Genomic DNA, 288,358 nt, shown 5'->3' with positions numbered 1-288,358 from the left:
TTACTCCAATGTTTCTTTCATGCATGTTCCTAGAGCTGCTGCTTCAGTAAGAGGAGATCCAGTCCTTCTAAGAAAAATACAACAGAGCAGTCGCAGACTGGAGTCTCATTTTTAAAGCTTCTTTCCCTCCCCCATTGCATTTTTTTTTTTTGTAAGTAAGGGAAAGAGTTAAAAGATGAAGAAATTCACTTATCCCAACATCTATTTCACATATAAGACTGATGGCTTTCCTGTAGCTTGTATTTCTATTCAATGACAGCAGAGCACTGAAAATGCCAGAATTCTGCTCCGATCACCCAAGATGCCCAACCAAGTCTTTACACTCAACCCATTACCACTCATCACTCCTAAAACACAAAGCATCACTGACCAAGGGAATACCATGCAATTTATTTTGCTGGCACCTGCATATTATTTCACCTCTAAGACGTGACAGAAAGTGCTTTTCTTGGCAGCTGCAGTAAGGCTGGTGCTTCAAAGATTTGAAGCCAATGGCCAACAATTTTAGCCACCAAAGAAGTCAAAAAATAGCTCCAATACAATGTCTGTGTCCCTCTATTATCATAAACTTGAATGCAGACAACAATATTATTAAACACTGTGAGTGTGCAGTTATTAAACACAGTGAAATTCATGGGGGCAGTGAGGTTTAAAGATGCTCTCGATTTGTCTATCATTGCTGAAAGGCACTGTCACAGAGTCACACCCAGCCACAAACTCGTACCTGACACTGCAGCTCGTGCTGTCCAGTGACAATTCCTCCCATCTCCAGACAACTGATAAAGCTAATCCTTCCAACAAATATTTTTAATTCAAAATATACTGCTTATCCATATCCGCTGCTGTCACAGCCAGCACCTCTGTCTTCGCTGACAGCTGAATGTCAGCTCTGAGCTTGACATGATGTATAAGAAAGTCAAATTATCTCATTACACAAGTTTTTAATGGAAACACAGATGAATACAAATCAGAGCACCTCTGCAGGGAACTCCTATGACAAATTGAGTCTTTGTCACTGAATGAATGACACTTGACGAAAGAATTCTCCCCAAGCAATAATAATTTCACCTGCACACCAGTCACAGTTTTTCAAACGCAAGCAATTCTCTTTAATCCTTAAAAGCCCATGTGCAGTGCACGGTTATCACACAGAGCTACAACCACTTCCAAACAGGGCTGGATTATGAATTATCATATTGAAAATCATCTTTCTCCACTAGCTGTCCTCTGGATTTCTGTGGAATTAGACACTTGATCCAATTATTTTCCATAGAAGAGAGTCTGAAAAACAACCAGCCCACAAAAATCCCGAGAAGAATATTGCCGAGTGCATGTGCCATAGGGTTGGTGCAAGGAAGGCAAGCGATCCAGAAGAGCTCCTGCAGAATGTAAAACTTGGCAAGAAGCAAGCGCTAAATTCGTACGGGAAGCAGCGGGAGCGATGAGGAGGGAGGAGACATCCTCAGCTCCCGGCACAGCGTCCTTCTGCACCTGCTGCCCTGTGGGAAACGACATTTTCCCGGGAGCAGCCGGGTGGCTCCCAGCCCCAGTTCGCGAGCATCACGCCCCGCCAGCACCGCTCGCCACGGGCTCCGGGACAGACAAAAGACCGGGAAGGCCGAGCTATAAATCACACCCAGGATCGCACTGCTTAGCGGGGCGATGCGCAGAGGCAGCGGGAGCGGCTCGGGGCCGGGGCCGTGCCCGTGAGCTGTCCCTTGCCGGGGACGGCAGCGGCGGTGCCGCGCTCGCCGGCTGCTGCTGCGCTACTGCGGCTGCGATGGAGCCGCGTTCTGCCTCTGCTGCAGCTCCCAGGCTGCACACATGTACCTACATATGCATCACTATGTGCATGTATAGCGAGACAGCTGCGTGCATATAGGTATGTGTGTACAGATGGACACCCCGGCTGCTCCGGGCTCGGCAGCCCCACGCCGGCCCTGGGGGCGGCTCGGTGCCCCGCGGCCCTGCAGCACGGCCGGGCTGATGGCATCGGGGGCTCCAGGCTGCCATGGGGCCGCTGGCCACGGCTCCTCCCGGACACCCCGACCCCAGCCGCGCCGGAATAGCCCGGCAGACCGCCCCGCCGCCTCCCCGCCCGGGGTCAGCCCCGCTCGGACACCGCGCACAGGCACCCGCGGCTCCGCACCCGCCCCGGTCCCGCAGGGACAGACAGCCCCCGCAAGGGCGCTCACCGCCCGCCGCTGCCGCCTCCGTCCGTGGCCGGCGGTGCCGCCGCAGCCCCCGCAGCACAATATGGCGAGCGGCGGCTCCGCAATGGAGCTCGGGAAATAGAGGGGAGTTACATATTCATGGCCGGGGCTGGGCAGGGGGAGCGCGGACGGGGCTGCCGCGCCCGGGCCGCCCCGCGCCCTCCTCCGCCTCCTTCACGGCCGGGGCGCGGCGGCCGCCGGGGCTGCTCGCTGCTTCCCCCGCCCTGCCCACACCTCCGGCCCCGCCGCCAGTGCTCCATATCCTTTTCCCTTCCCTTTCCGTTCCCGGGATGCGGCACCGCGTCCTGCGGGGCTCCCTCCGCACCACTGCCCCTCTCCACTGACCGCCCTCCCCGGCCGGGGGCGGCTGAGCTGCGCCAGGAGAGGCTCAGGTCGCACATCTGGAGCAATTCCTTCCCGGAAATGGGGATTAGACTTTGGAGAAGGCTAATGCCCAGGGGGGCGGTGGAGTTACTGTCCCTGGAGGTGTTTAAGGGAAGGCTGGCTGTGGCACTTGTGCCATGGTCCGGTTGACAGGTTGCCCTCGACGATGCCAGAGGTGTTTTCCTCTGTGACTCTGTGGTTCCCGCAGCCAGCCCCGGAGCTCGGGGCCGGAGGGCGGGCGGGTGGCGGTGCCCGGAGCGGCGCCGGCCCGAGCAGCCCCCGCTGTCCCCGGGGAGCCGGGTGAGCCTGCGGGCCGCAAGAATTGGGTGAGTGCCGCTTCATTCCCCGCTCTGCGGGCAGGACCGGCTCCGCACCGCACTGCCCTGAGGCGGAATGCACGGCCTCGGGCCGGCCCGAGCAGCCCCCGCTGTCCCCGGGGAGCCGGGTGAGCCTGCGGGCCGCAAGAATTGGGTGAGTGCCGCTTCATTCCCCGCTCTGCGGGCAGGATCGGCTCCGCACCGCACCGCACTGCCCCGGGCAGGAATGCACGGCCTCGGCTGAGCTCTGCTCCCTGAGCCCCGGGGCGCTCGGACACCGCTGCCACAGGGACGTGCCCGAAGGCTGCGGGAAGCAGCTGAGCCCCGGCAGGCAGGGCAGCGAGGCACCGGGCCCAGCGCCGTGCCCACACCCTCAGGCGAGGCACCGAAGCTGAAGTAAGGCTTGAGGTGTTTCTGTTTGCGAGGCACCTTCAGGTGTTCTCCAGCCCGCTCTGCGGTCCTAACGTGAAATAAGCGTTTGTCCTCCCGGGTCTGCGTTTTAACGCTTGGTAAATTAAAATTGTTTTTATGAGCTTTGGGTCTTCAGAGGTGCCTTTACTGGTCTTGGTATTAACTGTTTTATAGCGATAGCAAGGCAGTGCACTTAGTGTAATTAAATCTGTTGTGAGTAAAAAGTGAACAGAGATCAGACGTGAGTTTGAATTAATACTTCAGTCTTTAATCATGCAGCAACATAATTAAGATTATTCAATATGGAGTATTAAAGGCAATTCAATACAGAGCATTTAAGGCAATTCAGTATGAAGTAAGTTTTCCTAGAGTGTTATAGTTAGTGTTCTCATAATTAGAATATTTTAAAAGTCTTGATTTGGACCTTCACCTCCCTTTGCAAAACTTCACATATTTTTGAGAAATTCTAGCCTAAGTCAGGTTATTCCTAGGTAACTGTTTTTATGGAGTAGCTTTCACTCCCTCACACCCCTTATGACCAATACTGCAGCCTATATAATTGATCCTTACAAGACATTGATGAATTAGTCAGGGATGACATCTCTGTTTTCTAAGAGCGATGAAATGTCTCAGATAAATCTCAGAGGGAGTCAGCTGTGGACAGGATTTAACAGTCCTTGCTCTTGATTTGGTTTCTTAAAGAATTATTTTTCTGAAGTGGGTTGTGTTGAGCTCTTTCAGTGTTAAAATTCAAAGCTGGTACAGAATGGAATAAGAGATTCTGATACACTCCTCTCTTTAGAATGACACTAGTCAGAACTAGTGACTGAAATTTTCCTGAAGTTTCAGCTATTCATCAGTGCCAAGGAAAGGAAAACGTTGTCTGGCAAGTTATTGTGGTACCAGAAGTGCCCTTTGGTAAAAATTGCTTCTCTTGTTAATTGCCTGCAGCACTGGGGTGAGTGAAGAGGTTCTGATACTAATGTACCACTGTTAGTAAAATTTGTTCTATATGCGAAAATCTTAATGCTGTGGAAATAAGATTTGCAAAATGAGAGCATGCAATTGTCAGGGAGGCAGATCTCCAAAGGCAGATGGAGTGCAAGGTGAGTAGGAATCACAGAATCCCAGAACGGTTTAGGTTGGAAGGGACCTGAAATTCATCTCATTCCAACCCCCTGCCATGGGCAGGGACACCTCCCACTATCCCAGGTTGCTCCAAGCTCCATCCAGCGTGGGCTGGGACACTTCCAGGGATCCAGGGGCAGCCACAGCTTCTCTGGGCACCCTGTGCCAGGGCCTCTCCAGCCTCACAGGAGGAAATCTGGTATAATGCAAAACTATACACTGGCATGTAAATTAACAAACTGTAAACATTTCTAGGAACTTTTTGCTGAAAGAGATGAAAAAAGAAATTCAACACATTTAAGCTGCACTAATGGTGTCCAGCTCACTGTATTTCTAGGAATATTTTCTTGATTCTGTTTTATATTTCCTGCATGATTTAATAGTGGCACCATGGATCTCCTCTGCAATGTGGTGTTCTTGCTGCTTTTAAGGATGTGAGAAAAGGCTGCCAAGTACTTTCCAAGTGCAGGCTGTCCTCCTGCCAAGACATCAGCATGAGGGTTTTGTGCTCAGGGCAGCTGTGGTGCAGATGCAGAGCTGCTGGCACAGGGACACTGCTGTCATGGCCAGGGGATTGGGGACCATGTCCCTCGTGCTCAGCACTCCCTAGATCATATCCAGCTACTCTGTCCAGTTTGGGGCTCTCCCTGCAGGAAAGGCCCTGGCAGACAGGAGGAAGGGAAGGCAAGGGAGGCTCCCAGGATGGCTGGTCTGGAGAGCTTCCCCTGGGAGGAAAGGCCACGGGAGCAGGGCTTGGTCAGCCTGGGGCAGGCAAGGCTTTGGGGACCCTGCACAGCCAGCCCCTTCCTGGGAGGTTATGGAGCCAAGGGGAGAGGTGACAGGAAGCCAAAACAAGTTCTAGATGAATACAGGGAAAACCTGTTCTCCATGAGGACACTCAACAGCAGCACAGTTGTCCAGCAAAGTTGTGCCATCTCCAACCTTGGAAGTTTTCCAAACACAGGCAGTTCAAGGCCTGAGTGGCCTGGTCTGACCCCAGAGCTGACCTGCTCTGAGCTGGAGCTTGGACAGGGACCTCTGAGGGCCCCTCCAGCCCAAGTTATCCCATCATCCTGTGATTCTGCACTTGTGTGCAGACCTGAAAGCCTGGGAGATGGATAATATCATATTTCAATGCAATACTATGCTCTGTGTTGGGAGCATTTTTGTTCTCTGCAGCAGGTAGCAAAACCATGCAGCATGAGAGCTGAGAGAGCTTTCACCAGCTCCTGCTTTCCACTGTTCCTGCTGTAATGGAAACATTTCTTCTGCTCCTTGCAGCAGCAAAATAATAGTAAAGAAAATTACTCCAGTCAACTGAGACATGTTGTTTCCATGTCATCCTTTCAGGTGAAATATTTATTACCTGTTAAAGTGATTGAAGGTCACCTGTTCATTTCCTTTCAGAAACCAGCACAGAGAGGGAAGGAAGAGAAAATACTCATGTTTTAAAAATCTGGAGGCAGAGAGCTGTAAATAGGAGGCAAAAGATGGGGAAAATCAGGCGAAAATGTCCATGTTGGTGCATTACTCCACTGTGGTACATTACAGTAAAGCAAGATAAGGGCATAAATAAATGATAGCAAAGGAAAACTAAATGGGCATTGGTAGGATGAGGTAAGGTCTGCCCTAGCAGTAGTAAAATAATCCTATTCCCATGCCAAATGTCCCTGTCAGAGCAGAAGGGATTTCTGAGGCATTTTGTGCAGGGTACAAAAGCTTTGCTCAGGATCAACTCAGGTGCAATGGGGCAGGAGGAAAAGGCACTGAGGTTCTTCTGAGCCAACTCTGGCTGAGGACAAATGGCTTTGCTACAGTCTAAGATTTAGATTCTTTTAAAATAAAGCAGAGCAAGCAAGCTGTGTGATCTTTAATGAAAAATGTTTGATGTTATGAATGGGAAAGAAGGGAAATTAATCAAGATTGCTCAGCACAGATTGGTATTGTGGTGGTAGCTGTGATGTGCCTTTTCCTCCTGCCAGAGCTGTAGCAGTCTGGTAAGAATGTCCAGTGGCAGTCAAGGGGAAAAGCCCTTTTCTGGATCGTAAGAGACCTGCAAGAGAATACCCCAGTGATATATCTGCAGAACTTTGCAGATTGTGGCTTTATTTTGAGGCTTGTTGACAAAATAATAATTTTAAAAATAAGTGAGAGGGAGAGAGTTGGGGCAGATTAACTACTCACAGAGGCAACATGAATAAAGGCAAATTGTAACAGAATCCATGTTGCTCAAGGATCAAAATGTACAAATTAGGGATTCTATCAGCTGTATTCCTCTGGAAGAGAAGCTTGGCATGAGACATTACAGGCTCTTCAGTATTCAGGCCCTGCCATTATTAAGTATTTGCTTTCAAAAAAGTAACTTAAAATCAGTGTGTTGTAGCCAGCATTTGGACAGTCAGTGGTGACCCTAGAGGGAAAGATACTGCTAAAAAAAAACAGTTGGTAAATCCAGAAAGAGCTGGGAGTGGAAGAGACAGGAGCAGGTAGTAAAAGAGTGGATCTCATTAGGAAGGGTGAAAGACTTATTTTTACCCCTCCAGTGTATCCCAAAAATTTCAGTGTACTTGATCCCAATAGAGCTTTAGTGGAGAAATGCTCTGCTCAGGCAGTGAGCAAGCAGGGACATCAAATCTTCCACCTTTGATGGGAACAGTGCCAGGCAAAATTCTTTGACGCAAATTGCTTATAAGAAGGCAGGGAGAAAAAAATATCTCAAATATCTCAACTCTAAACTTGCAATACAACAATATACTAATAATATAATAATATTTTAATAATAAGCTTTGACAGCTTCAGGGGCAGGAAGCATTCCAGTGTAGGCACAAGCAGAACAATCCCACAGCCACAGCAGGGGAACAACAGCAGGACACTGCTATCAGTGACTGGTAGTAATTCAGAAGTGTTTTCATAGCAGCATTCAACTGCAGGGTTCAGAAAGTGATTGTATCAGCAAAGTGAAAACAGAGGTCAAAACTGGCCAAGAATTGGAGGAGTCGCTTTAAGATACTATTATCTGCTTCGTAAAGTGAAGTTTCAGGCAGTGATCAAAGGGTTTTGTCAGTTTAATAAACGAAGAATAGTTCCAAGTAGCACTCTCTCAAATCACAGAAATGGCTCTGCAATTGAAAAAGTATCTGAAATTCACATTCTTCAACATTTTGTGAGGCAAAACCCCCAAACTCACTTAGACTGAAAAAAACCGTGTTTATAACATCTATAGCCTTAGGGCTTACCTCAGAAATTCACAATATTTTCCGAGTATTGGTTCTTTGAAAAGACATTTTATGTCTCCTTAGCTTTGGAAATGTCTCCAAGGCACATTAAGACCTTTGACTGAAATAGAAGAGGTGGATAATTAGTGGCATCATTTGTAAACACATGCTTAATTGGACTTTTGGAGAGGAGTAGCATGCACTTAATGGCTGGTATTAATTCTGCATTTGATATTTACAGTAGTTTATTAACAGGTGTAGGATGACAGAGCATGTAATCATTTAATCAGATAATTAGCTTATTACAAATATTTTTATTTGTTGGGATTTTTATTTTAGGCTTTACCTATATCCCTTTAATGCAGCAAGAGAATTAATTCCACTAATCTATAAAACATGTTGTTCAATTACTACAAAACCAAAGGTGCTAATTGTTTCTGCTTGCACAGGCTGCCAGAGAAAACCAGAGCCGAGGAGAGAGAGGCTGTTTGTCTGCCCAAAGTGACACCTTTGTGCCAGTGTTCAGAGGCACCCAGGTCCCCTGGCACAGGTGGGACTTCCCAGCCATGGAATATGGCCAGCTTGTTCCACAGGATGGGAGTAGCACACGGAACACATGGCTGCCTTCTCCCTGTGGGCTGCTGTCTGTATGGTCTGTCCCCTGTAGCCAGTGAATGTTCCAAATTTAGGCTGCAAAAGATAAGCTAATTTCTTCCAATCCCTGAAATCCAGGCCCCAGAGATAAAGGCCAAAGAGTGGGATCTCATTATAAATAACTTGGGGAAAACAAGAAAATGTTGCTTGTGTGCCCTGCAAAGGGGCAGTGAGTAAGACAGAACCCAGCTTTGGTATCAAACTGCAGCTGGTTTCCTTGTAACTCCTTGTTTACTACTTTTATTGTAGTAAATGGATTAAAGGAAAAAGAAATCTTGTGTTTTACCTTGCTTCCTCAGAAGATTTTGTACATCCTTTCAGAAGGGTCTAAGTAGTGTCAGGGCAAAGAAAGCAGCATGCTCCAGCTCTGGTGCCTAGCAGAGGCAGTTTGAACTGAAACAGGGACATGATTAAACCCTGTTACAACTTTTTAATCTGTCATTCAGCAAGCAACGTCCTGCTCTCTGCAGTAAGGAAAAAAGGGTATTTAAAGCCTGCCAAATGAAGGGAAGTTCTGTATACAATGTTTGGAAATAGTTTTAAAAGAAATAACTCCATAGAAAGTGTTGCAAAGATGAAGTCAAAGATTTATGAGGTGTATGAGGTGTGTAAGGTGTTTGTGGGATGAACTACAGGCTGAGACTAACCCACAGTAAAGCCGTCTCTTGCATTGATGAACTTTTCATTTGTGGCGAAAAGAATGTGGTGTACCCTGGAAAACAAATTTAGCACTGGCTGTTCTCATCCTAGGGCCGTGGGCAATATTTTAAATATGTGCAATATTTGAGGTGTGTGACACAAGAGAGCACAGCAGCAGGGTTAGAAACAGGAGAACATTGGGAGGGAGAAGCAATACCTGCACACAACTTCTTGGGACCCAAATAAGATCTGGAGGCTGATGGTAGATGGAAACAGTGCCACTGAGTGCTTCTGCATTGAGGCCTGACTTGTAGTTGATTAATACATCTACTGATCTCTAATTAGGTACAATTAACAGCCCGTACACAACAGCGGCCTGGGTGATATTTAAGATAATTATCTGGTGCCCTCTGGTGGAGCATGAGACAGATACAATCAGACTTTTTTATTTTTTTCTCTTGCACAGACAGATTCCTTTTTTTTCCTGTGAATGGCCCAGCCAAGAACCTTTGCTGAAATCATTGAAGGCTTATGCTTGCACTGAAAATCATGCAAAAGGTAAATAAATATGAGGATGACTTGGTATGTTGTGCTGATCTTTACAAGTAGTGACCAAAATTTAAAAAGTATATTTTTAAAGAGACACGGATAAGGAGAAGGCAAAAAGACAAGAGGGCAGAAGGAGGAAAAAAAAAAAGGAAAAATACTGAAAAAAAAAATCAGGATATATTTAAATAATTCTTGGCTTAAACATCAGTTACAGGAAATAAATGACTATTCCTTCTCTATTTGATATCTTATTTTAGAAGATTTCCTGTAGCATAGACTTACCTTGTTTTGGAGCTGGTCAAAGCCTGCAATCCTCAACCCAACTGTTTCCCTGAGTGGAGAAGCTCAGTGGATGATTGTGCCACACTTTCCAGAGGCTGCTTAAATTGTGCAAGGCTATCCCTGAGCTGTGTGTTTCAAATATAGCTTAGGGAGGTTTGGTTTTAATTCATCCATTTTTTCCATTACTTGAACTTCAGCAGTGACCTCAAGAAAGAATGGAAAATAGGTGTTTGCCAGCTGGGTCCTTGCTCCAAACCCACACATGACTCACCAAAGCAGCTGTGCCCATTTCTTCATAACACAGCTCTGCTCTCTAAATGCTGGGAGTTCCCTGACTTTGCTGCTCCAGCCTGGACAGCCCTTGGGTTCTGTAGATCTGAGCTCTGATTTATTTGGGGGTGCTGGAGCATACTGAACACACATTTCAGCCCTGCATATTGGGTAGGACTTTGCATTTGGGGTTTCTTTCCAAGATCACAGTTGCCAGCCTTAGGGATCTGCAGTGGACTTTGGTAGGTGCTATGGACAGGTGTTATATTAGGGTAGAGGTCTAAAAAAATTTTAAAATTCTCTTTTTGGGTTCTATTTTCACTCTTTGATTATTTTCAGGCCAAGGGATGGAAAAGCGAGATTGTGGCTGTATGTTGTTACTCGCTTCTAAAGTCTCTGGTTCTGTTATTTGGCAAATTGCTGCCTTCTAAACAGCAGCAAGAACACAGTTTGGAGAAATACAGCTTACGCCTATTTTCTGCAGCCTCACACATCTGCTTCAGATTTGCAGCAGGAGGGGAAATGGGATGTGCAATGCTGGTTTATGGACGCAGCAGATGTCCATACATCAGCACACACACACACACTGAATAATAAAGGTTTAATCTTTTGGGATTCACTGCAATGAGGCACAGGGCTAGTGAGAAGAACAGAACCATCTGTAATAATGGTTTCCACAGCACTTGTAAAGTACCTGGATTTGTGAAGTCCTAATTCTCCACAGGGTCTATAACGAAGAGAGTTTTGTTGCTGAGTGTCTCTGTACAGTAAGACAAGAAAAGCAGTTCAGGTCTCATTCCTACAATGTTTTTTGTTTCTCAGAAGAAATCTGACAGAATATGGATTTAGGAGTTAATGGCCTGGAAGCAAAATCCCACAGAACTGTGTTAAAAGCTGTCAGAATTTACTGTTATCTTTAAAACCATTAGTGGAAAAGCTAGAACCTATTTCAGGCAAAGAGGGAAAGATGGAATAAGCCAATTTTTTTCCAGACAAAGAAAATGATGAGTATTAATGTGTGGTCATTTTAGATTTCTGGCAGGACCCCTCTCCCCACAATATTTGTCTTGTATAGTTAAAAATGGCAGCATGAATATATTCTGCTTCCATGAGCCCCTTCATGGTAGCTGATTGGAAAGATCAATAATATGCCTCAGGTTGTGAGTCATTAGAAGCTTATTTTTCAGTGTTGATTATTACAATGTATGTGAGCAAGTGTGATCAAAGCAGATTATTTACAATACACAGCAGTGTGGTCTGTTGGAGCAGCACATCGCCAAAGCTGTGGAAAGTGGTTTCAGAGAGAGCAGACAGATTACTACAATGTTTATCATTGTTACAGCCTCAGTGGGAGTCTGGTTTAATCTAATTAACATAACAGTGGGAGCACAATGACAATAAAAATTAGAAGCATTGAAGAACTCTATTATGTGGCTGGTGTGACTGGGAATGACAGACATTACAATGAATGCACAACAGGAGGATGTTAAAGGGTGACTACTGCACAAAGAATACTTTTTTTGTACTCATGACATTAAGCTGAGATTTTTTTTTTTCCTACTGTCTGCTCTGAGCACCCACTTCAGGTGTTCTGCATTGCCTTCTCTGTTCTCACACACCTCTGAACTGGCTCAGCTGGCAGGATAGCTCTGGTCAGAGAATCCCAGACTGGTTTGGGGTGGAAGAGACCTTAAAGCTATCACAGTCCCACCCCCTGCCATGGGCAGGGACACCTTCCACTATCCTGGGTTGCTCCAAGCCCCATCCACCCTGGCCTTGGACCCTTCCAGGGGTCCAGAGGCAGCCACAGCTTCTCTGGGCACCCTGTGCCAGGGCCTGCCCACCCCCATTGAAAAAAACCTTCTTCTTAAATTCAATCTAAATGTCTTAGTTTTTCCAGGAGCTGCAAAACAATCAGGTTTTTTGGTGATAATTTAGCAACAATAGAAAACACTACCTTGAAAAAACAAATTAAGCCAACTTCAAACCTTGGAAGCAATTTAAGTACTATTGTTTGAAAGGATTTCCAGGCATCTCTAGTGATAAGGTAAAGGACAGTGGGACGAAATTGTCAATAGATACCAAAGCTTTGACTGCCATAAAAATGTAGGCATTTTTGGGAGCTTTGTTCCATACTTCTGTGTCTTTAGAGAACTACCTGTTGTGTTCCAGGAACAGGTATGCTGAAGTAAATCTCAGAGGAGGCAGTTTCAATTCATGAAACCTGGTGGGTTCCTCTTCCCACTGCTTTCAGTGGTTGATTTTGCAGAAGTCTGGTGGGTTGGTGTGCATGGAGAGGGGGGACCTAAATCCACACGGTCCACAAGTGGAGGAACAACTTTCACAAACTTCCAGGCCTGGCACGTATCCTGGTCATGAACACCAGCAGGAACAGAGGGGAAAAAAAATCATCTGAACAAGTCAGGGATACAGACCTGTTGGACAATGAAACTGTAGAGTACACACCTGATTTCACAAAGCAACCAAACCCAAATTTTTAATGTCCTTTCTTGTGAAATAAATGACAGCAGTACTGTGTAGCCATTGATCAGAGAAGACTCAAACAGGCCACCCTGCAGAAGGATTTGTCAAAGGCATCTACAGACCATGAACGACGAGTATCTATGAGATTTTACAGAAAACAGGCATCTACTCATCCCCAACCTACAATAAAAAGTTTTCTAAAACATATGCATCAAATAGCATAAACGTTGCAGCAGAGCATTGGCCAAAAGTCAAAGCACTCTCTGCTGTTCTCTAGGACATAATTTCTCTTCGTTTCTGGCAGTTTTTTGGTGATAAACTAGGAAAATATGATAAAGAGAAGTCTTGGAACAGAGTAGGGATGAGGAAGCCGTGTGAACAACTTGACAGAGTGCAAAAAAGACAAGAAGAAGGCAGGAAGCAGGAGGGAAAGTGGTTTGGTAATCAGCCCGCGAGAGGAGGATGTAGAAGTGTGGTGATTCAGTGTTAGCCCCACATTGTTTCCTCTTGTAGAAATTCTTAAATTTCTCAGGGTTTGTTCCCTGTTCTTTGCCTTTTGTAGGAGTTACAACCTAGATTTTCTTCTCCAGATGAAAAGGTGGGTTGTTTTCTGTCACAGCAGGGCAAGAGGACTCATTCTTAGAGCAGATTTCCAGAGCTGCTGGTGGTGATTGTGATGGTCTCGGCTGGATGAGCTGAGCTGCTGCTGGCAGGAGACAAAGGCCACATCCCATCTCTCTGAACTCCCTTCTGGCCAGAACACTGAGATGTGGAACCGACACACCAAATCTCCTGCTCCTCCTTGCCTCTCCATGGTGCAGGGACAATCAGGTGTCAGTACACCTAGTTACTGCTGCCTCACTATGGGGAGCAGCAAGGAGGCTGGAAGGGGCATGATGGGGTGTCGTGGGATGACACTGGCCAAAAGCCTGTGCCCCCCTACCAAAATCCAGGCTGTGCAAAGCCAACACACAGGCCCACGGAGCTGAGTAGAGTGGAACACCTCTCCTCTGAGGAAAGGCTGGGAGAGCTGGGGGTGTTCACCTGGAGAAGAAGAGATTCCAGGGAGACCTCAGAGCCCCTTCCAGTGCCTAAAAGAGCTCCAGGAGAACTGGAGAGGGACTGTGGGTAAGGACCTGGAGGGACAGGACAAGGGGGATGGCTTTAAGGTGGAGGAGGGCAGAGTTAGATGGGATATTGGGAAGGAATTGTTCCCTGTGAGGGTGGGGAGAAGCTGTGGCTGCCCTATCCTTGGAAGTGTTCAAGGATTGGAGCAACCTGACTCTAGCAGAAGGTGTCCCAGCCCGTGGTAGAGGGTGGAATAAGATGATCCTTAAGGTCCCTCCCAACCCAAACCAGTCTGTGATTCTGTAATTTTAAGTTGAGGACACTTGGAATTAATTTGCTTTGTAAAGGAAACGAATTGCCTGGTAACTATTAGCAAAGCTAAGATTGCCTGGGAGCTTTCTGGAGTGTAGTGAGCGGCCACAAGTTGGGTATCTGAAAAACAGAGAGGTGTGCGGGGTCAGGAGGGACTTTTGTTGGAAGGATTTTACCTTCCAACAAGAGGAAAGAAGAGGGATTCTCTGTCACCAGAACAGCTACAGAGGTGAACGTGCAGGAGAGGGCGCCCGACAGCAAGGAGTAACTTCTGGTGTGAAAACACCTCATTAGAACAGCTGGTTTAAAGTTTTGGTTGAGGTTATATTTTGCATAACCTACGAGAGTTTGAGCGGCCAACTGAGCATCCGTGGTTTTGGTAGCTAGTGCATTCAAGAGGAGTGAAAATCTGATTGCTGTCACTCATGTCATCAACCCCAGCCTTCTGTCAGTGAGGAGTATAATCTTTACCAGTGCTCTCTAATTAGATGTGTGAGAGCACACTGGGTAGGAAGTGTACAGCTTCCTTTATTTCTCGTGTCACACCACTACCTCAATCCCAGCCGTGGATACCAGCCTCCACAGTGAGCTAGTTCCTTGTTAAACCAGAAAATCCCCTTACAAAGCCTCCACATTGCCCACTTAGTGTTGGTTGCCTGTGCTCCCAGAATGCTGAATGAGGTTACAGCTTGGGCTGTGTTTATTTTCAGGGCTGTAGCCATGCAAGGCTTTTGCAGACAGCACAAGCATTCAGAAGCCTGGACACTGGAGCACTGTCAGGATCTGCTAAGTCATTTTTCCACGGCAAATCCAGCATTTAGGGGAGCTGCAGTGAGTGGCAGCTGCTTCTACCCATGCAGCCTCAAACAGAGTGCTCATCCTAAGCACTTCCCACGTGGTGGTGCAGGTGCTGCTTGGGGCCAAGCTGCCACTGGGCTCTCTTATAACTGAAAATTCACACTCCTACCCTGTTTCACTGCTGTGAGAGCTGGCTGGCAAGTAGAGCCCTGTGCACCACCAGTGAGAAGGCCCATGACCCCTCTTGGTGCCTTTCCTGCACTGCTGCCTCACCCACAGCTGCAGTTTCAGCCCTGCCAGGTGGCTTCTCCCCACCCTCCTTGGCAGATACACCTCATACAGACACAGCTGTGCTTTGACACCTCATTCTAGTGACACTTGTCATCTGTCATGATCACACTTGGGGCTGGTGCTTCGTGGGCTCCACCTGGAGAGCTGCACCCAGCTCTGGGACCACAGCTCAGGGAAGATGTGGGGCTCTTGGAGCCTGAGGAGGCCACAGAGATGCTCCCAGGGCTGGAGCCCTCAGCCTGGGAAAGCTGGGGGTGTGCACCTGAAGGAAAGAAGGCTCTAGGGACACCTTAGAGCCCCTTCCAGTGCCTAAAGGGGCTCCAGGAGAGCTGGAGAGGGACTTGGAACAAGGGATGGAGGGGCAGGACACATGGAATGGCTTCCACTGCAGAAGGGGATTGGGCAGAAGTTCTCTCCATCCCTGGCAGTGCCCAAGGCCAGGCTGAACAGGGCTTGGAGCAACCTGGGCAGTGGAAGGTGTCCCTGCCCATGGCAGGAGGTGGAACAGTATGGGCTTTAAAGTCCCTCCCTGCCCAAACCATCCCATGATTCTATGATTCCACATGAATTTAATTTTATTTCTCCTTCTTTTCAGAGGATTTTCACAAAACTCTGGAAAGGCTCAAGTTAATCAGCAAGCTCCCCCAATCTTTGTTGTGGTGCATTCTTCTTGTCTTGGACTAACAATACAGGCAGTGCCTTCAGCTGGGAGCCAGGAGCCAAGTGGAGACCAGCGATAAAGAGAAGGAAGGAGGAGCAAGGGAGAGTTTGACCTCACAGCTTTTGTTTAAATTGCTGGTTCTTTTTAGTATTTCCTCTTGTTATTCTTTAGGTATTGGGGAAAGAGAAGGGAACCACAGCCAGACCATTATGTATGCTTAGTCCATAATCTGCACATTTTTATAATCTCTTTTTTTATTTTTTCCCTTTATTTTATTGGTTGTTTAAATAACGACAGAAATATACCAGCGAAATGGAGACTAAAATTTTGCAAGGTTTTAATTCTGGGCAGTGTGCCAAGTAAAAGGTAATTGTTGGCAAGACTCCGAGGTTTGGTTTGCATGCTGCTTTCAGTCCACAGCAGGGATCCTTACAGCTCAATTATTCTATACAGACAACATGCTCAAAAAGCTTAATTTTAAAATGGGCTAAGCAGCTGTTAGAGAAGGTTAGCACCCCCAATTCCAGCCTCCTGCACACTTCTGTGTTCCTGGTCCTTGACAGAGTAATGAAAGACCCCCCAATTCTATCCAGCAGTTACTGCAAGATGTGGCAAAAGGCAGCCTTAAGGTGGCTCAGCTGCTGAACATCCAGTGTGCCGTGAGAAATGGGGCAAGGCCACTGCTGCTTCTTCTGCTGGTTATTTAGACAGGCAAGAGCTAATTTGTGCATCTGAACACATCAAGGGAAAACACATTAAGGCTAGTACAAACAACTTGCCCCAAGGAGAAATTCTGTCTGGGTTTAAGTGGAAGAAAATCACTGTGAGAACAATTAAACATTGCACTAGGTTGCCAGGGAAGTGGTAACATTTCCCTCACTGGAAATATTCAAGGTTTGGCTTGACAGAGCCCTGGACAGCCTAACACAAGGTCCTGCTTCCAGCAGAAGTTTGGAGCAGATGGGCTCCAGAAGTCCCTTCCAAACTGGATTTTTCTGTGATCTATGATAATACTTTTAATCATCATGTTTCAAAGTTGGGATAACAGAAGAATGTTGTTATTTGCTCTCATGTAAGGAAAATGAGGATTCCAGTGTCTGCGGAAATACTGACTTTATTATGAAATAGAAAAGGAAGGAAAAGCAATAGTTGCATTTCACTTACAAACATTAGTGCAACTGACTGTGGTCTAAACCAGTCTGGTAAAGTTGAACAGAGTAGGTAACCAGGAGAACAGAGGTTTCTGCTAAACATCATCAAAAAAAGCAATAAAATCATCTCTTTTGATCTGCAGAAAGCAGTTTTAATGCAGTAAATATGACAGTGTGTTCAGTACTGCGCAGCAAAACAGCTGGGACTGTGATGGTGGATGTGTCTGAAAGTTTTAAAATCAGTATTATGCTTTCCTATAACAGCCAAATAAGCACTGGCATTTAAAATGCTTAAAAAAAAAAAAACAAAACACACACAGAATTACTAGAGTAATTTGATAGAGTTTAACAATTCTATCAGTTCTCAATAGTACTAGTGATTTGAGAGAGTTTATCAAGTCTAAGTAGATCATTACTACATAATCAAGCCACTGCTGTTTCTTCTGTTGGTTTTTTAGGGAGGCAAGAGTGAACCCAAGGCAGGTATGGTGCTAGAAAAGCAGATTAATTGTTACCCACATTAACAACTGGAGAAGCAACAGAGTGTAAAAAGATTATTAGTACACTAGTTAACTACATCTGTACTCCTAAAGGACGCTGAAAGACCTTGTGCCCAGCTTTTATCACACAAATAAGTCACGGTAATAATTAATTGGAAAGATTTTTGCTGGCTGCTCCACCATGAGGATGTGCTGATGCTGCTGAGGAGGTGATGTCCTCCTGTCCAGGCACACTTTGGGTGAGCTGGAGAGGAGCAGGAGGCTGACAGGATCCCAGGGATGGGGGGTGTCTCACCCACTGATGGGATGAGTGTGGGATTGCTGTCAGGCTGCTCCCTGGGTGGCTTTTCCAGCCCAGCAGCCAGGCTTGGTTGGATGGACTTGTGCTCTCAGCATCTGCACTAAGCGAACCGAAAAACTTGTAAACACTTTGTGATCCATCTACTGCAAGTTCAAAACCTTGGAGGGATAAGTTTTTTATAAAATTATCTGGAACAAAAATGAAGCAGACAAGACAATCACTTTGGAGAGGGGAAAATACATCAAAAATCCAAACTATTCAATTTTCCTTTGTGTGTCTCCTTTTGAACTTTTGCAGCCCCTTCAGTGTGCAGGATGGTTTAGCAAATCCCACTTTATTTGTTACACATGCCTCCCTGGATGGGGTCCTGAGGAGAAGCTCCTCCATGGAAAATGGAGACTTGGAACAGGAAAGCTGTGTTTAAACCCCATGCTTGGTCCTAACGAATACAGTTGGAATAAAAAGCAACCAAAACCATCTGTGGCCAGAAGAAGCAAATCCAGATGTCGTGGGGATTTAGCTCTCTCCTTCATTAATCATGTCTGCAGGATCATTCAGCTTCTGCAGCCTTCGCCTGCTGGACTTTTGAGGGGTTGTTAATAATACAGGAACAGCAGCTCACTTGGGAAGAAAGTTTCAGTCACATCTTTGATAATCAAATGGAAGTAGAATTTCTTACTCCTCTAAGCAGAGTCACTATGATTCCCTTAGTTAAGATGAGAAAATGAAAGGTTTAATTTCTGGATTTGGCATCTTGCCTTACTAAACTCTGTTCAGAGGCAGTGGGACGCCTCAGCCTTCCCTTCTTACCAGGCTGCCTCCTACAAAATCCTCCCTATAAACTTACTTGGTCTTCCCAGGCAGGTGTGGCTGCCCATTTGAAGCAGTGAAGAACCCACTGGATCTCCACCAGATGGCTTTTTATTCTGGATTTCCTGCTGAGATCAGCAGATTGGGCAGTGCCCTCTCCTTTGCAGTGCTGTAGCCGTGGGAGCAGCAGGCAGGGCACTCAGCTGGGGTTTATTCTCTGCTTTCTGAGCACCACCTCTGTTTTCACGTGAGGGAACAAACCCACGAGTCCTGTTTGACAATGAGGGAACTTCAACAATGGATCTGTGAGGGCCTGTGCATTAGTTGTTTTGACATGAATGTCCCAACTAATTAAATTACAGCCTCTAATGGCAGCTGAGCAGGAATGATCACCTCATTTGTCATTTAACAGATTTCATAACTAGTGACTAAGCAGAGAAGGAAATGGTGTTTGAATTTACCAAATACATTTTGTATATTTAAAAAACAGGAAAGTTCAACGTGTGTATTTTATTTTAATTTACATATACACAAACCATGTCATTTCTTGGCCAGTGGGGCAGGCAAATGGAGTGTGCCACAGCTGGAGGTGATTCTTAACCCTTACTTAATTCCTTACTTTATAGGAAATAAAATCCAGAACCATATCTTCAAGCTTCTGAGTTCTGCATCCTTATTCAGGGGTTTTATTCCTGTCCCAGATGCCCTCAGTCTCATGGTATGTCCTCACAATCCATTTCACTCCCTCACCATTCCCAGGGGTGCTGGGTTTGCTGCACCTCTTTCCTTTCCTGTTCTTCTAGATCCAGCATTGCCACCCAGCCTTCCAGAGGGAGACTCCAACTTCAAAGAGCCACAGTGCTGACATCAAAAGAGCAAGCAAACAAGCTTGAAACAGTTCTCCCATCAGGTTCCTGACATGGCAATGACAGGGCCAGCAGCACTCCCCCAGGAAAACTGGGGAGGAGACAAGTCCAAGGGAACTTTTCACCACAGGGCTGAAAGAAAAATTACTTCACATTAAGGTAAGGCAGAGTCTCTTGTTCTTGTGGGGTTACTGATTTGAGAGGATTTTTTCACTCCAGGTGTGCAGTGCTTTCCCTTCTCCACAGCTGCTGCCTGGAGCTGTACTTGGGACAATCTGTTTATTTGTAATAAATCAATTTTAGACTCTGTTTTAAAAAGCAGTCTTGACATGCCAGTTGGTAATGTGCCTGAAGTACTAACAGATTGTGCATTTGGTTGTAAGGAGTATCACTTAGAACAGATTTGCAAGGGTTTGGTTGCACTCCATAAATGCTGGGAACCTGAGAGCCACTGAAGGGCCCTTTGGATAGAAACCAAAAGAGCAGAGCTCTCTGGAGTGAGCACCATGAGCACTGTGCTGCTCCCCTCAGCTTTGAGGAGGAATTCTAGAGGAGCAGCATTCTTCTCTTGTGCTCACCTGGTGCCTTAAAGGCCCAGCTGCTCGAATCCTCCCACTCCAGAATCTCAGGGCTCAGAAGAGAGAGAAGCTTCTTGTTGTCATTACTGGGAAGTTTTCATCATCCAACCTCACTCTTGGACAACAAAGAAAAAAGAGGTTTTTTAACCTCAAGTTTTCTACCTTTCCACTCAAAAGTATTTAGTGTTTGAGGAACAAGATGTGTGTTGTTTGGATATTGAGGATGGAAATGCTCAATTTGTAGCAATGCTGATGTCTAGCTGAGCCCTGCTATGAGCTAGGGGTATGTGTCTATATATTTATTAAATCCAAGTACAGAATTACAGAATTCTGCCATGTCACCATAAATGCATTATTAGAACATTCTATTGCAGGAGTTTCAAAAACCTCTCAGATTATGTATCCCATTCAGTTCTGTGGGCAAAATTGACATATCTGAACAATTTGCAACCAAGCAGGGTAGAATAATGAGTGTCATTTATAATTTGGTTTTCTATAAGCACTGTTTTTCAATGAGTATTCCAATGAATATTGTTCACATGTTGAATGTGAGCAACACAATAAAGCATAATTAGGAAGAAAATAAGGAGTGAGAAAGGCAACCAGCAAAGCCTCCTCCTGCTTTGAACTGTGCACTCAGCAGTTTGATTATATTTTGATCTACATAACCTTTGAAAGGTAGAACTACAGATAAAATTACATAATTTTACCACCATTTACTACTGAAATATTCCTTTGCCTTGCCTTCCCTCCTTCATGAGTGGTTCAGCTGTCATCCACACTTTTCAGTTACAAAAGTAAGGGGTTTTACCTGATTTCTTCATTTGAATAATGACCATAAACACCATTTTTACCTCTTTCCTGGAACATCCAGTTCATAAATGAAGCAGCATACTGTCTCCAGACCATGCTTTTTCATTTTATCTTGGTGTAAGATACTTTCTCTAGCAAGATCAGCAATTCACTGGCACAGCCTCCTCAGGGGCGTAGCAGGTTCTCTGTTGCTGAAGTTCTCAATGTGCAATGGCACAGGGTGTTAGATAATCTCCTTAGACTCCCTTTCTCAGGAGAGGTTCGAGGACCTTTCGAGGTCTCTCCCAGACCTGGGCTGCTCCATGATTCTGGGATTAGGAACTTGTCAAAATCCACTCTCCTCTGTGTGTGTTTTCAGTGCTCCATGCTGGTTGGTCTCTCAGAATAAGGGCAGTAGCTAAAGCACAACCAACTCTTAACCTTTTTTTTAAGGCTATTTTATCAAAATGTTATTTTTGCTTTTCCAGACAGAACAGCTGTGATTCTCTTAGAGTATCCTCTGTAGCTAGATTTTAAGACCTCCTTCTAACCTTTTGAAAAGAACTCATAGGAATAGCATTTTTGTTTTTCTTACAGGGAAAGGATTCAGAATATACTTCAACCAACAGTCTGTCCTGAGAAAAGGGCTGTTTTTATTTTGTCACATGTCCCTCACACTGTCTGCAACCTGATTTTGACTTTCAGACAATAATGATTAGGAGTTTCCTCTAGCAATAGATGATTATTATTTATTCATTACAGTTTCATTACATTTGCAGCTGGCTATGTCAACAGCACATTGTTGTCCTGCCTACAAAGCCAGCAGCCTTAAAATGGCTCCTTTCCCTTGGAGAAATCCTAGAAGGTACTTTTTGGATAATGAATCATATCTCCCAATGGATTTCACACACCTTTCACTTTAATGCTTCTGTTTGATAACAAACCATGTCTCTGAGGCAACCAAGAGGGCTATGGGGGAGCACACACAGGGTGAACCTGTTCTCCCTCTGGAGAAAGGGCAGAGCCAAGTGCTCTTGTGCAGCTTGGCAAACAAGCTGGTTCCTTGGCACGTCCCCTTTCCAATCGCACAAGGAGGAGCAGCCAGCAAGGGGGCCCAGATGTTATCAGTCCCTCTGGTGACACCTCTGCAGGCTGTCAGCCCTGTGGTTGTGTTAAGGACTGTGTGTTTGACTGAGAGCCCCTGGAAGCTTATTCCATGGTGAGCCCGCGGTGCTGGGAATGGACCTGGTCATGTCTGGGGCACATCAGGGTTCCATTGCAGCGGGAGATCAAATAGATGAGATTGTGGAGACAACCTCCTTCTCCCTCCCTCTCTCCCTTCCTTCTTTCCCTTCCTCTCCTCCCTCCCTCCCACCCTCCCAAAGCAGAATTTGGCAGTGACAGTGCACTGCACTTTTTGGATACCAGAGCTCCCAGTACTTCCACTGGCTGCCTCATGGGTCCAGAGCATGAGGAAGACTCTGGTGATGTAAGGAACCACCTCCCTCCATGTCACTGTGCCACAAGTGAGCTCAGAGAGGCAGCAGAGGTAGCTCTTCATCCTTTGTTTGGAAAGAAAGGTTTCTCCTGATCCTCTTCATTCAGGAATTCTCTTTCATTTTGCCCTTTAGGATATAATGCAACCTTTAGGATATAATACAACCTTTAGGCTATAGTACAAAACAGTGTTTAGAGAAGGACTTTTGGGGTGTGTAAAGATAAACGCAACCCTTAAAGATCAATATTTCATAGGAGAAAAAGTGGGAAAATACTTGTTTTGGTTGTATTACTTTATCATCGATAGCTGCAGTGCAGGTGTGTCACATCAACTTAAAATTTAATGTGGCAAATTCCTTATCTTAAGGATGGTTTTTGTTTTAAGAAGTACATAAATAAGATCATTTATCTTTGTTCCTGATTTGGCTCACATTTCTCATGGTGTCTTTTTAAGATGATAAAGACACAAGCTTTGCCATTAAAACACAGCATTTCCCTATCTTAAAAAGGAAATCACAGTCTTTAATTAGCAAGCATTTATGAAATGCCTGGGGATCTTGTGGATCAGGTAGTAACAAAGTATAGAATGTTATAACCAAATAAACTCCTCAGCTCTCATTTTGTTTTTACCCTAGCTGTAATTAGACAGGGAGGTTTCCCACTCAGTGCACATTCTGACATCTGTTGTGGGGTATGGATTTGGCATATTTTCATCTGCTAAAAGATGGGACGGAACTGCAATCCACTTCATGGCTCATGAATTCTCCAAGGCTTATCTCTCTAGACTCCTGGAGCTGACTTGTCCATTTCATGTGATGAAAAGCTCCTCAGCTACATTTGATAAAAGATACACTACACTGAGCAGAGCCTGAATTCCCCTCTGAGTTAATGCCTTCAAAACACACACCAGTATTTCCTTACTGCTGTCTGCTCACACAGCTGAGATGCAGTGAGAAAATCACAGCAGGCACCTTGCTGAGAGCTTTCAAATATATTTAAAACAGAGCCTGGTTCACATTTGACCTCTGGAAGTGCTGTTGATTTAATGTTTTAGCTCAGCTGAGGTCTCAATAGACTTGTGAGATGCTGGCTCAGTGATGCTCTGGATGAGCCTGCTCTCCTCAAGGTAGTGAAGCAATTGCTCCATCACACTTAGATACCACCAGTGTGTGCCCAGAGAACATGAATTTTGGAAGGAAAGAGATTGTTTAGCACAATACTGAACTTGATGTCGCATATCATCTGCAATATTTCAAATCTGATCAAGTTCAGTGTTGGTTTAAAAACCCCAAGATGGTTGGTTTATTCAGCCCCAACATGTTTCACCATTCTGTGATCAGCTGAGTGGCACAGGATAAACCTACCGACCCTGTCAGCAAAGCTGAAATATGTGCAAGCAATTTCACAGTGAGTGGCAGATGTGTACAAGCTGAATGAGAAGTGTTTAATGGCAAAATGAGTAACTTCCAGTAACTGTGAACCTCCAGCACGTCAGCAAAATCCACATTCATTGCAACTCATCAGCTCCATACAAAACATATGAGGCCCAATAAGGGATGGCACCTTGCCCATGGCCAGTCAGGTGGATTAATGTTATAAAACCAGCAAAGAATAAGGAAGTACTTTAGAAAGTCACATCTGGGTATCATGTGAAATAATTATTCAGGATAAGAGAATTCAAATATCTGTTCCATACTGTCTTACATGGCTGTGCTGAGGATCTGCACACTGGTGTGCTTGCCTGTTTTAGGAAGTTGTTTCAATCACTGGGCAATATTTACTGAAGTGATGTGTATTTTAGTGCCTGCTTGTGTAGGTTTACTGTTCATCCTGGAATCAAACACACAATGGCAATTTGCAGTATTCCTGGGAAGAGTGAGACAACATGGCCCTGAAGACTGAGCCATAAATCACAGAATCACAGAAAGATGGAATGGGTTGGGTCAGAAGGGACCTTAAATTCATCTCATTCCACCCCCTGCCATGGGCAGGGACACCTTCCACTATCCCAGGCTTCTCCAAGCCCCATGCAGCCTGGCCTTGGACACTTCCAGGGATCCAGGGGCAGCCACAGCTTCTCTGGGCACCCTGTGCCAGGGCGTTTATCACAGAATCATAGAATTATCAAGGTTGGAACAGACCTCTAAAATCTTGGGAGTTCAAACTCCCAAGTGCTGCCCCCTCAGCACTTGCACTGTCACCCCTAAACCACTGCACGCATCACCCAGCGCCAGACCCCGCTGCCTCCTGGACACCTCCGGGAGAGGCATTTCGGTCCTGTTTAACCGTGCCTTTACTGCGGCGCGGTCCTTAACGTGACCTTTGGAGAAACTCCGGAGACAAACTCCAACCGTGTCTCCGTGGGGATGACGAGTGACAGCGGGGCAGAGCGGAGCGGGGCACAACGAGCAGCCGGGGGCGAGCGTGCCTGGAGCCCGGAGCCGCCGCGGGCCGTGGGGCGGCGGGGGCACCGCGATCCCTCTTGGGTCCCTCTTGGTCCCTCTTGGGTCCCTCTTGGTCCCTGTCTGGTCCCTCTTGGGTCCCTGCCGGGCCCGGCGGGGCGGGGCAGGGCCGGGGCAGGGGCGGTGCCTGCGGAGGAAGCGGCGGGAGCGGTACGGGCTCGGCGGGAGTGCGGGGCTGTCGCAGCTCCCACCGAGCCATGGGCGCCTCTGCCTCCGCGCCGCTGGACGACAGCAAGTGCGCCTACATCCGAGGTACGGGCTGGGGCAGCGCTCCGGGAGCCCCGGGCTCGGGAAAGCCGCCGGGAGCGCTCCGGGACCCCCGGGGCTGGGGGACCGCCGGCACCGCTCCGGGAGCCCCGGGCTCGGGAAAGCCTCGGGAGCGCTCCGGGAGCCCCGGGCTCGGGAAGCGCCCCGGGAGCCCCGCGCATCCCGGGCAGCGCTCGGCAGCCGGCGGACAGCGCGGGTTGAGCCGATTCTCACCGTCCCCAGGAGTTTGGAGCAGTTTCTTAAGGGCGATGTTTTATAAGTTTTCACTGCGGGAGTTAGTTATAAGTAGAGGGGGAAACTTGAGTGTGGCGCGCTGAGGCTGAGTTTGCCCGTGTGACAGATCCCGGCCCTCCAGAGCCGGCAGATTCCGGGACACCGGGCTTTGCCGGTGTGAACCCAACCAGCACCATATGGGCTGATGCTTTGCCAAGCCCTTTGGAGGCAGTGGCAACGCTGCTGGTGGGTTCCGAGGTAAAAAAGGCGGGTACCTTACACAGTCTGACTGTGTAAGGGCAATTCTTTATCCCATTAAAATGTTAGGAGAGAGAAAGCAAACAAAGCAATAGGCTTTAAGTTATGTATATTGCTGTCAAACTACGAAAGAAAAGTGTAATTCTGGGGTTTGGGGTGATTTTTTCTTAGTTGTGTAGTTTGGTGTGAAACACAGCTGACTCTTACCTGTGCTGCTTATCGCTCAGCCAGCAGGTAGAGTATTTGCAAAGCAAATTTTAAGGCTGAAGATTTACAAGTGGGATAAAAGTGTGCATGAGAAAAGGAAGCCCAGTTTTAGCACTTGATGTATGATGCATGCAGAGCCTGCGAGAGCCCTCTCTTGGAGATCAAACTCGGTGCTGAGGATTTGGGCTGGAGGGGGACTCCTGGGTGATGCCCACAACCCAGCTTGTCCTTGGATTTCTTTGCTTTGGGATGTTTGTGTGGTGCAGAGGGAGTGCAAACACTGAGCTGCTGCTCTGTTAGGACTCCTTTGAAATCACAGTCTTTCAAGAGATTCCCATATTGGGAAGGATGTCCAGTTAGTAAATGGCTTTCACCCAAAAAGCAGTCAGCGGAGCTACTGGCCTCACACACCGAGATTTTTCATCAGTCCTCCTCTCAGTACTGTCAGTTTTTCCTGCCCTGTTGAGGGTGGTTTCAAGTCCCATCAGAGCCATGAGGGTGCAGTCTCTGTGGATTTCTGTTTTTCTTTACATTCATCCCCACGTTGCAGCCAAAATTGCATTTTCACAGTTCAGCATTTAATTTGCCTGCAGCTCACAGGGAGGGTACCTTGTCCATGCTGAGAGCTCTGCAGCACTCCAGACACAGTTCTTGTTTGCCCATCAACATCTTTGCATGGGCAAGAGCCAGAGGGAAGTCACTGTGGAAGAAGGAATTATAATCCTGTGCTCATCCCCTGGCTCACATCTGCTGTTGGTGCTGTGAGGATCCCCCACTCAAAGCTCCTGGTTGGAAAAATAATTAATGAGGCACTTTGTATAAAGGCTGCCTGTGAATCAGTACTTCTGAGGAGAAAAAGAATTGTGAAGAGCATCTGAAATGGGAACAGAGTGGGATCGAGCCAGCTCACAAACCTACTGCTGATGTTAGGCTGGAGCGTGTGGGAGTCAGGCCTTGCTGTCTGTCCTACACACCTGGGTGTGATTTATTTGCAGAGGAGCCCTGTGGTGAAGAAGAACCATGTGCAGAACCATGTGGAAGCACTGAGTCGGTAGCTTGATTAAGCTGTATGTTTTTCAGCTGGCTTTGTGAAGCTTGGGTGGGTTTTTCTAGTGGGATGGCAGCTATTGGGGCTCTTTTTCTCTAGAGGTGATGAAGGGGTGTCCTCAGTAAAAAGGACAGGGAAAGACTTGCTTTTTGTCAGCAGAATTGTCAGTCCATAGGTGCTGGAATGGGACAGCACTGGTGAGGGAGGGAGGTGGGGAGACAGCAAGCCAAAGGAGCCAGCAACACTCTCCAAACTTTATGCATTTTGGGATGCTCCCTCATATGCCCAAATACCAGTAGCCTCAAGACAGGAAATCCTGAGTGAGAAATTTACTTCAAGTGAGAGCTTGGTGTAGTTCATGGTTGTTTTCATGATGGTGTAATTTAATTTCTTGTTGCCGTAATGATAATTTAATTTGTCTGGAATTAAATGGATTGTAAAGCCTTGTAGTTTACTCAGACAACATTTAAGCTAAAGCACAGTGTAATGAATGGAAATGAGGGGCTGAGCATAAAGGCAGTGGATGTCCTGTGCAGGGCAGGAGTTGGACTTGATGAATCTTGTGGGTCTGTTCCAGCTCTGTGTGTTCCACAATTCCATGTTACAGCTTCTGCATCAACACAGGTACAGTTCTACAGGTTTTCTGACTTCTGGAAGTCTACTCACATTGTTTGTGGGATGAGAGGAGAACCAAATGAGGACAGGAATTACGTGAGATGTAAAATTATGTTGGAAATATGCAAACCTGGTCAGACAGGTGCTTCAGTAACCCCTCAAGAACCTGCCCTCAGCGCTGGCACCCCCAGGTAGAGCCTGGGAGCCGCTCTGCTGTCTGTGCTTTCCTGTGGTGAATGGGGGTGAGCCTTGTCAGACCAGCTGCAGAAAGGAATCCCAGAGAAAACCAGGAAGGCATCCCACGCAGAGTCTCAGTTACTGAATGCAAAGCCTGGGATTTCCACCTAAAACTGCTTCCAGCTTCCATCCTCTTAGGGAAAATGGGGAAGGACTGAACCAGCCAACACACACAGCTGTGTGTGATTGTACACGGGGCAATACTTAGGCAATATCATGACCTGAAGGGCATGAATTACAGAAAATGTAATTATTGACCTGGTAATGTGCATCCCCTGCTGCAAACAATGCCTAAGAAGAGAACAGACAATGCCAATGGGTGATTTTCCAGGCAGTCTTCACAGGGAAATTGAGGCTGTGTTTGAAACTGCAGGGACAGGGATCTTCCTTGTGAAGTTTGAATCAACTGCCTAAACACTTAGTTGGAACTGAAAATGCTTTGCAAAACAATTTTTACACTCAAGACATCTCTGTATATGTTTATATCTTGTGAAGTTACATTTTGCAAGCCATTGCAACATCTTTTGTCTTTGTTGAGTAGAAATTAACAAAAATTGATCACTGTTGGGGGATGAAATCACAAATAAAATATCAGGACTTGATATTCCTTATTCCTACCTGAAGGAAATGAATATCATAGTGAAATAATGGAAAAATGAGTTAGTAGGGATTCCTGTCAGCAGTGGGGACAGGTTGTGTCCTCTGGGAGAAGGTGTGTGGAGGATATTTAGGGGGAAGGGGGAGACAGCCAGACCACATGCACTGCAGCCTTACTAGTCTGGAAACCTTAGGAGTTTTAAAGGTGTTTTTCTGTGCTGTGCCGCATAGGCCTGTTTTTCTAACCAGACCTATGGAAAAATACATTTTTCCACCTATTTAAATCCATAAGATATTTTAAATACGCACACATTGTAAGCAGTAAAATTACTTAAAGCCCTCCAAAATGAAAAGAAAATTTTATAGTAATTCCTCTAGGTTTTGGACTGGGGCCTTGAAAAAGATGACTTGTGGCAGAGATAATCCTGCTTTGTGGGATTTTGGTGGGACTACATGGAGATTATTCAGGATGTGAGTAAAATTGAGTTTAAAACGTGGCAGTAATAATTAGGGGACTGGGAGTTGGTCATGTGAAAAGAGTTTATTAAAAAAATTTGTGCTCTCAGTTTACTGAGGCATGGGCTAACCTTATGATGGGAGTTTTTTTGTTGGGTGAATTGTCTAATGATCCTTGAGGAGTGCTACACCCAAGAGGGAGCGGTCCAGGGCGGTGGTGGGGAGTTTTGGGCTCGGGGTGCAGTCACGAAATTCAGGAATCAGCTGAAAGTGCCTGCTAAAGCAGCTCAGTGGTATGTCCTGAGAGATACCACTGAGATTGTGCCAGAGGTATCACCCCTGCTGATGGAAATGTGTTGCTTTAGTGTCCCTACTAGCAGACAGGAAGCAATCAAGGATGAGGCTCTTACAGCTGGCAAAGATGGCACTGCCCTTAAAGTGTTGATGATTTTCCATTTCTGCAATCTCAGCAGCAGAAGTAGTAGGTGACCAAGCTCTGCTCTGTCACAAGTTGTGTGTTGGGACTAATTTTTTTTTTAAATTTTCAGAAGTGGAAAGATTTCAAGCACCTAACACCAGTAATTTCAACAGGTGCATCTCCAAAACACTTCAGCATATGAAAAATTGAACTTCTCTGAAGGTTGTTTTTTCGTAAAGACACTTGGTATGCTTGACTGTATCCTGGGCTACCCATTTCTATAAACAGACATCTGTCCAGAGGATGAGGCTTTGTAGTCATTTGCTTTGGATTTGTTTGTTTAAATGCAGTTTCTTCCTTCCCTTCTCTTCCATCTCTCTCCTCCCCCAGGCAGGTGGGACCCCCAGCACAGGGAGCAGTGGCTGTGACCAGGATGGACCCTGTGGATTTCCTCATTGTTTAGGAAGCTTTTCCAGGCAGAAAAACTTTGTTGTTCTTTTGAGGTGACAGTGAAAGCTATTACTTAATGTTTGTAAGAAACTTCTTTCTAGCCATTTGTTTTACTTAGGAATTTCAGCGTGGTGGTAATTAAGTCGGGATTTTGCACAATGATCACACGCTGTAGGTGTGTTCCTACAAGATGTAGCATACTTGGAAAAGCAGACAGACCCCCATTCTGTCCTGTTTTAGAGGCTGCAGGGGAGCCTGCTTTACCCTTCACTTGAAAGACAAGATAGGAAACGGGTTGTCAGCTTTCCAGGAAACCAGGTGAATAAATTCCAGCAGTGCTACAGAGATGAGTCCCACCAACTCAGAGGGACAGAAGCCAAGAGCCTGATACAGCTCTGGAGTGAAAGTCTCAGCCAGCGTGCACTGAGCTGGCAGGAGGAGTGCTGCAGGATGGAGGAATGACTTGGAATTAATTGTGGAAAAGCTGGCCTTTCTTTGGACAGGCACTCAGACTGGATGTTGGATTTTCTGCTTTAAACTGTCACTTACCCTTCTGGTTTTAATTTGGTGTGTGACTGCAAGTACAGCAGGGTCTGTACAAGTCTTGCTGCACTCCCTGCCTTTACTTCCAGTCTGTTCCAAGCTGGTTGTTCCGTGTTCCAGAAATTCTCTCTTCCATTTTCTGTAGGTGAGCACGGTTGTGACATCATGCAGAGCAGGAGTGCCCCATCCCTGGAAGTGTCCAAGGCCAGGTTGGACAGGGCCTGGAGCACCTTCCTGGTCTAGTGGAAGGTGTCCCTGCTCCTGGCAGGGGTGGAATGAGATGGGCTTTAAAGTCATTCCAACAAATTCTACAAGTGTGGGGTCTCTCTGGGCCTAACAGCATCTTAGAGGCAGCTTTTCCTTTTTACCTGGTGAGGTTTATGGTAAAAGCTGACTTGATTTGCCTGCAACTCCAAAAATCTAAGGAAGAGGCAGAACAATGTTTTCATTCAGAAGCATGTATTAAATCCAGAATTCATGATAGTACCATCTAGTCCAATCCAAATAGGGATAAATACCCACGGAAGGAAGAAGTGAGGTAAAGCACACAGGAAATTCAGATTTCAATAAGCATGTAAGATTTTATTATATGCACCTTGCAAAGTTTCCAAGTTCTTGAAGACTGTAAGAAATTAAATTTTTAAAGGAAAATCCTTTTGGCTTTACTTGTTTTCTGAGAAGTTTTAGTGCTCAGAGAGATTGTTGCTTTTGGAGCCAGTAGCAGATTTTCATCCCATAGTTTTGATAGATGGTGCCTGCCTGTGCTGGAAAGGAGGGGAAGCTTCTCTTTGGGTTTTATGGCCTTTAATTCAAGGGGCCAAGTGCTTTTTCTTACCTTTTGACTGAATGCAAGCAAAAGGCATCCAGGGATGTGATTGATGGAAAAGGTACTTGCCACCCACATGGACAGAATTTACTGTCCTTGGTAACTTTCAGATTCAGCTTTGGGAGACTAAGGAAGGATATACCTTCTCTGTTCCATTTCCATTGTTCAAATAGTCCATTGTTAACTTCTCTCAAAAGCTCCACGAGCAATTTTGGAAGTTTCCAGCCTTGTTATCTTGCAACAGAAATTTTCCCTAATCAAAGCAGGAGGTGAAATGTTTCAGTTCTCTTTGTTAGTGAGTAAAATATTGTCTGTGATCGCACCCTGTTTGCCTTCTGTATGTGGCTTGAGGTTTTCCTAAACCCAGAAATGCCAGTTACCCAGTTTGTGTCCCAGAGCTGCATTAGGCTCTGTGCCTGTTCAGCAGGATCATCTCAAGCCCCTACACCACAGCAGCCCACGTACAGGAACTACCCTTAAAGATGCTGTGCTGCATCACTGGGTCTGAAAAACGAAAGGTGGCTTTTCTCTGGTCTTTTTTTGGGTAGTGTGAGGGAAGGGAAACCACAGCGTTGTAGGGGAAGAAATGCATGTGGCATTTTTCATGCTTTTCTTGTCACTGTAAAAGAAACTAGGTACAGTGTTGAATTAGGCACAGGGGTCAGTGGAAAGAATATCTCAGTAGAAAAAGTGAGAAAAAGGATCATCCTTGCCCCATATCTGTAATTAAGAGACACACTGTAAGTGTGCTGTGCCTTTGTACTTGATGTTTTCCAAAATCTTGAATACTGGAAGTTCTTAAATTAGTGCAGCTTGGCCACAAATTGTAAGACAGTCTTTGCATCGGATAGACATTTTATTGGTATGAAAGGGAGAAAAAGCAAGCTCTGGGATGATGAAAGCAGCTTTGTTGGTGGTGCCTTTGGGCAGTGGCAGCTGCAGAGCCAGTGTCTAGGTGGAGAAGGGTGATATTCATAAGGAATGTGCTTTTAAAGTAAATCTTTTTCCTTTGCATGGAACAACCACACTGTTCTCTTCACACGTGGAGAACAATTAAAAGTTGTTCCAAGTTTTTGATCCTACTTGCAAGCATTTTACTTGCTTTTGCAGTTAAAGGACAGTAATGAAACAAGGCAAACTCTTCCATCAAAGCAAGATTAAAGCTTGTGCAAATGGCTCATACTTCTGTGAAGAAAGGGTTCTTCTGCCTGGGTCTCCTAAAATCTTTGTCCTGTGTCTTTCTAGTAGTCTTATATATATTAAAAAAAGTTTGCTGCTGATTCTGCACTGAAGCTCATTTTGGTATGGATAGCCTAAGATTTTAGTGACTTTGTTTCTCTAAGTATTTAATTAAGTGTTATATCTTGAATTCCTAAGCCTTTAATTTTCATGCTTCTGTAATATTTGTGAATAGGTCTGACCAAGTAGTAGCTGTTACACTTTGGCTACTACTGAAGCTTTAAGGCTAAAATTTAGGTCATTGTAGTACTACCAAAGTTGTTATGTAGTTATTGCATCTTTTTTGTTTCATGGTTTTTAAAGCTAGGGAGTTGTCTTAGCTGCAGTGCAGGAAGCAGAAAACAAAAGCGAGGCTGACTCTTGGGCTTTTCTGAATACATGAGTAAGAGGTTAAAAGCAGTATACTTTTCAAGAGTATGTAGATAGTTTTTGTATGGTTGAAATTCTTTTAGGAAACGAGTGAGATCAGAAGTAGTGTAGTTCCTTTCTAAGTCAATATTTTAAGCCAAAACTAGTGATTGAAGTGGCCTTTTGGGTGCTGTTTGTGATGAGGTTGGTTTTAAGCCTGTAGCTGTGCCATGCCCTGCACCCCGTGTCCCTGAGGACTGGGCAGTTCCAGGGATGTCACCCACATTGTTGTGTGACACCATCGGTGCTGCTGTGCACTCCTTGTTGGGAGCCCACCAGCCCAGGGTCTCCCAGGGGTTTTTGAGCTGTGAACAGGGCAGGCACCCCATCAGCCTCTTCTTCTCCAGGGTGAACAATCCCAGCTCTCTCAGCCTGTCACTAAATGCTTTCACATCCAGCCTTACAAAGAAATACCTACAGCTTCTGTATGTTATAAAGCCACCCGGGGTTTCCCCTGGAGGTTTATGTTCCATGTGAGGGGAGCTGCAGGTTTTGCAGGGCTCAGAGGCCACCTCTGGCCATGCTTACCAGATCCCTGCTCCCTTCCTGTGATAGCCCATTTACTACTGATTTTTGGTTCACTGTGCTTGGGACCTCAGCTAAAAAAATGTACCCTCATGTGCTGTATCTGGAAATTTTCTGCCTGCCAAGGAGCTTTTCCTTGCTCTTTTCAGAGGTACGCGGGTGTTGCTGCTTCAGATTTACAGAAGGTGCCAGCTCCATCCCACTCAGAATCCATCTCACTGAGCCCCTCTCATCTCCTGTCTCAGGAAGGCATTTCTAGAGCTTTACGTGGTATTTCTCTTCCTCTGCATGAAACCACAGTTGCTGTTTGTGCTGTGATTCTCTGCGGGACATTGTTGTCATGTTGGAGACACCAGGCTTGGAGCAGGATTTGGGATGTTAAATACCTTGGGTGAACATTGTCTAAAGACCAGCTTGCTTTTACTGAGCATGATACAGAGGATCTTTATGTATTTCACTTGATATTCCAACATTGCAGTGGTCACACGAGAGGAAAGGCAAGTTCTCATCCTCCCCAGGCAAAGATTTAATGGCTGGGCCTGTGCAAAAGAAAGGACAAAAAGGCTTTTTTGCTTTTTAAGGTTATTCTGTAAAGTAATGTCAGTGTAATTTAGTCTGCCAGACAATTTCCAGTGTATGCAGTTGCAGATGAGGCTTTGCCAGCCTTCAGCTGTCCAGACTGAAGTTTCCATGCTGAGCATTTGCCCCAAATTGCCATTTTGAGAAAACTGCAGCTAAAATGGATGAGGGTGCTTTTTTTTTTCATTTGGGTTTTTTGGTTGGTTGTTTGGTTTTGCTTTGTTGGGTTTTTGGGGAGAGGAGGTTTTGGGGTTTTTTTGTGAATTAAGCTAAAGAAAACATCCTTTCCTCTTCTTTTGAGCAGGTCAGGCATGGCCTGCAGGCAAGGGAAGGGCTTGGGGGCCATAGAGGTAGAATAGGGGAAACTGGAGGTGAGTGGGAAAGGAGCTTTCCAGCCATTGCCCGTGTTCTCCTGCTGGACTAAACCCTGTTGTTTCCATGTTTGCCCTCGGTGCAGGCTAGAAAAAGCTGCCACAGCTCCCAGCAGCTGTTCACTGCTGTGAGCAAAGCAAACACAGCTTTGTACCTTACAGGCTTAAGTGAGAGGGGGAAACTCCATGGATCTGAAGCCCTGAGCTCATTGCTGATGCTTGAAGGAGACCAGGGTGCAAAGGCTTATCTTTGGTGTGGTTTTCTACTGCTTCATTCAGAAGGAAGCCCCAGATTCATTGCTTGGGTTTTTTCTTTCCTTCTGGGATTTCCTGTGCACCTGCCAAGCTGCAGAGTGCTGTGCAGCCATTGCTTAGCTGATCTTGCTGCTGTTTGATTTCATGTGTCACAAGGAGTTACGGCTTTTATTTGGGGCTTGACAAACCTGGTGCCTAATTTTTTTGGGAACTGACAATTTTGATGCTCTCCCCAAGTTTCCAGCCAGGTTCTTGCTTTGCTCGGGCACTCAGCACTTCTCTAAATCAGGAAAAGAAGGTGGCAGGAGCCATGTGTGAGCTTCTCCTGTAAGTGCCACATGTTTTATCCACCTTTACATTCTGCAGTAGAGATAGATCCGCTTCTCTGGGGTGATGTTTACCTGCTTTTAAACGTAAATCAAGTTCCTGCTATTTCCAGCTCACTGTGCCACAAACTTTCAGAGCTCTAGAATGAATGGGACAGGTACATATGAGGTAGAAGATGGTATTTTTAGGTGTGATTGTAAAGGAAAGTAACTTTAATTACTGCTGCTTGTCCTCCATCTGTCTGGATGGGACACTCAGTGCTCTGGGCCGGTGACACAGTGGGAATTGGGCACTGGTTGGACTCAGTGGTCTGGGAGGGTTTTCCAGCCTGAATGATTCTGGTATTCTGTGTTTCCATCATGTCCTACCAAACCCAAGGGAAGCAGTGGGGAGGAAGAGTGCCCAGAACACAACTGAGGCTGTATTTGGTATGTGACACACACCCGAGATCTGTGGCAAAAGAATCTTCTGGGGAAGACTTTGGAGCTTGGGCTTGGTGTGTTCAGCCCTTAGGAGCTGTGGCCACATAGTGGTGACATCAAAAACTGAGGCAGCACTGGGTGTTTTTAAGGAGGAAGCTGAGTTCTGAGTGAATGAAGGAGGAAGGCCCCATCTGAAATCAGCACCAACTTCCCTTACAACTGGAAAGAACACGAAGCAGCCCAGCACATCCCATTCCAGAACGGGGGTGACTAAAGCTGATACCACACTGGCAGACAGAGGAGTTACCAGCGTAAACAAACGTCCCACGCCGCTGTGTTGCTCAGAGTGTAAAATACTACATGGTAATTCTGAGCAAGAGCTTGTGGTTTGTTAGTTACTCATCTCTTCTACACGGCTTTTTCTTGGCGTGCCTTAAATATGCAGGCAGCAGGAAGTGTGGTCAGCTGAAAAGTTGCTCTTCTGTAGCGCTTGGCATTGGCAGGTGTTACTTTTGTGACCATAAACCGAATTCAGGCTTGCCTTGGGGGTGCTCCTAAACCTGGATCTCACAGGGTGCTGGGGCTGGAGGGAAGCACTGGCTGGGTTTGATTGTTACCATCTGCAAGAGAGCTGCTTTTAAATAAAATCCAGCCTCCCTGGCAGCTGAGTGTCTGGAGTTGTGCTGTTGAGGGGCTACCCCAAAACTCAGCTGACTCTGAGGATGCTGCACAGCGCTGAGTTTCTGTGGCTGTTGTGTTTGGTCGCCTTGGCTGAATGGGTGCCAGGGCTGTGAGTGTGCACAGCCTTGGGAGGATGGGAGAGCTGCGTTTCAGATGGGGCCCATCTCTCTATTCACAGATTTAACTCTGTTTGGATGATGAGAATGGAGACATCTGTAAAAAGTAACAGTCCCCCTTCCTTCCAGAATAAGGCTATGAGCTTTCCAGCTGTTGGCTAAGACAGGTTTTCCTGTTGAAATAGCTTTTGTCTGAAGTAAGTCTAAAACAATATGGTTATAGTAACTGAAAATATTTCTTTGTCCATTCTAGTTGTAAATCCAAGTGGTTTGATTCATTGCTACTTCTTGTAGCAGCTCTTTGGTCCAGAAAACCTTATGGAATCTTCCAGTGAAGTGCCCACTGCTTGGTAAAATGCAGTTTTGCTTATTTTGTGTATTTTCTTTACCATATTGTGTGTGACTAATTTTCATTTATCTTCACAGTCTCACAATTCCAGAACACACTCTTGCTTTCCTTCAGAAGTCCCATCATCCTGAATAATGCAAAGACAAGCCCATAACATTCATTCATGTGGCTCTTGTTTGCAACCACAATAAAATGGATTGTGCCATGTATTTGTCAGCTGATGCCATCCTATATTCATAAAATTTGCTTGGGATCTTTTCTTAGTTCTGCAGAGTTTAAAGATGAGCTCATTAGGCATCTCTCTGATGTGTAATTATTCTGGGCTGAATAATGTTAATCAGAATATATGCAATTTATATACAGTAGGTAGGCAAAGAAGTGTGTATGTTTAAAAAATTAGTTTGCCAGAGCAGATTTGCAATAAAAGTGGATCTAATGCACTTAAGAGATTTGTATTTTCTTTTGAATACCTTTTTTAAAAAAAACAAATCATGTTTGCTGTCTCAGGAAAGTTTTACTTCTGTATGGTGGGTGTCTTGACTACATTTATGTATTTTGTTTAAATTTCAAGACATGCTATTTTACAAATCAGAGGAGCCCTCAGAGATTAGGAGTTTAGAAAGCATGTCAGGGTATCTGCTCAATCTGGAAGCCAGGGCTGCATGATCTCCTCTGACTTGGTTGGTGTTGCTCTGTACTAGGCATTCTTGGATGAGGTAAGACCTGATGCTTTCGTGTTTCTCTCAGCAGGTTCTGAAACACACTAAGCAGATATTTTTAATACACCCAACCAAAAATTGTGATTTTTAGAATGCCAGCTGGCATTTAGAGCTCCAGCTTGGCTTCAGAGGCGCTGAGCACCCACCTGGCAGCTGGTGGTTGGTATCAGCTGTTCTGGAAACAGGAGGAGCTGCCTCACACCAGTGCAGCAAAAGTAACTGTGAAAAAATGCCTTTGCATTTTCAGTGTGTGTGTCCTCTTAGTGCCAGGGGTGCTTCTAAAGTGGAAGTAATTACAACAGAAGGACCTGACCTCATTTCTTGTTCAAAAGGGGTTGTAAGAAGACTGTCATCTCCTGAACAATGGATTTGTGGCTGTTGGCTAAGGCACATGTCCCTCAGAGGGAGCAGAATTGGAAACCAGCATGTTAAATCTGTGTTGTGTTGTCCTGACCTCGGAATTTCTGAGACTGGTGAAGAAAAAGTCCTGACTCCATTTAAACCCAAACTTTTGGAGCCAGAAGGCTCAGCCTGACTGACTTGTTTATGAAGGTTTGGTGCACTTTTGCTAGTAAAGCTCAGAGTAGAGCAGGGACCATAAGATCCATTTATTCAACACTGTCTATGTGTTTTTTTCACTGGAAATTACAAAAACCCCATGAATCTTATTGGGTTTTGTGAATACACTTTTCCAGAATCCCTGGCTTGTTCTTGTTCTATTACACTTTTCACTGCTCTGCTTTTTCCTTAATCAAGAGCCTGCCTGTTTGCGTGAAGCTGCTGGGTTTATGCAAAAGCTGTGGTGAAGCAGTTGGTGAAACGGTTGGCTCAGAGATGCTTGAAAGGGCAAATAGCAGAGAAACAGTGTCTCAGGGCAGCAAAAAGTTCTGCTGCTGCCTGAGCAGCATCTCGTTGGAAGGGACGATTGATTGTATAGTAAAGATCTTTGGGAGTTGTAATAAGGGGTAGAAAACTCTCTGAAAGGTTCTTGTGGATTCAGGAGCTCTTCAGGGTGTTAAGTGAGAAAATATTTCATAGAATTCAGGGCTCATCTTTCACCTCATCAGGCTGGTGAAGTCCCATCAACCCAAATGAAGACAGAAAATGGGTTTATGTGGTTTTCCTTCTGTTTGTTTCTCAGAAAGCCACAGGCTGCCTTTAAGGCACCCTTGAAGAATGCAAACATGGCTTGAAATGTAGCTCTAGTGAGGAAATGCAGGAGGAATTCAGGTTTGGATGAGACTCAGAATCAGCATTTTAGACAGGGGCTAAATATATTTAAAGTCACATTACTAGTGATTACTTCTGCATTCACAAAGTGAAAATGTGATCTGATACACATAAATTTGCCAAATAAAGCCCTTACCACGCAGCTCTTGCTTATTGCATTCTTAGGGCTGCCTTTTCTCTTGGTGCCATAAATAAAGCATTTTACAAAACGCAGAAAGATGAAGAATTTAAGTTTTGATACAGGCAAGTGAAACATACCCTCCCCAGAAAGAGGGAATATGTCAGGATCCACAGTGACAGGAGCTCAGATTGGATTGATGGGGAGAACTTCATAGAGGCGTTTGATGGAAGAGCTGGGATTTACAAAACTGGAGCTGCATACAAAGGCAAGAGAGATGAAAGCAAACTGTTAAATGCACTGGCTGAAGCATTGCCACCATGGGTATAAACCCAAGCCTTGCACATCTTCTGGTTGGTTTTGTGTGGCCACAGGTCCTGGTGTGCAGGCAGGTGAGTTTGGTGTGTCTGTACATGGAGAGCCATGAAGGCATCCAGAGGCACAGGGTCACTGTGAGCCAGCAGGAGAGCTCTCACCAGCCCATTTCCCAATAAACCCTCAGGAACAAATTTCCTTTTCTTAATAATAACCTGCCCAGCTGCCTTTCTGAGCCCAGACCTCACGTGGTCCCACTGTACAAACACAGCACAGGGAGAAGGTGGTTTGGATTTGGTTTTCCCTTTCAAGTCATGTTGTCACAAGCCCTTTTGAACGTGAAAGATAAATGGAGAGGAAATGAGGCAACTTATCTCCCTTTTTTATTTCAAGAAGGAAGGAGCATTGAAACATTGGGGCGGAAGAGCCAAGGAGCCTCAAGCACAGGCTTAGTGAGAGGGACTATGGTGAGTGGAGCTTCTCCCTGGGAAGTCCTCTTAGAAATGGAGAAAACAAACACCAGTGGTAACTATTGTCCTCCCAGTGATGCTTTCATGAGTGTTTGAGGATCTGAAAGTGGTCTAGGAGGAAGAAGAATAATGCACAGCACTTGATGTGCCAGGTGGCTGGATGGAACCCCTCTGAGCTGATTTCACTGAATAAAAGTGGGCTTTGGTGAAAGCAGCCCCATGGAGGAAACACGGCACCTGGGACCTGCAGAGCTGTGTCACCACCTTCCTGTCACAGCAAGTGGCACTGTGGCTGTGCCTGTCTGGGAGCTGCAGTCAGACACTCTGTCGGGCTCTGGCCTTTCTCTGGGTTATGGTTAAAAATAGCAGCCTGAAAAAGAAAATAAATACTTTTGAACAGTGTGCCGGAACAGAGAGGCCTTAAACCCCCACATTTGCACAGGAGAGACTGTAAGAGGAGCATTCTTTTGTGTGTGTCCTCTGTGGTATTTATATCAAATTCTTTCTGAACACAGTTCTTTGGTTTCCCTTTTTCCTTACATTCCCCTGACCTGTGCCTTTGTCACCTGAGAGTATTTCTGCCTCTGGTGATGTGGGTTGTAGGAACAGCAAATCTGGGGAATGTAAAGGTAATCCTTCATCTTTGACACTGTTGCAGTGGCAGAAAGTTAGGGGTTGTTTGGATTTTTACTTGACCTCTTTTCAGGATAAAATTTTGGAAATTATTCTCAATTTGGTAGCAGAAGGTGTGTTTTTATTAATAAGGTCCCAGCTTTAATTTAGAAGGAATCAAAGGCATGAACTTTGCCAAGTAAGGAATGATTATTCAAGTTTAATGGGTCCTTTGAGCTTTGCCAGAGAAAAAACCCAAAATGTTTAGATCACTTTCTTTTACTCTTTTACAGTGCTTTGGAAATACTGGGATCTTGATTATGGCCTTGTTCAACTTTGAATGGGAGAAAAGAGGGAAAAGGAGGCCACTGCCATGTCTTCCATGTTGAGAACCCCAGGCAGCCAGAGAGCCATCTCCCATCTTCTATTTGTCCTTTCCCATTAATTTTGTTTTCATTTGCCTCATTTTCTCTGCTTCTTCCCTTGAATTGTCCCTGGACCAGATTTAGTAGGGGCTTTTGGCATGGTTTCATTGGTTTCACAAGGGAAGAGGCCAGTTCTGTTCCTTTTGCACCCGTTTCACAGCTGGAAGCAAAGGGCTGTGACCTGTCCTGAAGTGTGACTTTGGGGCAGCCACAGCTGCTGTGGGGAGTCAGAGTAAAGTGTGAGCGAGAGAACCAGACCAAGACTGAGGAGTGAGAGGAGATGTGGCCAAGGTCTCCCTTTCCAGCAGCCTCAGTGCATCTTGCTCCCTTTGTGCCACCCTTTTTTGAAGGAGCCTGGATCAGGGGCTGATGCTCTGGTGCCCCTTCCCAGTGTTTCTGCACTGATTTGAATTGTAAAGCTGGTCTGGTGCGTCACAGAGCTGTAGTTCCCCTTCCCCATCTGTCATAAGCACAGAAAAAGCTGTCTTACACAGGGTTGGGTGAGCAGCTTCATGTAATAATTACACACTTGTCTTCTAAATTCCACCTTAACTGATGCTTTTTAGCAAACTTTTCCCACAGGATGAGGTGCCAGCGCTTCCTCCTGTCTCTCTGCAGGGTGAGAAGTGAACAGTGTGGATTTCCTGAATTACCATCCATGGAAGGGTAGAGAAGGACTTATTTGGGAAAAGGGAGACCTTCAGTTGCATGAGTATAGACCCTTTTAATGCCTGGCAGTATTCCTTGCAAAGGAATGAATGCAATCTTTTTTTAAAATCAATTTATTTCTAAAGCTTTAGCAAACATTTTGAGAGCTATTATGTTACTTTTCTGAACATGAGAATAGAATACCAGGAGAGTTTGTCTAGTTTGTCTTAGCTAAGGCTTTGAAGGATTGACCACAGTGTAGTGCTGTGGAACATTTTTGTCTTGTAGGTTGTGTCAGCCTTGAACAATTCCTTGAACAATTCCTGCTGTAGCATCTCCATGGCCAACAAAGTCCATGTGACGTCAGAAAGGGATCCCACTGTTACCCTGCTGTGTAACAACAAAATATATAACAGATCAAAAAGACTTTATAAGCTTTGTAACAACAAAATATATGACACATTAAAGAGATTTTATAGGCTTCACTCGAACTTCTAAGTTTTGTAAAGTAAAGTTCTCCCACCCTGCCCAGTGTTTTGCTCGGACAAGTTACACTTTCCTTAGTCATATTCCAGTAGTATAACCTGAAACTAGTGAGAGCCTGAACAATGACTAAATATACACTGCAAAGGACAAATGTTCCCATTTTTCTTGCTCAAGCTGAATGTAAAGTGGGAGGTCAGGTAAAAAAAAAAAATTTCTTTGGAATGTGAATTGCATTTTACATACTCCTCTTCCTTATTATAAAGTTTTATTAGAAGCTTAATATTATATACATATATATATATGTATAAATTTTTGTCCTTTTTAAAAGAGGGGGAAGAGGAATAAAATCAATTATTGATTTTCCAACAAAGAGTTGGCTCTTTGTCCCCCTCAAAATGCCCTTTCACAGTTGCTGCCCTACAGAGGACCAAGGTGAGGAGGTGTCGACACAAGCAAAGCCAAACCATGTGAAATTGGGAAATGGTCCCAAATGGCAAAACTGTGACATGGGTATGGCCTTGGGCTTCAAAAATCTGAATGCTGCTTGTTTGGGTTAAAATCTGTGTACTCACCCAGGTGTTGTTGTGAAGTTCAGAGTGGCAAGAAGGGGCTTTGAGGCTAAAATTATTTCCTGTGATCAAATCAAGTGGTGTGGTTGTTTTGGAAGGTCATTAAAGTAAATGTCCTTGCTTGGAGACCTCTGTTTAGTTCAGAGATTAGTCTTGGTTTCACCCTTCTTGCACAGAGGCTTAGCTGAAAATCCTTTGCAAATCATGGTATTTACTAATTTTCAGTGTATACAGGAGCCAAAAGTGAAGCAAATGCCTTATAACTGATGAGGAATATTGTAAGAAAAGAGGCTCCAGTGTTACCACTATTCTCATTTTGTTACTCTGGTTTGTGCAGTTTGTGTGTTTGTTGAAGGGAAATGGAATAAAATCCTGCCATGGAATAATGGCCTTCTGCTACAGTGCTTAAAAAGTGATTGTTTTGTGGGAAATACTCTGAGGAGTCCATCTGGGCTGATGGTGACAGGAGTTGGAATGGTGAGGGAAAAAAGGGAATTTATGACTAAGGTAAGGAAACCTCAGAATAAATGAAGCCCCTCATGGAAAGATATGTGTGTATTCATAGTTTTGGCCAATGTCCTACACTCCCTGGAGTAATTTTGTGATAGAGCCATGTAGTGTGGTATAATTTGGCAAAGTAAGAAAAAAGGAATTAGTAACAATATCTCCCAGATTTGTATGAGCATGTGCCAAGCATTGCATGGAAATAATCTTCTGAAGGTGTGTGTGTCAATATAAATATATATATATATATATATTCAGAAAAAAAGCTTCAGCTAATGTCATGAAGATGGTTATTTCTGTTATCTATGTCTCTGTGTCTTTTTGTCATTTTGTCTTGTGGATGCTTGGGCAGTGAGGTAGCTGTCACCCGAAAGGGAGGGAAGGGGCAATACATCATCCTGATTTAAAGGGTGACGCAGCATTGGCTTACGTTTTTGGAATGCTGTTTAAATGTTCCCAAGAAACATTTTTGTGTGACCTCCAGTGACGTGTAACGTGGTGCTGAGATCCGGATTGGAGAAAGCTGCTCAAGGCATGCCTGGTGTCTGTGTCCCCAGGAGTGGCTCAACTTGTGCCTCAGGGAGTTGAAAAAAAACCAAAACTTGAAAACCATTGACCTTCACCAAATTTATTTATCACAGATCATAGTTTAGTTTCATGTGACCCCCTCCAGGAATTAGATTGGGTTCATTTGGTTATTAAATCCCAAGTCCTTCTGGTGCTGTGAAAGCAGCTTATAAATAAAGTCTTGTCAGACCTTATTCTAGTTGAATCTGACCATGAGTAATTGTTTCTAGACAGAGCATTGCTGCTTCTCACCCCATACCAAGAAAGGGTGGGTTTTCACAGCCTTTGAGATAAGCTTATCTGACACAGTGTTAATCAAACCCTTGGCTTGTTTCAGCCTGATCAGCCACAAGCACTGGCCTTTATGTATTTCATGATTATTAGGATTTTTTAGCCTGACAGAAGTGCAAAGGCAATTTGTGAAATCTTCCTTCTCCCATAAATAAGGATTGGGCAGTGGGAGCAGGGAAGGGAAAGCCAGCTGCAGGAATGAGTCTCTGAGTTGGACTCTATGTTTGTGCAGGGTCTGTGCTCTGCTGTTTGTTCTTCATTTTCAATAATCGTTCATCATTCAGAATTAACTTAAACCAGCAAGCTCCACAGTTAGATCACAAGCTACTCATCACAAAATAAGCATTTTTTGTAGAGTCTGCTCCCTTGGAATGTGAGATGCTCCCAAAGCTGCCTGGGAACAACACAAGTATGGAAACCTTTGGAAATCTATGGGATAATTGTCCATCTCAGTGCAAAATTCAGCCTCGTGTAGCAGAGTACTTGAGGAAGAGCAAAGTATAGGGCAGAATTGTAGAAAGGGAGATCTGCAAGGATGGAATGGAGCCTGTTACTTTTGGCACCTCTTTTGCCGGGGATCACATCTAGATGAACTTACAAATGTGTTTGTTTAGCTTGCTGAGAAAAAAAAAGCTTTGCTTCTGGTGGAGCACAAGTATCACACCCACAGTCTCAGCTGCCAAACTTGCGAAAAAATCTGATTTTTTTACAAGACAGCATCAGTTTTTTCCTGTAGAGAAGATGGATTTAGCACCTGAGGAGTGTTATATGCTGAGATGTGAGGAGAGGCTGATCCAGGGTGTGATGGGTATTACCACTCCTCTGCACTGAGTTTTGGGTGACCAACAGGGATTTTGCCAGCGTGGCAAACAGGTGATTTGAGGGTGTGTGCACACCACTGGAGTCTCAGAATTGTAAGGTTTTATTGAGAGCAGTCTCTATTAATATAAACCAAGGCTGGGATAAATAATTGGTTTTAGTATTTAACCAGGTGCAAACCACATGTTCCTGCATGGGAAAGAGAGGTGGCTGCACCAACCAGAGCTGCTGGGGTTGGCTGAGTGCAAACAAACCTGTGAGAGGTGATCCAGCCAAATCAGAACATGGGATTTGTGTCTGCCATCCCTTTTTGTCATAACAGGTATTAAATCGTGATTCAGATTAATTGAAATACTATTTCTACAAATAAAGATCAAAATGAGTTCTGCTTTCTACAATGAGAGTAGTTTACATTGCCTTCCTAGATAAAGTCTGGGAGCACTTGAACTTAAACACTTCCTGGGTGGTATTGTAAGTACTGCACAAGGAAGATGACTGTAGGAAAGAGGGAATCACTTGTAAATCCCACTACCCTGGGATTCTATACCCCAGAGCACTGGAAGGTGGTGGGCACTGTCAGGATGTGCCAAACAGAATCACTTTCACAGGTTCTCTGGTTACCAGATGCATTTAACAACTGATAATGATGTTTGCAGTGAAGGGGTGATCTGAGGAAAAGCAGTTTTTATGGTGAGTGGCTGCTTCCTTCTCTTCCTGTTGAGCATCCAGCCCATTTCAGAGCTGCCAGTACTGACATCCAGCTTTCAGAGCATCTGCAGTTTCAGATATTTACCTCAATCAGAGTTGTGCTTTTCTTGGACTTGGGATGAAGTTGGCCCAAGAGCTGAACAATGGAATTATTTTTTTAACTCATTTTGCTGCTACCATGATGGGCTGTGAGCATAAGACTGGATGGATGGATGGATGGATGGATGGATGGATGGATGGATGGATGGATGGATGGATGGATGGAGTAGTAATGGATGGACAGTAGTAATTTTAAAGCTCAGTTTGCATTAAGGCATACAGTACATCTTCATTAACTGGTTTCTAGTTTATAATTTAAAAGTTTTCCTCCAGTTGTGGGTTACATCCTGGCTCGTGGAGCACTGTGTGGATATGATCAGCTGAGCATTTTAGATTGTTTTCTGACAGCTTTGCTCATGGTCTGGTGGAGGAAATAAGACAAAGTCATTTGTTCCTGTTCTGTCTCACTGCTTTACTTGTTTGAAGTGCTGGATGTACTGACATTCAGCACACACAGTACCTCTTTCTTTTAGGTTTTATTTTGTCCAGGATTTGTTTTAATGCAGCAAATAATCTACTTCCTTTACATTTATGTCCCCTAGGGCTTGTATGGTGTAAGGAGATACATCAGCCCCCAGACCTCCAAAGAGATTCATATCACTGCTTGTGGTATATTTGGAAAACTCTTTCCAAAAGGTGCTGAGTGCAGGCAGTTGTGCTGTGAAGGGGGATTGTGAACATTTTCCTGCTCTTGGAAGGGTCATCTTACTGCCAAACACCAATATTTAAGTGAAATAGCTTTTATGGCAAGTCCTTCCCTCTTTCCATTCTTAACTTCCAAATGGCTGAAGTTCTGGGAGCGTGAGCAATCACTCTCTTGTATGGCAGCCAAGAAGTTATTGTTTTCTGACCTTTTTTTCCTGAGTTTTCCTGACCTGCACCTGGACTGGCCACGTGGCAACGTTGTTGAGAGCAGGGAGATGTGGCAGGGTGAGCTGGATAGGCTGTGCTGGGAGCCAGACCAGCAGGAATTCATTCCTGAGAGAACTTGCTGAAGAGTGCCCTTGTTTGAAAAAGCTGAATGTCAGTTATTTCAATAAAAGCAGTGAAACCCCCACTATAAAATTGGATATTTGAGGCCATTCTGTGGGCTTGATGATTTGGAGTTACACACAATGTTCAACATGGGTGACACAATTAAGAAGGTCAAAGGCAGGCGAAAAGCAAGGAAAAAGAATCTGGGGGTGATTACTGATTTCCAGGGGAGCAACAGGAAGATGTTTCTTGTTTCTCAGTGCAGCAACATTTGTTTTAATTCTTAAAAGAGGTATCATAACTCATGCTAAAGTTTTGTGGTCATGTGCAGGGGCAGTTTTGCAGAGCAGGAGGTGCATCATGAAGTATTAGCAAAGTTTATTCTGGAGGAGGTTCTAAACCCTCAGCAAAGGAGAAACAGACCCTTACCATGTTAATTTGTTGGAAATCCTTCCACCTCCATCACAGTTGTCTTTTCCTGTTGGTAATTTTGGTTCATGGAATCACAGCATATCCCAAGTTGGAAGGAACCCACAGGTATCAATCATTGAGTCCAACTCCTGGCCCAGCACAGGAGCAGGAGGAGGTTGCATGCAGGCTCCTCCTGGAGCTGATCACACTCCTCATTCTCCCAGGATAAACATCCCAGCTGCTGGGCTTCAAATCCCATTTATATGGGCTGGAGCTGTGCCATTGCCAGACCAGCCAAGTGGGAGCGTTGGCCGTGCTCCATATAAACAGCTCTGACGAAGCCAGCCACACTAAATTTGGAAAAGAATTAGGGGAACTCATTTTTCAGCTGCCCTGGAGTATTTTATCTCCAGTTGCCCCACGTTATCATTTCATGGGAAGAGTTTCTGTTACTCAGGACTGTTTCCATCATGTTTATTTTCAGATAGCATATTTTTATCTTCTGTAAACCAAGAGAGTTTAAATATCCATTGAGGAACAATGGATCAAGGGTCTGTCTGCTTCTCTTCCCACCTTCAGGTAGCACTGAAATTCCTGTTCAGCCAAGCCCTGCAAGGCCAGGTCCTCAAATGGTGCCACTCACAATCTCCTTAAATAAACTTTTCTTCTAATTTTAAGAGAGAGGAGTATTTTTAATGCAAAACTCCTTTGCAACAAGTAGTGTGAAGATTGGAAGAAAGAGCCAGAAACATTTGCCTCTTGATTCTTGTTTTGATTTGTCATAAATACAGTCTGCACATAAAAATTACATCATCAGTGTCCTATTTCTGACGTGTATGTTGTGAACTGCAGTTTCTTTCTCTTCAGTCATTGTGCTTTAAGCTGATCTAAGCAGTACTGACAGTGAAGAATGACACTTCTGAGACCATTTAGCCTTAATTGAGAGACTTTGCCAAAATTACAGGTATTTCCTGTGATTGTTGCAACTTTTTTCCCAACACCAGAATTTTATTCTTTGTCCCACTTCCTCCACAAACTTTTACTGCAGGATGCAGGCAGTAGCCAAGTGAGGTGCAGTGTCCCAGAGCCCTCTCTAACAAATTGAGAGGATGATGTGAGCTGGAAAAGAAAAAGCCACGGTGCAAAACAGGGGCAAACCCTGAGCAGGAAACTCTGCCGGGGCTGGGGCCAACAACATCCTACTGCTGGCTGGGACCAGGAGGAAAAAAAATGCTGTAAAGAAGGTTTTGGGAAACTTTGTCCTTATTTGGAGAATAAGTCTATGCCTCTGCCCAAAGCAGGCTAGTTTTTATAGGGCTGGGATATTCTGCTTTAGCAGCACCATATCCTGCTATTATACCCAAGCACATCCTATAATCAGTGTGTCTCTAAAAATCCATCTTAAAGCTGAAGATTTGGAGCCAAGGTTGTCACCAGGTGCTGTCCCACAAGTAACTCAGTGAAAGCCTTGCATGAGTGGTGGATTGACTCTGCTTCTGACATCCCTCCAGCTGAGTGGGATGGCTGTGCCCATGCTGAGCCAGCTCCTCTGTGTGCCTGGAGAGGGCTCCAGGGCATCAGGTCTGTCTCCCAGTGTGGGGTGGGATTGGAATGGGGCAGCAGTGGGGAACTTCCAGTTCAGTAGAAGGCAGCAATCACATTGGTGCTTATGAAGGAGAAGGCTGCAGGTCACCCCTCATACAGAAAATATGATGTTTTTTTGCCCTGAGCAGACCAAAATGAAATTGTGAAAGCATCAAAGTTGCTTGAGATGTGAAATTGTATTTCTCTGTTGTATGCTCAGAAAAAGCTCTTTGGCAATGGAGCTCCCTAATACCAAGAAGAAAGGGATCTCTCCACTATCCAGGTTGTTTGGGATGCTGTCTAGGTCAGAGGGCAGGTTCTGGTTCTTGCATTGCTACAGACTCTTTCAGTCACATATATGCACATGTCTTTAATTTTAGCTTCACTTCCCTGTCTGCAAAGCACCATTATTTCTGTGGTGAGGTTAATGAGTTAATTGCTTGTAAATTGTTTTAAGATTCTCAGAAGTGAGACCTCAGTGTGTTTATTGCTGTTGCTGTTACCCAAGAGATCTTGATCACAGCGAGACAATACCAGATTAGTGTTTATTGCAGCATGACTGAGGATATTTACATTAAAACAAAGATGAGACTGTAGTGCCCAAGCCTAGAAAAATCTTTTGTAGAGATTTGAGTCATCTTTAGAATCTCAGTAAGTGACAAAATTGGCTCCTATGGCTGAACATTAGTCAGTGGCACTGCTTGTCTTTGAAAACCCTTTCACCCCTTGACCACCCTTGGCTCTGGGGCAGCGTGTCCCAGGGAGAAGCAGAGAACATCTTTCCTTAGAGAAATGGATTTGGGGAATTCTTTGTTTGCTCTTAGAAGAAAAAGTCCCAAACGCAATATTTTCCTGGACAAATTCCCTCTGAATGCATCTCCAAGAGTTTCCTGATCTGTGCAGTGAGTGGCCCTTGGTACACTCAGGAGGTTTTCTCATGGAATCATGGAATAGTTTGGGTTAGATGGACCTTACAGCCCATCCAGTTCCACTCCCTGCTCTGGGCAGGGACACCTTCCACTGTCCCAGGTTGCTCCAAACCCCGGCCAGCCTGGCCTTGGACACTTCCAGGGATCCAGGGGCAGCCACGGCTTCTCTGGGCACCCTGTGCCAGGGCCTGCCCATCCTCCCAGGGAAGAATTCCTTCCCAATATCCCATCTAAACCTACTCTCTGTCAGTGGGAAGACATTCCCCCTTTTTCTGTCCCTCCATCCCTTGTCCAGAGTCTCTCTCCATCTTTCTTGTAGGCTCCCTTCAGGTACTGGAAGGTCACTACTAGGTGACCCTGGAGCTGCCTTTTCTCCAAAAAGAAGAATTTGGGTCACTGGTGAGAAGTGATGTGTTACAGGCTGTGAAGCCATGTCCATGAAATACCTCTAAATCTCTGTTCCACCTCAGGGAAAACAGAGGCCACCATCAAGAACTTCAGCCCCCACTACCGCCGCCAGTACGCCGTGGCTTTCTGCAGGCACGTGCAGGAGGAGCTGGAGCAGCACCGCCACTCCCAGTCCCGCTTCCTGAAAACCAGGGTAGGAGCACACTCGTTTTGCTGTCTGTGACCCAAGTGCGTGAGCGGATGTTGGATTTGGGTCATTTTGCTTTGGGATGGAAAAGTTGCATCTGGGTGCGGGTTTGAAGTTTAATTTTTGAAAATTCGTCTTTATTTTGGTCTTGTTTAGTTGTTTATCATGGCGTGAGGACAACCGTAACATGAGTTTCTGGTACAAGGAGTTTGACATTTGGACAAAAATGGTTCCTTCTTGCTGGTTGCAAGGTTCTGCAAAATCTAGGGACAGACATCATGCTTCCAGGAAAGAGATTATGTAGGAAATGTAATTAGTCCTGTCATCCGTGGCTCAGAGTTCCTTAAAGAAGATGGCAATAATTCCCTTTGTGGAGTGAACTATGGAAAGCTGGTTTTTATTAGAGGGGGGACAAAAAGACAGACAAAAATCTCTTCATAAAAAGGAAAATGCAGAGAACCAGCCTTCAATACGAACTATGGAAAGCTGGTTTTTATTAGAGGGGGGACAAAAAGAGAGACAAAAATCTCTTTATTAAAGGAAAATGCAGAGAATCAGCCTTCAATATTAAGAAGATAAAAATTTAAATGTTCTGAACATACTGGAAATTATGGATTTCCAATGCTCTTGAAATGAGCAAGTAAAGCAGTGAGGTGGGATAATAGAAGATCTGTGTCTTTTAGAAATGTGAGTATCAGTTACTACAGAGCAGATGCAAAAGCGTTACAAAGAAATGGGAAACAATTTACTATATTATAATAAAACCCTGCTTTTCATATCAGTGAAATATTTATATTATGCAGCGGAAAATGGGAGGTGGTGAACTCCAAGTCATCCCGCAGGAGTTGAAACTAGATGATCTTTAAGGTCCCTTCCAACCCAAACCACTGTGGGATTCTCTGATCTTGCATTCAGCCTGTCAGCTGAAGGGTAAATAAATCCCTGTCTCAGAAATCTGGCAGTGTTTTGGAAGGCAGAGCTCTTCTGCTGCCTCCTCACCTCGACCACAAGACTTTGCTTGTGTCTGTAGAACCTTCTGAAATCAGAGATGTTTATGACTCTAAATTGCATTTGAAGGCTCAAAAGCCCTCAGAGCAGCATTATGGAAATGTGGAAATAAAAGCTTCAGGATGGCCAGTGGTGCAGAGGGGTCTCACATGTCACCAATTGTCCCTGTAGCCTGCGGGGGAATCCGGGACAGTTCTGTACGAAGCAGAGCTGCTGCACTTCGCTGAGGACCTGAAGAAGTGGAAGGACAGATACGTCGTGATCAAAAATGACTACACTGTGGATTGCTTTGAGACCAAAGAGGTGAGTGCTGCTTCCATGGTTCTGCTTGTACACTCAGGATGAACCAACAGCAAGTGGATTTGCTGCTGCTGCCTTGCCTTCAGCAACAGGAGGTGAAACCTTGTCCTCATCAGGGCGGCTCCAGTGATGGCTGAGGGTACGGTCAAGTGCCCTGCCTTGGCCAGATACGTGTCCAGAACTAACAAATGGGACATTCCTTGGCCAGATACGTCAGCAAGAGCAAACAAATCCTTTTAACAGCACTTGAACCTTCCTGTGCCTGTCCCAGAGCACTTCTCATCTCTAGTCCCTGTAATACATCCCTGTGCTCCTGCACTTGGATCTGAAGTAGCAGGGTTTGGGTGGCTCCAGGCTGGCTACAGTGGAGGCCTTTGCCTGGAAGCTGCCATAGTCAAACTAGTCCAGGCTGACAAATCCAACAAATTTGGCTCAGAAGAAAATCCCATCCTTTTTCCCTTCTGTCCGTCCCTGACTCCTCACCACAGCAAATAAGCACTGAGAGATTAGATTTGTTTTAGATTTGACATGCCTAGGGAACATTTCCAAAATTCAGCCTGACAAAAAGATTCTCCCTTTGGGCAATATCCCCATGCATTAGAATAATAGAATATCCTGAGTTGGAAGGGATCCACAAGGATCATGAAGTCAGCTCCTGGCTTTGTCAGTGAGTTGTGTATTTTATGTTTTCTCTCTCCTTAAATCTCTATTTGACAATACTTCCTCTCTGTTGATTTTCCAGGCCTACCAGAAGGGAGCTAGCCCTAAATATCACGTTCTTCCTGCAGGAGGCAAAGTCCTGACTTCAGAAGAAGATTACAATTTGCTTTCTGATAAACATTTTCCAGACCCTGTTGGTAAGTCATGTTCAAAGCTGAACTGCCAAAGCCCAGGCTCTGTTCCTGACTCTGCTCTGGGAAGACTTTCAGACTCCAGTTTAAAATGGGGTAGCAGAAGATGCCCACAGCCCTTTTCCCAAGTTCAAGCACAGCTCCAGAATGGATGAACAAAGCAGATGCTGTAAGCCAACATTCAGAGGAATGCTGGCTCCCTTTCTTCCCAGCATACCGGCACAAAGCTTCTGGAAGCTGTGCAGAAGCAGGGCAGGAACCACAGCACCATTGTTCCCGGGCTTTGTTAATATTCCTGGTTTATTTGTTTCCATTTTTAGATGCCAGCTGTCTGTGTTGACTCATAGCTGATAATGAGTCTCACATAGAGGGCAGGAAGGTGGTTGCTTCTGAGTTTGTTGTTTCTGGGTCAGGAACTGCTGTGGTCCTGCCTGCCCCCACTCCACCAAGATGGAGAAAATTCAGGCTTTATGGAAGAAGGTCTCACATTGCAGAGTCAGATTTGGAGAATGGGATGCCACATAACAAAAGGGATAAGGGAAACTTGAAGACAAGGATTTATTTTTTGAGTCCTTTAAATTTCTAGTGTTTAAAAATTAGGTGCCCTCTCACACCCTTTCCCACGGCACAGGGTGGTCAGAGGGGCTTGGAGGTGTCCTGTGTGTGTCACCACAGCTCTGCAGCAGTTGGGGTTGAGTGATGGGGAACACCCCAAGGGTGCTGGTGGGCTTCCCATGGCTCTCCCTTCAGAAACATCATCACTTCATCTTTATGGCACTCACTCCAAGGTGAACCTCGTGTCTGGGCTCTCAGTGCGTGTCAGTGACTCCAGACTGGGAGTCCTAAATGTGCTGTCCAGCATCCCCTGTGTGCAGGGACCTGAGGCAGGTGGAGCTGGAGGTACTTGGTGCTTTCTTTACATCACCTGCAAGGGCTTGAAGCGACAGGTTTTAAGGGCAGTTGTGTGTGGAAGTCCTGGAACCAAGGAATGCACTGCTGTTCCAACACAGTTTATTTAATGCAGCTTGTTTCTATAGGAAAGTCCATATGCTCCTAAATGGTCTTTATGTGGAGCTCACTAAGGCTCCCCACTAATTTCCTTATCTGCCATGAAAACCGTTTCCCTAGCAGCTGCTATCCAGTGAAATGGTTTCTTTGAAATTTTACCAAAACTAGATTTTTGCCACCTTGAAGACAAAGCAAGGGGCCATCAAGTTGCTGTGGTGTAACACAGAGAGGTGGTTGATGCCAGCTCAGTGTGCCCATCCCAGCTGGGTCCCCCTGCCCTCTGTGCCCAATCTCCTGGACTGGGATGGAGATTAACCTGCTGGCAAAGGTCTGGCACAGAGCCAGCCCCCAGGAAATCTGCAGCTCTCAAACAGAGGTGTTTTTGTGCAGGCTCAACTGAGGAGGCGGCTGCGGCCTTCGTGCCGCTCCCGAAGGAGTTCCCGGTGTACCTGTGGCAGCCCTTCTCCCGACACAGCTACTACTGCTTCCCGGAGCCGGGGGCACAGCGACGCTTCAGCGCCGTGCTGGGGGACTGCGTGAGGCATTCCAACCACGGTGAGTGTGGGAAGGGACCTGAGGGACGTTCCATCCATGGTGAGTGTGGGAAGGGACCTGACGGACATTCCAACCACGGTGAGTGCGGGAAGGGACCTGAGGGACGTTCCAACCACGGTGAGGGTGGGATGGGACCTGAGGGACATTCCAGCCATGGTGAGTGCGGGAAGGGACCTGAGGGACATTCCAGCCATGGTGAGTGCGGGAAGGGACCTGAGGGACATTCCAGCCATGGTGAGTGCGGGAAGGGACCTGAGGGACATTCCAGCCATGGTGAGTGCGGGAAGGGACCTGAGGGACATTCCAACCACGGTGAGTGCGGGATGGGACCTGAGGGACATTCCGGCCACGGTGAGTGCGGGAAGGGACCTGAGGGACATTCCAACCACGGTGAGTGCGGGATTAGACTGCGTGAGGCATTCCAACCATGGTGAGTGAGGTATGGAACCGTGTGGGACATTCCAACCACAATGAGTGCAGGAAGGGCTCAGCCTGGGACAGTGTCACCCACCCACCCAGCTGTGGGAAAATGCAAGTCACTCATGAAAGGTGCTTGGCTTCAGCACCCTGAGGAATGAATCAACACAGCCCTTCCTGCTGCCTGCTGTGCTGGGAGCAAAATTTGGTAGGGTTTGGGGTACAGTGGGTGTGAGCTTGGGGAGAAAACATGGGAATTGCTTTGGAAGTTGTGCAGTGAGTGACCCAAAATCCTAAAGAGGAGTTTATTACTAAGGCACAGCAAATCCTCACCTGCATTTGCAAGCTGGTTAATGCATCACAGCTGCAGAGTCAGGAATAATGGAATATCCTGAACTGGAAGGGACCCACAAGGATCATGGAGTCCAGGTCATGGCCCTGCAGAGACAATCCCAAGAATCCCACCCTGTGCCATGCAGGAGACCAGTGTGTACAACACAGAGGGAGTGCAGTCCCCCAGTAGATTCCCATGTTGTTACACACACATCTTCCTGATCAAACATTTGGCCTTTCTGCAGATGTTTCAATGGCAGCTCAAGCCTCAGCCATGGTTAAGCCTTGTAGCTGGTCCATGAATGGTGTGTAGGACACAGTATTGAGTGTCTGCACAAACATAAATTATAAATGTCACTGTCTGAGTAGGTTAGCCTAGAAAACTAAAAAAAAAACAACCCTAATTTGTGACTTGCTAGCATTGTAAAAACAGCTTTGCTCCCATGAAATTGAAAGATCATTTATGAATTGGATCCTACTGAAAAAGAAATGCTTTCCTGATTTTCAGATGACGTTTTTTCCACCAAGATGCCTTCAGTTCCCCACTGGTCTCCAGGGTCTTCCATGTCTTTAGTGTCACTTTGGAGTCCCATCTGCTCCTGCTGCCCTTGGTGGGAGATGGGAACACTCAGCAACTTCCCCACTAAACTCAGCTGCTTGGGTCTGAAGCCCAGGCTTGTGGGTAAATGAACTGTGAGTGCAGGGTGTGAACAGTCCCTTTTATTTACAGAAGTGGTTCCTGGTGAATGTTTTTTTAGTTGTCACTTTAGTCTCCTGGCCATCAGCTTCATTGCTCTCAGACAGCTTTCTCCTTCTGTCCTTCCTGGATCATTCTTGACTACCATCTCTCTTCCCTTGTCTCCACTGCCAAAGACATTCCTAGTTTCCTTTAGGACTCCATTCCCATGAGGAAAACACACACGACTGCATTTCTAGGCAGTTTCCTGAGATGTGCAGTTACTTGTGTGGTGCTCAGGGCTGGCTGGTTTTAGGGGCCTTCTTCACAGGAAACGTGGGATTCCTGATCTCAGTGCTATCCAGGAGGTGTACACTCCCCATTCCTGGTCCCAGTGCTGTCCAGGTGCTGTACAATCCCTAATTGCATTCCCAGTGCTATCCAGGTGGTGTACAGTCCCCCTTCCCAGCTATCCAGGTGGTGTACAGTGCCCTGATACTCTGGACTTGGCTCCTCACTGAGATTTGGTAGGGAGATGAGGACACAATCAAGTTTTCCTGGCACTCCATGACTTGAAACCTGTTCATGATGTTTGGGGATTTTAATTTCTCTTCTGGAACAAGTGTAATGGGTTTGACAAAGCTTTTGGCAGCCTGTTATTTTCTTAAAGTTCAGCACATCACTCTAGGGGCCAATCCTGAACTGGCAGAAGCTGGGTTGGGATGACCTAAGAGGTGTTTTCCGTCTCCAAAGCCTGTGAGTCTGCACTTCATTATATTTCATATGGCTTAGCTGTTGCTCATTTATGCATCTGTTCCAGGATTTATCCCTCTCAGCTTTTCCTGTGGTCCAGTTTTTATCTTGACAGACAATGCCTTAAGGCTCATCCTTACTTCTGCCCAACAGGGTGAGAAGCAGATAAAGATAGTCTGGATTAGGACCTTGTGTTGAATCAGGAAATGAGTTTCAACAGCTATCAAGGAGGCAGGAGCCCCTTTTATGTGGATTTCTTGGAGTTATGTTATCCCCTGGAGATCTAAGGTGCTTCAAGTGGAAAAATGATCACTGACAAGCACCTCAGTAACCTGAGCTCTGCCCTTGGAGGTTTTTTTCCCAAGGGCTTCATATTGATTCCTATTCATTCACACATCACTGAAAAATATTAGTTTATTAATACTTTTTAAAGTCTTTTTTGCAAACATTTCTGCTGACAAAAACAGGTGTTTGAGCAATCTTATGAAGTTACAGCTATGTGCAGCAAAACAATGGGTAATAAGGATTGCAGTAGAAAATTTGACTGTGCTCTTTTATTAAAAAATAGTTGAAAAGAGAAAAGAAATGTGAAAAATCCTTCATGTTTGTGAAATATAATTTAGTGTGAAAAGGAGCATGGACCAGGGCAATACTCACTCCACCTCTTCCCAAAGTGCCGAGTTCCCGTTTACCAGGGCAGATTTGGCAAGGGCAGGACAAAGACAGATATCATGTCTGATCAGAGGCAGCCTTTCTGTCCCTGCTGTGATCTGCCACTCCTGAAAAGGAATGGATTGCACTGGGCTTTAGCTAAGGAGTTGGAGGAGTTCGTGGCTTCAATGTGTTTTCTTTCTCCCAGGAAGCAGAGTTAAACACGGAAAGCTGGAGTGAATCAGCGCTGGGAGCCGCCCTGGCATTCAGCTGCTTCCTGTCCCCCTGTGGTATAAATACTCAGCCCAGCCTGTGTTTCTGGGATTTCTGGGCAGAGCAAAAGCATTGGGATTTAGTGAGCACCACTGGGAAATGGCATTCACATGTTTGGAGTCTGGGTTGTTGTGTCCTTCCCATCTTGACTTTCCTCTTGTCTTTGCCCTTTATACTCATTGATGAGGGAGGGCTTGGTGGTTTGAGGAGGCAATGATCTCCTTCAGCAGCAATGGAACATGACAATCAAATGCTTTTTGGATTCTAATTTGTGAGGTGGTGTGATTAGGGCTAATCAGTGAGAAGACAAATACCCAGGGAGCAGCAGAGGAAGCCCAACATCCTGGGGGTCCCTGGAGGGGAATGCTTCTGGGGAGTCTGTGCTTCCCAAGTGTCTCTGCAGGTCAGACCTCCAGCAGTGTGGGATTTTTAACACTCCTCAGCTTTTTAAAGAAGCTGTGCTTGAGTTTAGGTGGAGTTAGAAATGGTTTAGCATTTTCCTCCAATTTTCTAAGCTGCTCCTGCCCGGTCAGAGTGGGGGTGGCAGCATGGGATTCTTTGGTTTGCCTTAGCTCCACGATCCACATTGATCCACAGCCTGGACTTACCTCGTTCCATCTTACTCCCTGTTTCCTTAGTGAAATGCTGAGATGTGCACACCTCAAATTTGGGGGGAATCTGCTGCTGAAATGGCCACCTAGTCCCCAGTGGGGATGTTCTATCAGTCCCACAATGGCAACAGTGAGGGAAAGGCTCAAAATATTCACAGGGCTCTAATATTAGCTATTCCCCAGGTTTTAATCCTTTATGTTTGCATGCCTTGAAAATCAGACTGAAGTTTCTTCTGAGTACTTCTTAAATTACTTGGTTTTTCAGGTCTTCTTGCTTCCTTTATGAGTTTCATTCAGTATTTGCTGTTGGAAGTGGGGAACCCTGACCACTTGGTGCTGGGATAGAGGGAAGTCTGCAGGATAGGAAGGAAGTGACAACTAGCTCATTCTGGGAGACACAGAGTTTCACTTCATGATTTTTTTTTTTTTGGTCTGGTTTGATTTCACATCCACTTCTTGACAATCACCCTCCTGACACAGGAAGCTGAGGGACTTTCAAAACCATATCCTGTCATCTCCAATTTCAACAGAAACAACAACAGAAATTATTTTGAGCAATACATATAATAAAGAAGTATAATAAATACATTAGGCATAGTTATTTCTAAATTTCCTATGTTACATGTCTATAGTACCTGTATAGGACTTACCAACTCTTGGACCAGAATTATTCTGAATTCTGATAATTCAGATATTCTGGAGCACTGATAAAGGTTGAGAAGCTGACATGAAATCCTTGAGCTGAGGGATGAATGTGACTATATATCTCTATATACAGAGCAGAGCAGCTGTCAGGAGTCCAGATATCACTTTGGAAGGGTTTCTGAGACTACATGCCACAAACAGGGTGGCCTTTCTTCCCCAGAGAGGGAGATGAAGGGAAGGGTTTTCTTATTGCCTGTTTCCAATGGATGTGAAGGGAGCAATTAAAGGAGAACTGAGGAGGAAATTGCTTTTTATGACATTAAAGAAAAATGTCTTTTGCGCACTGGGATGAAAGTGAGGCCTTTTGGAAAGTTTGTGTGGTAATTTGGTGTGGGAAAAAGTACAAATGGAGATAATATTTACCCCTTCATCTACCAAGACTTGTGTTTGGGTTCCTCTCAAGCAGCTGCTGTGCTTGGGTTAATTAAACCCCTTTTTGGTTAATAAGATAAGACCACCTGTGATCCACATGAGTGGCTGAGGCTGTGTCTGTTCTTTCACCAGTCCATTTCACTAGAAATACCTTTGATGAGGTTTGTGGGGTGTTAAAAAAATCACTAAAACTTTTAGGACATGATAGTTTTTTTTTTTTATAATTTTGCTTGAAATAAGACTATTTCTCCTCTTTCTAGGATGTTTTTGCTCTACAGCATGAGTTCATTCAATCAGCATAGCTTTTGCCTTTCCTGCCAGCCTGGTTTCCTACACTGGTGAGGATTTTCAGTCTGTAGGAGTGACATTCATTCTGAAACAGAAAGATGATGAATGTGCTAAAATCATAATTGCCATTACGTTCTTCCCATCCCTGTCACCTCAGGCTGATTATCTTCTTCTTACATGCTACCAAGTGTGGGGTGGTGCAGGGGAGGCACTGCCCTGAGCCCACACCCCAGCCTGTTTTAGGAGCTGTGAAGACTCATTTGTGCAGAGTGAGGTGGTGGTCAGGCTCCAGCTTCGAAGTTCTGAAGGAGAGAAATCACAGAATCATGGAATGGTTTGGGTGGGAAGGAACCTCCTACCATGGGCAGGGACACCTTCCACTGTCCCAGGCTGCTCCAAGCCCCATCCAGCCTGGCCTTGGACACTTCCAGGGATCCAGGGACAGCCACAGCTTCTCTGGGCACCCTGTGCCAGGGCCTGCCCACCCTCACAGGGAACAATTCCTTTCTAATATCCCATCTAACCCTGCTCTCCAGCAGTGGGAAGCCATTGCCTGTGTCCTGTCCCTCGATCCCTTGTCCAGAGTCCCTCTCCAGCTCTCTTGGAGCCCCTGTAGGTACTGAAAGGCCACAATAAAGTCACCCTAGAGCCTTTTCTTCTCCAGATTCCCACTTGCTCCAAGAATACTGTAGCTGGTTTGGAAAGCACTTGGAAAATGTCAGAAATAAGTGATACTGTGATCCTTTGTGTGTGTTTATGCAGTGTTCATTAATTTTTTAGACTATGAAACCCACACCTGCTGGGCTTCCCACTGGAGGTTCATTGTGCCCTGTCTGGTGCTGCTTTGAGCAGCTTCAGTCTGGGTGCTGAGTGCTGATTAGCAAACAGTTAACGCTGCTCAGTGTTGGTTTGGTGGCCACGGAAGGAACTTGTGCTGCACAGCTCTATTTGCTATAAGTACAGAGTATTCTTTCAGGGCTGTATCATGTTTGGAAGTGACCTCATCTAGCTTCTGTTGGTGGTTAGCAGCTTCACACCACATGCTCTGTGGATAATGTGACAGCACGCTGCTCACAGGAAATCCCCAGAGCTGGGAGGTTGGTGCCTCTCAGCCCCAGAGCACCATATATATCTCACTTTGTTCTCAGTTTGGATGCTAACAACACAGGACAGCGTTTTGTAAGGGAAAAATGTGTGTCCTTTTACTTTTTCATTTTCAGTCATTTTCAGCTGTGCTTGAGCCAAGCCCCAGGTAACCTCCCTTTTCCTGAGGTGCAGTTCCTGAGCTTTCCTCATCTCCCCAGGTTCAAAGCATATTCCCTTTCTTACCTGCCATCCCGGTGGGTTGGGACCATTGCTTATTTTTTGGAGACAGAATTTCCACAGTTTAATTTTGTTGGGGTTGATGGCCATGGCTTTTTCACTAGCTGTCTGTGCTATCTAAATGCAGCAGCTCTTAAAACATGCTGGAGATCACATGAGCTCTTAGAAAGGGAAATAATTTTTTATCGTGCTCATTTATTTTTACTTGAAGGGCATTCCCTAATTGTGGTGCTGGAAGGCTGGCAGAGTGATTCCTTCCCTGCAGGAATGACTCTTGTTCCCTGATGGTCTCCAGCTGCCTCCACCCCAAATCCTTGGGGGCTGGCACAGTGGGAGCACTGTCTTTGAAGTGTCAGTACCACTATCCTGTCTCTCCAGTTGTGTATTTTCCGGTTTTTTACCAGATTTTGTTTTAAAAGAAATAAATTTTAAAAAATACTTAGAAATTTATTATTTTTTAAATTACAGAGTATGTATAGTGGAAAGCAGGGGAACAGCAATTCTAAATATATACAAAAGAAACAGCTGCCAAGGTGAGTGAGGAATGACTTGGAAGGCTGAGAAAATTGGGAAAATGTAATTTGCATTTCTTAGCATGAAATCTATTCTCTTGAGGGCAGCAGTGTCTAGTGGAAATAAGAAGGGGTGGAAGCACCAGCTTTTGAGACTGCACTTCAAATTCCAAATACTTCTTTATCTGCCTCTTACTATCTATTTGTAACATCACGAGAAGGAAGGCCCTGTACCAGTACCTGTACTGAGATTTTTTTGTGTCCCAGGAAAAGGCTCTGTAAGGTGACCAACAAGAAGGAGTTACCTGAGATGCTTTGGCAGTGCCTTCACCAGAGCCAGCTCTCCATCAAATACATGAGGAAGCAAGGAATTTTGTGTCCCAGGAAAAGGCTCTGTAAGGTGACCAACAAGAAGGAGTTATGTGAAGTGCTTTGGCAGTGCTTCACCAGAGCCAGCTCTCCATTAAATACATGAGGAAGCAAGGAGATAATATTGTGAGATCACCTAAAATCAAATGCAGTTTTTTACTCATTTATCATATTACAAATATGTGACATTCTCCTCCTCAGTGAAAGGCCACCAGACTGGACTCCTTGGTCATCTTCTTCTCCTTCCAGTGATTGCTCTGCTGCCTTCTCCAGTCTTTGTCCAAAGCCTGTCATTTTGAATGATTTGAGAGGATATTTGTGGGCCTTGCTGTCTTGTAGGAGGGAACTAAAAAGTCCTGAGTTGTTTGTATCAGTTGTGAATGTCTTGTGTTAGGAAGAGAGAGCTGCAGTTCCTGAGGCTGGAGGCCTGAGCCTGGCAAGGCCTGTGGGCTCTGACATGATCATCTCCTACAAAACCAGCCATCACTGGGTGCCACATTGCTCATATCAATTAGTTACCTGCAGGAAGAATTCCAGGATCATATAAATTTTATTCCCTGCGTGCAGAATCTGGCTGGGATGCTGCAGGGAGCAGATGAAGCCAGGGTGGATTGCTCCCGAGTCTTGGTGGTCAGATGAAGGGCGTTATGTCAGAGTCAGCATTTCTTTAATTAAAACCTGTGCTCTCTGAGCTCAGACTTCTGGATTCTGGCTTAACACTTGTTCAGCTGTGTCTTTGGGCCTCAGCCTTGTGTGAAATGTCAGCCAAAAGGCTGAGGTTATTCTTCGTGGTGGAGCTCACTTTGGTGAAGCACTTTATCCCCTGTCAATAGACCCCTTCAGTGTTACTGGCTTGCAGCTGAGTTCCACCATTAACCCAGCCATGTTCAGCACTAACCGTGTCCCCTAGTGCCATTAGTGACAGTTGTTGTTCAGAGGGACAGTTTAAATGGGATGTGGAAATAATCACTTTTTAACAGCTATGCCAATGTTATGAAGGTGTCCTCCTTTGCTTGTAGTTAAGAAAGTTCATCATCTGAGTGATTAAACCTCCTCAACATCAGCCCCAATGCAGCCATGTGCAGTACAGACAGATGCACAGTTTGACCTGGAATGTTCAAATGCAGATTTCATATTATCTGGATTTGCTGGAGCCAGAGGCAGCTGGAACACTCAGCCTCTCTGGTAACGAGGCCCATCTGCAGAAGTTCTTGCAGAGAGCTCTCCAGCGTAAGACCACTTGGTCTGTGGCTGTGGCTGAGACCAGATCCATGAGGGCAGTTAATTCCTGCTGCTGTCGTGAGCCATGTGGGAAGTGTTGGTGAGTCACAAATGGACAGCCTGTCCTGAGGAGCTGCAGCCATATCCATCTCCAGGGGTGCAGCTGTCCTGCCATGGACAGGGCTGGGAGGGCCCACAGGACCTGGGAATGAAGATTTGCTCATCACTCCCCAAACATTCACCTGCTAAGGGACAGAAGGAGCAGCTCATAGCCCCAGGCACCCTGTCAGCAGGCTGTCATTCCCAGGGAAGCCCAAGCATGGGAGACAGCTGAGGCTGGGACCAGGACCCTCTAAGTTAACCCTTCTGCACCAGGTGCAGGTGCTCTCAGAGGGTGTCCAGTAGCCTGGTCCTCTGGGTGTCATTTTGATGAGTTGAGGTTTCACATAATTATGTTTTTTAAAAGAGAAATTATTCACTGCATGGAAGCTCTTTCCATCCCCAAAAGCTTTCTGCAGTCCTGAACAAACTGAGCCATACCATTGAGACATGTGCAAGTTTGGGGAGATTTGTAAAGCTGTGGTGCTTCCAGTTGTCTTTCCATCTCCCAAAGTCAAAGGGAGCTTTATAGCAGTTACTCCTGCATTCATAAAAGAAATATGTAGTTAGCAATATCTGTTATTGAAATGGGGCTCTATGCTTGGATATGTAGAGTCCCTAGGTAGGTTTTCTTTTTTTAGAAAACTAAACAGAACAAAATTTTGTTTTAATCTCCACACATAAGGGATGTTATGTTCATTAGCAGCTGGAGAAGATGCTTGGGTGATTTTCCAAGTGCAAGACATCCTGGATTAAGCACGCAGTATCAGGCTAGGTACCTGTAAAGCCTCACTGGCCTTTTGCTGGAGAACACTCAGTAACCTTCCTGGCTTTGTGTGAGATTTGGGTAAGGGATACTGCAGCCAGCACTGCACCAAGCTGCCCTAAGCTGCTCTCCTCTGTACAACCAGCAGGACACGTGGATGACTCAGGACAGGGGCCAGCATGGCTGAGGGGAAGCTCCTGTGAGGGCTTCAGGAGAAGGGAGCGCCCATCGTGCTTTCCCCTGGTGAACACTCGTCCCTGGCACCACTGGGCTTTGCCACCTGCCCCGTTTGCAGCTGCAGCTCTGCTGCCGTGCCCAGCACCCAGCTGCTCCCTCGCACGCCAGCGGGGCTCCCCTGACAGCCCAGCCCTTGTTTCCCTGGCCTTGCTGTGGCTGCCAAGCCACCCCCTCCTGCAGCCTTTCCATGGACTGCTGCATGGCATGGGCAGAACGCTGGCTCTGCCTGCTGAGCTCGTGCAGAATGTGCACGGCAGCTCCTTTCAGCTGGGTACAATCCCCTTTTCTTGAGGCCTGTCCGTGAATGTGCTTCTGTCTCGTGTGCCTCGCCAGCAGCTTCTGCACAGCCCGGCACTGGATGGATCTACTTGTTCAAAGCCTTATCACTGAGGCAATCTTTTCCTCCTATGGAAAGTGAGAATGAAATTGCCTAAATTAAGCAATTGTAGCAGCCTCGAAGGATAAAGCTTTCTTTCTGCTTGGGGTTGTTTTTGTAGCAAGACTGCCATGATTGTGTTTGTGTCCTGTGTTTACTGGCATAGGAAAGAATGTGGGATTGGGATTTTATGGCATTTACAGTTTAATGTTTTTCCCATGAGCTATTCAGATGAATCATTCTTGGATTTTTAGCACCTTCTTCCTACTGCAGTACGGGCTTGGGGACAGTCAGAACAGAGAGAGAATACTCCCTCGAGCATGGATTTGAAACTTGGTGATCTTAGAGGGCAGACTCCTGTCAGCACTGGTGCATCACCACCTCAGCAGCTCCAAGATCCAGCCTCTTGGATGGTCTGTTGTCCCTTTGGGTTAGGAGGGAGCACAGCTGTGAAGGAGGAAAACATGTGAGTCATGATTGGAGGGCTGTGGGAGCTGCAGTTTTCCCTCCCTGCTGCCAAACAGGCCCTCTTCTCATCAAGTTCTTTTCAGTTTTATTTTGGGAGGACAAGAGCTTTTGAATGCAATGCTCCACCTCAGTTGCTCAGGTGGAACACTCCCTTCTTTCATTAAAACTGTGGTCAGAGGATGTTCTCTCAGCACTGAACAGCCTGACTTACAACTAATACTGGTTTGTGACTTGTCACGACAAATGCTATAAATCCTGGAGGCAACAGTGAAGGTGGGGTTGGGATTTTACCTGGCTGGGGTTTTTTTTGTTTTTGTTTGATCATTGTATGAGCTTGGAGAGTTTGTGTGATGTTTTTGGATCACCAAATATCTGCAGATGAAGAACAGTATCAAGAGAGTGTTTATTGCCCCTCAGTGTGTTTAACAAACCTTCCTGCAGTCATTGCAGCCAGGTGAAACTCTGAAAGGGCAAATTTTGACATCTGGGCTCTGAGCAGATCTGAAACCATGCAGTTTTCAAGCTTCAAGGACAAAGCCCTGATGAAGTTAATTGTAGGTTTCTGTAGCTTTTGTTTTTGTTAAAGTGCATGGAGGAGATATTTCAGGTATTACTGTGGTGTTAATCCTCCATGTTTCCCATAATTTCTCTAATCCCTGCATTGCCCTTGGCATTTATGCAAGGCTCCTGTAAAGCTTCTCTCTGGAGCAGTTTCATGAACAAGCCCAAAGAAGTGTTGCTTGACAAGCAAGGCTTGAGGACTTAGTCCTGACTCTTCTCATCACAATTGTTTGTATGTATCAGTACTTCTACAGCAGCATAATTCCCTTTGAGAGAATCAACATTCTTGTTCTTCCCTCCTTTGTTCTCAGAGTGCACAACGGGACTTCAGCTGCTCAAGGCTGCAGCAGATAATCTTGGAGAGGGGACAATAAACCTTTGTGGCTTTGTTTTCCCACATGATAGTAATCCTGATGCTGTGATAGTGAAGACACAGCACTTCAATCACTGAAGTGTTTGGGGATGGTTTTCTCACTCAGGTTTGCCAAGCAGCCACTCTGCTTCATGTTTTGAGGCCAAGGTGTCCCCAGGCCACCACACTGCTCTTGGGAAGAGCTCCCATCTGGCAGAAGTGGCCTTGCACAATAACCAGATACTCCAGAGCCCTGGTTGGACATTCCTGAAATATTTAGGGAAATCAGCATGATCTTGTCAGGAGTTTTTGTTCTTCACTGGTACAAGCAGGGTGCTTTGTTTGTTGTATATCCATGAAAAACCATCTTGATCCTCAGTTTTTTAACAAAGCAAAGGAACTAAAACGCTATTGGGGAGTGTTAACTCAGGATTTAGCAATTTATCCAATGAGCTGTCTGTTGTTTTTGTAAACTCAAGAGTAAGAATTCCCAACTGTTGGTTTTCCTGTGTTAATGCACTTCTAAATCTTAGTGAACACCCAAGGTCTCCAGACATCCAGGCTTAGTAAATTATTTAAAAATATTACTGCTAGGTGCATGTGGAGTGGGAAATGGCTCAGAAAAGGATGGTTATTTTTAAATATTACTTCTGGCTAAATCCTTTATGTTACTTTTTGTTTTCTCCAGACTTTCTCAAACAGACCACGTATGAAGTGGAGGCGTTCTTAGAGGCCATTCAGTTCTTCCGGCAGGAGAAAGGCCACTATGGCACATGGGAGATGATAACTGGCAATGAAAAAGAGGTAAAGGAATATATTCCTGATGGGGTTTTGGCTTTGGGTATTGCAGCTCTGAGGACAGTGAAGATTATAAATTCCCTTGGCAAAAAGGGCATCTTAAAAAAGAAAATTTCATAGATAGAAATACCTGAGGTTTTAAGACATCTCTTACTTGTATATAAGTGACAATTCTTTTTTAATAAAAACTTCTGAAACAGAGTCTTGCACAGTAACAATTACACTAAAACACCAAAAATCTGTGTACTTCAGTTCTGCAGAAATGAAATTATAAGCCCAGGGTCTGGTTCCATACTTGGGCACCTGGCTTTGGAGCATCATCGTAGCTGAGATTACCCCACAACCCCACTGGCATCACTCCACATAAGTTTTAGGCCATTATTTATGCCCTGATTTATAATTTTTTTTCCAAAGTCTGAGCATTCAGCAGCAAATGTTTACTTGTTTACTTTAGTGCCAATTCCTGGTTGTCTTCCTTGATGAAATCTGGCTTCCCTTTGGAAAAATGGAAAAAACCTTAAGGACAGTGGTTTCTTTTAAGGAACCATGTTATTGTTTTAGAAGAAGCCTACCTTTGAAATGCTGAGAAATGTAGAATCTGGAGAAAAACCTATAAACAGTGTCTTTCCTACTGCCATTCTGTCAGTGATTGAAGTTTGCTGCTAACATCTGATAATAAATTCTTTACTTTAGGGAGTTACATGAGGGTTTTTCTCTTCTCCCCTCCTCCTTCGTGTTATGGAGCTATATTATGGTGCTAGTTTCATTTTATGTTTTATTTTTCCTATTGCTTGCCAACATCTTACTCATAACCCATATGTATCAAGAGAGCTGTAATCAGAAGACATCCAGCCTAGTTCCACTATTATCTTCTTAGCAATAATTCATTCTGTAAGTATAGTGTGTTCTCATGGCCTGCTTGGACCAAACATAATAATTATTTTAGGCAAATATCCAAGCTAAGTGAGTGGCTTGGAGCAAGCAGGCTGAAATTTGTTGCTGTAAAAGTGCCTGCAGAATGCCAAGAAATGTATTTGCTGACACTCATTTGTTGTGGCTGAGTCCCTGCAGTGGCAGCTCACACTGGGGCTGCAGCATGGCTGGAGTGGGAGCACGAGCCAGGGCACCTGAGGGAAGATCCACCAATGCCTTAAAAACGTTCCCAGAGAACTCAAGATTTTTCACGATATAAAATTGTGGAATCACAGTCTAGACTATCCTGAGCTGGAAGGGACTCACAGAGACCATTCAGTCCAGCCCCTGTCCCTGCCCAGACACCCCAACAATCCCACTCTGCATCCCTGGGAGCGTTGTCCAAACTCTCCTGGAGCTCTGGCAGCCTTGGGGCTGTGCCCATTCCCTGGGGAGCCTGGGCAGTGCCCAGCACCCTCTGGGGAAGAACCTTTCCCTGACAGCCAACCTAACCCTGCCCTGACACAGCTTCATGCCTTTCCCTTGCCTCTTAAATCTGTCTGATCTGTTGTCACATTTATTATTTGTAATAGTTTGGATTACTCATGGGATCTTTTTTAAGTGAGCCATTAGTTTAGGACCTGAATTAGTGAATTGCTTTTTACAGACATTTGAGTCAGCAGCAGTGAATACAAAGTGCTGCTGTGGCATTATCTATAAGTACTTAAATGAAACTCCAATAAAAGTGTATTGCATATTTGAGGTATATTAGAGGTATATTACAGCAGGTATTGTGCGTTGTATTTCCATAGGGGCTGTTTATGCCCTGTTTTACACTGGACTGCAGTCAGTCCTTTACTTGTGCTGCTTTAGTTCCTGCCACTTCCCTCTGCTGGTGTTGATACATGTCTCAGATCCCTCTGGCTGCTTAAATACATGAGATGCAGTGTCTGCAAAGTCCATCCAAACCTTCTGGACCAGCCAACCTGCTCTTTTACAATACCCCTCCTAACTGGATCCAGCTGTGGCCTATTAAGGGCAGGCCTGTTCCTAATTGTTGATAATTAGCACAGCTGTAAGTCCTTAGGGGTGAGATTACCACTATCTCTATTCTCCTACATTCTAGCTATCCACATCTGGGAGCATGGACATGAATGAAAAAGGCAAGTTAAGGGGTGTTTTTGCACTTTGTATTGGCTCAGCCAGCAACTGGGTACAGCAGGGATATGATCCTGAATGTAGACTGTGCTGGGCAGTTGGTGCAGCTTTCTCAGGCCAGAGACAGTGCCTATAAATTAAAATGTGGAGAGGGAGGTTTAGACTCCCAAAATCAGATGTATTTTAATTCTTGCACGTTTATTTAGTGCATTTGAGTGGGACAGGTAAGGAAGGAGTTGCAGTTCCAATCTAAGCAGAGAGAGTGCAAAGCCTCTGTGGGTAACTCCTGGCAGCTGGGAGGGAGGGACAGCTGAGCCACTGCCTGCACACATCGCTCTGTGCTTCAGGTAAAGACAGGGTGTGAACTTGTCATTTTCATCTCCTGACCATACAGATCCTGAGCAACCTGGTGATGGAGGAACTGCTGCCTAACCTCCAGACAATGATCCTGCCTAAAATGAAGGGAAAGAGGAATGACAGGAAACGGGCCTGGTTTGGGGTAAGGACTGACACTTGCAGGGTAGCTGTTGATCACAGCAGCTCTCTGTGGGTGCTGATTCTGATCTCTGCTTCTCAATTTGATTTGGGTCCAGATCGTAGAGGAAACCTATGGCTTAGTCCAGCAGCAGGTGGCAGAAGGATTAAGTACCTTGAAAGAAGAATGTAGAGAATTTGCAAAAACTCTTGAAGGGACCATTCGTTCAGACATGGATCAGATTCTGAACTCCAAGAACTTCTTAGCTGGAAAAATCAAAGGTTAGTGGAGTAACAGCTGTGCTTTGGAGCAGTTCTCTAATGTTTCCCATTGTGTTGCTCAGATTACCAGATGTGCTTGTTTTGAAATCCTTGTGTGTTTTGAGAAATCCAACTGGAGACAGCAGTTTTCAGAACACAAATGAGCCTCTGCTGCCTTTGGTGGGAACTGATACCTGTGGCCACTGTGTCTGTGAAAATACCAGGTCTTCTCAAATTGGAGATGACAGGTTTTGTGTATCCTGATCAGAGTTGTTCCTTCTGCTTTCACTTTTACTTGCACAGTCTTAGGTAGTGAAGATACAGGTCATGTGAGCATAATTAAAAGACCTGATCTCTAGGAATCAGAGATCACCACAAAACCAGGTTCTGGTTATGTGACAAGCCCATGGGCTTTCAAAGAATATTTAAGCCAAAGGGCTTCTTAGGTGTTTTTTTATTTAATGTGAAGTTACCATAATTTTGTTATGAATACAAAAAGGAATGTAAAGAGCAGGCAAAATGTTGTTGGTGTTGCTTAAGCTGTCAAATAAATAAATAAATAAATACCTGGTAGTCATAGTCAGAGCTGCCCATTTCTCTGCCCTCACAGTGCCCCCAGTTGCCAGTGTTTGCTTAGGTGAGGCTTGGGACAAGAGTTTTCAGTGTCACTCATAAAGCTGTGAACTCCTTTCACACCCTCATCACCTCTGTGGAGGTGTGACTCCAGGAAAAAATACAAAAACCATTGAATTAACTGTAAAGAGTTAAGTTCCAATTACTTCTTTCACTGTCTCTAAACACAACTGTTGTCCTGTGTGACCCTCCAGCCAGTGTTTCTGAGCCTGCCCAGAAGTGCTGCACAGAGAATATCCAGCCATTCCTCACCTCCATCCTGGAGGAGCTCATGGGCCCCGTCAGTTCAGGATTCACGGAAGTGCGCGCTCTTTTTGACAAGGAAGTGAATGAAATTATCCAGGACTTCCAGAAGACCAATGACATGACTAGGCTAAAGGAGGTAAGACAAAACAGAGCTGGAGCCTCTATATCAGCACAAGGATGTTCTTGGCTAGACCTTGGCTGGCAGCAGGATTTGCTTTCCCAGGTGGAAGCATGTGAGCACCTGGTTTTGTCATTTAGAAAGTCTTAATGGTATTTGTGCAATTGAAGTGCAGATACCAGAATTTGGGTTAAAGCCAAATTGTTACATTCTCTATTAAAAATTCACTTCTGGTTGCTTTCTCTCGAAACCTGCATGGGAGTGCAGAATGTGGATCAGCTCATGACCCTGCCCTTCAACTCGGTGAAAATGGAACCCTGCTATCTGAAAGTGAACCTGCTCCAGGAGCTCCTGCAGGACCTCAAGAGTCGCTTCAAGGTCTATCACATCGATTTTGTGATTCAGAGGACACAGAACTTCATGCAAGAGGTACTGTAAGATCAAGTTTTTCCTCTTGGGAGAACAGGTTAGGTTTGTCCTGCTAATCTGCTTCAAAGTAATCTTGATAAAAGTTGTGAAAGAGCCTCAGAGTGTCTCACAGGCAAGGTACAGGTAAGAAAACCTGAGAAAACCAGGTAGAAGCTGCTTGACACATTTGTGAGACTCTGTGTGTGAGTTGTTCAGCAAGGCATGAAAATTTTGGATGGATCATCTGTTCCCCTGAACTTTCAGGTTCTGAATTCCCAGTGTCTCAACACCCAAGAAAGTTGTTTGTGTAACTAGTGGGGTGGCTAAAAATCACCTGATTCCCTTTCTTGATGCTCGATTTTTCTTGAAAGGTATTAAATGTGTTTTACCAAAATGGAATGTCTCCTCCTTGGTAGTTGATTTTCTCACTAATATAAAGTAAAGCAATTAATGTTAGAAACTCAGAGACAGATGTTTCAGGGTGTAGGTGCTTTATCCAGCCTCACTTTTCAGGGGACTGGTAGAGGTGACAATATCATTCCAGATGAAAACTGAACTCCATCTCTTTGTCTCCTCATGTGTGTGTTGGTACAGGCTATAACTCTGCTTTGCCTAGATTCTTCCTGGATGCCTGGCCAGGAGTCTCTGAGGAGCTGGCCAGTAGACTGATTTCAGTTGCCAGATCACAAGGCAGATTTGGCCTTGGAGCTTTAAATTGAACCCTGTGACTTTAGTCTGTTTTTGGGAAATTTACTAATCTGCTCAGTAATCTTGTAAAATGGAGCTGGTCCAGATCTATGGAGTGGAAGTTATGAATATGGAAAGCAAGTGTCTAGAACAGTGCTGGGGTAGGGTTTTCCTAAAAGCAGCTCTTCTGAGTACAGCCAGGACCAGCAGCCAAGGAATTACTCACAAATAAAATTCTGATTTCATGTCTGGGTCTTTCAGGGGGGACCATTCCAAAATGCTGCCAAATAAAGTGTCTTTTACTGAGTGAAGACCATGAGTCAAGACAAAGAAGTAGACAGAAAATAAATCCCATATAAACCAAGAGGTCATTTTTTTCTGAACAGAACATGAGTCAAAATTAACAAGGAATAAGTGCAGGAGTTGTTCTAAACATGCTGTTATTGCATCTTCCTCTTTAAGAGACTGGTATTTGCCTCATAAAAATATTGTGTAGTTTCCCTTTCTGTCCATGGACATTTATTTCATAAATAAGTGAAATCAGAATGTCTCTGTTGCTGTAGTATTTGGCTAAAATGTACTTCGGGTGGAGGGTGGAGCAGGATTCCTTGCCTTGGGAGCTTGGCATCCTCTAGTGGCCGAATTCAGGAAATCTGGGAGCACAGTGCTCAACTGGCTGAAGGAATGGCCCCCCTGCATATCTCCCGGTACTTCTCCAATAAGAAAATATTAAAATTTAAATGGGAGCAGCTAAAGAAAAGGCAAAGCCTCGTTAAATAGACTCAATTACCGCTTGCAGAACTGTTTGTCTGAAATATCTTCAGAGTAGGGACATCATATTCTTAATGATAAGCTGAAAACATGATAAATGCCAGCTTAGCATAATTCTGTGAGAAATGATTGCACTCTGTGTGATTTTTGCTGATTAATTATTTGTATTATAATGAAAGCTACTGAAAATGATGTGCAGTATGATTAAATACTCTTCATTAATGATTAATGATAGAAGTCAATGGGAGTCTTCTTATTAGGGATAATGAGTTTTGACTGTGGTCTGTATACACAGATAATCAATTCTACATTTTGGCTCTGCCACCATCAGTTTGGGTGGTGACATGAGATCAAATCTGTACAAGAAAGCTGGGGCAGCATGATAATGAGATCACAGCTTTAGTTTTATTTATTTATTTCAGCATTTCAGTGCTCTTTAGAGCACCTTCTCAGAAACACAATTTAAATTAACAGTTGCACGTATCATGTTTGCAGGAATTTGATGTTGCTGGTCTTTAACAGTTTTTTTTTTTTAATTACTATTTTTAGCTGATGGAAAATGCAGTTTATACGTTCGAGCAGTTGTTCTCTCCAAGCCACCAGGCAGACTCGGCCAAAGTTGCAACAACCATTGAAAAAGTCAAGCTGAGAGTGCTGAAGGTAAATGTAATGTAGCACATTTTCAGGCTGCCTTTCTGGAAATAGAATATATTCTATATGAATGTACCTCAGTATTTGAAAGCGGATAAGCTTTTACCATCCAGCTGAAAACACTGATTTGGTGGCACTTAGCAAAGCTGCCCATTTGAGGTATAAAACCTAGTTCTGGGCAGACACTTATAAAAGTATTTGCTTGTGCAGTCCCTTTAATTGTAGGTAAATCAGATTATTAATATGCTGTGGATCTGCTTAAATAATTTTTAATTAACTTTATAATTAGCCTGCCACTGGGATTCGTTACTGTCAGGAAGGGCAGTGCTGAAACACCCAGGGAGGGCAACCAGGAACTGTTTCTAGCCTCAGAGTTAAAAGAAGCAAAAGATTTGAGAGTGATTTTGTAGAAGCTGGACAAACCTGCATGGCCATTCCAGCCCTGTGCCCCTGTGATGCAGCAGCTACAGGCTGACAGTATGCAGTTCCCTGTGGGAGTGGTGAATAACCCCAGGCACGTGTGGGCTTGTTTCTTTCTGGTGTGTTTTGGCAGCAATATGACTACGACAGCAGCACCATCCGCAAGAAGATATTCCAAGAGGCACTGGTGCAGATTACCTTGCCCACAATGCAGAAGACACTGGCTTCAACATGCAAACCAGTAGGTGTCTGGGACTAAAAACCTCAAAAACCAATAATGGAAGGCAGGGGAGGAACAGCACCTTGGCAGTAATTCCTTAACACTGTCAGGCTGTTTGCTCTCAGAGAACTGTGCAGATTTCCTGCCTGCTCAGTGCTTGGATTTGCCACTTCATGGGTTGGGTAGGTGTGGAGCACAGGGACAAGCATTTTATCACCTGGAATATGTGTGCAGACACTTCATGTCATGACATGGAGTGACATGGAATATGTCATGACACTTCATGACACTTCATGACTTCCTCACAGAGGAAGCAGTGGTGGAGCAAACTTCCACAAGCCCTTCCTGTTTAGTTTCCCACCAGCCTTTTGTATTTGTGCCTCTGCAGAAATGAGGAGCCAGCTCTAGAAGCCAAAGTGTGCACAGCTGACAGGCCCCACCAAGTCCTGACCTTTTACTTGAAAACCTCCAGGTGATTTATGTAGGTGCCTCTTCTAGAAATGGGCAGATGTCACTTAATTTACTTTTTTATAGACCACCAAGCAGCTGCTTGATGACAGTGATTCAGTTAGACAGATGGGTATAAATCAGTGACCTCAAAGTGTTACACACCTATTAGAAAAACAAAACTAAACCCCGCATCTCCCATGGATTTGCCTCCTTGGACAAACAAGTTGTGAGGCACTTCCTCATCAGCTGTTTGTTTCAGCAGGCAGTGATCTGCAGTGCTTTTAACTGTGGTTGTACTGCAGGAACACTGTTTGGTAAGTACATAATTGATTGTGGACACAAGTAGCTCTTGGAGTCATAGTTCAAACAGTGCACCCCAAGAGCTGTCACGGGGTGTGGCAAGACCTGCTCCATGGCATCTCCGAGCTGTTTGGTTGCAGTAGGACTCAGAATGCCTCAGTGTTCTCCATCTGTTCCTTTCTTCCCTACCTGCACAGGAGCTGCAGAAATACGAGCAGTTCATTTTTGCTGATTACACGAGTGTGATCCAAGTAGAGAATGTGTATGAAGAGATTTTACATCAGACACTGCTTGAAGAGGCCCTGAAAGGTGAGAACATTTCTGAGGTGACAGGAATAACATTGCAGGCCGTGGCCCATGAGCTGTTCCTTCAGAGCTTCCCAGAGCCCTCACCTGACTGTTCCTATCCTGCTTTCTCCATCACTGGTGGTTATATCCCTAGAGTGTTTTTTCATTTGGCTCACTGAAGATGTGTTGCAAGCCCTAAAATCTGAGTTACGGGGCAGCTTACTAAACCCATGGAACTCAAGAGTGATGGCTTGGCACAAGCCTTTTTCTAACAAAATGTAATCATGGCAACTTCACTTGATCTTGATTCCCTGGGCCAAGGAGGGAAAGTCTGTCCTTACTTGTAAAGATTTGGTGATGACTAAATGGCAAGACTATGCCAATTGCAAGACTAAGAGAATTGCAAAGACTAATGGTAACAGAGATTAATTTCCTCAAATGAAATGAACTGCTGGATGCAGTTTCCAGTACTCACTGATGCCAGTGCAGTAGTCCTTGCTGATCTCTCTGTTTCTGTGTCAGAAAATGAGACTATTCTTAACAAATACTGTATATACATATATAAATACTTCTAAAATACTTGTATCTCTCTATATGTGCCTGTCTGTCTATACCCTGGATAAAAGACAAACAGATGTACTACACTGGCTGTTGTCACAGCCCACAGGCACTCCCATTCCAAAACAGCAATATAATAATTGTAACCAGCATACTTTTATTGGCATATTCAGTGTAAATCCTTCTGCACTGAAGCATTACCCTTGTGCATTGTGGGTCCTCTGCTTTAGAAATGCTTAGATCAATACTAAAGTGCCATTATTTAAAAAATAAAATCCCCATCCCCAGAAAAGAAATGTGAACTAAAAGAAATCAGAATATGAACATTAGTGTTGTCTTTAATATCAAAATCAAAACACAAACTTGGGAAAGCACTGTATGTTCTTCCCTGTGCCTCTTTCTTCCCACAGCAGTTTGGTGTTTGTGTTTTATTCAGTGATCAACGAAGCTGCCGTTCTGAGGAAGCACAACCTGTTTGAGGATAACCTGAGCGTGCCCTGCGAGAGCGTGTCCAGCCTGACGGAGCTGAGGACCCCCGTGGGATCAGCACAGGGCACCCCCGCCAAGGCACCCGCAGCTCCCCGAGCCGAGGGCTCGGACACCGAGAGCCACGGGGACGAAACGCTCGTTGTGACAGGGAAAATCGTGTGGGAGAAGGATGCTGATGAGGGGAAGTCACCAGACAAAGAGGCAGGCGCCTCTGTTGGTGCAGCTGGTGATCAGGCCAGCAGGAGGGAAGCAGTGGCTGTTACAGACATTGGTGACAAACAGGAGTCGCCTTCGGCTGGCCACACTAAACAAGGAGCTGCAGAGGGAAAAAGTGCATTGGAGAATGTATCAGAGTGTGTAGTGAGCACTGAGGGAGAGCTCAAGGCACAACAAAAAGCTGTGGAGGAAAAAGTAGCTTCTGGGACTGACACTGCAGTAAAAAATTTTGAAGCTAGCCCTAAAAAAGAACTGAAGGTACCTGAAGGAGCCGTGGAGGAAGAGGTGCCTTCAGAGAGTCAAACAGTAATGGCTGCTGTGTCTGTCAGTGGCACTGAGAAAGCAAGCACAGCACAGGAGAAAGTTTCTGAGATAAAGCTCACTTTCCCACCTGAGAGTGTAACAGATACAGAGATTTTAGAGAGTGCAGAAAAGAAAAGCAAGGTAGAAAATGAAACTATGGGAAAATTATGTCAGAGTGAAAATATACTAGGAACAGGGTTTGAAGGGGATAGTAAAAAAGAAGGTGGTGAGAGTACTGAGACAAAGATCGTTTCCCAGGATGAAAAGACAGGGAAAGCAGAGTTTGGGGATAGTCCTAAAAAAGAAAGCCATTCTGAAGAAAAGAGTTGTAAATCCCCCGATGATGTGAATGAGATAAGGAGTTTGCTGATGCTGACAGTTGAGATCCCAGCAGATACTCCAGCTGAGAACATAAAGGAGGTCTGTGAGGGCGAGCTGCTGAAGTTGCAGGAGCACGGTAATGGGAACTACGAGTTGAGCCAAGTGGCCGTGGCAGAAATTCAGGTGAGCCAGAAGGCGAAGAGTGGAGATGCAGCAGAATGTGTGGAGTTCAGGGAGGAGCGATCGTCCTCAGCCAGCCTGGGGACAGATGGTACGAGGGTAGAGAGCGTGCCCAGGGGGGCACAAGCACCGTGGCTGGTGGAGAGCTGGGCTCCGCCTCAGGAGGCAAAGGCAGAGGTGGAGAGCAATCCAAGTGCGTGGTACGCAGGTGCGGGAGGGGAGAGGCTGCAGCCAGAGGAGCACACGGGAAACGCGGTGGATGGGCAGGAAGGAGCAGGGAACAGCCACGCTGTCCCGGGGGAGGCTGGGACACAGAGCTCCTTTCCGAGCCCTGCTGCAGATGCAGCCACGAGAGACGTGCCCATCCTGGACAGAGCAAACCCGGGCCCCGGACTGCTGGAGCCGGTGTCCCTGGAGCCGCAGCCCAGCGCAGAGCGCACGGCAGACACGGAGCCTGGGCGGCGAGAGGGGGAGCCGGGAGATCAGTCCTCTTCCCTCGCAGGAATTCAAAGCACCGGAGGAAAAGCGATTGTCCCAGAAGAACACCGAGAAGATGGTCCTGCACAGCAAAAGTGTGAGGAGTAAAGAGCAGCTTTCAGCCCAGCCCTGCAGGACCTATTCACTCCAGTAATCCCTGTGCAGTTTTGAACACTCCAGTTTTGAACACTCGTTCGAAATGCGCTTTGCTGTGGTGTCCCCAGCTCCTGCAGGTTTCCCGCGAATCCCTTCCTGAGGGATGGGTGATGGGTTTCCTTTTGGTTAAAACTAGATTACTGCTGAGGAATCGCGTCTGTCACTTCAAATCTGCTCCCTTTTAAAGCTAGAGAAAAAGTCTGGAAATGTGACCACTGAATGCTTCAAACGCCCAACTATCATCAATTTATTTTAACAACTTAGCTGTTCTTAGGGATCCTCTTGGTTTTTAAATGCATGGTTTTGACAAGTACCACTCTGATTCTGGTGGTTGGTACATACATACTCGAGGATGCTTTTAGTATTTGCATGCAGTATACAGGAAATAAAAACATTTTTTGGTAGTAAACAGAACCAAATAGTTGATTTAGTAGATTGCTGAAAAGCCACACTGTGCAAAATCTGCAAACTGATTACTTCATTATTTTCAAGTTTTGGCAGATATCAAAGACAAGCAAATATTCTGATTTTTATTTTTTTTTCTCTCTTATTGCTGTATTTAAAAAGGGGAAAGTATGGGAGCAGGTTTCTCAGTCCCACTCTGCACTTCGGGGTTATTTAGCCTTCCAGAGCACTTTATGGCTATTTTGTTTTGTTTTGTTTTATGGAAGGGAGAGAAGAGGATGTTTACAATAACTATCACCATTAGGCAGCATTTCTCTGGTTTAAATCCCACCATAAAATAGATTCACTCACAGCTATTTCATACATAATATTGAGTCCTGCCATTCCCATTCCCATGGAGTTACTCAGGTCTGTAGACCTTCTTAGGTGTAGAAATCATGTAATAAGTGGCAACAATTGTGAAATACTGGAATCATTGCATCTAATTTCTAATGCAGATGTTAACTGAAGTGGCAGGCAGCCAGAAATTGTTTTTCATGTGCTTAGATTTGGAGGGCAGAATCACATCACAAAAGCAGTTATTAAAATGAGACAGTTGCTTTCATACACGTGATCTGTATCAAGCCGTGATCTTGGCACAGCGTCGCTTAAACGTGTTCTTTGCATCTCAGTTTGCACAGAAAAACTTGGAGGTGAAACCCAGTATTTTTGTAAATTGGCCTTTCAAATGCAAGACCTCACTTTAGAGGTCAGTTTAAGGCACCTTGAAATTCTGGCCCGGTGTTTTGAGCCTGTTTCTGAATGCCATGCAGTGCAGGACAGCAAATATTAATTATAATTGCAGCAAGGAGTGCAGGATTTATGCCCATAAAGACACGGGGAGAAATAACCAAGTCCCAGGAGCATAGTATGTGTTAGCATTTAACTTCAACAAACTGTGCAAAGTCTTTTAATGCTATCAAAATATTCTTTAATACTAACAGAAAATTGACACTAGAAGAACAGGCAAATATTACTGTGCGAGGAAGGAACCTTGTTGAGTAACTGGATTAACTACTCTGTCACTACAGTAAAATAAATGCAGTTCCTATTTATTGTAGAAGCTGTACTGTGGTATGGAAACATGAAGGTCACAGATGTCTTCCTTGCAGAAGTACTTTGACTCGTTTCCTCCTTATATTTCATGCAAAAATACTAATTTGGAAATATACAAACCACTGCCAGCCAATTTTTTTTTTTTTTTTTACAAATCACTGGTTATTTCGCTGTCAGCTGCTTCACTTTTACAAATCATTAACTATTTTTAATTGGTACTGTGTTAAGTGATTTCAAATTTATAAAGTGCCCTAGAGTTAAGCAGCAGCAAGCAGCCTTTTAAAGCTAAAATTAGGGGACATTATGGGGTTTTAGTACTTTTTTTGTATGAAAGACAGCATGGCAGCAAAAAAGACTGCAGCCTCCTGCAAAAGGAAACTAATTCATTCTATTATGAATTAGATACATCTGTACAGAGAGCATTTTGCATAAGTATTTCCATAATGGTAATTTTGGAGTTATTTCTGTGGCAGGCCTAGATCTGGGTAATATTTTCCTGTGATACGTGTTGCATTGCTGAATGCAGATGCTCAGATGTTTTTCACCAGAAAGATGGGTAAGGATGGGGAAGATTCAGCCCGTATAATTTAAATTGCAGTTCCTCATGGCCAGGGAACTTTTTTCCCGGTTTTGGGCATTTTCTGCCCGTTTGCAAATGGATACAGTAGTGCTTTTCTAGTCTTTACCACAATTAGAAGCGACAGCTTGGTTAGAAGAGCTCAGCAATCTGCAAGGTTACGTGGGACCACTGATCAGGAATTATAATAATGCAGCCATTCCGTTGTTTTTGATGCTTTCTTGCCGTTTCCTTCTCAGACCGTGAGCGGTAATAAATCGCCTCCCACGGCCGAGGGTCGGTGCCCTGAGGGGAGCGGGCTGGGGCGCGGAGCTCCGTGGGGTTCCCACCGCTAAGGGCCAGGACGTGAAACACGTTGTATTTGCTTGGAACTTTGTACGAACGCTTGCCGCGGAAATAAAGACGCTCTTCCCTTCCATTGCTGGGAGGCTGCTTTTGTGAGGGTGTGATAATTTGGGGGATTTTATTAAAGAAACGTTCCTCAGGTAGCTGGGAGTGACGGCGGTGATCCCAGCAGGGAGAGGGGAGTTTTTAGCGGAGCAGGGAGTGACAGCGTGGATAATTTGGGGGATTTTATTAAAGAAACGTTCCTCAGGTAGCTGGGAGTGACGGCGGTGATCCCAGCAGGGAGAGGGGAGTTTTAGCAGAGCAGGGAGTGACAGCGTAAGGGGGAATGGCTTCAAACTGAGTGTTGGATTGGGTACTTAGGAGGAAGTTCTTCGCCGTGCGGATGGTGAGGCCCCATCACAGGGGGCCCACAGAAGCTGTGGCAGCCGATCCCTGAGCGTGCAAGGCCAGGCTGGACGGGGCTCTGAGCACGTCGCTGCCCACCCCGAGCTGCTCTGCACAGCCCCTTCCCTCCCGAGCCGCTCCGGGCAGCGCCTGAGGGAGCGCACGGGCGGGGCGGGGCGCGGGGCATGCCGGGAGCCGTGTGCGGGCGGGGCGCGGGGCACGCCGGGAGCTGTGGTTCCCCACCCTTTGTCCACGTCGACCCTCTCGTTACGCGTCCCCTGCCGGCTCACGTGACCCGCGCGCCGCGCTCCTCCATTGGCCCGGCGGCGCGCGCTGGGGGGGGCGGTGCCGGAAGCGGCGGCGGCGCGAGGCCGTTTCCTTGGCTACGCCCCCGCGGGCGCGCGCGGAGGGGCCGGGCCGGGCCCTTCCTGCCCCGGGAGCGGCGATGGGCCCGCAGCGGGACTAGCGGGCACCCGGCCGGCCGCCATGGCCCTCAGCGGAGCTCCGGGCTGCCGCGCCGGGGAGCGGGGGCCCCGCTGGAGGAGGCCCTGGAAGCTCCTGGCCCTTGGCCTGCTCTCCGCCTCCTCCGTGCTGGCGGCCGCCCCGGGCGCCGGGGCCATGAGCAGGGAGGAGAAGCGCCGGCTGGGGTGAGCGCAGGGACGGACGGCGGGCGGGAGGGAAAGAGGGAAGGACGGCGGGCCGGGCCGCGCGGGGCAGGGGTGTGCGCTGCCCCCGGGGCTGGGATGGGCTGGGCGGCAGCGGGTGCAGCGCTTCGGGACGGCGTCCCCTGTCCGTCCGTCCGTCTGCCCCGAACGCTGCAGGGGACGCGTGGCGTCGGTGCCCAGCCGTGCTGGGGCTGCGTGTGCCGGAGCCTGGCGGGTGTTTCGGGCCAGCGCACCCCGCTGCTGGGGACGCGCGGCCCCTTCCCCGCTGTGGGGTCAAGCCATGGACTCGCAGCTCGCCTTGGAGGTTCCGGGCAGGGCTTGCGTGGGGCTCGGGGTGAAAGCCAAGGCAAGTGCAGATCCCCACTGGGCTGGTTGAATTACGGCCCCGCCGCTGTGAGTGCGGGAGTCATAAAAAAGGCAAATGTTTACGTGTGTTCTGCCTGGTTCCTGTATGTAACCCAGACTGCTCCGGTCCCCCTGCACGTACGTGTAAGAGGCTGAGTTTTTTACCGTAGTTTTTAGTTGAAGGATAAATATTACAAAGTGTGTGGCAATACATTTTCCTGCGTGGAGTGGGATTTTTTTAAAACAAATTTGCAATCAAAGAATTTTGTCTTAGTATGTTTCTGAGGCAGTTTCATCGTCCTCTTCCCATCCAGTGGTCAGTTGTACAGCACAATAACACAAAAAGTCTGCTGGAGAAGCAGTGTGGATACTCTCACAGTTGTTAATCGTGGAGTTGTTAAGGTTGGAAAAGGCCTCCAAGATCATCAAGTCCAGCTGTCGTGTATAAGTTGATATTTAACTCCAGTGTTTACAGTTACTGGGCTTTTCCATTATGGGCTCTCAGGATAATTTGTGTGTGCAGTGTTTTATATATGTTTTCTTCACGAGGCTACACAAGGAATTGAAACTTCATTCCCCAATTTGTTTTAAAAGTTTTGCATTGCACTTGAAGTATCATCTGATGCTCCCAGCCTGTGCAGGCCATGTCCTGCTGTGGTTTGTGTTTGCCTGTAAATGTAAGTTTTAAGCAGTTGTCTGTGTGCTGCATCACCCAGCAGCTCTATGTGTTTGTCTGGGGTTTTTTGGCTGCTGCTACCTGAAAGGCACTTGGGAAAAGCACCATCCTCTACTCTTTTGATGCCTTAATGCACTTAATGAGTTAAAACTACTTCTTGAATTTCCAAGTCATTGAACTAAATTGGATATTTACAATATAATTGTGGTGTTCCTAGCTCTTTTATGTTCTGTCTTATCAGCAGAGATTGTGAATTATGTTGATGGTAGAAATTAGCATCCTTTATTCCTTGCAGGGCTCCTTAGTGAAACAGTTAGGAATGATCAGAAGTAGTGCTGTGTCCTAAAAAAAACAATGTGGTTTTTTGGGAGTTTTTATGTGTAGAAGCATTTCTGTCCTTTCAAACATATGAAACAAATGTAAGGGTTTTCTTTAGTATTTGCTTGCCAAGAGATCCCCAAATAATTTCGTGTTTGGTGAAGAAAGAGTCTTTCCTTTCTGGAGTGGACAAGAGTAGCTGAATCAAGAAAAATCATTGTTCTATATTTCATTTACTTGAGTAGAGTATGTTAGTAGAAGATCTGTGCCTGCCATTCAGACATTAAAGTGATACATGTAAGATGGTGTGTTAAAGGCCATTGGGAGACAGACCACTAATGCTTTTTCTTTTTTCTTTTTTAGAAATCAAGTGCTTGAAATGTTTGATCATGCATATAGCAATTATATGGTAAGTCAAATACTTGTTTGGTGTTTTTCGGAGGAGTTGTTGCTGACCTAGGGGAGAAAGCAACCTACAGTACATGACTTTCTATAGAAATATCTGGGAAGGAGTGGTGAAAATGGAGCTAAAATAAACAGCACCTATAGAGCCTTTAGAAAGACCACAAGTATTACCTTCTGGAGGGTTGTGATGGCTTTTAGAGTGGTAACTAAGAATTCCTTGTGGTAACTTTCCTAATCCATGCCTGACCTTTCCCAAACCAGTTCATCTCATGTCAGGCTACCAGCAATAAAGTATTTGGTTTGAAATTCTGGGAAAAGGAAGTTTGGAAGAGCTGTCTGTAGGCATTAGATTCTGGAGAACACAAATTGATCTTACTTATTTTGTAGGTAAAAATGACATTTAATATTTCTTCAGTGGTAAGCCATGTCAGATGCAGTTTGGGTGCTCTTCTACAAACTGTTTGTGGAAGAGAAAGGGAATCTGGTGCCATATCCCAGGCATTCCAGGCTGTGCCCAGGGTGTGACTGTCATATGACCATGGGCCTTGCTGGCTGTGGTTTCTTCTGCTCTGACTTGTGATTCCTGTGCAGGTGTCCCCCTGTTCTGGATCTCTGAGCCATTCCACACACCCTGGGCTGGCTCTGTTTACAAAAGCTTAACAAAAAATAGTTACTTGGAGTGGACTTCCTCAAGTAAAAATTACTTTCAAACATTCTGTAAGTAATACACTTCTGAGGAGAAAGTGTGGATGTGACTAAGATAAATATAAAATATTAATTCTTACTGGCTTCATGTGGACATTCTTGCACATTCTTTGTGGCTGTTACAGAAACCCCTCTGAAGTTGCATCAGTTCCTGCAGCACAAACTGCTGTTTCCCTGCAGCATCTTGCCACATGTCCCAGGTTGTGTGTTATGGTTTAAACTGTAATGTGTAATTCAAACTTAAAATCTCAGGAGTTAAAACTTCATACAGCGTGGGAGAGATACAGGGCTGTAGAGTGGACAGAAAGCCAAGCCAAGAGGATTTTCAAAGGGGTGCAGTTTCTCCTTTTAACTTAAGCTCTGTACTTTTGAAACCTTTAGCAGTTAAACATCAAGGCTTTTTGGTCATAATTTTTGTAATCTGGTTCCATGAAAAACACTTGGCTTGGATTTCTTCAATGGAAAACTTATGTGTTTGGCAAAATTGGATAAAATATTACAAGGAGCTGTGCTTCTACTGTTCATTGTGTGATAAATTGGCAACTGGAGGGGTCTTGCCACATCCGAAGCAAGAAAATTCTGTTTGAAGGAGAGAGAAAACTTCAGCTGTCCTGGAAACTTTGAAGCCAAAAGGATATTTATTTGCCACGTATGCTGGAGCACTAAACAAACAGAGAAATGTGACTTGCTTGTTTAAAGTCAAAGAAAAGATTAGAGTACCAGACTTGATTCTGACAACAGGAGAATGAAGTATTTTTGCAGGTGGTTTTGAAACAGCCAGCTGAAAAGTTTTGATTTTCTGTTTCTATTAATGTGTATTTTAGACATGCATATTTAGAAGACTGAAAATTCATGTTTGATTGCAAGGGAAATTCCCTTGCCTTTTTTTTTTTTTTAAGTTGTTAACAGAATCTTTGAGAAAAAGCTGCTGGGTTTTTTTTTCAGTCCATCAACAGCATTTGTAATAATGGGGATGTTTTTCTTCTTGGCTGTCAGAACATGTGAAAATGTCAGTCGCTTGAGGCCAGTGACAAGTTGGGAAATAACTCAATCCAATAGCTGCTTATTCTCTGCTGTAGGCTTTTATTTTTCAAAATGCATCAAGTTCTTTATTTGTAAAGTTAAAAGTTTATTTTTCCAGATTTTTTATCATTTATCCAAAATTTAAGTCAGAGATTTCAGTTTTGACATTGCTTTTGTTGTGGACTTCTTTAATCTGTTTTTCTGAATACTTTGCAGAGATATTCAGAAACATCTAAGCTGTATTAAAATGATCTAGATTCTGCCTTTTGTAGTTAAACTTGAGGAGAACAAAGACTTGAGCAAAGACCAAAACACTCAGGAGGGTGGTATACAGGGAAACAAACCATCAGTTTCAAAAGAAGTTGCTGTAAGAGCTGTTTATTTATAGAGGAATGTTCTTTTTTTATTTTTATTTCATGCTTGAACACAGATTATTTTTGTTCCATATATTTGGAAAGATTTTGAATGTGTTTACTTGCAGTTTCAGTGCAGCAATTGAAGTTTTTTATCCTGCCACATAGTTAGTTCACTAGAAGTCAAACTGGAGACCTCAGTACAGCAGCCAGTTTCCTGCTGAAATTAAGAGAAAAGCTCTGTCCCAAACCACTTGTGTTCAGTTTCTAAAGGAGGCAATTTCATGTTAACTGGAATTAGATATATTTAAGATTCATTGTCATTGATGTCAGTCTTATATTTGTTACATTTGTAAAAGGCTCAGTCTTGTTAGGGGTTTGGTGTTTTTTTTTTTTTTGATGAATGTTATCTTTTATGTCTTATGTGGTTATTCGTCAATGTTTTGTTTGAACTTCTGAGTTCTCTTACCTGTCACTGACTGTCACCCTCAGCCAGGTGAGTTCATTGTGCAGAGTCCAGTGAAAGGCCATCAAGGTGATGGAGAAGCTGGAGCTTCTTCCCTGTAAAGAAAGGCTAAGGGAGCTGGGGCTGTTCAACCTGGAGAAGGGGAAGCTCCAGGGAATTTAACAAGGGAGAGAGCTGGGGCTGTTCAGCCTGGAGAAGGGGAGGCTCCAGCGAGTTTAACAAGGGACAGGAAGACAGCCAGGCTCTTCTCAGCAGTGCTCAGAGGAAATGGGCATAAACTGGGCTGCAGGAGGTTCCCTCTGAGCAGGAGGAAACACTTTTACACTGTGGAGTTGACCAGTACTGGCACAGGGTGCCCAGAGAGGCCATGGAGTCTCCCTCCTTGCAGATGCTCAGGAGCTGTCTGGATGTGGTTCTGGGCAGCTGGGTCTGGTGGCCCTGCTCCAGCAGAGGGCTTGGACAAGATGAACTCTGGAGGTCCCTTCCCACCTGCCGGGCTCTGTGATGGCCATGCAGGTTTTCTGAAGAGCAGCATGATGAGGATTCCTTTTGCAGGCTCCCAAGGGTGGCTGTGAGCACTGTAACTGATTCCCCTGTTTTGTTCCCAACAGGAGCATGCGTATCCAGCTGATGAACTCATGCCTTTAACTTGTCGTGGACGAGTGCGGGGTCAGGAGCCAAGTCGAGGGGATGTGGATGATGCCTTGGGAAAGTTAGTGTCTGAAATGGTCACCGTAAACATCTAGGAATAGAAGTACAATTGGCAGCCCATAAAACTTGTTTGTTCAGTTGATATGGCCAGAAACTTACACTTGAAAGAAGTGTTTTTATTATTGTGAAGTTAACTCGTGTGAAATTGGACCTTAATTAGAAGAAGAGAATTGACCAGTGAATGAGATCCAAAGATTTTTTTTAACCATTCTCCCAAGTATTTTCCATAGGAAAACCTTCCAAATGTGGGCTTACATTTATGGTATTAGTAGTACAGGTTATAAGGGTTAATGTTGTGCTGAACAGGACAAAAAATTCTTTATCCATAATGCTGGCCTAATAAGTGATATTTAAAGTGCTTTTTTTAAGTAGAAAGTTTTCTGAAAACAAGCAGTCAAATGATTATCATGTGTGTGATAGCTTGAGGCCTTTGTCAAAGTATAAAACATTATTTCAGACATGGAAAAGTTTTCTATTCTTTCTTTCAAGGGAACTGGTAGTACAAAATACTGATCCTTTGGCTAGCAAAATGTAGATTTAAGGACTGTTTTTTTCCATGTCAAAGGCAAAATTGACCTACTCTAAATGCATTTGTAATTGATACCTTTGAATATGTGCAGTTCATAGATCAAATTCTTTCATAACAAACAGCTGATTTTTTTTAATATCACTGTTTAATGTCTGTAAGCACAATAGTGTTAATCAAAGCTGAAATCCTTCTCTTAAATACTGCTTCTAATTGTCTTTAGGATATTGAGCATGTTATTTTGGCTATGTTTTCTTATGTACAAATGCTTTTTAGTCTAGAGATTTCCATATAATCCTGCTGCCTTGGAGGTATCCAAAAATACACCAGATGAAAAGTGTCAAGAAAATATATTTTTAGTCCATTCTTTTTAATGACCTTTTCTAAAAGTAACATACTAGCATTTGAGTAAAAATACCTTCTAGCCCCTTGGATGCATTAAATTATTATATGTATTTATTGTTTTTCTGTATACAGGCTTTATTCTGTACCTTATAATCAGTTACATTATTTGTAGCAGATTGCTTATCTAATCCTTTTTCTTGCCAGCTGCCTCATCAGTTGTGTTCTCTGCCAGTCTTTGCAATCACAAAATGACAGGGTGAGGCAGCTGGGTCAGTTCTGTTTCCCTGGAGAACTTAGGAGCCTTCCATGTAGATGTGAAATGCATCATTTCCCTCCTTTTGTACTGAAAAAGTAGTGAATTTGTTAGGCAGTTGTGCATAGTCGTTAGTTAATCTCTGTCTCCTGTAAAACATCACTCACAGAATGCCCTTATATCTTTACAAATTAAAGACAATTGTAATATAGGAATGCTTAATTAGAATTGTGGTTGTCACATGTTGCCTACATGGTTTCAGTCATTGGGCACTTACTGAAATCCTTGGTGTGTGCTCCTCAGTGGGCAATTTTAACTGTTCCAAAGTGTTCAGTTTTAACACCATCATGTTCTGTAAATTCTATTATGTGTTGTGGGTGTGTCTTAGCATAGGAGCAGTTGTTGGAATTAAACATGTTTAAGATACAATTACAGATATAATTCCTGGGATGGGGAAAGATCCTCTCAGCCTGGGATACACTGGAACAGCCCTGGAGAAAACCTCTGATCCTTGTTAGGATCGTGTGTTTCAGACACTGTGGAGCTGACTTGATGTTCTCTTTTCATGGAATAATCACAGAATCCCACCCTGGTTTGGGTTGGAAGAGCCCTTAAAGCCCATCCAGTGCCACCCCCTGCCATAGGCAGGGACACTTTTCACCAGACCAGGTTGCTTTGAGCCCTGTCCAGCCTGGCCTTGGACACTGCTAAAATAGTTCTTTATTTTAGAATAAATAAAGTAGTTCTTTATTTTAAGCCTGCCACTTGCTAGTGTTGGAACAGTTTCTGCTATGAGAAATTTAGCTTGGAATGGCTTTTGATCTCAACATTTTTCCTTTTTTTTGAAAAAACAAGTGAAACAGAGGCTGGAAAACAACTTAAACTTTTATGCTGGGTTTCCTGATAGATTTGACTGGAGACAAGAAATAAAAATTTAATTTGCTTACCAGAAGTTAGAAAGCTTTGCAGTAAATAAATGTATCTGTAATTATAGCTTCTTTGTCAGCTCCTATTCTGGTCACTAGCAAAGGGGTGAAACTCAGAAAGAGGTTTTGATTCTAAAGATGTTGAGTACAACTGATTGTTTTGCAGCTGGTGGTCTGTGAGAATTTAGTTTCTTCCCTGCTATCAGTTACTATTAAAAATCACTTAATTGCTACACATACAGATCTATAGTAAATCTGGTTTTAATTTTCTTTCATAGGTTTTCACTGACCTTAATTGATACTTTGGACACTCTTGTGGTAAGCTTAATCTGTTGATAAACTTTGATAAAACAAAGGGATTGTCTTCTGATGCTCAGACTTATTTTTAGATTTCTTTTTCATGACTGTTGATCTGTGGCTCTGTTTGAAGTGACTGTTGCTTGTGGGAACTTTGAAGTGCTGTGAGGATGGAGTTTGGAGTTGGTTGTAATAACTACAGCAGTTCCTTCACATTTCATTGATACTTTTTTATATTGCATTTTTTTGGCTCTAACTTAACACAAAAGGGTTTGCTTACCCTTATAGTCTAAAGCAAGAGGCTCCAGTAGGGGTGGGCACCTCTTAATAACTACTGATGTATTTCTGGTTTAAATTGTATGTTTATATTTCTTGGGTAACTTTGCGTGCACTGAAATATCCTGTATGCAAATACACTGTGACTGCATTAGCTATACTGGAACTGAACACCTGCTCACTGTTGTATTCCAGGTGTTAAATAAAACCAAAGAGTTTGAAGAGGCTGTAAAAAAAGTAATAAAGGATGTTAATTTAGATAATGACATAGTTGTTTCTGTCTTTGAAACCAACATAAGAGTCCTTGGGTGAGTAACTTTTGTTTTCAAAACTCCTAAAAATGTGGATCTTAGGCAGTGTCTTTAAGGCAGTGTCTTTCTGTGCTATTCCACCTGTTTGAAATAGTTGTGCCTTTGTCAGTTTGCCTGAGAGTGGTTTTAAAATGCAAGGCAGGACTTGCTGCAGTGGTGTTGGATCAAGCTGCCCCCATCTCACTGCTGCAGGCACAGCTTTGCTGATTAAGAACCCCATGTGCATGCTGAGGGAGCAGGGGGTTTGCTTTAGAGATACAGGCTTGCAAATGCCTCTGTTCCATACCTGATTTACCACATTTTAATATCTGGGGTCATGGATTATTTCAGTTTGGAAAGGACTCTGGGGCTCAATGCAGAATCAGAGCATGTAATTTCAAGTTATTATGTGCCATTTTGCAGGTCTTGGTTGCCATTCCTGTCTAATATTGATGAATCTATGAATCCAATGATAAACAAGAAGAAATGCTTCCAAATTACTGGTAGCTAACCTTGATTATAATGGGAATTGAATCAGCAGTCTAAAAACTGGAGTCACAGTTATGTACATGTCATCTAAATTGTAGAGAGCTGTCCTTGCTGTTCAGATGAACATACCTTTTGAGATGTGGATAATTTCTCTTGTGTTTAGAGGTCTCCTAGGCGGGCACTCAGTGGCAATTATGCTGAAGGAAAAAGGTGAATATATGCAGTGGTACAATGGTGAACTCCTGCACATGGCAAAGGAACTGGGCTACAAGCTTTTACCTGCTTTTAACACCACTAGTGGTCTCCCTTATCCAAGAGTAAGTTCTGTTTCTCTAATGCAGGATTACAGCTGTAATCACAACTTCTGTTGTTTTGATTTCGTATCTGTTTCCAAAATCATTTCTATATTTATTAAGTGGCTGGAAAATTGAAAGCTGATAAATTGCAGGTTAGGAGCCAGGAGTAGTGAGATATTTAAAAAACTAAATTTCCAGGAGCACTTGTGATGTTCCTGATTTGTTGCTAAAAAAATTATCAGATTAGATTTTTAGAGTGTATTCTCTTATTTAAATGTCTAGTGAACCAGGCAACAGGCTCTTGTTGGGGAGGGTTGATACTTTGAGTATTTGTGGATAGTTCTCTGTACATGTCTAAGTAGGCAGAGGAAAAACCAAAGGGATCTGTTTTTTCTCTGTCTTTAGAAAGAGCATAGATTATATACTTGCTATACAATCATAGGAGTGTAAATTCTTTCAGCTAGTAAAAATAAATATGTTAATCTCTATTTTTCTCTAGGTTAACTTAAAATTTGGTGTAAGACATCCAGAAGCACGAACAGGAACAGAAACTGATACGTGTACAGCTTGTGCTGGTACCTTGATCCTTGAGTTTGCAGCTTTAAGCAGATTCACAGGAACATCTGTATTTGAGGTTTGCTTTCCACAACATCTTAATTTTTGCTGTAGGTCTTTAGTGTTGTGTTTACATTTTGTAATTTTTGAAAAACAATTCTAAGTTCATTAAATGGATGTCTCAGCTGTGCTGCACAAAAACATTTGTATATGTTGAGATTTGTAGTGTTTGTGGGCTTTCTTCTAAGATTTTATTTCTTTTGAATCATTTTTTCAATCACAGGAAATAAATTTGGTTGAAAATAGAGTAATACAGAAGTAAACAAGATAAATATTCTGAAGATTAGAAAGAGATCTGAAATTGCTAGACATGAAACATCCTCTTCCTTTCCTGGCATCTTAACTGAAATAGCCAGAAGAATCAGGGAGTTCAGTGTGTGTGTTTCCCTAATTCCCTGTTGCTGTTGTTGCAGGAATATGCCCGGAAGGCTCTGGATTTTATCTGGGAGAAGAGGCAGCGCAGCAGCAACTTAGTGGGGGTCACCATTAACATCCACACTGGAGACTGGGTCCGCAAAGGTGGGGCTGACCCACGGCCAGGGGGCCTCAGCCACCCCCAGCTGAAAGATACACTGCTGAAAGATGTTACTGCCATAGGCAGTGGAGAAACCTGCTGCCCCAAAGCCTGGCTCTGCTCTCACAGAGCAAGGCCCTCTCTGGTAGAGAAGGGGGTTTTATTCATGGCAAAGTGTTCCCTGATCTCTTTAATGCCAAGAGGGAAATGCCTTGGGATGAATTTTCAGAGACTTTGCTATAAATACATGGGGAAAATATAAATAGGCTGGGAAAAGTGATGTCCTGTGAAATAAGTGTCTTCAGTGCATGTCTGTCCATGTTATTATGTGCACTGGTAGTACAAAGCCTTTGGCATAGACACACAGTATTGTGTCTCTGCTTCCATCTGTGCCTTAATCCCAGTGAAAGGAGATTTTTCCTTTCACTGGAAGAGCCTTTAAAATCAAAGTGGGAAAATGTGGAAAATACCCATATTGCTACATAAAGTAAACCCATCTTTTTATTTTCACCTGTTCCTAGACAGTGGAGTTGGAGCAGGAATAGATTCATACTATGAATATTTATTAAAAGCCTATGTCTTGCTGGGAGATGACAGTTTCCTGGAAAGATTTAACACGGTAAGTTAACACCTTGCTCAGGTTTGTGCCTTCTGCAATACAAATTTCAGAGTAATTGTGTTGTCAGCTGTTAGGCTGAGAAGAGATCTTTAGTAACATTTCTGTGACTTCTGCTGTGTTTAGTGCCAGCTCTTTTTACTGAGGGTTTTTGCTAATCTTGGGTGACTAGCTGTCACCTGAGCAGTTATTTTAAACCCATCCAGTAAAAATCAGGACCTTCTGGGCCTTTATCCATGTTCCCAGTATGGGAGAAGCTGTATTTCCAGACCAATACTGCAAATGTTTCTGTAAAAGAACGTAAGGCACTCTTCTTCCAAGCCATTGCACAATTTCATTCTGTCCTGGAGCAACAGAAAAATCAAAGTGTGGATCTTGCTTTGCACTGCAGATCTTCAGGCCCAGGATGCATTTAAGTATACAAGCTGAAAACCATGCTTAGGTTTTTTTTAATTCATAAATTACTGAGCAACTTGGTCAGCATCATAATTCTTTCACGAAAGCATTATTTATTTTGAAAATAGCAATATCCATTAAAAACGTCTTAGATCATAAAATTATTTATTATCATATAGCATGTTTTTTTTATTAGAAGTATTATATGGAATAATTCCATAGTTAAAGTTGTAATACTTTAGGTGTAATGATGATTTCATAGTCCTAAGGGGCAGCCCCCAGTGTTACATTTTCCTTGAGCTACATCTGTTAAGTGTTTCCTGGCAGTTTGGCTCATGTGCTCAGGATTGCACCTTCTGAAAACAAAGTTTAGGATTGGAAGTCAGCAACGTGGCAAGTGACCTAGTGGGTTTAGAAGTTCTTCTGAGCCATCCACTCTAGCTGCTTTGTGTGGGTTTTTTAACCTCCTTTTCCTCCTGAGATCCATATGCTTTGGAATTCTGTTGTACAGAGAAAGCAATTTCAGCTTTCTTTATAGGATGTGCTTTAAAATTCAGCCAAAACAAATGTGATATTCCTGTTTTATCACATGGCTGCTGGATATACTTTTGTGTATGTGTATTCCTTGGAAATGTGGTAAGCTTTGCAAGTGTAATACTGTGGAGCTTTTCAGTATTTACTACACTTGGTTTTAGTTTGCAAAACAAGAGATTAGAGACACTGCCAAATGTAGTAATGATTGGGAATGTAGTACTGGCTTTTCCATTCAAATACAGTGCTAGTCTGGTTATCTGTCTCTCTTTTGGAGAATGAATTGATACACAAACTCCTGCTTTTCTGATGTTTGGCAGCACTATGATGCCATAATGAGATACATCAGCCAGCCACCTCTTCTCCTTGATGTTCACATTCATAAACCAATGCTAAATGCTCGGACCTGGATGGATTCTCTGCTTGCTTTCTTCCCTGGATTGCAGGTGAGGTGTAAAACCCGTGTAGAGATGGTTTTAATAAGAAAGAAGTTAGTAGCTGGGTTTGGATATATGATTTTCAAGTCAAGCATAGTAATTTGATTTTCAAAAATGCTGAGGGAACATCCCTGGAGGTGTCCAAGGCCAGGCTGGTCAGGGCTTGGAGCAGCCTAGGCTAGTGGAAGGTGTCCCTGCCCATGGCAGCAGGTGGGCACTGGATGGGCTTTAAGGTTTTTTCCAACCTAAACCATTCTGATTCCATGATTTCTGTACTTAGTCTTCCAGTCACTTCAATGCTATGATGCAAGTTCATGTGCTTTTCTGGCTGTGTTGAGTATCAGGACAAGTGTGTTCCTGTAATTTGCTTCCTTCACTTCTAGTCATGAAAATACTGCAATTAAGCTGCCATTTTACTAGTAACTGGTTTTCTACTTTGTGTGCCATTGACATCTTTGAGATGAACTAAATGACATTTTCACTCCAGTTCTCTATAAAATGTCAGAGGTCCTTGTTCTACATGGGCAATAATTTTAATCAGTTCACTGATTTTGCTTAAAAACTCTTAAGGAGCAGCTGTAACTTAGGTTACAGCTAGGGATTAATAATTGCAATATGTAGTGACTGCTCTGTAGCTTTACATGAACACACCATGAGTGTTTTTAACCTTGAGTATTATTCCTGTGCTTGGTGAATTGTGTTACTTCTATTGTTTAATTTTAGGTGTTGAAGGGTGATATTAGACCCGCTATTGAAACACATGAGATGCTGTATCAGGTTATAAAAAAGCATAACTTTCTTCCAGAGGTAAGGTAGTAGTTTTTGATTTTTTTAATCAAAAATTTGTATATTTGATTGTATAAACTGATTCTTACATCAGTTTGAGCAGTTGCAGATGCCTGTTTTAAAAACCAGCAGGTATATATGTTATTAAAATCAGAGCCTCATTTCCACAGCTTACATGAATTGCAATTCTGCCTGTCTGACAGCTGAGAGGATGTTCTGAAATTTTGTATAATGTCTTTGAAAGTCAGCACACAAACTAACTGCAAATGCTGCAAGTCTTTGAGCAAGTCCACTGTGCACAGAAAAGCTTGTTTACCTGCTGAAGTGTATGTCTTTAATCTGTGATGACTCAGATTATATTTGAAAGCTTCTGACTCTGGGTTTAATTTTGACTTTCCTCTAGTGTAAGCTTATTTCTGTTAGAGAACATTTTAATTAACATCACATTCACCTAGTGTGGTTATTGAGAGCAAAGAATGCTAAGCACTGGAATGACTATTTTTTGAGGGCTTTTAAAATGGTATAATTTGGCTCTTTTGGGGTTTTTTGGTTGGTTTTTTTTGTGTTTCATGACTGTTTTTTTGAGGGCTTTTAAAATGGTATAATTTGGCTCTTTTGGGGTTTTTTGGTTGGTTTTTTTGTGTTTTGTACTTATGAAGGAAACTTTAAAAGGTCAGGTAGTTATATTTAAGTCAACAGACCATCCCCTAAGCAAAGACTTGTTTTAAACCTTATGTGAAATAGTGAATATATGACAGAAGTGGCTTTTCCCAGTGCACATTAAGAGTGAATAGATAGACTAGGAAATTTTTACATATCTGACTTCTAGCCTGTGGTATTAATTTAGAAACAGCTGCTTCACCATCTGTCAGTGTGCTGTGACACTTGACTGCCCTGGAGGTGTCAGGTGGTAGGTATGTTTGCAGAAATGGTGTTTATCAAAACTAGGCTGGTTATACAGTTAACATTGAATTCAATAGAATAGAATTCATAGAATTTGGTTTGCATTCCTGCATTTATTTTATTTTTGTCTGTTCCTTTTCATCCTCAGGCATTCACAACAGATTTCAGAGTTCACTGGGCTCAGCATCCTCTGAGGCCTGAATTTGCTGAAAGCACCTACTTCTTGTATAAGGTACAGTCACATTCACTCCTCTGACCTTTGAGCACTTTTTCTTGCACCTAGAGTTTTGTTGCTGTTTTATTTCAATACAGAATTGAGTAACATATCTCCAGCTTAACTTATTCACTGGACCCAGTTTAGGATATAAACAAGATGTAATGGTTATAATTTTTTTTTTGTTTTATTTCATAGGCTACAGGAGACCCTTACTACCTAGAAGTAGGAAAAACTCTCATTGAAAACTTGAACAAGTATGCCAGAGTTCCCTGTGGGTTTGCTGCAATGAAGGATGTTCGTACAGGAAGTCACGAAGACAGGTAAAGCTTGCACAATTATTTTTCTAAATATATAAACACAGAAAAAAATCAAATTTCCCTGTGTAATTGAATTAATTAAGATTTGAGGAGCTGTCTGTCTTCAGTCTGATAATAAAGCCTTAAATTACCTGTTTGTAATTGTGTTGAACTGTAAATGCTTTGAAACAATCTGTGCACTGTTTCAGTAGGGTTACAGGGTGCTCTAGAAGAATATTTTCAGTTTAATACCCTTTCATTTGTCTGAGAGCAGTAGATGAATTAACATTTGAGCTAAATATACTTCAAATCTGTAAGTTTGTCAGGAGGTTTATTTGTTTTTTTCTGTAATGCTGTTTTGTACAGAATGTGCTGAATCATTTCCCTCCAAACACAGCTTCTTCCAAGCAGAAGGAATGCTAATGGAATTATGTCCAGCAGTAATAGTCATGAAGTCTTCAGAGATGGAGAACTAGGAATATTTATTTTACTGATGTTCTAGAAGTGAGATCTCCCTAAAGGACATCCCCTTTTTCTCCACAGGATGGACTCATTCTTCCTGGCTGAGATGTTTAAATATCTGTACCTCCTGTTTGCTGATAAGGAGGACATGATTTTTGACATTGAAGATTATATCTTCACTACAGAAGCTCATCTGTTGCCACTCTGGCTCTCCACTACAAACCAAACCATCTCTAAAAAAAATACAGTATGTAACAGCTCCAGTCCAAATCAATTTCTGTGGTACACTTCCCTTTTTTGAGGGGAAATGGAAATAAAATCAGGAAAGATCCTAGTTTGAGGAAGTGCACCAGTTTGAACACGTTGTTTAATAGGCACTGTTTCATATTAACAGAGCAGTCACAAGAGTAGGAATAATGACTGGATTCTGCACTGCTGAACCTTGAGATAAAAGATAGGAATTATTAGCAAGATTCTAAAAGAAAATCATTCCCCACTTCTGTATAAATTGGAAGATAATACAGTAGGATATTTTGTCCCCATCTTTATTTTCTATTATTTTTTCTAAAACCTAAGGTTTTCTTGTTTGTTCTTGTGAACAAATTGAGAGGTTTTTTGAGACAGCTGTGGAGTTAATTTGACAAGATACAGCTGTAGACAGATTAGGGATGTTTAATCACTTTAGCCCATGCAGTAGGCACCTATTGCATAAATATGAGAACAGTTGTGGGTTTATAAATTACTTAACCTTCCAAAATAACCTGGAGTGATACAGCTGTGCCATGAAGCATCATAAATCCTCCCTTTTTTTTTTATGTAGTGGTCAACAAGATGACATAATTTGTCTGTAAGGCAATAAGAAAAAGGAAGAAGAGAAAGAGGAAATGATGTCTGAGACATCAAGGATAGAAATTCCCTTATTTGTGCCTCTATTTTTAACATTTTCTAAGAGTTTTAGAATAATGCCTGGATCAGAGGAAAAGGCTTATATTGTGTGTCAACCCATATATCCTGGAAAAATCACTGTTTGATGGACTTTAGCATTAAGCAGTGACAAATTTTTAGTTACTTCATCTTAATGTCAAACACTGGTTATGTTTTAATGGGTCCTGGGTTTGGTGTTAAATGTTCCTTCAGGGTAGAAATCCCACATCCTCTCTGAAATGTTCCTTCCCTGAGAATTTATCTTATTTGAATTTTGGAAATAGGCTGTTTTCTGAACTGAGCAAGAAATTTTCTGAAGGGTCTGAAGGAGCATTTTATGTAACTTTTTTTCCCAATGTAAGAATTTAATACCTTTGAGAGAGGCAGGGTTCCCACAGCCGGTGCTGTTTTAAGTGCTGGCCTTACTTGGTTTGTATTGAGAACTGCAAATGGTAATGAAGAGCCAGTAGAGAGAATAGAATAAGTTACTCAAATGGAGTTTTTTAAGCTCTTTGAGTCAAAGCTGCAAATGGGCATAATCCAAGTAAGAAAAACCCACTGAAAATGGTGTCAGGTGGCTGAAAGGCTGTGACGTCGGGTGTTCCTCTTTTATGGAATTTTATCTGAACAGATGGAATGTGTAAATGATTTTTAACATAAATACAGTGCTATTAAAACAAACTGTGAGAGAGATGCTTGGTACTATCAACCCAACATCCTGTTTGTATTTGCTGTCATAAACAAGAAAGGTCATGTCTTAGTAACAGCCCTTTAGGTCTTGGGTTTTAGGGAGTCTTTAAATACTTGATTTTTCATTGGCCAGTATGTTGCAAACAGGAGGGGTGAGTCTTTTCAGGGGATGGATAAATACTACATTAATTTTTATGGGTTATGAAATGAGCTTGCCTGTTACCTATAACCAGTTATTTGCTAAGCTAAGGACATGCTAAATGTGGCTCCAACCACCAGACATGTTCCACATGGTTTCACATGTTACAAACCAGCAATTTGTGCAGATGTTCACTCTGCCATCTCTCCTGAAAATAGAAATTGTTTGAATTATATAGAGATTCATCCTTGCTCATCCAGACTTGCAAGTCTTTGTGGCTCCTGAGGAGGAGAATCTTCTGTTCACATGAAAAGCTGTGACATTTTTAGTAAGAATGACCTAAAGCCTGCAGCTTTAAAGCCAATATCAGGTGAAACCAGAACTACTCCCTTTACTTGTCCAGCAGATAAAATACAGGGCACTGGCTTTGTCATGAGCAGGCTTGAGAAGTAGTGTCTACCAGCAGAGGATTAGCTGTTTCTGAAAAAAAAAATACAAATCTAGAGACTATATATAAATTTAGTAAATTACAGATTAGAATGAGTGTTGTATTCATCTGTCCAAGGGGTTGCAGTGCATTGGCTCCCTCCTATTGCACTCAGCCAGATGATTTAAGTTAGGATTATCTGTTGATGTTCTTCATGTAAAAACATAACCTGCATTTTTTTACTCTGTATCTTTGATTTTAGAGCACAGAGTACACAGAGCTGGACGACAGCAACTTTGACTGGACCTGTCCAAACACCCAGATCCTCTTCCCAAACGACCCCATGTTTGCCCAGAGCATCCGCGAGCCTCTGAAGAACGTGGTGGATAAGAGCTGTCCCCGGGGCATTTCCAGAGCGTAAGATGGGTGTTTCCTCTCTTTGTTAGCACAGCACTGAGTGGAACAGGCTCTGCTCTGCAGGGAGGGAGAGGCATGAGGTGTGCTGGAGCTGGCAGTTCTTTTGGGATGGGCCAAAGGGATGATTCCTGGTCACAGGAAAAATCGCTTTGGATTTCTCTCACATCCTCTGCAAAACTTAGTTTGTTTCCAGGTGGAATTAGCAAGTCTTTCAAAGCAAAAGGAGCTGAATGAACTTCATATCTTGGCTGCAGCTCCCACTTGGAGTATTGCAGGAAGTGTGTCTCTCTGATTTGTAATATAATTTCTGCAGTCTCCTAAAAAATTCTGAAAGTCTTCTTTGTAGCAAGGAAATTATGCTGCCACACATAACTGCACCCATTTTGAGGAATTTAGGGCAGTGTTAAGGCTGAGGAAGTTTGTCCTGCTGACCACCTCTTCTGTATTTGTGTTTAATGAATAAAACTCAGTATGGGGCAAACTGGGTTTGATCAGTGTTGCAATAATGTAGATTATATACAAGTGAGAGAGAGTATATAGCAGTTTTGTTATCAATACTTGGGAGGGAGGTTTTGTACTATAAAGTCATTACTTACATAGACAACTTTATAAAAAAGATAACTCGACTGAGAAGTTGCATTCCATTGAAGCTTGCACTCAGTGTACCAAGAATTCCAATCTTGTGATGGTAGGGATAACACTAGAGTCCTGTTTCAAGGATAATCTGATTTTTAAAGCTTTGATCTCTGATGTCTTTTGGCAGAGAAGAGAGTTTGGGAAGTGGACCAAAACCACCACTGAGAGCCAGAGACTTCATGGCCAGTAATCCTGAGCACCTGGAGATCCTGAAGAAGATGGGAGTCAGTTTGATCCATCTGAAAGATGGACGAGTACAACTAGTGCAGCACGCGGTGCAAGTAAGACGACCTGGCAGGATTTTATTATTTAGAGCTCTCAGCAAAGTCCTCCTAGCAATGATACTTGATACCTGGAGCTTCAGGAGGGACAGCCACCCTCTGGAAGGAGGCACATGGATAGCTGGATATTGTAGCTGTATTTAGCAGGCTGATGCTTGTTAATATTTTGCCTCTGCAACACTTTCAACTAATCTTCCACTAAATTAGGTAGAGGCTGCTCAGGTTGAAGTGATGGAGCCAACGGCATCTTGGCTGAAAACACTGCTTTCATTGTGAGATACTTCCATCTCTTTATGAGGTCTATATATTTTCAATTTCCTGGGTGGTGCAGGTGCTAAATCTTTTGTGAAATGATGCTTGAGTGCTTGAGCATCCACCCTCTGTGTTAAAGTCTTTGTAGCAGTGGTCCAGGCAAACACAACTTGAGTTTCTTTTCCCCGAAATTCCTCAAACATTTAAGATAAAATTGTTTATTGATTCCTTTCTGTGCAGGCAGCAAGTTCCCTGGATGCAGAGGATGGCTTACGGTTCATGCAGGAAATGATTGAACTCTCCAGCCAGCAGCAGAAGGAGCAGCAGCTCCCTCCTCGTGCTGTCCAGATTGTTTCCCATCCCTTCTTTGGCAGGGTAGTCTTGACTGCTGGGCCAGCACAGTTTGGGATGGACTTGTCCAAACACAAAGCAGGGGTATGTGTCTGTTCCTTTCCCTGTTGCACAAGCCTCAGCTTTACAGTACTGCTGTTGTTTGAGGGCATCCAGCTGATCCTCCAGGTGATCAGTTAATTACAGTGCTTAAAATGACAGGGCCCAGTGGTGACAATGACAGCGGTTACAGTATGGGGTGAGTGGCTTATCTGTCTCTGCTCTGCTCCTGAGTCATCAGCCATGGTTTAGGATTTAAAACACATGCACAGCATGAGTTGCAAAGCAAGCTTATCCAGTCTGCAGTGCACAGCTGAGGAGATGGTGATTTAGGGGAAGTTTCCCTCCCCTGTCAGCCAGGAGCTGGCAGAAGCTTTTTAGAGTCAGAGCAAGTTGTTCTAATGAAAGCTTTTCTAGATTGTAGATGGAAGAGGGCAATCCACAGAGGCAGGGGTCCCTGTGGGAAGCAGTAGGAAAACCCATGTTGCAGCCCCAAAGAGGAGTTCCAGACTGGCGGTTCACAGGAGAAAAATTTCCAGAGATAACACTTCCCAGGTGTAGACAAACCACATTGATTATGAGAATTAATTTTTCATTCAGTCATTCTTTGCTTCTAGAGCTCCAGTTTCAGGGCACAGATTGTCTGCACTGACACAAGACAACACTAAACGCAGTAGAATGACTGAAGGAACAAAAATACTTGGGAATCTTTCACAAGCATGACCATAATGTTCTAATTCTCTCTTTATTTTTGTTTTTTCCGTACAGACAAGAGGATTCGTTGCAACCATTAAGCCATATAATGGATGCTCAGAGATCACTAATCCTGAGGCAGTGAAAGAGAAAATTGCTTTGATGCAAAGAGGCCAGTGCATGTTTGCTGAAAAGGCACGAAACATTCAGAAAGCTGGAGCAATAGGAGGCATTGTCATTGGTAAATACAATTCCAAGTTCTTAATTTGTGGAAATGTAACCTAATTTTAAAGATTTGAAGATCCAGGGAAGCTGACAAGCTTTAAGCTGAGAAGCACAGCAATTGTGCTTTCAGAAGATGAAGAGATGTTTGGGGTTTGTCTTGTTCCGTGCAGACACAAATTGGAATGAGGGGTTGTTGGTGTTTTTGCAGACTAAAAGTTGTTACTTTAAGGATTGCAGGCTGCTGTGAGTACTAACTGCTGAGGAAGAATGGGGATAGAAATGAAAAGTGGAGGAAAACACACCAGGCTGGGATTTGCTGTGAAGTGACTGGGCAGGGGAAGCTGTTCCACGTTCAACTGATCTAACAGGAAGTTTGCCCTTCCCCTGGTGTTCTCTGCCTAGATGACAACGAGGGCAGCAGCAGTGACACAGCCCCCCTCTTCCAAATGGCTGGGGATGGCAAGAACACAGATGACATCACCATTCCCATGCTCTTCCTCTTCAACAAGGAAGGGAACATCATCCTGGATGCCATCCGGGAGTATGAGGCTGTGGAGGTGCTCCTTTCTGATAAAGCAAAAGACAGAGGTAAGGTTAGAGGTGATTTATGTAAATGTAGCTCCCCTCTGTGCTGTGGCACAGTGGAAAATGGACAGGAATGATTTGTATTGCAGCCCAGAGGTGCTGTGGTTTTCTCTTTGACACTGGAATTAGTTTTTTATTGAGCAAGCCATTTTCTGAGAGATATCATTGATATCCACTCCCCCCATGAGATAACACCCAGAAATGCTGTTCCTAAATGTCACTTTGGCTTATGAGAAAATCCAGCCTTTTGGATTCCTTTTGAACCTTTTTTTGTCATCAGCTGCTTTGAAGTAGCATCAGGAACAGCGTGTTTCCAGTGCCCTACATTGCGAGCATCTCTCCCTCAGCAAGATCCCCAGTGACATTCCTGGGACCCAAAAGGAGAGAGACAAGTGATAGAACTATTTTGCCTATCTGAGGAGAAGTGGTTAACATGAGAAATAAGGCTGCTGACCTCAGATGTTTCGTGGGTGTTCTTGTATAATGCGAGAAAATTGCAAGCTAATACATTCCCAGTTGAAATGCTTGAATGCAGCAGAAAATTCCAGATCTTCCTCTTGTAAGCCTTCCTTGTAGCACTGCTGTGTCCAAGCAGAGTAGGTAAGAACAAGTATCTAGAAAATCAGCCTATTTGCAAAGAGGATAGGCCAAAATCTTGTCTTGTTTCTTCCTAACTTGCAAATCCCTCCTGTTTATAACTGTGCTAAGTGCTCTGACAAAATGCTAAATACAGGATAGCTCTTTCTGAGAGTTTGTAATCCATATCTGCTTCTTCCCCCTCCTTGTGCTTCCGTTTGGAATCCCAGCAACAATCTTTAAAGGTAAAATGATTCCAAACTACATTATTGATAGCAGTAAGTATCCCATGTCAACAGTGGCATGTGCAGTTAAATTCCCTAAAAATCCTGAAGTATCAGTGTCCTGCTTATAGCCATAAACATCAAGCCCAGAGAAATCTGCATGACTAAATTGGGCAGTTGTTGGGAGCTAAGCTGGGACGTGGGAGACGTGTGTTACTTGCTTTGAGTGGGGAGGCTCTGGCTTTGGCTCTCTCAAATGCACAGTTCAGTAAACTTAGGAAACTCTGTCCAACTCCCAAGTGCTCAGATGTGGGATCCTGGTGGATCTGGGAGTGCTTTAAAATCCAGCATTAAAGTTCAGTGCACGCAGTGGATATTTGCTTAAGGCTGAAGGAGGGTAACTGGCACTGACCCACAAGTCACTCCTAAAGCTTGAGGAACCAAAATGAGCCTGAGTGTATTGTTTGCCCTCATTTAAAATGTGTTTAAAAGGCTTCCCTCCTATCCCTCTGTAAAATACATTCTTCAGTACTATTAAATTTTCATATCACTGGAAAGTCTGCTCTTCCTTGAAGAAATAAGGCCAAGGGAAGTGACCTTGATTTTGAAATACATAATAAAATGTTGCATTCCTATGGTTGTTTTAAGTTCTCTTCTTTTTTCCTTCCCTTTCAAAGACTTGGAAATGGAGAATATGGACCAGAAATCATCTGAAAGTGATTCACACAAACCAAATTCCGAGGAAGCTCCTTCAGAATCTCAGGATGCTGGAGCAGTCAGTGAGGAGCCCGAAGGAGGAGAGAGCTCTGCAGTTGGTGACCCTGACCCTTTGTCTCCTGCCAGCACAGCCAGTGCCAGTGTTTCCATGGCAGATGAGGATCCCCACGCCTCTGGACCTGCAGAGGCCAGTGCTCCAGAGCCAGCATGCACACCAGGGGACAGCCAGCCTCAGGAACAAAACACCCAGACAGAGGCCAGTTCCAAAGCTCACTGGGATAGTAAAGTCCAGCCTATGGAATCCATATTAGCAGACTGGAATGAAGATATAGAAGCATTTGAAATGATGGAAAAGGATGAGCTATGACTTGTAATAATAACTTATTTGTTAATAAACAAATGGAGACCTCTTTGGGTAGAAGTGAGGCCCTGATATCCAAGAAAACATATTCAGTATTGGGATGAGCAACCAGGTGTCACCTGGAAAACAACACAGAATTCCAGCACAGGCTCTTTGTATGTTTTAATTTTTCCTGTTTAAAAATGGGAACGTGCAATCAAAGCATTTGGGTGGCCCCGTGGCTGGTGCTGTGCCCCAGGTAGGGAGGAGCCTGGCTCATGCCTTCCAGGCTCTGAGGGGACTCCTGGGGCTCTGGGAAGCAGGTGAGCAGGGTGGGGTGACAGGCCATGGAATGGTTCTTGATGGGGCACCCATACCCCTCCCCAGCTGAAAGCCTTCCTTACAGCAGCAGGGGAGTTGTTTCCAGGTGTTTGCACAGCTGGAAGCAGTCTGGTTTCGTCTGACATATCACAGTGCTGCTCGTCGCTCCTTGCACCCCTTACCACCAGGAACCACAAGGGGACCTGGGAGTTCCCCTCCTGCTCTGCTTCCAGCTGGAGGAATTGTACAGACCAAAGGCAGAGTGTGAGCAGGTCCTGGCAGGGAGGCTGGCCCAGCCGTGGGGCCACTGGGAAAAGGTGTGGGAAGGTCCTGCTGGAGGCTGAGGGGAAGCTGACAAGGCAGGTGTTGAGCCCCAGGTGTTTCCCTTGGCCTCCCTGATGGAAAACCTCCAGTCTGCCCCAAAATCTGAAACAGTCTCTGAAAGGACACAGCTCCATCAGCTGTAACAAAACCTTTTTCTACAAGTTTGACTTCCAACAGCTTGACTCCATGTTCTTTTTATATACAACTTGTGTATGTGGTGTTTCAGGCAGGGAGGCCAGGGACAGTGAGGAAAAGCAACAGTTCTGTTGAGTCAATAGTTCAGAGTCCAGGGGTGTTATCCCAGGCTCTGGAGTTTGTTACAGGTAAGTGGGAGTCCAAATTTGTTATCCACATTATATTTCAGTAAAAATGGGGAAGTTTAAACAACATAGAGGCATTTTGACTGTGGCCAAAGAAACTGCCAAAACCTAATTAACTTGATTTATATAAACTGCTTTTAGTGTCTTGTGGTTCAAAAAATGGTTTTATATTAAAGATGAAATGAACACTGCCTATATGCTGCAGCAGGCTAAAAATGCAGGTTTATGTTCATCATTGCAATGGAGTAAATAAACAGGAAGCCCCACTCTGGACTGCACCTTTGATTTAGCTGGTGAAATTACACGTGCTGAATATGCAATTGTTAATTAGCACAGCCATACTCTGTATTTATACTCTGTACAGTGAGCAGGGCAATCCCAGGCATGTTGGATCCATGTACTCAGCCACACTTGCTTTCAAAAGTCTCAGAATGCACAGGCACCTTTTGAGAGCATGGCAGTCCATCTAAATATCATCCAGAACTTTAAATCACCAGGGTAGGAGGGAATTCGAGGAGGAACAGTGAATAAGTGTCCTTTGAAAGAAATTAGCTCTTAAATGGAGTTGTCATTCCTTTGCACAAGTAACTGTCTGGAGGCTTGGACTTGAAGCAGCTGAGGGTTTTCAGTTGGGAATGTTTTTATTTATGGGTCTTGTTACATGAGTTCATAGAAGGCATTTGACCAGGGGAGCCTTGTAAGTGTCCTTGGTTCCTTGGAGTGCCAGGACACAGCCAAGTGCAGGATCAAACCATGAGGTGCAGATCAAACGTTTTCACTCAGAATTCCATTGATCTGTCAGTGCTCAGTGCCACAAAAGGAGCATCTTAGTTCCCATGCTTTTTGACATGGACATCATCTTCCTTCTTGGTAGCTCTTTTGGTGGAAATAGAGTTATTTTTATATCCTAGAGGCCTCTGGTCATTATTATCTCAAAATAGCAGCTAAAGGTTTTCTTTTTTTTTACTTGCAGATTTAGGTGTAGATGTCAAATTTTATTAAAAGGTTAACTTTCCTTGCCATCACCAGCTCATTTTTAGTAACTGCTTTCTCCGCCTGTTATTACAGCAGCAGGCATTACCTTTCAGGGATCCCAGAACTCCATATGGATTTAGGGGGCAGCATTTTGGTGGTGGCCTACCTCAGATTACTGTTGCCTCCTTCCTTTTGAAGTGGTTTTTGTTTCATTTAGTTCTGCTTCACCTTTGAAACCATCACAAGAGCCATAGCTTCGTTTACAGAACTGAATCGAGCAAGGTTGACCTTTTGGGAAAGAGGATTAAATTGGGGGGGACAGTTTTATTCAGGTTATTTTCACTTTGTATTTCCTTACGAGGACATAGGCTTTAGTTTAACCTGTTCATATCGTTCTGGAAAGAATTCAGTTTTCTGTTACTATCGTCTTAAAAAGCAAAAAGAATGTATTCATCAAAAAGAAAAGCCCTTTTGGAAAGGGGAGAGAGTGTTCTTCCCAAGTGTTTGGAAGTCTGCTCCCTGCATATGGAATATTGCTCACCATTAATCAGGAATCACCCTTAGTGTATAGCATTGTACATTTCTTTGTATGGTATTGAACACTGAAGAATTCAGGAATCACAGCTGCAACTAGCACTTATTCCATGCCATGTAAGTCAGATCAGCCAATTAATTTCTCATTTGATCTTAGAGGAATCTTTTAATTGTTTACATTTATTGTTTCTTAATGAAGTTTGAGAATGAGCCCAGCTCTGGTTCTCCTCCTCCTGCCAGTGTCCCCGAGTAGGCACCAATGAGTGTGTGTTGAGAGGTGAAAAACAGGACATCTTATGCAACAGGCATCAGTCAGAACATAGAAAACAAACCATTCTGTGAATGAAATTGTATGTTCAGATTTTATAATGATTTTGGTTTGTTTTTTTTTTTTTTTTTTTTTTTTTTAGCCAGACCATTTTACAGCCGTATATTTTCTTATGGAAGATGTCTAATAACAGGTGCTGTAACACTATTGTTGGGTTTTACTCTCTGGTGATAAGTGTACCCAATATTTCTAAGGGCAACTATGTACTGTGATGTAAAAGTCTGGGCTAAAATGTACATAATCCGTGTACATAATTGTGTACTTGATTATAACTGCTGATTGTAAAGATTTAATAAAATGTAAATATTCTGGTCAGGCTGTGCTGAACTGCTGCTCATTTCTGCATTGCTGTGGGCTGTCACTTTCAGCAAGGCAGTCACACCAGTCCTTCACGGGCAGCCTCGGTGCTGGAGCCACCCTGGAAAACCTGGAATTTTTCCCTGGGAAGTTGGCTGAACCCAGAGGTATTGTTATAATCAAAACACCACTTTTCAGTCTAGAAATGAAACTGGACAGGCTCTCAGCAAACAGATCTAATGGGACTATTTCAACCTCTCTTCTCTGACTTGAGCATTATTTTATGCTTAAAATCCAGAATCCAGACCCTCAAAAAGTTCATTTTGACTGCTGCATCTGTTATATTTAGAATGAAAAAAACAGGTCTGATGAGGTGAGTTATTGAGGGGTGTATCCCTCATCCTTCCTCTGTAATGAGCATTCCTCCACCACCTCTTCCTGTAAATTTTTCCTCTCTGGAAGTTAGGATTAAGAAAATTAGGATTAAGATGCAGGAGCCCTAAAAATTCAAGCCCTTGTTCAAGTGCTGAGCAGTGTTTATGATGTGAAGTAGAAATCATTGCCAGCCTTGCTGGGGAAGTGCTAAATTCCTTCAGCCTACTGTTTCTGTGTCCTGGGAACATCAGGGCTTAGGGACTGGAGTATTTTGGAGCAAAGGCCCTTTCTGCCCCCTTTGAGAAACAAGGGACACCAAGTCCTGACCCCTCCTGTTAAAACTGTATTAATTAATTTATGCCAGTGGTTGTATTGAGGGCCTGCAGCTCAGCTGCCACATTCCATCTTCCATGCAGGTCACCCAAAGGTGTGACACCTTCACCCAAAGCACGTGAGCTGCTCTGACCAAAACTGAGCCACAGCTGCTGCTCATCCCATCAGTCACACTGGCTCAAAGCTGCCAAATGGAAAAAGTTCCATTTTCTCGCCAAGTGCTGCATGCAAAGGTAATGTTAATTACCATTTCCAGCTGGAAGGGAGCCTATAGAACACTGCTGACCTGCAAAAGTTCACCCAGGCTACTAATGCCCAGCACTGGCAAATTCATCTTTCTTAATGCGTTGGTGGAGAGCACAGAGTGATGGGCTGGGGCTCCTGCAGAGGAATTTTAGCCAGAATTGTGCCAAAAAGCCTGTGTGGTACCCAGGTGTTTTTGGCAGCAGTGGGGCCACCCCGGGATGTCTCGGATGCCCCACTGGCTGCCGCTCCAGGACAGACCTGATGGCAGCAGTGCAGGGCAGAGAATGAGAAGCAATCCAGAAAACCAGATTGCTCCTTACAAAACCCAGCCCAAACCCTGCCCCAGCGTTCCTCTGCCCTTTGCCTGGGGCTGCCATCAGTCAGGAGCTCGGGGCTGGGAAGGAGCCGGCAGATTTTGGGCACAGGGGACACGCGGAGGTTCAGGGAGGGACACGGAGCAGCAACGTGGGTGAGAAAAAGGATGAGCTGGTGATGCTGAATTTGATGCATTTCAAGATTTCCCCATGGACCCCCTAGCAGGCAGGTTGATGGTTTGAGACGTGCTTGAGGCTCCTCTCTGCAGCAAAAGCCATTTCCTCATCATCCTCTGGCCCAGTGCTCCTCATGATCGAAGAAAATGAGCAAAAAAAGCTTAGAAAGGCCTAAAAAGGGAAATCTGGGGAAAGGATGCTCAGGTGAGGACAGAAAAGGCATCTCCACCCCGTGCTGGCTCTCTGGTGCTTTTATGTAATGGAGCACGTGGCTCTCCACGTTCCTTGTGGGGCTGGACACGGGTTCTCCGGCTGCCAGGCTGGAGCATCTCCCTCAAATGATGTCAATCTTCACTGCACTGGCATTACAGCATCATAAAAAATTACAGAGCTGCTATTTTGGGTAGCAGCTCTCTCCGAGTCAGTGAATAAATGCAGCTCCATATGACTCACTCCGGGGGATTATTAATAGACACAAAAGCAGAATGCCAAAACCCCAGGAATATGCTCTGTTCCCACATGGAGCTTTCTAGCTTCTCGCAGCAACTGCTCTTGAGAACTTTTTGTCTCAAAATTTAATTCAATAGACAGAAAAATTAAAAGAATTAAATGTATAAATGTTCCACTGAGCTCGCACCTCGAAGGCTTTAGCAGGGGCTGCTCTGCAGGGATGAAGGATGGTTGCTCCAGGGTGCCAGGCTCCATCTGGGATGGCAGAGCAGCAGGGTGGAGAAAGGGAGTCATTTCAAGAGGGAAGAATCACAGGCTTCTCCTTTTGCTGCCATGGGTATCCACGAGGCTGGCACTGGAGCTGGCTTCCATGAAGGAGGTGCCACAGTCCCACACGTATTGATGATGAAGATGATGACCCTGAGGATGATGATGGTGACTCTCCCATCTTCAAACTCAAAGTGAGCATTTCCCTGGATGTCATGGGTAGATGTGTGCAGCTAAATTGAAAGAAAATAGTATGATTTTTTTATAAAGCAAAGACATGAACAATTTTGAGTTCCATCAACTTTTCCATCTTGAAGTACTCTGAGCTTGGGGCCTCTCTGCCACAACAGCACAGTAACAATAACAGGAATTTCACTCAGGGCTTACCCAACTTTTTGGATGTCTGATCTCCCCAACAACAAAGCAAATAAGGTGCCCTTCCAAAGCCATCCCTGCATTTCTTGTCTCCTCTTCCCCGAACTCCTACAGAATGAAACTGAACAGAGAGAGATTTCAGCCTGAGATGGGAGAATTGCCCAACAGTACCAGCACCCAAAGCAGGGTCTTGTAGTGTTCAGTTCTCCCAAAAACATCTTCCATAAAGCCACATTGGCAGAAGTGCCATAAATCTGTGCTTTCTCAGTGAACACCCTAAATATTGCCTGTACCACGCAGTGATCCTGGCTGAGATCAAAGCTTTTGATTTTCCTAAGTGCCATTACTTCCCTCCTGGGCTGGGGCTGCCCCAGACAGGTAAAAGCTTCTTTAGCACAGGGATGTTGCTCAGACTCCCCAACACCCCACAAAGGACCTGAGTCAAGGCATTGGTTCCAGAGTGGTTTGGACTGGAAGGGACCTTTAAAATCATCTTTTCCCATGGGCAACCTGGAACAAAGTTCCCTCCTGCCATGGGCACCTCCCACTGCCCCAGGTTGCTCCAAGCCCTGTCCAGCCTGGCCTTGGACACTTCCAGGGATCCAGGGGCAGGCACAGCTTCTCTGGTCACCCTGTGCCAGGGCCCCACCACCACGGTGGAACTGGAATCCACCCTTTTTGTGCAGAGCCCATCTGACATCTGCTCTTTGACAGACACACACCTCGCCCGGCTTTCCTCTCCTGAAGGTCTGGTGTGTCCGCCAGGCTGATCTGGAGTTGAGTCATTGCTGACTCCAAATGAAAGTGACAGGAAATTACTGTTTTACAGACCTGCTAAAACCAAAATAGCTGGGAACAGAATATTTATCTCCAGGCCCATTCTCATGAGATGACAGTGATGTCTTTGGAGTTCAAACACATCTCCCTGGTGCTTCATGGACTCCTTTGCTCCAGTTTCATCATCCAGAGTTTAAATCCTGCTGTACTCTGGGGCCAGGCACCAGCCTGGTGTTCTTACACCAAGAAACAGGCACACTGCAAAAAACCCTGGGATTGTGAAAGCCCTGCTGCTCCTGCTCTTTGCAGGGCATGGAGGGGTGCACTGAGCCAGCCTGGAGCTGCTGGCTCATCCGTGGCCTCAGAGGGCTGGTGGCAGGGGAGGACACAGAGGTGCCTCTGCTGGATCCTGCCAGGGAGACATAACTCAGAAGAACCAAACTTCTGACTGAATGCAAGGGAAGAAATCAATGTGAATTGGGGGCTGGAAGGGGCTGGGAGGGGGCACGGGTGAACTGGAACTCCCAGTAATTAAACAAGAAACACAACAGGGCCCAAGGCTGGGCAGCAGCTCCCCAGTTCCCCTCCCAGTGCTTGGGGCAGACTCCAAGGAGGAAAAAAGACACCCCTCAAAGGGCTCTGGACAAAGGAGAAAGCACTTCAAGGGAAGAAGGTTGATTGCAAAACCTCTTGACCACAATTTTCTCTAAGATCCCAGAATATAATGAATGTGGAGCTCAGGAAATACTGCATCAGCCTCCTGAAGAGAAGCTTGGGCCTCAAATCACTTCCCTGGCACTTTGAGAGGAACCTTGAAATCCCATTTACAGCCAAGCACAGCATACCAGATAGGAGCAAGTTCTCCTTCTCTTCCCAGCCCCCTCTTCTCCACACTGCTGAATGTATTTGAGCAGGGCAAAGCAGTGGGGAGGTGGAGCTCCAAGGAGACATGCATTTTCAGCCAGAGTAATCTGCTTGTATTATAAGCTGCCACATATATTTAGACTTCTAACAAAATCTGCCAGGGTTTTGCAAAGGTGGAAGGATCCCAGCAGGTTCCCAACCTCCTGGCCACCCGAGTGCCTCCCAGCCTACCCAGGCCTTCCCAAAATTGCCATCTACAGGTCCAGCAAGGAGGCTTTAACTCATCCAGAAGGCTAAAGCTGGTTGGAATACGAGCACAGGTAAGATGGGAATTGCTTCTCCTCTCCCACAAAACGTCCCCCGAAGCGCAGGTCTCCAGTGCCACCAGCAGCAGCAAGGAAAATGTTGAATAAAAGAACTATTAAAACAGAGGTGAAAGAAAGACCATGACGTGTTTAACACCGTGTTTGTGTGGGACCTTTACACACAAGATGTTCAGCACCTGGACAAGGAAATGTTCCAAAGCAACAGACCCAACCCATCACTGCTGCACTACTGGGAAAGCTTTCCAAAGGGCTTTGCAGAGAAGGGTTTGTGGGACCAAGCCCCAGGACTCTTTATTAATTAAGGTGTTTTAAATAATTGAAATGCGCAGCCTCTTGGCTCTCCCAAGCACAGTCACCTGCTCAAGAGCTGGCATAAATTATGGAAAAAAATCATATCCAGGAGGAGAGAGACATCACCTTGAAGAATTCATCACAAAACCCAACAGCTCCGTAGCACTGAGAGATGCCACAGCCCCAGGACAGCCTGTGATGGGAGGGAGGCAGACAAACTTTGTCTCCAGGGGAGTCAGGATATTTGGAAGGGGCTGCCTGGCCTGTGCAGCTGCTCAAATGAGCAAGGATTTAGGGAAATCAGAGCTGACTGGTGGCTTTTAAACATTAATAGGGTACAGCTGAACATGCCATAGAGGACCCTGCCACCGAGCTTTTATAATGGAAGCTCTTGGGTTGTCTGAACCCTGGAGCACAGCAGGCCCTGGGCTGGGGAGCCTGCAGAGCTCAGAAACAGCTTCTGCCTTCAGGAAACAGCTGATGTGCAGCCTCACAGCTGCTGCTGAAAGCTGCTCCTGCGGGATGGGCTCACAGGCAGCCCTTCAGGAGCAATGCCAGGTCTGTGCCCACTGCTCATCCCAAAAGCCAAAGGTAAATCCTGTGCAGAGATGGCAGCAGAGGGAGCTGGGGGTTTCTGGAGATATTACATGTACAGCACAGTACTGATGGGGAGTGAAATCTTCTGATGTGAACTGTCCAGCCCCACTCAGAGCCAACATTCAGGGAAACTTCTTTAGTCAAGAAATCCAGCCGTAATTTAGAGATTTGTACAGGTCACAGGTGATCTTTGAGGGACCCAGATCCTTTAGAGGGATCTGATTTTCAGAAAGCCCAGTGAAAAATGGCCAATATTTGGGCTGAGTGCCCCACTCAAGTGTCAGCCACATCCTAGGAGATGCTGTTAATGCACCCTCAGTCTGGTCCACACCCATCCCACAAATGAAATCAACACAGTGACAGCAAACTACACTGACAAAGCTCCTCCTCTGGCTGCAGTGCAAACCTTGCCCCCTTATGGCATCAAAGCTGGAAAAAATATCAGCACAGGTAACAATCTTCTTTGAAATAATAAATACAAAAGCTGTATTTTTTTTCCTTCTTTTTTTTTTTTAACTCATGACAGCATTTGTTAAAAATATTACATCTGCTTTTGAGAAGGTAATAGCCTCTCCATTTAATATGGAAAAATAAACTCTACAGGACACAGAACACATTCCCCCAGTTGGCACAGAGCTGCTTTAAGAGATCAGATCCACGGGACACATCAAGGCAGAGGAGAGGTTTGGTCTTCCTTGTCCCCACACTCTTAAAACATCGTGTTGTAGGAATGGTAAAAGACAAGAATACATAAAAACAGTAAAATGTTTATTTTCTTAGAAAAAAAGAGATTCAAAATGATTGTGATCACACTCCCATTCGTGCTCAGCAAAGCCAATACTGCAAGCTTAGTCCTTGATTAAGATACCTGTTAAATGAAACCTTTTTTCCTCTTAAAATACAAGTTCCTGCTCCTGTATCACTTCCAGTATTTCAGTGATAACATGCTTTTAATGGATAATAGTTTCTCAGCTTCTTCTCAGCTGAGAAACAAGGCCTGCCACGGCAAAAACATCCCATCTCCAAAGCTTGGAATCACCAGCACTAACAAGCACTCTGGCCCCACCACGGACGGACACACAGCTCAGGGGTGTTTCTTAGATGCTTGGATGTTCACTTATGGAAGCTTGGTATAACACTACCTCATCTGATAGAAAACAGGCCAGAAGCCTCAATAAAATCAACAACGTCTTTTGGATTAACTTTTAAGGATTTGCTGCGTATCTGGACACAGAAAAAAGTGAGAAGTTGCAACAAGTTTTAACTAGCAGCAACAAAAACAGTTCCTTACGAGTTCTTAGCAATATTCCTCATGTGTTCATTAGGAAACACTGTAACTGAATGGAGCATATAATGTGGAAATGGTCTTCTGTTATGGAGTGCTGTTCACTCGAGCAGACGTCCCAAAGGTTGTATCCAGAAGGCTGGGTTGGATCTATTTACACTGGAGGTGCTCCTGGGGCGAGGGCAGAGCTGGCACTATGTGACATCCTCCTCCTCTGAACAGTAGTCACGACCCTGCAGGGACAAAGGCCAGGCAGTTGGTACTTGGAGAAGCACACAGGAATAAATCCAGGCAACACTTACTGAGAGCAGTTCTCTGGAACTGGGGGGGTTAAATTCAGAGCTGGGTAGAAACCTCGTACACAGGGAATTTGCAGGAAACCAGGATAGGAGACCCTTTCTGTCACTATTAATCTCATAAACATATAGTGAATCCACAGGGAATTTGCACCAGGATAGGAGATACTTCCCTTTCTGTCACTATTAATCTCATAAACATCATCCCCCATATAGTGAATTCCAGGGGGGGGCTCCAACAAACTGATTTACAAACCAGCTTTATGTAAAGATCCACCTTGATGGACACAGCCCTGAGATTTGTTGTGAAAGGATAATCTCCGAGGCAAAAGCAACAAAGCATGTAATCCCATGAGCAACACAAGGCAGCTGCTGTGAACAAGAATCCCTCATCTGATAACCCCAGCAGAAGTTTAACCCCAGAGCAAAAGATGCCATTTGTATTGAAATTATGCTTGTACTACAGGGGATTCAGCCTAAGCTCCACAAAACATGGATTTCTTATCAGACCAGTCACGCTGTGCCTTCTATCCCATCCCAAACACAGGTGTGGAGCAGCATCTCTCTGGGTATTCCCCTTGGGATGGCCTGGAGAAGGCACATCCCGTCCCTCCCTACCCAGCTCTTGCAGAGCAGCAAGGAAGGACCTGCTGGAGCCACTGTCCTTGCTGTCCTGCTCAAAACCAGCTGCAGCTGAGCTCTTCAGCACAAGCCATCCAGGGGATCCCGCATCAAACAAGAGCCTCAAATGCAGGACCCAAAATCTGCACCTCTAGACTATTTCCCATTGTTCTGAGCGCTGGCTGTATCACCTGAGCACCTGGAAAAGGAGAGCCAGAAAGACACAAAAAAATGGGGAGATGTTTTGTAGGAGTGATCAGTTGTTTTGGGACACACAGCTGGGCTGCACACCTGGAACAAAGGCTCCAAAATGTCTGTGCAGTCCTAGTGCAGATGGTGGGACTGCAGAGCTGGCTTTGCTGGAGCCCAGACCCAGGAATGTGCAGTGCCCTGACAACTCCCTGTGGCCCAGCACTGAGAGCAGAAGGGTTTCCTAAGTATGTTAAAAATAACCCCCAAGAGACTCATCAGCCCAAATTCCAACTCAGACGCTGAAACACTGACCCAGAAAGAAAGGGAAAAAAATTACACTTTTTGAACTAAAAGCTGTAACTCAAAAAGAAGGAACACTGAAACTCTTTGCAGTGAAGCATAAATCTCTCTGTTTTCTCCAGGCCAGGGACCACATTTGGACAAATCCAGGAGACTGATCTGGTGGTGATGAAGGCTTTGTCCAAAAAGCTTCAGAGCTGTGAAAGGCAGCAGCAGTGACTGAGGGCTGAGCTCAGGGCATTTCCAGCACATCCTTTTCAAGAGGGAGCCACATGGCCCAGCACTATTAAAGCCCCAAGCAGACCCAAATGAAGCATAAATCTCTCTGTTTTCTCCAGGCCAGGGACCACATTTGGACAAATCCAGGAGACTGATCTGGTGGTGATGAAGGCTTTGTCCAAAAAGCTTCAGAGCTGTGAAAGGCAGCAGCAGTGACTGAGGGCTGAGCTCAGGGCATTTCCAGCACATCCTTTTCAAGAGGGAGCCCCATGGCCCAGCACTGGTGGCCATCACTGCTATTAAAGCCCCAAGCAGACCCAAAACTGACAGAGGAAAAGCCATCCTGCACTTTTCCCCTCCTACTCCTCCTGCTGTTCTCTTGCTTCTGGGTTTGCTCCCTGCCTGCCAAGTGCATCAGTTCTCAAATGGACACCAAGAACTGCTCCAAACCAACATGCTGAGCCAGCCCTAGCCACACCATCTCCCAGCAAGGAGAGCTAGCACAGCCACACCATCTCCCAGCAAGGCCTGAAGGCCACCAGGAGCTGGGCTGATCCTTCCAGACACGTCACTTCCATCTGCACTCTGCTGGGGATGGGGACACATCCGTGTCCTTCTGGCGACCCGGCCAGCTCAGGTGACCCCAGACTGCAGTGAGTCCCAGTGGTGCCCAAGAGAGCTTTGGCATAAATGTTACACCCCAAATTTTGGTCAGTAACAACAAGGTCAGCATTGCTCAGGAAGATCAGAGAAAGAATAAAGTGCCCTGCTGTCACAGCCTTCCCTGCTGCACCAGAAATCCAAGAGAACGGTTGTGCCCTTGGTGCTCCTTGGGAGGGGCTGCCACTCCCTGGCTGTAGAGGAAAGGCAGCTACAGCCACAATCCAGTGAAAATACTTTAAAATGTCCATTTTTGGCCTGTGGGTTGTTTCAGAGGATGTCTGCCAGATGCTGGATCCCTTGGTCACTGAGAGGCTGCTGTGCCTGACACGGGCAGTTATCCTGGTGGGCCTGGGAACACCTCACGGGAAATGGTCAGCGCAGAGCTGGCAGAAACCACACTGCTCTAGTGGACGTGTCCCTGCTCGCTGCAGGGGTTGGACCAGGTGGCCTTTAAAGGTCCCTTCCAACCCAAACCACTCTCTGATTCTACAATTCCATGACTGGCAGTCAAATTCTGTCCAGGGGAGCAGGCTCCTGCATCCAGAGGGGCCAGAGGCACAGAGCAGGTGGCTACTAACAGGAATGTATGGGCCACCCATGGACTAAGAAAGTTGTGGGTTCAATCTGCATGGACCATTCACTTCGAAGTTGGACTCAATGATTCTTGTGGGTCCCTTCCAATTCTGTGATTTCTGAGACGTTTTAATGATTGGAAGTGTAAATGAACTACGCTGAGGAAGATGAGAACTGTACTATGTGCCTCCAAGTCCAGCTAATCCCTGAGGCATCCCATCTCCCACCTCTGCAGTTTCAAAATACAACTGTCAGCTTTTGTAGATGCCCACAGAACACCATGAGTGTTTCTAAACGAATGAATTTAAGGTAAACTAAAGAGCAGCCTGATGTTTTTTTCCTGCTGCCTGCACCCAGACCAGAAGGGCTCATCCCCCATCTCTCCCCTTGCAGCACCTCCAAAGTGCTCCCCTCCTGATGCCCCTCCAGGGGATGCTCATGGTATCCTTTTAGGGAACAAAAAGAGAAAGCAAAAACTGTCAGGAAAAAGGCCGTTTCCCTATTGTGTGGGTGACAGGCCAATAAACAAGCTGGCTCAATGGCCCCTTGTGCCGGAGAACCGTGCCAGGCAGGGGAGGGACCAGGACGAGGATGGAGGGGAAGCAGGGGAGGGAGGGAGAGGTGGGAGGGGAGGAGAAGGAGGCAGGAGAGGCAGAGGATGGAGAGGGCAGCAAGCAGCCCTTCCTGCTGGGGGCTGGCGGGGCTGGGGACACAGTGGTCCCTTGGAGGGGCCCGGCTGGGCAGCCCCAGCCCCAGCCCCAGCCGGGAGCCCTTCCCATCCCTTCCCAGCCCTTCCCATCAGGCTGGCTTTGTTTACAGCGCTCTCGGAAAGGACGGGAGGCGGCACTAAATCATTGCACACTGTGCGAATTTTTGTCCGTCCCTCATTTTGTTAGGGAAAAATCAATGGAGTCATTAAGAGCAATCCACTTGGCTAATGAGTTTCAGCCTAATCACGGTGCCCTGGCGGTCCCAAGGGCACTCCCTGCATCCCATAAAGGAGCTGCTTTGTGCTCACTCCCTGCTGCCATGCCCAGCATTCCTAACGGGATGCAGGGAGCTGCTGCCAGCCATCCTTCCCACGGGCTGGCTATTCTCCCACCAGCTCCAGGTGAGGGGACTGGTGGAGGAACCCCTGCACACCCACCCCAACGCCTGCACTGGTGCTCCAGAGCAAGCTGACCCACAGGGACACCCCCACGGGGATGGCAGCACCATGTCCCAGGCTCCAGGTACCCATCAGGGCTCACAGCAACACATCTTCACATTTTTAACCTCACTGTTGCCCATCAGCATGTTTGCATTGTGATTATTTTTCACAAACCACTGCAGCCATGGAGGAGACAGTTTATGGTGATGGGACCAGTGATGGTACAGCTGCCCAGGATTGTTTTGCCGTGGTCCCATTTGAACCACAAAGCCAGAGGTGCTTCTCCTGTGGGGTTACATTCCCCAAATATAATCCCAGGAATTGCTTGTCAGTTGTTCCATTACCCCTCAGCCTATTTCCTGCAGGGAGGCAGTTGCCTATACACTCTGCCACAGCCTCCAGTAACAGCACACACTTCAAGGAGATAATTCCTCCACATCACTGTACTGCTCCATGCAGGATTCAGAGACAGCAGTTGCTTTTCCAGCCATTTTCCAGGACAGCCATCATCAAGATGTTTTTGCTGGCAAGCACCAAATGGGTAAACTTTCACAGTCAGCACTTGGTATGTTATAGCTTTTAATTTTTATTTCTATTTATTTCATGCAAGCCCTGGTGGGACAGGGCCCCTTCAAGGCAATGGACTTCAGCTTGCAGGGCTGAGCCCAGGAACAACTGTGCTCTGAGCCACCCTGTGCAATTCATGGAATCCCAGAAGGGTTTGGGTGGGAAGGGACCTTAAAGTCCATCCCATTCCACCTCCTGCCATGGCCAGGGACACTTTCCACTATCCCAGCTTGCTCCAAGCCCTGTCCAGCCTGGCCTTGGACACTGCCAGGTATCCAGGAGCAGCCACAGCTTCTCTGGGCACCCTGTGCCAGGGCCTGCCCACCCTCACAGGGAAGAACTTCTTCCCAATATCTCATCCAACCCCACCCTCTGGCAGGGGGAAGCCATTCCCCCTTTCTAAATGGTATCCAGGCCCTTGCCCCAAGTCCCTCTCCAGCAATAGGTCTATGTCCTTCCTGTGCTGCCATTCTTTTCAGGGAATAATGTGGAATTTGCACGGAGCCCTGTGGAATCAGGGTCTAAACAAATCTGAGATGTAGAAAGAAGAAAAAAACAATCGAAGTCTGGAGAAGCTTCAGGAGAGACAGGTTAATTCCTCATGGTGTGTTTCACAGCAAATCTCTGTGTGTCCAAATGCAACATCTGACTAAATCAGTCCTTGATCTATCAGATTGGAGAGAATCCAGGTCATTAATTTACTTGCCTGAATACCAACACAAATGGCCTGATATCAGGACATGTTTCTATCTTCTTAATCAGAGCTGATAGCTCAAAATCAGATTTATCCCACCACAGGAGTGTCGTGATTGTCCCAGACCCAGCTGCAGCCAGTGGAGCCCATTGCTCCTCTGCTGGGCACAGCAGATCTCAGATTTATCCAGCAGCAGCAGAGATCCCTTTAGGAGGACTTTTCAGTCACTCTCTGCCTCCTCCTCTGGTCTCCAAAGCCATATTTCTGTGTATTTCTGCCTTAATCTCTCAGGTCAAGCAAATCACTTGTACTCCTGACCCACATCTTTCTAATTTACTCAGGGGAACGCTCTCCTCGAGTTTAATTGCTGCTATTACCTGTTGCTCATCCTCACTGGAATATATTTCTGTGATTTCAGGCTAATTTTCAATGAATGATGATAATGCTGACAGCAGACGAGCTGCCTCCTCCCCAGTGCCTGTCTCTGTTCCATTTCCCCCTGAACTCTGGATCACAGGTGCTTTTTGTCTCCCAAAGCAAAGCCTGTGACTCTATTCCCAATAACCTCAGTGAGTGGGAAGCCCAAGGAGGACTCACTGCAGCTGCTGCCAGATGTTGGGAACATTTCTGAGCCTGCTCTGCCACCGCTCAGGGCCTTGTGCTGCACACAGCTCCTTGTCTTCCCCTCTGCTCTCCTCTCCATGCTCTGCCACAGGTCACAAAGTGTTTGGACAAGGCTTTTGGGCACGAGGTGGGTGCTTGGGGTTGTGCTGTGAGCTGGACTCCAGGGTCCCTGTGGGTCTCTGCCAGCTCAGGACATTCCAACCACAGCTACAGCAGTACAGTAGCTACAGCCTCCTGTGCTGTCACTGCTCAGCTCTCTCCAGCTGCTCCCAGGCTCCCATCTAACCTCTGACTCTGGCTTCTCATCAGGTCTTGGGAGTATTTTTACCTCAAATTTTCATGTTTCTGAAAGGACTGGGCTGACTCCAGCAGAACCAGTATCTAAGCCTGAGGCTGACTTCCACATTCTCAGCCAGTCCTACCCCAGCCCTCATCCCAGCATTTCCTCCTCGCAGCAAACCCTGTGAATGGCATTATCACCACCACAGGCAGTTCTGTACGTGCCAGTTCAGCTCCAGCTCCTGAAGCAGGGACAGACTCACTCAGAGACAGAGCAGATGTCCCCCTCTGAGCGACTCACAGTGTTTTGACACTGAGTTTTGGTAGACAGAAGCTCCGTGCTTCATGACATTCTGTTTTTTACCTTCGGGTGACATTTGCGGGAGGCAGTGGAGCTTTGCAGGGACAGCCAGGAATGCACTACTGGGGGCAGGACTTCCAGAGAAACTCTCCAGACTGTTTCAATAAGGCTTTTTTTGATCTCCAGGACTCACAAACACTTCCTGCTTGCAGCTGACAAAACACCAGCCCGTGTTCTTTCCATTTCACACTCTGGCTGCAGGAGTTTTATTCCACAGAATGGCTGTGCCAGCTCCAAGCCCTCATGCAATGCTCCTGCCCCATGCTCACATGTCAGAGCTGCTGCTGGGCACTTGTGTCACAGTCATATTTTCTGGAAAAATCCCTTTGCCCAGGATTTCTCTCCTGGGAAGCTGAGAAGCCTCAAAGAAAAAGGAAAACAATATTATCTCATTTGCTTCTCCTGTGTTTTGCTGCTTTGGAATGTGGTTGGAGATTGTTTATCCACCAGGTGATTGTTTCATTGGTTTCATGTGAATTGTTTTGACTTAAGGGTCAATTACAGCCAAGCTGTGTTGGGGCTCTGGAGAGAGTCATGAGCTTTTCTTTATTATCTTTTAGCCTTCTGTCTGTATCCTTTCTGTATTCTTTAGTATAATTTCATATTCTTTAATATAATAGAGTGTCATAAAATAATAAATTAGCCTTCTGAGAACATGGAGTCAGATTTGTCATTCCTTCCTTCACCTGGGAACCCTGCAAGTACAATACACTTGGATTTGCTGACCCAGCAGCCCTGGGGATCTCAGTGGAGCTCAAGGTGTTTTGCTCCTGACTGGAGTTTCTGCAGCACAGCCCACGGAGTGTCCATCACCAATCCAACAGCCACGGTAACCATGGGAACACCACAAGGTTTGGGACCTCACCAGCCACAGGCAACACCCCCCACACATCCATAGACTTTTTCAGCTGCCACTGATACAATCCTTCTAGATGTTTGACTGCTGTCCTCCATCTCCCTGGAGAAGGGACTGAAAATGCTATTTAAGAATCAGACAAAACCCCTTATATTTTCCAATCTTTTCTGGCATTTGTGTCAACACCTAGGAAAAAAATGCGTTCTCAGCAAAGATGAATTAAAAACCCCAAAACTTCTCTAATGAAGACTGCTTCCTCAGGCATAGGAGGTCCCCAGGGAACACAAATCCCACATTCAGCTGCACATTAACTCCTGCCAATCCCATCAGCTGTCAGCAACTCAGTCTCTTTGACAGATAAACTGCAGATTTCCTCCAAACAGACAATCTCCTGATCCCCAAGATAAATTATCCCCAAGATAAATTAGCCCTGGAGATCACCTGGGAACATCTCAAAGGGGATTCAAACAGTTCCAAACACAGGAGGCAGGGTCAGCTGCACCTCAGCGTGGCAGCTGGGGAATGAGGGTGTTAGTGCCCCGCCACAGACCTCGGGAACAAAAATTAACCAAAATCCGTAATTGGATACGGCCTGATGGCATTGTCTGCTCTGCAGATAAGATACATCTTTGGAAAAATCCATTTCACTGGAGACTCTGTGCTCGACATTCTGGAAGGTGATGATGTCCAGGAAAAGCAATCTGAATATTCATGGGGTGAATGCATTTATTCAAAGGAGATACAGCTGTATTATGGAGATGTAGAAATTCTACCTTTAAAGGCATTAGGTTACATAAAATCTTACCCCTGTGAAACACTGGGTACATAAATATTCTTCTCAGGAATCTATGACTCCTCACTTTTACTCTTCCCCTTTATGCCTTCTTTTGTTTTCATAATTTTTATTTTTTAAGAGGAAAGTAACAAATGTTTTGCTTGGGACAAACAGAAGAGGCACCCACTGCAGCACTCTGACTCCTAGGAGCAGGAGTGCTGGCAAAAAAGGCAGAAGTTCAGAGCCATGCAAGTAAAAATCTCCCTTCTACTCCACAACCCAACATGACAACTTAATAGAATAGAACAGAAAAGAACAGAAGAATAGACTAGACTAGAAGTATTTCAGTTGGAGGGGACCTACAATCATCAACTGCCTGAGCACTTCAGGACTGACCAGAAATTACAGCATGTTGTTAAGGGCATTGTCCAAATGTCTCCAACACTGACAGGCCAGGGGCATCCAGCAGCTCTCTGGGAAGCCTGTTCCAGTGTCTGGCTTCCCTTTCCACAAAGGAATGCTTCCTCATGTCCAGTCTGAAACTGGGAGTACAAATTAGCACTCAGCGTACTGCTGATTAGCAATCAGTACTCAGCACAAATGAGTTCCTCGGTGTACTGCTACTGAGGAAGCAAATATTTAATATAAAGTATTCAAAAAAGATGCATGACTCCCAAACAGGCAGTGTAAAGAATAAACTGGTGTGTGAACATCAGCTCCCCCATCTCCCTCAGCCACTCCCAGTATGAGCTGTGCTCCAGCTCCTTCACTGCTGTCTCACAAAGAAGCCAAGCGTGCCATTTAAAAGCTTTCTGAAACACACCAGAGCTGCTCTCAGGACAGCTGAGATATGCAAAGAATTATTAATCCTCTTCTTCAAAACATCTCCAGCACCATTATTTCACTGGCACAGCCCTGGGGCAGGGTTACCCACACTTACAGCCACACCACCCCTTGGAGCCAGTGGCTATTTTGAGGATATTCAGCAAGAACTCCTGGGGGTATCCCAGCTACTATCCCAGCATTAACACTCCAGCTGTCTCCCAATGAGATGAAAGATCAGCTCAGCAATGACTGAAATCTCACTTTGCTCTTCACATTTACCCAGCACGGATATCCTGAACATCTGAGTTAGCCTGCCATGAATCCCAGACTGGTGACATTCCCACAAAACAAAGGATTCTCTCAGTACCTCCTGCAAGCTCTTCACCTTCCTGGTCTTCTTTGCACTTCAACTGTCTAACCAAGGAGCTGGAAGGGAAATCTTGGGCCAGACCCCTCCAGATCATGGAGAACAGAGAGAGCTGCAGCAGGCAGGTCACTGTCCTCCCCATGTCCTCACGTTACTGTGCCTTACCTTTTCAATTTTTTCATCAAGCATTCTGAAGAATTCTTGTTGGCTTTCAGAGATGTGCATGCTGGAAGGCAAAGGAACAGTGTCAATACCAACAGGATTTCTTCCATTGTGGAACAGCCCAGGGTTGTTGAGGGGCCCAGCTGTCAGCTTCCACCACTGTGGAAAATAAATCGCTTTACACTTTCATCTACAATGTCAATTTTTAATCTTTTTCCCCCCTGTTTTTTGTTTGCCCATGAAAAATCACTGCATTTAGTTCTGTGTACGTGTGCAACACTTGGGGTGGTATCTGGGATCCACATGCATCCAGAGGAGACTGTTCCCTTTTCCAGGCTGACTGCAGGACGTCGATAGCACAGAACCTCTCCCTCTGGGAGGGAGAGTGAGAGCCCCCTCTCCTTCAGGAGCTTTTCCAGGACTGCCAACCTCACCACCTCAGAATGAGACACCCACAACGTGAGGTTGAAGACTGTCCTCTTGTCCTGCCGCTTGTTATGGGGGAGAAGAGACTGACAACTGCTACAGCCTCCTGTCAGGGAGCTGTGCAGAGCCACAAGGGCCCCCCTGAGCCTCCTCCTCTCCAGGCTGAGCCCCTTTCCCAGCTCCCTCAGCCACCCCTGGTGCTCCAGCCCCTTCACTTCTACTAATTCTTCAGCACCAAGAGGCTCAGTGATTTTGCATTAGTAAAGAGGGCTGGAAAATACTCTTTTTTCATTGTTTATAAAACACTGATGGCCACACAAGACCACAGGTCCTTCCCCATGGGGAACTTGCAAGCTAAAAACACAGAAAGGATGAGGAGACAAGGGTGAGGATGGATGGCAGGTGGTATTTGGGGTGTTTATTTATGCTAGGGGAGGGCAGGCTGTATTTGGGATGTTTATTTATGCTAGGGGATGGCCAGAGCCTCCCTCCTGCAGGAGTAACCCCCTCCAGGAAGATGAGGCTGGAGCATCCTCCGGACCAGCAGCAGGGAGGAGCACTGTGCAGCTGGGGAAATGTGCCAGGGACTCCATGTGCAACACAAAAAGATGCAAAAAGGGGAGGATGGGGACCGGAGCCAGCGGTGACAATGATGCCAAACGGTCAGAAGGACACACAGCTCTTGGAGATTTTCCCCCAGCACAGAAACCTGGCTTGGCTTGCTGAATTCCCACCCATCCCCTCTTCCTCAGAGTGATCCTTTCAGCTGTAATGAGTTCATGCTCTCCCTAAGTGCCAAACAACAGGCTGCACTTCCCACAAAGCTCAGCATTGAGCCCTCCGCTATGGGCTGGATGTATACAAAGATCTGCTTATGTGGGACATAAATGGAGCTCAGTTCACACCAGGAGGGCTCAGAAATGGCATTAAAACCTAAAGCTGGTGATTCACCAGCAGGAACAATTCACCTTTCAGTGGTTGAGGGAGTTCCTGTCCCCAGATGTCTGCCTGTTCCTCAGGTTCCCACCTCCACCTCAGATGGGGAAGAGATGCTCTTTTTGGGACAGCTGACCCCATCACCTGCATATTCAGGTGCCTTGCACAGGCATTTTAGGGCAGTGCAGCCCTTTCTGAGTAGGCAAGTGCTTGAAAAATAATCTTGCCTCTACAACATCATAAATCCAGTTTCTAATAAAATGAGATAATACTGTAGTGACTCACCCCAACCATAATTCGTAAGAGAATTAAAAGAAGGCAGAGGGGAAAAAAAGACTATTGTGTAGTCATATCCCTGAAAATTCCCACAGATCTTACAGATCTGGTCTAGTGGAAGGTGTCCCTGCCCATGGCTGGGAGGTTGGGTTAGCTGATTTTTCATGTGCCAGCCCAAAGCATTGTGAGAGTTTGTGATCTGGCAGGGTAAAAGTGGTCTGAAATAACCACTTTCATTTGATGCTTCAGGCTGCTGTCACTCCCTGAGTTATAAACTTGTCCCAGGGTACTTGGTGGGTGCATTTGATCATTCAAGGTATCAGGGGGTGAGTTTGGTGATGAACAGACAGAGCAAGTGCCTGTGAGGTTGGGGCAGGGTGCAGGGGGAGCCCTGAAGGTGTGGCAGGTTCCAGGACTGGGTGTAAAGAGGAAGGACCAACCCTTCTCCCTCTGCCAAAGACCCCCACAAGGCTACTGCTGCCTCCCTACAGCCCCTGCCTGGTTTTAAAGTCCAGGGCTCTGGGTGGAAAAATCTAAATCCTCTTGCAGGGGGAAGAGCCCTCACAATCTTACTCTTCAGCTGACATCAAAATATTGTAAAATAATTGTAAAGTACCAAATTTATAATTTGGTACTTAGTCCATGTTTTGTTTAGAAGTAACATCCATGTACCAGAACAGTACTGTAACAGTACTGCATCTAATGATCTATCTATTAATCTCTGCTCTTCCAGATGAATGTGCCTTTTCCACCCAATGACACCCCACCCTGCAGTCAGAATTGTCATGGTTTTTAGATGATAAACCTTAAAAAAGAAAAAACAAATGGTACATATGTGGCCACTTTATGAACAGAAATGCTGTGGTAGGTTGGGCAAACAGCAGAGCCTTGGGCAAACACTGGGGGATCTACCCAACAACCTTATGTTACATTCTGCACCTCTCTGGGAAGTTTCCTTATTTTTGCAGGTCTGTGACAGAAATATTTATCTCTGTCAATGCAATATAAGAAATAGGCTTTTTGGTCAGTTCTGATTTCTGCAGGGACTTTTCAAATTAGAGTTTTATGAGGGAATGGAAGCCATGGCCCCGTGCAATTCCTCTGCGGTGGATGTTCCAAAAGATGACCCAATGAAAGAACAGCTCTTTTTTATCCCAGAGTAATTAACCTCATGTGAGAGCATCCTAAATACATCTCTGACCCTGCTGGAAGGACTGAGCCACAGAAATGAAGCACAGCATTGCTGAAGAGTGCTTCTACCTCCACCTCCCTCCCATGAATTTCTTTGCAAGTGCATCCAAAGCACTTGGCTTTTCCCTTTGAAAAGAGGCTAAATTACACCGTCAGCTGATTAGGAAATAACTGAAGCTTCCAGACTTGAAATAGTGTTCAAGCCAATTGATAGGCAGCAAGTTTTAAGTTAGTAAGTGTCCTGAGGGCAGGGCACAAGGAACAGCATTTCCACTGCTGTTCAAAACCCAAACCACAAACCTTCATCACTTGTTCTTCACGAACCCGATATGTGGTTCTGTGTAATCAGTTATTCCTCAGCCAATTAGTGATTAAAATGTTACACTGAGTTAGAAAAGAAATGAGTTACTACTATCAATAACCAGCTCTGCCACAAGAGGCAAATATTTCATGTAACACTGACTGACCCCAGGCAGAGCATGGGCACAGAACTGCCAACCAAGCAGCTACAGAACAACCTTCATTTTAACAACCTGACCATTCCCAGTTCCACCCTGAACAGCTGCTAATCTAAACCAGGAGCTAGCAAAAACCTCCCTGGGACTGACCCAGCTGTATTTAGGAACACTAGTGGATGTGGAGAAGTTTGTTCTGTGTAAGTTGTATAGAAAGCTGAGAAATAGCACAGGACCTTCTGTTTGGCACAACAGGATGTGTCTCACCTTTCTTCAAGTCCTGCAATCTTTGCTGTGCAAAGGAGTGGATCCTTCCCAGCCTTGGGACCTTACCTCTAGCACCCGACTCAGCACGACTTTAGGGCTGCTGGGTCATTTGATCTTTGCCTAGGCAGTAATTGTGAACCTCACAGACACTGCTTGTGTTTATTTGTATTATGATTTAAACAACAAAAACTGAACTTACTTTGCTCTGGGTTGATGTACTAATCCTGGGATCTCTTTATTAGATTTAAGTCTCGCGTTTGAACTGGCACTTTTTTCCTGAAACACACAAAAAGCACACAGCAGCATCAGTATTTATTAAGCACACAAAGGTGACAGGCATTTGTCATCAGGGTGTCACACTCGGCTGGGTCCAGGCTCAACTGAATGAGAAAAGCTCAGCAGAAATTAAATTAGAGGTAACACAAGAGATGAAATGACCCCAGGTGGGCAATCTTTAAACACCCTGGGCTCGGTGGCATGTGGAATTGCCTCTGGGTCACTGGATGAAATCCAGGGATCAAACTCCATGCTGGCTGGTAACTCTCCAGCAGTCCATGGAAAATGGAGGTTGCTCATATAAATCAATAACAACACCAGGCTCCACCTCCCCCAGAGCAAGGCAAAGCACTGGGAAGGCAGTGCCAGAGTTTCCCAGCACCCCCAGGCTGGCTCAGAGCAGAGTGGGGAAATATCAGCATCAAGGAACCGTCTGCAGGAGGAAGTGCGTGTCAGATGTGCCGGGGAAGAGCAGCAACTGCTCAGCCACGAAACTGGGCACAAGGGGCCCAAAGAAGCAAATCAGCTCTGAAGATCCCAAAAATAACAATGTGGGGCTGCTGGAGAGAGTCCAGAGAAGGCCACAGAGATGCTCCAAGGGCTGGAGCCCCTCTGCTCTGGAGACAGGCTGGGAGAGCTGGGGGAGTTCACCTGGAGAAGAGGAGGCTCCAGGGAGACATTACAGCCCTTTCCAGTGCGTAAAGGGGCTCCAGGAGAGCTGGAGAGGCACTTGGGACAAGGGATAGAGGGAAAAGACAATGGGAAATGGCTTCCCCCTGCCAGAGGGCAGGGATAAATGGGATATTGGGAAGGAATTGCTCCCTGTGAGGGTGGGCAGGCCCTGGCACAGGGTGCCCAGAGCAGCTGTGGCTGCCCCTGGATCCCTGGCAGTGCCCAAGGCCAGGCTGGACAGAGCTTGGAGCAACCTGGGACAGTGTAAGGTGTCCCTGCCCATGGCAGGGGGTGGCACTGGATGGGCTTTAAGGTTCCTTCCAAGACAAACAGATCTGTGTTTATTGACAAGAACACAAGCCTGTCCTTTGCAGAGGACCACAGCCATTAAAAACATCTTTAAAAAGGCCCGGGAAGGGAGACCTGAGAGCCAGCCCTGCTTGGTGAGGCCTCCTCATCATGTCACGAGCTTCTGTAACCCAAAACTTAGTGCACACACATTTCTGTTATCTCCAAAAGCCTTCAGAGGGATACAGCCCCTTCCAGATCTTCCCAGTGCCATGTGTTAGGGAAAGCTGCTGGGGCAGATGGGAGAGGTCTGAGTCAAATCTTAGAGCTCACCCGCTCCACAAATCGCTCTGTATTTCTTAAGCACGTCACACCCATGGCAATTTAAGAAACATAAACCCAAGAATCAGTGTTTTTGTGGGTAATTTCAGTGGTTTTATTTAGCCTTATTTAGTCTTTGAATGTCTGAATCACACAAGATTTTGGAAAGGGCTACTAAATCACTGAATAAAAAAAAAAAAAAAGGAGGCTGTCTAGCAGTTAATATTTTAATGAATAATTATACAAGGGCTGTAAACATCAACTGCCTCAGCATATTTAACACTGTTTAATGCATATCTTCTAATCCTCCTAACCAGGGAACAGTGCCTTGCATGAAAATAGCAGTGAGAGAGAAACAAGCCCTTCTTCCAGCCTTAACAAGGGTGTCTGTGTTTGCAGCCACTGCCTGCTCAGGATCCTGTGATATCACGCCAGAGCAGCAGAACAAAAAACAAAATCACTTTTTTCAAAGCATCTTCCACTCTCAACAGTGCCAGGAGGGTGTGACATGTACATGCTGTGTGTGACGAATACGTGTACACAGACACACAACCCATGAGCTCATGCCTGACTCACATGGCTGTCAAGGCAGAACCAAAAGAGAGGCATGGGTCTCAAGGAGAAGACAACAAAGCCATAAATCAGCTAAACCCCAGCCTCCTGAGCCTTCATCCTCAGATCTACCCCATGGGACGGGAAGGGGAAGGGAAGGCTCTGATCTACAGCTCCTGTGTTGGAAGCTGTGATAAATCAAGGCAGCACAAACTCAGCTTTCCACATCTCTGCTCGTGGTTTGGTGTCAGTGCAGCTCTATCAGGAGCTGAAGTCAGTCCAAACCCCAGCCTAAAGAAACTTCTGGCACTTAGAAACAAATAGACACAAGAAAATTGTATGTTGCCTTCTCACTGTGGGTCCCAGAGCAATATTCAGAATATTAACTGACACGCATGGGAAAAGAGAAATAAAATTCCTGTTTAGTTGACTTCAAGACTTCAGAGTTTACTATTTCCCTCCTGTTGCTCCTGTTAATTACCACACCTCAATCATCTATTACAATTCAGCAAAAAGTATGCTACCTTCTCCATCTGTTACTCAGCAGGAACAGACAGAAAAGGAAGAGTTAAGAGAAAAATAAAACCCAACCAGGTCTCAAATTGGCTCATTGCTTTGTTTATAAATCTTATTTACAGCAGTGGTATTTCACTGCACTGATCGAAACACTGGCTTGGATAAAAATAGATATTCAAAAATAATTCCTCCAAATGCAAACAAATACAGCATTTTTTTCCTCATAGCTTTGAAGACAAACTGACTCATCAGAAATTAATGGCTTGGCTTCTAATACTGAGCTAACAAAAACACCTTGAAATGTTTTAATGCAGTCAAATTATTCTTCCAGACTGACTTGACTTTTGGCTGAAGGGTCATTTCTTGCAGACCAACCTCATTTTCTCCCTTATTTAACATTAAGTAAGTTACCATGCACCAAAAGAACCACAACTGGTTTTAGAGGCCTAATCTGTAGCAAATTGAAAAGAATATGCAGAAGCTAGGTTTTAATCTAGCTCTGCTTATAAGGATTATTTACAATAAATGCAGTAAATGCTGCCTCACACCACAGGGTTGAAAGGAAATCCCCCAGCATGCTGCACTTGTAGAGCAGCAGTAGCAAAAAAAGGAGAGTAGTGGACATTCTATTCCACATTATTTTGCAATTAATCATTATCAAGGTAGGGCTGTCATCCAATCAAGGTGATTTCATGTGATAGATTTGTTAATTATTGTTAATTCCTCCATAAAGGATGCACCATCTCCAGGATTTCAGGGCACTAACAGATGGCAGTGACTCTGCTGCCAGATGCTATTAACACAGCAACAGCCACTACTGCCATTATAATTAAATATCTGTCAACATTTCCCTTGATGCCTCCCCTATGACAAGCCCACTTCTAGAGACATGTGAACTTCATTTGAAGTATTTTGCTTTTCTTCATAAGGCTGCCACAGATTGACTCAGGTAAGCTGCTAACAGTCCTTATAAAATAATATTCCTGATTTATATCAAGGTGACACTTTTCTTCAAAGGAGCCAACAGCACATTTAAACTGCTTTCTAGACCTGAGCAAATCATCATTAAAGTCAATTAGAGGAAAAATGAAGTATTTGTTTTCATTTTATACCATAAAACATTCTTTAAAATAATTGTATTTGAAAAGGAGGAAGCAAATGCATCAGTTAGAAATGGACTGAATGATGAGATGTTAAATTTCAATATGCCAGCCCAGCGCTTTTTAACCTCACTCAGTCATGAGCACCAGCCTCAGGTCGTAATACCTCACATGGGCTGTCTGGATCCATCAGGATAAACAAGGGAGAAGCACTGACCCATGAGATTCACTCAAGTTTCCTTGCTTTATACGTACATAAGGGCTCATTTTTTGTGCTATCCTTTAGCAGGAAGAGAGCCTCTCTTTTTTTTCTCTGTCTACCTGGAAGCAAAACCACCTGAAAACGTTATCTAGGGTAACTTTATAACAAAGGAGCAAATCAAATATGGAAAAATCTCAGATACTAGTCAAAGGAGATTATTTTTGGATGCAATTTCATCAGGGGAATCACATTAGCCCTGCCAGAATGTGTACAGGCACCCAGTCCAGAAGGGTGTCTGAAACGGAATGTTTTAATAAATATTCTTGCTGTGCCAGGTCAGCCCAGCATGAAGCAGCTGCCCATGATGCCCCACCCAGTATCTCCATCCTTAAATCCTTTTTATCCCATCATCCTTTTTATCTCCAATAAAACTCCTGTCCTGTTCTCCTATCCTGATGATAGGAGATGTCTAAAAGCTGTCTGGACTTGACCCTGGGCAGGAGGTTCCAGACAGCCCTGCTTGAGTCATGGGGCTGGACCAGATGACATCCAGAGGTCTCTTCCAACCTTATCCAGCCATTAGCTCCATGATAAAGTATAATCAGAGCCTGGAAAAACCCACTTTTGAGTAGATTTGTTGAGTTTTATCCCCAAGCAGCAGTGGGAGAGACTGAGGCCATTCAGGCATGCAAAGGGAAGGCAGCAGCAGACACAGTGCCTGGCATTCATCTTAGAAAAAACCTGATTCTGCAAAGCCAGCCAGCATCACGCAGTGAGTCTGCACTGACACAGGGAGTGTAACCCAGGCTTGGCAGGGAAAAATCCTCTGCTTTCATCAGGGATCCAAAACGTGTTCCAGAGGGCAGACCTCATCCTGAAACCAGCCACTTAATGGAGCTCCTCCTTCCCAGGGAAACTACTGGGGAATTCTGCTGTAGGAACTCCAGCTCCTGGAATGCAATATGGAAGAGAAGGATTCGTAAAGCCCAAAAAAAAAAAAAAAAAAAAAAAGGTAAAATTACTCAAAATGAGATAAAAACAGGTAAAAAAAGAGAAATGTGTACATCCTGAGCAGCTTTCTGCAGCTCACCAAAGGGCCTCCATTGCTGAGAAGATGAATGGAGGGAATGAAGAAGGGAATGCTGCTTTCAGTGTTTATTTACCAGTCATGCAAAGGGGCACACACAGTGGTGCAGTAACACAATGATAATAATTTTCAAATGCTTTTGAGATGTTAAAAACTATGAAGGGATTATTTTCAGAAGAAATTGAACACACCCTTTACACTCAACTCAAGCTGCAAGAGCTCAAAAATCATAAAAATCCAGCCAAAAATATAAAGTCAGGGAAAAAATAAAGAAGAAAACAAAGGAAGATGAAGGGAAAAGCTCCCTCTGGAGTGAGTTGCAGGACTTCTCCTGCAGTATCTAAATATAGTTCACCCTCAGCCCAAGTCAATGGCCTTTGAGCTTTGATGGAGGACATCACTGAAGAGCAGGGGATAAAAAAAGCAGGCAACTCCCTCCACTGAAGGGTTTTCACAGAGCATGTATTTACTAAGTCTGATGGCTACAACTTTCTAAACATCCTCATCATCTTTTCTCCCAGTCAATATTAGAAAGTCTGGGCTAATTAGTTACAGTAATTCCAGTTAATTCTGTCGAGTAGCAGCCAAACACCAGGGTTTTGTGTGAAAAGCAGAGATGGGAGCAGCAGCTGGCCTGAAAACAGGAAATTAGGGCAGGTAAACAGATTAAATTACAAACAAGGCACATAAATGATAAGTACTACCAATAAGTCCTGCAGGGAAACTCTTCCTTGCACCTTTCCATCCTGCTCCCTTTCAGAGCTCTGAGTTTTTATCAACCCACATGAGTCAATCCTTGGGGTTCTTTATAGCTTGGGACACTAAGGTCCAGAAAAATAAAATCTGGATCTCTATTTAAAAGTTCCTTTCTGCACACAGGCTGATAAACCTCAAGGTGTCCCCTAGAGAAAACAAGAGGTGTAATCACTAGTGAAATGCCTCTGTTGTGAAATATGAGGATTATGCTGCCCTGACAATCAGGGTTTTCTGGTTCCTTGAGTGCTCCTCCACAGCACTCCGAAAGGTCAGCCAGGACAAGAAAATGAGCACAGCAGAGATAAATAAAGCCAGGACACTCATCTCCAAAGGTGCATGAAGTTTCAGGTCACATGGGAAACTGCCTTGCTCCTGCAGCAGGAGCCCTGCCCATCCGTGTAATAAACCCAGAGAGCACGGGCAGCAGGAGAGGAAGGGACACGTCTGCAGGACTGCCAGCAGGAGGGCATTTGCAGAATGAAGATGGGGAACATCCCTCTCCTTGGCAGGAGGCTGAAAACTGCCCTTCACAGCTGTATGCCCCAGAAATCCAGGTGGCAAGGTGCCTTAGAGCACTAACAGTGGCATCAAAGGATATCCAAAATACTGCAAACAAAATGCTACGGGCAGGAAGGAGACCTGCTCTGCAGCTCTCATTAATACACCTGATCTTCAGTGGCTTGGGTACATCAGGCTGGTTCAAACTTTTATCTAGCAAATGAAAAATAGATAGAAAAACGTTTAAAACCCCATTGCTGATGACTTGGAAGACTAGGCTGACTCTTGAGGAAACCTCAGAGAACATTTGGCAACAAAAAGCACTTGGCAACCTTGCACTTCTGCAGGTATGTTGCTCTTCTGGATTGTAGAGCCACCCTAGATAACAAAACCTGGCCCAAAAATTAATTTTCTGCTTAATAAGCCTCTGTCATCAACTATTCTGTCTCTCTCGCTCAACCAGCTTTTACAAAAATACACTTATTTATAGTAAATGTAGATATTACTCATGCTCCCAGTTCTTCATGCCTGTCTCCTGAAGGCCTTTTTCCACCAAGTCCAGTAACACAGAAAGAGCTGGCAATGAGCATAAAACAACAGGACTGGGTAAAGTCTGTGAAACATTTACAGCCAGGGACAAATGGTGTGAGAGGGAGTTGGGGTGTCAGGGTATTCCTGCTCCATGGAGGCATCTTGCTGGAATGGCAGGAGGGTCATAGCACCACAGTTTTGCAGAACGTTTTACTGGGATGGTTTTTGAAGAGTTTGAGTTTTCTCACTCCAAACATAAATGAGAGAACACAGCTAGAGAAATGTAGCTGGGTCTACACATTTTCAGCAGCTATAGCAAATTCTTAAGCTGCTTTTCTAGAGCCAAAATTGGTCTTTTTCAGCCTGTTTTTGGAACATGCCCTACTTTAACCCCCTGTAAAATCAGTTTCCTGAGAGATGCCTTCACATGCAACCAAAACCTCCTGAGATCTTCCTGTGCTGTCAAAACCAAACAAGACTGATGCAGATGCACACAGATCCTCCCTCACTGCCTTAATACAACATTTGGGGTTACACTGTGGGATGGGCTCATGGAAATGATGGTGTCCACCAAACAGCCACACTGAGGGGGTGATAAAAACAGCAGTTGGTTCCCCCCATCTGCAAACAACAGCATGGTGATGGTGCTTCCTCTGGAGGCATGGAGGCCACTGGCTTTGATCTGTCAACTGCAGGTTTGGGCAGACTATGCTTATTACATTTTTCTTATTACATCCAAGCAGTTCTATAAAGTGCACTGACATTAACCAAGTCTTAACAGGGAATTTAGTAGGATACACCTAAGATGGAGCAGCTCAGCCGTGAGGGAAGGCTGAGAGAATTGGGATTGTTCAGCCTGGAGAAGAGAAGCTTCAGAGTGACCTAAATGTGGCCTCCAGTGCCTGAAGGAGCCAAAAGGAAACATGGAGAGAGACTGTCTAGAAGAAATGGAGTGCCAGGACAAGGGGGAATGGCTTCCCACTGCCAGAGGGCAGGGTTAGATGGGATATTGGGAAGGAATTCTTCCCTGGGAGGGTGCTGAGGCCCTGGCACAGGGTGCCCAGAGGAGCTGTGGCTGCCCCTGGATCCCTGGCAGTGTCTAAGGCCACGTCGAAAGGGGCTTGGAATAACCTGGGCAAGTGGAAGGTGTCCCTGGCCATGGCAGGGGTGGGATGAGATGAGCTTAAAGGTTCTTTCAACCCAAACCATTCCATGACCCTACGAAAATACTTTTTCCCCTCTTGCTCTAACCTGGGATTTACAAAGGATGGAACAAGGGAAAACAAAGTCCTTCTAGGTTTGTTGCTTACGATTAAGAGGAAAACCCGAGCTAATTAAAGATGTGGTGCAAATGAAAAGATACTGTTATGCCATAGGTAAGCAGAGTGAAATGGTAGCAAGAAATTATGAATGATGTAACCCTGAGAAGTGAGATAACAGAAAACCAGGAGTGGTGCTACTCAGCAATACAAACACATTTACTCCAGGAAGGGTTTGTGTGTTCCAAACCAGCAAGAATTCCCTACAATAAGCTCTCATTCTCCCAGCACTGTCCAAGGCTCTAATTTTGAGATTTTCAGTAATTGCAATTATGCAAATGCCATTGCTGGAACATATTTTCAATGTCTGTATTTTGCTCTTCTCAACGTCTGTTTTATTTGCATTAATTCTCAAATTTGCACCAGGCATAAGATTTAAGACCCAAGAGAATTAATAACAGCTCTTGCTACATGGCAAATTCCAGCACATCTGGGTAAAATGAGCATTTTAAAGGATGTAATAGTTGGAATATTATTAAGTATCACATATGTACTATGACACACATGAGAAACATTAGGACTGCAGGAGAAGCCTTACATCTGATCTGTGTATTTTGCACCACCTTCTCCTTGTTTTAGTTAGCAGTTACTTTTGAACAGCAGAAAGAATCATTGTTTCACAGACTACAGTGGCCTGCTCACTTACTACATTTCTAATCCCCTGCTGTGTAAGCGTGGATTTTGCCTGGATTCTCCCAATACATTTATCTGAGAGTAATACTGAGAAGAGAAACCATATACATCAGAATAGAAGACAATAATAAACGGCTTAAAATATTTATAAGCCATTTAAATCAGTAATGGAGGCTGGGGTTTAAGTGTTTATCTCCTCTAAGTTTCCTTGGAAGAAGAGCAGATAAATAAATGTAACTCTTAAGTGCTGGCAAAATGAGGCACCAATATATTTCAATGAGGATGTAGAAATATAGCTCTGATGCTCAGGGTGGTGTGGATTAGAAGATATCCAAATCAACACTGGGAGAAGAACTAGCCTAAAATACAACTACAGGCCTGGAAATACTCAAGTCCAACATTTAGGACATTAATGGTTGGATTCAATCATCTTAGAGGTATTTTCCAACCTTAGCAATTCTATGATTCTATCAGCCTAAGATGACCGGTATTTCAGAGTCCCAAAATTACTGTACGCCTGTTATAGCCTTTAATATCCACTCTGCTTTTCCATCCTCTCATCCTCTGCATCCCCTCTTCCCAAAACCACTCCTCGTAGGTGGGAGAGGACATGGAGGAGACTCAAAATGAGCTCCACCCTCCTCTTCCAGAAGGCAGCAAATCTTTCCTCCAGGAAACGCTCGGAGCCAGCCTGGGGTGGCTGTGTGCATGAGCCCAGCAATGCATGAGCCCAGCCAGGGGTGGGATTTGGTGTCAGCTCCGTTGGGAACGACCAGCCATGGAAAAGGAGACACCATGCTGTGCAAGATCAGGCAAGCAGGGATGGATCCATCGTTCACCCACAAAATTTCAATGTCTCTCTCGATCAGAACACGAAACAGCACAGTGAAACCCTACAAGATCAGTCTCCTCAGATCTTCAACTGGTATCAACCATCACAAAAGCAAGGTATTTCAAAATACCACCCAATTGCACCACCCCAGGGCATGGACCCAAACCACTTCAACAGATTTCTGTCTAACCTGTTCTCCAAACTCCCATCCCACAGGTTTTCCCAACAGTCTGTCTTTCATTTCACCACTTCCCTGAAAGTTCAAACGTTTAACCTACTACCCAGCTTTAATCCCTGCCTGATGCCTTCCTGCCTCTCTCAGGAGTCATGGAGAAAATACGATTGTTGTGCCTTTTAAAGCAACCTCTCCTATATCGGATGACTCGTTTCCTTCTGTATTTTTAGGCTAAACAAATCAACTCCTTCCATCTTCCATTACAGCTTACGTTTGCTAAGTGCCCTATTCTAGTCACTGCCCTCTGGCTCTTCCCCATCTGCCCACATCTTTCCTAACGAGCACATTTCCAATTTCAGCCACAGTATTTAAAGCCCCTCTGAAGTCAGGATGGATCACATGCATTGCCATATGTATTTTTTTTATTCCTGTTTTTAATTCATTACCTCAAACAAGCGAGGTTGACCTACAGCAGATACAGGGTGCACCTGTAAATTATGCATGCATACTCAAAAAAACCTAAGGTAAAAGAATGTTGAAGGAGAAATTAGTTAAGCTCACCTTCTCTAATGGCTACAAAACATTTGTGGTACAGCGCTGAAGATGTCTCTCACACCAAAAAAGTTGGTGGGGATGGTTTGTCTTCTTGCCTCAATGCTTGAAATATTAAACAAAACAATTTGGTGCTAACATAAATATCAGGAAGTAAAAAATCCACATGTTCTATGACTCACAGACCATCATGTCTCCTTAAAATTAACCAAAATCACATGCAACATGCAAAACAGGTGTTCTTAAATCATTTCAATTTTGCTATCTAAGCAAAACTGGCTTCCAAGTCTATAGTTGATTTCCAGCCATTTGCAGACACCAAGTTTTAACACAAGCTCTGTTTTCTTTTCAAGTGAGGTGAGTGAAAGGCAAGCACCTCTAAAATCTTAACAGGGTTGTCCCATCACAGGAACGTTGAAAAATGATGGACCAGCATGTCCCAAACAAGAAAGCTCTCTGGCTGAGTCAGAAGTGAACTCCAGTGCATGGTCATCAGCACAGTACTTACAATGAGGAGAAAACTAGAGTTTAGTGCGGAGATGTGGCCTCATTTTTCACCACAATGTTGTACTATTAGCATTCAATTACTTCCCTACACTTAATTAACTCCTTGTTGAATCTTAATGTGATAACGAGAACTTTAATTCAAACCATATACCATGTCAATGCTATGATCCTAACATCAAAAATAGATTTTATTTAAGTCACCCAAGCCCCATAATTCCTCTTCCTTTTTATAACACTGTGATTCATATAAAAGCACAGCAGATGCATCAGGACAAGAATCTTCCCTGATTGCCACTAAAAAGATTAACAAAATCTATTTTGAAATCAAAATCAGTTGGCTGTGATTAATAGATCTCACTTGTTCATCTCTCTGCAAACTGAAGAGCAGCAGAGATGGTGATCGAGGCTCTCTGGAGATCCTGTATGTATGTTCAAGTATCTGGTTAGATCATTCATTCTGACAAAACTTTCACCTTTTGAACAACCCACAGCAGAGACCCCATGATATGAATCCCTCTCTTGGCCCTTCTATGCCTCACACTTCATAAACACTCAAAACCAGACTAGAGACCTACCAAACCCGGAACATCAAGACCCAGCAAGGAGCTCACTTGACCTTCAGCAGGCTCTTCAACTCGATAAGTTGAACAACAACAACAAACAGATAATGTAACTTTACAAAGAAAACTGGAAACATCACACTTGGCACTTAGCAGCCAAACCTAACAATCTGACAAATCTCTCCTAAACTTCCCAACCTGAAGGATTGCAAAAGCAGTTTTGAAACAAACAGAGGCACAAAATGTGTGTGAGGATCATATGTTTCCTCTACCAGTGAAATGCAGAACTGCTCTAATTCCCTGACTCTTCATGAAGAGCACAACCTTCCACATCACCCAGGCTTTGGGATGTATGTCCTTAACAAAACGTGCCTAAATTCATTGCTAACAGTTTTCCTGATGTAAACTTCAACATTTTGCTCCTGGATCTGCAAAGCACTCGAAGGATCAGAGATCCCTAAACGTCCCTAAACACAGAGGTGCCTGAATCCCCTGTAGGTTAGTGGTGCACAGGCCCACTCGCTGCTCTCCTGAATCACGGCCTGCACAAGTCCTCCAGCATGTGCTGAAGATTTATCTTGCAGTTATCAAACAGGATGATAACAGGAATGACTCCATGCTGGAAGGACTTTGTTCAGAACAGCTGGGTGAGGCCTGCAGGGAGGGAAAGCTGACAGGGAAGACGGACGAACAACCCGCCCCAGGAACAGCATCCTGAGCTATTGGTAAAACTGCTGAAATAACCTTCAGCAGAGAAAGGAAGGGCGAGCAGCAGATGGGGATCACAAGATGAGGGCACATTTTATGATGTTTAAACTCCACTTAAACAACAGTGATCATCTGAGTGTAATGAGCAGAAAGAAATAGGTTCCTTTCAGCCAAGGCTCCTGTAGTCCTTTCCTCTAAATGAAGAATCACACATGGCCTGAACTTACAGCTATAAATAAGCAGGTGGTAACACTGCACTGCCCTAATTAAGTTCTAGGGTCATTAAATCCTTTCTGTTACTATGCACAGGGCTTGCTGCTTTACCTCGGCCATTGCAAGGCCTTGCCATGCGCTGCTCACCTTAGTTGCTGCCTCAAACCTGAGCTCCTACGCCCATGGACTCTCTTCTCCAGCTCTCCCACAGACTTTCCTGCTGCTTGGCAGCACCAAGTCAGTAATTTGTGACCATGGAGCCCCATGGGATGGTTCTCGGCTCTCTTCCCCATCCCCTCACTTCTGAAAGGCCACATCACACAGCTCACTCAGCAGCTGGGGTGCAAGGAACGCTCAGGATGTTGTCAAGGCTTATCTGGGAAGACAAATGCTTAGATGATTAGCTAGTTTGTTCATAATCCTCAAATTCAGAGTTTAGTTTAAGCCCCAAATTCCTGGGGCTTAAAATTGCTTTCAATTAATTTTAATACTAGGCACGTTGGGCCCTACAGCCACCCCCAGGGACACTGAGCACAGGCTCTCCTGAGCTGACCAGAAACTCTGGCCAGCATTAATAACACAGTATGTGTTCTGAGAATATTTTTCAATATCTAAAGGTATTATTTATTTTCCTCTCAGCAGGTCCCTCTCTCATTAAGAGTGCAACTTCACAGTCAGTTTGGAATCATGGAGTGGTTTGGGTTGGAAGGGACATTAAAGATCATTATGTTCCAAGCCCTGCAATGGGCAGGGACACCTTCCACTGTCCCAGACTGTCCAAGCCCTGTCCAACCTGACCTTGGACACTTCCAGGGGTGGGGCAATCACAACTCATGGCCATTTGACTGAGGTCTGACACTAAACAAAGAAGACTGCAGAGGAGAATCTGCAGATGTATCAGGAATAAGTCCTTCATTCCAAACATTCAATAAGCTGGACTTCCCAAATGAATTAGGAAAGCAAATTTTGCAGCATAATTATCTTGCTGAAAGACAAAAGGATCTTTCTAAGTGTTGTTTAAAATTCTTTAACATTGAAGTATTGATTTAAACACTGTAGAGTTACTATTTATCACAAAAACCAGAGAACAGTGAATAATTTCAAGACAAGAAAACTAATAAGATAACTAGTAATATGATTTAATTCTACATGCAGTAACTCTGCTTCTTGTTACATTTGGTCTCAGCTATCAGCCTAGTGTAAAAGCCAGCCAAGAATTCTTCAAGCCCTGCCAGAGCTACAAATACTAGCCAGAAATATTTGTCGTATCACAGCTCAGTTTCCAAAAAGTAAGATGCTGGACTTTTACAGCCAGAAAAATACAAGGTGCAAAGGACAATAAAAAATGAACTTACTTAATATTGCTGGAATGCATCAGATCAAACGAATCCAAGTACTCTTAATCCTGTAGGACTGCAGCATGACAAATACACTTCATTTAGATACTCAGCCCCCGTGAGTCAAACCAGTCTGGAAGATTCAGCCTCACAATTGCTGGATGTTACTCAATTAGCGTGAGGCAATGATTTCCAGCCCTCAGCAACCGAGGCAGCCTCCTCCTCTGGAGAGCCAGACAGCTTTACCTTGGATTAAACTGATCGATTTTTCCACTGCGTGCACAGAACAGCATCGTCAGGCAATTTGAGTTCACTGGCCACGTTATTAACGCACTTTGCTAATTTTTTCAAAGCACTCATAAAATACAAAAGCATGGTGTCTTAGAACGAGGTGTAATTGCAGCATCAGCTTCTGCAACACGTGTATCTCCAAGGAGAATGTGTTGACACAGACATGCCCTTAAGAAGTTTGGGCTTTACATTTCCTTACTGTTGGGTACAATATCTTCAGCCACAGGCAGTCCTATTCATTTCAGCCAGCCCACCTGCTGCAGTAAGCCCTGCTCCCAGGAGAAAGACACCAGCAGGAATGAGTGTCTCTCAAGGAAACCTCTTTGCTGTGTAACTCAAAACCCAGATATTCAGTAACACTAGTCAAGGTAAATCCCATGTACAAACCTAACAAATTAGGAAAACATTAGGAATCCTATTTATTCATCTTGGATCAGGAAAAAATTAGGAGCAAATCCAAATTCTGCATCTTGGCTCAGTCACAGGTGTGCAGATGCCCAGTCTCCAAGCCAGGAAAGCTGCTCTAAGATCTTGTTTTCACCCACCCTACTGTAAAGCGTCAGCAATGCTCAGCTGTCCAACTAGAATATTTACCTATTTAAATGCCCTGAAAACTGTCAACGACTGGAATCAGGAAAGTTCTTCAGATGAGTTCATGTGTAAATATATTGAAGGCACTGACTCTGGAAGAAATTTAACGCAGGATTTGTGTACTATTTTAAAGAGGATGAGAAAACCCTTCTCCAAGCTCATCTTGACATAATATAATGATGTCAAAAGTTCACTACTTACATGTCTGTGCTAATTGATCAGAGTGGCTGAGTCTAAGCTGTGACTAATACCAAAGTGCAAAGCTGGCTGAGAAGAAGGTACTTTACAATGGAACATTGTTTAAATGGAGGAATACATCAAGTAGGATTTTGCTGGTATCTGTCCTGGAGCTGGATTTTCACTAGGGACTGGGATGATGAATAATAATGAACTGGAGACTACAATTGCTTTCCAAAACCCCAGAGAGCACCAAGGCAGGAAAGGCTCCGTTTTGCAGGATTCAAAGTTATCTTGACAACTTGGAGAGATGTTCTGTAAAAGTCAGGATATCATTCAAACAAGGCCCAAGTCCTAGGTAGTACACTAGCAGAAATAACCAAGAGGATACAATAACACATTGATATATCAATAATAAAATAACCAACATGGAAGCACTAGCTTATGCAGTAGCTATGCTGGACAGGATCTAGAAGCTTGCTGGACACCAGCCATCAGTATCCTGCTCTGGCAACCAAGCCAAGCCTCATCCTGATGCATCTAGAAGCTGGGATGGCTGCAGAATGAGTGACTTGGCTACAGGCACCAGGAAGGTGTCAAAGAACAAGAACGACAATGGCTCCACATGAACTGGAGAAAACACTCCATGAACTAGAGCTCCTCAGCCTCCAAGGTGACAGCAGTGAGACACAATGTTCTCCTGCTCTCCACACCTACCACCACCCCAAGGACCAACAAATGGATCAGCAACATGGGGATGTGGATGGCAAAGTGTTTAACTAACACTGTGGTAGCAGAGCTCCAGCCCTTGCGCTGTATTCTTCACAATCCCAACATGCCTTCCCTCCTCTATCAATCCTGTTCCTAGCTATCAATCCTATTTCATGCATTCTCGATCCTTTTCCTAGTCCTCTCCTACAACTTTGCTCCTGACAACTTCTTTATTCAGGCAATGAGCTTGAAGCAAGAGCAGAGTAATTATTTGGTATCTCCCACCCCAGTGATAAGTTCCTCTAAACTCAATTAATCACGAAGAACCGCTGGCAGCTCCCTATTTGCCAGCAAGATACACCAAAGTAATAAGTGATTTCACATTCTGCTTTTGAAGGCAAGCTATTAAATTCACATACTGTATTACTTTAATCAAGAATAGTTAATTAAGCTGTTCCCCTGATATGAATTTTTATCATTCTGCACCAGCCATACATTACATTTTTACGACTGAGTCCGGGCCCATGATGCATGTTTGCAATCTGTCTTTCCAAATTAATCTGTCACCACTTGTAAACTCAAAGTGGATCCAGTACATTCAGTCTCAAAGGTAACTGGGCTGAGTTTGGGGACACTGGGGACTGGAGGGTGAGGGATGCTAAAACACCACTCCACAAAAGGGTTTCAATGAATTACAAGCCACCCACCACGACACAAAACACATTGTTAATATTTTAGTCTGTTTGCCTTGTTTTATTTCCTTAAGTGAACTCGGCTTCATGCTCTATGCTACTGTTCATAAAATCAATTCAATAACTTATATGCTCATAGTAATCATCAGCACCCATAATGCAGGAGTCATAAGTGCAGGCCATAAAGCAATGGAGACCTGGAGTGTCAGGTTATTAAAAGCATTAACATATGATATGAATCTAAGTCTAAATTTATTACAAGCAAAAACCCCTCCATAACTTTCTGTTCCCAGAGCTTAAGGACAGGCTAATAACACAATGTTTTTCTAGAAAAACAGACTTCAAACACAGCAGCCAAGGAGCTAGATATGGATCTCTTATATTTTAAAAGTACTCACAGAAGTAGAATAGCAAAAAGAAAAAAAAAAATGACATCACTATCTGGAAATGTGACTTAATCATAAGAAAATAGGTTTATGAAGTAAAAAAGTGAACAAAATGAAAACTTGGACAAGTTTTTCAAATATTAACTGGGAATACTCTGTTATTATGCTGGGAGAATCAGCTGGAATTTACCCCCAGGAAAATAAGGAACATAGAGAAGATGTGTCATACCATCTAGCCTTTTGTGAATCTGTGCCATCAAGTCAAGCCAAGCCTTCCATAATCCCATCCAACCACTTTTACTTAGGTTTTCTACAAGGCAGACTGATGAGGTTGATGTGAACTGGCTCTTTTCACGCCTCACAATTTTACATATTTTTTAAGGCAACACAACCAAAGGAGGCAGTTTAACACGGGACTACTGGATCCCCAGCTCCATCAAGAACCCACTGAGCTGGCCCTGGCAAAGCCCCTGTCAATGGAGACACAAGGAGAAGCACATCAGGGTACTTGTGTCACTTATCTTTCAACGAAGATAGAAAAAACCAACTATATATTTTTTATTTTAGTGAGAAATCAAGTACAGCCAGAAAAACAATTACCAAAACCCAAGCAGGCCCACAAGGAATATACAAGTCTACTCCATGAGCCCTTGAATTGGCTCTTGGGCCTTCTATGTATTTTTCCCATTTAAGAGATTTGTTTAGATAAACTCACAAATATGGATATTTACACAGCATGACAGAATGGTGTATTTAGAGATGTTAAGTAGAGGAACATTCTTTCAGGCCCATCATAAAATGAAAGCATGCCAAACTTTAACTAAAGAAACATGTTCTAACACCGAGAAACTTTTTATAATTAATCCTCGTCTTAAATCATCTCAGAGAGAGTTATGAGTCTAATTACCGTCAGTTGAGAAATTGCTCATGTTACCGAAATGGCTGAAACCAGACCCTGGCTAACAGACAATCTGAATCCCTCCCATCCCATGACCAATTTACAGCTAAGCCCTGACTCACTGCATTAAGTCCGAAAATATTTCTCGGCATTAGCGACAGCTCATTGCGGGAGGAACGACGGACACGGGCGTGGGGGGAAAAAATCCCCTCCAAACTCCACTGCTTCACAGAAGGGATGAAGATAATACATTGCTAAAATAGCCCTTTTTTTGATGTTGTGATTTTTTTTTTTTTAAGATCAGCAGGGCTATTCTTAGAGGAGTTACATGGTGTGCAGGTTGCAGCGAGCGGAGGCTTGGCCGGTGGCCAGCCCTGGCTGGGTTTGCTGCGAGGCTGAGCGATGCCTTAGCTCGGGAAGAGATTTCTGCTTGCTTTTCTAATGAAGAAGAGGAAAAGAGGATGCAGAGAACTCCACACACAACCAGCTAAGAACGAGCTGTACTCTGGAAAGATGTGCCACCGTCTCCTCGCTGTCACCCAAGGCCTGTTTCAGTGCTGAATGTTTTCTCCAGGAAGGAAATGAGTGTAAACACTTCAGAGGCAGCATTCCCATACGGATGTTATTCTTTGGAAGAGCTGGGCAGGATGCAGTGACTTAGAGAGCCAGGAGATCTCCAGCAGCAACAAATCCCACAAATATACAAGCTGCTAAACTTGTGAATGCAGCCAAGCCCTTGCAAAAAAAAAGTAAGGCACGTTTTGACCTTGACTCACTCTTAGACACTGTGAAGCAACTTGAAGCTGGTTATTCCAGAGCCTCACCAGTCAGCTGAAATGGCTGAGATTTCCTATGCCTAGCTCAGGTGATTGCTTGTCTAAGGAAATGAGCTCTCCAACTCTACAAAGAAGTTGCTGATGCCAGAGAAGCTGCTGACAGAGAAGCTGCTGACACTTGGAAGTGCCCAAGGCCAGGTTAGACAGGGCTTGGAGCAAACTGGGATAGCAGAAGGTGTCCCTGCCCATGGCAGGGGGTGGGACTATCCAATCTTTAAGGTCCCTTCCCACCCAAACCAGTCTGTGATTCCATGATTCCCTGAAAAGGAAAGGGTAATGTGGCAAACCCACAGCATTTCAGCAGAAGTGCCACATTACCAGCATTGCTCCAACCACAACATCCTCTGTGTTCCACCACACCTGAAAGCCAAATCTGTCCCTCTTCCCTCGCACAGCAGCTTTGTTTCTTTGAAAGGCTAAAGGAAAGGAGAAAACCAAGGGAAAAGGGCAGCCTGATGGCACTCCCTCCCAAACTGTCCCTCCCCACCATGAAGACCAACATCCAAATGTCCACGGAATCACAGAGTTTGGGTTGGAAGGCACCTTCAAATCCATCTCATTCCACCCCTGCCATGGGCAGGGACACCTTCCACTGTCCCAGGGTGCTCTAATTCCCATCCAACATGGCCTTGGACATTTCCAGGGATCCAGGGGCAGCCAAAGCTTTTCTGGGCAACCTGTGCCAGGAGGAATTTCTTCCAAATATCCAATCCAACTCTGCCCTCTGGCAGTTTAAGGCTATTCCCCCTCCGTTCTGTCAGTCCAGACCCTAGTGCCAGGTCTCTCTCTCTTGTAGGCCCATACTGGGGGAAGAGGACAGCACAACACCCCTGAGTCACAGAACTTTCCCTGAACTAGGCTGTGCCTTTGTTTTTAACATCCTGGGCTCTGCAAACTCCCCCCAGCTCATTGTCCTGGAAGTACAAGGATTTTGGAATAAAAGTACTCGTTTGGATGAAATTCTGGGGAAGAATTGGTAATATGTGAGCCCATTCTTGCTGTGTTTGCAGGCAGAGCAGCTGTTCTGATTCCCAACACTTGCCTTCAGGTGCTGCTGCAATAAGAACTACATCTAAATACATATACACACACACAAAATTATAATATGATTACCTTATTAAGAAGCACTGGCTTTATGTTCCCATGCAGAGATTATCTGTTGGCTTAATTTTTTTTTAAAGCTGCCAGTCTTTGATGGTATCCCATGGAAAGATTACATATTAGATAGAGCAGCACATGGTCCACACAGACCTAATGTGGGAGATGAAAGCAGAGCACCCAGAGCTCTGTTTGAGCTCCAACACTGCTTCTTCCAGGAGCAAGGAACAAACAATTTAAAGAAAAAAAAAAAAAAAAACCACCAAAAAATAACTATTTTCTTCTCAGTGAGAACAAACATGAAACTGCATATTAACTTAGGCCAGTATTACTTTGGTATCTGTGTAAACCACTGCTTTCCATCAGAAATTATTCATTAATTATTCAGCAGATTTTTTAACATACCTACGTGTAATTCCAAACTCTGTACACACAAGAGTCTGAATTATCTGCTCAGCTTTTTCAGAATATTGAAGTACTTGCCTTTACTGGCATAAACTTATTTGCATAGAGATTTTCTTTCCATCCCTGACTTTTTCTTACTTAAAAAAAAAATCCTGAACTCTTGAATGTCATACTCTTGCATTGTTTCCCCTCCTCCCAGTCCAATTTCTTACTCTTCTTTCCACCAGCTGAAATGCAGGAATCCCTTCCAACACACATTTGAGTCTCCCAGCTGCCTGCAGAGCAGCTGTCTTGGCTATCCACAAAATCAAAGGGAAACAACCAAAGTCCAAAAGCTCAATTATAGTGAAAAACAGACGAGGCTGAGCTCCTTCCAGCCCTGGTGCAGGAATACACAATGCAGAAGGATGGATACACTCACTGTGTATTCCTGGAGGTGGCTGAAGCACTTCTAGTTCAGCTAGAGGCAGCCCAGCTCCTTTTTCCTGGGGGAGCTGCACACCCATCCTGCTTCAATCCACCACCAGGGATAAATCCCCCTCCTGGGTCACCCACCTGCTCCCTGAGGGTCACACAGAGCCCTGGGCAGGCTGTGGGTGAGGCTGTGTGCCCTTCCCAGAGCTCCCAAAACGCATCCTGAGTTCACACCAGCTCCTGGGAAACCTGGATCTGCCAATCCTGTCACCCTGAGCACACAGCAATTAAGGCTAAAGGGCTAAAGGACCTGTTAATGCAGCTAATGAGCTTCCCCAGCAGCTCTCTTTCCCTTTCTCTAGAGAAGACACCATCAAATCAAGATCTTTCCTGCTGATGTGTGCCTTCACATCCCAAAAAGCCTAAGCCTGGGTAGCCCAGCCCCTGCATTTCCCTGGAAGAATTAAGAAGAAAAGAAGTCCACTGGAAAATGTTAACCACAGTTTGAAGTAATTTTGAGCCAAACACCATTTTCTCCACTACAAATGTGAAACATTTCCCACCTTTGCTCAGATCTAGTGGTGAAGCACAACCAAAACGTGGAACAAGCAAACACAAAACTCCAGCTTGCAGTGGTGGGAATGTTCCTCCTCAAGGATTACGTGAGCATAAAATTACCTAATAGATGGAAAGCTAACCAAAGCAGTGACTACTGAAACAGGAAAGTAACATTTCATGCTTGTTTAGTACAACAGATATTGTCTACTTTGAGCTTAGTTAAATAACCAGTGCTGTCTGCTACAGCATGTTCCTAGGAGTACTCCTCACTCTTGGATCTTCTAGTTTATGTTGCCCATAAAGCTATTTTTTAACATTTCTTACTAAATAACCAGGATGAATGGGGAAAAAAAACAAATTAAAAATAATTCAGGTGATGAACAAAGCTTCATGTGGATTAGATTGGAGAAAAATGGCATTTTTGGTGTAAAACAAGAGACAAAACCCAAGTTATTTCAAAACAATAATGGTACAAAGTGGACTGGGAGTTTCTGATTTTCTATTCCCCGAACAGTGGGGCAACAGGGCTTTAAAAAAATAGTGGCTGATTCAAAGCTTTTCAAACATTAGTTTGAAAAAATAAGTTTGAAAACTGTCAAATAATGACAGCTCTGGATTATGCAACACGCTGCTATCATGTGATGTTCATGGCAAGAAGAGAAGTTCAGGGCTGCAGAGAGCCCCTGGAGTCTCTTCTCACCTCTCCTAGTGGTGCTTTGGACTGCTTTAAGGTCCCTTCCACCTCAAATCTTTGGAGATTTTATGGTTAAATCCCCAAAACTGGGTGCTGGAGATCTTAATATTTTTCATTTGATCGCCTTCAAGTTTACCTCCTTTAACTGCCCTTCAAAGACATCAATTAGGAAAGCTTGCAGAAGAAAACACTTGCTACTGAAAAGAAAACCTGCAGTATAAACAAGTTCTAGTCAAAACACATTGACTGCACAAAGGATCTGCCTGAAACTAGCTCCAAAAGTCACATCCCTCCAAGGGCTTCACCTCAGCTTCAAAACATCAAAATTAACAAATTCATAGAACCACAAAGGTTGGAAAATCCCTCTAAGCATCACTAGTCCAACCATTGACTCAGCACTGCCAAGGCCACTGCTAACCACCTCCCCAGACAACACATTTGTACTGGTTTGGGGTCTAAAATGGCACATCCCTCCCTCTCTTTTCCAGAGTCAATACTGTATTCACACTGAAACTGAGAGATCACAAAGGCTGTAGGAGTAAACATCTAATGAGCACCTAGGGATGAATTTGTTGTTATCTCCATGCTCTACAACAGTCTGAAATTGGCACCTCACCAGATATGGAAATCCCAGACCTTACATTTCCACCACAACCACTTTGACTCAAGGAGTCCCTGAAAAGAAAGTGTGAGCAGGCCACATTATATCTATCATTAAATGTGAACAGATGAAAGGCTGAATTACTTTGCCACTATCAAAAGGAGGTCAGGAGAACACAGCTCACCACTGGTCAGGAGTGCTCCAAACTCACTCTCAGGCCATAGCAGCTGCCTGGATCTACAGCTTTAGTCTCTATCAGTGACTTCTGATGATTTTAGGTATTTCTGCATGATCCATTCTGCCTGCATCTTGCCTCACCCTCTGTTCCAAAACAGCACAGTTAATAATTAACACCTGCTAGGCAATTGCTGAATAGCAAGTACCAAAACAGAGGATACAGAGAGCCCCTGTATTCTCTTCTCTTGCTGACAGCTTGCAAAATCCTACAGCTCATCTTTCTTAAAGCTTCAGTTCTGCAAGTGTGGAGATGCTCATGTTCTTTAAAAAAAAAAAAAAGAAAAAGAATAAAAAAGAATTTGAAGGCTCCTGGTCCTCACAATCATGGAAGAAACTCTTAAATCAAGAGCCTGACACCTTGCCATGACTGCTGACTCCTCTGTTTCACCAACAGCTCTGTGTCCATCCTCCTCAACAGCATCAGCTTTCCCAGAGAGGGGGGGAAATCCCAGGCAGAAACTCCCCTGTTAAAATGATACAGGCATGGAAACAACACAACCTGTACAGAAAATGACATGCTTCCCACAACTGGGAATGTCTCTGCAGGTTTTGCAAGAATCCTTTCCAACAATGTGGGCTGGTCCTGACCCAGGTTCCTGAGAGCTGCCCATCACTGATACATTTTCTCCACCATCAAGCCCACAATTACACGTTGCTCCTGGACACTGTTATTTTAACACACTTTGAAAGAACTGGAGTTACATATTTTTAAGCTTTCTACTTTAAAATCACATTCATCAAGAACTTGAAAAATCGTATCATTCTGCCTCTCCATAGGGCACTGTGCAGATTTATTCAACAAAGAGGGAAGAAGGAAACAAGGTCTGGTCTGAAGCAATGCACCTGGAGCTCAACAACTTTTGTATGATTTTCTGACTTGCTAAAAATATTTATCAATGATGTTCATTTATCTTCTAAATTTTCAAAATTAAATACTGGAGGAAAAATTAATACTTCTTCACCAGAACCATTTTAATGGAATCCAGAAGAAGAATATTAATATCCAGTGCAATTGTTTCCTTTGATGTCTGTATAATATGTAGTGACCCGTGAGTGGAATGAGCTAAAACTGTCATAAATTCATTATGAGAAACCATTCTTTGAAGAATATCAATGCAAATTTGAAATGAAATGAGCAATATGGAAATGAGCTAATTGCACAGCGTTTAAAATAACTGGTTCCAGTAGCAATGTCCTTTCCGTGCACTCCTAATTTCAGCTGCAAAAAACACTGGAGAGGCTGGGTTATGAAAATTGAAATGCTGTAATTACTTAGTACTGATAGTGATAGGGCAGCATTCATTTAGGATCTCAGACTCTGGGGGAAAAAAAGAAATCCAAAGGATGATTCTGTAATTCTCATTTCTCTGAGAAAGGGAACCTCAGATGGCATGCAGCATGAAATGTGCCAACCCAGGCCCTGTCAACAAAGACTGGAGGAAAATACTGCATATTGCCAGGGACTTTTCTAGGTATCATCTGATAAAAGTAGAATGCCAAATTTCTCTTAGTATCCTACAAAGGTTTGGTTGGAAGGGACCTTAAAGCTCCTCCCAGTCCCACCCCCTGCCATGGGCAGGAACATCTTCCACTATCACCAGCTGCTCCAAGTCCCATCCAGCCTGGCCTTGGACACTTTCAGGGATGGGGTACCAGGCATCCAGAACTGTAAAGGTGTTTTCCTCCCTGGGTCTGGCATGCACCTTCCCCCAGTGGGGCCCAGCCCTGCTTTGCCCTGTGTGTCCCAGTGCTCTGCCTGGAGGGAGCCCCAGCTCTGCCCTCGCAGGTGCCCGGGGCAGGGGTGCCCAGCCCACCCACCTCCTTAATCCCAGTGTGAACCCTGCACCTCGGGCAGAAGGAGCTTGGTATTACACCCCTCCCTCCTTCACCCACTTACTTTTGAATTTTAATCCCTGGCTTCCCTTTGCTCACTGATTTTGGAGCTGCATTTCTGCAGCGGCGGCTTTTGTTTTGTGGTTTGTTTCTTCAGGTGGAGGGAGGAGAGTCCAGATGTGGAGCAGCTCCATGCTGGGCTGTGAGGAACCTGTGGGACCTGTTCCCACAGAGCTGCCCCGGGCCCTGGGCTTTGGCTGACACAGCACCTGGGCAGAGTGGATGCCTGCCCCTGTGGGAAAGCGTGGGGGAGCAGGCTGCCTTTGGAGCCCTGCATTCCTGCTCACGCCTAACTCTCAGCAGCACAGGAGGTGGATGGATGAACACCACAGGAACCTCTGCACTTTATCCCACCTCCAGGCATATCTGCTGATGCTCACTTTGTCCTTTTAGCACTCCTATGCCCCAGGACCCAAAAAAAAAGCGTGTCTCAATTTCTTTTTCCCCTCCCACAATGACCCAAGAGGCATTTTGCTGTGGTTTATTGTGGGTTTCACCCTGCCTGGACTTCAACACAAGAACTAACAACACTCCAAGTTTTTCATTAAGCTGAGCCTATATATACATATACACTTATGCTGCATCTATATGTACTGGTATTCCGTACCTAAAGAGGCTCAAAGAGAGATGAAGAGGGAATTTGGACAAGGGTCTGGAGTGACACGGCAAGGGCAAATGGCTTCAAACTCACAGAGGGCAGGGTTAGGTGAGTTACTGAGCAGAGACTCCTCCCTGTGAGTGTGGGGAGGCCCTGGCACAGTTGTCCCATTCCTGGAAGTACCCAAGGCCAGGTTGGACAGGGCTTGGAGCACCCTGGGCTAGTGGAAGGTGTCCCTGCCCATGGCATGGGGTGGCACTGGAAGGGCTTTAAGCTCCTTCCAACCTAAACCAACCTGGGATTCTGTAATCTGAAAGCAGACAGGTAAATAAGGGGGGCAAGATGCAGAGAAATTAATAGCCTCTCTTTTATATATAGAAAATATATTTCTAGATATCCATCCTTTACAGTGGATAATGAACCAACAGGATGAAGTTTTCCCAACACTTGTACTGGAGCTGACCCTGCGCTGGTGGAGTGGGGCTCCTGGAGAATCACAAGCAGCAAGGAAAGCAAACAAGGGGCTAGCAGGATTTAACACACCCAGACTCTTCAGGATGGACAAAACCCAGGAAAGTCTCTTCTTTCTAAGGGCTTGAAGGGTCTCTGGCATTTTTGGTTTCTTTCCCCTTATAGGCAGAGCATGAGCAAGTTCTATCCTGAAATGGTGTGTTCTGAAACACTGCCAGAGCACAATGGTTTAAAATAAATAATTAGGACATTAGAGAGAGAAATCCTCAAACTGGAATATGCATTAATATGTGCTAACTTCAGTTTTTACAAAGCTCTTCACCAATGTACTGCATCAGCACCAGTGCTGAAATAAAAATGCAGTTATGCATTTAAAACACTGCAATTCAAAGCTTACCTAGCAATAATAAGCAGCACTGGCTTTAAGCATTTTAAAGCACCAAATTAATTCTTTTTCCATGCTAAAATTTGCCCTTGTGGTATTTTACATCTGTAGAAAGGAAAACACCACAAGTACCCCAAATAAACCTGGTGGTGGCTACTCTATTTCTTTTAGCTGGCTTATTTCTTTTTTATTTAGCTTTTTTAGCACCTAGATTGGGCAGCTTAATAATAGAATTAAAATGTATTTTCCCAAATTGATGTGGAATTCAACATATATCAATCTTTGCACTGCACATCAAAAATATTTATGATTGATGTACCTATAACATGCATTTTACATCTCGTGTATAATACATATATTTAAATAGGGGTCTTCCCTTTCACATATTACATTTTATATGGTTATTAGGGTGTTTCATTCTGCATTTTCTGCCAGGCTTTTAATTTCACACACTTCATCTATCAGATATTACTGCCTACTTTAAACAAATCACTACAGAAAATGATAGCTGGTGTTGAATACAGAGTCAGGGAGGCAGGGGGTTTGCAATTCCAAGTAATGTGGAGCTGGGTGATAAATGGAGAACAGCAGCTGGGCTGAGAAGCTCAAGAGAGACAAAAATCACATTTGCAGGTAAGTGGAGTGGAAATTTGTGGAAATTGGGTAAAACAAAAAGCAAAACATTGTTATTAAAGGTGGAATGAGAGGTAGCAAGAGCAACAGAGAGGCAATTTTCTCCCAGCTCCAGCAGGAATTCATCTCAAGCTCTAACACGCAATTTCAGTACAGAGCTCCAGGATGAAACACAGGATTATATCTAATTGTTTTTAGGGGTTTGGATAACAAAGCATAAAAATCCCACTAAATGGCCTTTTGTGCCAGTCCAGCCCAGAAAATGATGAATAAAAGTTATAAAAACATCCAAAACCTGAACTGCAATAAATATCAAGATAACTACCCAACAGAAAAGAAACACAGCTTCAGGGATTTGGTATTTTCAGGGATATCTGTACCATAACAGCCCAGTTCAGAGGAAAACTGATCCAGCTCCTGAAGTTTGCCAAAGCAATGCTAAGCTGCAGGAATACCACACACCTTCTCATTTTACTTTTTCTGGCAGTAATATTTTACAATGGAAAGCCAGGAGTGCTGTGAGAGTATGGAAATGAGGACAATTAAATCTGCCCTAATATGAGTATTAAAAAGGCTGTTATGTAATTGTACTCTGTGTATTTAACATGATGGTGTACAGCTAAATAGTCCCTTCCAAACAAGTTAATAGGTCTTTATTAATATGTTATTTTGGTCATACCTGCTTGTAAAATATTAATACTGCCTGCACTTTTCAAAGTGACAAATCCACCCTTAGCTTTGGTTAATCCTTAGGGCCAAAACAACCCCATCCAGATCTGCTGAGTGGCAAACTCAAGGCTGGCAAAACTCCCTTTGTTTTGGAGAAGGCTTTGCATAAAGCCTTCCTCCAAGAAGATGGGGAAACACAGGAGACGTTTTGTGGGGCCACTGTGGAGCTGAAGTTTAGTTTTTGCACAAGGTGGAGTTCAGCACCACATGTGGCACATTGGCACCAAGCTGGGCATGGAGACAAAGCCCAGGATCCCAACAAACCATCCCAGCCAGGCCTTCTGCTTCTGAACTCACAAATAACCATCCCAGCTGCTCATTTACCTCCAGGAATAATAGCACACACATTACCTCCTATGCATCATCTCGCATGAAAACTAGCACAGCTCCCATGTTTTCTTACATGTGGGTAAATATATGTGTATATATATGCACAAACCAATGCTTGTGATTTAAAAACACATATAATATGTAGTACAAATTACTTCTGTCTTTCACCTATCTGCTAGTTCTTCACTGTTCTGACTCTGAACATCCCTGGTTTAGCTGAGCAGCCACCAAAGCACGTGGTGCAGTGACAGCATCCAGTGTAGCCCCAGCTCTGCAGCGCCTAATCCTGCTACATCCTATTCCCACCCTGCAGGCTGGGATGTGGCTGGCATGTGGGACTGCCAGCTCAAGTGCAATGACTCTGGCTTTGTTTTGAAGCTGGAGATGCTCTGGAAGGTGTCAGAGGTACCTGGAATGAAACCAAGAGCAGACAGATCCCAGTGGCAGGTGGAGAACTGGAGAAACAACCTGGCTAAAGAAGTCAACCAGGCCTATGGATACAAAGGAATGGCAGGAAAACAAGCTTGGTTTATCTTTTCTTTTTTCCCTTGTCAAAAGCCTACATTTTAATCGAAAGGGGCCTTTGATTCCAGCAGAAAATGTCTTCCCATGGAGCATCTTGTGTTTCCCCTGGCAGACAGCCCTAGCACAGCCATTCCTGTTGGCACTGTGTCTTAGGAGCATTTCTGCTTTCCCGTGTCAGACCTGCCCAAGTTTGGAGCCCTGCTGAAGCCTCAGGTTGAAGCTGAGAAGGTGGTGATTCACTGACAGAGCCTCATCTCTCCCACAGATACCCACATTTGTACCAGCCCTTCTCTGGCTCTTCCTCCAGCAGAATCAAAGCCTGGGACTCTGACCTCAGCACCCAGTGTGCAGTGACAGCCTCCCTGATGACTGCCATGTCCTCCCATTCTCTTCATCTACTCATGTGACCTTCTTTCCTCCTGACTCAGAAATACTGCAGCACCAGAGGCAGAGATGGCAGCACATCAAAGAGTCTAAGATACAAGGGAAGCAGGTTTATTTTCACTTGAGCTGAGATTTTTTTTTTTAAGCAAGACTTCAAAATACCTTAAAAAAGTAACAGAGATGATAATGGGATTGAAAAATTCAATGGCATCTGAATAACATAAGTATCAAGTATTCAAGCACCAGCATCAGGGGATAAGATAACCCACCCAGAGCAGTTTCCATGCACTGGGGTTACACATTTCATCTGGGCTGTGTTTCTGAAGGGAATGTGAATCTGCAGCCCCCTGACAATAAAGAAATTGGGGTTAAGAAACGAGAGAGGAGGAAAAAGGGCCAGTCGATTCTCCCCCCGCCTTTTCTTGTTCCTGAAATTTTAGTTGCCTGGAAATGGCTGATGAGAAGATGGGATTATGTAAGCACTTGCCAACTTCTCACACGCTAAGGAAATTAAAGCCTCAGTGATGGGTAGCTTAACCCATGCTCTAAGCAGTGAGCTAAACCATGTTTACTAAGGAGAACTTGAATAGAGAAACCCCTTTAAAAAAAACCAGAAGTGATGAGGACTTGACAATTCCCAGGATTAAAAAGCTGCATATATTACAGACAAGGTAATCTCCTTATAGTAAGGAGGAAAAGGAAAATAAAGCCTTTTTGGTGGGCAAGACAGTTTTTGTTTTAAGGCATATCCATCCTGTCTGGCTGAAGACTTTCTTGTGTTATTGCCTTTTTTTTTCCCCTGATAAACATGACAGAAGAGCTACACCAGCCTTCCAAATCCTTACTGTTACATTTTCCAACAAACTCACTGCTCCCATCAAACATGACCCACCAATAATAAAATAAGAAGCATTGTGCTCTTTCTACATTTAATCAGGTGAACACTTGGGTGCTACAAGACAGCTAGCACCAACCAAAGTGCAAAATATCTCAAGCTGGTTTTGAATAGACCTCTAGCAAGTGTGTCACCCCAGCAGACCTGAGCTTTCCCCTGCTGTCATTCCAGTGACATGGCACCTTCTGCAACTACTCTCATTTAACTACAGCTGAAGGCCAGTTGAAAATCTAACATGAATCACAGTATATCCAGAGCTGGAAGGGACTCACAGGGATCACTGACTCCAACTCCTGGCCCTGCACAGGACTCCCCAACAATCTGTTAAAAACCTCTAAATCCTGCCCCAAGCTGAAGTTGCACTACCCATTGGAGCACTAGCTATCCAAAATTGCAGGTAGCAAATAGCTGATTTAGAGGTCGAAGAAGAAATCTATTTCTATATATTGCATGCTGCTCAGCCACAGGACAGGGCAGCAAAACAAACTCCATTTGCTACAGGAATGCACCTGTAGTTGTGTAATGTAAGTGTGTCTAGGAGAGGAAATATAAAGTAGCCAAGTTGCTGGAGCTCACATCTTCATCAACAGTAAAAAATCCCAAACAGCGGCTTTTTCTACAGCTGCCCAGTAATGGAAAAAGGCAAATCCTCAGCTGGAGATAATGGTTATGGTTCCACTGGAATATGCTGCTGCTGTTTCCCCTCTGGACCTACAGATGGAGGGGGGGAAACCCAACCATACTATGTGAAGAAAAGCTGCACTGAATGAGTGGAACCAGATATGAAAACTTCCACCCAAGAACTGTGGGATGTCTTTGAAATCTTCGACTGGTCAAAGCTCCAGCCAGCCAGTAACAAAACCTACAGTCCTTCAGTTTTGGAAGAGAAGAAACAACTTCTCAGAAATGCCAGAAGTGACTCAACCGTGATTTTTAAGCTGCTTCAACAGCCTCTTAGTTATTTCAAGTAGTCCTAAAAGCTTACCTGTGATTGCCTTCCCTTTAATGGAACTACGAGCTGGCAAAGTGCTCAAATCGGGGCAAAAGAAACACACACAACTTTTGTGACTGCTGTGTTATGAATATATTGTTTTTTCCTGTTCCAAACTGCGTTTTCTGGGAATTTTAAAATACAGAAAACCAGCAAGTATCTACATAAGTAGGTAATTTTCTTAATGGCAGGGAAGTGCTGTTTTACTCCAGCTCGTTTGTAACACAGACACACACGTTTCCAAATAAAGAGTACTTTCGGATCTACAAGGAAGGGAAGTGACTTAAAATCATGGAGGCACTCACTCCAAGATCAGGTAGAGTCTAATTCAGAAAGACAAGCAGGGAAAAGTCGTATTTTGCACCTTCCATGAGAGCTTTGCAGGGAGTTGTGACATTTTGGAGAAAATCCTCTTGCCGCGCATAAGCCGGAGCTGGAGGGTGCTGCACGCTGCATATTCCATTACAAAAGCAGAGCCACGTTAGTTCATTAGAGAAGTGATAAGTTCAATCCTTACCAAGTTTTCTTGGTTCCTGGCTGCTATTTTCTGATCATCTTCTCCCCCATTTTTCATGTATTTGACCTCTTCCACTGGTTTGATCCTATACTCATCTGAGCACCAAGAAAAAAAAAAAGAAAAAAAAATTTGAACCAGTGTAGTTCAGCAGCTGGGATAAAAACCAAACTAAAACCAAAACAGCTGACTAGAATAGACCCTAGTTAAGCAAAGCAACTAAAAATTACATGTATATCTTGTCAAAGGCTTACATGTGACTAGTACAAAGGAAGTTTCTCCTGCCCAAAGCTTCAGTAAGAATTTCAGTAGCGCTCTGGTCTAGTATAGCCATGGCACCAGGAAACAGGGATGTTTGGTGGGCAGTCTCTCCCAGATCCCTAGTTTTCTGTTGAATATGTTCAATACATACAAGTTCTTTGCTCCTGCACCCTCCCTGAATATTCATTCTCAGGGGCCAACAAGCCATGGACAGTGGCTACTTGAGAGAAGGCTGCTCATGGGTGTTCTCTGCACAGTAAGGCTGATGGAGGATACTGAAAATGTAGGTTAAAAGCTGGGAAAAAGCCAACCCACACCATAATCTCTCTGTCCTTTTTCAAATTTTGTTTTTCCTAATGACACGATGCAGAGTCACAGAATGATGTATGGAGAAAAGGCCCCACGCTGACCATCTTCCTCTTCCCACTTCCCCCACCAACCACCACTTTTCCTGCACACAAATGTTACCCAGACAGAAATTCAGCCTGAAAATAAGTAAGAAAAAGCAAGATTCTTGGTCTATCCTCAATATTTATCAGCTCTTCAAATCCTAGAATTCCTAGCTCTAATGCCAGTATGGAAATGTTACCTAATACATGTGCTATACCACAGTAAACCCAAAGCTCCAACAACGGATTTTTTTCCTTGGTAGGACAAGATGGGATTTCAGGAAGAATGATTCTTCCCTGCAGCCTGTGAATCCAGTTCTTGCAGGACCAACACTGCCCTTGCTCAGTCACTTTTTTCTCTGCTTATCTTTGCAGCATGTGAATCTATTGGAAAAAACACCCAGAGTTGTGCATCCACCCTCCTCCAGCCAGGATAAACAATGCAGAAGAGAAACTCCATCCCACAAAGGTGGAAAATAAATACAAAGAGAAATGAGACACAGTACACTCGGAACAAAGGGCAAAACCATGGCAAATTAGAAGATACTGCACAAACTTTCCTCTTTCCCTTTGGGTTTTCAAGCAATTTCTCTCACTTATACTAAGGGAAAAACAAAGCACAAATAGATTTTTCTGGGTTACTGTATTGTTTAAAAAAGAATCAGTATTATTCGGACAAAGATGTTTTCAGGAAACTGTTAACCATAGAGTCTATAAGTTAAATAAGCCTTGCTTGGAAAAGTAAGGCTTATTTTAAAAATAAACTTGTTTCAAAAAACAATCTTATTTTTTAAAATACATCATGGTTTTGCATTTGATCTAGTCCACATCTATACATTTTCTTTACTGCAGAGTTCAAAGAAACTGTGTCTATCAAATAGAAGCATCTGAAACACAGAGCCTCAAATCAGATGGAAGAATTTAAGACAATGTCATCAGATTGGTAAATGTGAACAACTCTGAGGGTTTTTTTTCTTTTTTCCCAGTGTAATTCAGCTAGTCTGGAGATGACAATTCATAAACCCAAAAGAGCTGAACACAATAAAGCCTGAGAATTAGAAATAGTTGATTGACTGCAATTATCTAACTTACATTTTCCTCCCTGCCTCAGTGCTCTGTGTTGTGATTAGCAATAAAACCCACACACAGAAAAAGCATCAAACTCCCACAGAGGCACGCAGGGATCTGAACGGGGAAACAGATGAGCAAGAGAAAGCAGTACAAAGGACATTTCCCAACCCACAGCCAGTCCATGGACACTGGGGGAGAGAGGAAGTTCAGCCCAGCCTTGTGGAAAATAAGGAAGGTATGGAGGGGCTGACGTCCCATGACAAAAATAACCCTGAAATGTGTCTGCTGCTTATTCCAAGAGATTAATTGTGATCAAACAGCACATCCAGACAGCAGCTGATCCTGTGGGGATGGTAGAGGAGGGATGCTTCTTGGACACATCATCCCTTGGAGCAAGTCAACCAGGGCACTGAGGAGTCCCTGACTCATTGCCAGCATAATGAGACTGACATGTGAAATTCTGATACACCTGCACAGGACAGAGTCTTCCTCGAGACCAAAAATTTTAAATTCACAATGGACATGAGCACAGGTCCTTCAAATGCTGCATCATTTGCCAGATGCATCACATAGCTCTGAATTGGTGGCAGAAAACTTTGCACAGATTTCTTATGATATTTCCAGAGCTATTTTCCAACAGTGTTAGTAAACTTCCATACTTTCCTCATGATACAATAAGTATTCAATTATCTCTGTCACAGCTGGTGTTACTCTCCCCTCCATCCTACCAACTGCAGAAGTGCAGACAACTGGATAATTTACACCCAAGGTATGCAGCAGCAAGAAAGTTTTGAAAAATAAACGAGTAATTTTTCGTAACATTTTCTGAACAAGTTGAATCCACCACAGCAAGTCTTATTTTGGAGAAACCCAACTTCTCCTTAGGAGAATGGCTTCCCACTGCCAGAGGGCAGGGTTAGATGGGATATTGGGAAGGAATTGTTCCCCGTGAGGGTGCTGAGGCCCTGGCACAGGGTGCCCAGAGAAGCTGTGGCTGCTCCTGGATCCCTGGCAGTGTCCAAGGCCAGGTTGGATGGGGCTTGGAGCAGCCTGGGACAGTGGGAGGTGTCCCTGCCCATGGCAGGGGTGGGAGTGGATGGGTTCCAAGATCCTTTCCAATCCAAACCATTCTGTGATTCTGTGGATACAGATTAAAAAAAACAAACAAACAAACAAACAAACAAACAAACCAGGAAGCCCCTGCAGATGTTGGCAGAATCAGCCCAGTAATAGAAAGTGTCTTAGAAAATTAATATAAATGTCCTGGCTCTAATAGATGGTATCTGTTTGAGCAGAAGAAATCTCTGCTTGTATCTCAAAAAGCAATAAAGCTTTGACACAATCTAAAGCTGAGGATCTGCTTCAAAGGCCAAGAGATGATCTCCTGGGATGAGAGCCACTGGGAAGGGGTTGAGGGGCTGGCACTCAGGCCCCAGTGCCTCAGGGAGTGATGAAGAGCCCAGAGCTCCAGCCCCAGCAGCCCCAGGGGCTTTGGGCAAGCCGTGCACGCACCACGGTGAGACCAAAAGGGAAATGCAGCACTGGCCTGTGGAAAGCCAGGGACCAACTTCATTTTGGTTAGTAACTGAGCCATAACAACTGTTTTATCAGCTACACACAGAGGTGAAGGGAGCAGATCAGAGATTCATTACATTTGAAGCAACATCATTTCTCATTAGCTCTCCTAGTTCCCTATCATAGGCAAAACACCTTCCTTAAAACAAGGAGCACTGGTGTAATACATTGGAAGTATTTGTTAGTATTGAGTAGTCTCTTGCAGGAGGGAGGTATAACTAGATATGATTCCACTTTGCAGGGAAAAGAACAGCTAAGTAATTATACAGAATTATACAGCTAGGGAGGACACTGCTTGCTGGTGTAACAGGGAGCCTTATTCACAGGTAAGACAACATCCTTTACTTCAAATATATTAAATGTAGGAATTAAAATAAAATAATTCTTTTCAGATGAGGGGTCTGGCACTGCATTATGTCATTTTTGGGAGGACACAATGATATATAGACTTTTTTTGACTAGGTGAAGCCAAAATTTGTCTTCTATAGATGCTTTACACATAAGGCAAGGTGTTCAGAAACTACAGATTCTGAGCTATTTATGAGATTGTTCTTGTTCTAAACCTACTGTCAGGATGACAGCACTGCAAATGCAAAAGAGATTTTGACGCAACAGGGACCTTGAAGCAGACCATGAGGTGTATGCTTTAATAACTTGAGGTGAATATGAAAATTAGTTTAAAGACAGGTTGGATGAATGGGCCCTTAATGTCTTTCCTGTAGGTGCAAAAAACTGCTAACCTGGTTTTGCTCACTAAGTTAAGTTTGACCTGGAGTTGAAGAAGTAAATGATGATAAAACCATCTTTTAAGTTTTACCTTTTGATTTGTACTGAAGTAAACACAGCATTTTGAGGTATTTTGGTCTGAGTGATCAGAAACAAATCCAGAGAAATCCCGAAATGTTGACTGAAATCCAGCAGGACCTCATTAAGTCTGGCAGCCAACAAGACCTTTAAAACTCTAAGTTCAGGATAAAGGAAATTTGTACTCTATGAGTATTTACCTTGGTCTTTTTCCTAAATACAGTTTTATATTAAAAAGAAAAGTGAAACATGTTCATGCTTCCTTCTTGTATAGAACTAAAAATCAAGTAGTGAATATGTTAAAAAAAAATAAGGACACTATCAGTCAGAATGTGATATATCATATGTAAAGAGAAATGCATCCTAATGCTCCTTTCAGGAGTAAAAACAAAATCAAGTCCCCTCTTCTATTGTGTGGTGTGTTATATAAAATGAGAAAATTTCCAATAACTCATATGGGGGAGGAATGACTTTACAGGACTGTCACAGCAAATCCTGAGCTGAAGAAAAGCAACTCAATTAAATAGAAAGAAAAACAACATAAATGAACCACAAAAGACAGAAACATTGCGAGCATAACACCCACCACAAATCACAGGATATAAACCAGAAAGCAGGAACACTTCTAGCTCCAAACTGTGGAAAGGCACAGGGAGGAAGAATTTTGAGGTTGAATATGCTGCAAAAATTCTCAGCAGGCAAATCTTATGAATGAAGATCTCCATCTGGAAACAGATAATTCCACTCAAACATGTCACCCAGTTGCCATGGCAATGTGACAGAAAAAAACAGCATTCATTAATAACAATTTCAGTGATAAATGAGTATATCAACTTAGAATATTGAAACAATTACTGGGTGGGGGGCACAAAACTGTGGTGGTTCCCATGAGAAAAATGTCTTCAGCACTCCCAGACACGGCTGTAAGCACCTTTACCACAGGAATATGGGCAATGACATCAATTCTAGCTCAGTTTAAAGGAAAGAGCAACATCAGAAAAAAGCATAACTTTATCAAATGTATCTGGAGTCACTGTGACTTTCAGAGAAATATTTGGTTAAACAGCAAGCCTTTAAGTAAGTAAATGAATAGAATGCTGATTTACACTGATTCCCATTTCAGACATGTAAGGACAAACAGATTTGGTTCTACTGTCATCAGGAGAGATGATGGGTGAGCCTCTTCTCTATTTTTAGCAAGATATCAAGTATCAGGCAGGACGTGAGTGGTACTTCAGTGATACCACCAAGAGGGAAGTTTCTAAACACACCTTCATTTTCCTGTGCCACATATTTTTCTGCAGTTTCTCTTGCCTTTCTATCACACGACATGCCAAGATTTCTTCTCCATCCATACAAAACTACATGTCTGTTCTGTAAAATAGGAGCTTTCTGTCTAACAAATTCCTCTGCACTGCACTTGGTTCTGCCAGGTGCAGAAAGCGCTCCTACTGCTGTGAATGCCACGGATCAAAGCTTCACGTGCTCCCCCCTCCCAAAGGCTTGAAAGCTCAAAGCTATATTTAGATAAAGGACTGAATCGCTTTTTTCTAAAAATATTTGTTAAGAACTGTAAGAGATTTTGAGGCAATCTAACTGAAACGTAGAGCAGCAGGCGAGCCACTTAGATGATGAGCACAGAACATGCCAAACATCCCAGAGTGGTTTGGGCAGGAAGGAACCTTAAAAATCATCCAGTCCCACCCCCTGCCATGGCCAGGGACACCTTCCACTGTCCTAGGTTGCTTCAAACCCCATCCAAGCTGGCCTTGGACACTTCCAGGGATCCAGGGGCAGCCACAGCTTCTCTGAACACCCTGTGCCAGGGCCTGCCCACCCTGCCAGGGAACAATTCCTTCCCAATATCCCATCTAACCCTGCCCTCTGGCAGTGGGAAGCCATTCCCCCTTGTCCTGTCACTCCACCCTCTGTAAACAGTCACTCCATCTTTTTTGTCAGCTCCCTTCAGGCACTGCAAGGCCACTGAAAGGCCTGGAGCTTCTCTTCTCCAGGCTGCACAATCCTAATTCTCCCAGCCCTCCCTCACAGCAAAGCTGCTCCATCCCTCTGATCATCTTGATGGCCTCCTGGGGACTGGCTCCAACAGCTCCACGTCCTGCCTGTGCTGGGATGCTGGAGCTGGGTGCAGCTCTCCTAGCCCATCTCCAGTGCCACTGGGAAGGAGGAACACTCCAAGACCCACAGCTGCACTGGGAGGACACGAGCAGTGGTGGGGCCAGCTCTAGAAAGAGCAAGGCTACACATCAGGGTCAAAAACAAAATCAGAGGACAGCCAAGGAGCAGAATTAGATTGCCTGGGTGGCAGCAGTTTCCAGCACCTGAGTCATCAGCCCTGAGTGCCACTGGCTCACGTGCATCTGGTCTTGAGGACTGGAAGGGTGAGATCAGATCCTCAGGTTATTCCAACCCCTGTGGGTATCAACTGCCTGGATACCAGAGAAGTTACGCCAAAAATCCCCAAAAAAGTCAACAGTCAGAGAAAGTAGTTGCAAAAATCCTGCAAATTAATATTTCTTGAACTAATTATTAAGAAATGGAGGATATCTGAGTTATCTTCTTAGGTCCAGCCTCGAGCACTCACAGAAATCAGCAGCTCTATGGTTCATTTGAGTCTAAAGGGTTAAAGCACTTGCTCAGCTGTGGGGGTGGGTTTCTGATCCACTGGATGTGGGCTGGGAGTGAAATTTCACTGGAGATCAACCAGTATTGGGTGAGCAGCCTGTTGTTTTTCTCCATTACCAGCCCTCAAAGCTATCAATTCACAGGCAATTCCTGATCCAAGTGATCATGGTATTACTAACATGAATAGAATCATAAAAATAACTTAGGAAATAAGTCAACCCATTTTTCTCAAAGGATTATCTGAAAATGCTCATTCAGATTTCCCAAATTAATTTACCTTACCTTGATCCAATCAAAAAATACAGCCACTGCTGGGAGTCGAGGCAGTGGACACCACCAGATACTAAAGAGAGAACAGGTGCATGAACGACACATCAATTCTGCCAACAAAATATAAATCCTCTGACAGAACAGCTCTTTAAAAATCAACACACCACACAGATCACAGCACATCTGCAAAGACCACCCTCGAGCACTTTTCTTTTCTCCTACACAAATCTAACATGTACCCAAGGACTGCCAACAACTGCTTCTGCACGAGGCAGATGCGACCACTAGGGCTGTTTTTTTGGAGGAAAAAAAGGGATTGAGACACTCAGTGCAACAAAAGCCAGTCTCTAAGTGGAGGATTCCTGCAGAACTGGAAGGACATTCAGCAAGACAGGGGCAACTCTTTTCTGAGCTATCCAGCAGCCCTCTGGCATACCCAGTGCTTCATGAAACCTTAACTCCCTCAAGGGTGATGCCTACCTGAAGAAATTTAGCAACTTCCCTGCTACTTTACCAAACCTCCCTCCTGCAGGCCCAAGCCATGACATCTCTCAGCAGCAGTCCCTAAGCTGATGGGTCTGACAGAACACAGCTCCGTTAACTGTCCTGGACAGGACTGTGATCTTTGCTGCTGGAGAAGCACAAACCCTCCTGTTTCTGCATTAGCCCACCCTTCACCAGCGCTGTCAGCAGTTTCCAGAGCTGCTCACAGCTCTCCATCCCTCTCCCAGCCTGATGTCTGCCTGTGGCAGAAGGTGTTGTCCCAACCCCTGCACTGCTGCTGCTCCTTGGGTGCCTCAGTTTGTCTATCTTCCATTTTCTGATTACTTTCCCCCCAGTTTAAAGGTGGCAGCTGACGATGAAGCCATAATTTAGCTCCCTTGTTTCAATCTATAGGTTTAATTCTCAAATTTGGCATGTGACTCGCAGAAACAAACCACTGTACATCAGCTGTCACAGCAGGAGATGTGCAGCCAAATCAAGGAGGGGGTTACTTGCTTCCCACCTTCGCTTGATTCCTTCTTAGCTCCCTCAACTCGTATTTTCTTCTTGGTTCCTTCCACCACTTGGGTTCTTCTCAGTCAAAAAGTCCCCAAGGCTACTACTCTATGTTTTGAGCGCTCATCTAGTCAAAGCCCTGTGAAAACTGGAGTTGTACATACAATTTTCTATCCCATTATAAGTTAAGGATTGTTTTAACTAACCTCACACCAGGGGCACAGGCGCACTGCTCTGTATCTGCCAGGTCTACCTTAGCTGTAGGTAAGTCAGAGGAACCACAGCCTCAGAGGCCATTCCATTATCTCAGGGAAGATTTTAAAATACAACCTCAACATCCCCAAATCCAGTTAATGCTAAACACACAATCTCTGCCTTGCTCCCACTGTCTCTGTGTTCCAGATCTGAGGAAACACCATATGTGAGATGGTATTGAAAAAACCTGCCATGTGATCATATAATTAAAGACTTTTGTGCACTCCTCTGTAATTACAAAGCCAAAGAAGAGTGCTGGTGGTGTGCACTCATAACTATCTTTCAGCTACCCAGATTTCTGCTTGCTGAAACTATATAATTCATATATACATATATACATATATATATATATATATTTACACACAGACACTTTTTTTAACCTTTTTTTTTCCTCATTTAATTAACACATAACTTTGAGGCAGACGCCAGGTTGTTTAAAGGAAACCATTTCTCAGGTGGAGGAGATTACAGCCACAGTGCTTGGCAGGAAGGATACCCGGTAAATGCAATTATCTAGCCCACTAAGAAGATGAAATTGAGAAATGAAAGCAGGAGAGGGAACAAGTTGCAGAGAGATTAATGAAAGGAATGGACAGGAGGAAAACAAAGGTTCTGTGCTTTGAAAATATGACTCTTCAGATGAAGTCCCCAGGTGGGTGTCTGGATCCAGGCTGCCTTGAACACAGCACAGCATGGCCAGCTTAGAAAAGCTCCTTCAACTCCATTTCACTGCTCTGGTTTGAAATTCTCCCTCGGTAAGTTTAAAAAAAACAAAAACCACCAAGCACAAAATACTTAATTCTTTTCAGGTTTTTCAATGTCATTAATGAAACTCCCAGTCTCTGCTGACCCTCCCTTCACCCCATCTGTCTATGTACTCCACTGAACATTCCTCATTTTGGCACAGGACCTGTCAGGGACTATTCAGTTCCAGGAAAAACACCTAGCTGACCATTTCTGTGAGCATCCCTCGTGCAGCACTGGAGGCTGTGCCTTTTACAGCCCCTCTAAGGCATCCACCCACCCAAAACCACTCCTGAACGGAGCTGCCCCAAGCATTCCCTGGAAAATAAGTCATTACCACTCCACACCCTTGAAATTACACATCTCCTATTATTGCAAACACAGGATGAGGTGCCTTCAGTTTCCTTGTCAATAAAAAAGCCAATTCCTCTTTCCTTAACATGCAATGCCATTCTCAATCAGTCAGCTATTAAATGAGATTGTTGCCCCGCAACATATGACTTGAAATGGATTTTCATACCCTTTCTGGGATAGTAACTTTTTTCTATTAATATTAGGCTATCAAATTTTCCATGCTCATGGGCCTCAAAGAGTGTTTGTAAAACAGCAGTTATTTAATTTTCATTAATTCCAATATGGAAGGGACTGAATAAATACCCTGAACCAGTAACATCTCTTCACTGTCAGTATTTCTTTAAACCAAGAGGGGAGATCTAATGAAAACTTGATTTACAAAACACAGCACACATTTCCAGATGCAAAAGATACAGGAGTTAATTACATTATTTTACTTACAGACCATCTAGCAGTTCCAAAAGCAACCTATTGGAAAGATTAATATTTTACTCTGGTTACAGATTTTCCATGACTTCTTCCCTTCCCTTTGGGCAACACTTTTTAAAAGAAAGCAAAATACAATGTCTGAAAGAAAACAGTTTAGTAATAGCTAAAAAAAAAAAAAACAATCCCACCCTGGGCATCCCTGGGAGCACTGTCCAAATGCTCCTGGATCTCTGGCAGCCTTGGGACTGTGACTACTTGACAACAAAATATAGGGGATAATGTGCATGCAAATGTAACAACTATAACCATCACACAATTCAGGAGACTTCAGTGGAAAAAACCAAACCACTACATCCCCTATTTTCCCTCTGAATAGCTCAAGTCATTCATGGAGCCATGACTCCTGAAACAAAGGTGACTGCATGCTCCTTCCCAGCACCACAGAACACGAAGTGCTCTGAACCCGAGCTGCCTGAGCAGCCCCTGCAGCGTTCCTGTGACAAGAGCAGAAAGGAAAAACAGAATTTAAAAGCACCCTAAACCTCATTCTTTCTGCCAGAGCTCCCACTCAAACAGGTAAGAAGAAAAAGTGCATGGCAGGGCATAATGACACCCCTCAGCAGAAGCCAGGCTTTTGTTTTTCACAAGCACATGAGGCAGTAGTCTTAACATTTTCCATTTTGTTCTCATTTTTTTCTGGTGCTAGCTCAAGAGAGAGCACTGTCAGTCTTGGGCCTCTGACCAAGGAGAACATGAGACCACTTGGTTGTAATATTTATTTAAAATACACATGATGGCACAGTGTTTTGGAGAATTACCTACTGGGAAAAAGCCTTCTATATTCACTTCCTCTATCCTGTAAAGGCACCTCTGGCTGTGTATGCCAAAGATGCACAAATACTTATTGGTTAGGTACCTTTTCTTTGTATTTAACAGCTATTTCTACCAGTAGGTATTTCCTAATGTAAAATTACAGCCTTAAAAATTTCAGTTTTGTATTGCTGAAATGAATACCCACCCATGTAGCTACACAAGGCCACCTGGGGAATTGGGAATTATTCCCCAGAGTGAGTCTTTTCCAGCCAAATTCCAGGCTTTGGGGTTTTCTCTTGGCTTTTTATTTCTCCAAATTCGTGGTCCAGTAATAAAACACTTGGAAAATGGCTGAAGGAGCACTGCAGTAACTGAAAGTAAATGGCATTTTTACCAGGATTTTTCCTTGTTTGCATGTACAAGTAGGCAACGAATGCCAGAGATAGTCTTGAAAAGATTAAGTGAAAAACTAAGTGTGTCTGTACCATAAAATAAACGGATTTCCTCTAGCACCAAGGCTGCCAGAAAACACATCCTGGCTCCTTCCTAGCCAGCGCCACAGGCGGATGTATGGCCCTATTTATAGCCCACTAATGCAATTGTGAAATGCACACCCCTTGCACTTCATTTCTGTGGGCTGGGACTGGACTCTGCAGGGGCTAAGCAGCTTGGAGGAAAGGTCACTCCTAGAATAACACCACGTTCTCTCTGCCCACGTCCCAGGCATGCAGAGACTCGGGGTCCCTGGGAGCCCTCTGCGTGCTCTGATGCCGATGGAGAGCTTGCAAAAGGGGAAAGCTCACGTGAAAATAAGCAGCAAGGAAGCGATGACCTGCCTGTGATTAACTTCTGCTCCTCAAACAGGAATATCAACTGTTTGTCCACCTTGGCTCACCTGCTGTCTCTGTACTGTAAATCCCCACTGGAAGTGGCGAGTCCAACTGTGTGTGCATCATTCCAAACCCAGCACTGCAAAGATCTGGATAAAAACAGCTCACTTCCACTAAGGAGAATGACTGTGCAGAATAATTCCCTTATCTAATACCATGACAAGGGGTTGTAAAAACAGTCCAAGACGATTAACCACCAGAAGAAGGTCACTATGGAGTGCGAGAGCTGTCTAACTAATTTATGGATACCTGTTCTAAGTCCAGCTCTCTTTCAGGTAGGAAAACCTCAGCAACCTTTCCATGGCAGAGATCTTCTATCCATTCAGGAAAGGCATCTCTTTTTGGGTATTTCTGATTATTTTTTTCAAATAGGCACCAAGAAATATCTTCAAGCACTGTTGCTCTACTGCCTGGACCATTTAGAACTAAGTAATTTTCCAGGACCCAGGTATCTAAAAACCTACTCTCCCATCACTTCTGAACTGGTTTTCTTCTCTGCTGGATTGGTGAAAATAGACACTGAAAACCAGTCTTGCCAAGAGAGGCAAGGTATGTTCTTGGAGCACACAGGAAACTTTCTACAGACCTGGATGTCACCCCACAGGAACACCAGATCAGTGCTTCTGCACTTCCAAGGAGGAAAAATATGGGGAAAAGAGCAGGAGAAGGGAGAACTATTTCAACCACTATCATTACATACAGACCACACCTAATGGACAGCTGCTGTCAGTCCTGAGCGCACTAAGGGGCCACAACCAGCCCCCTGGGACCCCACCTGCATCTCCTGCCCATGGATCCAGGAGCTCTGCTTCTGCTGAGACTTGGGCCTCCAGTCCCTGCCAGAGCAGATCTGCCTGGCTCTAATCCTGCCTCTGATCCCATCTCCTGGAGGGACCTCAGCCCCACATTGTAGGTATCTCCTCTCCCATCTCTCCTCTCCATGTCTCCAGCCTCGTCTCCTGGTGCTCCTCACTGCATTCCCTGGATCTGATTCATTGCCATGCCTGGGACTGCTCCTTTTGTAATCTTTATATATCTATATATCTGTATTTCTGTGCTGGAGAGGGAGGAAGAGCTTGTTTTGTTACCACTCAGAGCCAACCCATCGTCCAGAGCAGCCTCTTCCCTCTTCTGCAAATGCAGCACCTTTCCTAAGAGCTATAAAGACGAGCCACTTCTGCACATAAAATGAGAAAGCACAGTTTTAATTCACGTGGAAAACACTTTCTTTGCACATATTGATCACGAATACATAACAAAACCTGAGGGTGCGGTTTGGTTTTGTTTTGGTTTTCTTTAAACTCTTTTGCTTCCTTATGGTAATAAAATAGTAAATTATTGACTTACCAAGGGTGTTCGCAGAGTAACACAAATACATCATAAACCTAGATAACACATGCAATTTTGTAACATTTCCCACATGAATATAACCAGGGTAGGTAAGGTTTGGCTCTATTCCTTTCTCTCACTTCCTGAAACACTTATTTAGAACTGCCCTCTGTTTACTCAGATAAGAAGCAGGCTATCAACAAATTGCTAAACAAGGCAAGGAAAGAGAATCACAGAACCACAGAATGGTTTGGGTGGGAAGGGACCTTAAAGATTATTCCATCCCACCCCTGCCATGGGCAGGGACACCTTCCACTAGCCCAGGTTCCTCCAAGCCCTGTCCAGCCTGACCTTGGACACTTCCAGGGATCCAGGGGCAGCCACAGCTTCTCTGGGCACCCTGTGCCAGGGCCTGCCCACCCTCACAGAGAACAATTCCTTCCCAATCCCTGATCTAAACCTGCCCTCTGGCAGGTAAAACACACAGAGTCCAGTACAATTCTGGAAGATGCTCGTGCACGTCAAACCCCTGCTGCAATGCACTCACTCACTCATCTGCTGGTCTTAAGCTTTCAAGCACTGGAACAAGATCTACCTTACAACATGAGCTGCTGGAACCATGAACAACATGAAATCCTCCCTTTCAGGAGCTCAGCCACAATCTGAATTTAAGCAATGAAAATCTCCTCCCCTGAAACTCACTGTTATATTTGGTTTTAGACCCCTGAGATGAGTTTTCAGAGAGTGGGTACCTACAGGCCACTCCATGGAGCTCGGATTAAGAACAAGTGATGTACATGTGATTGTACATGAAATATTTTTCATGTTTGAAAATGTCTTTAAAAAAAGCTATAGACTCAAAGTATGGAATTAGGACACAGCATGGGGTTGGTCCTCTTATGCATCTGTTCCCAGAATGAGTAAGAGCTGATACTGCAGAATGAACCACTACAGCCCCACGAGCTGGAGCAGTTCCTCCTGGAGTGTTGATCAGCTCACCACCACAGCCCATCAAATATAGGCTGCTAGGCAAATAAAGGCAAAGGGAACTGTGTGTTTGGGTGCAGGGAGACCTGATCCCAGCACACATCCACACTTGACAGGACAAAAGTTCCATAGTTTAAGCTACAGCATTCCAGACAGCTTCAGTTCACTGAGGATAGCCTTGCTGTCTTCTAAAACAAAAAAAAAATCTCATTTTCAATTTTAGATTCTTTTTTTTCCCCTGACAATTGAGGGGAAGGGAGAGGAGTTAAAATGGTGTAACAACAGGAAGGAGCTATTCACTGAAAACATTTCCCAGATATTTTTCTGACTGAAAATTTTAACTGGAAACTTCCCCACTTCAAATGGCCAGATGACCTCCAGCATTCTGTGTACTGGAACAAGATGGGTTTAGAAGTTACCTCATATTAATTAAGGACATCTGAACAGTCATGCTAGGCCTAGAGGTATTTTGAATTATCCTGAGCAACATCTCAAGACTGAAGTTTTCAGTAAGATGATACTTCTGGCCTGTTAAGGAAAGAGACTTCAAAGCAAACTAGCCTCTACAAAGGTCTGGTCACTCTATTTTTGGAGATGACAATGCATATTTAGGAGAAGTAAATCATAGTCCCAATTCCCCCTTGTTATTCTCCAGCTGCATAGAGTGGACATATTTTAAAGGTTTCAATTATTTTAGCAATCTGGCATTTACTTCAAACTAAGTAAGAATTCTGCTGTCTTTGACAGAGACAAGGAAGGAAAGTCCTGTCACAAGACAGGGATGAACAGAAGGGAGACAACCCCATAAAACACAGAGGGAGAAAGAAAACATCAACATGAGAAAGAACACTGCCCTGGGGCTTGTGGAGCAATCAGATACTACCACAGAATCCTAGAAGGGTTTGGGTTGGGAGGGACCTTAGAGCCCATCTCTTAGAGCCCCTGCCGTGGCCACAGACACCTTCCACCAGCCCAGCTTGCTCCAAGCCCCATCCAGCCTGCCCTTGTGCATTAATCAATTTTTCAATCTCACTGCAATACTTTACTGCTGAAGATTTCCTTTCCTAGCCTTCTCCCAGCTGTTCTGAGATAAACTGCTTTATAAACTATTGTGCTTTGGGTTCAGCTTTATTTAGACAGGTTTAGCAATTAGAGCTGCTCTTAATAACAGAAATCCCACCATGATATTCCCATTTTCTCAGGAAATTCTGACCTGACATGTTCACTCCCCCTTTTGCAAAGCACCCAGGAGTTCCATGGAAACATCTGGATTAAGCCTCTCAGACTAATGAACACATTCTAGATTTTTTTTTTCCCCAAATCACATTACCACTTACCTTCTTACAGAAAGAATTACTTCAATAACCTCCTCCTCAAAGGAACATCCAATAATTTTTTATAAAGGCACAAATAAAATTAATCTACAAGAGATGCTATATTATTATAACATATGCTGAAATCAACAATGCTCAAGGCTCTATCATCTCAAAACAGCATTTTGTTCTTCATTGGTATTTACATATTATAGTTCTTATGTATTGCCCTGGAAATCAGCTTTGAAGTGGAATGATGAATAAATGAAGATTTATTATTACTATCCTTATTAGAGGGATTTTAAAGTCATTAGAGACCAACAGACATAATAATCATATTATATTCAATCTTCTCTAGAACATCTCCTTTGATAAGCCTGCTAACTCAATTATTTAAATATATATTACAGCAAAATGCAGCATGACTTCTACAGCTTGGGACAGGGTGGAAATTTTTATGTTTTGGTTTCATTTACCAGGATTTGTCCTTACAGAATTCATGGGTTTCATGCGAAGTTTCTTGGTTTTAAACACCAGGATTTCAAATTCACAGCGAGCACCTGGTTCAATGTGTCTGCTCAGCTAAAATAAAAGGTTAAAAGCTGGAGAAGAAATAGGGTACTGGAGATCAATCTTAACCTGCAGTGACTTTTAAAAGTTAAAAAGAAATCTCTCAGAAGCCATGATCTCCCAATAGTCAATATACTTGACTGCAACCAATCCCAACATGAAAGCAGAAAAAAAGATCCAGAGGTTCTGAGGAAGAGCCAAAGTAGAACTGCACCACTCCGAGAAGCCCAGAAAATTCTCTCTGGATTCAGTGTCAGTCAAGTAAAAACTACTCATGGGGACAAAAAATCCAAACACTGCTTAAGTGGATTACTATGACTTTCTGCCTGCAGCTTGTCTGAGGCAGGTGCTAGAGGAAGGAAGGTGAACTGTTCCCAGTGGGGTGTAGTCACACAGTGAGGGGCAATTTCCTGTCAGCCACATCCTTCAGACCCCACTGCCTGCCCAGGGAAGGCAGCACCAGCACTCTGCTCCTTTCCTTCAGTCCTCTCCCTGCTGTACCAAATCCCCCATGTGAAACACCTGAGCCCTGAGGCTCATCCCGGCTGGTTCTGCACAGGCACCTGATGCCACGTTAGTCCCCAGCTGCCAGCACTGCCTGTGTCCCTGTCCATGCAAGGCTCATGGCACTGATATTCTCAGGGTGTGACTGGCACATCCGCCACCTTCCAACCCCACCTGACTTCTGCTTCCTTTACTTTGCAGCCTCCTTGCCAAGAACTAACCTCGAATTCCCTCTCCTGGCTCCTCGTTTTCCTACCACTCACCTTGGTTTAGTTATTCATACTGCAGGGAACTTTCAGTCCCCACAGGCAGCACAGATACTCTGCTCGTGGCCACTGGCTGGGTGAGACACTTCTGTCCCTCCCCAGAAATAAGAAAGGAAGCATCAGGGTGGGCAGGTCCTGCCACAAGGAGCCCAGAGAAGCTGGGGCTGCCTCTGGATCCCTGGAAGTGTCCAAGGCCAGGCTGGACAGGGCTCAGCACACCCTGGGACAGTGGAAAGTGTCTCTGCCCAGGGCAGCGGGTGGTACTGGATGATCTGTAAAACCCCAGATCAACCTCCTCCTGCACCCAGCTCCTGACCTAGAAGCTGTCTTCCAAAGCAAGGGAAAAATGTGACTGCTAAGGTCACCATTCAATGAGTTAAGTCAGATTCCAATTCTGCTAAGGAGGAATCAGTCATGGACTCAGGTCTTTAGGAATGACAAATTCCACGCCTAAACTACAGCATGGGCCAGGAAATGGTTAAGAGCATGTAGTACTCCTGACAGCAAAATACAGAACGATTCACAGCCCTCAAATGGATCCCAGAATACCTAAATGATACTGCTGACACCAGTCCAGCCCTATAAATGGGAGCCTTTTGAAATCCCTTCAATCTTCTTGATCCTCTGACTCCAGAAGCTACCTTAAGTTTCCTCTGTTGAAGTTATGATCTTTCGTCCACAGCATGTGGTTAAACCACCAAAAAAAAAAAAAGACTGAGACTCACATTTTGCCAAAAATTGCTCCCTTACTAAGTATAAGCTAAAATCTAAACTCAAATTCCTCTGAGCAACCAACAGAATTTACTGTTTATGACAGCACTTAAAGGCCTATTTTAAATAAAAGCAATGTATTGAGCTCACAATTCCAAACCCAGCATCTCCCAGGGATGAGAAAGAGGACTGAACAGTCCTGGTGTTTGTTGAACAACTGCTTTCTCTTCAGGTAACACCTCTGGGTATTCTTACTCTGGGATCCACTGGGAGAGCAAGCCAGCCCTCAGAAAGCCTGGAAAAAACACCAGGAAGGTTTGGTGTACTCAGTACCAAGGCACTTGTTTTAAGAATGAAAGTACCAAGGCAGCTTATTCACAGCTGACTTAACTTTCAGGCAGGTGTCCGGGTAGATCTAGAAATTCATTTCTGAATTGTCTTGCAGATAATTCCTGACATTTTAAAATCTAAATTTCAAGATTTATGTATTTATCTAGAAAAAATAAAAACAACTTTGTGTATACTAAGAGAATCTGAGGCAAAAAAAAAACCCATGAAGCTGACTGTGATTTTATCTCCTATCACTTTACCTCTCCTGATGCACAAGACCTGGATCACAGACCAGTCTTCGCAGTGAAACAGATGTTTTCATCCCACATTCCCAGCACCACTAAATCCCTCAGTTTCTAGTTTCATTGTACCTTCAAACCCTGTTTGCTACAGGACTTCAGAACTAATGTTTTATTGCTTTACAGAAGTGAGGAATTACTTTTCCAACCAAACAGATTTTCAGTTTTAGGAAATGAGTCAACTATGTTGATACCCAGTGGCATATAAACATATAACAGAGACACATATATAAATACATATAAAAATACCTATATCAATACCTATATAAATACATGAGGGGTTGTGCAACTCGTTGTCTTTGAACTATTCCAGGACTCGAGGAGGTAAAGACAGCGTAGCACCACATATCACTTAAAATGTTATTTTTTCACTAAGGGTTTCACCTCTGTTTCAAGTGTCATGGTACCCTCCCCTGGATGAGCCAACTGCTCTGCCATTGTGACATATTTTGACAGGCATTTTGCTTTGTGTTTGGTTGAAAGATTAAGACTCCCTTGCAGACCTCCCAGGACACTCGTGGTGCCGGGAGAAAGACAATCCTGTGACACTCACCCCCAAACACATCTCCGTTCTGGTAGTTCTTGCCCTTCTGAGTTTCCTCTTCGTTTTGAACAGTAGAAACATGCTTGGCGGAGGCACAGCCCATAGCTTCATTCAGACAGCTCCAGCTGGACCGAACCACAGATCATCTCTAGCGACGCCCGCTCATCCTCGCAGAAATAATCCACCTTCCTGCTCGCCTCTCACGTGCCTTCCACCTAAACACGGCCAAAGAGAGAGGAAAATTTTCACAAGGTACCCTCCACAAGGTGAGCTTCAAGGAGATAAAAAGTGGAGTTTGTGAGGAGCACAAGGGCACAGCCTCCACGGCCTGAGGCTGCTGAAACCATATTCCATATCAGCCGGTACAGGCAGGTCAGGATAAAGGTGCCTCCACCCTGCCCCGCGACTGAGCACAGCAGTTGAACTCAAAGCCTCTTCCAGCCTGAGTCTTTAATCCATGGCTTGAAGACAGCAACATGCAGATCTGTTTCCCACCCAGGCAGCTATTCTCACAGAATGCAGAGGGTTTTGGGAGAGGAGGTAAGAAACCATCAATATCTGCCCCTCCTGCTCCTTTTACCAATCTACCCAGCAAGCCAGTTTTCTTAAAAGCATTTTACTGATTAAGAGCTGCTAATTGCAAATGTTGGGACAAAATAACCCCTCTAAATCAATTAAAGATCTTATGTTCCCAGATGTGAAAGGCGATAGTCAGCTGTATTATCTTTTCTCTACGTGTTCATTATTCTACTCAATCCATAAAACCTCCATCACTCAAAAAGACTACCACCCCCATTTTAAGATGGAATAACACTCCCTGAACAGTCCAGATGTCACATAAAACAAAAGGGAAAAGAAAAATTGAATCCAGAACTGTAATATTTTAGGTTAAAAAGAAATTCAAATTCATAAACTGTTTATTGCTAAATGGTTCTGCACTGGAACAAAAGCTACCTCAAAGTTTGGTGAGATGACCTGGTTTGCCTTTCCACCAGCCAAACTTTTAAGAAGAAAGAAAAGTGATAAACTCCCCCTTTTACCAAGATTTTTAGCTCAGCTATAGCATAAGATCATACACTCAATTTCTTAACTCATTACTTCTGAGCATGTACTTCACAAGGCTGTGGCTCACTCTGCTCCACGCTGACCACAAGTTCATGTGTAACATCAGACAAGCACTCTTACCTAGGGAGAGCTGGAGCAAGATGATCTTTAAGGTCCCTTCCAACCCAAAGCATTCTATGACACAGCAGTATCCACTGCAGCAGAACTGGATAATCCCAAGGGAAACGGTGACTTTCCTTTCCTTCAGCACTCAGCACTGGCAGCTCAGTGACACACCAGCACATGGTCTAGGAGGGTTCTGCTCCTCCTTCACAGGGATTTTCCTGCCCATCCCCAAAGCCACAGACATGAGGATGTGGCAGCCAGGCTCAGAGTGATTCCATTTAGCAGACCGTGGCCTTCAGCAAGCAAGGGGAAGGACTCTGGATGCAGGACCACCTCTAACTCCTACTCACAGCCAGCTTCCCCCTTCTCTGCACAGAGCAGTGCTTGTCCTCCACTTGGCAAGGGTGTCCCAGAACATACAATGTGTATCTGCTAACCCCTGCCCGCAGCAGCCCCCCATCCCTAGTTTCATTTCAGTGCATCCCCCTACATGCTCTACTCCTTTTTTCCTTTTCTTATAGAGGCATGCCTGAGCCTGAATTTCTCACTGCTCCATCCTTCTCTTCCCCCTTAGACAAAGCTAATTACTCATCCCAAAACACAGGATTTTATATGATAACAGAAAAACTTGGGTTGGGAGGGACTTTAAGCTCATCTCATTGCAACCTCTGCCATGGGCAGGGACACCATCCTCTAGCCCAGGCTGCTCCAAGCCCCATCCAGCCTGGCTTTGGGCACTTCCAGGGATCCAGGGACAGCCAGTGTTTTGGGCAATTAACACCAGACATTGTTGCTGTTAGTGGAAGGGAGTGAGCACACCCCTCTGGAGCTATTTTTTTAACCCTATGTGGTTATATAACTTTCCCCCATCCCAAAAAACCTAGATTTTACAGGAAAAATCACTATAAAGCCAGGGAAGTTCCTCAGTTTTTGCAGTTCAGGGAGGGTCACAGCTGACAATTCATCCCCTTCTATGTCCAAGTGGCAGCCTGCACTAAGGTCTTCATCTCACTGCTGGGGGGAAACAGGGATCCAAAGGGATTTAAAGCATCAGCCATGCTGTGCTTGGAGATAGATAAACACACAGGGGTGTGGGAGATGGAGGAGAAACAGCAAACTGGGAGAGGGAACTGCTACCTGGACTGGAAATTAAATGGGGACTTTATCTTCCCAGAGGACATAAATTTGGTTAAAGACGAGAACTTTTAATGGACAGCTGAAACAAATGAAGGGGATAAACATGACCAACAGAGCCTGGTTGTCTGACTTCTGGTTTAAAATACAACCAGTAGTATTATTCCAGGGGAAAAGGGTGTGGCCAACTGTAAGGAAAGAAGCAAGGGAAGGCTTGATGTAACCCTGGAAAGGATGTGGAGGTGTTTGGGTGAGACCTGGGTAGGAGGCTGGTGTGGGGGAATGACTGCCTACCACAGCTCAGCCCCTCTGAGCAGCAGAACTGCAGGCACAGAAGTACCTGTTGAATGAATTATGCTCCTGCCATATTCAATTATTTTTCCTGTTTCCTTTTCTGCCCCTCAGCAGGGACCGTTTACAAAAGGGAAAACAGCTGCTTAGTAATAAAACCCAAATGTATTTCACAAAGGAGCAGTGGGTTGGGTTTAGGAAGGAGATTTTTTTTATGAAGCCTTATATAGCTAGCATGCAGCACAACAAATTGCAAAATACTTAATTATTGATTAGTGCCCAAGACAGGATGGCCCCAGGACCACTGAGCTGCATGAATAATCAAGAGCAAGGGGATAGAGAACAGGAATGCTAAAGGATAAAGCTCTTTGGGGGAGAAAGGGAAAAAATATCCACGGTCTAATCTCTCCTGCAGCATTTTGGTAGCACACATCAACCTTTAAAAATATGGTCATGTTTGAAGGCATACTGTGATTAAAGGAAACAGATGGGGATACAAGAACTGGAAGTTCTGGAAGTTAAAGAACAGCAATCACAGCAGCACCTGAAAAAGCCATACAATTAATAGTTGGGTTATGGAGGCAAACTTCTCCTGGTGCCAATAACTGAGCTGAGGAAGCTACTGAAAAATGACCTCCAAGGTGAGTCTAACATAATTCCAGGCACTGCTGATAACATAGTGCTGTGAGACATAGGTAACTAACCACAACCCAGGGACAGCAGAGGATCTAATACCAAGAACAGAGTGGGAGGAAAGCAGCATTAATTTCACAGGGGATGAAATCCACAGTACAGGGCAGCAGGATGCTCTCCAGCCTTGGGAAACCTCCCCTGCCTGAGGACCAGAGCCCTCAGGATGAGTTTGGGAATCACTCAGAAGGAGGTGCTGGTCCTCACGCAGGGGGATGCCTGGCAAAGCTGTGGGGATGTGAAACACAGCACTTCACAGGGCAGCAGAACAACACATCCGTTCCTCCTCCTCCTCCCCCACTTCTGCACAAATGTAATCTTCCCTTTTGTCTTCCACAGCATTTTGGGGGCACACAAAATTTCAGAAGCCAAAAATAAAAAGAAGAAGAAAACCTCAAACCATTTGCAGCTCATGTTCACCACCCACCATCACTAATTATCAAGATTTGAGAGGCAATTTGCAGGCTCCGATCTGCAAAACGCTGGTGAGAAAAATCTCTCAGGCAGATCAAAAGTGTCTACACCACCCCCAAATGAAATGCAGCAGGCTGAGGACTAACATCTCACACGTGGGTCAGAAGAAGACTAGAGGCACTCTCAGATGCTGTGCTTTGTACCCCAGTTTTCTTCTGAGCTAAAAATGGGGGAGCTCAACTCTTAGAATAGAAAATACCTTTGGAAACCTTCAGCAATTCCTTTTTTCTTTCTTCTGAGCAATGCCTGTGATGTATTTTTTCCTTTACCAACCTTTTCAACACTTCATTAACCCACTCATTATGCCCTCATCTCTTATTTCTGACGGTCAAAGGTTGCATCCTTGACAAAACACATTTTGCTTTCACAAACACTTCATACAAATGGAGGTCTTCAGTGTTTTACGACAAATGCATGTTAATTCTTCTATTACAACAGTTGTATTTGTTTTCATCTTTATTGCATTGAGGTAACTGATCTTGCATCATCTTCAGGGCGTATCTGCAGATACATCCACAAGTTTCTTTCTGTGCTGACCACACAGGAAATCGAGTTAAAGTTTGACAATGCTCAAGAGATCAAAGCAACAAGTTTCATGCAACCATGAAAAACCCCTAAGCTACAAAAGCCACCCTTAGCTTTTCCAATGAAACAACCTGTTCCAGGCAGAATTTGAGGATTTCACTTACTGCTACTAATTATGTTTATTTCCTATAAGAAAAAAGCCTGTTTGATTTCCATTTCATTTTTTTCCCAAGAAGGAGGAAGAAATGAATTCTGAATTTGTCCTCCACAAGGGCTGCCAGTAGTTAGCACCTGGGACTTTTCCACTGCAACATCCCTCTTTCTCAGCTACCTTCCCCCACAAAAGATGGCTTTTTGGGTTTTATTCAAAAGCCAAAAGGCATTTTTGGAGCCAAAAGGATATCACTTTTGCCTTTGAAGTGCACCAACTGCCTCAGGAAGGAAGGAGAAAGTATTTTTAAAAAACGTTCATATAAGGTCTCTTTCTCCTTCTTCAAATTATTCAAATTGGCATGAATAGTCCAGTTATGTTGAAAATTAACCCAATGACTTGCTAAATAAGCAGGGCTAAATGAGCAGCAGAATGAGTGGTGCAAACACTCCGGAGCAACATCTTCCAGTGGCTCTAGGGGAAAAGAAAAGTCAAAGTGAGTGGTGATTTCTGTTCCTTGGGAGCCATGGACAGAAGATGCTGCCCTCACCCATGGCACAAACAGCCAGGAAATGAAGCATTTTCTGCCCTTCTGTGAATGGTTTGCCCCTGTCCTGTGCTCATTGCAATTTCAGCCTCCTGCTGGAAGCAGGCTGTCCCAGAGAGGCAGGTGAGCAGAGCAGCCACTGCCTGGAAGGGGAGGGAATCAGCTCCAGGCTGTAAAGCCAGGGCACAGGAAACACAGCATGGCTTTGCACCAAACCAGCCCAGCTGCCCAGGCCAACGGGCTGCCCTGTGTCCTCCCCTGGGAAGCTGCACTCAGCACAAACCCCTTTTCCAAGAGAAAACAGGGATACTGCAACTTGACAGCTAAAAACACCCAGCATTAGAGATCATCTACCTACAGGGTAGAGCCTGGATGGAATCAATTCTACTAATTCACATCATCAGCTTAACACAGGACAGTCTTTGCTCTGCTGAGGCTTAGATCACCTTTTTCATCAGCAAAATTTGCTGATCTTCTTTTGTTTTGCTTGCAATCAGGATTTCTGCTGATCCAGTACATGGGGTTTTGATATATTAAAGCAAGAAGTTATTTCCAAATAGAAAAGCTCTCAATAGCATCATGATACTTCCTGGGAGCATCTTCTCCTTCCTCAGAATCTTAAGGAGAAATACCACCAGAAAATCCATGGAAAAATATTTCAAACATCACAGAGTGGAGTACAAATATGGAAGGGAAAGAGAATTGCATAGCAATCATCCTCTTCATTCACACAGGGTGGCGTTAAAGTAAAATCAGTGTGAAAAGCCCACAGCACATGAGATGTCAGTCATACAACTTACCATTTTTCCAAATAAAATTAATTACATTTCATTCTGAATTTCTTTTACCCTCAAATACTTTAGGAGTAGTGATACAAAGATTACCAGTACCACTGCAGAATGCAGTTCTAACATTTAATAACTTTCCCCCCACTGTGAGAATTAAGAGACAAAATTTTGAAGTTAGATGAGGTTTAATATTTGTTTCAGTTTGCACACAGAGATGGCCTGTTTCAGGTGAGACCCCAAACTTTTCAAACACATTTCATCTGCACAAGCCTTCCAGACCAGTAACTGTACCAGAGCTTGCCTTTAACACAGAAGCAGGTACTACTCAACCAGATTTCCAAAGATTCAGGACATTTGTCCTCAATATTTCCAGAAAAAAACAAGAACTTTTCATAAAAAATAGGACTACATGACAAGATGCAGGTAACACCTAAATATTTCCTGCTTCTACAGCAGAGATTGCTGTGGTTGTTAGAAGAACACGACAGAGCGATGTTCACAGAATCATGGAATTGTTTGGATGGGAAGGAATCTTGAAGCCCATTCCTTCCTACCCCTGCCAGGACAGGTATCTTCCACCATACCAGGTTGCTCCAAGCCCTGTCCAGCCTGGCCTTGGACACTTCTAGGGATCCAGGAGCAGCCACAGCTTCTCTGGGCACCCTGTGCCAGGGCCTGCCCACCCTCACAGGGAGGAATTCCTTCCCAAAATCCCATCTAACCCTGCCCTGTGGCAGTCTGAAGCCGTTGCCTTGCCCCACACTAAAAAAGACTACAGTCAACACCAGATAACTAAAAACCTGCCAGCAACAACCATGATTAAAAGCAACAAAACCTTTCCACTGACTTGAGGTGGCTCGAGGTCACTTCCTGAACCTCCAGTGTCATGAAACAAAGATTGTTTTGTGATTTATTTCCAAAGGGATTTTGAAAATGCAGGGCTGCTGGTGGCACCTCGGGCTGATGTGATGTGAGACACCAGGCAGGACTACAGAAAAGCCAGGTTCCATTTTCAGTACATGACTTTCTTGTACATCTAAGAATAATCTCCAACAGTTACCGTAATGGGAAGGTAGCTCAAGCACCTCTAAAATATAAAAAAAGCAAGCAATAAGCTCTCCTATTTAATTTTATTTCTGTCTTCATGGTTTAAGAGTAAGATGTGCTTCACTGAGCAGGACACAGTAAAAGGCCCTGAGGTACAGGAGCAGAGATTTACAGTATTTAATGTGCTCCAAGCACAGGTCTGAGCATCATCTCCCTTTTGAAGGCTCACTCCCCTTGCTCTGCCTTAATAAAATAATTTAAAGATGCAACCATTACATCTAGGCAGTCACCACCATCATGTCAAATCACACTAAAATAATTGATGTAGAAGGTGCAGCCACTTCATCAACAAGACCCTGCTGCTTTGGAGGAAAACCTTGATGGATAATTACCACACTGAGAAAACAGCCTTGTTCTCCTGAGCTCCTCTCATCCTCCCACCAGGGCTGAGGGATCAATCTCCAAATGCCAACACTGACTCTGGCCTGGAGCTGAGCTCTTTTAAGGACTGCCCCTCTCCCACAAAAAGCAGTGGTTTAACAAATCTCTCCTAAAAATGTGAAGTACATACTTCTTTATTTCAACAGGAAAAGGATCAAGGACCTAATACCACCCACTAGTGTGGTAGCAAAGACCTGCAATTTTAAGACTTGAATGTCTGATCTTCATTTTTTGTTCTTTCACACTTTGATTTCCTTCCCAAACTACTACTTCTTAATCTTTCCTGTGTGCCACCATGAAGGTAGAAATAACCACTCCGAGATGGGTCCCAATGCAATCATCTGTAATTGCACATTTGCAGGGTCTCACTTCCCTTTAGACACACTGATTTATCATAACTGCTCTACAACAAAAAGCCCACAGTCAGTTGACTTGCTATTCCCTAGAAAATCCTTAAAAATATCCACAAATGAGATGACAGACCCTGGCATCTCCCTCCATCTCCAGCTCCATCAATGAATGATGAATATATATACATAAGCAACTCTCTGCTCAAAAATCCAGCACAGAATTACCCCACCTCACGAAACTGCCTGGACTCTGCCTTGAATATACACTCTCCAGTTATGCTGTGAGCTTCCAGCTTCCACCTGGAGACCTTTCCTTGCATGCTGGTAAGCCAAACAGCAAGTCTGGGCCAAATTGCTGCCCACAGAGGAAGAGGAAAGCAGCTGCAGCTGGAGAAGGGTGGCTGGATGTCCCTGGATGTCTGCACCCACAGAGAGCCCACAACCCACCCCCCACCCCGCTTCCAAGGCATTTTTCACCCAAAGAGCTACAGCAGGAGCTACTTTATGTGCCACTGAGGATAAACTTAACACAGAACAACTGAGCTGTGCAGAAGCCAAGGGGCTGAGATGCTGGGGACCTGCTGCTAATGTGCCAGCAAGGAAACATTTGCCATATGCACGTCTGCTGCTGCTGCTGCTGTGCAATTAGGGAATGGAGCAGTTTCAAGGGGCCTCCTTTTTTGGCAGATGAGCTAGAGAAATAAGAAATCTTTCTTCACTAACCTGATAACACTTAAATGACAGAATAAGTGCAGAGATGCTGCTCAAAACCACAGGAGGTGACTCATTCAGGCTGCTGAGGAGCGATCCCAGCACAGGCACCCATTCCATGCACGTCTGCCTCCTCCATGGCTCAACCAGCAGAAGCAATCTTGCTAAAAATCAGCAGGTAAAATTCAGGATAAGAGCTAACAGAGCTCATTCTTAGCTCTTCTCTACAACTGCGTAGGGTTCAGCATTTCTACTGGGTTTTGGGGTTTTTTGTGATTTCCTAACTGTAGTCTCATTGAAATGGCACAAGCAGGAATGAAAGGGATGCACACAGCAATCTGCATTCCCAAAATGACACTACTGACTGCTCCCTCCTGCTCTGCAGGATGACTCCTCAGCACCAAGGAGGAGAACACAGGATTTTTGGTGCTGAAGGCCACGGTAGCTGAATGTTTGTGCTGGTATGGTTTGACCCAAGAGCCCTATGCCATATGCTATTCAAAATCCCCAGCTGGGAGGGGAGCTGAGAAAGCTGCTCTGAAAGCAGCAGAGCTTCAGAAACTTCCAGCCCAGAAGAGGGGGATGGAAAATCACATGTGAGAGAAGAACCGGGTTCTGCTCCTGCAAAACCTGTTGTGATCCATTCCCTACTTTCATCCCACCCCCCTGTTCCGTACTCAGGCACAGGAGCTTCTGGACATCCCTGATGGAGGCAAAAACATTTCCTTCAACACAGATTTAGGAGCTTACTCCAGTCACAGCTTTAGGTAGTGGCTTTCTCCTTTTTTTTCTCTTTTTTTTATTTAAAAAAAAAGTCTTAGAACATCATCAGTTACTGTTCCATGGTGAGATGCTGAATGGATACATCCATAACCAAGCCTAGATATTCACAAAATAACATCTAGACCATGTTTCAGCCTATGATATAAATAAATGAGCAGCAGACTAGCCAAAACCAATTGCAGTATTTTCAGTTCATGTTAACAGAGCTATAACTCAAACACAACCAGCCAGGGCAGAAGTGGATCAGTGGCACAGGAGCAGGGAGGGCTGCAGATCTCTCCTCCCACTGATGACAAGGAGACAGCAACAGCCCTCACAAGGATTTAAAACGCAGAAACCAGCTTCTGAGTTTTTTCAACTACCTACATCTTCTTCCAGCTGGTAGCATCCTGGGTCTGTATTTTGACTTAATTTTACATTTCCCAAAAGTGACAGTGATAATTTTCTGTGTACAGGGAGCTGGGCCCTCTTCTGCATTTCATACACCTGTACAGTGCTCTTCAGCTCGGAGCCACAGTTTAAGCACCTGCTTGAACTCAAAAACCACCATTTAAAACCAACTGTGTATAAAGCACAACTTTCTGTTTGATGGTGTCAACTTTTCCTGGATACCACTTGAATTTATTGAAACCAAATACCATGCAGAATAGTAATGATGAAGCAATTTTTCGTACATAAAGAGGTTTAAGAACCACCCTGAGAGCATTTACACCTCACCCGTAAATCCCAGCTCAACAAAACCCATGCAACACAGGGGCACAGCATCCTTTTGGAAAGGTCTAGTGGATATTAGTTAGATATTGAGTTAGATTTAGCACCAATGCATGCAAACACCATGCTAGGGTTTCCTGCATGCACCGCACGGATGCAGGGACTGCAGAAGGCATTAAATAACCTAAGTCATCCTTGCAAAGTGTGTGTGTGCTCTGTGCAGGAACAGTGAAGGGTATAAGCTTATCTGTGCTGTTCACCACCAAATACTGAAACTAGAACTGACCCGGCAACCAGGAACCACCCAAAACTATTTTGGGTGCTGCTTCCAACTCCCTTTAGGCAGCACACGGAATGTAACCCACTGAGGAGGGAGCAGAGGGTCCCGTGTCGGTCCAGCTGTGGGACTGGGAAGACTGGGATGCAGGGAGATGAACTGCTGGCCCGTGGCCCTGCAGTTGTGCCAGGTCTATCACTGAGCAGGGGCAGGCTGGAGGAAACAATCCTGAAAGCACAGACAAATGGAGCGTTCTCCCACGGCCCCTCACAGCCACAGGGCCAGACTACGGTGGCATTTTCCAGCCAAATCCACACATGAATAGAAGGGGGGGAAAGCCCAGCTGGAAACAGCCTCACAGCAGTCAAAGCAAGGAGAAAACCCATACAGAGCAAGGAAAAAATACAAATTCTGCTCAGCTGTAAGAGAGGAGAAAAAATGTATTATAAATAATTGAAAAGGCTTCCAAAGACCATTGAATACAATCAGGAGGAATTGAAAAGTAATAGGATTTTTTTTAAGAATTGTAGTGTCAGAACAATACAAATGGCCACAGGATCATAATTCATGTGGAAAACCCAGGTCAAAATAGGCCCGAGCAAGCATCCAAACACGCTAAAGCTCTGCAGATGCTCCTGCAGTTTTCTCATGAAGAGAACACTGATGGGGAGAAGAGTCAATGCAACACTGTTCAAACTGTGACAGTGGGACAAAATAATGCAAGGCCCCTGAAGAAATCAGAAATATGGATTGCAAAAGACTGAGGCAACTTTGAAAAGCAAGGAGAGCGTGAGTGCACAGTCCGTTTGGCTTGAGGAGGGACAGAGCAGGGACTGGCTCAGAGTGTAATTACACCCCCCAGGCTGGCCCACACTGGGACCCTCACTCACACCTGAGAGCAGGGGACAACATCCACAGGAAAGTGAAAGTTTCACCCACCACACTGTTTTCATCATCTTGAGGACAACACTGTCTCAACAGTACTACCCAAGTTCTTCCACTGTACTCCACGCAGATCTCCTTTTTCATGGGGATCAATTGAGCTGACCCTCTAGGAGCTGAGTCCTTCTCCTTCTGCTCACAAGGACTCTCCTTCCAATTACTTTATTATTCAAATACTGCTCCTTTTCCAATCAGGGCCTCAGTTATTCTATAGTGTCAGTTATTACATAATGTCACTAGGTAAGGGGCCAAGGAATGTGCACCTCTGTGAACTGCCCACACAGCCATAGAGAATTCTCCTCCAACAGCCTTCAAACTTCATGTACTTTGGCCTGCTGATAATTTGGGCAGAAAACCATCACATTTCAAAGGTGCCTATACTCAAGTGTCCAAGGCCAGGCTGGATGGTGTTCTGAATAACCTGTTCCAGTGGAAGGTGTCCCTGCACACAGCAAGGCAGGGAATCATAAAGATGAGCTTTAAGGTCCTTTGCAATACAAACTGTTCTGGGATTCTGTGATTCAGTAGCACAACATCAGCTCAGTATTTTTGAAAGCCTCTCAAAAAGGTTGTCAAGGTTTTATAATCTTCCCCAGGGACTTGTCTCTAAAGCTTTTTTTAACCCTGTCACATTTATTAATTTGGGAAGTGATGCAGTGTTGCTTAAATTCCATTTATATTTTGTTCCTTCTTTTGTTTTGTTATTTTCCTCCTTGTGTCCAGCAAGGACTAGCTGCAGTAACCTGAGGTCTCCCAGTCCAGCTCTGCAGGTCCAGCAGGACCATTCCACTGTCCAGGGTCTGTGATTCCTCGTGACAGAGACACCTGGACACAGCTGCATCCCATGCCAAAAGGCAGCCATCCAGCAGCTGGATACTGTCGAGCTCAAAGGCCCCTTTACTCCCACATTTAGCTTTCTGCACATGAAAATAGCAGGTGCTTTCCTGAGAGTCAATTCTGCAACCCCTTTATGAGCTTTCTCTCCCTCTTTTAGGGTCGAGGATTCCTTTTTAAAATTAGAAAAAGAGAGAAGGCTGAATGAATCAGATTGGCTCTCTTAGATACACTTCTATTATGTTAGGAAAGCAATACAGAGACTAAATTCAAAAAACATTGAATTGGATATTAAAAATAAGAAGGGAGGGGGAAAAAAAGGAAAATGGAAGAGCCAATTGTGCAAAATGCAGACTGAGCACGTCCCTCCCAAACCATGCCTGGGATGGTCATGGCTGCACAAGGAGCCTGTAGCTGGAAGCTGATTCAATGTTATTTGCAAGAAAAACCATTTAACTGAGTCCAGCTCCTGGAACAGCCTTTAAGTCAAAACAACACAACTGTAAATGCTGGTGTCATTTATAGCACCTGTAAATCATCCACTGCCAGACAACTGATAAAGCTAGGCTCAGGAAAATCAGCATCCAGAGCAATATGCACCAAAACACCATAAATCCTTCTCACTATTACTGTATTTTTCCATCCCCATGTCATAAGCAAATTCTGTGCAACTGAATTATAATACTGTAGCTGAGCACTCACCAATGATATTTTAAACAGACTATTTAAAGGTGCCTTTATCCCACTGCAAAACACATCCTCAAGACAGCAACAGCAGAGAAGCATCCGCCCCAGAAATAATAACTGGATTCTTCTCTCTTTACTTTGTTTCTCTTCAGTTGCATGTTTTATAATTAAAAACCACATGACAGAGAGCCACTATTTTCTCATCCCCAGTGAATCATGTAATACATATGTCAGTGCTCATAAAAAACCCTTACTGCATCCAGGTGAAGTTGACATCCTTAAAACTCCAAAGGCTAAATCCAGAATGTCATAGTGAGAGCTTGAAGCAAAAAACAGCAAGGACAGAAATGCTGTGTCTGGTTCACCAAGAATGACCAGTTTCTGTTCAAGGCCAGGCTAAACAGGGCTTGGGGCAACCTGGGCTAGTGGAAAATGTACCCCATGGCAGTGGGTAGAATGAGATGGGGATCCTTCCTAACCCAAACTATACTAGAACTCTATGTCAGGTTTTAAAATATGCTAAAATAAAACCAAAAAATTTTATGTTTTTCTTAATTTTTTTTTCCCTCATTTCCCCATGGCTAAAAGAGAAACAAAGTCTAACTGCTCAGTCTAAGTGCTACAAAAAAATGCTGTCTAAAACAAAAAATAAATTAAAAAAAAAAAACAACTCAGGACATTCTGCCTGGAAATCATTTCACCTTGCTTTCTGATAGGCAGCTTTCTGTAATTCACCATTCCCTCATCCTTACTTTGCTGTGTGGCAACACCTGAGCCCTTCCTATTTATGACAGCATCACCACCACCCCTGGAAGGGCTTTTTCAACACAGGCAGAGCCAATGCTTGGCTGGAGATGGGCCACAGAAGCTCACAAGGAGTCCGAGCAGCAAGAGAAGCAGTTCTGATGAGGAATTAGGCGAAATCAGCTTTGTGCTGCACCAGTATCATCCTGCCTCCTCACAGTGGGATGATGGGAAGTGACTGCTTACTGAGATGGAAGAGACCCTCTGAAGTCCACCAAAACACCAGGGAAGGAGAGAAATGCCAGGGGAAGGGAAGAAGTTGCTTGTTCTGACAGCCAGCGGGATGAAAGAAGTTGAAAAGATAAAGGAAAGGAATTAAACATAGAAACTTTGTCTTCTCCAAGGTCCTCAGCTGACCTGAGTCACATTACTCAGATGGTTTTTGATGGGCTAAATCAGCCTGTGCCAGCTATGGATGCAGGGCAAAAATAACAGGAATCAGCAGCTACCCAGTGAAGAAATAAAGCAGCAGAAACCCTGGGAAGGCAGACTTGATCCCCATCAGGATCCACACAAAGCAGCCACTTGGATTTCCATACCCAAATGCCAATGACTTCCTCCCAAGCAGCCCAAAAAGTGAGTTTCTGAGCAAGCACCAGAGATCAAATTTTAAATACAGCCAAGATACCAAATCAGGATGGGGCAGTTGCCAGCCAGCACCAGCTGGAACGGAAGCTGTAACCCCAACAGCTCACTTAATCCTCTCTTTTTAGGCCATAAAAAGATCTTGAAGAGGCCTCTGAATTCCAAGAATAAATGATAACTTTAAGTGAAAATGTGGCAGGAGGAATGATGTGGGTGCTCACAGATCCCAGGGCTCAAAGCTGGGCTTTCCAGCAGCTTCAGCCTGGGCAACACAGATCCTCCAGCTGAGATCCAACAGATCAAGGGAGTCACTTGATGCAAATGAGTGCTTCTGTAGATACAGTGGCTTAAAAAGAAAAATAAAAGTATTGATTTTTGCTATTATTTGATACAGAAGATCAATCTGCATGTGACTAGTGCATTTCAGTCTATAACATAACTGATAAAAGTGTAATGGAACATTAATTTTAATTTAGGGTTATTTAAGTGCCTTATGGGAGAGGGGGGGGAGGGAAGGATCTGCTTTTATATAAGCCAAAGTACAGTCTCAGGGACACAAACAGATTTTTTTATCAGTGTATAAAAACCAAGACAGGTATTTCAGAGCACAGCAGACTTATTCATAAGGAGAGGAGTAGGTAATCCAATTTTACATGATAAAATCCCAAACTTTTGTATTTTCACCATGGCACTTAGCTTCCCTCAATGGTTTGAGAGTGAAAAGCCAGCCCAGGCTGGCAGTTTCCCCCTGAGCCCCCAGGACTTCTTTCTCTCCCTGCAAGCTGCCACACACCCTCACAGAATACCAATGACACGGGATGGGACAACTGGGAACCAAACCAGGGGCTCCAAAACAGGCCAGCACAGTGCAGCAATAAAATCTGTTTATTTTAGCAAATCAAACTGAAGACATGAGGTGAATACACTGCCCTGGTCCCTTCCCACTGCACAGGGAGGACCTAATGGGTGCATTACAGGCAGAGCTCAAGGTGCATGCTCCCCACTTAGCAAGAACATGGTTGACTGCTTCATATAAAGCCATAAATGATTGATGTTACTCACAATTTACCTGGGAAAAATACTCCATTTCCCATGCAAGCCAGATAGGGTGGGAAACACGGTGGAAAGATCTTGAAAATTATAGATTGATCGGCCTTACAAGTTGTTTGAAATCAGAATTAACTAATGACAGTGTTTGAAGGCAACTAGAGGAAGATGTTATAACAAGAAATGTTAAGCTTCAGTCAGAGAAGTCAGTGTGCTTGGTTTTTTGGAATAAAGAAAATGTCATGTTACTTGAACATTCAAAAGCCAGGGACAGTGACTTGAAGGAGCTTTTACTGGAGACATCTGGGAAGTGGCTTGGAAGGAACCCCAGAATGTTACCTGGCCTGCCAGAGGGAAAAGAAGAGGGAGATCTTCACAGGAGCAAGTTCACCCTCAAGAGACTTCACTGAATGTCAGTGTAAGCAAGGAACTCCTCTGGGAACACTCCAGAGCCAGAGCCTGGGACTGCTGAGTGCCCCACGACCTCCCTAGTCCTCATTAATCCCCTACAATCACACAGCAATCAACTTCAGTTACAAAAAACCACGCCAAAACCCCGCAGCAGCATCCATCCTTGAATACAGATATGGGCTAAAACACATTTCCTGCAAGGAGTGGCCAAGGAAGAGCTATACATCATGGGTGGTGCTAAACTGCAAATTCATCAAGACTAGAAAAATGGCAAAATCCCAAGGGGCCAGAGAACAGCCAGACAATTAAGCTGCATGAACTTGAAATAAACTTATCTTGACAAGCACAAGGTAACACAGATTAGAAGGAATAATGTACAATTGTGATGCGGGTGTTACCATAGACAACTAATGACAATGTTTCACTGGGATTCAGAAAACTCAAGTGAAAAACTGACAAAAAACAAGACACAAAGCTAGATCAGCACTGATATTTTATTTCTTGCCTTCCTTTTGTTATTTACCATAGGATATTCTGAATACTGAGTTAAAATACTTTTTTAAAACTACATTAAAACACTTGTACTGATTTGTGTAACAAGATGAGCTGTAACAGACACTCACATTTTATTTTGGTGATCAGGATTATACCTCACAATCATCCCCACACAGCTTCTGTTTATGCACATCAACAGTCAACTGGTCTCACCAGCAGAAGGCTTCACCCTGATAGACTGTAATTCAGTAAATCTCTCACAAATTCTGAAAAGCCCTCTTGGAGGCACAGCACCATTTCACAGCAAGTTCTAGTCACAGAAAACACTCTGGAGAGGTGTCATGATGTGGCATCACAACACACCAGGCAGTTCTTGCAGATTATGCCTGTCTCATCCAATCCCTGGTGACAGCCCCACGAGCCCCTCACTGCTGGGACACAATCAGCAGACCCACGAGCTCCTCTTCCCTAATTTCCAGCAGCCAGGGGATGGTGTTTACCCAGATTAAATTTCCACGCTCAGCATGAGAGACTCCACATGCACCCTTAGATGCCTTCCCTGAGAGGCAGGCATTTGTATTCCCCAGCAGCATCACAGGCAGCTCCTTGCCAACAGCCCTTCATTAAATCTCCAGCCCAACCCTGAAGGTCCCATTCCATGAGCTGCCCTGTCAATGGATGTTTTCCCTGAAAAGAAGCCTCCTATTTTGTACGAGGAGGCTCAGTCAAAATAGCAGAGCAAGGAGAGCTGAAAAACAATCCTGGCTGGCACATTTCCTCCCACTTCCCCAGACTGAGGGCAATGCACTCTTCCCACTTGGATCATTTCCTGTTGGTCCCACACACTGAGTCCCTACATTTTCACTCGTCTCACAGTAAGAGTTACTTGAATTTCCTTTTTTCAAGGAGTATTTTTGTCACAGTGCAGCTGGGGCTGCCATAATATATTTTGGACTGCTTTTTTAGCCTAGAAAACCTCTGGAGTAAAACCCTACATGAGTTTTGGGTTTTGTTTGTTTTGGTTTTGTTTTTTTTTTTCTCTCCTTAGACATTTTATGAAACTTCATTAGATGTTTTAAACAAATTACTGCTGGGAAGTAAAAAGGGAAAAGCCCAGCCATCTTCAACTCCTCTAGATACCCTCTTGGTTCAGAGAGCAAAATTTCTATCTTCCAACTCCCAAGGTAAATGAGGCAAATCTAGGACAAGTCATGAATGAGCAAGTGAGCAGAAGCTGAGGGTACCTCTGAATATGTGTTCCTGTTCTCCCACACATCTTCCCCTTTGGCATAAAAACGTCACCAAGGTGTATCTGCCCATACAGATATTTATAAAAAGTATGTGTACACACACACACACACACATATATATAAATATATGTGTGTATATCCTGTAAAGGCAAACAAAGTGTCTATAAGGCACCAATGCACACATCTTTGCATTTCAAAACCAGGATTCTTAAAAATGCCAGTCCTTACCTCCTCCTCCTCCCCCCATGGTGCCAGGCTCTCTCAGCTCAAACAGATTTAAGAGCACTTTGTGCCAGAGCTTCTGCCAACTGGTTTCCAGGACAGAAAACATCTCTCATCCTCTTGAACAGCGAAACTGCTTTCCAGAGGGGCTGCAAGGCAAGCTTTAAAACCTACTTTCCTGTTAATTATCCCAAGACTGGTTTTTAAAACATTTTCCAAAACCATTGCAAATACTTCCCCTGATTATAAAAGCTGCATTTATTTATTGCCCTTAACCTAAACCTCAAGTGGTGCTGATTAATCTTAATCCAAATGAGATCTCCCCCACTAAATAACACTGTATGGAACTTCTGAATTAAAAGCAGTATATTCTGTGAGTGTGCAGCTCTCCTCCAAGAAGCTGGGAAGAACTGCAGGAGAGGAAGGATGGGGTGGGGAGGAAGGGCCCATAACCCTTGTGACACGTGCACGTCAAGCTCCCCAAGCCAAGGCGCTCCCAACGACTCCAGATGAATTTCCAGCAATCCCGGGAACCTTCGTTTCTGACAGAAGCAGCCCCAGCCTCCACATTTATGTAACTTCTCCTCGATGCCAAGCAACAGCCAGCAGCCTCTGCTGAGCTGTGCTCTGATGGCTCAGGTTGAGAATAAGCCATGAAATCACAGCACAATTCCAGATGCCAGGGAAAGAAATTGCTGCATCCTGCTGGGGTTCTGCTCTCCATGGCTTCCCAAACATGAGGTGACAAACATAAAGGATTGCTCAGACTTTCAGTGCCTGGCTGAGCAGCAGATTCACGGGACAAAGCAAAGCGTCTTGCAACAGAGTGAACATCTCTGGTTGCAACAAATAATAATAATTCAGGTTTTAACTAAAACAGAGCTCTCCAGGAGTATCAGTTTGGTAGCTGCTGTGAAAGTACATCACTAGGAAATTGTTTTGTTCGGGGTGGGTTTGGGGTTTTTCACTAAAAACAATGCAATTGTTATGCACTGACAATACTCTTATTATGCAAAACAAAGCTTTTCACACTGTACTCTATTAAAAACTGGAAAGCAGGAGACAAGGACCAAGTATAAATGTTGACAAGGGTACAGTACAGTGTAGAAACCTTCAGATACTAATAATATCCTTTCTTAATTGTAGGCTTCTAATGTTAGAGCTTCACACTATGGTGATAGGAAACAACACACGTGAAAAATAAAATAAACTTTAAAAATTGCTCATGCCATTCATAAACATCATCTGCAGAAGATAAACCAAGAAACAGATAATTCTATCAAAACAGCAGGAGAATGGTACAACTTTAAATCATAAAAAAAGGTATTAGAAGTCTCCTGCTTGTTTGTTTTTACCCCTGCTTTAAATTTTACTCTCATCTGCTGAGCAGAATCTTGTTTTCTTGCTTTAGATAACAAAAGCACACTTGGGAGTTTTATAGGATGCTGTCACATGACCTCCTCTACACCCAAAAATATTTGTCTCTGAGTGCACATATTTTACAACCTTGAATTCCTTTGCTTTAGTCCTGGCCAAAACCAGCCCTTCCAAGAAATGATGAAATATTCACCAAGGGTCTCCTCAATTTATACCTGCAGCTGTTCAGGCTGTAAGACCCTGCTAGAGGTGAATTATTTCCAAAACGGGGTTTTAACAACCCCTGCTGCCAAAGGAACTCGCCTTGTTTCACCAGGTACAGCACCAGTGAGGGCCTGACCAAGGATGCTGAGCTGGGGGTGAGCAGCAAAGATGAAGAGTGACTGTACCACTGAATGAGACCAAATTAAAACTCCTGTGCAGCCAAACCTACCTGGCTTCTCCCTCCCACAGTCACCCCAGGAGGAAGGAGTCAGCCTGCCACAGCTGACCACAACTGATCAGGCTGCTCCTGAAGCTCTTGAAGGACTCAGGACAACACCCCATGATGGTTCTGATAACCCTTTGAGACAGTTCCCTTTCTTTATTTGATCATTTCTTTAACCTGATGCTGTTTCATTATTAAGGCTTAAATTTATAACATTCTGGCCTGAGAGAAGGCACAACTCCCCCAGACAGCTGAACCCTGGCTCCACTCCACAAGATTCCAGCATTGCTCAGGATTGTCACCACAAGAGGTGCTACAAGCACATTACAGTATTTATACTGTAAATACTGATTTTAGACTGTAAATGGATGACACAAATCAGTCCTTCTTTTGATTGCTGGCCTACAGAACATCTATCATCTTCTAAATACATTAATCTCTTGTTATGTCACCTTAGAGCTTTCTCCTTGCACCTGAAAATCCCATTCTGGTGTCTCTGCAACCTTTCTCACTGGAGCTTTCCTTATCATCAGCCTGTTCTAGAAACATCCTCACAGGTGAGACCAACCACACCTACCCAAGCATGAGTTATTATGTTATTAATTATTATTATTATTATTATTATTGTTATTATTGCATGGGCAAGAGAATCATTCCACCAGGACTTCAACACTCCCTGTGTATTACCCAAAAAGACTGCAAATGTTTCACCCAAGGTGAAGAACTTTGTCACAGGCTTGGAGCAGAGGCTCTCAGAGAGACACGAGGCTGGTGTGGCAATGCCACCTGAAAGTGTCTGACTGTCACTGACCCCACCAACAGCTGCATCATAAATCCCTAGCTTTAACAAAGCACAGGTGGAATATTCAAACCCATCTGGAGCTGTTCTACCAACCACTGCAGGAGGACTGGGAGCAGTATTGATCCTACCTGACTCCTCTCCCTGGAAAACACAGCTCCTCTGGGCATCTCCAACAGCCCAAAAATTTGCCATGCAAAAGCAGAAACCTCCACTAATCCCTGGGATCAAAGAGAAGCTTAAAGCTTTAGGGATTTGGCTATCCTTGGAATGGTGTTCTTACAGAACTGTGTGTATGTTAGACACCTTCACTTATGGCTTTTTTTAAATAGCATTTGGAAAAACAGTACTTGAGGTTTATCCTTCAAAATGGAGATATGCTGCATTTGAAGTCTGAGGGCTTTACACAAATCATATAATTAGTACTTGGGCAAAAAGATCAAGAAAAATTTGTTGTTTTTTTCCACCGTTTAAGTGCAGGTATAAATTTTAAGAAAAATCTGGCTGCCTGCCAAGAAAAAAAGCTTGTAGCAGAAATTTTTCAGGGGAAAAGCATCATGTCCTATTCAGTTTGCAAAATCCTGAGTATTCCTGAAGGCAAGCAAAGAGTCGAGGAGCATTAGTTAAAGGTTTTAATGCTATTGCAATGCAAATTCTAAACCCTTACAAAAGGAAATTTCAGCAGACTCAGTAAAATGCATTTTAACATAGCATCTTAAAAAATTATACTTGCCAGACATCATGATAGCTTCATGAATAATCTCCCAGAAGCCAAAAGGCATGAGGTTATGCAGTCAACAATTGCCACGAGTGCAATGACCGAAGGGTGATCACTGCTGACACGTAAGGGGCACAACCCTTAATGGAATAAAAAAGCACTTTTACAGGAAATAACAATGATTTCAGAGCTGAGGTAGTAAGCTGTTATTCTGCAAAGATTACTAACCTGCCCTATATACAGATAAAATTGTGCATGAGGCGTACAAGCACTTTTCAGTACATTATCCACTTTTTAAAATAATTTGTATTTCAGGAAAAAAGCCAAACCAAAACAGACTCCCCCCTCCTTTACGAAACAGCCTTAACTTCAACTGCAGAGCCAGAGGTGTTCAAGTTGTAAAAAGTATTTAACAAGTAAGCAGCTAGACAGACTAGAGAATAAAAGCTCTGTGCAGACAATGATAATTGAAATAGCAATTTAACATCTTCTCAAATTCCTGGAGCCACCTTCAAATCTGGGGTAGGAGCTGGCAGCATTTGGATTCCAGGCACAAGCCAGAGGTGCCCACTGCAAGTAGAAACAGGGTTTGGGGAAGAAAGGACAGGGGCAAAATGCTAATGACTTTATAACTTGCTTTAAAAAAAGAAAAAAAAAACATTTTGGTGTTCAGTATTTCCTGTATCCCAAATGCTCAGAGAAGTAAAAGCAAGAAAAGAAGAAAAAGTTCTGGGGAAAAGGTGCTTCCCAGTGCCTAAAGGGGCTACCGCAGAGCGGCTTTGGCCTAAATCAAGGATTACCTTCATTTTCTGCCTCATCCAAACTTCAGTGCCACAGCAAATCCATATCCAAAAATTCAAGTACTCACCCTATTCAAGATCCCCTCTCAATAAGACATCCCACAGGGCTTCCCTTCTGATGCAAGTGGTTTAGTACTTACAAGTCAACCAACACGCTCACTGAAGTGGCATTCCCTCAGGAAAACATTCAAATGAGCTCCTCTATTAAATTACAAAATAGATCAGCCTACAGTTGTTTAACATGCACTCGAGTTTCTCTTACAACAGGGCATCCTTCAGTGTTTAGCAGGAGCATGTTCCTGTGCTATTCAATTATCTTCTTGCTGGAGAAACATCAGACCTCTGAAATGAAGGTTAACCATTGTTAACGTGCAAACACCATGTATGAAGGTATTCAGGACACCACTCATATCATTAATGACAATATTGCATTTATATGTAGTCAACCTGCATGAAATTCAATGAAAAAAATTGGCTGCAGGCTGCAAAAGCAGGTTTAAAAATGGATACCATTATCATTCAGCAACATTAAAATCCAAGGGAGGAGAAAACGCCACCAGTCTCAACTCTGTGGCTTGCCTTTTATGAACTTAAAATCTGCAGAAGGATTCTATTGCAGGGTACTCCTGCTGATAAATAACAATAACAATCCAGAATCCTGATGATCTGGATTAGAGGAAGCTTTCTGCATCCTCAGCAGGAATTTTACTCTAGAAACACAAGACAGCTTTGGCCAAGACATTTTCCATGACTGTGAAGATGTCTTCTCTGCAGAGAGGTGGGGAAACATCTTGTTTATATATAAGATCTTTATATATATGCATATATAATTTTTTAAAGTTTTTTTTTTAAACAAATGAGTCCAGTTTCATGAACTGTGACTCCAGGTGAAGATGCAGAGATGCACATCCAGGTCACAATGACACGTTTATCGCTCTGCACTGGGAATTCTCAATTCCAGACTAGCTGGGAACATGGATTCATGCTGCAAACATCTTGACCCTGGTATAAACAGGAATAGCTACCACAAACTACCTGTACTGCACAGCTGGAACCAGGACCCTCAAAGGCACCAAGGACCAGGAAAACTGCACCAAGGCTGGGGCACAGCAAGGCAGGACAGAGCAGGGAAAAACATCCAGCAACAGAGATGTCTGCTGTACCATGGGTCAGGAAGAAAAAGGTCATGTAACATTCAAAGAGCACAACATGGACATAGGGGGAAAAAAAATTGTGTTGTTTCCAATCAATTGAAAAGAGTCAATAAGGGAAATTATCACTGCTTTGGTAGGCTTCCAGCCCCAAAAAGCCAATGAAATCTTCCCCTTTTATATGCATGTGTTTTCTTTATACATAAATGAAGGCAATTCCATTAAATGAGAAAATAAATTATACTTTTTATATATAAATGTTTATATATATATATATATATATTTATATATAAATTTTATTTTTTTAAATATTTTATTTATATATAGTTCTCAGTTTCAGGCTTTGTTTTCAGCCACTCCCAAAACCCAAATTCTTGTATATTGTACAACAGGAATGCACTGGCAATAAGGGATTTCATTTCAATACTACAGATAAGAAGCTCTGCCGGGCAGGTGAGTGAGACCCAAAATGGGGGGAGCTCTTTGCCAAGGCACTCTGCAGATGTGCAGGACAAGATGCTCCAGCCTGCAGCACCAGGAGGACCAGCACTCACACAGTTATTCACACTCACAGTTATTCACAAGGAACTCTGTGCTCTTCTTCTGCCCTTAATGCTCTCAAGGCTGCATCCAGCACCTCAGCACAAACAGGAGCTCCAGCATTCCCTCAGTTGTTGTACTTGAAAGAAAGTGTTTCAGATGACAGCAGAAGAGAAGAGACCAATAATGGGAAGCAAAAATTTGGTGGGGAGTAATTCAAATGTGAAACTGTTAATTAAATATGTAAAATACTTCCAGAAGCAGCAAAGGATAGGAAAAAAAAAACCAAAACAAAACCAAATGCTGCATCTACTGTAAACAAGTATGAACACACAGAATAAATATATCTACCTTCCAAACTGGGATTTGACTTTCTAATCTCTTGTCTACAAATTTCAGATTTGCTTCTTTTTTAAACACATGGTCTGTGAAGGATGTCTCTGCAAGATTAAGACAAGAAGTAAATATTTCAGCATTTAGAAAAGAAACAGGAAAAACTGTTTGTTGTTCAAGATTTCTTGAATTCCTCAGAATGCAGCAAACAGCTTCTGCTCCTGCTTAACAGAAAGGGTTTATCACTATGTAAGTAAAGAGTGTCCCTTGTTACCAAACAGGCAGCAGGGAGCTGTGACAAGCTCAGAACAATTCTAGGCACAATTCACAAGGCTGCAGATAAGAAAGGAGGAGTTGAACGATTTAAAGCAGTTTGTGGAGGAGGAGGAGGAGAGCTGCATACAATTTCATTATTACTTCAACTTCTGCAGTGCATGGGAGCAGCATGAGAAAGAATCCCCTGTGCTGGACACTGTAAACATGGAGCAAGGGCAGGCTCCCCCAGAAAGCCTGTGATTAAAGCATAAAACACAAGATAAACACTAGCACAAGGTCACACAGAAGACAATTTGCAAGTCCTACTCAAACTAATTTTACTTCTATATACACAAAAAACTCAAATTGGATTTAACAATAAACACTATTATCATGCAGCCCCTATAAAATGCTGCTCATTCCAGCCACCAGGCCAGGTTTTCAGAATATGCTGGGTACCACACAGAAGATGGAGGGTACCACAATTCCCATCTTACATACGTGCAAAGAGACACCTAAACATAACTGCAATGGGTTCCAGATTAAAATAGATCAGCCCTCAGCCTGTGAACACAATGAATCAGCCTCAGCTTAGAAGATGGTGTCCTGGCTGAGGCTGGGAGAGAGTTCATTTTCTCCCTGGTAGCTGGTGCAGCGCTGAGGTTTGAATTCAGCCTGATAACAATGTTGATGCTTCAGTTGCTGCTGAGCAGAGCTCGCCCCAAGTCCAGGACTCTTGCCAGTGAGGAGCTGCAGCAGAGCTGGGATGGAGCATGGCCAGCAGAGCTGATCCCCCTGGGCACAGGATATTCCACACCAGGGGATGCCATGGCAGGGTGGGACCTGGGGCAGCTGGCCAGGAGGGGCTGGACAGGCTGGGCAGCAGTGGGTGGCTGCTGAGGGACTGCACTGTGAGCACTCATCTGTCTGGACTGTACTCCCTTCTTTAATGGTCTCCCTCATCATTATAATAACAACAATAATAATACTAATAATGTCATTATTGCTTAATTCAAGTATTAAACCGTTCTTATCTCAACCCACAGGCTTTACCTTTTTCTGCTTCTTCTCCCATTCCCCCAAAATCTGTTAAACAGGGCAGATGGTTTCCAGAAGCAGATCCAGTCAGCTGAGGTCTCTGCAGCCAGCCCGTAGCACCAGCTAAAACACTCCATGCTCACAGACTGAACCAAAGCTCAGGACACTGCTAGGCTCCTGACAGGAGCAGTTTTATGGGAAAAGGGGAGTAAGCCTTCTGGGGGGAGTTTTATGGGGAAAAGGGAGATGGAGATAGACCAGGATGAATCTCATACACACAAACTGACAAGGAGAGACACGCCGTGACTGACGCTGTACATAATAAACACAACTGGGAAGAGTCTAGACAAGCTTTCAGTGTGTAAATATTAAATTATATGAAACACGCTGGAGGGACTTGTAGCAACCTCTAATTTTAAGGTTCTACCTGAAATTTAAAAGAAAGGCAGCAATACCCTTCCTGGCTCCTTGCCTAAGCAGATTCTGCTGATTTGCTTAACCAGACAAATCACATAAACCCTGTGGTTTATAAACACCTTTAAAAGTTTATTCTCAATGAGTAAATTGAGAAAATCTATGGGTCTGGGTTTTTTCCCTGAAGAAAAAGTGGGTGAGGGAGGAAAATCCCCTTTCCCTACATCCTTCCCCTTCATTCTTCTTCATTTTCACAGTGAGCTACAAAACTGCATTGTGCCCAGCACTGTCACTATCCTGCCCAATGCTCACAGGATGGATTCTGTTTTCCCTTTGAGAACAACATGAAAATAGTTTCCCACTGCTTTCTTCCCAAACACTTTGCCTAAATTATGAAAAGGCAACGTTAACTGCTCCCTGTGCTCTGTAAACACTTCTCACAAAGCACATCTGAACCACCAATCCTTTATCACCTCTCCAATTTCAGAAATGTGTCATTCCTGCAGTTAAAACTCCTCACATGCTTCTGTAACGGGCAGCAAAACCAGACGTCAGTGGTACACTACATAACCTACTAAGTAAAGTTAAATTGAAGATTTGAGGGTCTGAAAAGGGGGTTTGATCTTTCACTCAATAAATAAACAAATAAGTAAGTGACCCACAAGATGAATGCAGCTCACCCTGAACATAGGGAAGAGAACTCCAGAGGGATGACCAGGGTTGTATCAAAAAGTCTTACATAAAACCTGAATCCCATGAGAAATTTAGTATTTTGAGCCATTTAATACTTCCCATCTCCTAATCAGAATAGTACTGATTTTCTTTTCAGCCAAAGCACTTCAAACATACAAAAATACTTCAATCACAGCAAGCTTGAGGGCTCAAAGTTACATGTATGCCAAGAGGGTTTGGTGAAAGACAACCAAAAGCACCAAAGACTTTTGGTCCAGTAGTGAGGTGCCCAGCTTGCCACAAGTACTTCCATGGCCCATACTGGGCCAAAAGCAGCATTGTGTGTTTATTTTATTAACAGCAAATTCACTTATCTTAAATATGCCTGACATCACCATTGCTCCACATCAGATGCCATTCTCCAGCTCTGTCTCCTCCTCTCCTCCAGGCTTCCAGTAAAATTAGACCTTGCATTAAACTTCCAGTAAAATAATTACAGTTGGCAGGTATTTTTCAACACTGATTTGGAAGCCAAGAAACCAAAGCAAAACAAAACAACATCAAGTCAAGCATTACTCAACTTCCCTCAGAAACAGCTTGTTCTGTAGATCAAATACTGTCACTGGCAGATGGTTTTGCTCTCCATTATTTCATGTGCTCTGTGAACTTCACAAAAGCATTGGCTGTATACCTTACAAAATTTCCCTATGATAAAATAGGGGGAAATGTCTCAAGGCCTTCAAAACAACAACAAAAAATTATGACAGAAAGAAAAAGTCCTCCTCAAATGCAGTGGACATTTTTATTGCGGAGAAACAATGAAAGGAAAAAGGAAAGCAAGAAGGAGCTAGAATCCTTCACAAGATTTCTAAGCAGCATGCATCACCACCGTCACTTTCTTCTGCATGCAGATGATATGCTAACAAGCCCTTTAGATAATTTAGTCCATATATATGCTGTGTAGGTGTTTGCTAAAACACTAATGCCAGCATCCAGTCACTACAACAGGTGTGCCTTCTACTTTATTCCATTAAAAATTGTTAGGAGAAGTCACAGAAAAATATGACAAGAAAGAGAACCCCATTTTCAGAAGAATTTTAACTCAGTTCACCTCCACTTATTTTTCACCAGCAGCAAGGCTGTCGTTAGAGCTGTTTCCTCCTGGCATTGCTAACTCAGCATTCCCTTGATTCCCACACTTTATCATTCCCCTTTCCTGTTTTTGTACTCACTGCTGCCTTTTGAGGATGCTGAGCAGCGGCAGGATGAAAAATTGAGACGAGAGCCCTCAGCTTTCTGAACAGCAACCTCAGGAAGCAAAGCATTTAACAAACACACTGGAATGCTGATCTTTAATCTTCAGGTCATTTAGCCAAAAACATGATGTACAGAAAGGAAAAAGTGATGTTTTAACAATCCCTGAGGTTTTCAAAACAACAATTCTGTCCATTCAGAGAATCACACCTAGCACCTTTTCCTCTGTCTATACCTACCACTTCTGTCTCATTCCACACTCTTTAAAAATTCAGGATGTTTAACAAAAAGTGAACCAGGTCTGACTGCAAACATCTTGTTTTGCCAGGATAACTCTCAAAATTGCCTAAGGGCTTGAGACACTCAGATGCTTTAACTAATAATTGAACAGGACACTGCATTTTCTATAGCTCTGAGATGGCTCTGAGACCTTTGTCAGTGGGTTTTTTTTCCCCCCCACAAACACATAGCAAAGAGGATGGATCATTCTGGAGATGAGTCACTACTGAAACAACAGAATAAACTCCTGTGAAATGCTGTGAGGTTTCTGCTTAACATTCTCTAGCTCCTTTCTGGGATAATTTGGCAAGGTTCTGGCAAACGCTCCTCCCACAGAAATCAAGCAGCGAATCTGTCAGTGAAATTAATCTAGAAGTGCTTAATATTAATTTCAGTCTCCACTTACCTTCTCCTGCTGCTTCAAGTCTGCTTCCTCACAAAGCTGACAAAGGAGAATGAAAGTCACCAGGAGCAGGGTGGCTGCTGACACCAAACCCACAGCCAGGACAGATTTCCACTCCTCCAGACAAAGCCCCAGCACGTTTGCTACTGCCCGAATATGTGCAATGCTACAATGTGGTTTAGATTGGCTTCCACTTGTAACAAGTCCAGCAGGAACATCTTTTGGCTAAAGCCAATTAACACATTGTAAAATGGTGGGGGAGTGAAAGGCAGGGGTAAGCGAGGCTTTGGTGCCAAGCAGTCAGCAGAAAACCGGACCCAAACCCAGAGCTTCCTGCTGCCATGGTCTGCGTGCACGACATCCACCCGCCCTCCCGAAATCCTGACAGACCTGTACACCCTCCCTGGGCACAGGCAGGGCAGTAATTACTGCCACCCAATCCAATCTGCACACAGATCGCTAATTAACTCAGAACACGCAGAAGGTACCCACCCCTGAATCACAGGTGATGTCCCTGTCTGTCACCAGCGCTAATCTCAGGGTCATCAGGGGACACTGGCGCTTACCTGGACTGCTGCCCTATGCTGCAATCTGCCCCATTGTCCCTGCATGTGTCCTGCTACTTATTCATCCCTATTACCTTCTTATTTATCCCTGTTACTTTCTTATTTATCCTTATTACCTCCGGGATCTGCACGGCTCCCTGACAGGAGGGGGCAGCTGGGGAGGGCAGGCTCTGCTCCCAGGAACAGGCATGGGACAAGAGGGAATAGCCTCAAACTGTGCCAGGGAAGGTTTAGATTGGGAATACTGGATTGAATACCAGGGAAAATGTCTTCATTCAAAGGGCAGTCAGGCCCTGGAACAGGCTGCCCAGGGCAGGGATGGAGTCACCATCCCTGGAGGCATTCACAAGACAAGCAGTTGTGGCACTTGGGGACATGGGACAGTGCTGGAGGAACAGCAGGACTTGATCTTTTTAAACTTTAATGACTCTAAAATTGTACTTAAAAGCTACAATATAGATTATTATTATCAATGTTACAAATATGCCTTGAGTTATGGACACTTGCACCTTTTATTAGAGTTCCTTTGGAGGAACAGGTGCATTCCTACCATCCCTGCTCCCACATCTGCACAGAGGCACTTCAGGAGACTGGACATGGCAAACCGTTTGTTCTTAGAGTCACTGCCCAATCACTTCAGTCATTTTATACTGGAATCTGATGGAGAATAGAATAAACTGCTTATTTACCATACAAATTATAGTAGGACTAAAAACATTCTGATTGGCTGTGCATAGTTGAGTAGGCAGAAAAGATGAGGAAAAATGTAATCTTAAAAAAAAGTGACCAACTCTGAAAGTAAATTAATTTTTCTATTGGCTTCAAAGAGACTAAATTAAGGGAGTTTCACCAAAACAAATCATTAAGTCTATAAACATGAAAGTGAGTTTTGTCACTAGCAAACATTCGTACACCACAGACACTGAGTAACAGCACACAAGGAACAAGTGCACTCACGGTGTGCTCAAAATTCACCACTTTGATTGAACTGTCAGTCCCTCAAGAGATGATAATCCATCATTCCTCAGAGACTGCAGGAATACAAGCACTTCCTTCAGCACTCGTAGGAGAGGAAAACGAGAAAACAATGTAAAACAAATTAAAGACAGGCAACCTCCCCCCCAAACCCAACAGAACAGTTGCTCCTTTTTGTGAATGCACTTCACACCTTCATTCCCCTGTGCTGAGCAGAGCTGGTTGGCATTTTTACATCATTTCACAGACAGGAAAGCAAAGGGCAAGTAGCACAGCAGAGGCAAAAGAAACTTCCACCCTTCCATCCCTCTGCTCCTATATCCATGGAAGAAACAGGCCTTTTTAATTTTCAAAGTTCAGGGCAAACTTGCATTATATTCCTTTGCTTTTCCCAACTGTTGTTATCCCAAAAAGCTCAGCTAGGGATGTATAGAAACAAAGAAAGAAGCAATTCCTTCTTTAGGAAGCCTTCAGTGGAATCCCCCAATCCCCCAGCCATCCTACACAGACCCCACAAGCTCACCCCAAAACTTTAAAGGTGAGTTGACAATCCAGTTATTCCCAAAAACTACATCCAGTCTATGAAGTCCATTTCACCCTGCACCCAAGGGAAACCAAAAGCAGATACATGGGAGATGGTGTAGAATACAAAAACCATCACGTAGTAACCATCACTCCCTCCTACCCCAACCCAAGTACAGGGGCAACTCTTCTCTCCTCAAAGATTAACTAAAGTTGTAGGAAGTGCAAAGCAGCAAGTCAGCATGGACTGACCACCACAGCTGTCAGGCTCTCCTGTCCATTTCCTGTTTCTTCCCTCTTCCACACCTTGTGAGCTTTGGAAAACCATCCTCCTTGCTGAAAGGCACGACTACACTTCCCAGAACAACACCTGATCTCATCTGGTGTTTCCCTGCACCAACATGGCACAACTGGTAACGTGGTGAGGGGAAATTTAAGAAGAGGAAATGGGAAATGGTGCCATGCTGGAGAGAGAAAACTCCATAAGAACAGCTTTTTGACTTGGAAGCAAAACTAACGAAAGAATTTCTTAAGAGCTTTATAGAAATACCTTAAAATTTTAAGCCAATTAAGAAGACCCCCATGGAACAACTTTATGTTGCCTTAGACTTCGCAGATAGCACACACATGAGGCTCCCTGCCCAAAACCAGCACCGGAGCTCTCTGTCCTGGACACGAGGCCCTGCTGCACCCGCTCTGTGCCTTCCCTCCATTACCTCTGCTGACAAGCCAGCTCTTGCTCCCTGGTGTCCTGCCAGGACCTCTCCTGTCAAACATCCCGTGCGCCAGCACAAGTGGCAACATGAAACTGCACGAAAATTGGTGCTGCTCTGGCTTTTGCAGGTCACTGCAACACCACACAGCATGGGGAGGGGGGGAAATAAAACAGAAACACCAACAAGCCTCATCTACAGAGCAGGGCCTTTAACCAGGCAAAGCTACTGGAATCACAAAGCACTGTATTCCAACAGTGCTAGCGCTCCCTCTTTCCCAACAGTGTGCCCACAATGAGACTGATTTCTTCTACCAACCCCATCCCAAGTTTAACAAGTGAAGTCTCATCCATTAAATTTCACCTGTACCCTCAATTCTCCCCTAAAAAACACACACTCAATTAGCTGCATTTAAGGTACCACAGAAAAATGGATTTTAATCAGAGTTCCTTTTTCATCCTGTTGCTGTTGCTTTGCCTTTTACTTACTTATCTGCTTGTCTGTCTTGCAATCAAATCCCAGAATACAAACCAGCACCACTGAGAATCAGGGAACTAACACAAGTGGTGATTATTTTGCTGTAACACCAGTGATCTAAGTGGTTTGTGGTAGAAAGAGAGAAGGTTTAGGGAACAAACAAGGGGTGCAGCCAGAGATCAAAAGAAATACTGCTCCTAAGTGGAATATTAACATTTCCCTGTGGAAGAGATGACAGGAAGATCAGTAAAGCACATTAAGCAGAATCACTGCAGTTCACAACTGGAATATTTTCAAGATTTTTGGCTGATCTTTAGTATTTCAGAATTGAAGAAAAACCCTGACTGAATCTTTCCTCTTCTGTCTTGTCCATACCTAGTGGTGCTGTTCAGCATGATCCAAGTGATAAATTTTCTGTCTGGATCCAGCCCAACTCTATGTCACCCATTAGAAGAGAAGGGTGCACAATGAAGAAAAACAGCACAAAGCCATGGCAGCCCACAGAAATCAGCTCTGGCCCTGAGCACTCACTCAGAAAGTTTTTATTCATAACACACTCCATATGAAGGATGGGACAAAGAAGCATTTAATCATTTCTGCCCCTGACCACACACCTTGAGACAGCAATGCAAAGCACACGTGTGACCTTACGCAATTTCCATTCCACCACCAAGTGCCTCCTTCTGGTTTTGCTAGGCTGTGCCTCAGTTCCTCCTGCTCACGTTTCCAGCCTCATGCCATCAGCTGTTTAGCTCTTCACATTTGTCTCAGCGCTCCACCTTGCCACCTCCTTGTTCATTACATTTATGAACATTACACTCCCACTCTCCATGTCATTTTTCTGGTTACTGACACCAGCTCTGGATGGTGACAACCCAAACACAACATGCTCAGGCTCTGCCTTTTCCCCAAAATGAAGACTCACACAAAATGAAATACCCAAGGCCAAGCTGGATGAGACTTGGAGCAGCCTGGTCTAGTGGAAGGTGTCCCTGCCATTCCAAGGATTGGAATGATATAACCTTCAAGGTGCCTTCCAACCCAGGCCATGCTATGAGCATCTGTGAAACCTCCTTTGCTGGGCATCATGGTGGCCAACCATTACTCTGAACTTCTTCCTAGATTTAATTTCCTTCATTTCCTTCCTTAATTTTTAATGCATGCTAAGCCCAAGGTACCTAAAGACTCCAGTCTGTATGAGGTAGGTAGGGACTACTGAAAGGTGGTGGGAGCTGAAGCTGGGGGACAACCAAACACCAGATGCGCAGGAGAGCCATACACCTTCTAAGAGGGCAACCAGAAAGACATGTGCTGAACCTCATCTATACAAATTTTCCTATTTGTAAACAAATTAACATAGCCACAATATATGACTGTACTTCTGTCTTCCATGGCCAATGAGTCAGAATTGCTGTTTACAGTTATTAGCAATGCAACCCTGCATCCATCAGCACTGCCTTCGCCCTGCGGAGGAAGGGGAAGCTTCAAAAAACATCAGGAAATAGGCACGCACACCCCAGCCCCAGGACTGCACTCTGAGCATTAGTACTTGTCATACACAGCAAGAGGAAACACTCTCTGTCATAATTCTGAACTTTAAAATAGTATTTGACAAGCAAATCTCTTATGAGAACAGAATTAAGATACTGAGGTTCAAGCTGATCAAATGATTTTGAAAAATAATCCAGATTTCACTCTGAATAAAAAAAACCCAAACAAAAACACTTCAAAAGCAAGAAAAAGAACCAGTTTTTATTTTTGTGATAGCAAAGCACAGAACAAGCTCAAAGCCTTACCACAAAGACACTGTTGTGGCTGCAGAGAGACTGGCTGGACAACTCCCATCACAGCAGCTCCACAGCTCCCTGGGAAAAAGAGCTGTGGTCTCCCAGCTCCCATCCCAGTACACCATTCCCTACCCCCTGTCATTTTTTTCCTATTCCGGCAATATCTGGAAGTACATACATTTTCTCCTCCTTATCACAGGCTTTGAAGCTGTTTTAACAGTGGATGCTTGTTCTCTTTTTCCCCCAGTATTCCCTAAAATAAAGCAGCAAACAGGAGAGAAACCAGAGGAACTGCCACAGACAGATGGACACAGCATTCCTACATTTCCAGGTAATCACAAACAACTGAAGGTCTAAGGCACTGCCCTTGAGCCCACTGTAATTTCCATCAGTTTTCAACTTAGTCCTAGAGCACCTCAAATCCTTCAACTACTCAGCCTGGTGGCTAATGACCCGGTGGGGATGAGGAACAGGAGACTGGAGACAGCTTCCAACCCTCACCACCAACAGGCATACTCTGCCTTAAGGGCCAAAGTCACTCCCATCTTCTGCTTTCCATCACTCTGACATTTAAATCAAGGCCCAAAACCAGTCCTGCAGTTTGATGATACAGAAAAGTCCCTGCACTCCTCCAGAGCTGGGGTTCTTCTCCCTCAACACTGGTCAGCATCCCCACAGTCAGCACCACAGTTTAGTCTCTACTTGGACAAAACCTCATGGATATGGATCAATATGGATAGATGGATATGGATACAGCTCACAGAGTTTGATTTCACCAGCACTGAAGCAGCAGGCTGAAGCTCACATGCTACTTTCATTTTTGCACCCAGTCACACTTATTTTGAAAGCAATAAAAACCATTTCAGCACAAAAATTCAGGCATCTTCATGACATGTCAGGGGAGATGGTAGCAGGGAAGGAATGGAAAATTTTAGACAAGGAAAAGAAGAATGGGAAATTGAACACTTAAGAAAGCAGAGAGGTCACCAATTTACCAATTAAAAGAATCCATCAGCAAACCAGACAGTGCCATCCACCAGGCAGCAACCATGAAAGAGAAATCCAGAAGTCTTCAGAGCTGCCTCCACTCTTACTTGCAGCTTTATTCCTGAGGATATTCGGTCACAACCAAGATCAAAAGCAGAGCTGACCCCACATGCTAGGAAAGCTCACAGATTTTGGGGATAATTTCCTTATCCCTGTGGCATGGTTAATTCACCTGGGATCTTCCCTCACACCTCTGCCTCTGACCAGGACAGCAACAAAACTTGCCTCCTGCTTGGCCAGAGACACCTCGGGAAGCAGCTGACACTGTGACTTTTCAAAGCACAGGATTATGCAAAAATGCCCCAGAAAAGAGTTGTTTCTTCTGCATTTGGCTTAGGGCGTAAAACATACAGGAACACAACAATGATCCTGGTTATTTACATTCCACTAAAGAGATAAGGGCTGTGACGAGGAGCAAGTGGGTTCTTCATGTGCTTTCCCAGGACCGCAGCAGCTCTTGGGAGAACAGCGTGGAAGAGAAGAGAGGAGGCATTGCCATCAGTCTCCATCACAGCCAGATCATTCCTGCACCTGAAATGAAGTGGTTCATTTCAAAATCAGGTCTTTAGACTGGTGGGGGTTCACACCTTGGGTCTTCTTTTGGAGGGCAGGCAGGAGGGAAAAGGCAGCACTAAAACAGCTACTTGTCTTACTCATCACAACAGGAGTGAAGAAATCTGTCCTCAGCCACTGAAGGCATTATAAACCCCAGAAAAACAGGAGCCCTAAACATGGTACACCTAATGAACACCTTCAGTGGAACCTCAGGCTTACTAACAACGTTGAGGAGAACAAGAAACGCTCAGCCTTGTGAAGCTGCATTTAGTTGTACATTTATTTGGAGATTTTTTACAAGCATAATGGAAAATTATGCACTCAACTCTTCTCACAGTTGCCGTGAGATTCAGGGGACCTAATTTCCCTACGACTATGAAAATCCCAGGCTTTGCCATGTAATTTTTGCTTGCCTTTACACTTCAGTGCTAGTCTCTGAGCCTTCTTTCATCCACAGCAAATGCTTGGGTGCTGCAACTGAAATAGTTTGAAAACCAGTGATTGAGAGAAAAAGGGCTGGAGCTTCTTAGATGTCTGGGGACTGGATGATAGTCCTGTGCTGCTGCCCAACCAGTTCTGCCTACAAAGGAAAGCCAGGCAGGGCCTGGAAGGGTTTGGACCAATTTTTCCCCAAGCAGCAACATCACTATGTGCTGATTCTGCCACATTTGCTATTGCTTCAACCTCAGCACCTTCAGAAGGCCAAAGCCTCGAGGCTTCGCCCAGCCAATCCTCCCTGGAGGACAACACTCAGGGCAGGAACACCATCCCAGTCCCACATCTGCAGGAGGACAGCACTCAGGGCAGGAACGCCATCCCAATCCCACACCTGCAGGGGGACAGCACTCAGGGCAGGAACACCATCCCAGTTCCACATCTGCAGGACAGCACTCAGGGCAGGAACACCATCCCAATCCCACATCTGCAGGGGGACAGCACTCAGGGCACGGAAACCATCCCAATCCCACATCTGCAGGAGGACAGCACTCAGGGCACGGAAACCATCCCAATCCCACATCTGCAGGACCGCACTCAGGGCAGGAACGCCATCCCAGTCCCACATCTGCAGGGGGACAGCACTCAGGGCAGGGACGCCATCCCAGTCCCACATCTGCAGGACAGCACTCAGGGCCTGGCTGGCGCTGGACAAGGGCAGGAAGGGCGATGGTCCCGCTCGCACCCTGGCAGCGGCTGGGCGGGAGGGAGCCGGGAGGGAGCCGGGGCACAGCCCTAACTCCAGCTAAACTGGGCGGCTGAATCAGCGCGGGTGGACAGCGATTTACTGCTGACACAGAGCTGCCATAAATCACCACCTTTCTGGAGCAAGCAGGAAGTTGCAGGGGTGACTTAGTCATCCTCCATCCTGACGCCATTCCAGGAGCAGAGCCACATACGTCCCCCCGCCTTTGGGCTGTGCCCGTGGCCCAAAAATAGCTTTTAAGCCAAATCTTGCAGTCATCATTCAAAGCTGAAACCCTTTTATTTACACTCAGCAAGAACTCAAGTATGTTTTTGACAATGCTGAGAGTAACCAGTGCTTAAATTATTTGCTTAGCAAAGGAGTCTATTTAACAACAAGTTACACCAAGTATGCAATGTTTTTTGACCCACATAGAAGCTAATAATTTGCATTTTATGGAACCACTTTGCATAGACAACCCATCCTAATGGCCACAGCTTACTGTACAAGAATTAATAATTGAAAAGCAACTCGTCAGCACTGTTATTTGCGTTACAGGTAACTCGCAAACCTCATTACACTGTAGCATTAAATTTCCAATGACCTTCTGGAAAGCTGCTCACCATGAGAGTCTTTTTTTAAGGCATGATCTCTCAGAATGCCAAGCAATTGCAGACAAAGTATGTGACAGCTACCCAGAGTCTGTGGGAAAGGCCAGGCAAAACACCCTGTCAGAAATCTATCAGCCTGATCCCCCTTTGGATGAAGAAGTGACTTTGACTTCATGAATCCCCCCTCTCTCCAGCCAGTCACTTGACCACGCTTCTCTCACAAATTTCTGCCTTAATGCCAGATTAATCCTACTTCATCCAGTCCCCAGACATCTAAGAAGCTCCAGCCCTTTTTCTCTCAATCACTGGTTTTCAAACTATTTCAGTTGCAGCACCCAAGCATTTGCTGTGGATGAAAGAAGGCTCAGAGACTAACACTGAAGTGTAAAGGCAAACAAACATTACATAGCAAAGCCTGGGATTTTCATAGTCATAGGGAAATTAGGTCCCCTGAATCTCACGGCAACTGTGAGAAGAGTTGAGTGCATAATTTTCCATTATGCTTGTAAAAAATCCTCAAATAAATGTACAACTAAATGCAGCTTCACAAGGCTGAGCGTTTCTTGTTCTCCTCAACGTTGCTACTAAGCCTGACATCCCTTATTCCATGTTTTAAGGTCTGATTTTTCAGAACACAGCACAGAATGGTAGCTACAGGAGAACCCAGCTCAGAGCCCTGTTGCTGGGGAAGGGCAGCAGAGCAGCCCCACATTTGGAGCTGCTCACCCACCGTCCTGTCCCGCTGACAGAGCCTCTCTGCGCTGGCATCACAGCCACTCCTCGCTGTGACGTCTTTGCTCAGGGCTGTGCCCTGTGCAATCTGCTCCAGAACATGCTCACTGACTCCTGCCATCCCCAAAGCTCCTCTGGCATGTTTCTGTGGACTGAAGCAGAAGATTTGGGGCAGCCAGGGGCTGATTTATCTCTGCGTGAACGCCTGCGGGTGTAGTTTGCGCAGCTCTCCCAAACAAAACATTTTCACTGCCATAGCAAAGGCAAACTTGCCCAAATCCAATTTGTTTGGTACTTAATTAGCATCTCTGCTGCAATGCTGGAGACAAAAGAAAGAAGCACTCCCCTCCTCCCATGAGCACCAGGACTTTTTAATCTCAAAGATACACCTTATCCAGAGCAGAAAGAATACAGCTCCCTCTTACTATTAAACAGAGATCATCTCAGAAGCTTGTTCATCATGAGGTTGGGATTTTAATTTCAGCAGCCCTGGCTGATAGACTCCCACACCTAAAAACTAGGGAGTAATTTAAAAACATACATCATAAGAAAAAACAATTATATCCATTAGGCCTTCGAGTGGTAAAAAGAATAGAGATGGGATTAGAAAACCCTGGCTGGTTTTCCTTTCACCCACCAATCAAGCAATTCCCTGAAGTACTCACAGGAGTTTCTCCTCTCCACATTTCTGTGGCAGATGAAGGGTAGAGCCAGATCTGCTCCCCTGGATTCAGTCTGGCTTATTCAGCAGCTTCAGATTCCTGCAAAAAGAAAGGCTCAGAAGGGACAGCTGAGCCCCTGGGCATCCATCAGACCACAACTCCTGCACGCATACAGGAGGCACGGATGCACTGGGAGCAGAGGAGCAGCAGCCTGTCCTTCAGCATCACATGGCTGGCCACGCTCAGCAGCCCAAACCACAGGCTGAAACAGCCCAGCCCAGGCCCTGGAGCCAGGCACAGCCATCGCTAACAAAAGAGCAGCTCCTGCACACACTCTGTCAGTGCATTTACTGCAGTCAGCCTGCCAGTGCATTACTGCACGTCAGCTGTGCTCCCTTCAGGATGCAGCTGCAGAGAGCAGGCCTGTGGATGAAATGAAGCAGCAGGATCCAAAGTGGATATTGCCAGAACAGAGAAACATCTTAGTCATCGCTCAAAGTTGAAGCAGAATGGGCTTACAGCCCATTACCAGCCCTTAGAAAGACAGCATTTGTTTTGGTTTACCAGCCGATTCTTCCCTCAGACTGTTTTCCACTGGAGAAGTGCAAGTGTCTGCTACTCAGAGCTTTACTGAATAGCAATTTAAAAGGAATTCTCCAAACACAAAGGTGAAATTCGGCAAGCCTGGCTTCCCAGGAACAGCACACCAACATCATGAACGTGCACAGGGCATAGAAAATGCTGCTGCCACTGCAAGAAAGGGAACATAAGCAACGCGCTCCTTCCTCCGTGTTTTCCTGCAAAAACAACCTCCCCGTCCAATATCCAAAATTGCACAGGCTCCACAAATCTAATTAGCCATGACTCCAAAACGCAGAGCTCTGTCTGTCTAAATGCACAAACATTGAAGTTGTTTTGCTTTTCTTAATAAAATCTTGGGACAGGATGAGATAAAAATCCTAAGGAGGAAAGTCTAAGAGGTAAGTACCTCCCCCTCCCCAAGTAAAGAGCTGTCTTTGTGTGACTAAACTGGGCAACCTAGATGAACTTTTCCTTGTTTATTATAAAAGCACAAGTTCACCAAGGTCCTTTTATGTCCCGATGTATGAAATTATTCCAGCTACATATAATTTCACAGAGCCAAAGGGGTGAGGCTATGGTATTTATAGATACATTCAGGGCTAGAATTTTGGTTAGCAGCAACATTTTTATGGCCTCAACACCTAACATACTTTTGGGAAAATGCCCACCTGTATATATAGATCCTAGGAATTCTTCCCTATTAAATACATACTTCAAGTGAACTTGCTCTTTATCTTTTCCCAAACTTGACATATAAAGCCTGTGCTTTTCTCTTAGAGATAGAGAGACAGAAGGAGAAGAAACTGAGGCCACTTTCATAGCAAGAAGAAGGCCTCTAAGCCCATCCTGATGCTTCCAGAACATGTTCATTAGTTTGTTTTTTTATTCTCCAAAATGGGGCCTCAGATTTCTTAAGCAAATACCACACACTAAGACACGAATCTCTGTAAACAACTCAAAACATGGAGACAGACAGGGTTCCACCAAAAAAAGAGGAAGAACTGTTTTCTCTCATTCAGGTAACAAATTAGGAGCTCACAATGGTTTAAAAACCTGTTTCTCCAAGCTTCTAACCCAGAACCTTGCCTTGAAGTCTGCTCAGGACTGGATCAATACTGCAGGTAAATCACTCGGCACTGGCATCTCTTCACTCCAGAATTACCTTCCTCTGAAGCAAGTAACAGCAGACATGCAGGCAAGGGATGCTATTGGATTAACACTGCTCCAGAGATGTTATCCATATCCATATCCTGTTGTTGTGTATAGCATCATTATATAAGTCTCTCTATTTTTGAAACAAAACGTTTGCCTGGTCAGTCTCTACTATTATCCCACCCGTAAACCATCAGGCTGAAATTCCACCCACTTTAATCATAAGTTTACAGGCTTAAGGGTGGAAAAGTAGTAGAAATTACAAGATCAAGAACCTCTATTTGCTTTAGAAACATGAAAATTCTACCCATTTTTATCAACAGGATTTCAGAAGCCACCACAATAAGGGCACTGCCCAGGCTTCCCAAGGAATGGGCATGGCCCCAAGGCTGCCAGAGCTCCAGGAGAGTTTGAATAATGCTCCCAGGGATGCACAGGGTGGGTATCTCTGCAGGGACAGGGTAGGACTCCATGATCCTGATGGGTCCCTTCCAGCTCAGGATACCCTTTGTGTGATTCTGATAATAAATTACCAACCTTTGAAGAGCTTCTTTTAATAAAGCAAACACAACTTTACCACCAGCATCCAGAAGTCTGTGACCCAGAGGGCTCCTGGAACCCAGACAGACTCCTGAACCACCAGCACAAAAATAAATGCTGTAGGTCAATTCACAGCCAAAGGATCCTGCCTCCCTGCCACACAAAGAAAAAGTGGAATTTAAACCACAACTTTGTTACCACCCATCTATTCTTGAAATTGTTGAGGATGGCATGGTGGAAGCCAACCTATAGAACATTTCAGGGACTGAGTTACTGCTTTTTCTGCCTCATGCAGCACTTACTGGAATCTGTATTACTTAACTTCAAGCTCTTAAATACAACTTTAAAATTCTGTTCTCTGCATTCTTATGCATGCCCTAAAATGTTGCACCAGATCCCTTGCTAAGATTTACTTTGGTAAATCTTCCAACAGTGTTGCTGAAGTTGCGCCTTGGCTTGCAGCAACTCCTTTGTCATCTGAGCATTTCTGAGCCAAGACTCACCCCAATCTATGTCAAGGATGCACAGCTGCAGAAATCACTTCTTGTATTTGAACATTTTTTTGCATGCAGTCACCTAAATATGACAGCCACAATGGTACCTATGCATGATATGTGACTGCAAACAGGGCTGGGATTATACCTCACTGCAAATATAAAGCAGTTATCTTCACCCACCTTCTAAGATCACTTAGCATCCCCACATACAGTTAATTTCTGTGTGAAAATCTAAAAAGAAATAGATTCTTCTAGAATCCAGATAAAAGCATCACAAGGACTTCAAATGGAAAACTGTAAAATGAAAATATAAAATCCTTTTCAAACCAGACAATTATACCAGAAGTTCACCAGCACAGGAGGTTGTGAACACTAATGCCATGAAGTTTCTCAAAACTAATTGAGACATTTTTGTAGAGAAGACAATTCATCAGCAGCTATTAAACACAGTTTAATTCCTCCCTGAAGCTGCCAGCCCGAAGGTCTCCTAGAGTGGTGACTGCTACAAGGGTTTACCAGGAGGAGAACTTCACTGTTCCAGTTTTTCTGTGCACCTGGGAGTGGTCCTGTCAGAAGAGCTACCGAGCCAGACAGACCTCTAGTCTGACACAGAGTAACTGCTCTTACTTCATTCACAAGATTGAAGATGACAAGAGAGCAACCTGTTAATAAATCAGAGCTGAAGTAAACTCATACCAGTAAAAGAAATAGTCTTAACATGACTGACTGCATATCACATTCAACACTGCCTGCTCTGAACATCCTACAACACAGCCTTAATAATATTACCTATTCCCTGAAGTACCTCTTTAGATTCCAGTGTACCCAAAATGTGCTTGTGTACATTTATTGCAAATGTTATACAGCACACAGAGTAGTCAGTAGCACAGTGATAGACATTTGCAAGTGCCTGTGAAATCCCTTTGCAATTACATACCTGCTTATATAGAATTAAACACAGCCAGCAAGGAAATAAATAACAACAATAATAATAAACTCTTTCCAGAGTACTTTTGAGCATGTATTCAAAATGTAGCCCTGTTCCATCCCCTGCTAGAGGATGGAAAAGGAGCACCCTCCAGGGTCCCTTACCTTTCCCTGAATGAGGGGAAGATTGGAAGGCTCAGGCTCCACACCAACACAAGGCCTCTGGAAAACCGATTGCAGGAGCTGCTTACTCCTCCTTTCCCCCAAACACTGACACCATCACATCCTGTATTTTCAGAACCAGTTGCCCTCCTGGAGCAGCAGAGCCCAGGGAGCCCAGCTGCAGACGGGGGTCCCAGCGAGGCCTGCACACACCTATGGAGAGGGCCACGCTGACCAACACCTCCCTCTCCTCCCCACGCTCCAGACACTTCCCCACATCCCAGCCTGTCCCTTCTCCTCTCGGCTCCTGTCACCTCCAGCCCGATGGCGATGCCTGCGCCAGCGACTGCCCGTGTGCCATCGCCTGCTCGCTGGGCAGACTCAAGGAGACAAGCCCTGAGAACCTCTCCTGCAGCAATGCCACCTCTACAACAGCGACAAGAAACAGCCAACTAATAATGGACCGCTTGAGGGGCTGCCAGCTTCAGCAAACGCGGCTGGAATTGTAGTTTTTGTTTAATTCAGGAAGCTTCCAGTTGAGCATCGGTCATCTTGCTTGACCCAGAGCCCTCACAGCACCCCAGCCACCAGTGGCTGTGCACAAAGACTTTTCACGAGGCCTTGGGCTGTCAACTAAATGAAGCTGAAAGTAACTTTGCCCATGCGTGCAGGCAGCACCTAAGGCGCTGCAGAAGCTCCTGGAGCACAGGCAATCGATAGTAAGTACATCATAATCCCAAAGAGATTGCTAAAAATTTGTTTAGTACATTACTGTGTCCACTCATTGTGTTTCCATCCAGTATTTGCAACACGCCAAGTGCAGCAGGTCTGCCCGATGTAAACAGCTGCCCTAATCCACGCTGTTCTATAGATCGTGTTTACCCAAAGCTGAATGATCATTTCAACCTTTGTTAATCTGATTGCATAACAAACCACAGCAGCCTGAAATAACCAAGCTGCTCTCTCCGGCACACATTAGTTGAAATCAGTCATTTCAGCACCCCGCTTTTTCTCAAAAACGAAACAGACCAGCTCAGGGCGAAAGAAGAAAACAAACCAAGTACTTGACCACTGCTTTCGCAGCCACCCACCACACAGATCGCAGCACGCAGGTGCCACGGGCACATTTGCACCTGGAGCAGGCTGTGAGCACAAGGCAAAGCAAAATGTTCTCAAGCCCTGAGCTCCACTGCGCAACTGAAGCACAGGCACAGCTCGGGCGCAGGCTCGCGAGGAAACCATACAGCGTGGATTTCCAAAACATGAAATTGCACGTATATAAACAAAGGCTGTAATTTACATGGCAGATCCTATGAAAGCTTATCTGGCACATGACATCACACCCATAAATTACAATTTAAAGCACCTGTGCCAAACTGCTCCCACCCCAAAATGAACGTGATTAATATCATCTGCTCACCCATGCCCATGCCTCTTGGGAATAAACACACATGAAGTACCTCCCAAGACAGAGTAGTATTTAAAGATTCTTCAGACAACGAGAAGATTTATAATTATTATTGCATTGCATCATCACAAAGCCTTAAACAAATCAAGCTGCCTCATCATATGACACCTAAGATAATACAAGGTTAAACAGCATCAAGCAGTATCGGTTAACTTCACTTGTAGGGAAGGGCAAATACCCCCCAGCCCCTGGGTACAGGGATCTTCAGTCTCACAGCTATTATCAAACAGCAAGTCAGACAAGCAAAAGCAAAACACATGGATTTCTTTGAACAGGCCCAGAACCAGAATTTTTCCACTGAAATCCAACCAACCAGGGCGTAGGGAAAGTGAAAGGCAGGCGAATGGGGAACTGAATAAGGTGAGGGACGTGTTTCAGCATCTCTCAGCTTTAGTTCACTGGTCCATGATCAGCTTGGGAGAAATCAGAGGCGGTATCAGGAGCTAACATTACACTGCCTATCGATCACAGCCAGCTTTCCACAGCACACAACAGAATTCCTCCTCTGGACCGATGATAGCCGAGGAGGTTGCCTTATGGCACAACTGGCAGACAAGACAGGCATCAGCCGACTCTCTAACCAAAACACGCCTGAATACCTTTGTAAGGCAAAACCAGCCAAGTATCTCTGCTCCAGGCATAAATATCCGCTCCTCCGGGTCCGCAGCTACCCACAAACAATTGCTGATTTCGGCGGTGCCCCCACGCTCCGCCCGCGCCGGGCACTGCCCCCGCAGCAGGCCCTGCGCCGGGAGCGGGGCTCTGCCCGCGCCAGCTGGGTCTGGGCCGTCTCCATCGCGCTCTGCCCGCACCGGATTCCCATTTCTGCGCGTTATTACCAATCTGACATCACCCCAGAGCAAGCACAGCCTGACATCTACAGTTAACTCGGTGATGGTGTAAGTGCCGCCCGGCGCACGAGCGGCCGGTGTTGCAATACGCCGCCGCCGAACATCGAAAAAGAACGTAAATAGACACAGACACCGACACTCAGCCGCACGTACGGAACCCGCCGGAGAGTGGCTCGCAGGGCTCGCTCCCGCCCCGGCCGTGGAGCCGCAGCCGAGCCCCCGGCCGCGATGGCCCCGGCCCGGGGGGGCTCCGAGCCGCCCACCCGCAGCCATTTCCCCGCCGCGGCCGCGGGTCCGGCGCTCCCGGCGAGCCCGCTCCGCACAAAGCCCGCCGGGCCATGAATAAAACATCGCCCGGAGGCGGCGGCGAGGGGGGTCGGGATACGAGAAATAAGGCAATGGAAAGAGGAGCGGGGGAGCGGCCCCGCGGAGGATGGAGGGGCTCCCCCCGACCCGCGCTGTCCCGGCCCCGGGCGCTCACCTCGGCAGCCGCGCTCCGAGCGGCTCCCCCGGGCCGGAGCGGGCGGCGGGCGCGGGAGGCTGCGGCTCCCGGGCGGTGTGCGGCGGGGAGCGGAGCCGAGCGGAGCCGAGCGGCCTCTCGGGCAGCGGGCGGGGCGGAATGGGCGGGGCGGGCACGGGGCCGTCACCGCGGGGAGGAGCCCACCCGCCCGCCGGCCGGCTCCCGCGGGGTGCGGGGGGAACGGGAGTGCTCATCCCGCGCTCTGATCCTGGGTACCGCACCGCTCATCCCGCGCTCTGATCCCGCTTACCGCACTGCTCATCCCGCACTCGGATCTTGGGGGTACCGGCCCTGCTCATCCCGCACTCGGACCCCTGGGTACCGCACCGCTCACCCCGCACTCTGATCCCGGGTACCGCACCGCTCATCCCGCGCTCTGATCCCGGGTACCGGGAGTGCTCATCCCGCGCTCTGATCCCGCTTACCGGCCCTGCTCATCCCGCACTCGGATCTTGGGGGTACCGGCCCTGCTCATCCCGCACTCGGACCCCGGGGTACCGCACCGCTCACCCCGCACTCTGATCCCAGGTACCGCACTGTTCATCCCGCACTCTGATCCCGGGTACCGCACCCCTCATCCCGCACTCTGATCCCGGGCACCGCACTGCTCACCCCGCACTCTGATCCCGGGTACCTCACCGCTCATCCCGCACTCTGATCCCGGGTACCGCACCTCTCATCCCGCACTCTGATCCCGGGTACCGCACTGCTCACCCCGCACTCTGATCCCGGGTACCTCACTGCTCACCCCGCACTCTGATCCACGGTGTCGCAGGGCAGGGGCTCTGAGCGGGGAGGCACCTGGTGCCCGCTGAGGTCACGATGCACAAATACAGAATAATGTATTTGAATAAATCGGGGGGGGTACCAGGGACCTCTGGAGATGATGCAGTCCAACCCCTCACCAAGGCAGGAGCAGGTGACACGGGTGGGTTTGGGATATTTCAGAGCTGGAGGCTCCACACCTTCCCTGGGCCACTGTTCCAGGGCTCTGCCACCCTCCATGGAAAGAAGTTCTTCCCCATGGGAGTGGACGGTCAGCTCCAATCTCTGCTCTCTGTGCCCAGGGAACAGCTGGAGCTCAGGGAAAGGTTCTTCCCCAGAGGGTGCTGGGCACTGCCCAGGCTCCCCAGGGAATGGGCACAGCCCCAAGGCTGCCAGAGCTCCAGGAGAGTTTGGACAACGCTCCCAGGGATGCACAGGGTGGGATTGTTGGGGTGTCTGGGCAGGGCCAGGGGCTGCACTGGGTGACTGTGTGGGTCTTTCCAACTCTGGATGTTCCATGGCTCCATGTTGTTCAACTTCCTGTGTTTTACTTTTTGTCCATTGCTCCTCATCCTGTCACTGAGCACCACCAAAAAGAGGTTGGTACCATCCTCTTGGCACCTGCCTCTGGGATATTCCTGTGGATCTCAAACACAGTCCCCTGTGCCTTTGGTGTCCATGCCCCACTCAGCAGGGGGACAGAGAGTGCTTCTCTTCCTTAGCATGGAAGTTGTTTCCCCAGGAATGCAATGCCTATCAGCTCTGTGGCACCATGCACCCAAACTTCCACTGGAAACCTGTGTTTTTCTGTTCACAGAGGCAGAGTTTTTCATTAAAACAACTGAAAAACTGGGGATGGAGGTGAGGCCTCTTTGAAGATTGGGTTATAAAAGCTGTCTCAGACTGTTCCTGCCAGGAAGTGCTACCATGTGAACTAGAAAGACTCCAGCAAGCCTACATCCTTTTCATACTTACAGTTTTACTATCATCCAATAAAACAGGCAGGTAAGTTCTCATCTAAGGATATTTTTCCTTCACCGCGATGAAAATGTTGAAATAAATAACAGTTTGTTTGCCAGATCCTTGGCAAGATCCCACTTGAAGTAATTTCTCCCTTCAACTTTCTAGCAATTAATTACTTTTTGCTGCACTGGAAATCACTACCAGAAAGGTGCACATAAACATCAAGACATTCCAGAAGAGGGAATATTTTCAACTCTAGGTTGATAACTGTGAAGTTTGGCCAACTTTGTTTTTCTGCAGAGAGCCTGATACTGTTTCCAAAGAATCATGGTGCTTTTACAGTGAAACATATATGATTGCTATGCCTCTATAAACTGTGCTTCCAATAAAAATGCCCATAAAAGAACAGCAGGAAGCAAACATATTTTGTTTACCTCCACAAACAAACCTCCCTGATGTTTTCCTGATGATGTGTGCAGCTAGTTAACATTCATAATAATTACTTACATGAAAATCCATTTCCTTATGCACAAATTTGTCGATGGAGTCTTTGCCTGCCACTCTCATGTCATCAACTATATGTTTAAAAGCAGAAAATAGTTACTTCCCTGATTTCTGGTGTTTGTTTTACTCATTTCTGAGATGAGACAGTGCATACCAGAGAGCTATTTTTAGAAGCTGTAAAATGATAAACAGTGTAAACAATTTCTGATATCTAGGACAGTTTTGGTACTAAGAGTACCATCAGCTGGGCCTTGTGCTCTGTCCCTGCCTAGAGATGCTCAAATCAGGTATTAGTTTATTAACTCACAAATAAATTACAGGTTTAATATCAAAACCAAGTGCTGGGGGTTGTTCCTGCAAGAGGAGGACAAATTTCATCCTGACTGTTTTGTACATGAGAACAGAAATTGGCTTTCCTTCTTCAGTTCCTTTCAGTTCTTCCTTCCTTTCAGTTCTCCTGCTGCTGTGGGAATGGATTGACTTGGATCTGGGAGAGTCATGGACTAAAAGTAGCCAGAGACAGATATTTGCAAAGATGAAATTATCATTATTTTTATAATAATAAGCCCCTCAAAACTCTTGGAAAGATGAAAGGTGAGGATATATTTGAGTATGGAAAGTCAATGGCTTGTACCTGGTTGTCTTCTTTTGAAAGCAGCTCCACCTCTGTGCCAAAAGAAAAGAACAAGCCTCATAAGATAGCAGGTAAAATATTGGTGTAGAAGCACCAGTTTGGCCTATTTATGAGAGGAAAAAAGATTTGGCTTTCATCACAGTACTGCAGTGCAATCAGTGTGTGCATGCCTCGCATGTTGCCTCAGTTCTATCAATACAGCAATGCTAATGAGGGTCTGTCTGTCTTCCCCTAAAAATGGGAGTGCAGTTCACTTGTCTGTGCCAACAGTATATGTGTTGTACCTGTGTCCTACTTGTTATGGGTGAAAAATAGACCATTACTTGGATCAGGTAGCTGCTATCAGCACAACTGTCTATGTTTCAAGCTGAAAACTGTTTCAAATGCCTAAGTTACCCTGGTTTATTTTCTGAAAGGCACTGATGATTTCCTGATACTTCAGTGAAGCTCTTCACTTCAGAAATGGGAGAAATGAGAGCAGTCATGGCTCACCTCATAGAAGAATAAGTGAAATTGCTGCACATTTTTCCCAATTAACAGGGGCTCAGAAGAAAAACTAAAATGCTGCACAAGCTGCTGCCAGCAACTGTTTAAGGATTTTTATTAATTGTTATAACCTCGACCCTGGCTATAGTAAACCTCACAATGACAAATTCATTTTCCCTTCAAGTGTTGTAGTCCCAAAACATTGAACTATTTCCTGACTGTGCTGATATTCAAGGATTTTTGTAAACACAATCCCTGGGGTTGGAAAGTAGGGTCACTGTGAGCTCTGACCGCCAGGGTGATGTGGCTCTTCCTCCATCCCCCAGGACTGCTGGAGAAGCCGAGTCAGGCTCACGTGGACCACATTGCTGTTGCTGCTGGAGAAAGAATAAAGGGCACAGAAAGGCATGAGCCCTGCAGATGCAGCTCCCTCCCATGGATTTTGCATGTTCTATAAAATTTTAAGATGCCAAGTACCGAAATCTTTTGCAGGATGCCAGAGTTGTTGAGGTGAGTTTGATGCTGCAAACCAGCAAGCTGCTCTTTGAGCTGTTCTGCTGCTTGACAAGCGACACAGGAACAGACATGTGAACTTCCCAGCTCCTTTTTAATGGTGTATTAACATCAAAGACTAGCTTTACATATTTAAAAGAGTACAAATTAGCAGACATTTGTTTTGCACAGTCTGGCCCTGCTTGTTGCACTCACTGTTGTTATTAAAATGGAAATGGATGTTAATCTGCAATACAGGAGAACATGGATTGCAAATTCTGGGCATATTAGAGAATGTATTTTAACCAATAAATAATTATCTCTGAATAAATAATGCCCTTGGAAGTAGGAACTGCTCTCATTCACCTCACCCAGCACTACACCTGTTCAGAGGGCAAAAAGGAGAATGAAATATTTTTAAAAGAGTCAAAGATTATTCTGCATCACTTAACGCTGCATAATTCTCCAGAGTTTTCTGTTTCACAACTTCATCATCACAGAGCAGGGCCTACATCAAAACCCTGTGACACAAAGCAAGCCCAGCAGTAGGAGAAACCCACAGATACACCTGGGAATTTTCAGGCAATCTTTACTGATCCCAGTTCTATGTGCAGTGCTTGTTTATTTACTCTGCAGATTAAATTATTCTGTTTATACCTGAGCTTGCAATTAGGAAAGATAAGAGAAAATAGGTAGATAAACCCTCCAATAAACCACCCACATTTTGGAAGCTGTATAAACAAGAAGAAAAGGTCTGTGGCAGAGCATCCAATCCTGAGGTCCTAATTCCAGATTAACAGTTTTAGCAAAACTGTTTTGTTTTCTCAGGCAAGGGCTGAGAGAGGAAAGACTAAGCAGGAACTTTTTAGTTGTCAACTGTTCAACATTTGGATGCAGCACAGATACTGCCAAAGTCAGTACACCGGGTTTTAGCCTGAAGAATTCTTTGTGCTGGGAATGGAATCATAGGCCATGTGCCTCTGCTAGAATAAGATAAATCAGTGAAGATCACAGAATCACAGGATCATGCAGTGCCCCGAGTTGGAAGGGCCCCACAGGGATCACTAAATCCACCTCCCAAGTTTGACTTTTATTTGTGTGCCTGAAGGTCCAATTCACCAGCACCCCTCCCCCTTTTATTCTGACACTTCTCTAAACAAACAATATACGGTCTGAAAACCCAGGCAGGGAGTGGCGAGTGAGGAGTGGGTGCTGTGGTCCTGTTCAGGTCACCAGCAGGCTTTCAGGTCCCTCTGGCTTTCAAGGTGCAGAATTGGATGCAGAGCACGGGCTGAGTTCTGCTCATCACTGGGTTAGCACCAAAAAAGCCAAGAACATTTTCTTCTAGGCTGCACATTTGTTTCTCAGTACCAGTTAGGCTTGCATGACTTTCTCTTTAAGCCTCTTATGCTTTAACACAGCTCATTCTGACACTAAATTATGCAGAGAACACTTGTGTGAGCTGTTCTACCTCCTCCTGGGGAAAGGGACAGTTCTCCTTTTGGGAGGGACACTGCTCACTCGTGATTTGTTCTCTGGCACAGCTGTTTGCAAAGCACAGAACCACTCCAACTCCTCAGAAATATACACAGTTTTAAGTTAAAGCCTAGTTTTAACTTATAGTTTTAAGTGACAAAAAGAGAACCTGTCCCAATAACAGTAACAGCTGTTTACTTGTTGTGATAAGATCTCAACTGTATCTCCTACATTAGGAGATAAACACTGTTAAATTTTATGTAAACAAGTCTTTCAGGGGCCCATAAAAATATAAAGCAAAACATAAAGCAAAACCAGGTGACTATAACAGTAATTTGGAGATTATTTCATGCATTTTGTGCACAAAAAACTCCAAACAAACAAAAAACCAACAAACAACGTTCTAAGTTCATAACTAGTTGAAGGATGGCTTCGAGCAGTAGAACTGACATGGGTGAAGTCATCACTTGTGCTCTACCCAGGGCATTTATCAGCATCACAGCAAGGGACTGTGTGCCATGTGCAAACTTAAACCTGTACACAGCTTTTATCAGATCAAGTCTCAGATCTCAACATCTCAGGCTGACAAACAGGGATTCAGTAAGTAGCTTAAAGCCCAGAGTGGGCTGAGAAGGAAAGCTACAAGCCATGGCTGAGTCCATGTTCTAACTGCCGCCACAACTTCCCCCTTTTCATGCACAGGAAGTGAGCATTAAAAAGAAATATATGATTGGGTTTTCCTGCATCCTTTTCCATACCAGAAAGGAGAACACACTGACTTGAGAATACTGTCTGTATGGAATTGAAGGTCCATTTCCTTGTGCACCAATGTGTGTTATTCCCTTATAATTTCCAAGCTGAGGAAATAAAGAGAAAATATTCTTTATGCTGCTATTATGGCAGAGAATTTAATTGCATTCAAATCAAGGCAAAGTTATGATTCCCTTAGAAACTGTAACTTGGTCCAAAACACTGAGCTCCTCTGGAGCAATTGTTGCTGCACACCTTTAGAGAAAACATTAAGCTGACAGGAAGTGTGTGTTGTGGTTCATAAGGGAACTATTACATGGAATTCCCCAACTTGTAAGGATGTGTGATTAATCACAAATGCCCTTTCATCATAGCTTTTACATATAGGTGATGGTACAGAGCTTTGGGTTAGGATTTGCCTGCCTTCTCCTGAGAGCTCAGAGGGAGACATTTGTGCTGCAGCAACTCCTCCATGGATCCCTTTAGAGTCAGTGAAGGGAAATGAGGACCTCCAAGGGCTGGGTGGTGTTGAAATGAAGTGAATGACCTTCCAGAGACTTGTGTTTTGCTGGGATAACTGGCATGAGCACAGGCACCTATGTCCTGATGTCTAAGCCATGTAAGGTGAATCCACCCTTGAACAATTTGTTGGTGTTTAGGAAGACAATAATTTTCTCATAATTTTTGGGAGCTTCCTCTCAATAAACATATCCAAAATCTTGCCTTTCTTTCTCCCACTACATTTTTAGTGTCTATGTATCCTTCTTCCTCCTTGTCATTTTCAGCTTGCATATCTGTGAAAATGCTCCCACCTCAGCAGTACCTACTGAAAAAAGGGTTTTCAATTCGCTATCAAAACAAACTCCCTTGCTCCCTAGGCTGCTCAAAAGCTGCTGTCTGTGAGGAAGAAGGAAAAAGTTAGTAGAAAGAAGGATGTTTCTTACAAACAGGCAGGGATGGTATCGCCAGCAGTTTTGTCTTAATCATCTCTGTAGGTTAGACACAGAGAGGGGAACTGGGATGGCAATAGGAGACATTAAAAGGCAAGTCTTCCACAAAGTCATAATAGAAACTCAAGGTGATTTAAAGTTGCAAATCACTTAGGAGTTCATTCCAGGTAAGTTTAGTTGGTTTGGGGACAAGTCAGATGAAGTGTTTAAATTTTAGCAGGTGCCCACACTTGTGACTTCAGCTGGTGATGGAGCAGTTAAATGAAGGAAAAAACAGAGCAACTCAGAGACTGAGCACATCCCAGTTATCAAAAATCAGAAGATGACTGTTTTTCTGTTTTTGTTTCAATGAGGATCAAATCAGGCTCCTAAATGTCCCAACAATTATCCCAGTAGCTGGGAATGAGACTACTCATCTCTGCAACCACCTGTGCTCCTGTACTTCCTTTTGGAAAATAACTGCCCCCATTAATCTTATTCCATTTAACTGGGTTAAGTGTTATCTATATTTTGTATACTGTGACCAGAGAGGAGCCTGCACACCATGTATAATCCCGTTATGTATTTCTGTTTACAACCAAAGAAACACTGAAGGAGGTTCAGCCTCACCCAACTCCATGGTGTTGGAGAGGGAGGAAATCATCCCAATAACTTCTAAAACTCATGGAAATACACCAAAGGTCGTGTTCCTATGGTTCAAAATAGCATTAGGTCTCATTTGGGACTAACCATTTACAAAATAAAAGGAGCCTATTCTTCCCTTGGTGTGGTGGGGGCCAGCACTGGTGTCACACCTGGCCTCATGTTGGGTTTGTGGGGACACGGTGTCACTTTAGCCACTCAATGTCCATTGAAACAGCAATAAACTCTTCTTGGTTCCCTACCCCAATGGTGCAAAGCTGTATTTGGCTGTATTTGGAGAGGACTTTAAGGATACAAATCCCAAGCATTACAATTTGTTTCAACATGCATGTCCTGCTTGTAAAGTGCTGTGTAAAACCCAGCGCTACTCTCAGCCAAAAGGGTATGAGGAACAATGCAAATGATTCAGAAATGTGAGTGGTGCAGAGCCCATAAAACACAGCAGATGTAAATAAAGCCAACAAAAGAAAGTCTGCATCCTACAAAGTTGTATTACAAAAGACTCTCATAACAACTGTTGCAGAATATAATTTGTATTGTAGGACAAGCCCCTAGTATCCTCTCTGGCAAAAAAAAAATCATATGTAAATCACAAAAATCTTTTCCAAGATGCTCCAAAAATACATAAATCTTGCAGGCAAGGAGATGAGCTGGAGACTGGTACACAATTTGCCCTGCAGCAGGCCAGGGAAGTTGATCTGCTGCTGAAAGAGAAACGATTTTCCTAGATTTATAGACTGTAAATATTTTATTTACTCTCCAAAGAAGGAGTCCAAAGAATGTATACAAAGGGTGTACAGGGCTGTGTTCTCTTTGGTTTGGTGTGGCTGTGAAAATAAATTGAAGCATTACTGGAAGCCAAGGGAGTTCAGGTGTCCTTTGGTCCCATTCTGCACAGGGAGGGACGGGGAGGTTCCTCAGGCACATCCATCCTGCAGTGTCCTCACACACCTTTGACTGCAGGAGGAGTAGTTCAGGCCTCACTCTGAGCTGAGAAAGTACAAATGAAACATGAATACAGAGCATTCTGGAATAATTTCCAATGCACGAGATTGTGTCCAGCATCAGCTGAGAGCTCTTTCTGCTTTTAGCTTTCTTCCAGCTGGGTCTAAGTGATCCTCTCCATTGCTCTGTGCTCTCCAGGCCATGCCCAAGGTAATGAGCAGGGGTTGGTGTGTGCATTCTCCAAGTCTCACTAGAGGTAGCACTAATATTTACCTGTTTGCATTTCAAATGAGAGGGAGTCTATTTAATGCCATCAGCAATTTGGTCAATATTGACAGGTGGAGGGCTGGATGATGTTTTCATTAACTTCAGCGCTCTGCAGCTCTGTGGATTTCCCCAGGAGATTGTTTTCTGTCACCAGAGTGTGACCAAGGCTGTGGAGGAAGGGCACTTACAGAGCTGTCTACTAAAATCTCAGATTGCTTCCTGAATGATGCTAAAAGGGCCTACAAGCTTTATTCTCCATCACTGTTGCTTCTGTCCCAGAAATCAGATGTCTGTGCTTGGTCCATTAAGCATCTTCTCTTCCTCCTCCTTCTCTATGGGCTCAGGCTGAGCCCCACAAATCCTCATCTCCACGTGGAGAACTCCATTTTTGTCCTTTTCCTGCCACTCTGCCCCTGTCTGTGGTAGAGTTGATACTTGTCCTTCAGCATCTGTGTTATAATATACTTGTGACTGTAATTCTCCATTCCTAGGGTGTGGTTAGCTGGGAAGAGGAATGCAGTGCATTTCTTTATTCATGGGTACCCTTGTGAAAGCACATTATAGATTACACTGGTTATGCTGCAGTTTTCAGTAGCAGTCATCACAGCCACTGTAGACAGATGTGGATTTGTTCTCAGAATTGGTCCAAGGAAGGAAAGTGTCCTGATTCCCATGCTAGAGATGGAAAAGCTAAGGCAGAAAAGCAAGATGACTTGCTCGAGGAGTGGTCTGTGGAGGAAGAGTGGGAGTGGAAATCCCATCTGCCAAAGAAGGAATTAATCCAGACTACAGGAAACGTGGGAGATGACTCAGCTGCAGATGATAGGAAGGTTGAAATGCAAGTGAAAGCTGGCCTGAAATCTGGATCAATGTGAGAGAGAGGAACTGCAGTTTTGAAATGACACAGAAGAAAGCCTCTGTACACGTGCAGCTGAAAGGGAAACCAGTGCCTGGGCTGGGCCTGGGTTTATCACTCAGAAAACAGAGACTGTGAATTGCAGGGTCGTCTCCACTTGGCTGGAGCCCTGCTGGGCAGCAGGCTAGGAGCAGAGCTGCCTGCACACAGAGGCTGATTCCAGCCTCTGAGCAAAACACCCTCCCCGGATCAATAGTTCTGTTCACAGCAGAGGTTGCTAGACAGGGTCACAAGAAAGAAGTTGTTCTTCTACTACTGAAAATTCTCCGTTTCTATCCAGCAGCCATTGCCATTTTCTGTCTGTTGTATGATATTGGGCTTAAGTTCATGTTACTTCACAAAATTTTAATATTTTCCATTTTTAAAAGTCATGGCAAAATACTCCTCTGTCATGCTCCTAAGTGTTTTATCCTTCAGGTTTTTTGCATAGTGGCAGAGATTTAGGTGGAATCTAAAATGACAGAAACAAATTATTCATATGAATTTCAGAAAGTTAATCTACACTAGACCAAGTCTATCAGTCATCTATGGTAGCTTTTCACTTTTCAAGTATTTCCCAGGCAAAAAAATTGCCAGGAAGATTATTTCAACTCTTTACTCCAATCTTCCTATTCAACCACCAAAACACACTTTGACCTCTACATCATCCGATGCTTCTACTCAGTTCTTTGATAATTCACAGAATTCACAGAATCTCTGGGTTGGAAGTGACCTTCAAGATCATCGAGTCCAATCCACGCCCTAACGCCTCAACTAAAGCCTGGCACTGAGTGCCACATCCAGGCTTTTCTTAAACACATTCAGGGATGGTGACTCCACCACCTCCCCGGGCAGGCCATGCCAGAACTTTATCACCTTTTCTGTAAAAAACCTCCTCCTAATATCCAACCTCTATTTCCCTTAATGCAGCTTGAGACTCTGTCCTCAGGTTCTGTAATCCACACTGATGTCATGAAAGACATCATAGTGAACAACATAGTGAAAAAACTTTATTCCTGAAATAAAGAAAACCAGTGTCTTAAGCACAGGATGAAAATTTCCTGTCAGCAATTACTTAGTCCAGCAACTGTTATCTCGCTGGCTTCAGGATTTCACAGTGCTCTTAATGAAGAAATATTTCACAGTGCTCTTAATGAAGAAATATTGCACAGTGTGAGCAAAACTCCAGGCTTGGATCACCCAGCACTGGAAGAACTTACCCATGGCTTCCTTCCAGCTGCTGGCAGAGCAAACACCTTGGTGCAGAGCAGTGCCCAGAGGAGCAGGGACTCCATGGGAATGAGCAGAGCCCGGTGAAACGTGAGCAGGCGCGTTTTCCCTGCGGACAGTTCTGACAGCTCCTGTCCCCACGTGGGCTGCAGCCTCTGAGCAGAGATGCTTTCACAGCAGCTCTTCTGGGTTCCAGAGGGCAGAACACGAGGCAAATGTAAATCCTCAGGACAGGGCACCTCAGGCAGCTGAGTCTGGAACGCAGCTCCGGCTCACTTGCAGGGAAGGCTGGTGGATTGGCTGGAGCAGTTCCCGTGGCAGCCTTGCAGTAGATGTACTCTTGGTTGTGCCCGTGCTGTGAGGTGGCTGCCTGTGCTTCTGGAGCTCCTGTTTGTGCACACCTTGGGGCTGCAATGTGCTGCTGCTTCTTTATCTTCAGCTGAAAGGGAAAACAAGGAAGTCCCATGGACCCAGGATTCTGCATCTCCTCTGAGAGCCAGACTAGGAGTGTCCTGAGCTCTCCCCATTATTTCCCACTGGCATCTCTTGTGACCACTGCCCAAGGATTAAAATGTGCTGTCTAAGGAAACACAGTATTCCTGCTTGATGTGGAGCAACTGTCCTTCCTGGAATCCACACCTTCCTGACAGAGGCATTTGCTGGTTTCATTAGCAGAAATAACCCTTCTCTTCTGATAGTTGATAGTTTAAATTTACCTCATCCCTGCCACAAAATTTCTTCTGGACACCAGTGAGGGATGAAAGAAACTTCTAGAAATAAAGATCCAATAAAATATAAATAAAATATACCTCTAAAGGATGTAGTATTTCAGAAGAAAAACATCCTTCAAAGCAGTCCAGTGGGTAGTGAACACGATGCCTTCAAAGCTGGCAAGCACCCAAACCAGCTTCAGTGTTTAGATAACTGAACATCCTTCTTTGGAACCTGACTGTGGGAGAAACTGATGAGAAGATGAAAATTTCATTTGCAAAGGAGAGAAGAACTGGCAGAGACATACACATATTGAGACCTGAAGAGAGAATTTCTTCCTAAAATTACACATTGAACTGGTTTTATTGCTCCAGCATTGGAAGTCTTGAATGGTGCTGTAAATGCCCTGGTACATTTGCAGTCCCTCACTGCTCAAGCACTGCCCAGGCTCCTCAGGGAATGGGCACAGCCTCAAGGCTGCCAGAGCTCCAGGAGTGTTAGGACAACACTCTCAGGGAAGCACAGGGTGGGATTGTTGGGGTGTCTGGGCAGGGCCAGAAGTTGGACTCTATGATCCCTGTGGGTCCCTTCCAGCTGGAGATATTCAATGATTCTGTTACTAAACCACCTATTGGGTTGATGTCAAGTCTGTCACCAAAATTAAATCTTTTAATACAATTTAGTTCCTTTAGTCCTTAGGGCCACAATACTGCTTTTATCCTGAGTCATTGCTAGCAGCAGCCTGCCCTAGGCTTAAGGACAGTTACAATAAATTTTTTACTGGATCAAGTCAAAATCCTTCCCTGAGGTGAGCTGAGGTGTTATTCCCACCTCTTTGCAGTGACCAAGGCTGAGCAGGCAACCTGGGATGAGGCTGGGCAGGTGATGGGCACCCACCAGAGGGACAGTGCAGGTGACAACCCCATGCTAGAAAGCTTTGCCTTCTCTCTGCTTGCAGCCAGTGGAGCCCAGTTCACGTTTGGCCCAGCCCAACCAAGCTGTGTGTCTGAGGAAAAGGGGTTTTTTAGCATTCTCCTAAGGCCCTTGAGCTGGATGCATGGAAACATAAACCCCCCAAGGGACACAGTCACCTTGCATCAGGAGAAGAACTGGTGGCAGCAGCCTCCCTGTGAGGATGGGGCAGGATCTCTGCTCTCCAGACAGGCACAGTCCCACAGGACTGAGACACGGAATGAGTGAGAAGTCACTGAAAACTGAGGAAAATTTTTAGGTGCTGCATGGCCAGGAATTAGCTTCCGTACAGAACCAGAAGTTTCTCTGGTGGCAGTCTGGGGAAACCTGTACAGAACCACACACCTGTGGCAAGGTGGGCTCCCTAGGGACCCACCAGTTACTGCTTTTTAATCCAATGCTGCAGCAATTCCTTGCCAGGAAGAGGAGAAAACGCCCATTTGAGTGTGCAAAATTTCCATTTATTAGTAATTTCATGTTCTGAAGCTCAGCTTATTCATAGAAGGATCATCTGAGGGTTGAATGGAAAATGCAGCTGGTACTCTGCAATGGCAGGGGCACCTCCCTGAAACTCCAGGTGGAATTTTTGCTCTCTGAGAGGAAAACCACACCAGAGTTATGACCTTGTGGGAAGCTGAGTGAAAGCAGACCCAGCCATCAACTCTGATCTGAGAAGGAAGTGTGTTGAAGGTCTCTGCAGGAAAACACTAGACAAATTCAAAATACACACAGTCTAACTTTAAAGGTAAAGGAGAAAACTCCTTTGGGGCAAATGAGAGGAGATTTCTTCTCTGGAAGGAAATCTCTTGAAGAAAATATTTTCTTCACAGGAATATATTTAAAGTAGCTTAATGTTACTTAAGGGTGTGCAAGCTTAATCATATTCATTGACATCTCTTCTTAAAAGGCAAAGTCACACAGATAGAGAACCAGGGAAGTGATCAGATTTTATGATCAGCCCTGAAAAAAAGGCATAGAATAATAAAACAACAGTGGAAAGAGAATTAACAGTTTGCCACACTGGGCATGGGCAGAGCCTTGTACCATGGACGCAGGATGTTCATCTTTGGTTGGGTTTGTGTGTATTTTATTGTTCCATTTCCAAACTTCCTATCTGATAGCATGGGAAGAAATATGTATTCTAGGCAGATACCTCAATAAAGTACAGATTTGTTTTGTGGAAAGCAGGATGTTTTCAATGACATGTAGGAATGCTGAAGCTAAAGAACATTAAAATAGCTACAGCTTGTGGTGCATGTTAACACAGAGGGAGCCTGCTTGAGAACACCCTGCCAAGAGCTGCCCTTCTTCCACTGGGGTGGAAATTATTGCCTGCTTTTTCTTGGTAAAGGAAAAATGTCCTGCATTAAAGATTTGCTTTAGCATAGTATTTTATTCTCTCCATTGAAAAAAGTGAAGAAGAAAACCTTTCATTTTCAATGACAATTTCAGGTATTTTCAGATTTTTGAAATCTGAGTCTTCCTTATTACTCCACATCACGTTTGGAAGATGTAAGTGGGATTTGGAGTGGGGAAGGGATTGTTCAAAGCTCCTCCACAATGCCATCATTAACTAAAAAAAGTATTTTAAAAATCTCATTGAAATAATTTGTATTCCTGATTTAAATCTCAGATTTCTCTGCATTTACCCGTGAGGAGACAGCCCTGTATGTGTTCCTGCTGCAGTGTTTAACTCCTGCCAAAGGAGCTTTCTGGAAGGCAGCTGCAATTGTGTCATTTTCTGCAATTGATTATTTTAAATATACTGGACTTCCATACAATGGAAACTGGCCTTTGAGCAAGGCCATCAAGGAATTGAAATGAGACACAACTTTGGCAGTTTCCAGGACACTAATGGGGCATATGGACAATGGAGATTATTAGAGAAATGTAATTCTGTTAGCAGTGGGGAAATGCTAAGGAGGAAGCAGAAACTTTGAGGGGTTCACAAACCACACCAGAAAAGAGTGTAGCTTCTAGTTGCAGCTAGAGCTGATGCTTTTTCCTCTTGTTGTACATGTCAGCTTAAAATTCCAGCTCTATAGAAGAAAAGAATTTTCTACCATGAGAATAGAGAAGAACTGACATCCGTTGCTTGGAGAGGCTGTAAAAGCTCCATCTCTGGAGATATCCAAAATTTAACTGGACATGGTTCTAAGCAGCTCTCTGTAGCTGCACTGATGAGGAAGAGGGAGTGAGTAGAGGTCCTCTGGAGGCCCTTCACTACCCGTGTGGTTCTGTGCCAGCACCAACACGGTCTCTTTCATTTGCACATCAAATACCACTAGAGGTGCATCTGCACAGCATTCAGTGATACCACCTGTAATTATTAAAGTGCCCAGCAACTTCCCTTTCCATACTGTGTTTAATTTGGATTTAAAATAAGAGAAACTGCCAGCATTCCTGTTGAGCAGCAGGTTGGTGAGCAGGTACGAGCCCAGCTGGAAATCTCAGAACACACCTGCAGCCGAGGAGGATTAACTAGAACAGCAACAGTGACTGCAGCTCCATCCCCAGCTAAAACCTGCAGCACAGACTGCCAGGAGATGACATTCATCTGTTTCAGGGGCTGTCCTTGCACCACAGAGAGCAAACACGTGGATGCACGGTGTCACAGGGACCCCGAGGGCAGCGGGGATGACGTGCACCTGCGACACGTGGTGGCCTCACACTGGAGCAGGGGAAGCTTTCAGCCCCGCTCAGCCGTGCCATGCAGGACAGGATGGGAAGGAGGATGTGTCCCCCACTCAAAACAATGAGAGGCTTATTTTTTTAATCTAGTCAAAATACAGGGATTGGAATTTGGCTGCAAAACCTGGGCCAGCCTGTCTACAGCAGCAGAGTGAGCCAAGTTATTGAGCCTTGGTCCTTGGAAGTGTCTTTGGGTTTTTACACCATGAGATTCTGATGCTGCCTACTCCATTTTTTTAGGGATACCTTTATGGTTAAGCTGAAAAATAATATTAATTTCTTAGAGCTTTGTCTACTTATGCCTACATTCCTGTTAAGCTCAAACTCAAACTGCTTCCATGGGAGTGACAGCTCAGATGTGAGTGAAGGGCCAAATGAAAATTATGTGGAGATCTCATTTGACAAGGCCACTTCAGACAAAAGAAATGTTAAACAAATAGCCTTACACAATGGGAAATGGTGAACTTGGGCTGACCCTTGCTGGTGGCTGCGTGCCAAAGGAAAGTTTGAAGCTACCCACATGTTCCCTTTTGGAAAGCTCTCTGGGTTTAATGTCCGGCGTTTGTATATCATTTAAAATGGAAAATGAAGAGTGTTTAATTATCTTCCCAGGGTATGACAGCTGATGGAAATTAAAATGTCTGCCCAGAACTCCTCTGCTTCACAGAGCAAATCCTGGTAATTACTCAGATGATATAAACCTGGGTTGTGTTAAACCCTAGACCACAAATAGACGAGACTGGATAATTTTGCAATGCAAAGATAGTACCAAAGAAAATGAAATTATTCAGGTGCATCTCCCTGGATGAGCGTTGCTTTTGGGCTGCCATCTGCTGCCACAGGCAGTTACAAAGATCATGGTCTGGGTAACTTCAGATTTGTCTGCTTGGGCAGGGAACACAAAACACTGGGGGAGAATATCTTTTCTCAGGGTAGATGGAGTTAGAAGAAACTTTTCAGCTTCAAATTTTAAATTAAAACTTCATTTTCCCTGTCTAATATAAACCAAATCATTGCCAGGAATATGAACTCTGCCTACCACAAAAATACCCTAATATCCAGTCACCTTGCCATTACCTTCTGGTATTCCAGATTTACTTTTTGTAAAAAAGCTGCAGTCTAATATTTTATATATTCTGATCATTGCTGTCTGGAGTAATGGCAGAAAACAAATTACTGAAGGGATTGATCTCATAAAGCAAAATTAACTATTTGAAATTGAGAGCTGCCACCACGATCTGATGGCAGCAGTCACAGCTGCAGGAAAATGCAGCTCAGCGTTTGAGGGAAGAGGAGCACAGACCTGGCCAAGCTGGTTTAAGGTTTGTGCTGGGCATTCTCCTTCTCACCCAAGATGAATCTAAGGTTCAAATGCAAGTGTCCTGAGAGGCTGGAAGGTGATTAGGGGCAGGTTTGGGGGTGTTGGTCTCTTCATCCAAGTAACAAGCAATAGGACAAGAGAAAATAGATCATGTTGCACCAGGAGCATTGTAGGTTAGATATTGGAAAACTTTCTTTGTCCAAAAGGTTGTCAAGCACTGGTGTACCTGGTGTGCCCAGGGCACTTATTGAGTGAGTCCCCATCCCTGGAGAGATTTCAAAGCCACGTGGACGTGGCACTCATGGACATGTTTTAGTTGTGGCCATTGCAGTGCTGGGGCAGCTGTTGCATTCCATGGCCTCAGAGGTCATTTCCAACCTAAATGATTCTAAGATCTTGTGGTTCTATGTACCCCACCCCAGCCCTCATTTTTATCAAGAACATTTCTTTCTCCTGGTAGGAGAAGGAGAGATACCTCCAGCTGCTCGGAGCTTTGAGTCAAAGGTTCTCCAAAGATGCTGTAGTTGGCTGGAGAAGTTCATAGACTTGCTGGAATTACAGCCTGTTTCTCCCCATCCCTTTTCTGTGATGGCTGAAAAATGCTTGGCTGTAAGAGGAGCCACGGAGCCCTCAGACCAAGGCTTAGGGCACTGGTGAGATCAGACTGACACTGCCTGCATGTTCTCACTCCTCCAGGGATTTTGGATGACTGGGTTTCAGAGTGAGTTGCCTTGTAGGGATCCTGAGGAGCTGGCACAAACCCAGCTGCTGGCAAACCTTTTGCTGATGAGCTTGTTGTGTTGGACATGTTTTTCTGGGAGAAATGCTTCTGCTCTCCTCTCCTGCCACGGGCTCCTGAGGCAGAGAAGGGTGGCTGATGGCCTGGTTGCACTGATGCCATGACATTATGGGACAAAGCTGGCTAGTCAGGGAACACAAGTGCCAGGAAAATCCTTCTCCTTGAAAGGCCTTTGAAACCCCTAGGGGTACCATGGCCATCTCATGGAAACACCCATTGTACAAAATGGGCCTGACGAGTGGTTTGTCTTCCCAGGAGAAGACAAGCTGGGTAAAATGTCATTGTTGAATAGCAGGAGGAGCAAAACAGGTCAGTCCTTCTCATTAAATCCTTCCTTTGCAGAGATTATTTGACCCCAAGGAGCTGTAAATATAGACTGCAAAGCAGCTGAGCCTTTCACATGGGCCAGACTGCAGCAGTGGTGGGTGTTCTAATACCTGAATCCACAGACTCCTTGCAAGATAATTGCCCATCTCCCTTAATTCAGCTGACACCAGCTGAACACTTTCCAGCATGATGACATGCTCAGTGCAGTTTTCAGGGACAAATTATAAATATTAAAACAAATTATAAACATTTCTAGCTACAGGCTAAACACAACTTGGTTTGCCAAGTGGGGCTGAATGTGAGATGTATTTCTGCTGATGCAGGAAGACCCATGAACAAGTCACCCAGCTTTCAGATCCTTTTCTCTGCAAAAACATTAATCCATGGCAGTAAAGTTACTGTAGAAGCTATCAAAATGATAAAAAAGAAGTCTTGTAGCCTGGTTTCTTGCAGACAGTCACACACTGCTGCACCTCTTGCACTGCTCTAGCCCCAGGTCCAGCAAACCTCCTACAGTACACAATCACAGAGCTCTGCTCTCTTCAAAACAACTTCAGTTCTGCTCTCCTGGATCTCTTCTCTCATCAGTTGCTCTCTCATGCCACCCATGACCACCACAGAAAATGTTCTCTCTTCACCCAGCCAGAGGACTGCACAAGCAGTTCCCTTGAGTTTCATTCCCATGGATTAGTTGGTGAGTTCATCCATGGCCAGCAGCATCTGCTGAAGGCAATGTCTAGGAGGAAATTCTCCCTATTGTTCCCTCTGTGGCAGCACCAATAACATCACTTTTCTCTATGTGCTTCTTTATTCTTATGAAGTTTAGAGGACTTCATTTGTTTTAGCCTCTTTACTGGAGCCTGGTTGCTCCCTTGGATTAAGCTGATCACAGTCTCATGGTACCAGCCTCATTTCCACAGGAAACCAGGCTAAAAGCCTTCTCCTCACCTGCCCTTGGAAGCTGCCAGTTTGACAATCTGCCAGAGCCTGCTTGACAAAAGCAGACCTTCCCATTCTTCCTCCTGAAATTACTTTCCCATGGAGCCTAAAGGTGACCTGCCAGGTCATTGATCTCACTGCAAACAAGGTATTGGCAGGAGATCTCTGTGGGGATGAAGTGTCTGGGAATGGCACATGCTGGCTGCTCCTTACCTTGATCTCTTACTAACTGGTCCCAAAATGAAGAGGAGTCACCAAAAGTGAGCCACAGGCCATTGGACTTCTTTTCATTAGTAGCTCAAAAAAAAAAAGTCACCCACTCAAAAGTTAGACAAGGGCAGGGCTTATCACAACTTTATTTCAGCTTCAGTTCCCTCGCAAGTTCATCCAGTTTTCGAGTGGAACCCTTGCTTTTATCTTTAGAGGAGCACTTAGTGCCAAGTCAGCACCATAGGCTGCTTCTTCCTTACGCATTTTTAAACCAGGCAATGTCCACAACTGACCTGATAGCCTGGCCTCACTGAGAGTCTTCCTGGCACCACTGGGGGACAAGACACTGTGGTCCAGAGGAAGTCCTTGGCTAGCTGGTGGTAGCAGTTTTGGGGCCCATTACCTATTTCTGCAGCAGAAGGCGGTGTCACGTCAAAGCCCGCGTAAACCACACGCTCCCGAGCTCTGCCTGCTCCAGGGAAAAGTGTCTGTGAGCCAGTGAACAACAGCTGAGAGAACTGATTTAAGCTGGATATGAAACTTTAATGCTGGCACTTCTGAAGTGCTTGTACTTGCAAATCTAACACCAAAGTTTGCAAATGTTCAGGCTTTTTAAAAGGAAGATGAGCTCCTGAGTTTGTCCAAAAAAATCCCACCCTGAGCTCATCAGAACCAACCTGGGCCACCAAGAAGGCTGAAATCTTTCCATGTGCTGCCCAGAACTCTGCCTTTATGACCTGAGTGATGGATGATGGGGCAGAGAGCACCCTCAGCAAGTTTGCAGGTGACACAAAACAGGGAGGAATGGCTCAGGGAGCCAGATGGATGTGCTGCCATCCACGGGCACCTCAGCAGCCTGGAGGAATGGGTTGGCAGGAGCCACACAAATGTCAACAAGATGTTCTGCTCCTCTGGAGCAACAACTCCAGGCACAAGAAGGTCCTGGGAGCCAACCAGTTGGCAAAGAGTTTGGCAGAAATCCTTCCCTGGCTTCCCCAGGTCCTGGCTGAGGTGCCCTGCTTGAGTCCCAGTGAGGGGAGCAGGTGGTACCTGCCTGCCTGCAGCTCTGACTGCCTGGATTTGTGCAGATCACCACGGAAAGATCTTAAAACACTCATTTCAAGAGCTTGGCATGAAGTTTTTTGTGCTGTAGAAGGGACTCAGGCTTCTGCTAAAGGGTGCAAATGGAAACCAGCAGAACTTGTGCATGATCTGATTCACAGCCTTCTGCTCCTACCTTGGCCCTCCAAGTCTATTTTAATGCAGTAAGAGATGGGACATACACCCTTTTTTCCATGATGTCTGTCTGGGACAGTGAAATCACAAAGAAAGTTGTTAACATTAGAAGGAGAACAAATTAATTACAGTGCCCAGAACCCTGGGGAGATCGATTCCTCAATGCCTACAGAAGTCTGAAAAGAGCCAGGGTTTCAATATTTTCTTACTGGAAGTGTGAGAGAGCAGGATGAAATGTCTGAAAAACCTGATTGTTGTCAGGCACCAGTACCAAATGTGACAGAGGATATTTCAGTACATCCCAATATGCTCTTGCAACTCTGTTTGCAGAAAACTTCTTTGTCACAAGAGGTGCTCCAGGAGCAGCATGGAGCAAGAGAGTGTCCCACTATTGATTTGCATCTGTGGGAATGCACAGATTTTTGTAATTTGTCTTGTTAACCACAACCTCACTCAGCAGGAGAGATTTGTAACTGCAGCAATGAATTTATTAAAGCTACACATGGCACTAAGCAACAGTTTATTCCTATCATGATGAAGAGGAGCTGGATTTTCCCTTTTTCCTTTATCACATGGAGGTGTCTAACCAGTGCAGCAGACAGAAATCTGATTTTTACACCCTGCCCAGGGTAGGCAGTGTCTGCCAGAGGAGAGAAGAGCTGGGGCTGTGCACGCTGAAGGGGCTGGAGGTGCTGTCTGCAGCAGTAATTGGCAGGAGAGAGAGGCTTTCTCCTGAATTATTCAGAGCTGTTAACTAGAAGCCAGTCTTTTGGTGTAGTTTAGACCAAGACAAAATGAGTGGCAAACCTATTTTCACTGTCCATACACAACCACAGCTCCTCTGATGTGTCAAGGCTTTCAGCTTTATCACCCACTGACATTCTCTCACCAGAAAACCCCTTGGCAAATTTAATCACGCCACAACACAGGTGTCACTGGTCACCAAAGCCTGAGTGCACAAAGATGCTTTGCAGCTCACGTCCTATTCCTTGCTGCTTCACTAGGTTTTGTGTTTGTTCAGGGAGGATGAATTTCATGGTCAAAGATTACACATGGTGGGTTTCATGGCTACCAGCCAGAAGAGTCTGCCCTCCAAACACGGCACTTAGTCCCTGTGGCTAAGCCTGGTAAGCAGTAATCATAAAAACAGCTCTGGAGGAAGCAGCTGGCTTGACTTTTATCTTGGTTTTCTAAATTATGCGTCTAAGTCATGTTTCTAAGTTTACCCTCCATAGAAAAAGGCCAAAGTTTAACTGGCTTCTCCCCCTCTAACTTCTTCAGCCACAAAAGTTTCCAGTGGTGGAACAAATTCCTTCCAAATGCCAATCAGCAGCCTCAAACCCAGCATCCTCATCTGCAGGCCCTGGGGGAATCTCGCCCTACAATGGGGCCTTGGGAGGATGTGTTTTAGCCCAGTAGTATCCAGGGGAAGGAATATTTATTTCCCAGTCCCCTGGGTGCTTCAGGGCCACTTACAGGCTGAAAGAGCTCGGCATGACATGGGTGTGAACTTCTTGGGTTTTTCCACTGGAGCTGGGTGCCTGAGGCACTGCAGTGATGTTGTACATCTGCCCAGCACACCAAGTGTTACTTGATGAGCAAGAGAGAGGGACAAAAAAAGCAGTGTCCTCTAGTTTCTCAGTCCTTGGGACAGATCCCAGCAGTGTGGCTGTATCTTCAGCAATTAAAATTGTGCTATGAGTGCTAACCATGGCAAAGGTGATCAAAGAATGCAGTTGATGCTCCGTGTTCATCAGATAATCCTCAGTGTTCTCAGCTTCCCCCTTGCTGTGGTGCTGCAGAGCTCAGCAGGTGAGAGGACCTGACCAGTGGCTCATGGCTGGGCTCTCATGGGCCTCACGTGGATGGGCACAGCAGGATGGGCACAGGCTCCTGCAGGCACAGCAGGATGGGCACAGGCTCCTGCAGGCACAGCAGGATGGGCACAGGCTGCTGCAGGCACAGCAGGATGGGCACAGGCTGCTGCAGGCAGGAAGACTAACCTGGGATGCTTCTGGAAAAATCCTGCCATGCAACAGATGTGAGAGATGTGTTCAAGTCACTGTCTTCTATGTTTGCCTCCACTTGTGTTTGGAACTAGAGTCACAGACCCCTCAGTCCACATCCATCCTCTCTTCCCCTGTTTCACCCTCATGACCTGCTGCCTTGGATTTGCAACTGAGTCCAAGTTTGCAGGTGAAGAATGATTTTAACACCAAAATCAGGCTTATCGAAACAGGATCCCTTTTCTAATAATTTCTTTGTCAGTTTCTCTAGCAATTGCAACACTTCAGTGTCCAAATGTCATAAAATCATGAAATGGTTTGGGTTGGAAGAGACCTTAAAGCCCATCTTACCCCTGCCATGGGCTGGAACACCTCCCACTATCCCAGGTTGCTCCAAGCCCTGTCCAGCCTGGCCTTGGACACTGCCAGGGATGAGGCAGCCACAGCTTTCCTGGGCACCCTGTGCCAGGGCCTCACCACCCCATTAGAGAGACAAAAATAGCCATTTTTGGAGGCCTAGGTAATTTAGAAATCCAAGATAAAGCATTGCCTTGGAATGGCATTTGGGCCCCCACCAGCTCAGGGTAGGCTCAGCTGAGCATCCCCATGTTTTGGCATGTTCTGTGCCAGTTTCCCTGGGGGGATGGTCCCTCATCAGCCTGGCTAGAGCCAAGCAGGGCCACAGGAAGAGCAGAGGAGAGCAGGGACACCAAGGGAGCCCGAGGGTCTCTGTTCCCTTCAGCCCAAGGACAGCTCCCACCATGGCTTGGTGCCTGCAGGGAGAGGAGAGCAGCTCACCCAACCAGCTCGGGGCTGAGGGCTGCCTGTCCCTTCACCAGCTCCTGGCAGCTCCTGGGCTCTCTGGAATACCTGGCTGTGTCACAAGGGCCATTCTCTAGGAGAGCCTCTGAGCCACTCCCAGGTTTCACGTCTTCGCTCCCCAGGGCTTCTGGAAACAAATGGAAAGTATTTTTCTCCTGATGTTTTTAGCAGTCACATGCCAGGAACTGGCAGGAAAGACTGAGAATAGTATTTATTTTTTTTTTTTTTAGCATGTCGTGGGTGTAAAATCTCAGGGCAGTGACTCAGGACACGAGGGGAATGCCATTTCCTGATGGATGCAGCGTGTTGAGCCCAGGGCATCCATGGTGATGGCTGAGCTGCCAGACTCCTCCAGCCCTGCCCATGCCACTTGTCTTCCTGACCTTCTGTTCCAGTCCGAGGGCAAAGGGGCCTATTTTTTCCTTTCTGTTAATTTTAAAGAGATAAATATAGAGTGAAGCGACCTCCAGCCCCCTTGGAAGTCTTTGAGTTTAAAGCCAAACATGTGAAATTTAGCAGTAGCTCTTTTTTATTTATAGGCTGCTCATTGTTTAGCTTAGCATGAGGTTGTACTGTGTGCCTACCAGCGTGGTTAATTAGCACAAGGTCAGCAAGCTTTGCAGAACAATGACATGTTTTTTGCAAAAAAAATATTTTATAAGAAAAAATATATAGTGTCCAATTAATATAAATTAAAATAAATAGTGTCCAATAAATATAAAAATAAATAGTGTCGAAACATGATGGATTGTAGTCTTGAATAAAACTTCCCAAATACATATTTTTGTTTAAAAGCCACCTAGGTAGCCCTGGCCCCACTGAATTCACCAGGGCTCAGGTCTGGATTCCACCCTGACTCTGATACAGCTCCCTGCAGTTTTATCACCCAGAGCATGAGCCACAGTCAACAAGAGATGAGATTTTCTTCAAGGGAAAAATTCTGTTCCCGTAACAGCAGCTCTGAGGAGGACCCAAGTGAGCAGCACTGACCAAATATAGGCTGTGATATAAAATTGGCTTGAAATTGAGACCCTTCCTGGAACTGTCCAAAGCTTTTTATTTTACCCACGGTGACTGCAGGACTAATAGGACACATGTCCACTAGTCTGCAGGAGGTTACTGTAATGAATAATAATGGATTTGACAGCAACCCCGAGGTAACTCAGTGGCTCTGATGCTGCTTCCCAGTTCTCCCATGTTTGGCTTTCATTCTCCCTGATTTCTGCCTTCTGCCACATGCAGGGGAAAAAAAATAATTATTGGGACATTATTTTATGGAAACAAAAAATGAAAATTAAACTATGACCTAGATTTCTGTTTATAGAGGACTTTGCTTAAGGGTCAGGGAAAGGGGCACAGCCACGGTGTCTCCTTGGAGAGCCAGGCTTTTTCCCAAAAGGCTGGGGAAGCATGTCCACATGCTACAGGAAGGTGCTGGCAATGCCTGTCAATGAAGTTACAGTGATAGACGACTGGATCACAGAACAGCTGAGGCTGGAGATCTCTCCAGGCATTTCTGGAGGTGTCTAATCCAGCCCTCCACAAAGCTGGACCAGCTGGAATAGCTTGCCCAGGACTGTATCCAGGCAGTGCTCCCAGGCTGGATGGTTCACAGCCTCTCCTGACAACCTGCTGCTTTGTCCATCCACCCACACAACCAACAAGTTCTCCTTATGTTTAGGTGGAATTTCACACTTTTCACTTTGTGCCTGTTGCCTCTTGTCCTGGCACCGCTGAGAAGACCCTAATTCTTCTTTACCACTTTCAATCTATTTTTGGGAGGACAGAGAGACAGGTAAAGTTTCCTCACAGAAGATGAACATGAAAGTTGGACCTGAGGATTTATGTGGAGAACCATAGTTAAGTTTGCTAAAATAGGAGCTGTAACTGTATTAGGATCATCTGTGACTCCAGAAGAGCCCCAGCCATAATCTTTTATGTCAGAGGGAAGTACCAGAGCTTCCTCCTGGAAAAAGCAAGAGCACTTATTCCAAGTTTGGATTCAGCCCAAAGCTGCTGCAGATGGAGGAGATCCCAGGCTGTGGCTGGGGACAGGAGGCTACTGGCACCCTCCAAGGGCAGGAGGATGTTCTTTTCAGCCAGGAAAAGGTGATTTTGGAGAGTAGGTGATCTCAGGTCCGTGTGCAACTGCCAGCATGGCCCCGGGGAGGTGCAGAGGAGGGAGAGCAAAAAGCAGAACTCCCAAGGACTCCTGCCAGGATGGAGGGAAGCTCTTCACAGGCTGAGCCCATGGAGGGATGGCACAGCTTGATAAGTGCCTGCAGAGACACCACGAGTGTGAGCAGTGCTGTGAGAGGGGAACCAGTGTCTTTTTGAGGGTACCAGAGAGCTGCAAATATCTGGCCAGGCAGAGCTCAGAGCAAATGCCTGCTTCCAGAGCATCCTCCTGCCCCCAGAGAGGGCCAGCATCTCCAGCATCACTTTCCAAGCTGTGCAGGATGAAGGGACGTTCCTGGGGAAGGGGCTGGAGTGCTGCTTACTGTGCTTTGATGCTTTTGTACAAGTTGCCTGAGTGAGAAGGAAGAAAGGGACCCAGGAAGGCAAATTTGTATGAATTTTGCACAGAGCAATGTGTTCAGGCTGGCAGCCTCAATCGTGCTGCATTTTCATTTCACTGAGAAAAAAAACATTTGGTTCTGAGGTAGCTCTGAGTAGCACTTCATCTCCTGGGTGGTTGTTGTCTCCTTGCATGGGGGGAAGTGCTGTGCTCCCAAGTGCCATGCCTTGCTATAAACATGGATTGGAGCTCTGTGTGTTATGGGGAGCGTTTCCTCAGCTAGGACACACAGAGAGCACATGTGCAGCTCCTGCTAGACCTCAGGCAGAAATGCTCATTTGAGTCACCTCAACACCCAGCTTTGAGCAGAGGCTGGGGCTGCTGGTCCCCAGCTGAAGCACAGGCACCCTGCGCTGGGTGTAACCAGGGACACCCTCCCAGAGCCTTGCTCTCCACATCCACCTTCTTGGCAGGCTTCCCTCTGAAGCACAGCTGGAGCTCAGGGCCCTGGGCCAGGCACCCAGCTTTGAACTGTGCTTCTGTGGGACCACTGAGTGCCACAAGAGTGAGGCAGCTGGCTACAGAACCCGGGAATTAACCGGATTTGAATCACTTTCATTTCCGTGATGGGAAAAGATTTCAGAGCTGCACCTATTTTTATGTAGCTTTTGAAACTTAAATAAATTCTAAATGTGAATTTGGGCCTGTTCAGCTTCTTCATTTCAGTCAAATTCCACATCAAATGTAATGGTGAAACATCTTTCCCCTCCACCTCTATTAAAGGCTGAATGTACAAATAATTTCTAAAAACATTTGGCATTTTCACACAAATTGTTTCACTTCTGCATTAACAGTCCAAACTCGTGGAGCAGCATCACACTCTGGCACAACCACTCACCCCCTGCCATGTCAATCTGTTTCCTGGAGATGGATACCAGAGCTCCTTTGAAAACACCCAGCATGCTGCAACATCCTCAAAGCTCCCATAGGTTGGAGATGGCTGTTCTTGTCCTCTGGAGACACAAACAAAGCACGGAATGTACCAGTTGGGATGTACCACACTAGATCTGTACCAGAAAATATGTTGCTTGCTTCTATGACAACACTGGAAACATGAGAGAAATAAGACACTGCACATCCCACGCATGAAAGAGCTGAAGCTGCCTGCAGTCCTACAGTGACCACAAAGCCCTCTCATCAATTAATATTTGTGTTTGTTTGCATGACTCAGGTGTTTTGGTGCACAGCACCTGAGTCTGTCATCTCCTCCAAGACCCTCAACAGCCAGTCTTGAGTTGAAGGCAGCTGTGGTGCCTCTGATCCAAATTTTAGGAGCCCTGAGGTGACGGGAGCCTGTGAGGAATGAGCTGGTGGCAGCCCTGTCTTCTGCTCTCCTGATTATAACAGGGAGGAAGACAACCTCCCACTCTGCAAACAAGATTATCTGTCAATGGCCTGGCACTGCAGAATTTAAGCACTATCTCTACCAAGGGTGCTCCTAAAAGCAAGGTCCAAGTGCTGGACATCCCCACCTGGAATGCAGGGTCAGGAATCTGGAGGTTTTTCTTTTTCTCCCTCCACCAGGGTGCTGGGAAGATAAAATGTCTTGCTTGAACCTCATGTGCTGTAGAAGCAGTATGAGAGTGGGGACAGCACGTGGTGCCCAGGGAAAGCTTTCTGGGCTGCCTTTGTGCAGGGCAGAGAGTTGTGGGTGCCAGTGAAGAGTGGTCAGGGCTGTCAAGTCCATTAATGTCCCCCTGCAGAGGAATGAGGGAATGATAACTCCAGGAGAGACTCCAGGTGTAAATGGAGCCCTAACCTGCACCCCACTCCCAGAATATGTCAGTAGGGATTAAGAATTGATTCTCACAAGTAGGAAACACTGTGCTCTCCTGACTAGGACCTGTCTTGTTAGTTTGAGGGACCAGACAGCATCCCTGAAGGAGGCTGTGAGTGAGGGGTCACTTGGGCCGACTCCTCATCCTCCCTGCTGCCCTCCAGGAGCTCCTGAGATGGGCAGGTTTGGAGGTGACATGGAGGGCTATGTGCTGTCACTGTGCACCTTCCCCTTAGCTCTCTGCTTCTAACTTCACTTGAGCCAGTGGGAGCAGGGTGAGAATTTTCCTGAATAGTGGCAGCTTGTAATCAAGAGCTTGGCATCTGGTGGATCAGAGGCTGAAATCATTTGTGCTGCTGTCTGCACAAGGCTGGGAGTGATGCAGAGGAGGTAGCTTTAATTAAAACCAGCAGCCATAGATCATGAAGCAGCCTTATCAATTTGCAGGGCTCTGGAGAGTGCTGGGCAGGGGGGATGGAGATGGCTTCCAGCAGGACCTGGAATTACAGCTGGGCAAGGAGCAGAGATACCTGGGGCAAAGCAAACCTAGCAGCCCTGATTCTGGCCTTCTCTCCCCAGACAGAGACCCCTAAACCCAGCCTGCTGAGCCACGTGTGACAGGGCAGAGCTCCCAGGAACACCATGAGGGGCTGCTCTGTCCTGCTGGCCAGCCTGTGTGGTCAGGCTTTGGGTGGGGGACATCCTGGGGACTCAGCCACCCCCACCCAGTGCCCATGTAAGTCTGAAACTCCTCTAGACTCTTGCTGCTAAACCACTGAATGGCCTCGGGGGGCTGCAGTGGAGATGAAAAATATTTTGTATATGTATAAAAAAAAAATTTACATCCCATCCCTGGAAGTGTTCAAAGGCCAGGCTGGACAGGGCTTGGAGCAACCAGATAATGGAAGGTGTCACTGCCCATGGCAGGGAATGGAACAAGGTGATCTTTAAGGTCCCTTCCCACCCAAACCAGTCTGTGATCCTATAATTATATGCATAACAAATGCATTTAAAAAATCTTGCTTAAAAAAAATCCTTATGCAGCAGTACATACAAAACAAATCTCTGTGCTGATTGTGCTGGAGAGAACGTCCAATTGTTTAAGCCAATATCTATAAATCCCTGTTCTAAAAGGTGAAGCAGCACATTTAAAGAGAAGCCTTTGGCTTTGTGCTCCAGGTTAAGGCAGGCTGAAGGTCTGCATTCTGCCCCTGGCTGTGGATTTGCATCGCCAGAGTCTGATCTGGTGCTCAGCAGGGCTCAAACTGGGAATACGCCTTTGCTTTTCATTAGAGGTTTGGATTTGCTGAAAGCAGCTAGATGTATTATTCATGAGCATCTCCTGTGGAAGTCACAGACCAGTTTTCCTGGACTGCGTTCAATGGAACAGATTTCCATGGAACACGGCAATGGGGTTGAAAGTCTTGTGTGAAACTTCTGTCAGCTACGCACAGGGAAACTCATGAACATCCCAATCCACAAGAGACTACAGAATACTGAGTTTGCTGCCTCTAAGAACTTGAAAATTACAAATCAGGCCTCAGTAATAACTTCTTTTTTTCTTTTTTTTTCCTTTCCTTTTTTTTTTTTGTCTTTTTAATACAAAGAAACCTCAGGGTCTTTATTTGCTTACTGGTTTGTAAACACTGAGTTCTTGTTCTCAAACACTCAGGCCCTCATAGTTGTGGAAATAAATCTATTTCCAAATGAAAAGCCAGATTCTCTGGCACTAGCAGTTCTACAGAAGCTGACTGCATGTTTCATAACTCTTCTGGGGTGAACTGAACACTCCTGCAGGTTACTGCTGCCACCTGAGATGGATCTTTTCCATCTGGACTAGTGTATAGTGCAGGTTACCACCCCTGAGCTTAGGAACTGGTAGCTGGTTTTGAAAATCTCCCAAACTGAGCCTTCCCAACCAAGCAAAGCAGATCTGAGGGAAGAGCTTGAATCTGTGCACTTGATGAAGTGTGCAAGGCCAGGCTGGACAGGGCTTGGAGCAGCCTGGGATAGTGGGAGGTGTCCCTGCCCATGTTGGGGTGGAACTGAAGCAGCTTTAAGGTTCCTTCCAACCCAAACCATGCTGGATTCTCTGATTCTATGCATATCTCCAAATAATGGCTATGTAAAAGGAACTTTCTTGGCTCCTGCTTGTCCAGGAGGAGCTGGAGCCTGCACAGTCTGTGCTGGCAGCAGGGGCAGAGAAGCTGGCAAAGCACAGAGGTGCCCTCTGCTCTTGCTTTAGGATGACACAAAGAGAGTATTTTAATCTTAGGTCTGAGCTGCTGCCAAGCTTTATTTTATACATTTATATATATATATATATATATATATATATATATATATATATAAAAGAAGGCAGGGATGGGAAACTTATGGGTACATTTTAGCCATGTGAATTATGCTGCATCTGTTCCCATTCACTCTTCCCTCCTCCACTTCCCACATCTGACTGCTTGGACTGATCCCATTGCTCTGCCAGGAGAGTTGTGGCATGTACAGCAAGCACCCAGGCACGGTGTTTAGCTCAGGTGTGGAGGTGTTGGATCAGCTGCAGTAGGGAAAAGCCAGCCCACACCGAGGACTCAAATCTTCAGATGTAGTAAAGTTTCATAATGGAAACCAACAGCTATCCAGCTTGTGTCCTTCCCCCTTGGAAGACAACATAAGCAGAAGAAGTCTTTCAGAAGTCACCCATTTCTGTGAAATGCTGCCTTTATATGTCCTTAATTGTGGAAACTTTGGGGTTGCAAAGTGGCTTCTGAAGAAGGTATGCAGCACTTGTCTAGATATGATGTTGGACCAAGTTCCTCAGCTGCATTTAACCATCCAACACTTTGCCTGTTTTAACATGAATCTCACTTGCTGTTGAGCATTTCATTTCAAAGCTGATCCCTTGAAACCAAGTCCCTGTTTGTGAGGAAATGGGGCATCTCCAGACCAAACTGGGCTGTGCTTCCTCCTGGGCTCACCTGGGCTCGCAGGGCAGTGTCTGAGGTTCAGGTTGCCCTGGGAACGTTCAGCACAGCTCTGCTGACAACCTTTTCACCTCAGCAATTAATCTCTCCTGCTGGCAACCATTACTGTTTACCCATCCCAGCTGAGTGTCCCTTCCTGGAGCGTGTCCCTGCCAGCAGAGCCTGGTGGGATGGAGGCAGCTGACTCTGATAAACTCAGCTACAGCCAAACCTCTGCTCCAAGAGACCTCAAACACCCAGTGCCACAGTCGTGTCATCGTGTCATTTAAATCAAAGACCAGGGGCTGCCTTTACCTCCTCCCAGAGGGAAAGCTCCCCAGAGTTCAGCCGTGGTGTTCCTCAGGGCTGAGGCAGCTTTAGGAAGAGGATCAGGCTGTGAGGATGAGCCGTGCCACCTCATTCAGAGCTGCCCCGAGTGTTGCAACCCAGGGCTTGTAAAAACTCACAGTGGAGGCAGGTTTCTCCTCTCACAAATTCCTGAAGCTTTTGGGGAGGGTTGAGCCTTGCTGGGCTGTGAGGTTCTAAGGAGCTGGGCCAAGGAGAGTGGAATTAGAGCCTGTGGGAAGCTTTCATCTAGAAAGCCAAGCTCTGACTCAAGCAGCTGCACTGGCTTTGTGCAGTGGCCTCCCACTGCTGCCAAGTGTGGGTGTTCAAAGTGGCTGGGAATGCTCCCTGGCATGGGAGGTGTTCCTGTCCTGTCAGGGGAGACAAAAAAAAAAGGACATGGAAGGGAGGTAAAATAATGGAAGCTCTGTTAGCCTGTCCTGAAGTGTGAAAAAGCTTGGAATAAAATTGCATGGGCTTTTTGAGAACTCAGGAGACTGCGGAGGGCACATCTGAGCGCGCCATCTGGGATGAGAGCTCTCCCAGCTCTCCTTTGGTGCTGGGGAGGTTGGACTGCTGGATATCAGAGAATTTGGCTGCTGACATGCCACAGCAGGCTGACTGTTGGGTGTTAAAAGTGCTCTGCTTTTCCTCCTGCCCTCTGCTCCTGTGCTGCTCCACGGGTGCCCTCAGGTATCCATCAGCCTGCAGGGTGAGCAGGATGTGCAGACCCTTGGGCTCTCTCCAGCACAGAGTTACAGGAGATTTCTGACTCAAAGCTGGGTTTTGGCTTTTGTTCTCTGGGTTTTGGGGAGTTTTTATCTGTTTATTTTGCCTTAGCAAAGGAATAAAACTTCTTATTTCTTCAGGAAAACAAACTCTTCAAGAAGATGCCAATCCTTTGGAAGGTTTCAGAGGTGCTGAGGTTCCGTGCTCATTTCTGGTGGCCCATCTGGCCAAGGTTTGGCTCTGGTGCCTGAGACTCCCTGCTTGAGCATCAAAAGGATTGGCAAAAAGAATAATTTTGCTACTACTCAAGAGGAGGGTGGGATATTTTTGCTCTCAGCACTTGTTCTTATGGGGGGTACCTAGAAGGGATCTGTGTTTCCTAAAACACAAGAGCTCTGAGCTCTGATGGTCAACAAGTGAGAGTGCTTTTATTCAGGCTTCTGAAATATCTGCATAACTCTAGGTTTGGTGTGCAAAGTTTTCTGTGCACATGTATTTTTACTGTCTCCTTGCGATCTCCTTCTGGCTCTAACCTTTGAAGGGCAGTAAAATAAGAGTGCTGAGCCAATGTGGAGACACCTGGGTTTTCTTGCCTCTGCTTATCTTTTTAGGGACCTTCAGCAAGTTGCTTAGTTTCTTTTGACCTTCCCTCCTTCCCTGGGTTAGACACTTGGGGGACTTCAGAAAAATGCACTGTAAGAGACTCAATAATACTTGTGAATGAAAAATGAGAATTACTTAGAGATAAAAGATTATTAACATAGTGGGAATGTCTCCTGAAACTTAATGCAGGATATCAAACACACAGTGTATTTAAAATGTTCATAAAATCAGATTTTTTTTTCTTGCAGAACTTTTAAAAGGCTCCTAAGATTGATGAGAACTGGCTGGCTGCACATGGGGGTGCGTGGCGACTTGCCTGGAATTCATTTAAATTTCCTTGGTGATCATGTGACTTTCTTGAGGCCGAAAGTCCCAAATCAAATATTTCTTGTGACAATCAGCACGTTTGCTCGACGCATTTTTGACAGATGCAAACATGCTGTTCTTTGGCCGAAGAAGAGTAGGGCAAAGCAGTGACATCAGCCTCCAATTAAGGCTGTGGGCAAGAGGCTGGGAAGGGCAGAGGACAGCCTGTCCTGCTCCTGGAGAGGGCTCACATAGCCTGGTGACACAATTATAAATGTCCCAACAGGTCTGCCCAGGCCGCTGGGTTTGCTCTCTGTAAACAAGTCTCCAAAGCCACGTCACATGAGCTTGGGTGTCCTGTAAGCAGATCTCTCACCCTGGGAAATGGAACGTGTCCCAGGACCCTGCAGGGAGACACTGGGGGCACAAGGAACCCCAGCCCTGTCTGAAGCCAAACTTCAGGGAAAACTGGGAAAAGGTTTCAGACACAGCTATTGGAGACACCCAGGAGCGGGCTCAGCCTGGTGGGCACAGAGCAGAGCGGGAAGAGCTCAGCCCACGCTTGTGCAGTGGAATGCTGTCCTGCCCCAGCCGGGTGTGAAACCACTCCGGGGGTCTCACCTGCACAGCCCCAGGGGGATGCAAAAGGGGGGTGGCCACTCATCACCTCAGCTGCCAAAACTCGGGGAGAAGAGACAATTCCAAGCGCTAAAGATGCCAGTTAGACCTCCAAATAGATTGTCTTCTGTGGCTGGGAGAGGCACCACTACCTACCAATGCATGGGAAGCTGAGTGGGTGTCATCAGCCATTGAGGCTGATGTTTTATTCCTGGTGGAATTTGTTCATTTATTATTTCCCCAGTAGACATTTGGAGTAAGGTCCCTGCTTGTTCAGAAGCTCCCAGTGAGGTTTTCAATGTCAGTATTGATTAGGAACATGGAAGGTGGATTTTATGATGAGGTGCTCTAATGTGATATCCTCTGAACAATTATTTCCTACCTGTGGTCAAAACAAGACATTAAAGCAACACAATACGAAAATTTTCATATGAACTCAGTGCTTAATTACATTTTCTTCAAATGGATGCTAAATGACAAAGATAACTTCATGGACCAGAACTCTTCACTATTGCCTTATTTTATCCAAACTTATCAATACCTGTCTTGTGCTCTGTTACTTTCTGTGCAAAAATAATCTCTTCTGGTGCAAAATTCTCTCTTGCAAGGGCCATTGACAGCAATTCATCCTATGGGTATTTAGTTAAAGATCATTTGAAATTTTCAGCTGAAAAAAAGGAAATTGATTGGAAAACCCTCTGAAAACTGGGAGTCAGTCAGCTCTTGGGCTGATAAATGAAAGCTTTGCCAGCTTTGTGTCTCACCAGGAGTACCAGTAAGGTACAAGGTTGTTCTTTGTCAGAGCCTTGATGTATGTGAGTGGTAGGAACAGAGCTTTGGACTGCTTAGGTATCAGAAATCCCCTCTGGAGAACCAGATCCATCTGTTTTCCCAATCTCTGCCTGGGTTCTGTACTTGGTTACGTGACTTCCCCTTGAGAACATTTCCTCTGAATATTGTTCATAAATATTTCCAAGAAACCAACAAACTATTGTTTGGCTTCTGTCTTTATTTTGTTGTCTTTTACATTTTTTTTTTCTGGACTGCTTTTCAGCAGGGAACATTACTGCTGTGGGTTTTTCAGCAGGTTGGGGAGGGAGGGGGTTATTGTTCCTGGGGGTTTGGGCAGTTTGTTTGGATGGCTGTTGACTTTGTTGTTGTCTTTTCCCTCCATTTCTGACAGTCTGGGGAAGTAGGTGGTTCCCTGTTTTGTTTTCTTGGCCGTTTGTGGATTATTTATACAGGCAGGCTTTTCTGGGGGTGAGGTTTTCTTTGGGTTTTGCTGTTTGCTTGTAGGGTTTGTTATATCTTGGGGCACTTGTTGTTGTTGTTGTTCAGCTTTTGTTACCCTGAAGCTCCATTTGGTCTTTGTGACTTCCAAGTGGCTCCTGTAGCTGGGAGCTTCAGAGCCGATCCTGACAGCCTGACTTACAACCTAAAAGTACTTTTCCCTTAAATCCCAGGCTGCCCACTGCTCAGGGAGAGTGCAGAGCCAGCAGCTGGTCTTCGGTGATCCTTGTGGGCCCCTTCCAACTCTGGATATTCTGGGATTGAATCTGTGGATGGCGGAAAGCAGTGGATGCCACTTGCCTTGTCTTTAGTGCAGTGTCCCTCAATTTCCTTGTGTCCAGTTTGGATGTTACTGCCTGGATGGGGGGACAGCTAAAAGAGTGGGAAAACTGCCAGGATCACTGGGTCAGTGGTTTGTGCTCTGTCTGGAGGATCTTACAAGGAAGGTAACTCAGGGATTCCCCCAGGCCCTGTCCTGCTCCTGCTGTGGGAAGGAGGGTGTCTGGAGGCATCGGACTTTGAAGGAAGTGGTTTGGGAAGGATGAGTGATGAGCCCACTGCCAGGTCATCCAGGACTTCCAGTGGAGCTATTCCTTGATTTTCAGGCTTAGAAAAACTTTTTGCTTTGCTCTACAGTACCCAAATAGCCCCTCTGAGGTTTATTTCCTCAAGTGCTGATCCTGTAAGGCATTAAAAAAAACCCCAAACCAAACAAAACCCTTCCCCCCCAAAAAAAGTATTACAAACAAACAAAACCACACACACACAAACATAACCCAAAAAACCACAGACACAAAAACCCCAAACACACAAAAACCACTCCAAATAATCCCAAACACATTCATTCATTTGCTTTACCACTCCACAGGTCACACTGGGTATTTTATCCACCTGCCTTAGCCAATTCCCAAAAAAGGCCACCCCCAGAATAGTTTTTATCCCCAAGGCATCCCTTCAAATAGGTTTCTTCCTTGTGTCTCTGCCTGCCATCCTGAATGTAATTTGGCATCTCTAGTGTAAGAGGTCAGCTTTAAAAGAGTCAACAAAATTTACAACTGTTGGCACAAATGGTGAAAACTTGGATTTTCTGTATTTTCAGTTGAACAAATTAAAATTTGGAAGCTAAAATATTAGGTTGGGGTGTTTTTCCTCGTTCCTTTTCATTACTCCTGCATGCACTAGGAGTTGTGAGATGGAGGGTGCTTCCTCCTGCCTTGCTTTCTTCCCCTCACCTTATCCACCCTGAAGGTTGGTAGGTGAACCTCTGGGAGGTGAAGGTCAGGGCCAGCCACAGAGGAGGGCTCCTGCAAGCCTGGGAGAGGCAGTACCACCTCTCATGCCATGCCTTCCTACTTGAAATTCCATGTACAGGAAAACTGCTCCCAGCCTTCTCACCACCCCCCTGACCTGGGAGCACCAGGATGTTTTTTTAAACCCAAGCTGCCCTGAAGCTGTTTCATCAACTCTGTCAAAGGCCAGGATTCACCACTGAACTGTTTTGGAGAAGTGGCCATGGGTTCAGACCTGAACCCCCTTTCCCCTTTTCCTGGGCTCCTTCCCTTACCCACACTGGAATCCCCCACCTAGGAAGGAATTCTGACTTTTCATTCCTTTTTTTGGCATTTATCAATTCCCTTTTGCTGCAGCCTTAAAAAGGTAAAAATGAGCAGACCTTCTCATTTTTCAGCACCTTCATGCAAAGATGTAGAAATATTGTAAGGTGATTTCACTCCTCTCTCGTTAAAGGGAAAGAAATAGCCAGTGGTATAAATATGCAATTAAAAATAGTAGCAATTAGAGTGTCTCAAGAATGAAACAGGAGCTTGCTGTGAGGTAGAGCTGCTTTCCCTTTTGCCTGTGCTTCTCATTCCAAACTCTTTGACGTTAGGATCTAATCTTAACAGCTGATGCTCAACTTCTGCTTTTGCCCGTGCATGTTAAATGTCAGGATGTAAACTCAGCCCTGCCTCAGACCTTTGCTGCCTGTCTGTGGTGCCAGGATAGCCACACCTGGAAACCCCTGCATGCTTTTGCAGGGATCAGCTTCATTTTTTCGTGGACAAAGAAAAAAATGCCTTCTGGGGTGTGCCTGGGGCTCCTGCTCCCTCATGTGCTGCTTGGAAAAGTGATATTTGGTGCAAGCTGAGACCTCAGCATCACTAAAGATCAAACAGTCCCTGCGATGGTCCTATTTCATAGAGTCCTGCAATGGCTTGGCTTGGACCTTAAAGATGATTTAATTCCAACCCCCTGCCATGGGCAGGGACACTTTCCACTAGACCAGGCTGCTCAGAGCTATTTCAGCAGAGCTAATTGTTCTAGAATAGACCGGGAGCCTCTGGAGCCCCAGCTGCAATTCTGCAGCATCCTTGAGGCTGTCTGGAACTCCAAGACACTTCAGTGAATGTAAATACTTCTCAAATGAATTCCCCAATCCAGATACCCACCTGCACCCTAGCTGCTCAAGGCTGGCTGACCCAGTGTTTGCTCACCAGTACCTCCATGTTGTGCTTTTCTAGTTGATATTTCAGAGCTTGCCAACACAAAGTGACCACAAAGGATATATTTCCATAAATCCTATTCATGCCATGTTTCTGGAGCCAGCTGCTCCTCCTGCACCAGTCCATGTCCTGAGGAGAAGACATCAGGATGGGCAGAATTGATGGCAAATGGAGATTTCAAGTCTCTATGTTGCTCAGCATCCAATCCCTTCTTCCCACACTTGCCTTCGGTCAGAAAAACAGAATACTTTAAAACCAGCACATTTTTCCCCCCTCTCCATTCTTTTTGACATATCCTAGTTGTATTTCTAGTCTATTTTTAACATATTGTTAGTGAAACCTAGGTTAGAGCCTGGACCGGGAGGCAGCAGCAGCAAGGCTCACTTTCAAGGAGTGCTTTCCATTTGGGGATCAAAGCTCTGTGCAAAGCACGGGAGTGCTCTGAATTTTTCAGGCACTGTCTCCCACCTGCAGTAAGGAATTACACGGGCACAAAGCAGCATCTTGTGCTCCTGACACATCATGTCCCCTCCACAGCAGCCCTGAGCACAACAAAGATCTGCTGCCACCAGACCTGTGTCTAGACACTATTGGCTTTTTGTCATTAGTTGTTTTGTACACTCAGACCCTTGCTAAGAATAACAGCATTCGATGTGTTCCTCAGGTTCTGGGCTGTGTGTGGCTGGCCCTGGACATGGCCATAACTCTGCACACAGGTGGGTGGATGAAGAGGACCCTCACAGCCTGGATCCCTCTCCACCTCCCCCTCCCTGCATGGATGCACTCACCTGGGAGCAGGGCAGATGGAGTTTTACAGGGATTAGGCACTGGAGGGCTGCTGGCCTCACAAAGAGCTATTTCAGCATTCCCATCCCCTGCATGCTGCGGGCAACGGGATGCTGACTCAACCCTCTGAGAGCCCTGTGTCCCTGTCTGTTAGCATCATCTCTCAGCTTTGGCTGTAACATCTGTGTTTGTCCCTGATGAGATGGCAGTTTCCTTGGGGCAGGGAGCACAACTCAAACAGAGGAGTTTAATTACCCCAAACACTCTTTTCATTGCTCTCGCAGGAATTTTGGCTTCCACAGCTCCTGTTTGGATGAAGCCACGGCTCAGGGAAATGGCTCTACCAGCAGGCACCCTGTGTCTGGGTTGGAGACGGTGCTTGCAGCAGTGCCAAGCTCTGAGGCTCTCCTCACTGCAGGGAGAGAGACCTTCAGGGATGTCCTGCAGGAAGGAGGAGTGGGTGGTGGATGGGGAGGACACAGCAGGCTGAGCCAACAGCAAACAGGTCACAACAGCACTGCCAGCTGAGCTGAGGTGGGCTCAGCACACCTTGGCCATCAGGCCTGGGTGGGTATTGGCAACGCCATGCTGCACTTCCTTCTGTGCACATGGGGAACAAACACAACCTTGGAGCTCCTGCTCTCCCTGGCTGTCCTTGTGTCTGCTCGTAGGGTGGCTGCTCCTTGCAAACAGGCTGCAGACCCCACACACTGGGTCACACAGGGTGGCACAAGCATGGGAGGGACCCTGAGGAGAGGAGAGGAGAGAAGAGAAGAGAAGAGAAGGGAAGAGAAGAGAAGAGAAGAGAAGAGAAGAGAAGAGGTCTGTCCTAGCTGCTGCAGGCACTGGAACAAGCTTATTCCCAGGCTGCATCCTGGGAGGGGGTGACCCAACACAGCACAAAGCCTCTGCCCCGAGCAAAGCCCAAGGCTGACTGGTCCTGCTGGCATCCTGGGACAGACCCAGTCCAACCAGGACTTCTGGCATGTCAGAGCTTCCTTCAGTCAGATCCTCCCTCACCTGAGCCCTGGCCCTTCTCTGGCCCTCCTGGTGACTTTGCTCGCAGCCTCGGTGCTGTCATAAAACACAGAGTCTTGTCTAAATGCTTAGATGAAGTGTTTGCCTCTTTTGTTGTTTTGTTCTCTAGAGAGTTATGCTTAACAGGCCATGCAGTGGGATGTTTTTCCTGCTGTAGGTCAAAAGGAAATTGGGAAGAACTGGATTTTTTATTTAAAGCAGGAACCTGCCTCCTGCATGGCATCAGACCAGCAAGTATGGAAAAGCAGCATCTGTCTGAGATGTGAAAGAAACCCAGAAAGAGGGACCCAACCCTTGATGCCAACACCCACCTGCTTTTTACTGGGTGCCTCCTTCATCTCCACTCGGCAGCCTGGGAAGTGCAGAACTGCCCCAAACAAGCTTTTACTCATGCTGTCACAGTCCCAGCTCTGCTTGCTCCAAGAGCACTTAGAATGCATTCCCTGGCTCTGCAATCCCCATGATCTCCTCCAGGCCTTTAGCTGAAAGCACAGCAACATCTCCTGGAGCAGGGTGGCTACTGCAAGTTCAGTTGTCAAAGTGCCACCACCAAATCCCCAACTGAGCTCCCTCAATTCGAGACACACTGGATTTGTTCCCATGGTCCAGGTGCCAGGGATGCCTCGGGGCAGCGTGTGTCCTGCACATTTCCTCACCTTTGTGAGGAGAAGGAAGCTGCCTGTTCATTGCTCAGATGTCCCTCAGGAAAGCTGATCAGACCTGACGAGGCAAACACCACTTGTGTGAAGCTTTTAGAGGGAAACCAGGAAAAAGGAACTGGATTGGTGGCACCACACTAAAGGAGACAGGAGGGATCCACCCCATCAGCAGCAGGTGCCAAATGGCTGGATTTTATTACCAAATGGTCTCTTGTAAAGAAAAGCAGCTGGGGACGTGCGCTGGGGGTATCCCTGGCCCAAGGATAAGGAGATTGGAAGAAGGAGCCACCAAACGAGGTCCTCTGCATGGAAATAAGGCAAAGGGCTGTCCTTGCTGATCTCCTCTGTGAAAATGAGGCAAACACAGAGGGCAGTGAATAGCACTCAGGGGAAACACAGCAGCTGTGGGGCCAGGTAGGGTTTGTGTCTCAGGTGCATCTTCCCTGTCTGCAGTGACCCCACATCCTGATTTCACCTCAGCCCCCGGGGGCAGAGCCCAGCTGGATGCCAGCCCAAGCCCACCTGCAGCTTCCCTCACTTCTCCTTCTTGCATAAAAAGGTGGAAAATCCTGGAAGCAAACAGTTGCTCCCATGGCTTAGAGGAAACTGGGAGGAGAGCGAGGGTGGACATGAATGCAGATTTCCTGTCTGATGCCGTGAAAAGGCACTGCTTGTACTACAACAAGCCCTGCAGCACCAGCAGCCAAATTATTTGTTTAATTATAACTGCCATCCTTGATGCATCTTGACTTGCTAATTAGTATTTTAAGTGCTTGTGAAGTAGTTTGGATGTATTCCTTCGGCTTTCAGACACGTCTCTATCGCCATTGCTATTTCTTCCTCCTGCCCTGTGCCATCACCTCAGTAACATCATTTCTGCTTCCAGACGGGCTGAATTCTCTAAAGCAGGGGGAAAGCACAAACTTCTTTGCTTATTCATGCACAGGGAGCTCTTATTTGCATGAGAAGAGATGAGGCTGTGGAGCAGCACGCCCTAAAATCTGGGGAGAAGGGAATCTTTGCAGTAGGCAGGGAATAATGAAGCACAGAAGTGATAAACTGTTTTTTTTGTTGCTGTTCTGCAGCATTTCTGGGTTGTTATACCCCGTTTTCGTCACTCAAACCACTCCACTCAGCCACGGTGGGCTGGGAGCACCGCTGGCAGTCTCAGAGGTATTGCAGTGGGCAGTTGCTTTGGCAGGAGATGCAGAGGGGACGTCCTACATGACTGGATTCCAAAAGCAGGCACAGGTTTCTGAATGGGCACCAGGGCTGCTGTGTCACACTGCTAAATTGGGTTCAGCAGGAATGCTGGCAGGCCTGGACAAAGGTGCAGACATAGGGGGACTTGTTGGATCTGGACATTAGCTGAGGAGCTTGTTAAATTGCCCCCACAAGCAGATGAACTTTGAATTACCCTTACAGGGAACCTCAAACTATGGGTTGCTTTTTTTTTTTCTTTTTTTTTTTTTTTTTTTTTTTTTTTGCACATAGTATCTGGCAGCTGTACAAAGCACCAAAAAAACCCCTTATTTCACAGATTTCCTTTTAGTTTTTCGAATGTTTTTTTCTGTAAGTATGAAGATAGGAACTATTAAAAACCATTTTCAGCAGTTCTCAAAGCACACAGTCATGGCAGCTGCTATTTATGAATGATGTTTGGGAGGTTCTGTCAATGGAAGAACAAATAGATTTTTGTACGTGCACGATTCTGGATATTTAGCACACAGAGGCACTTCCCAAATGTTTTGTGAGAACAAAAAGCCCTTTCCCTGGCTGTTTACAGATGGCTTGCAAAGAATAAGTGAGAGGTTCAAGCGTGGCTGAACTGAGCAGCTGCTGTGAATTCAGATAAATGGTTTCCAGCCCTGCTCTTCCACAGCTCTGCTTTGGAGGCTGCAGAAACGAGACACGCTGCAGGATAATGCTGTCCCTCACACCAGGGGTTAGGAGGAAATCTTGTCTCATTTCCATTCTCCCCACCTGCTCCTTGGAAGCTGATTCTTTAAGCACCATCCCTGCTGAAAGCTTGTAGTGTTTAGGTTCCAGCCATGATCTCATGGGCTGTGATGAGTTCTCTGGAGCTGAAAGAAGCTTGTGTGAGCAAGGAGATGAAGATGACTCCTTGCTCCTGGATGCCATGTGTCCTGGGATGTGTCCATCCTTGTGATGAAAAATGCACACATCATCCCCTTTGGTTTCCCCAGCATTGATTCTGAGCTTCTGCGGCTTCAGCGGGGCAAACTCTGGCTTTCCAAATGTCCAAGGCTCTCTTGTGTACTTTTTGTAGTGATGAAGTGCTGAGGTGAAGAACACGGGATTTCTTTCAAAGCCAAGTTGGCCTCCAATTCCTGTGTTGCCAATGTCTGCATCCAAAAAAAGCTGAAAATAAAGTCACCTGTGAGGTATCCTCTACATCCCCCATCACCAGAGCTAATAAGATAACCCCACATTAGGCCGTTCAAGGTCATAAAAATAGGTTTTAAGTCCCAGAAACGTTTTGTTTCAATATAAACAGTGGGTTTTTCCAAGCTTCTTTTATTTCTCCTTGTTTGCTCATTGGAAATCTCTCACATCCTATACAGAAGCTGTTTAGGACATTTCTTTCTTTGTAGGTGAGGTTACTGAGCCTGCAGGAATACTTGGCTCAGACTTTACAGGAGGCAAACTGAGGCCTCAAAGGCTATTTAAACCAAAACATAATCAAAGTAAAAATGCACCTCTTAGGAAGGTGTTTCTGCACAGCTGGTCTAGAGCAGGAGGAAGCCCTCAGTGGTGCAACAGAGCTTTTACAGGGCTCGTTAGACTGGACCTACCACTCTGTTGTGCTTGAAAGTTGTGGAGAGAATGTCTTCCCACCTCTGAAACACAGGCTTCAGCCAGGGCATCCTCAGGGGAGGGTGAACCAGCTGGGACTGCTTTGTCTTACACATCATCGTGCATCAGCCTACTACATGGAATAAATATCTTCACTGACAGATGTAAGACATCCCTGAATTGTTCATGGTGGCTTGCTCTGGAGCGTCAGAGTTCCTACTGGAACATCCACTAGAAAAAATAAAGGATGAGTGGTGCTTGTGCTCCACTACCCTGACACAACCATGGAATGGAATAACAAAAACCTTACATTTGCATCCTTTCTGCAAGGGGCAGTAAGATGGCTCGCTCTGCATCAGCTCCTACCTTCACCCATTAATTTCTTAGGCTACAGAAGTTGATTAAATCTGGTCCAAGCTGATGTCTCTTGGGTGGGAATGGGTGTCACATCAACCTCTGTCCTGCACAGAACAGGGACATCTTAGGGACGTATTCAAGGCAAGTGCTGCTCTGGGTTTTGTGGCCAGCTTTGGGAATGTGTCTCTTTTTTTGGTCCCCAGACACAGTATGGACCCAAGAATGAGGTTATTATGAAAGCACTCAGAACCTGAGTCAAGCTAAACAACACGCCAGACTGAAAGGTCTATGGAATCATAGAACTTTTTAGGCTGGAAAAGATCTCTAAGATCAACTCCAACTGCTCCCTCAGCACTGCCAAGGCCACCACTGACCCATGTCCCCAAGTGCCACATCTACACAGCTTCTAGATCCCTCCAGGGATGGAGACTTCACCACTATCTTGCACAGCCTGTGCCAGGGCTGGACAGCCCTTTCCATGAAGAAATGTTCCTAACATCCAACCTGAACTTCCCCTGCCACAGCTCGAGGCTGTTCCCTCTCCTCCTGTCCCTGTTCCTGGGAGCAGAGCCCGACCCCCCGTCTGTCCCCTCCTGTCAGGGAGTTGTGCAGAGCCACAAGGGCCCCCCTGAGCCTCCTTTTCTCCAGGCTGAGCCCCTTTCCCAGCTCCCTCAGCTGCTGCTCACCACGGCCAGGGCTGTGGGCAGACATCTGCAGGAAGAAATATGCTCCAGGAGGGATTGTTGAGCTGACAGAGAATGCCCAGGACAGGCTTTGCTCAAACCTGCTCACACGCTGGACACTTCAGTCACCCGCTCTTTAGAGCAAAAGACTGATGGCCCAAGTTCATAATAGAGAATTAATGGAGACCTAGGGGGACAGAGAAGTCAAGTGTTTGACAGCAGTGCTCTGCTTTCCCTGTTGTTCTGACAGTTTCCCTGTCAGGCCTTATCACACAGCCACTCCTGAGTCTGAGGGATGACAAAAAGAATTAGCTTAGCCAAGCTAGATGACACTGGAAACAAACATCTTTCATCTGCTGAGTATTCCCTCTTGGAGCTGTTCCCATCCCGATGGCTGCGAGGGGCTGCTGGGGACCACACACTTCCTGCTGCTTCCTTCTGCTGAAGGATGAGCACCCAGAAATGGCATCCCAGAGCTGAGGCAGGCACCTGCCACTGGGACCTCTCATCCTGGGACCAGGGCTGGGTTCTGCTCAGGACCTTGGAGCTCACAAATGATGCAGGTAAAGATAAGCAGCTCCAGTGCATTAATGCACCACAGTGCATTGATCAGCAAAGCACAGGCTGTTGGAGTCAGAGGGAAGGTGCTCTGTGGGCCTGGAACACTCTGGGATTGCATCCATGCTCCCTCTGAAGTCATTGGAGCTGGCTTGTTATGATGCCTGAAGAGGCTGCCCTGGAACAGAGGCTGGACAGAGTTAAAGGAATAAAGTAGGAATTTATTAAAATACCTTCAAAGGACACACCTTGGGTAGTGCAAAAGCCTGGCTGTGGTTGTGCCCAAGATGGACCCAAGATGGACAACCAGTCATGAGTTTTCACACTTTTGTAAGTTTTGGTCCATTTCCATGTTGGGGTTAATTGTCCAGTTACGGCCTCAGGTTATGAAGTCCCATCCTCCCAGATTGCTCTCCTCAACTCTGTCATTTATACTTCTTGAGCCTAAAGCTGCAACAGTGTCCTTGGTTCTCAACCTGGAAAAGGATTGTTTTGTCTAACTAAACTGTGAAGAGAACTTGCTAACACTTTATATGCAGCTCAGAGTCACACACTAAGGCAGAACAGAATCTAAAATAAATGAAAGCTAAAACTTAAGGCATCAGTTATACTATTACCTTTTCCTTCTATTTATTTTGGATGAACTCTAAAAAAATTGGTTTTAGATATCCATGCTGAGAGCATTGACACTGACATGTGAAAACCCCACCTTGGAAACAGTGCTGCTCAAGGCAGTGGATTTATTTTAAAATCAGAGCAGATCCACTGCACATGTTAGAGGTGTCTCCCAGACCTGTGGGGTAAAACCTTGCAAGGCACCACAGAAGCAGCCAGATTTATGGAGGAGACTATTGAGGAGTAGATTTCTTCTGCTCTAACAGGGATTTGGGGTTAAGACTTCAGTTGAGCATCTGAGAGGTGCATGTCAGTGGAAAGAGTAGCCCTGCAAGTATTTGTGTTTACTGCCTGCAAAACATCAGCACAACAGAGCAGGAAGTGACTGAGGGAAGGACCAGCACCACCCACAAGTGCCAAGGGGTCACCCCAGCCCAGGCTGGTGTACTGACTACATCAGCCATGCTGGACCTTCAATCAGTTTGTTGCAAAGCAATCTCTGCTCATGAACATAACTTTAAATGCAAAATGAAAAATGAAGACCTGAATCCACCTACAGAGTCCAAAGATGAGCCCCCAGTTATAAGACAAGCTGGTCTAAAATTAAATCAATTGTCAGTTGAGGTGCCACCTTTGTGCCATCAAAGGACACAGGAGATGCATTTCGAACCACTTGAACAATCAGGCTTGTTCCAGCACCAACAGTAATAGTCACTTTTCCAGACAGAATTGACATTATAAATGAGTTGTTGGTTAATTTGCTGCTATGTTAAGATCGTGGATTCTACAGCTACGTCCTTAAGGAACAGTGCCTGAATATAAACTACCCAGCAGCAAAATTATACTGCATTTGGATGCAGAACACAACCTTCTTATCACCAGACTTTCAATCCAGAGTTTCGGGGTTACTCATGCAAAAATAGCTTGTCTGCCTGAGTGAGCATGCAAGGGCTGTTCCTCAGCTTTAACCACCAGCAGCTGGGAAGCAGCTCAGCAATATCTGTCTTTCAGAGACATCCAAACCCATCTCCCAGGGAGCTCCATGTGGAGCTCAGAGCCAGGTGAAGGAGCCCAGGCTGGCCCATCTCCATCAGCTGCACTGGGTCAGACCCTCACCCTGCTCCAGCCAGAGCCAGAACACATCCAGATTTGCTGCTTTTGGTGAGGTCATCCACCAGATTTACAGCTGGTCTAGCGTTTTGAGGACATTAACACAGCATGAGTTTTAACACTTTTAGGGGCAGGACCACACAGGTGAGCCGTGAAGATGCTGGTCCTCACCTCAGTGGGTGGAATTCCATCTCTTGTGGAAAAGCTCTGTGCTGGAAGTCTAGTGGGAAGTGTCCCTGCCCATGGCAGGGCAGGTTGGACTGGGTGATCTTTAAGGTCCCTTCCAGCCTAAACCCTCCTGGGATCCTGTGATTCTCTCTTTTGAAAGCTCCCCTCCAAAATTTGGGACTATATTTGATTATAACTTCTGCCTTTCCCATCCCAGCCTTACGGGAACACGTCCTCTTCCTAGGCAGGTGTTGTAAGGAAAGCTTCCAGGCAAAAAAACTAAGGAAAGGGGGTAAAAAGCACAGGAATGTCCCTTTCAGGGGGAACAGCCATGAAAAAAAACAGGGAGCACGAGTAGTAAAACTAATGGTGAGGGATAAGCCAGGAGCCCGAGTCGTTCAGCTGCTGGAGCAGAAAGCAGAAATGTGACAGAGCAATGGGATATTTTTCCTTAAAGTTTGCATTGCTCTCCCCAGGAGTACAAAAAGACCTTTGCTCACTTTGCTCTGACAAGTTATAAATAGAGGTTAAAAAGATTATTAAACTTGAGCGCTCGTGTCCACCAGAGGAATAAAAAAAACCTTTAAGCCCAAATTATTTGATGTAAGTAGGACAGTCCTACCTTTATTCTTTGCCAGGAGTTTGGTTAAATAAATGCTTTTCTCCGAGTGAATAAATGAACTTTTCAGTAAAATCTGTCAGAAAAAACTACCAGTGGACAAAGCATTGAGAGGCCAATACTGACACATCCCCATACACTCAGAAATACCATTTTTCCTTATCAAATCTGCTTTTGAGATAAATAGCCCCCTCTCCCACCTACTCCTGTGTGTTTTTATACACACCCACACAGAGATATGTGTATATGAATACATAACTATTTATTCCCAAAACTTAAAGCAGCTTTTAAATCATATGATGAGATGTAAATACTCATCTCCCAGGCTCCTACCCATGCCTGAAATATCAGGTGTGCTCCCACCTGGTTTGGAGCTGGCTCTGGACCCATCAGATGGCAAGCGAGGGATATAGACCCTGATCCTATACATCTCCAAGTCACTCCAGCTAAACCATGTTTCCTTGGCACTGAGAAGTGGGATAATAAGATTTCTACTCTAAAGATACGTGCCCAGAGCACCAGGCCTTTAATTATGCAAAGGACTGGAGCCAGCTTCCTCCTGCCTTTTCAGATAAGTGGTTTCACCGAGAGATTACAGCGAGCAGAATTTGGCACCTGGCTCTGCTGGCACGAAGGGGCTTTTGTTCTTTGCCCATGCAGTCTCCTGCCACGGAAATTTGTGCTCATCCCAGGATCCACCCGAGTGGATCCAGTTGCCATGTCAGCAGATTAGTGCCTACAAAAGACCAGCAGCCCTGGGCAGACATTTAGCATCCCCCAAAACCTTGGGGCTGAGCGGTGCCGATGCTCATTTGTGCTCCCTGTCCCACAGGGGAAAAGGTGGCTCAAGCCCCATTCTGCTCCAGTCCCTCTGGCCTGGGAGCCAGAAAGGCAGTGAGCAAGCCCTGCTCCTGCTGAGCTGGGTGCTGCTGGAGCTGTTTTACTGCAGGACAAACTGGTTCTGCATGTGCCAGCGGTACCTGGGCCACAGCAAATCGCAGGAACCAGCAGAAATTCAGCAAATCCCCCTAATTCCGGCTTGGCAGCCTCGAAACATCTTTCACTGTCTGATAACTAGACACAAAACCAGCCTTGTTTTCCTCTTCTGCAGTCTCGTGGTGGCTGGCTGTAGCAGGCCAGCTGGTCACCGAGGCAAGGGCACCTTACCCAGGGCGTGACAGGACAGGGCTGCCTCCTGACTGGGGCCTCTCCTGCTCTCAAACAGTTTCATATCCAGAAATTAGCTGAAATCAGATCTGTAAAAAGTGTCTTTCAAGTTCCTGTAGATACAATGAATTGCTGCACTAGCATGAAATGTGCAGAATATGTCTTGGAAGCCTTGGGAGAAGCAAACCCTGGTAGTAGAAACTTGGGTGGAGGCTTTGGAAATTGCCTTGGTGTTGGGTTAATGCTTCTAATTGAAGTGAACACTAAAGCCAATACAGACTTCAAGGGGAAGGGGTACCCCAAGGGTAAATCTTGAAGATAATTTGGATACTTTCTCTACATTTTAATGTTTACACAGAGGAAAGACTTCATAGCTGCATATTTACGGTGACTGTACAGAGTGAGAGTGACATCTGAAGAAACATATAGGCTTTCTTCTCCAAAGAGAAAATTGGATCGAGACAAAAATGACCTAAATAAACATTGGAAGATCATAGGAAAGTATTCCTTGGAGGCAGAGAAAAGAAATATATACATGCAGATAAGTGTTGGGTATTGTTCTTTGGAGAATTTCAGCGCATCAAAGGAGCCTGGTATCAGCCCTGGATTAACATCAGAAGAAATGTTGTCTGAGGAGAAGCAGAAGGGCTAAAAGAAATTTATCTGGGCAGAGGAAGGTACAATGGACTCTCCAGTTTTAAATACTGCGGTGGTTTCTGGCTTTTCCACGTATTGCTCACTGGGGTTAAGAAAGAACAACCTCTCCTGGCTCAGAGGTGAGTAATGGAGAGGTGGACAAGCAGAGTTTGTGGTGGGTCCAGGAAACAACAATAACTTATTGGGTACGTTTATAGAGTAAATATTACCATTTATGGGCTCAAATTTCTATCATAAGCACAGAATAAGGTAACTACACTTGTATCTGCTCTATCCCCATACTGGAACTGTTCAGCACCTCATTGTGTCATAAACCCAGAGTATAGTTCAGGAAGGAAAGAAGCATCAAAGCAAACGAGAGATGGACTTCAGGAATACTTCAAGTGTGTGTACACCACAGAGCACTGACCTCAGAGTGCAACTGAAAAGGGTATCATAACACATCAGTCTGGAAGCAGAATGTACAGTTTATTGCAAAGAAGGAGGAAAAATCCAGGGCAGAACTTGCTCACTCCTCCCCACCTCCATTTTTCACTGCAGGTAAATCAGCTTACAAGAACACGCAGCTTCTGAAATGACTGTAAATTCAACTAGCAAACTGCTGGGCCTCCTGAGCACCTCCCCATGTGAAAACAGCATAAAAACACAGCTTCAGGAAAGAGCTGGCTTAAGTGGCTCATCTTCAGTGTGCTGTCTGTATGGATGAACTGATACTGCCAGGTACAAAGAATAAACCAGCTTTTGAAACCAGACCTGTGCTCTGATCCAGCTGGGTGGCTTCTGCCCTCTGGTTTGTCTGGGTGATAATGGGCGTCAGGTGGTTGGTGGCCTGTCATTGTGTGCTGTCCCCATCAGCCCAAGAGGGCTTGGAGTAGTCAATGAGCTGTGTTTTTAGCATTAGGTTCCTCCAGTTCTCAAGCCCGAGCCAAACAGCACCTCTGCAATCCAGACTTTGGCTGAGTTACTCACTGCAGGGCTGAATTACCCCACCCTGCTGAGACCCAGCACTGGCAAACCCAAGTCACCAACCCAAAGTCTCCCCCTCTTTCTTCGATTCCATGGCTTCTGCTGGCATATCTAATATTTAGGAATATTTAGGAATACCTCTGACTGCAGGGGAAAGCTGTGCCAGCCTAGAAGAACAGCTCTAGCCTGAGGTGCTCTTTCAGGAAGCTGCTGCTTGTTGGGCACTGAGAAAGAGCATCCCAAGTTTACTTTCAGCACTGATGGGAGGCTCTCCTGGGTACTCTGTAGATCTGGCCAAAGCCCACTGACCATGAGTTCAAAGACACATGAGGTTATTCTCAGGCCAAGGAGATGCTGCACTAGAGAGAAACCCCACAAGGACCCCACTGGACCCAGAGAGAGTGTTTGTGTTTTGAACATCAGTTTTCTCCCTTTCCTCTCTTGGCTTTGTGAGAGCCTCACAGGGTCTGGGTCCATCCTCATACCTCTCTCAGCAAAGCTTTTGAAAAGCTTTGCATGAAAGACATGGAAAGAAATGGGAGATTTAGGTCCCCTTCCCAGCCTGAAGGACCAGCCAAGCATGTTGTGACGCATTTCAGGGCTGTATTGGGCTGACACCTCACCTGGACATGAAAAGGCTTGTCACACTAAAGAAAACCCAGTAAATGTCTGCTGTTGGAGTCACTTCCTGGGGAGGAAGTTGAAAAACTACCGGCACAGAGAGCTGGGAAGGTACCCAGTGCTTCACTGGGGAAATGATCCCAATCCCTCTGGATCTCAGCCTCATGGTCCCAGGACCACCATAAGCAGTCATGGTCTTTCCAGGGGACACTGCTGCCACCACCATGGTTTCTAAGGTGTCTAAGGAAAAACTCTGTACAGCCTAAAACTCTTTGTCCACCAAGAAGGGAACTCAAAAAGCTTTTTGTAGAGATGTTCCCACACTGGATTTATTTGCTGTTATTTTCCTGCTACCTTGCTGTGCTTCTTATATACCATCCATCATGCCATTTATATACTGTATTTATGCATCTACCTCTGTGCAACCCCATGTGAGCAGAAAGCAATGCAGTGTGACCCAGCTCAAGCCCTAAAGAGCCCTGGCTGGAGCAGAGATGGCAGCAGGGAGGATGCCAAGGAGAAAGACAATTGTTCCACGAGTGATTGCAATGGGGAGATGTAGGCACAGAGGGGGAAAACCTTTGCAGGCACTGTAAGGGAAGGAGGAATGGCTGTGGGATGTGCTCCAGGGAAGGGGAGTGGGCTGTGCATCAGATCCCACTGGCAGAGCTGTAGGCACTGCCTGGACCAGCTCCAGCGCTGGCACATGTGCAGTCACACAGCAGAAACACATCTCCTGTCCCCTGAGTCTCAGCCTCTTTCCTGGGAAGTGAGGATTTACAAAAATAGGAAGCTGGAAATACTACTACACAGCAGCTAAATATAGCCTGAGCAATTGAGCTGCAGCCCTCACTCCAAAACCAAAGGTAGGGAAAGAGGACTCCTCATTCCCTGCCAGGATGACGTGGGATGGAGGGAGCTGCTGGCCATGGTAGAGGCTCCCTGGGGAGCCTGTTCAGTGCCCACCACCCTCTGGGGAAGAACCTTTTCCTGATGGCCAGGCTGACTCTCCCCTGGCACAGCTCCAGCCCTTCCCTGGGTCCTGTCCCTGGGCACGGGGAACAGAGGTCAGCGCTGCTGAACACACAGGTGAGCTGCTCTTCCACAGGGCTGCTAATTTTGCCGTTCTTGGAGGTGTTCAACCTGTTCCTCCTCATGAAAAATCCCTTGGTTACAGTTGTATGTGCCAAATGCTGATTTTGGGGGCTGATTCCCCAAAGGCAAAGAAGCAGTGGAAGGTGGACATGGTGTTACCACCACAGAGATGCCTGCAGTGGGGCTGGGGCTCAGCACATGAGATCAGTTGGTCTCTGTTTTGCTTTTTAATAGCCAATAACCAGCTTGGAAAAGTTGGTCCAGCTCCAGCACGGAGGTGAGCAAATCACTGACATTGTGACACAAGGGAAGCTGCAAATCTACTTTGGGAAGGGGAAAAACAACAAGAGACTCAGAAACTGAACTTCAGCACCAACACAAATAATAAACCACAACAATTAATCACAGACCTGCTTGGGAAGGGGGCCAGCAGTGAGGACAAAATGAACTGGAAGTGACATTGTTTGGTGAATGGAAAGACTGAGGCATCCTGATGAGGGCCCAAGCGTGGGAAGTTATCTAAAAATAAACAAACAAGACCCCAAAGCTCTGAGCATTTCAGCACCATCTGGAGACTCTGGACAAAGAGGAGCAGCTTGCTACTGTGGGATATGTTGAAGAGCAGGGTTTATGTGTCTAGATGTGCACCACAGCAGTGCACATCACCGACAGGGTGAGCCCAGGGCTCAGAACACAAATCCACTCTGCCATGTATGAAGTTACAGGGGAAGGTGTCTCTGCTTATGGCAGGGGGTTGAGCTGGGTGATCTTTAAAGGTCCCTTCCCACCCAAACCATTCTGTGATCCTAAAACTGCACACCAATCCCAGAGCAGCCACTGTTATGGGAAGGGCACAGTAAACCCAACAGAAACCCAGTAAGATTTGAATTATATTGGTAAAAACCAAAACAATAAAAAAATAGGTGTTTTTGCCACTTTGCTGGGCTGAGGGGGCCAAGTGCTGAAACATTCAGTCAGAGCCCAACTCTCCATCCTAGGAGACACATCCAAGTGTCAGCAGCTGTGCTGAGCCCTGGCCAGGAGACTGGGACTCGTAGCTGTCTTAACATTGCTTAATGCACAGGATTTATATTGCTGAAATGAAATTAAAACAAATAAGGAGGTGCAGTGTCACAGCACATGCCACAGTTGAGACAGCCACAATACACAGAATAACATAATACAATTTCAGAAAGCCTCAACCCATACAGAGTAACACCACACCAGTTCAGAAGGATGCAAACACCCACCCTTCTTGTTCTTTAGCCCAGCCTTTTATCCCCTCATGCTGATGCAGTGCACCTGTGTGCCCTCTGCTCCCCTTGGTGGTTGCTTGGTGCCCCTGGGCACTCCATGGCTCATTACCTTCAATATCAGTCACCTGTCCTGCACAGCTGTGGCTCATTTGGGATGAGGCTCCACAGCCCCACTCCAGTTGCCACAAACTGTGTACCTGCAGGGCAGGGCTTTATTGTTGTGATGAGTTCATTTCCAGGTGGGCTTGAGGACCCTCAGGATGACTCCTCATCCTTGACGAGGTCCCTTCTCCTCCTTAGATGCCAGTTTAGCCCCCGAAAGTGAAGTTTTCTTCAAGGTGTGAAGACCTTATGGTTTAGTTATTGCTTCCACAGCTGGTTGAACTAGTGAAGAGCAGTAGAATTACTGGGCATGAGCAATTAAATTAAATTTAAAAATTAATCTCTCCTTATCTGAAACTGAACACTGGAAATTAGTAGACACTTACAGTCTTAATCTCTGTTCCTCAGATCTTTGTCTGCGAAGGAAGCAGCATCACCCCTGTCTAATTTCCTCATCTAATTACACAGGATTATAGAGCTGGCAGCTCACTAATATTTATGCTTTCTTTGAGATTCTGGTGAAGCACTCCCAAAGGCAGGACTTCTGTGTTCGGTGTCACGTCCAGACACCCTTTGATTAATAACTCATAAAGTAACATGTTAATGAGAAGGAGAAGAAAGACTTTTGAGTGACTCCACATTTACCAAATGGAAAAATAAGTATTGAAACCTATAACAAAGGACTTTTCAACACTTATCCACAAGAAGACCAAGTCCAGGATGACAAGACCAGGTTCAGGATGCACAAGCAGCCTGAATTCTAGGATCTCCTAGTGCCATGCTTTGCAACCCTGAAACTCCCCATAACAGACCCAAATTTCATGTTGTACTGTGTTACTAAACCCAAAGAGGAGTTTAGTAACACAGTGCTCTTTACTGCCACCACAGTGGTATCAGAGGTTTAGACTGGATATTAGGAAAAATTCCTTCATCCAAATGGTTGTCCAGCCTGGCACAGCTGCCAGGGCAGGGGTGGAGTGCCCATCCCTGGAGGGATCTAAAACACCTTCCACTGCCCAGTTTGCTCCAAGCTCTGTCCTTGGACACTTTCAAGGATCCAGGGGCAGCCACAGCTTCTCTGGGCACCCTGTGCCAGGGCCTCCCCATCCTCACAGGGAACAATTCCTTCCCAATATCCCATCTAATCCTGCCCTCTGGCAGCTTAAAGCCATTCCCCTTGTCATGTCATGACATTCCCTTGCCCAAAGTCCCTCTCCAGGAAGGTTTAAGTAATACCATTTCCTTCAGGTAGGACGAACTGCCATGGCAGATGTTTCTGCTGACAGGGTTTTCACCCTCCTTTTGTTTAGGAGAAGCAGGCGAGGTGTGTAAGGGGAGCTCTGCTGAGCTCCAGCATTCCCAGAGGAGGAAGACTCTGGCTTGGCAGTCTCCAAGCGCCCTCTGGCGCAGACACAACCAGCAGCTCCAGCAGCTCTGCCGCCGGATTTATCCAGAACATCCACCCAGGCGGATGTTAATGGGGCTGTTTGGGATTATGGAAAGGGGGGTCACACCCTGCCCTGTGAAGGCAGCACTCCTCAGGAGAGAGGCCTTTTGATCTCTGCTCCCTGTGGCCAGGGATAAAGCCCAGGGAACGGCTGGAGCTGTGCCAGGGGATTGGGATGGGTATCAGGGAAAGGTTCTGTCCCCAGAGGGTGCTGGGCACTGCCCAGGCTCCCCAGGGGATGGGCACAGCCCCAAGGCTGCCAGAGCTCCAGGAGAGTTTGGGCAGTGCTCTCAGGGGTGGGGTTGTTGGGGTGTCTGGGCAGAGACAGGGGCTGGACGGGATGATCCCTTCCAGCTCAGGATATTCTGTGACACTGGATATTGGCACAGGGCTCAGAAGACTGCTTCAGATTTCACCCAAATTTGTAGTGGTAAATGGGATTGGTCTGGTGGAATTGAGAGGATCAGCTGGTACCTGGACTGAGGCAGAGAAAGGCATAGATGGCTCTTCACAGACCATCCAGCACCCCAGCAGAAAACAGGAAGCTTGGAAAGAAAGAGGCATTTCCAGATAGCACAGAAAGATAAATTTGAGGGTAACTAAGGGTATGAAATGTGGGTCAAGAGAGCAGTGAACAATAGTAAGAAATTTGCTGAGATGACTACAGCAGTGAGAAAGAGGGGAAATAAAAAAGCAGTGAGAAAGATCAGCAGAGCCATTCTGGTTCGGCACTGAGAGCTTGATGGCCAGGCAAGATACATGAGGAGAAACATGCAGCCAGGTTGGGGAGCAAAGAATGACTAAGGAGGCACCAGGCAATGGATTCTGTCTGTCAGGTGCTGCAAACACAACACCCAGCATGGAGCTGAGCAGGAGTCAGAGCATCACTGATTCAGTGAGCTCTGCTGCAGGCAGGGATCCGGGCTCTCAGTGGGAGCGTCTGAGAAATGAGGGAATGAAACGGAAAAGCCATCAGCTCCCTGGATACTCTGAAATATGAGCTGCAACTGTAGCTATCTTTAGAAGCATGAAATATCCTGAGTGGGAAGGGAGTCACAAGGATCAGTCATCCAGTCCAACTCCTGGCTCAGGACACCCCAACAATCCCAGCCTGTGCATCCCTGGGAGCATTGCCCAAACTCTCCTGGAGCTCTGGCAGCCTTGGGGCTGTGCCCATTCCCTGGGGAGCCTGGGCAGTGCCCAGCACCCTCTGGGGACAGAACCTCTTTCAGATCTCCAGCCTTCTCTCGGGTCCTGGCCCTGGCGGACTAGAGAAGGTTAACAAGTAGTCTATTTACACAGAACAGGGCTTGAAGACTAGTTGACAGCATTGAGATTCTACTGAAATCTGCTGAAAACTCCTTGGGACAAGCTATTAAACATAGAATTCCTATAGCTCTGCAACACTAGTAGGCCGATTAATAAATTCATATGGATTCTTTAGTAGGAAAAAAAATATTTTAAACAAAAAAAGCTTCTGCTGACAGAAAAGAGGAAGGTTAAGATGGCTTAGCTTTAGCAGTAGCAGTGTTATTATCCAACTGCTGTGTCCCAGCAGGAGATCCTGTGGAAAACTGTGCCAAGATCAAGCATGGGTTACAAGAGCCCAAGTTTTCCTTCTAGTGATTTCTGTGAAACTCAAGTGTTTTGTAGATGCCGAGGGCCACTTTGTAGGGGATGGGATGTTGCTTAAGGTGTGGAAGCAACACCCCTTTACCTGGCCTCTGCCTCACTGCCATGCCAGCATGCCCAGGAAGCAGAGACGTGTGCTGAGCCAGAGGTTCCTCTGCTGCCCTGGAGCACACAGAGACACGGAGGCCTGGGAGACTCCCACGGGAGCAGCTGCTGCCCAGACAGCCCCCTGTGCTCAGAGTGGGCTCACAAAGGGCTGTGGGAGCTCTCCTGGCCACTGCTGGCAAGCACAGCTCCTCCTCATGGACCTGACAAGGCTCTCCTGCCTCTCCACCAGCATTTCTTTGCATAAAATGTTCTGTGTGCGCTGCAAACAGTGAGGCTGCACTGGGAGGGGTGGGTGATGGTGCCAGCAGTGCCTCAAGGAGACAGAGTTTGCATAAGCAAAGGCTCCCTTATGTAAGAGTCTCGCTGTCAAAGCCAGGCCAAAACAGCCCTTTGCTTTTCTGTCATTCTTGACTCGGTGGGGAAGCGTCAATGCAAACATCCCTCCGCAGAGAGGAAAGGCTTGGAACAATAATCTACTGCAAAATGATACTCTCCAGATTTTAAAACACCTTCTGTTGGTCAGGGGCACTCAATGAAACATATCAAGCTGTGCTTGGCAAATAAACCTAAAAAAACTCTAAAAGATAGCAGTGTGGAGCCTGAAAAATCTTCTGGGCTGAAATAAGTGCTGGATTGGCAGCAGTGCCATGGCTCACACTTCCATGGATGTATCACAAACACTTAAAGCAGAGTCATGCTTGAACACTTTGGGCACAGGACCAGGATGCTATGGATTCAGGAATGTTAATGAGCTACTGCTCTGAACTGACAGACTTCTAGAAGAAGTCTCTTCCCATCTTTATTCAGTGCCTGGAAGACCAGAGGCTGCAGTCTGTGTGTTGACTTGACAGAGAAATACTTCAGTGGAATGTAAAGGAGCAGCACAGCTGGCTCCAAGCTTATTTAACATCCCCATGTTTATACTGTAATACCTATGGGACAAACAGTGCTGTGATACTATTAGTTCTTCTCTGTTTTATTTCCCTCAGAAGTAAAGAATCACCACAATCTAAGGAGGCTGGAAAAAGGCCTATATAATCATTTCTCAGTGGGACACAAGAAGAAACAGAAATCAAAGCCTTCAGACACAGTTTCTCCGATGTGATCTGTGAAGCCTGGGTCAACATTTTTCAGTGTATAGAAAAGGAGGTTTAAGTTATGAGGCTCCCCTTTCTGAGCACAAAAATGATAAAATGAAGGGTAAAGCCAAGCATCAGTCATGCAGCAAACTGCAAACTGGCAGTATTTCCCAGAAACTGAAGCAAAGGAATTTACTTTTAAGGTTAAGCACGTGTCACTTAAAAAGCAAATCTGCCACATGCTGCATCTGTTACAGCCTCCTTCACACAAACCAGCTCTTTTCCTGCAGGGCTGAAGTACTTCCCAGCTTGTAACAAAGACAATTTACTTGGTGGCAAGTAGGCTAGCCAGATGTAACACTTGCTTTATGGAAGATGCCATGGATCCCAGGAAATACCAATGTCAAGGTCACATGCAGCATGGCAGGCATCAGCACACAGGGGGCCCTTAAAGGCAGGACAGCACCAGACCAAAGTAAAACGATGGTTTCCTCCATGAGGGGAGTAACACTGAGAAAGGCAAAGGAAAACTCTTTTTCTCCATGACTGAAACCCACAGATGCTGAGTCTCCCCAGGCTGTGTTGGGATAAAGGTGTCCCACAGAGCTCCATGTGAGTGACACACCTCCTCCAAGGGTGTGCAGGACTCCCTGTGGGATCATTCTGCCTCCCAGCACAAACTAGCATCAAGCTCCACAGCCACAGAAACATCCACTCCAGTCCCAGGGATAGCAAAGCTTAAATGGTCTTTCATTTCCAGATTGGTTTTTGGATTCTCTCCCATTCTTCTACTCATGCAAGAAGAAAACCTCTTGTGCTTCACCTTCTGAATGTGTGATCCTTGGCCACACAGCTGTCACAGACAATCCTGTGCTCAAAAAGCTGCTCGGAGATGTTATTTGAATGCCAGGGAACTCTTTAAGTTTAACCTGGAGAAGATTTTCATGTAAAAGACGTGGAAAATTCCCACAGAAGTAACTAAAAGTCAGTTATTTTCCTCTTAACTCCGAGCTGAAGTACCTCCTGGGCAATCACTTTCAATATGCAGAAGCTGTGTCCAAGGACATAATAAAATAAATCCTAGGAATGCCAATGGCTTTAGAAACCTAGTTGGTGCCTGAAGCAGGTAACTGGTGTGCTCTTACAGCATAGATGGTGACATACTTTGCTCTCATACTTTGGAGTTTGAGTTGCCTCTGGTGCTGCTATAATCAGTTTTCCTCTGCAGGAAAAAAATTAAAATAAGGTATTTCTGTGGAAGAGCCTTTTCTCCAAAAGCAGAGGGAAGAAAGCAATGCTCAGAAATGTAACCTGTGGGGCAGCATGAGTGCTTCTGACAGGGCTAAGACAAAGACACTCTGTAAACTACAAAACCCTTCAGTCCTGCCACAAGCCCTTCAGACTTACCTGTAAGCAATATTTACAGTATGGGTAAGGATGTGTTTATTCTGTTATGTACCTGACCAGATAAAGAGGAAACAGAGCCTTTGCAAACACTTCCCAAGAGTATTTATTAGTCAGGACTGATCTGTGTCAAAGCATGACTTAATTCATACCTCCAATGGTATTTCATCACAGTGCAGCTGCACAAGCCTCTGTTCTCCCTGAACACATCCTTGATATGCCAAGGCAGACTTTAGCACACACACTTTTATTCACATACATCAGTTCCTGCATTTGTTTGGATTTGAGCACAGGAGTTCAAGTTTTGTTTTCTCTGCCCAAATCATTTGAAAAGTTTCTTTCTTTTCTTCCTCCACTGTTTATTATCCACATCTTCGGTATCATCAGGAGGCTCTGGCATTACAAAGCCATCAGTCATTTTATAGTAGACTATTGTGGAGTCTGTCTCAACTATGGCCAAGGTAACTGACAGCAGGGTGTCGGGATCCTCTGGAGGGAGAGAGGCTTTCTTCAGTATTTCCCTTAACCTAGGAGAGGAAAAAAAAACACTTAGAAAGGAATCCACAACCACCTACGATGGCACAAAGGCAGAACACCACCATTTTTATTCAGCCTGTTTTCACTCAGCAAACTCGTCTCCACTAAAGCGACCATAATTATCAATTCTAATAACAATCCAAAGTTGTGTAATCAAGGAACAAAAGAAAATAACAGAGTTACACACATCTCTGCTGGAAATGGCTCAACACATGTTTCTAAGCTTTGTTTAGGTGTGCCCGTGCCTCAGCCATCCCTCACCCACAATCCCAGCATAGCAATCTCTACTGGCCTTGTTTTCAGCAGACTTATATAAGAAATCTACTTAAGTAACACCTGGTGTTCAGTTGGAGAACTGAATAATTAAGTCTTGTTCCATTTGCAGAGGTAAGTCTTCCAGTCCCTGTGCCACAGGTCTCTGCCAGACTGTGGAAGGCCCAGGAGCCCAAGCCAGGTTTCTCTACCTCCCTGTCTAGACTAGAAGCCACAGGACTAATGCTCTTCTTCAGAACAGTCAGCCCAAATAATGTCTTCCTTAAAAGCTCAAGACAAAGTTATGCAATTTTTCCTGTTTAGCTTATTTCAAGAGTAACATGCCAGTTACTTTACGGTTCAGAGCTCAGGACAACGCTGATCCCTGGAGTCCCTGCATTCCTGGTCTGACTGGGAGCAAGTTCTGAAGGAGTGTGTTGACCAGAGACAGACCCTTCCCCCCCACATGTCAGGTGCAAGAGGGCTCCTCTGAGATTGCAGGGACAGGTTACATTCCAGGGGGAGTTCAGCTGTGCACCAGGATTAACCAGTCCTAGCTTCGTGCACCCTGGAGAGCTCACCCAGCAGAGCACAGGCAGCTCGGGGGCCAGGCAGTACAGCTGAAAACAGGGCTCTCTCTAAAGGAAGCAGCTTTCAGACTTCAATCACCATCTTCCCTCAGAACCCCTTTGATCCTCTAATAAAAGCCAAATGGAACGTGGCAGAGAATGAGCAGCAGCCTGGAAAGCCTCGCTGTTAAACCCATGACCTTCTTAAGGACCCATCTGTGTTCTGAGCTGTGCATAATCCAGCCTGGTAAACTCAGGAGGGCCTCTCCTCCTGCCTGCACTGCTGGCCCAGACACACAGCAAGGCAACACAACACATTTACTTCATGCCACAGAGATACCATGGCTGGGAAAAGCACTATCCCAGCCCTCCCTCATCAGCACATTTCCTAACAACACAACAAATACGGTAAGAGAGACTGTGCTGGCTGCTGGCACAGGAGAGAACTGTGAGAGACTCCTTCAGGTAATGGGACATCTACTCCAGTGCTCACTGCCACCTCAGCAGGCTCTGTCTGCAGGTTTATTTGGCAGGTAATTTACTCTGTGCCCTGAACCTCTGGCTCCTGTCACTTCCAGGCCCTGTGCAGAGGTACCCCAGCACTACAATGTCCTGCCAAAGCCCTGGCAGGGGACAAGAGCCTGGAAAAAGATCACAGATCTCATTCCTGACACATGCAGAGAGAAAGAATCAAAATGCCACATGCAGAATCATGAAATTATTTGGGCTGGAGGGGACCTTAAAGGTCATCCAGTTCCATACATGGGCAAGGACATTTCCATTATCCCAGTTTGCACCAAGCTCTGTCCAACCTGGCCTTGGACACTTCCAGGGATGGGGCAACCACAGCTTCGCTGGGCAGCTGTGCCAAAGCCTCTCCACCCTCAGCAGCCAAGAGTCTGGAGAAAGCTCTGAGCTGGCAGAGACCCTGTGAGGAAAGAACTATCCATGAAGCAGTGGACAGTGATCTCTCTATCTCCTGTGAATGCAATAGAGAATTAATAATAAAATGCCAAATTAAAGGCCATAGTTACTCAGGAGAGACATTTTGGGAGCCAAAGAAAACAACTTGTCTTGAGTGTGGATGATGCTGTATTGAAGAGCAGACTCAGGCAGAGGCCTGGATTCACCTGTCAGCCAGGGCAGAAGCCCCTTCCTATTTTCTTTAATTCCTGTCACTGGTTTTCCTCATAGTCTATAAGGAGGAGGGATGGAACAGTGAGGTCTTAGATCTACATTTCTGATACTCATGATTTCTTCTTATACTGCCAAGCACAAACACTTGAGACTTTATGTTCGCCTATTTAGCAACTAGGACTTTGAAGATGCCCCATGACCCCAAAAGCAGCCAGGTCCTGACAGATTAATGACATTTCTTCTTCCTTTTCAGGAGACAAGAGTTCCAGGATTTATGTAAGGAGCACAAAGACGTGCCATTGCATCAGGATGATCTGTTAACTCTGCTGTCCACAGATGAAGAATGACAACTGCAAATGCACCCTCTTCCCCTTCCCCTCTCCCTCCACACAGGCAGCCCCAAGACAAGGGCTCTCATTCATGCATACCACAGTACCACAGCGCACTGCAGCCCATCTGCAACGTGGTGAGAGGCTATCTTTTAGAGGGATAAGCTCTGGAATTCAGGAAGTCTGTGTCAGACACCATCCCTTGCCCTCCTCCCCTGAAGGCATCCCCAGCAGCCTCTGTGTCCAGCCTGATCACAACGTACCCCTGCACCAGCAGACACTGGAAAGAAGTCATGGAACCTCTGATTTTACTGTGCTTGCTGCCTGCCACAAGCAGGAAGATGAAATATTGCAGGAAAGGTATGGCTTTTGTAATCCTTTTAATGCATCAAATACTGTCTGTGGAAAAATAAAGAAAGCATGAAACCTTGTTGTCTTCTGAAAGTCAAATAATGCACACGTTGCACATCCTAATCGAGGCAAGAACCCTTTATTTCAAGGCTGCCCATCTCACAAACAGCTGCAGCCAATGATGGAAATAAAGTCCAAGGCAAGAAGCCCATGTGGTAACACACCCCAAAAGAGCCAGCTGCTTTAAATTACCCAGTTAATGGCTATCAATAAGCTCCTTAGTGACCAGTACAATCTGCTACACCATACAGGTGATGACAACCATAAAAGATGAATTTGCTTCAATAAAAGTGGATTTAATGTTTCTGAAACTGTCATGCATCAGTGGAACAGAGGAATTCAGTGCATCCAGCAGTCTGGCAGATTCCAACAGCCTTGACCACCTACATTCCCCAGTACCCTGAGCAGCCTTTCCCAGAGTCACAGCTGTGTCAGGACACACTCTGGAACTACTGGTAACTGATGGAACACTGATACCAAGGGGCCCATGACCACTCTGGGCTTGGTTCTCCAGCTGTGCTCCAACAGTGTGAGCCCCACAGAAGCTGTGGGATCAAGCCTTTGGCATGGACTGGCTCTCTCTGGGTCCTCCTTTTCCACAGGAATTCCAGCAGGCCCACTCCACTGTCTGCACAGCCAGTTTTCAGCAGAATGGAGAGACTTGACACAAGAAAAGGTGCAGCTGAGAAACAGCTCCTGCTGTTTGGCAGGGTCTCAGTAAAAGCTCAGCTGCATGTTCACTCAAATCCAGATCTGCTCCCACCAGGCCATATCAAGCAGGACAAAGCCCTCATTTTCCACCCAGGAAGCAAACTCACATTCACCTCATGCTCGAGGAGATGCAAAGGATTTTACCTCAAACACTCTGTTATCCAAAGAGCTGGCATTTCTAAAACACTTTGTATAGAAAAAGGGCTTAGAAAAGGCTTTTCAGTTATCTACAGACTAGAGTCAGTAGGGATTGTTTTTTTCTACCAAAGAAGTACTCACAGGAGCAGGTTTAACTTACTTAACTTTGTGCAAGGAGCACTGCAGCTAAGGGAACAGCACTAGCAATGTCATCCTGCACCTGTCATTACTGCTGCAATCAAACTTAATGATGGCAGTGAACTGACCCGGTCTTCTATTACTGTGGCAATTAATAGCTTTAAAATAAAACAAACTCCAAAACAAAACAAGAAAATCCATACAAACCCATCCAGAGAGCAGAGGGGAAGGTTGCATCCTTCCCCCATCTTAATTTTGCACTACTCAACACCCATCGGAAATCTGTGCTGTGTTTCCCAATATCAGCTCCTAACAAAAGAGCACTGCCCTTTCTCTGGGAGCAAGAGCCAGGTGTACAGCTGCTGACCCTGAGCTTCCAACTGACTCTGCAAAAACCAACCAAGGGCAGCACCATAAAGAACTCAAGCAGCAAGTTCTGTGATGAACAAAAGAGCATTTTAGAGCACATCCCATGCAATGCCTCTGAGAAGCAGCGTCCCTCTGCAAGCTCAGGGCAGTTTTATGGAGGTGGCATAGAGCTCCATTGAGCTGAAATGGAACTACTGCCTTCCATCCCATAAAAGCCAAAGGCTTTCAATCTGCCCTTTATACTTGGATGAATAATTCCTTGCAGGCTTGGCCAGACTGAACAGCTCCCTCCCCTGCTGGCCAGGCAGGGCTGCAGAGTGCACACAAGTTGGTCTCTGTGCCACTGCAGAGATCATTACCCCAGGCACTGGAGCGTGCCATTGTCCCAGCCTGGGCCGGCACCATGGCACAGGAACCTCCCAGAGAGCACAATTCCTTGGATTTAGTCAGCACTGCAAACTTTAGCACTGCTCACCATCAGGAATGCTGCTCCAGACCCTGCTGCAGGGCAGGCAGCATTAACCCAGTGCCTTGAAATATGTGGGAAGGAGCACATGGGGCTGAGAGGAGATGTAAATGCACACCACTGTTCCTGGGGATTTGTTCCCAAAACACACAAACAGGGAATGCTAGAAGAAACTCAGTTTTTGTAATAGAAAGAAAAAAATAAATGCAAATAAAACACTCCATGCCACAGTGGTCAGGAGAAGGAATTGAAGCCCCAAGGAATATAAAAGATCATTTTCCATGGAAGTTCAAGAAGAAAACAAGAGAAACCACACAAAAAGGAGGCATCAAAGTTCAGCAAAGTTCTCCAGGGCACACTTACTACTGGATGTTCAACCACAGTACTGCATAACCCACTCTGCTGTGGGAGCTGCAATCTTATTTAAAATATTAAATTTTAAAAATTAAATAAAAACACTAATAAAGAGCTTACATTTAGGAGCCACTAATTATATTTTCAATGTGTGATTTACTGCATGAGTAAATTATGCTTTTAATAAGGGAGTTACTGACAAAACTGTGAATAGGATGCAAGATGCACATCACACTTCCAGTGCTTTAAAATAACAGGATTTTTCAGTTCATAGCAAGATTTATTTCACAGTCTACAGACTTTGAAGACCGTAAATTCCAGTCCTCAGATTTCCTTCTCAGGATGCTTATCAGCTTTAAAACAAAACATTTATGTATTGTTTTCTTAAGTAAGTTAGCATTTTAACAGAATAAGCCTTTCCCAAACTTCACAGGTCTCCATGACCTTAGGCAACTTCATCCTTCATTTACAACACTTGTACACAAAACACAAACAGAGCAGTGACGTGCCATTTAATCTGACAGTTTATCTGCAACGTTCTGCTTAGACACAGTTACTTGTCCAGGACAGACAGTGCCCAATTCTAATACATCTGGGACCTAACTCCCTGGTCTCTGAACGCTCAAGGCTTTCCAGGCTATCTAAAAATCCAGCTGCCAACACTGTGAGCTCTCCTAACTTGCTGAGCTTGGTTTACGTGAGTTATTTCTGCCAGCTCTGAAGCAGAATCCCAGGATTCACTGCTTCCCCCACAGTGGGGAGCCACAGCTCTGGAATGGACAACGAGGTACTTGGCATGCACTGAGGTGTTGTAGTGAGCAGCAAACACACCCCAGCCTATGCACCTGCAAACTCCTTCCACAAGCGCCAGTCCCTGCTGAATTCAGAGGCTCCCCAAGCCTCAGCCAGCTCTGTGTGGGTCACAGCAGGCCAAGAGAGACAGAAATTGCATCGTATTCACCAGGGCTTCACTCACAGGAAATCCAGCAATCTTCATCTGAAGAATACACAGAGCACAAAGCCACTTCTCAACACTCTGCTCCACAGCCCATAATTCTGTAATTTAGTGGGCTGCTGTGTAGCCCTACGCTGCCACAGCTGGACGAGCAGCTTCCACCCAGCTCTGCAGAAATGGACAGTGAGCTTAGGAAGCAGAACAGCTTTTGCCTTCAGCACTTATCTCATTATGTCCAGTTTGAGCACTTGTCATGCTCAAACTGCATATAATGAAATTTTGTAACAGGCTAAAAAACATTGAATAGGTTTTAATTTTTATAGGGCACTCATATTTGTCATTTGCCTAGGTGTCCTGCTGGTAATTTCCACAGCAACTTTCCTGTGGCCTTTTAAGGACACACTTCTCAGCGGCAGCCAAGTTGGGAACTTCATGAGACACCTGGGAAGGCAGAGCTTGGCTGACATGGATTTCAAATAGAGAACCACCACTATATTTCTCCGCAAAACCAAGCCCACAAAAGTGACTGACTAATATTGGCAAAATGTGAGATCTTTTTTAGCACATACGTAGTACTAAAATCCATTATTTTCCAGTGAATCACTTTCTTTCTTCTACCAGTAAGAAAAACAGAGCAGAATGAAGATGGTAGTCTGATTTCAAGGCGTCACTTCCAAACCCTACCGGTTAAACAAGGAAGTGCTGCCCATAAATGCTGCTGTTACTGGCTTCTTTTGCAGTTAGAACAATTCCAGGCCCAGAATAGACAGAACATTTTCACCTTCCCAAATCCCTCCAAGGGCTTATTTTCAACTAAGCAAGCTGCATTCACTTGTACTCATACTTCCCCCCCTGCTTTTAGCATGTAACACAAAACCACAAAGTGCTGCTTTCAACAAAATGCAGATGCACTTTCAACACCACAGACACAAGTGTTGTACACAAATACAACCTCCCAGCCTGACAACATCCATGGCTATTGAACACATACAGGCCTTTATGGACACACCTGGCACTGCAGCTGGGATTCAGCTCATTTTAGTGACAACACACCCTGTGTCATTGCTCTGCAGCAAACCCTGGTTACAAACTGTACTTTTAATCAATGTGATGCATTCACGCTTTGCCTCTCCACCACACATCCTTCCAGTACTGGATTCCAGACACTCCGGTGCCAGAGGCAGAGCAAACAGCATCACCACAGAACAAACAAGTGCAGAGGCTCCCCATGAAAAGCTCCAATGACACAGAATAAGATAGGACATGCATGCAGTGGAATATCTGTCATTAAAAATCAATCAGAACGTACTCCTAGCCTCTACCCAATGCCAAGAATCCAAGTTTTCAGCCCAGGTGGAAACACACTATATTAACCAAGCACAGCAGCTCAGCATGTAGGTGGAATTCCTCAAAGATCTCACATGCTCACTGGCTGCCTTCTATTTCCACCTAAAATCCTGTCTGAGCTGAGAGCTGCAGCACATCCCTTTCATTCACACACACACACACACACACACACAGAGATCTGCTTGCAGACAGGCTGAAGGACACCCAGCATTTCACCCTGCAAGGCCCCTCAGCAGCTCTCCTCTCCTGTGGAAATCACATCACCAAGCCCCCAGGAGTGACTGACCAATACTTGCAAATACAGTATTTTTTTCAGCACAAAAACAGTACTAAACCCCATCAATACCTAGTAAAAAAATTTCTTCCCCCTCACCCAGCAAACAGCAAAATTATGATAAAAGTCTGTTAGCAAGATACTGATCTGTTGCTGCTAAATTCCAAAATAAAAAGCAAAAGCATCGCTCCTAGAGTGCACACACACATCTAATAAGTGCAATTAATTAGCCACCTACCACTGTGCCAGGCTGCTGCCCACAGAGCAAGAGGAAGCAGCAAAAAACACTAAGATTTTTAGAGCCAGCCCTGAGCCAGCTCCCAGCAAGAGCAGGAACAGAAGAAATTGAAAAATGTACAACCATGTGATGCCACTGAAATAGTTCAGATCTTCAGAGTCATCATGGCAAACACCAGTCAGAGAGGGCAGCCTTTATCAGAGAGTAAATCAGACCCTGTGTCTGAGGCTGCTCTAGGGGCCAGTTAAAAGAGAAGTGGAAGTTTCCTAGGCTGTAGATATCTGTAATGTAACAAATTCATGGCTGTGCTGTCTTCTGCTTGAAGAATTGCTCTTGCATGTGTGAGGAAATCAAGCCAAAAATCACAGGCACGTGAGACTCTAGATGTAAAGTGAGAGGAGTTTCCTGTTCAAAGTAGCCAAATTACAGGTTGAAAACAAAAGCAAAGCAAACCATACAAGGCTTATCCACAAATCTGACAATTAAAAAAGCTGATTCTTAGGCAGCTCCAAGAGGATTTCTTTCTTCTTAGGTCCTTTCAAGTCCAGCAACTCAGAAAGCATCATACATTTCCCAGAGTACAAAATCAGCACAGGAATGTTCAAAACATAAGCTGTGAAGGCCTTGTGTTCTAACCTTGTCTCTCAAACACATACTTTGGTGTCCACTGTTATCTCCTAGCACATATGCAACTCCAGACAACAGGAAGTGTTTATCAGTGGGCATCAGTTTCTGCTTGACCTCCAGGAACCACTTCCAGACAGGGAGAGGCAGAGACTGATGCAAAGCTGAGCTTTCCTTAATGTTCCAAGCTGCCTGTGTGTCTGCAGAGCCCAAAATAACTCTGCTTACAGGCTGAGAGGCTGCTTTCCTCTGACATTCCTCTATTTCCTCCTCCTTCCCCTCTTCACCAAGCCACCACCAGCCTGTACAATGTACCTGTGCCCCGTTTTCTGTCCGAGGTAACGCGAGACAAGCACTGAGCACGCCCTCACCTCTCGTGGCTGATCAGGATGTGTGCAGGCACTGGCACCATCACCTGGAGCCCCTCCTGCTCCCTGGCACGGGCATGCAAACACACCAGCTGCAGCTCTGCCACGCCCACCGGCTGCACCTCATGCCAGTTCCTCCCTAGAAAGGTTCGTGGGGGATGAGAGGGGCAGAACACAAAACACAAGTTTCAATCAGTCAAATAAAAAATGCAGTATCTAAGTTAACAGCTAAGGTTTTCTTTTCCCTCCCTCTCCCTCTTTTCCCCCTTTCCTTCACAGGAAAATTCCATTCATCTGCCAAATTCCCCTCCTGAGAAGCAATCCTGCTAAAGAAATCCAAGGAGCAGGAGCAGCCTGCTGGCTCCAGAGCTGCACTGAGGGGTGGTGAAGTGATCTGTCTGACAAAGCTGCTCTGCAAAAGGCAAAAAGAAGATAAAACCATGCAGCTTTATTCACCTTTAGAGCACGCTGATCTGTGAAGCAGCAGGTGCTAAAAGCATGGTTAATGATCATACACAGCTCTAACCTCCTGCTTGAAGGGATATGGATGAAGTTTTTGCTGCAGAACTACAGAAATCTTCTTTTGAAGACTGTTAAGGCATTTTCTTCAGAGGTGTAACAGCAACAGAGGCAGCAATTCCTAGACTGGAAAATCCCTCCCTTCCCTGACCTTGAGAAGCACCAGGCTCCAAGCAAAACTGAAATATTTTTCTTAGGTTGGCTGGCTGCCTACTCACAGTCCCTTTTCAATAAAGCCAACTTGGAAGAAGCCAGGCAGAAGTTTATATATCACATAACTCTGCTGCACTCTGAGCAGACACCAGCAGACTACACTGGATTTCACAGAACCATTTTGGCAAGAAAAGCCCTCCAAGATCATGGAGTCCCACCAGTGACCTGACACTGCCAGCTCCTCCACCAAGCCATGGCCCTAAGCACAACACATACAATTTATTATCAATTACTACAATGGTTATAAACTACTGCTACCACACTTGCAAATTATCTTCTTTGCTAGAGGAACCACTGCCCTTCCCAGAAAACAGGCCAGCACACAGCAGCCATGTGCTAAGTGGTGACTTTTGTGAAACACTATGATTGAGTAACTTCACATTTCACACTATGATTGAGTAACTTCATTTCAATCTGCAAGTGAGCACTATTACAAGCTCAACCACTGAATTTGTCACTTCACCTTCCTACATTTCCTTTCCTCCCCCTACTCCTCTTTTGCTTTTATTTCCGTGCTGATTCCTTTTCCCTGAACACCTGCACCTGGAAGTGCTGGATGAAACGGGCCCTCATTTTTGCACAGGCTCCAAGGAGGCAGAGAATAGAAACTTCCAGTACAAAAACTCTCAAAATGGGCACCAAGGACTTGGGAAGGCCCTGTCCCAGTGCAAACAATGAATTTAACAGCTGCTCAGGGCAAAGGCATTAGCTGGGATACAGTCACTTCCCCCCTTTACCTTCCAGGAGGTCCAGGTACACCAAAAAGGCAGCGTAGACTTGAGTGCTGTCAGACACATCAAGTGACATCATTTCTGTGAACTGAGACCCAAAGAGGAACGTTGATGAAGAAAAGCACAGGTTAAACTGAGAATGCACACACCATCCCTCCAGCCAGCACAGCCACTGGAGGTTCAAACCAGTCTGAAGGCGATCAAAAAGCAGGAGTTGTTTCCTGACTATCTCAAAAGCTCCTTTTCCTGCATTCCCCATATTTTAGCACTTAAAAAAAGCAAGCAAAATAAACAAACACAAGAGGAGTCACAACTATTTCTGGAACAGCTCTAGCTTTGTGGAATTTTACCTATGTTGGGTAAGTAATTGTACCTATTTTTGCTGCAACACATCAATGCAAGACGACGGCCAAATTAAACAGCTCCATGTTTTCTGTGTGGTAAAAATTAAGATGGAGTCAAAGTTTAAGGCATTTACGTTTCCCAGCTGGGATCCCACGATTTATAACCTCCGCCCCTGCCGGCGGTGGCATTCCCCCTCGATAATCCCAATATCATGGATTATATGGGCATCTCCCCGCAGAACCCTCCTGGGGGGACCCCACGTGCACCTCGAGAGCCGCGAGGGGGGAATCCTGCGGGGTCCGGCCGGGACAGCGGGACCCCCGAGAGCCAGAGGGGACCCCGAGAGCCCACGGGACCCCCGAGAGACCGAGGGGACCCCGAGAGCCCACGGGACCCCCGAGAGCCAGAGGGGACCCCGAGAGACCGAGGGGACCCTGTCCCGGCCTACCGTGGGGTGAGCCGTGATCCAGTTGCCGCCAGCCGCCCCCGACCAGCTGCCCTGTGCCCCCGAGGCCCTCCCGGCCGCGGAGGAGCCCTGGCCCGGATCGGCGCCCCCCTGGCCCCCCGGAGCCGGGCAAATGCCGCTCCAGCCCGGCCCGGCCGCCGGCTCCATGCTGGCCCGCCTGTGTGCAACGCGGCTTCACTCCGGGCGGCGCCGCGCAGCCCAGCGCTCCCCGGAAACTGCCGCACCGCGCCGGCCGTTCCGCCGCCGCTCCGTTCCTACTTCCCCGCCCCTTCGCAGCGGCCAAAGGCGATGGATCCACATCAATCTCTAGATGAGTCAATTTACACCAGCAGGATGGAACCTCTGTTTTCCTCAATGTGGGAAACAATTTAGAAGAAATCTGCCTCAGAGAGAATTTGTCACGTGCCAAACCGAGGGATTATGCCTCTGCCAGAGACAGCTGTCATAGCTGGAGTCTCCTTGTTTGGTGTAGATATTTAGTGGAGGCTGAAACAAATGGCTTAAATTGATTTCTGTGGGACTTACATCTGCAAAAACCCATTTCTTCTTCAAAGCTAAAATATTTCACCACAGAGTGGCTCATTGTCTTGTCACAGCAGGATGGAGTCTGGGCTTAAAAAAACCCCACAGGACGTAATTTTGGCCACCAATAAAGAAGTCAGAATGAGTACAGATTTCTTTGTACGTGGACATGAAGTCATACACATTTACAGGTGGTGGGATGACACGAATTGTCATGTATCTGTTTCCCTGAGCTCTCCAAACTTTGCCCCAGCTGTGTGTGACTGGGAGTGAGAGATGCAGCTGAGCTGACTCCTTTCTCTTCTGCATGGAAGAACAGCTCATGTCTCAGGCTTCTGCTGCTCTCACTCCTTTGTGCTCCATGGCAGCCAGCCAGCACAGGGGGCTGTGTGAGCGAGGGAAGGTCACTTTGGAGAGCGAATCACTGGCTTTGGGATGCTGCTGGATTCTTTTTGTTTGCCCCCAGCAAATCCTTATGACTCTGATGCTGCTCACAAAATAAAAAGAAGAGAGGAGTCTGCAAAGAGCTGAAGGAAGTTTAGATTTCACTGAGAACATCAAGAGCGGCACAGGGTAAAGGCACACACTCAGAGTTCTGGCAAAAACAGGCAGAGAGGGGGCTTATTTCTGCTGAAACATCCTAAAATCGGGACTGTGACCCAGGCTGAGTGTCCAGTGGGTGGAAAATGCCAGCTCCCAGCCCTCCCCATCAAGCACAGTTTGGCAGCGGAGGAATTCTGTGCGTGTGGATGGGGCTGGCTCCTGTGAAACTCTAATCACCCTCACTGGCTGCAGGGCTGCTCCTTCTATTTGGATAATGAATCCAAGCATAAAAGCAACATGTGGCAAACTAACCATCACAGAAAAGCCTCATTAATGTATCATTCTAGAAGGACAATTATAAAGGCATCGTGAAGGGCAAGCAGGAGGAACACATTTGCACTGATTGTCAGGAAGATGAGGACAAATTGAGAGAATTTCTCAAATTTTAGTGCAGGTGATTCTGTGACACCTGGAGATTCTTTATTGAAGTTTCCTAGAATGATCCTTTTATGGAAGTCATCTGCTCAGGAAACTGAGACAATATAATTTGGTGTGCATGATAAATTAGGCTCTATAAGCAAAGAGGAGCAGACATTAACTCTATATATAATGTGTGTGTATATTTATATATACACTACCTGGATGCAAGCAATTCACAGTGAGATTATGGATAATTAAACAATTGTTTGCTCGCTAAAGGTTTCCTCCTTTTTAAGTGTTGCTAGCACGCAGCCGAGAGCAGCACCTGCTCAAAGTCCACCTTGGAGAAACTTCCTACTCACAATAAAACCCAAATATGCTGTGATGGGGCCCTTAGAGTTAATTAGAGATTTCATCT

The 288,358-nt window shown here is 45.2% G+C and overlaps 5 protein-coding genes across 6 annotated transcripts in view; 2 read left to right on the top strand and 3 right to left on the bottom strand.

Annotated features, from left to right (window-relative positions):
• Window positions 1–2,440, bottom strand: part of RNF2 (ring finger protein 2) — an 18,308-nt gene extending 15,868 nt beyond the window's left edge. The window contains exon 1 of the mRNA XM_041420636.1: window positions 2,196–2,440. The gene's annotated coding sequence lies outside the window, so the exon portion shown is untranslated. The remainder of the gene's footprint in view (window positions 1–2,195) is intronic.
• Window positions 2,441–24,771: 22,331 nt separating this feature from the next.
• Window positions 24,772–75,729, top strand: NIBAN1 (niban apoptosis regulator 1). Its single transcript, XM_041420758.1, has 14 exons — window positions 24,772–24,885; window positions 48,990–49,120; window positions 50,294–50,425; window positions 51,165–51,279; window positions 52,672–52,836; window positions 64,888–65,003; window positions 67,462–67,566; window positions 67,661–67,823; window positions 68,630–68,817; window positions 69,067–69,228; window positions 71,215–71,325; window positions 71,870–71,977; window positions 72,904–73,015; window positions 73,989–75,729. Exons 1-14 carry the CDS (start codon window positions 24,831–24,833, stop codon window positions 75,644–75,646), a joined length of 3,321 nt encoding a protein of 1,106 aa, XP_041276692.1. The 5' UTR covers window positions 24,772–24,830; the 3' UTR covers window positions 75,647–75,729.
• Window positions 75,730–78,887: 3,158 nt separating this feature from the next.
• On the top strand, window positions 78,888–101,226 carry EDEM3 (ER degradation enhancing alpha-mannosidase like protein 3). The gene is made up of 20 exons (XM_041420704.1): window positions 78,888–79,150; window positions 80,871–80,916; window positions 84,071–84,171; window positions 86,499–86,538; window positions 86,989–87,101; window positions 87,736–87,889; window positions 88,368–88,502; window positions 88,897–89,002; window positions 89,519–89,616; window positions 90,861–90,986; window positions 91,701–91,784; window positions 92,815–92,898; window positions 93,079–93,203; window positions 93,723–93,888; window positions 96,084–96,238; window positions 97,002–97,155; window positions 97,648–97,842; window positions 98,566–98,731; window positions 99,118–99,303; window positions 100,778–101,226. Exons 1-20 carry the CDS (start codon window positions 78,990–78,992, stop codon window positions 101,182–101,184), a joined length of 2,802 nt encoding a protein of 933 aa, XP_041276638.1. The 5' UTR covers window positions 78,888–78,989; the 3' UTR covers window positions 101,185–101,226.
• Window positions 101,227–110,395: 9,169 nt separating this feature from the next.
• CUNH1orf21 (chromosome unknown C1orf21 homolog) lies at window positions 110,396–217,394 on the bottom strand. 2 transcript variants are annotated; one of them, XM_041420631.1, is made up of 6 exons: window positions 217,245–217,394; window positions 172,940–173,145; window positions 154,584–154,678; window positions 124,208–124,284; window positions 120,461–120,521; window positions 110,396–111,166 (listed from the first exon to the last, which is right to left on the bottom strand). In XM_041420631.1, exons 2-6 carry the CDS (start codon window positions 173,031–173,033, stop codon window positions 111,128–111,130), a joined length of 366 nt encoding a protein of 121 aa, XP_041276565.1. In that variant the 5' UTR covers window positions 173,034–173,145; window positions 217,245–217,394; the 3' UTR covers window positions 110,396–111,127. The 2 variants fall into 2 exon arrangements, with proteins under 2 accessions (XP_041276565.1, XP_041276566.1); XM_041420632.1 differs by lacking the exon at window positions 217,245–217,394 and adding an exon at window positions 216,512–216,653.
• Window positions 217,395–275,046: 57,652 nt separating this feature from the next.
• On the bottom strand, window positions 275,047–286,626 carry TSEN15 (tRNA splicing endonuclease subunit 15). The gene is made up of 4 exons (XM_041420783.1): window positions 286,438–286,626; window positions 285,651–285,732; window positions 284,185–284,320; window positions 275,047–275,491 (listed from the first exon to the last, which is right to left on the bottom strand). The coding sequence occupies exons 1-4, from the start codon at window positions 286,600–286,602 to the stop codon at window positions 275,287–275,289; spliced, it is 588 nt and encodes a 195-aa protein (XP_041276717.1). The 5' UTR covers window positions 286,603–286,626; the 3' UTR covers window positions 275,047–275,286.
• Window positions 286,627–288,358: the final 1,732 nt, after the last annotated feature.

Source organism: Onychostruthus taczanowskii, unplaced genomic scaffold, assembly GCF_017590055.1.
Source record: "Onychostruthus taczanowskii isolate IOZ18803 unplaced genomic scaffold, ASM1759005v1 scaffold65, whole genome shotgun sequence".
Taxonomy (NCBI): Eukaryota; Metazoa; Chordata; class Aves; order Passeriformes; family Passeridae; genus Onychostruthus; species Onychostruthus taczanowskii.
The sequence above is the reverse complement of the archived record's forward strand: the minus strand, read 5'-3'. Positions and strand labels throughout refer to the sequence as shown.

Coding starts and splice junctions, on each gene's coding strand:
- NIBAN1 (XM_041420758.1), top strand. CDS start 24,831: ATGGGCGCCTCTGCCTCCGCGCCGCTGGACGACAGCAAGTGCGCCTAC. Junction 51,280..52,671: donor ACATTTTCCAGACCCTGTTG/GTAAGTCATGTT, acceptor GTTTTTGTGCAG/GCTCAACTGAGGAGGCGGCT. Junction 67,824..68,629: donor CTTAGCTGGAAAAATCAAAG/GTTAGTGGAGTA, acceptor GTGACCCTCCAG/CCAGTGTTTCTGAGCCTGCC.
- EDEM3 (XM_041420704.1), top strand. CDS start 78,990: ATGGCCCTCAGCGGAGCTCCGGGCTGCCGCGCCGGGGAGCGGGGGCCC. Junction 89,617..90,860: donor TCCTGGAAAGATTTAACACG/GTAAGTTAACAC, acceptor GATGTTTGGCAG/CACTATGATGCCATAATGAG. Junction 93,889..96,083: donor CCATCTCTAAAAAAAATACA/GTATGTAACAGC, acceptor CTTTGATTTTAG/AGCACAGAGTACACAGAGCT.
- CUNH1orf21 (XM_041420631.1), bottom strand. CDS start 173,033: ATGGGCTGTGCCTCCGCCAAGCATGTTTCTACTGTTCAAAACGAAGAG. Junction 154,679..172,939: donor GAACGGAGATGTGTTTGGGG/GTGAGTGTCACA, acceptor CTTGGTGCTCAG/ATGAGTATAGGATCAAACCA. Junction 120,522..124,207: donor GTACATCAACCCAGAGCAAA/GTAAGTTCAGTT, acceptor TTTGCCTTCCAG/CATGCACATCTCTGAAAGCC.
- TSEN15 (XM_041420783.1), bottom strand. CDS start 286,602: ATGGAGCCGGCGGCCGGGCCGGGCTGGAGCGGCATTTGCCCGGCTCCG. Junction 285,733..286,437: donor GGATCACGGCTCACCCCACG/GTAGGCCGGGAC, acceptor TTTGGGTCTCAG/TTCACAGAAATGATGTCACT. Junction 284,321..285,650: donor GTACCTGGACCTCCTGGAAG/GTAAAGGGGGGA, acceptor GAACCTTTCTAG/GGAGGAACTGGCATGAGGTG.